General features: G+C 39.9%; 33 protein-coding genes and 1 long non-coding RNA gene across 65 annotated transcripts; 16 read left to right on the forward strand and 18 right to left on the reverse strand.

Moving 5' to 3' along the window:
- The first annotated feature begins 1,372 nt into the window (after positions 1-1,372).
- On the forward strand, positions 1,373-52,655 carry LOC6586587. 7 transcript variants are annotated; one of them, XM_015160425.3, is made up of 20 exons: positions 1,373-1,471; positions 5,490-5,633; positions 34,369-34,986; positions 37,432-37,568; positions 38,259-38,446; positions 38,522-38,625; positions 38,716-38,949; positions 39,011-39,141; positions 40,987-41,172; positions 42,670-42,699; positions 46,709-46,900; positions 46,966-47,375; positions 47,820-48,038; positions 48,122-48,455; positions 48,518-48,784; positions 48,848-49,031; positions 49,086-49,292; positions 49,362-49,563; positions 50,217-50,310; positions 52,429-52,655. In XM_015160425.3, exons 2-20 carry the CDS (start codon positions 5,630-5,632, stop codon positions 52,471-52,473), a joined length of 3,786 nt encoding a protein of 1,261 aa, XP_015015911.2. In that variant the 5' UTR covers positions 1,373-1,471; positions 5,490-5,629; the 3' UTR covers positions 52,474-52,655. The 7 variants fall into 7 exon arrangements, with proteins under 7 accessions (XP_015015911.2, XP_015015912.2, XP_015015910.2 ...); XM_015160426.3 differs by having other exon boundaries at positions 1,378-1,580; XM_015160424.3 differs by having other exon boundaries at positions 1,378-1,569.
- A 673-nt stretch (positions 52,656-53,328) lies between these two features.
- LOC6586588 (zinc finger protein 845) lies at positions 53,329-54,588 on the reverse strand. Its single transcript, XM_002012163.4, has 3 exons — positions 54,278-54,588; positions 53,652-54,225; positions 53,329-53,566 (listed from the first exon to the last, which is right to left on the reverse strand). The coding sequence occupies exons 1-3, from the start codon at positions 54,517-54,519 to the stop codon at positions 53,435-53,437; spliced, it is 948 nt and encodes a 315-aa protein (XP_002012199.3). The 5' UTR covers positions 54,520-54,588; the 3' UTR covers positions 53,329-53,434.
- Positions 54,589-55,005: 417 nt separating this feature from the next.
- On the forward strand, positions 55,006-57,179 carry LOC6586589 (COP9 signalosome complex subunit 3). Its single transcript, XM_002012164.4, has 8 exons — positions 55,006-55,229; positions 55,339-55,587; positions 55,643-55,908; positions 55,972-56,166; positions 56,225-56,533; positions 56,598-56,780; positions 56,850-56,917; positions 56,986-57,179. The coding sequence occupies exons 1-8, from the start codon at positions 55,175-55,177 to the stop codon at positions 56,999-57,001; spliced, it is 1,341 nt and encodes a 446-aa protein (XP_002012200.1). The 5' UTR covers positions 55,006-55,174; the 3' UTR covers positions 57,002-57,179.
- Positions 57,180-57,321: 142 nt separating this feature from the next.
- LOC6586590 lies at positions 57,322-58,176 on the reverse strand. Its single transcript, XM_002012165.4, has one exon. It carries the CDS (start codon positions 57,809-57,811, stop codon positions 57,614-57,616), a length of 198 nt encoding a protein of 65 aa, XP_002012201.1. The 5' UTR covers positions 57,812-58,176; the 3' UTR covers positions 57,322-57,613.
- Positions 58,177-60,658: 2,482 nt separating this feature from the next.
- Positions 60,659-61,730, reverse strand: LOC6586591. The gene is made up of 2 exons (XM_002012166.4): positions 61,382-61,730; positions 60,659-61,315 (listed from the first exon to the last, which is right to left on the reverse strand). Exons 1-2 carry the CDS (start codon positions 61,728-61,730, stop codon positions 60,954-60,956), a joined length of 711 nt encoding a protein of 236 aa, XP_002012202.2. The 3' UTR covers positions 60,659-60,953.
- Positions 61,731-63,550: 1,820 nt separating this feature from the next.
- LOC6586592 (cAMP-dependent protein kinase type I regulatory subunit) lies at positions 63,551-81,402 on the reverse strand. Of its 7 annotated transcripts, XM_044009476.1 has the most exons (6): positions 71,271-71,364; positions 69,906-70,048; positions 64,854-65,213; positions 64,413-64,787; positions 64,205-64,344; positions 63,551-63,713 (listed from the first exon to the last, which is right to left on the reverse strand). In XM_044009476.1, the coding sequence occupies exons 2-6, from the start codon at positions 69,912-69,914 to the stop codon at positions 63,629-63,631; spliced, it is 969 nt and encodes a 322-aa protein (XP_043865411.1). In that variant the 5' UTR covers positions 69,915-70,048; positions 71,271-71,364; the 3' UTR covers positions 63,551-63,628. The 7 variants fall into 7 exon arrangements, with proteins under 7 accessions (XP_043865411.1, XP_043865410.1, XP_043865409.1 ...); XM_044009475.1 differs by lacking the exons at positions 69,906-70,048; positions 71,271-71,364 and adding an exon at positions 80,607-81,402 and having other exon boundaries at positions 64,205-64,341; XM_044009474.1 differs by lacking the exons at positions 69,906-70,048; positions 71,271-71,364 and adding an exon at positions 80,607-81,402.
- Positions 79,375-80,084, reverse strand: LOC26528214. Its single transcript, XM_015160430.3, has 2 exons — positions 79,784-80,084; positions 79,375-79,704 (listed from the first exon to the last, which is right to left on the reverse strand). Exons 1-2 carry the CDS (start codon positions 79,946-79,948, stop codon positions 79,498-79,500), a joined length of 372 nt encoding a protein of 123 aa, XP_015015916.2. The 5' UTR covers positions 79,949-80,084; the 3' UTR covers positions 79,375-79,497.
- A 322-nt stretch (positions 81,403-81,724) lies between the features above and the next one.
- Positions 81,725-84,532, forward strand: LOC6586594. Its single transcript, XM_032733254.2, has 2 exons — positions 81,725-81,877; positions 81,968-84,532. Exon 2 carries the CDS (start codon positions 81,973-81,975, stop codon positions 84,295-84,297), a length of 2,325 nt encoding a protein of 774 aa, XP_032589145.2. The 5' UTR covers positions 81,725-81,877; positions 81,968-81,972; the 3' UTR covers positions 84,298-84,532.
- LOC6586595 lies at positions 84,401-88,390 on the reverse strand. The gene is made up of 6 exons (XM_002012170.4): positions 87,186-88,390; positions 86,621-87,132; positions 85,829-86,565; positions 85,547-85,757; positions 85,329-85,478; positions 84,401-85,265 (listed from the first exon to the last, which is right to left on the reverse strand). Exons 1-6 carry the CDS (start codon positions 88,249-88,251, stop codon positions 85,116-85,118), a joined length of 2,826 nt encoding a protein of 941 aa, XP_002012206.1. The 5' UTR covers positions 88,252-88,390; the 3' UTR covers positions 84,401-85,115.
- A 99-nt stretch (positions 88,391-88,489) lies between these two features.
- LOC6586596 (protein ST7 homolog) lies at positions 88,490-90,664 on the forward strand. 3 transcript variants are annotated; one of them, XM_015160431.3, is made up of 3 exons: positions 88,490-88,590; positions 88,658-88,942; positions 89,019-90,664. In XM_015160431.3, the coding sequence occupies exons 2-3, from the start codon at positions 88,804-88,806 to the stop codon at positions 90,470-90,472; spliced, it is 1,593 nt and encodes a 530-aa protein (XP_015015917.1). In that variant the 5' UTR covers positions 88,490-88,590; positions 88,658-88,803; the 3' UTR covers positions 90,473-90,664. The 3 variants fall into 3 exon arrangements, with proteins under 3 accessions (XP_015015917.1, XP_002012207.1, XP_043865408.1); XM_002012171.4 differs by having other exon boundaries at positions 88,506-88,590; positions 88,670-88,942; XM_044009473.1 differs by having other exon boundaries at positions 88,506-88,942.
- A 363-nt stretch (positions 90,665-91,027) lies between these two features.
- Positions 91,028-94,029, reverse strand: LOC6586597. Its single transcript, XM_002012172.4, has 7 exons — positions 93,697-94,029; positions 93,435-93,613; positions 93,232-93,366; positions 92,544-93,079; positions 92,400-92,489; positions 92,167-92,336; positions 91,028-91,982 (listed from the first exon to the last, which is right to left on the reverse strand). Exons 1-7 carry the CDS (start codon positions 93,792-93,794, stop codon positions 91,130-91,132), a joined length of 2,061 nt encoding a protein of 686 aa, XP_002012208.2. The 5' UTR covers positions 93,795-94,029; the 3' UTR covers positions 91,028-91,129.
- Positions 94,030-94,603: 574 nt separating this feature from the next.
- Positions 94,604-96,740, forward strand: LOC6586598 (ninjurin-A). Of its 2 annotated transcripts, none has more exons than XM_015160432.3 (4): positions 94,604-95,127; positions 95,708-95,768; positions 96,055-96,347; positions 96,421-96,740. In XM_015160432.3, the coding sequence occupies exons 1-4, from the start codon at positions 95,056-95,058 to the stop codon at positions 96,598-96,600; spliced, it is 606 nt and encodes a 201-aa protein (XP_015015918.1). In that variant the 5' UTR covers positions 94,604-95,055; the 3' UTR covers positions 96,601-96,740. The 2 variants fall into 2 exon arrangements, with proteins under 2 accessions (XP_015015918.1, XP_002012209.1); XM_002012173.4 differs by having other exon boundaries at positions 94,610-95,127; positions 95,974-96,347.
- Positions 96,741-97,070: 330 nt separating this feature from the next.
- On the forward strand, positions 97,071-97,825 carry LOC6586599 (NADH dehydrogenase [ubiquinone] 1 alpha subcomplex subunit 5). The gene is made up of 3 exons (XM_002012174.4): positions 97,071-97,199; positions 97,356-97,517; positions 97,580-97,825. The coding sequence occupies exons 1-3, from the start codon at positions 97,179-97,181 to the stop codon at positions 97,769-97,771; spliced, it is 375 nt and encodes a 124-aa protein (XP_002012210.1). The 5' UTR covers positions 97,071-97,178; the 3' UTR covers positions 97,772-97,825.
- A 263-nt stretch (positions 97,826-98,088) lies between these two features.
- LOC6586600 lies at positions 98,089-98,805 on the forward strand. The gene is made up of 2 exons (XM_002012175.4): positions 98,089-98,367; positions 98,453-98,805. The coding sequence occupies exons 1-2, from the start codon at positions 98,118-98,120 to the stop codon at positions 98,497-98,499; spliced, it is 297 nt and encodes a 98-aa protein (XP_002012211.2). The 5' UTR covers positions 98,089-98,117; the 3' UTR covers positions 98,500-98,805.
- LOC6586601 (guanylate kinase) lies at positions 98,647-99,617 on the reverse strand. Its single transcript, XM_002012176.4, has one exon. It carries the CDS (start codon positions 99,510-99,512, stop codon positions 98,841-98,843), a length of 672 nt encoding a protein of 223 aa, XP_002012212.1. The 5' UTR covers positions 99,513-99,617; the 3' UTR covers positions 98,647-98,840.
- Positions 99,618-99,735: 118 nt separating this feature from the next.
- On the reverse strand, positions 99,736-123,716 carry LOC6586602 (alpha-protein kinase 1). Of its 2 annotated transcripts, none has more exons than XM_015160434.3 (9): positions 123,181-123,716; positions 106,322-107,186; positions 105,433-105,766; positions 104,588-104,674; positions 104,419-104,520; positions 103,004-103,202; positions 101,926-102,942; positions 101,758-101,859; positions 99,736-101,467 (listed from the first exon to the last, which is right to left on the reverse strand). In XM_015160434.3, exons 2-9 carry the CDS (start codon positions 107,143-107,145, stop codon positions 101,283-101,285), a joined length of 2,850 nt encoding a protein of 949 aa, XP_015015920.1. In that variant the 5' UTR covers positions 107,146-107,186; positions 123,181-123,716; the 3' UTR covers positions 99,736-101,282. The 2 variants fall into 2 exon arrangements, with proteins under 2 accessions (XP_015015920.1, XP_002012213.1); XM_002012177.4 differs by having other exon boundaries at positions 104,588-104,698.
- Positions 123,717-124,481: 765 nt separating this feature from the next.
- Positions 124,482-125,428, reverse strand: LOC6586603 (1,2-dihydroxy-3-keto-5-methylthiopentene dioxygenase). The gene is made up of 5 exons (XM_002012178.4): positions 125,227-125,428; positions 125,073-125,150; positions 124,877-125,004; positions 124,712-124,805; positions 124,482-124,654 (listed from the first exon to the last, which is right to left on the reverse strand). Exons 1-5 carry the CDS (start codon positions 125,347-125,349, stop codon positions 124,529-124,531), a joined length of 549 nt encoding a protein of 182 aa, XP_002012214.2. The 5' UTR covers positions 125,350-125,428; the 3' UTR covers positions 124,482-124,528.
- A 317-nt stretch (positions 125,429-125,745) lies between these two features.
- On the forward strand, positions 125,746-127,215 carry LOC6586604 (arginine kinase). Its single transcript, XM_002012179.4, has one exon. It carries the CDS (start codon positions 125,875-125,877, stop codon positions 127,015-127,017), a length of 1,143 nt encoding a protein of 380 aa, XP_002012215.2. The 5' UTR covers positions 125,746-125,874; the 3' UTR covers positions 127,018-127,215.
- A 605-nt stretch (positions 127,216-127,820) lies between these two features.
- Positions 127,821-149,352, reverse strand: LOC6586605 (arginine kinase). 3 transcript variants are annotated; one of them, XM_002012180.4, is made up of 3 exons: positions 149,294-149,352; positions 146,172-146,804; positions 127,821-129,280 (listed from the first exon to the last, which is right to left on the reverse strand). In XM_002012180.4, the coding sequence occupies exons 1-3, from the start codon at positions 149,335-149,337 to the stop codon at positions 128,197-128,199; spliced, it is 1,761 nt and encodes a 586-aa protein (XP_002012216.2). In that variant the 5' UTR covers positions 149,338-149,352; the 3' UTR covers positions 127,821-128,196. The 3 variants fall into 3 exon arrangements, with proteins under 3 accessions (XP_002012216.2, XP_015015923.1, XP_015015922.1); XM_015160437.3 differs by lacking the exon at positions 146,172-146,804; XM_015160436.3 differs by lacking the exons at positions 146,172-146,804; positions 149,294-149,352 and adding an exon at positions 130,955-131,669.
- LOC122757446 lies at positions 133,832-135,575 on the reverse strand. The gene is made up of 2 exons (XR_006357480.1): positions 135,200-135,575; positions 133,832-135,165 (listed from the first exon to the last, which is right to left on the reverse strand). It is a non-coding gene; the product is annotated as an uncharacterized LOC122757446 (long non-coding RNA).
- Positions 149,353-152,993: 3,641 nt separating the features above from the next.
- On the reverse strand, positions 152,994-158,187 carry LOC6586606 (F-box only protein 33). 2 transcript variants are annotated; one of them, XM_002012181.4, is made up of 5 exons: positions 157,938-158,187; positions 157,012-157,167; positions 156,844-156,948; positions 155,982-156,786; positions 152,994-155,922 (listed from the first exon to the last, which is right to left on the reverse strand). In XM_002012181.4, the coding sequence occupies exons 1-5, from the start codon at positions 158,066-158,068 to the stop codon at positions 155,785-155,787; spliced, it is 1,335 nt and encodes a 444-aa protein (XP_002012217.1). In that variant the 5' UTR covers positions 158,069-158,187; the 3' UTR covers positions 152,994-155,784. The 2 variants fall into 2 exon arrangements, with proteins under 2 accessions (XP_002012217.1, XP_015015924.2); XM_015160438.3 differs by lacking the exon at positions 157,938-158,187 and adding an exon at positions 157,480-157,562.
- Positions 158,188-158,283: 96 nt separating this feature from the next.
- LOC6586607 (cytochrome c oxidase assembly protein COX18, mitochondrial) lies at positions 158,284-159,515 on the forward strand. The gene is made up of 2 exons (XM_002012182.4): positions 158,284-158,766; positions 158,819-159,515. Exons 1-2 carry the CDS (start codon positions 158,344-158,346, stop codon positions 159,407-159,409), a joined length of 1,014 nt encoding a protein of 337 aa, XP_002012218.2. The 5' UTR covers positions 158,284-158,343; the 3' UTR covers positions 159,410-159,515.
- Positions 159,516-160,074: 559 nt separating this feature from the next.
- Positions 160,075-170,188, forward strand: LOC6586608. Of its 6 annotated transcripts, none has more exons than XM_015160440.3 (18): positions 160,075-160,256; positions 160,402-160,864; positions 160,918-161,124; positions 161,277-161,504; positions 161,561-162,025; positions 162,085-162,864; positions 163,011-163,238; positions 163,294-163,761; positions 163,823-164,581; positions 164,642-165,115; positions 165,183-165,431; positions 165,501-167,534; positions 167,928-168,319; positions 168,377-168,532; positions 168,620-169,403; positions 169,469-169,561; positions 169,697-169,780; positions 169,840-170,188. In XM_015160440.3, exons 1-18 carry the CDS (start codon positions 160,209-160,211, stop codon positions 169,977-169,979), a joined length of 8,052 nt encoding a protein of 2,683 aa, XP_015015926.2. In that variant the 5' UTR covers positions 160,075-160,208; the 3' UTR covers positions 169,980-170,188. The 6 variants fall into 6 exon arrangements, with proteins under 6 accessions (XP_015015926.2, XP_043866150.1, XP_002012219.3 ...); XM_044010215.1 differs by having other exon boundaries at positions 166,866-167,534; XM_002012183.4 differs by having other exon boundaries at positions 165,183-167,534.
- Positions 170,189-170,670: 482 nt separating this feature from the next.
- LOC6586609 lies at positions 170,671-173,742 on the forward strand. Its single transcript, XM_002012184.4, has 4 exons — positions 170,671-170,966; positions 172,206-172,316; positions 172,371-172,787; positions 173,018-173,742. The coding sequence occupies exons 1-4, from the start codon at positions 170,790-170,792 to the stop codon at positions 173,174-173,176; spliced, it is 864 nt and encodes a 287-aa protein (XP_002012220.2). The 5' UTR covers positions 170,671-170,789; the 3' UTR covers positions 173,177-173,742.
- Positions 173,743-176,558: 2,816 nt separating this feature from the next.
- Positions 176,559-185,882, forward strand: LOC6586610. 2 transcript variants are annotated; one of them, XM_002012185.4, is made up of 3 exons: positions 176,559-177,278; positions 177,419-177,455; positions 185,750-185,882. In XM_002012185.4, the coding sequence occupies exon 1, from the start codon at positions 176,658-176,660 to the stop codon at positions 176,871-176,873; it is 216 nt and encodes a 71-aa protein (XP_002012221.1). In that variant the 5' UTR covers positions 176,559-176,657; the 3' UTR covers positions 176,874-177,278; positions 177,419-177,455; positions 185,750-185,882. The 2 variants fall into 2 exon arrangements, with proteins under 2 accessions (XP_002012221.1, XP_043865881.1); XM_044009946.1 differs by having other exon boundaries at positions 176,559-177,455.
- On the reverse strand, positions 182,016-218,717 carry LOC6586611 (protein boule). Of its 7 annotated transcripts, XM_044009944.1 has the most exons (9): positions 214,518-214,722; positions 212,487-212,685; positions 196,779-197,343; positions 196,273-196,426; positions 190,213-190,272; positions 189,883-190,000; positions 189,556-189,647; positions 189,150-189,183; positions 182,016-184,775 (listed from the first exon to the last, which is right to left on the reverse strand). In XM_044009944.1, exons 3-9 carry the CDS (start codon positions 196,898-196,900, stop codon positions 184,645-184,647), a joined length of 711 nt encoding a protein of 236 aa, XP_043865879.1. In that variant the 5' UTR covers positions 196,901-197,343; positions 212,487-212,685; positions 214,518-214,722; the 3' UTR covers positions 182,016-184,644. The 7 variants fall into 7 exon arrangements, with proteins under 7 accessions (XP_043865879.1, XP_015015931.1, XP_002012222.1 ...); XM_015160445.3 differs by lacking the exons at positions 212,487-212,685; positions 214,518-214,722 and adding an exon at positions 217,834-218,709; XM_002012186.4 differs by lacking the exons at positions 212,487-212,685; positions 214,518-214,722 and adding an exon at positions 217,834-218,705 and having other exon boundaries at positions 189,556-189,632.
- A 634-nt stretch (positions 218,718-219,351) lies between these two features.
- LOC6586613 (syntaxin-8) lies at positions 219,352-221,078 on the forward strand. The gene is made up of 2 exons (XM_002012188.4): positions 219,352-219,640; positions 219,698-221,078. The coding sequence occupies exons 1-2, from the start codon at positions 219,615-219,617 to the stop codon at positions 220,353-220,355; spliced, it is 684 nt and encodes a 227-aa protein (XP_002012224.1). The 5' UTR covers positions 219,352-219,614; the 3' UTR covers positions 220,356-221,078.
- A 387-nt stretch (positions 221,079-221,465) lies between these two features.
- LOC6586614 (cytochrome b-c1 complex subunit 2, mitochondrial) lies at positions 221,466-223,265 on the reverse strand. Its single transcript, XM_002012189.4, has 4 exons — positions 223,104-223,265; positions 222,847-222,980; positions 222,482-222,785; positions 221,466-222,415 (listed from the first exon to the last, which is right to left on the reverse strand). The coding sequence occupies exons 1-4, from the start codon at positions 223,146-223,148 to the stop codon at positions 221,573-221,575; spliced, it is 1,326 nt and encodes a 441-aa protein (XP_002012225.1). The 5' UTR covers positions 223,149-223,265; the 3' UTR covers positions 221,466-221,572.
- A 95-nt stretch (positions 223,266-223,360) lies between these two features.
- On the reverse strand, positions 223,361-224,326 carry LOC6586615 (26S proteasome non-ATPase regulatory subunit 8). The gene has a single exon (XM_002012190.4). The coding sequence runs from the start codon at positions 224,231-224,233 to the stop codon at positions 223,439-223,441; it is 795 nt and encodes a 264-aa protein (XP_002012226.1). The 5' UTR covers positions 224,234-224,326; the 3' UTR covers positions 223,361-223,438.
- Positions 224,327-224,391: 65 nt separating this feature from the next.
- LOC6586616 (survival motor neuron protein) lies at positions 224,392-225,236 on the forward strand. Its single transcript, XM_002012191.4, has one exon. The coding sequence runs from the start codon at positions 224,471-224,473 to the stop codon at positions 225,158-225,160; it is 690 nt and encodes a 229-aa protein (XP_002012227.1). The 5' UTR covers positions 224,392-224,470; the 3' UTR covers positions 225,161-225,236.
- A 294-nt stretch (positions 225,237-225,530) lies between these two features.
- On the forward strand, positions 225,531-228,943 carry LOC6586617 (nuclear RNA export factor 2). The gene is made up of 9 exons (XM_002012192.4): positions 225,531-225,640; positions 225,711-225,946; positions 226,003-226,179; positions 226,235-226,513; positions 226,583-226,720; positions 226,785-226,931; positions 226,992-227,093; positions 227,190-228,308; positions 228,363-228,943. The coding sequence occupies exons 1-9, from the start codon at positions 225,619-225,621 to the stop codon at positions 228,669-228,671; spliced, it is 2,529 nt and encodes an 842-aa protein (XP_002012228.1). The 5' UTR covers positions 225,531-225,618; the 3' UTR covers positions 228,672-228,943.
- Positions 228,944-229,276: 333 nt separating this feature from the next.
- On the forward strand, positions 229,277-241,289 carry LOC6586619 (multiple inositol polyphosphate phosphatase 1). The gene is made up of 5 exons (XM_002012194.4): positions 229,277-229,426; positions 239,204-239,466; positions 239,528-239,764; positions 239,935-240,176; positions 240,247-241,289. The coding sequence occupies exons 2-5, from the start codon at positions 239,206-239,208 to the stop codon at positions 240,899-240,901; spliced, it is 1,395 nt and encodes a 464-aa protein (XP_002012230.2). The 5' UTR covers positions 229,277-229,426; positions 239,204-239,205; the 3' UTR covers positions 240,902-241,289.
- On the reverse strand, positions 237,195-237,715 carry LOC6586618. The gene is made up of 2 exons (XM_002012193.4): positions 237,562-237,715; positions 237,195-237,493 (listed from the first exon to the last, which is right to left on the reverse strand). Exons 1-2 carry the CDS (start codon positions 237,627-237,629, stop codon positions 237,367-237,369), a joined length of 195 nt encoding a protein of 64 aa, XP_002012229.1. The 5' UTR covers positions 237,630-237,715; the 3' UTR covers positions 237,195-237,366.
- An 8,220-nt stretch (positions 241,290-249,509) lies between the features above and the next one.
- LOC6586620 (fibrous sheath CABYR-binding protein) lies at positions 249,510-250,442 on the reverse strand. Its single transcript, XM_002012195.4, has 2 exons — positions 250,383-250,442; positions 249,510-250,300 (listed from the first exon to the last, which is right to left on the reverse strand). Exons 1-2 carry the CDS (start codon positions 250,383-250,385, stop codon positions 249,593-249,595), a joined length of 711 nt encoding a protein of 236 aa, XP_002012231.1. The 5' UTR covers positions 250,386-250,442; the 3' UTR covers positions 249,510-249,592.
- Between the last annotated feature and the right edge of the window lie 16,575 nt (positions 250,443-267,017).

Here is a 267,017-nt window from a genome sequence, read left to right on the forward strand (position 1 = left end):
CGGGGTAAGCTGACATTTGGCTTTGGCTCGTTGACTTTTTCGTCAAAAGCTGAAAATCAACTACAAGAGAACTTTTAGGGAATGAACAACTAACAGATACGCCGCAAATTGCAGTGTTTATACATGTGTGAAGATAAAGATGTTAGAGTAGTCGAAGATGTACAATAGATTGTAGATGTGAGTCGATATTTTGATTATATTACTTCAGTTCTTAAACATTATTAACTCTGGAGCTCTAAAACTCTCTCTGAAGCTCTTTGAGTCAAGTCTAGAGTTTTATAAGTCGTCAGCATGATTTTCAACTAATTCTATAGGTCTCTTCAGCTCTCGAAGCATTTCGTTAGTTCTTGATGTTCGTAGTTCTGGATAGCTATTTTAAGTTTCCTATCTATGTATCATATATCTAAGAGTTAACAATTGTTGACGCCTTCAGCTCGCTCATCATCATCAATCTAGCCTATCTACTACGCTATATCATTCTAACTTTCATATTACTATAGATCTCATTTCATCACAGCCGAAGTCTACATTCCATACTCTACTTTTTCTAACTTTCATAAACTCTTCTCACATTCCCATATACCCCATTTCGAAAATGTTTGCCAGCAAGAGTACAAGAAAAATAAAAACACTGTGAAAAAGTGAGTTGAAACCAATCAGCGTAAAAATTGTTGTCGACCCACACAACAGCAGCAAAAGGACACACGCAGCTCACACGTGTGACTCCCACTCTCTGTGTATGTGTGTGTGTGTGTGTGTGTGTGTGGGAGCGAGTGCCATGGTCTGCTTTGTTCAATTTCTGTAAATTGAGTCGTAATTCTGTGCAGTGTCTTGGCTCACGCTTCAGGCTTTTCAATGGGCGTCAAGTGCATTGAGGCGGATTTGAAATAAAAATGGAATTGCCAAAGATATAAATAAAAATATAAAAATATATTACAAGATTCGTATATCCCTTATATATTATAGGAGAGCAGCAAAAGTGCATTAATTTTAATGCAGAGCTTGTCTAAGTTGTAGCTGGGCTAACAACTTGTCGCAGCACGTGGCGTATGCGTAATTTTATTTACACTGCCTAGCATACTCGAGGGCGGCACCAAAACAATGTAAACAACAAAGATGTGTGCGAGAGGCCGAGGAGCAGGCAGCAACAGTGTGACGTGAACTGTGACAGTGGAGCACAAGTGTCGAGGCAAGGCACAAATCTTCTATGGAAAATTGCGCCTGCGCCGCTGTGGAAAACTGTTACCAGTATTTTCGCTGCTGCTACGAGTGCTGGCGCTGCCGCTGCTTTTGCTGCTGCTGCTGCTGCTGACGCTGCTGTTGCCACAAGCAGCACGCTGGTCACATGCGATGTGGCAGCGTGGCACGAGTTCAGTTTAGTTTTGGCAGCGAACGCTGTGCGACGTTAGCGGCCAATCTCAAAAGACGACGCAGCGCGCGTGTGTGTGTGTGTGTGAGAGAGTGCGTACACGTATGTATGTGTGTGTAGGCGTGTTGTGCTTAGATGAAAGTGAAACAAGTTAACAGTGGAAGCTGTTTAAAGGCAACCAAAAAAGCTCCAACAAAATAGTAACATAAATGTGCGTGTGTATGTGTGTGTGTGTGGCATGCCACACAATGCGCGCTTAAAAAAAATCAATGAAAAAGCGAAAGTGAAAACACGCACACACACTGAGAGACGCACACATAAATACATATTTATAAATACATACACAAATACAGATACAGATACAGCGCACAGCTGCTCTAATACGCACGCACAAGGAGCAAACGAGAGCGGGAGCTGAAGCGAGGGAGAGAGAGATAGAGAGCGTGCAATTCTGCCAACATTTTTGACGTCACGAAATGCTGCGTGTGTGTGTGTGTGCGCGTCTCTAGCTCGCCTATTCATAAAATTAGCTAAACAAATTAACAGCAGCAACAACACCAACAACAACAACAACGTGCAGAAGATGATGAATAATAAAATGTGGCAACAAAAAGGTGTTGCATAACCTGCAGGCGCCGTAAACTAAAAAAAAAAAGAAAAAAGAAAACATTCAGAAAACCTCGTGACTTACATATACAAATGCAGGCAGCTCTCGCTGCATGTCCTTGAACGTTGTGCATCCCATGTGACTGTGTATGTGTGTTCGACTGCGTATGTGTGTGTGTGTTTTAGTGTTACAGTTAACCCTAGCTAACCGTACTGTGCCTTGCCCCCTTTCGACAATTGGCATTGGCACATTTTGTGGCGTGTTTATCTTTTTGCTTTGGCTTGTGGCATCAACAAGGAATTCCACGGCACGCCACAACTTTGACTACAGCTCAGCAGCGCCAGCATGTGGAAGGCAGCTGCCTCCAACTTGTCTAGCTCGCTAGAGCGTAGACCGTAGAGCTCAAGCTGTTTCATACTTTTATGCATGTTGCACACACATTTCAAAGAGGGCTACAAAGGGTTATGAAAAAGGCAGATTTGGTTCGGGGTGAGGTCTGTTCTAAGAGTCTCGTAAATGTTGTGCTGAATATCTGCATATATTGTGATAATTATCAGATTTAAGCTCATCAAAGCAAATCCCATTAGGCTATTAAGCCCTACGGTTAAAATCTACGGTTATCCCATCCTTGAACTTTGAACTTTTTTTTATTCAATACAATCGTAGTTTCGTTCTGTTAGGACCATGTTCAATTTTGTGTACAAAAAAGAATTAAATGTTTTGCTTTTGTTAAATTTTTGTTAATTGTTATTGTTAATGGCTAAGCATTCGAATTCCGCGAATTTGGGGGCTTAAATAATATAGAAAAGTTCTAACTGACAAAAAAATTAAACCTAACAATTCTATATACGTTAATCGGGCAAATTAAAGTTTAAAATAATTTATAAATATATTTGAAATAATATCAATATTATAATTTCATTCTTGAAATTGGCATTTAAGCAACTAAAGTAATACAAATTCTAATTTTTTTTTAAATTAAACACACAAATCAAATCACCGTCAAAATTGGTCAACTATGAATTTAATTTAAGTCTTAACTTTTATTCAGAGTAATAAAACTTTCCAAAAGAAACCGTATCTTACTTTCTTTATACACACTGAATAAATTTCGCTTGCATCTCTAATTTCATTTAGCATTGAAAGCTTGAGTTTTAAATTTGAAACTAAAATTCAAATGAGACGACTTTAAAACTCATCTCCTTGTGTCTGTCTGTACAAAAAACATTGGCATTCAAAAAAAAAAAAAAAAAAATATCTCCCGTCAAACTTTGAACTACTTTAAGTCAGATGAGAGAAACTTAAAGCTTACAATACAGAATTTAAGTTTTTACATAATGTATTACTTTTTGGCAGACTTATATCTTATTATGTATGCATACAATATATAAATATATACCCTTATATCCACACCAATTACACTTTTTGAGCTCGCTTAGCTTGCACAACGCTCTATCGATTGGGTTTTGAGGCACGCTCGTTTCGAAAGGTTCAAAGGTTGCAGCTGCGTGCGTTTTCAGCTACGCTTTTTTTTTTTTTGCGTAATTGGGTTGCAACTTGCAACGGCCTTGAACTGTTGTGCAACGAACACGCTGACGCACACACACACACACACACACACATCAACAGCAGCTGCTACACATGTTCTGGCCAGCAGCTTCTTGCCACTGTAGTTAGCTCTCTATTCTTTTGGGGCAAAAACATCTTAAAGCTTTCTGCCTTGGACACTTGGCTTATTTATGAGCTTTTGCGCCCGACAAACCCTTTGGGGAGGGTGCACGGTTTGCGGCGGGCATTGGGCTGGTGGGTCGGTTGGACGGCGGAGAGAGGCGTGGCACAGGACCATTAAGCAAATTGCCTCGAAATGCTCAAATACTTTAAATTATTGAAATGTGTAGCCGCAGACTTTGCAGCAAAGCGCACAGTTAAAACAAATAATGGCCCTTCAGCGAGAGCAATGCCAATGCCAATGCCACACCCCCACTCCCCCACTGCCCCACTGGTTCGCTGCCTTGGCCCTGAGGGCCTCATAAATCTTGCTTAGCGCCTACAATTTTTGCTAGCTGCCCTTTTTATGGTCGCCCTCTTCTAGTTGTTGTGTCTTTCTAATATTTGCGGCGGGTCAGAGCCAAAAGCTGACTGTGTTAAAGCCCCCACACCCAAGCTCTCGGCACTCTTCCTTCACAACTCTTCCACAAAGAGCCCAAAAGGTTGCTGTGTTCAGAGCAACATTTCTTATGTGGCATTTTAATTATTTTAAATGTTGCAAATAGAAACTCGGCAAAACAAGAATTCATTTTTTTCTTTCTTGCTATCTAATTTACTTTGCTCGTTAGACCCGAACAAAAAGGTTCCGAAAGCAATCAAAATTGTTTACTCAAACGTGGCCCAGTTTTTGTCTATTTTTACTATGCATATATTTATAATAATAAATTGGCCAAAAGATAATTTATGCTTGCATAAATATATATTCATTATTAATCACTTTGAATGCAGGCTCAACGCAGTTTTTGGTCTTTTCACATTGTTATAAAAAATAATTAATGAGTTCATAAAAGTTTAATCAAGCCTAAAGAAAATAATTAAAAGTCACAAAAAAAGCTGGGCAGATAAAATTGCTCATTTAAATTATTTGCGGTGCGAGAACAAGAATAAAATTAATTATCAAACAAACATTTTTTAATACAGATTAATTGAATGTTAAATAATAATGAAAAATTAAATTCAATACAAAACGATCGGACATAAAAGAAGTAATTATACCACATAGAAAATGAAATAAGATATAAATAAAAATATTTTTAATTTTAAGTTCATTTCAAATTCAATAAGGAATTTAATTAATTCAGACTTTAGTTTAACTCAATGATAATTTATTAGTTTGGTACTTAATATTTATATATTTTCATTTTCACTTCACTAGCTGCTTCGTATTATATTTGTCAGCAACAACTTCTAATATATTCAAATGCTTTGCCTAAATCATTGAGGGATGATCATTCTCACAGCCAATCAAGCACAAATGTGTTGCTTAAGCAAGATTATGCCAAAGCAGCTGCCACTTTATTGCCTGCCCTGTCCTGCCCTGCCCTGCTCCACTCTCTCTCTTTCCATCTTTCGTTGCCCTTATCTCTCGACGACAAACATAAATAATTTACATAACACCAACAACGATGCCAAAAATAACCGAAAAATGTTTGCACAATATGCATAAATACATTAAAATTGTAAATAAATGAACAAAATTAAATTTGCGGGTGTTTGTTGGCATTTTTTTGGTGTAGGCCAGAAAGTATAATCAAATATGCATATGAATGGTAAATCTTTGGCCAGCAATGAAATGTGCAAAGGCTAAATAAATAACGAGTGCAATTACAATAAATATAGCTACTACACAAATAGCTGTATCAATAACTATATATGTATCTGTATCTGTGTCTGTATTTGTATCTGCATTTGCATCTGCATTTGCATCTGCTTCTGTATTAATAACAAGTTTATCAACTATTGCAGTGAGAATACAATAAGTGAAGTTATCGATATACATAAAAGCAGTGATAAACAACAACAATAAACAACAAATTTCGGTGGCCGGCTTAACCATGCGCCACTAGGCGTATACGTAATTATTGTTAAGTGCTTCGCATGGCAAAATGAGTAAGTAAATTGTGCAGTAATCTCAAATTATATATTGCAGCTTTAGGTAGCTCAATAGCTGAGCCGTAGCACTCCTCAAGTGCCTAATTGGAATTGGCTGCTGCTCAATTAATACCTAATTCGATTAAGATTATAAATCAATATTGCGTATACGCAATCCTATGCAAAATTGGCATTAGAACATAGCCAGGCCCAATTGCTCGAGAACAGTTTTTGTCTAAAGTTTACCACAAATATCATTGCAAATCAATTTACTTAAATGCCTTTGAGTGAGATTTAAGACTACTCAACTAGTAGTTACCCTGTAGTCAAGCTCATTTTATAGAATTGCAAGCATCTGTTATTTATATGAGGCATTGTTGATACAGGGTATTACATTTATTTCATCTGTTTGAATTTTTCAGCATATCTTGTCTTATAAATAAACTTTTTATACTCGACAAGTAAAACATTTTATTGACTAACCTCTTCTTCCAGAACTTTGATATATCGCATTTCAAAAGTTTAGCTGAAAATCGATATAAATCGAAACATTTTCTATTAGTATAGTTAGAGATCATTTTTCAGCTAATGAAATATACAAGAAGTCATTGATTGCCTCTAAAATATCAGTTAAGACCTAATATCCTTTCAAAAAACTGTCTGCTAGATCGAAGCTTGATTAATTAATCAGCATTTATCGATCAATAATACTCAAACTATATTTATCTTTACATTAGATTACATCTTAGATCATTATAATCATAAATATTTGTGTCCTTTGAACTCGCTGACTCCTGCATGACTCCAACTCGGCTATTATTAATCTATTAATACAGGGAATCACATGGAGCTACAACTAAGCGCATTAGACTTAAATACTTGACAGGCAACAAGGAACCAGAGCTGGAGCAGCAACAGCATCAACATGAGCAGCAGGAGCAGCAGCAGCAGCAGAACCTGAAGTAGCAGCAACAACTCAAGCAAAACAAAAGTTGAAATGCTGCTTCAAAATGTTGCAAGTAGCAGATAGATATAGAGCAAGATAGCTATAGAGAGAGAGAGAGAGAGGGAGAGAGAGAGAGAGACATTGTAGAGTTGCTGTGGGGGTTGGCAAATAAATGCCTGCTGGCAGAGCTTTTGCCTGTCATGGCTGTCAGTTGGGCAATATGCAGGGCTTTTCATTGATACGCCTGTCTGGCGCTCAATGTTTATTGCATATCAATTAGACAGAAGGCCCTGAGCATCCAACAGCTTCAAATGGCCCCAATTTGTGGCAGCTGCAGGCATTCCAGCTGCCGAGTAGTGGGAGGGTCAGGGATCGAAAAACGAGCACAAAACATGCCAAAGGATTCAAGGATGTGTGCGAGTGCTACTACGACGCTCGCTCTCTCTCTCTCTCTCTCTCTCGGCGACTCGCGCCCTATGTGTTGTATGTGACCTGTCAAAATCCACTTGAGCGCAACATAATTTCCACGCTAAATGAGTTCAAGCAGCAGCCGCCTCTGGCCAAACACTGGCACACCACGCCCACTGACAGATGCCCTTTTACTAACACTTCTACTTCATGTTCTTTTTATACCCTGAACCCATTGAAAATGGGAAATCAGGGTATAATGGTTTTGTGAAAAAGTATGTAACGGGCAGAAGGAGGCGTGGCAGACCCCACAAAGTATATATATTCTTGATCAGCGTGACGAGCTGAGTCGATATAGCCCTGTCCGTCTGTCCGTCCGTCCGTCCGTCCGTCCGTCCGTCCGTCCGTCCGTCCGTCCGTCCGTCCGTATGAGTGCGTCGATCTCAGAAGTTATAAGAGCTAGAGAGCTGAAATTTGGCATGCATACTCGTGAGTACCATACGCAGTACGAGTTTGCTTTATTTTTTCGATAAATCGTCCGATAACTTTTTTATCGAGAATAATCGAAAAATTGATTTTGTTTTTTCAGCCTAATTTGAACATTTTTAGACCTGGAGTCTTCAAATTTGAGTTGTATATAAAGTTAATGGATATAAAGATTTTGTAATTTACAGATTTTGGATACCACGCCCCCTTCGCCCCCAATTTGTAAAAAACGCATTTCAAGTACTAGAGACTTGTGCTTTGGAATGTACACACGTATTCACCATATAATTACGCTCTGAAAGTTTTATTAAGATCGTATGTCTACAAAAGAAATTATTCAACAAAAAAATTCTCATAATATTGCCCACACTGCAGCGCAGCCCAAGCGCAGTCGCTGCTTACTGCGCAGTTAGCAGAGCGCAGGCTTATGCGTGCGTGTGGATGCATGTGTATGTGTGTGTGCATAAAAGTGCAGAATGATTAGAATATCAGCTTAGAGGGTTCAGGGTATCTCCTAGTCGAGCAGTCTCGACTAGAGCCTTCTTACTTGTTCTTTTTCTTCTTCTTCTTCTTCTTCGACTACTACTTCTACTTCTTAGTGTTCAGCTCGCACGTGTGCGCAATTAAAAATGCAGCTTGTGGTTGTCGGCCAAAGTTGCCTTTCACACTTCCACACAAAACGACTTGGCTGTGTCTCTGCTCCAGTGACACAAAAAGCCAGCAGGCTGCAGCTCTCGCTGCAGACGGACGGGGCATGTGGCATGCCGCACACACACACACACACAGCTGTTTTAGCTGCGAACTCTGCAAAAGCATTCATTTGGAGCACAAATTTTGCTGTTTTCGTAATTAAATTAATGCCCGGTCTGGCAAATTGCATTGCATTCGGCATCACGCGGCGTATACGCAATTTGTGTTCTCTTCTCTTCTTTTGAAAAGTGTAAAAGACAGAAATCAACGACAATGTGCCACAACAAATGGCACAAAGTAATAGCAGCAGCAACAGCAAAAACAACAGCAAAGACAAGATGATTAAGAACAGTGTATGATATACTACAAGATACCCTGTAGATTATTAGATACTTTTCGATTTCTTCTTTGTTAATTACAAGGCAACATTTTTTTTAACTTGAAATAAATAACAGTTATCATATCACATGCCTACTGTATGCCCTTGCATAATAAGTACAGGGTATTTTTGCATATAAATATATATCTATCTATATATAGAACTCGACGCAAGAGCGGCATCCAAATCCCTGACCTGATTTAGCAGCTTCTTCAGCTGGCAGCTGCTCCGCTTTTCTTTTATTTTTTTTTTTCATTTTACTTCAGCCGCTGTCCCTCTTTTGCTGCTGATGCTGCCGCTGCTACTGCATTGGCTTTTGCTTTCGTTTCCGTTTTTAGTTACCTTCCTGCTGTTTTTCTTCCTGTGCGCCATTTACTTTTTTCCCTCAGTTTTGTATGCAAACTTTCCATTTTTATTTATATTTCGCCAAAAATGTCGCCTGCCTGTCTGGCTAGCTAGAAAAGCATGTGGCTTGCAGCTGCCTCGTTTTCCACTGCTCTTCGCTCTCTGCATCTCTTCACTTTCTCTGTGTCAGTGTCTCTCTCTCTCTCTCCCTCTAGCTTACAAATAGTATTAGGACGTGCCCAAGTAACTGGCCGTGTCCTAAAATGCCAGCCTCAAATCTATTTTTAAGAATTTGCAGAATTCGCTGTGAAAGTCAAAGTGCTTAGGATTAGCTAGACTATGATATACCCTAACTATTATATTTTATTATAGCACGTTACATCTGCTCATCAAACTTAAGTTCGTAGGCAGAAATATGACTCAAATTGTGCTCCGAAATTAATTTTACAACTTTTTTCAATTCATTATCCCATTAGCATTCCAAACCAAAGAAACTAAAGAAACTATAGCAAATTTGATTACCATACTTTTATAGGATATTTATAGCAACAGCACATCGCATAGCTCTTTAAATATTATTCATGTTTTTATTTTGGTTATTTTCTGCTTCGCCGAGTGCAAGATCAGCCCAGTTTCAGGGACTGCACCATAAACATAAACTCGCATTATGCTCGACCAAATAAAACAGCAGCCAAATGACACGTACAACTGTTGGCAGTATATAGCAAGGGTGTGTGTGTGTGTGTGTGAGTAATGGAGAGAGAAGAAGATAGATAGAGGGGGCCACTACAGAGCGTACTTGTGCACATTTTGTGCAATTTACTGCGACTTTTGCTTTTGGCTGTTTTGTTTTATTTCGTTGCCTTTTCAGGGCATCGATTTTGTCGCTGACAATTTCTTTTTTTTTTTTTTTGCTTTGTTTTATTTGTTTGCCTCTCTGCATAAAAGGGAATTGTGTCAATGAAATTGTTGCCAACAGTTTTCTCATTCGCAATTTTTTGTTGCTTTTGTTGTTGTTGTTATCTTCCAGTTAAAGCCGGCAAATTACTCGAACAATGCAGCATTGCAAGTGCAGCACTTTAAAGCCATCAAGTTGGCAAATTAAAAAGTTAATGAGTCGTTGTTTTAATTAAAAACAAAGACAAGAGAAAACTTAATTATGGAAGAACGTAATGAAATACCCTAACTATGTATTCGAAGAAAGGCAATAGAGAAAAAAAATGTTAATAATTATAGAGAATGCTAAAAATTTGACTTAAGATTCTTTGAGATTATTGTTTACTATTTTAGATACTCATTGAATATTTAATAATATAAATGTAAAATAGCCAACACCAATAAATCGTCTATTTTAAAACGCTTTCCAACACTTTTCAGAAATTAAAGCACTTTTTTAAAACACTTTCCAATAATGTTTAGCATTATAGTAAGACAAATTTGATTATATATTTGTGTAATATCCAACATACCAACAACTAGCAAAAGCGTAGCTGAAAGTCGTTTCGTTGCTCATGCTCGTTGGCCCACACGTCGTATGAGTAATAACATGTCAGGCTGTCTGTCTGTGCGTCTGTCCGCTGTCTGTCTGTCTGTTTATTTGTCTCTCCAATTGTTTACTTACCACACAGAGTGGGTCACAACTGTTTATGTAAATTTTATGCGTTCGCCGTTGCTCAATAAAATGCAATTGCAAATTTATACAAATATCGTGAAATTATTATTGTGCTTAAATCAACGAGTCCTGCGCTATGCTGTCAGCCACGTTCCCCATTTAATTGTTATGTTGTGTATGAAATATGACAAGCGTAGGCAAATAACAACCAACTTCAATTCTCCTCTACAGTCTCTCTCTCTCTCGCTCTTTCTCTCTCTTTATCTCTCTCTCGCTCTCTCCTGTCCTCACTGTATGTCCTTTCTGGCATTATGTGCTCATTTTGCTTGTACCTCGGCGTACGTGAGGATTTCATTTCGATTGTGTGCTTGCAACAATGGGACGAACTTAATGGGCAACAATTCTTTGGTATTCTTATTCTTATACGCATATCCTATTATCCTGCCACACACATACATATATGTATATACATATCCTGTAGTTGGCATTCCTTTACTTGGCACGTTTGTAATAAGTTTGTAATAATCAGGCCTGGTTGCCTGGCTGCCTTTGCTGGCACACAGCTGCCTTTTGTCTCTCAGCCGCCAGCTACAGCTCCAACTCCAGCTCCAGCTATAGCCTTATCCTTGTAGAGTCCTTCCTTTGGCGCAGTTGTGCAGCAAATAAACAAGTTTTGCGCTCGCTCTTTCTCTCTGCGCTCTTTGGAGTCTCATTGGATTTTATAGCCAAACGCAATTTACTTTTATTTATGGTTACATTCACTTTAACAACAACAACAACAACAACACCAACATGAAAATGCATTTTCTCTCGACTTACAACTCTATTTATTCGCCTTTCAAAAAATAAACTGCTCTGTGAGTTAAAATCGAAATTGCGCAAATTCCATAAATTAAATGCAAAACAAAAATAAATAAATAAAATAAGAAAAAAGAAATACGCAAATACGTATCTTGAAAAATTGCATTTAAATTGTAGAAAAATGCAAACGCTGCAGCTATTGAGCTGTTAAGAGAGAGAGAGAGAGAGCGGTCGGACGCAAAGTGCACAGTGCGAGAGCAACAGTCGCTTGTTGAACTCATTTCGAAGTCATAAACTTGGTCACATTCAAATTAAAATTCAACTTTTGCACACGCCTCGAGTGGCAACAGATGCCGCCGGGAGTACTTGCTGCTTCACTACTACCAGCAGCTCCTGTTCCTGGGCAGGAAGCAGCGCCTGACAAGGCTCGAACTGTTTTTAATGAGCTGCTCGAATAGAGTTGAGCGCGTGACACGACTTCTGGTTGCCATAAAACAATTGCTACGAATATATCTTGAATGTATATGAGAAGAGAGTCGAGTCTCTTATATACCATATCTCACTTAGATCATCAATTTCTTGAATTTTAAAGTCATACAGCCATACTTGTACAGATAATTTATCATAAAGTTGGAAACTGTTTACTCACTTTAAAAGTTCTTCTGCCTGTTCAAAAACCTGAATATGGATTATCACATACTAAGCCCGAGTAAAGCACGCACTTATCTCTAAGCAGAGTCCAAGAGCAGACACCAGCACATACATTCGCACTCACCCACCTACACACCTTCTTTAGCCCATACAATTTATGACTTGCCAAAAATATTTTTGACATATCGCGAAAAAAAACAAACGAAATGCAACACCTTCAGCTTTTGCTTCCGCTTCAACCCTACCTCCAGCAGCTGCAACTCTGCAGTTCCGCTCAAGAGCTCAGCTGCTTAACAGCTTCTTGCTGTGACTGCTGTTTAGAGAATACTCCTAGGGGTTAGTCAACCCACTCGAAAGCAAGAAGAGCCACCGCAGCCGCCTCGATTTGGGTCAGCTGCTAGCAAAATGAGCTGGCCTCTCGATACCGATAATGGCCAATCCAAAATCGATTCAGGCCAAATCGCTTGCACTTTTCCACACACACACACACACTAACATTCATCTAAGCAGCCTCTGCCTACTTTTAATGCAGGCTCGAAAAAACGTATGCAAATGCTTATTTTATGGCCACAATTTTTGCGTGTGTTGCAGCATGTTATGTGTTGTTCTCTCTCTCTATGTGTGTGTGTGTGTGCTGAATCTGTGTCAACTGCCACGCCTCGGCTCCCAACCCCTGGCCATCTACCAGTTGCATGTTGTTGCGGTGCCTGTTGTTGCATGTTGCGTTGACATTTCTAGTATTTTTTTGCTTTTTTGCCTAGCTGACATTTTATATATTACAGTAATTCCTCTATTGTGCACCTGTCCCCTCCCAGCCTTTTTAAGCCTCTTTAAAGTCTGTGCCCTGATTTAATAGTCCAGCATTTTGTTTTGGCCTGCAATATTCTGCATAGTTAGTTCCCTAACAGAGCAGATCAGATCGCTTAATGACTGACCATTTTATGGTTCATTATGCACGAGTATAGACTGTACTGTATGGCTGGCACGTGAACAACACTTTTTGTGTGCCGCTGTAATGAATTCTTGGAATTCAAATTTGTTTTGCTTGCTCGCAAATTCCTCGTTGTATATTATATCTAGTGCATTTCCATGTAAAATGTAAGTTTAATTTTGGTAGGAGATAATCTTAGGAATTTAAATTCCAAGCAGCCTAAGCAACATCGACGATGAACAGGAATTCTTTAAGTAGAAGGCGTTTGAAATGCTTAAAGAACTTTGATTATTTTTAAAAACTTTCGAATAATAAGTAAAAGTATTCTAGCTGGAAGTGCCCGACTAAGAGATACCCTTGCGCAAGATATATTAGGATATATACAGTCATTGCATTACTATACTTGCCTAAAGACTTAAAACTGATCTAAGTCTCTTCTGACAGATTCTCTTGCTCGGCTTAAAAATCTTTTAACCTATGAATTTATATTGCATACACAACTTAAAGCTTAAATAAAATCTTAGCTTAAATTACGTTCGTTATTTTCACTCAGACATAGTCACACTCTCCCCCCATCCTTCATTAATTATAATTACTATTAAAATTATTTTCCAAATATTTCTCAAATATTTCTCCCTGCTGCTCCCACCTGCCCCACCTGTACTACAATGATTTCCAACCACATGCTTAGCACTCATTATCATCGCTGAGCAGCTCCTATGAATGGCTTTGAACCGCGCTGAAATAGTTGTTAAAAAACATGACGCATGTTAAGTGCGCGAACAAAGCGCACCAAAGCAGCTGCAACAAAAGGAAAGCTAAAAGGGAAAATATGGAAAATAGAAAATGTAAAACCGCAATCAACATATGCGAACTCTAAAGTGGAGCAAACCGAGGCGCCAAGCGTCAGCTTTGCCAGCTTTGCCAGCTTTACCAGCTTTAAGGCTCGCCTCAGCGCCTCAAAGGTAGAAAATGCCACTTGAGCTCGCGGCATTTTGCTGAAACAAAGGCAGAAAGAGAAAAAATTGCATTCAAACGATCTAAAAAGGAAAAGTAAGTGTGTTATGCTGTATATTGGCAGACTAGAAGATACCCTGTGTAATGGGAAGAGAGACAGATTTTTGTGGAATTTTAGTATACATCTTTATCTTATCCAGTTTTATAAAGTCTTGAAGACTTGCATATAGAATTTGATTTTATTAGTAGTATATCTTGTAATAAGAGTGATATGGAGTATCTAATTATGGAGGGTCTATACAATTACATAAATATCGAATTTGGCCAAACTAGACTATATTTAATCAAAACTAGCAATCAAAATTTATAAATTTTTTTGTTAATCGAGGAAAGTCTTGCTCTTTTCTAACACTAAAGCCTAGCGGGCTTCCTTCGAAGGTGCTACTACATAAATATTGATACACAACAATCGATAGGCAGGCAGCAGTTCCTGCCCAACTCTTTTTTTATATATCTCCACACTTATACGTTCTCAAGGGGTACACAAAAAAGGCAACAAACAGGCGTGGCAAAAGAGCTGCAACACTTGAAGCCCAACGCATTCGATTGCATTGCAGTGCAGCGTGTGTGCGTATGCAGACAGAAAAAGGATGCCAAAGTGTGCTAAAGGATGCGAGTTGCAAGTCGTAGCCGCCTGGCTCGATGATTGACTTTCATTTGAAGCGCTGGGCAAAAACTCATTAGAGACGCTGCGTAAATAGCTGCCAGCCAAACTCAAGCATCAGGGATACCAAATTGCAAATTTATTAAATGCGTTCAGAGCGAGAGAGAGACAAAGAGAGAGAGAGAGAAGAGTATTTAAGAGAGAGTAGTAGTCGAACGACAAGTGTGCACTTAGCACTTGAATTCAATTGCTTGTTGATATTTTAGCAAAAGTTATCAACGCATATTCCAGCTGAACAGTCAGCCCACTTGCAGGACATTTAAAGCTGGGCTAACATTTTCATTCTATTAAAAAGTTGCCAAGTGGCTGCAAAAGTGCAATGCCAAGCCCATTAGCTGTGCTATCTAGATGTGGGGTGTACGAGTCTGCGAACGTACGTATGTGTGTGTGTATCTGTGCGTGTGTATGTGTTCGTTCATGTCTCGTAAGCAACTTCCTGTGCAGCAGCATTAGCAACACTTAAGGACACTTTTGCCGGCTACTGGAAACAGGAAGCACAGAGCAAGCAAAACTCATGCCAGCAGCCCGCACAAACTAAAGATCCTCCTCTCTCTCTCTCTTCATCTCAGCCCGCCCCTAGCTAGAATTCTACATTAAGTTAATTTGCAACGTGCACAGCAAGCAAAAACTAAGTAGCAGCTGTAGGGGCAGGCAGAGGCAGAGCCAGGGGAGGAGGTGGCAGCTCCCAGTGCAGCAGCGGGTAGGTGGCTGGGTAGCTGGGTGTCTGGCTTGTGTCATCGATGAGCTAATTTAACGCTGATTTACGATGATTGGCAGTGCAGTCACGGAAGGATAGCCAAAGGATAGACAACACAGGATACGCCCACTGATTGAGCCATCCACAATGCGAGTTTCTGTGCAGCGCACGCGATGACCTTAAAAGTCACTGCAATTCAATTGACACTTTCCTCACTAACCAACCAAGGAGATGTCCTTTGTACGTCCTATACGGCCATAAAAGGCTTCGTTCATTAGTCCAAAGGCAAGGGTTTCACATTACACGAGCCTCTACTTAAGCTGGGTATCTAATTTATCTGTGTGTCTGTGTGTGTGCGGTTGAGTACAGCAAACCACAAAAGCAGAACAGTTGGAGAGAGTGAGCGAGGTGGAATGGGAGAGAATGGCAGAGGCCTGGACTGTACCAAATTACAATTTAATGACAAATGATTCACAATGTTGCTCAACTCCCAGCATTGTAAATAAGTCCCAGTTTGCGGCTCTACGGCTCTTTAATGGATCATTTTTGGTTTAATTAATAGTAAAATAACTTTGTACATGCTGCGCTTTACAACTCCATCCGTAGCTGACTTATGAGTAAAGATGATAAATGAAGACTTATAGTCTTAATAAAAAGTTAATGCTCAGATCTTTCCTTAGTCATTGATAACTTTATTTAATATATATCTTTACTAAATCTCTATCGCAATTTTATACGAAATTTCACATTTATATTTATATAAATATTTCATTTCATCACCATCATTTAATCTGAACCATGCAACAGCTTTCATTCTCTCCCCTCTCTTAGCTGCATTAATTTTTGTTTTATTTGTGGTTCACTCAACCAATTGACCTGGCTTTCAAAATAAACACAATTGTTGTCTTCAACATCCGTAATGACCGCAATCACTTTTTATTATGCGCCACGCCTCCATTCCCAAACACGCCCCGGTCCGCTGAGCTATTTGTTGGTTTGTTTGTTTAGCTGTGCTGTGGCCATTGGGTACGAAACGTGTTCAAATTAGGACACGACAGTGGACAAATGCAGCTGGCGACAGTCACGCAGCTGGAGCAGGTCCTTCGTGATGCGGAAGTGGCAAAGGCAACAGCAACATCAGCAGCAACTGCAGCAGCAGCAGCAGCAGCAGAAACAACAACAACGAGCTAACCAAGAGCCACTTACTTACATTCATAAGCCACAGCCAACCAGTTGGGAATCCCGCACAAAATCCTCGACACGCGCCTTTTGCTATTTACTCAGCGGGCAAAAAGGAGCCACAGGAGCGGTTGAAAGGCGGCAGAGAGCGGGAACAGCAGCAGCAGTAGCAGTTGGGCGCTGCCTGCATTGGGTAGACAAATGGCAGCCCGCGGGGCAAAACAGCTTCCACTCATCAGCACTGTTGTTTAGCCAGCTCCTGCTCCTGCTCCTGCTCCTGCTCCAGCTGCTGCTGCTGCTTCACACTTCCTGCTTGACAGGCTGACTCCAACAGCTAACCAGGCAAAGTCCTTTGCCCGTATCCCCGCTGCCACACTTCGTCCTTATCAAGTGCCATTTTTCATGCAACGACACACCACAAAGTTATACCCGGCAGCTGCACAGCTGCGCTTGCATTGTCTTCATCCTCTGGGCGTCGCCTTTCACACATGCTGAAGATGCCAAAGCAGACAAAAGGCAACGTCTACCCTATGCCATCCTCGCGCCTCTATATCTTTTATTATACAGCATGCGAGTGTGTGTGTGTGGGTGTGTTGGTAGCCACGCCCCCACCTGTCAATTACAACTGGCTGCACTGCAGCTGATTCGATTTGCCTAATCCGTGCGTTTAATTGGCAAAGCTTTGCGCCAGCTACATATATCAATACCCCCTTCCTCCTCCTTCATACTGTTCTTCTGAAGCAGCAGCAGCAGCATCAGTTTATCTACGCGTCCGTTTAAGCTGGCTTTTTAACCATTGTTACCCAGCCACAAGCTGACCTCTTTTGACTCTTCTTCTTTTTGTACAAAAAAAAAAAAAAAAGAGTTACCATTCAGCTGCACCAGCCACCAGGCAACCCACTCGGATGTGCTTCACATGCTCCAATTGCTGCTCCGACTGCTCCTATAGCTACACTCAGCGAAAAGCTAATGGAGTTGCACTTAAATTAATTGAATTTCACCTTAATTTGTTCCTTGATTGTGTTTTGAATTTCTAATTAGACTAAACGTTTCAATTGGTAATTTATTTTAAAAGAATTTAGTTCTATTCAATAAATTATTTAAACTTCAGTCTGAAATCCTCTCAATTATTCTCAATTTCTCTGTCTCTGAAGTACTTCGCATTTTCCCTCAGTGCATGGCCGCGTCTCCTGCCTGCGCCTTTTGCCACTTCAACAACTTTTAGCATTAAATATGTGGCCAGCACTGTGCCCCCTTTTGGCCTGCGCGCGTCGAGTTTATGAAAAATATTACATAGAGATTAAAGTTTTTGAGCTGAGTTTTACCTGGCTGCTTGCCCACACAATGTGAACGGGGGCAAGGGGCGTGGCCCATTGTTGTTGTGGTTACGGTGGTTGCTCTTGTTGTTGCTGTTGTTGTTGGCAGCTCTGACATAGATATTATTGTCTTGGCTCTGCTCCCTGAATCGTGGCGCTTCTTGCTGGACCTCTGGCCTGAAATTTATTATTATTCCGCCATTTTTTTATTGTTGTTGTTTTTACTTCTAATTTAAGTGCAATGTGTGGGTATCTCTCTCTCTGTGTGTGTATGTGTAATTTTCATATTTACATATTTTCCATATTGTGGTGTGCTACTTGTTTTTCTGTTTTCAGTCGTTTTTGTTTTTTGTTTTTTTTTTTTTTCATATCTTCTTGCTGTATTTGTGCATTGTAATTATTTAAAGTGGTTTTTGTTGCACACCATCAACTCCCACCGCTGTGCAACAGTGTTGAAAAACGCTGAAAGGTATTAAAGTTAAGCCAATCCCTAGGCGAATCGCCACAGTTGCAGTTCAAGCTGCTCTCTGCTGAGCCAGAAACTCTGAATGCAAAAGTTCAAAAGGGATTATTACAGTTCCACAGCGAAGTTGATGAATGGGTAGAAAAAAAGCGGGAGAGAGAGGGGGATGGCGTGCAAGAGAGAGAGAGGGATGTATTACAACTTATCGTTTATTAAATACGCTTGGCATTTACAAGAGTTGTGAAACTGTTCTTAGATCATTATCACATACAATTTTTTTTAATTTTTATACATTTTTTTGTTAGTAACTTTTTATACTCGAAATCTGTGTATTTATAGCTGCAAAACATTTTCAAACTAAGTTTAAACACTGCATTTAAACTTTTCGTATCTAAGTTGTTTGCATTTGCTTCGCAACTGTGAAAAGAAATCAGAGAACTAAGCAAAGTTACATGATATTCTTTCTTTTTGGCGTAAACAAGAAAATTGTTTGTGTTTCTGTTAGACAACAGTTAGACAACATTACGATGCGAAATCTGTACATACATATATCCATCTGTATACACATTTAAAATGCATGCACGAAAAAGGGTCAAAATGCTGCATTTAAGCTTTTCGCATATGAAATGCTTGCGTGCGGTGACTTTTTGCTGACCGCAAGGATTCAGGCAACAGCTAGGGTTGACAAAATGGCTGAGCCAAGGAGAGTACGATTGGGGCACCGTTAGTAATGCCCGCTATATGGCAGCTGCCAGTTGGTTGCCATAATTCAAGCCACAAAACTGCAGTTGGCTGCAGCGACCGCAGGCGGCAAGCTGAGCCATAGCTGAGCTAAACCGAGCTAAGGGCTGGGGGCGTGGCAGATAGTTTTTGGCAGGAAAGGACAGCATGCGTGCGTGCGTGCGTGCATCCATAAACTGAGGCAACTCTTGCTCTCTGTAGATTCATTTCCTCTGTCAGTTGCGGCTGCTGCTGCTGCTGCTGCTGCTGCTGCTGATTGATGGCTCCACTTGGGCTAACTAAACGGATTCGCATTTGGCTTCACACTCCCACACACACACATTTGCAGTTTGGGCAACTTCTTTAGCGTTTTGCTGTTGAAATTTAATTTCCCCAAGCGAAGCTGAGATGTACATGCGGCGCACGCCTAATGAGCTGAGTGAGTACTTACACAAAATTAAGTGTTGTCCTACTTCAGGATGGGGGCGGCGCGCTCTACAGCTGACTTGGCAAACATGTCTCAAAGTAGCAGTCAGAGATAAAGCAAGACAGCGAGACGGTCGGAGCGAGAGGGAGAGAGACTGAGGGGCGAGGTAGGAAAAGGAAAAGCGTAGAGCGACACAAAGGAAATGAAAAAGTAGCGCGCACACAACAACAACAACAACAACAACAGCAACAGCAAAAAACACAAATAGGAGTCAAGTAAGAAAAAGAAAAATATAAGAACGAAAAAAAAGCTGAGAAATATGTACGACAAGTGAAGTGGGAAAAACATTCTCATGTTCATTCTCTCATTCCTTCGCGTTCTCTGTCTCTCGTTCTCTCTGTCTCACACTCTCTCCTTTCTAGTTCTGTGTGACAAGTTGTTGTTGCTTTCAAATCATCATAAAGTTGAAGATAAGTTTTCTTTTCATTAAAAAATGAAAGAAAAGCAAAGCAAGACAAATAAGTATGCAACTGGCATTTATACGCCGACTGAGCGATACTCTACAAAGCTAAGGTTCAATGTGGCGTTAATATTCCATTCAAATTCTTGAACTCTCAACACCTATAGAAAACAGTGCCTCAAAAATGATTTAGTCAGAAATTGACTCATTTTTTCATTATTAATTATCATTTTTCAAAGCTCATCCAAAGGCAGACACTCTACCAATATACCCCATTTCATATGCTGAGCGGCGCATTTAAAGAAAGCACAAAAATGGGCAATGCCCAGGCGGGCAAGCAAACAGACCGACAGACGGCCGTACGGTTAGGGGCCGGACGTAATGCTTGGTCCCCAGAGTCGTTACAGCGTTACGATGTAGGTTCAGACGCGACAGGAAACAGGCTCAAACGACAGCTGAGGACAGGCAAATGCTTGCTTTAGTGTTTCCTCCCCCCAGCTGCGTGCTGTGAGCTGTGAGCTGTGAGTAGGGCAAAACAAGTTGTTTTGTTGTCTTGTTTGGCCGTGTGTTGCGCTGTCAACACGCAACACTGATGCCGAAAATTTAACAACATTTTACAACACACTTTTCAGCACTGCCTCACACTAATTCAATGAGTGCACGTGGTAACTGCTGCTTGCCTGGCTTGGCTGACTGCGTTGGCGGCTGTCCAAAAGAACCTGCAGCAGCAGCACAACCAGCACAACCAGCAGCAACTGCAGCAACAGCAGCAGGAGCAGCACACGTAGCGAGAAAAGTTGACATAAATCTGCATAAAATATTCGCATATGCAAAACCATAAAAATAAAACGGAAAAAATAGAGAGAGAGGAAAATGAAAAAATGAAACTGAGGCAAAAGTGTCGACGCTTAACTGGCATGTTCGCCAACACATGTGCCAGGTGAAATAGAGGTGAGAGCGAGAGCAAAAGCGGCAAATAGACAAAGTGAGACAGAGAGGATAGGAATAACTCAACTGCTTGACTGGAGCAGCATCACCATCACCATCACCATCAAGCAGTAGATGCAGCATCAGCTCAGACAAGCATTGAAAAATCTGTAGAAATTATGCAAATACATTTCAGCAATCACTTAACTGTGGATACCACCAATGGAATGCCGAAGACATTGAGGGTATATATAGATATATGTGCACATACACATATATAGCAGATACGTTGAGCTTACGTTACGTTCAGCTTAAGCCATGCGAGCCGCATTTGTAGCAAGGGCAACGACATGCAGGCCAGCTTAAGCGAGTCAACAAGATGACTTGAAACTTGAAGCAATTTTCGACTTAAAGTAAGAGCTAGGAAAGAGTAGTTGAGACTGGTATGCGAGACTTTTAAAATTATCCAGACTCTAGCTGGCTAGCTTTATAAAGCTCCTAAATAAATGATTTTTAAAGATAAAAAAAATAAATATTTCTAATATCTTTAATATCTGGCCATAACAAAACTAGTAAAGCTGTTATATTAAACAATTATTTGCACTTGACTTTCAAAGTTTCTGTTCATCATCAACTGCCTACAGTCATAGCCTTCCCATAAAAATGAAGAATTAAAAAAAAAAAAAAAAAAAATTATTAATGATTCCAAGCAAAATATTTTGTTTAATTTTGATTGTATTTATTAAATACCTAAATATCTATCAGCTGCATTTAGCGATGCTCCACTGTATCACTATGCTACCCGCATATAATTTGAAATCGCGATACCCATCTTCGCAGCATCTCAAGGTAACATACTTTGCATTTTATCGGAAACTCCCCAACGTTCAATTAGGCCCCAGCAAATATTTTGCAAAACTCTTCTTCGTCTTCTCCTTTTGACTGGCGTAATTCAACCACGCCCCTTAATTAAGCGTAGATAAACAGCAGCTTGATGCATTGTTATGTCATGCCGCACGCATGTGCCACAAATTGTTCACTGTACATTAAACAACAACAAAGGCGGGCAAAAAGGGTTTGGCGACCCAGCCAAGTTAACATCTTCTTCTTCTTCTTGCGCCTCCCACACACACGCACACTCACACACACACACACTTAGCTATAAAGTCAAAGTCGACGCATATGACAGAAAGCCTTGCGCTGAAAGGGTAAACAAATTCAAGGCAAAATTGATGACAGGGCACACATATTACACACACACACATACACATGCACACACATCACACACACATACACACTCGTCAGCAGTTGTGACATTGCTGTCATCTTCGTCAACTTTGCCAAAGGTTGAACTAACATTGAAGCAACTGCCAACCACAGCACCACCCGCAGCAGCTCCTAACCCACTTCACAATTTTTTTACTGAATTTGGATTAAGTGGACTTTGCTGTTGACGCAGTTGTCTGGGCCGAGCAGCCAGGAATAGAGAGAGACAGAGAGGGAGAGAGATAATATTTGTAGGGGTCGCAGCTCTAGAAAAAAAAATTTCTTAAGAGTTTTGAGCGCTGCTTTGCATGCCTCACGTGTGTGGGCGCAAAGGTGGGTGAAGAGATTGGAGCTGGTTGCAAGCTGACACTAGTCGCCACCAGCCACACTCACTACTTCGCCTTCGCCTTGGCTGTCTGTGTGCGCAAATATTTGCCAACGTGTCAATAACCCGCCCAGTGATTTATTTCATATTTGGTCTGGCTTATGAGTTTGTCTTGCCACCCACCTCGGCTCGAGTTGGCACACGGCTTGCAGCGTTACGCAGCTTGGAAATAGTTTTACGTTTAAATGTGAATGGGCCATGGGCCATGGGCCGCCTGTCAATGACATTTGATATTCAAATGGGAGTGAGAGAAAAGACCAGCAGCAGGATAAGGGCTGAGGAACAGATTTCATAGCATACTTATGCGGGCAGCGACTGATGACATTTGTGCCCCGCGTTGCAACACTGCGCCGCAGCAGTGTGGCAACTGCCACAGACGTCACTATTGCCGTCGCAGACAGCGCCTTAAAGCCACATAAATTGTGCTCTGCCGAAGATGAAGTATGACATATTTTCAGTAATCCAAATCACAAACTCTGAATGGCAAAAGGTTGTATTGCAATGGGGCAGATATTGGTGACAGAAAGAGAGGGACAGAGAGAGAGAGAGAGAGAGAGAGAGAGAGAGGGAGAAGTGAAATCTGAATATTTGTATAAACTTCATTCTGAATCTATATCATGCATTCAATAAAGGCTGGGAAAGAGAGAAAGAACCAGAAAGAAATGAGAAAAGAAGAGAGAACGACATAGCAGGAGAAAAGCAGAGAAAGATTAAGACCTAGAATAAGAAAGGCAGAGAAAAAATAAGACGAATAAGCGATAGACAGGCAAAACGAGATAGGAATAAAAGAAAGAAAGAGAGACACAAGACGACAGTAAGAAGAGAAACAAAGAAAGAGATAAACAAATTGTCTTCTTTTGATTATGTTTTCTTTATCAATATGGATTAAGGCTACACCTCTTGCCATTCGACATAACTTTTCAGGGTATTTACTATTCGTCTAGCAGTCAAAGCATCCTTTTTCTTTGGCTGCTCAATGAAGCGTGGACGATGCTTTATCGCCGCCAAATCCACTTGCTGCCTAGTCATAACCTGCGCTGTCTGATGCCTATATAAAGCAGTGACTCCAACAATTCCCTAGCCTTCAATGCGCCCTCTCTCTCTCTCTCTCTCTCAACTCCTCTCTCTGTCACTCTCTCTTTCTCTCTTTCCAGCAATTGCTGCGCCTACACTTGATTTGATTTAAACGTTTTGCCAGGACTGAGGCCGAGAGGTGGCATTGAGACATGGTTTATTCATGCAGCAGCCGCATTATGCAAATAGCTCTTGAGCTGCTTCTGCTCCTGCGGCCGCCGCCTCTGTTACCACGCCTCTTTGCAGCGCCACTTGAAATTTGATTTTATTCACTGTGTTTTCATCTCCTCGTATTTTTTTTTTTTTTTTCGATTTCTATTTCGATTTGTTGCAACATTTCAAGGCGGGGGCCACTTCTCGCCGCTTCGCTTGTCGAGTCGGAGTGGAGTACAAGTTGAGTGCCACTTTAGAGCCAGCAGCCAGAGAACGGGGCACGGGGCAATGGCTGCGGCACTGCCTCAGCAAATCAGTAGCAGCAACAAAGAAAAAAGACTAACGTTCTCCCCCTTTTATTTTTTTGTATTTTTGTAAATTTTATTTCTTACTTTTTTTATGGGGCAATCGAACGAGCAATTCGTCTCAGTTTCTTTGTAATTGCATTATTCAGCGCACAACTTTTTTACTTTGCTGCGATTTAACTGCTACAAATAAACAGAAACAACAACAGCAACAACAAAGCCAAACAATTTCTTAAGAAATTTGCTTCAATTTTTTAAGACTCTTTGCCTAGGGTATTTAAATATTTGTATTAGATAGATATTAAGCATTGAAGGATATACAAAATTATACCCTTATGCATAGATAGAATTGTTTATATATGTATATGTGTATGATTAGCATATGATAAGCTGATAAGCATACTGTTTTCTTATACTCGTTCACGAATTACAAAGAGTATATTCGTTTTAACTAATCTCCATCTTACTGTCTGTCTATATGTCCTAATCTAGATTGTTGCTTAGCACTATAATATAGAAAATAAATATGCCATCTCTTATACGTTTTCTTATACACATATCTCTCTTAAGTGTCACATATCACCTAGGGTATTAGGATTTCCACACTTTTCTTTTCACGCAACATTTATTTCTTGTTGTATTCTCTGGCTTGCTTAGAATTTTCGTTCAAAAAATTTGCATAGGAAACAAATTACTGAGGCAAAAGCAATTTTAGATTTAAATAAAATGAAGCAAAGCAATTCAAAGGTCTATCTCTTTCCTAAGCTCTTGCTTCCACTGAATCTCATTCGCTCTCTCTCTCTTTCTTTCACGCTTTCCGTGAGGAAAATCATTTCCTTGGCATTTTCTTAGCTTAGGCAAATGCAGGATGTGACAAATGTTTTGCAAATATGTCGCGTGTTCCTTGAGCCTGTCAGCTTGACTTGTCCTCGGCTCATTTGAGAGTTTGTATTTCACACAGGCAGAGACACGCACACACGCACGCACACACACGCACCCATGCTTGAACATTGTTTGGGCCATGTGTTTACTTTCATCTGAAGGCAAAAATAATTCAACCCAAACATTTCTTCAAAATTTCCTGATATTTCTTGATGTATTTTGCAAAAGCAAACCCTGCTTATAAGTCGAAGCTACTTCCACATTCTAAATGGCAGCGACGGAATGAGAGGAATGACGAGCGCACACAACGTTGACAGCAACATTTTTCTTTTGATGGCATTTATGTACGCTTTGCCATGGGGTACTTCAACTATGTCAAGAAATATGTAACAATCACTGTTCAGAACTAGTAGAACTATTCCTAAATATATAAATTTTAAATTTGCCAACTCTATTTGAACCCAATTAAATGATTATATTTCTATTTGGGAACATGTTCTATTTTCAATTAATCTTAATCTAAGCAACTAGCAAATTAACTAATAACTATTCATTAAATGGATGGTCTGCAGCACCAGTGAACGCAATCTATTATATGAATACCTATAATATATTTGTTCTTTGGATGAAATTTAAGGATACTTAATATTTCACATCGTTAAATTATAAAATTCAACTTAGTTTTTTACACATTAAAATTAATGATTTCCGTAATTTTCAAGAACGACAACTGATCTATTTCTGCTTACATCTTTACTGACTGCCCATCACTCTCACTTCCCCTCTCGCTTTTTGATTTCAATATGAATGTTGATTTTGCTCTTAATTTGTGTTCAGTGACCAAGTGAAACGATTTAATAACGCATCAATCAAAATTTGAAATACGTAAATTCTCTGCCGTCAAATTTGGCAATTTAACTATGCACAATTTCAATATTTGCTCGAGCTGAATGCACTTCGCAATAAATAACTCAAAATCAAGCTCTAGCTGCGACAAACGTTGCGTATACGCAATATTTGTTCTATGTGAATTGCACTCAAAGCGAACGAGAAACTGAAAGAGAGCGGGCGAGTGGGTAAATGCAATGGAGTAAAGCCAACATTTTTTTGGTTGTTATTAAAAATAAATTTTTAATTAAAATGGTTGCAGCTAAAATTTGCTATAGCGTTGAATCTGCTGCAATAGAAGTGGTGCAGTAATTGGTATTTAAATGGGGAAACAGCAAAAATTGCCTTAAATTTAATTTATATGCTATTTCCTTATGTTTCAGTGACATGACTTCTACGTTACTCATTAAGATCTTATATTTTATAGGAAATTATCAATTTAGAGTAGAATTAAATGAAGTTAAATTAGGTAATTTCCTATATATGTTAGTCTAAGGCAATGTAAGTGAAAATTTATATTAATTTAAGAGTGCAGAAGATAAGCTTTTAATATTGCATGCCAACTTGGCAATAAAAAATACCCTAAATAATTAAATTATTTACAAATTTAAATCTTCTCTCTTCGGGAGTGCCCTACAGAAATATTTATTCTATTCATAGAGAGAGGCAGACATTATGTTAATTAAACCAGCTCGCCATTATGATCATAGACATAGATTTATGCAATTTATATTTCAGATATTTGTCTATGATACATATTCTCATTTTTTTTTGTTAATAATAATTCAAAAGATAATTAAATTCTTTTCGCAATCTAGGTCATGTTATCATGAACGTTATGAAATAGTAATTACATTAAAGCTAGATTAAAATAATATAAATGTTTTTAGCTAAGCCCATTGGGTCATTTCATGAATTTAGCTATTTAAAGCTGTCACATAAATTTTACTTTAATGTTCACTAATTTAAATTTGACTGCATTAGCTTGTTAGTTATATTATTTTCCCAATAGAAACTAATAAATTCATAGCCATAACCACGAATGAAATTCAAAGCCCGAAACCTCATTGGTTCAGTTGAGCGTATGAACTCTATTGACTGGAAATTGAACTCTTGTCTCTTTGAATGATATTTGTTCTAGCTGAAAACTTGCTTGTTTATTTAACATGTGTGTGTTCCAATACTGAGCCAAAGGCAATTGCTATATTGATTGAATTCACCTCTAAAATGCAATCACATTTCAAATGAGTGTTTTTACCTTTTTGCCGCACACATATCGTGAATATACTGAATTCGAATTTCCATTTTCAATAGGCTATCACTAAAATAACAACATTTTCTTTATATATATATTCAGTTATTTATATATTGATTTTCATATAACATTTGGTGTTTTCTTTTCTTTTCGGGAAGACATCAGACAAGGGCCATTAGCATTATTTACCAATCAGAATTCAATCAATCGTATAAATTGTGATTTTACCTCGAACCTTTTGCATTTTACGTTTTACATTGCAAATGAAAATGAATTCAAATTCAAATTCGAATTGCCAAATTCGCTGCCTGCGTCTGTCATATTAATTAGCCAGTTTCTAACTCTCTCTTACCTCTCTCTCTCTCTCTCTCTCTCTCTCTCTTCGTCTCTGTCCTTTGCTGAAAACTAATTAAAATGCCATGTCATCGGACAGGCCGTCACATAATGACATCGGCCCCATCCAAAGTCCCCCAAAAGAACGTACTACCTAATCGAATAAATGTCATGAATGAACGCGCTACCCTATCTGACGAAAGAAAAAACAACAACGACTCAACCCACAGCAGCAGGAATCAGCGCCGCGAGCTGAGCGGGCGAAATTGAATTCATATTCATTTGGGCGCCCGTTCGAGTGCCAATTCGTAATGGCGCCCAATGACAGCGAACAATGAAATCAAATTAAAATACACTTTAGAATCGCGAGTGGATTGAATGAATGAGTCAATGAATCAACGACTAAACAATGCAATGCCAGCTCGTCGGACAACCAAATACACAAAGAGAGTCACATTGCAAAGAGAGAGCAAAAGAGTGTGAGAGAGAGAGAGGGAGAAATGACAAGTTGTTGCTGTAGTTGTCACTGACAGTTGCGCGTTTCAAAAAATGCTATAAATTTAAGTAAAATCAAATTAAGTCTCAAGTGTTTTGCTGTACTTTAATTATGGTGTCGGCGCTGGCATTTATAATGCCCATTAAATTAACTTCATTTACGAGGTACAGCAGCATAATGCGTACCTGGGGACTGACGCCAGGCAACATATTAGGTGTAAATTAAAAACGAAAATACCGCAGGGAATTTTAATGTCTTGAAAATGTGAAGCACGCGGAAATACTCTGATTATGAGAGGGAAATAAATTGAAGCATATGTGTACATGAAATATGTGTTGGGAGTAAAGAAAACGTTAAAAGCTTAACGATAGATGCAACTAAATAAAATGGTACAGAGTGCAGAACATTTCTGAAAACCAATACACTCTATTAGCTTCATGAACGATCATAAACACTTTACACAAATACAACCACAAAGTACTTTTTTTTTAAGTATCAATCCGTGGCAAGAGAAGCATAATAAAGTAGTCTTAGTACTGTGTGTGAAAGCCAAAGTGAGTAACCGAAATATGTTTAAAATGCGGACAACGCTCAAAATTCATTAGCTGCATAAAACACGCACACACACTCGCTCACATATGTACATGCAAGCACACACACGCATACATAAACAATTTCAAGTTGCTGCTGCTGCTGCTGGCACGCACTTTAAGTCCGCTTTAAGCGGCTTAACTCAAGCATTTGCCAAATGTGCAAAAGTGCGAATAAAAAAGCCAGGCAAAATAGCTTGATCAGATGCTAGTGTGGACTAACACATACCCTGTTTTTCATAAATGGCTGAGATAGTTCTTATAAGATCTGCTCCAGTTAATAAAAGTTACTATATATCTCTAGCTATATGAGACTTCCAACTATAGATACCCTGTAACTGTAAACTTTATTGAAGATAATATATTGTGGGAGTATGTAGCTTAAACTAGCTCACTTTGGTCTTGCTAGTTATTGAATATACCCTTTGCAACACTTGTTTACGGTTAGGGTCTACTTTGTTGTTAAGAAACTAATATAGTTCCTATAACACAAGCTCAAATTATATTTGTGTTCGACTAGAAGGTACCCTTTAAACATAAATCACTAGACATTCGGCTATTCTTTAACCCATAAGAGTATAGACGCTAGAGAATCTGATAGACCAGCTTCTGTCGTATAGACCCTATTGTATGTTATGGGCCCTATAGCATCTTATAAACCCTGTACTTGTTTCTCCGCTGCAACATACACACATCATCATCATGCCCTACTTAGCCCATTCTCCAGAGGTATAACGCAAGCAAAATAAATCCAAAAATAAGTCTCAAAACTGAAAGATCTCTCTGCATGAACTGTTTCGGTAGCAAACTAGCTAGCTGCTAGCTGGATTCTTTGTCAATGTGGCCAAGTCTAGGCGTTTAAATAACTTTGACGCCCTTTCTGCATGAGAAGACACACACTCGAACACAGAGGAGTGTACTTCGCATGTGTGTGTACGTACGTGTGTGTGTGTGTTCTTGAGTGTGTGGCATTTCCGCTTCTAATGCCATTCACAGCGCACGCTAAAATTGAAGCAAAAGAAAAACTTTTTTGACGACGTACGTTGACAGGGCCAAGGGAAATTTGCCTTCATTTGCCAGCTAGGGAATAACTACACACTCACACACGCACATCAAACACAAACGACAAGCTTTTGTATGTGTTTAAGCGACTTACAATTTCGCCTCATTGCCAAATCTAACAAAATTGCGACTTTGTTGCTTCTGCAATTCGCGTTTGGCTGTGCAGAAGTCACACCCACACCCACAACCAAGCCCCTTCTCTTCCTGTTTTCCCTCGATTTTTCTCGTCTATGTCGACAAACATATATAGCGCCAGCAATTTGGCTTGACAACTTTTCGTACCGTAGCGATACAAGCAATTTGTCTCGGGTTAAATTTGCCAAATTGTCGCAATTATCATTTTGCCTTTTGTGCGCATCTTTCTTTTGGCCTTATTCACTTCTTCTGCTCGCGTACTTCTTCGCATTCGGGCCAACATGCTTTAGCAGTTAGCTAATGAGCCACGATTCGTGTGTCCTGCACTAATGCTCATTCGCCTTCAAAAGTATGCAACGAAATTTTTCACAAATTTAAAGTCAATGCATGAGTAGAGTTACGCTTTAAGCAGCCCCCTCCCCAGGGGAGATGGGTGCCTCTTGGGGTATGGACGACGTGGTTTATATAGACGCTGCTGCACTTCCCTTTCCGCTGCGGCGCCTGAGCAAAGTTTGTTAGCTAGGAAATGGCAAAGGGGCGTGGGCTGTATGTAGTCTGCTTTATGCTATAAGTCAAGTTCTCTTCCGGCCTGGCAGTTGCTCTCGATGACGATGACGACGATGATGATGATGATGATGCTGCAGTTGCTGGCGCTGACAATGAAGATGACGAACTAAAGACAACATGTCGCAAGATTGCAATAGAATGCTAAACAGAGCGAGATACTCTGTTTAAAGAGGGAAGAGTCGATAAGTTATATGCTAAGGCTATATGTAACTGTGAATGTCGACTGAAGCTGACCTCTCTACCTCTAAGTCCAGTTCTAGCTCTCGCTCGAACTTCTAGCTCTAGATCTTCACATCTAACTTTTGCTCTCTAACATTAACTCTATAGTTCTAGCCGTCAAGCATTAATTTATAGCTCAAGCCCTAAAGCTCTAACTTTATAGATCAGAGCTAGAGAGCTGGATCAGCTCTTTAGCTGTCTAGCTGTCTACCTCTCTAGAATTAGCTCTCTATCTGTAGCTTTCAGCTGTACCATTAAGATCCAGCTCTCTAGCTCTCTAACTCTCTGCCTCTAGCTCTAGTTGCCTACCTCTCCAACTCTATCTGCTTGCTCAATCTCTAGCTATAACATAGACTCTTCAGGTAGCCACAGCTGAACTTGCTCACCTATACACCCTTTTTCTTGCACTCCATAAACAGAGTATGATGAAAAAAAAACTGGCAATGCCGCTAGCTAAAAACGAGACGACGTGCACAACATCTTTCAACACTTTTTATATGCAACTATTTTGCATATGCCAAACACGCACACACATACGCACGAAGACACACACTCACAGTAAGGCGCTTTTCCTGCGGTTTTAATGTCTGTGTCTGTGTGTGTGTGTGTGTGGTTGAGGTGGTTGGTATATTGATGTTTGCTGCGCTGACTTAAGCATTGGCGCTCGCACATTTCAACGCTTCGTCGTAACTGATATCGCATGTACATATATCTTCAATACATGTATATATATGTGCATGTATGTGTGTATATACATATATCTTACACATATCTTTAGCCACACGTTGGGCCGCCATTAAGGTCGTCCATTTCAGTGGGAAAGCTTTGCTTGCTTACGGCTTACTGCTTCTTCTTCTTCGGCTGCTGCTGCTGCGGCTACCATTTAACCATCATCATCGTCATTTCTCAACCTCCAACTACATTGTCGTCTGCCATGATATGAGGGCTATCTAAATGTGTGCGTGCGTGTGTATGTGTGCGTGTGTTTTAGTGTTGATAAGAAAGCAAACGCTATGATAAACAAGTTGCTGCTGTTTTTTATACCCCGTAGCCATTGAAAACGCTTAAGAAATGGCATATTGATGCTGAGACTTAATATGTGATAGGTGAAGAGAAAGTATATGACGCACAGATCTTTGCTGTTTCAGCTATGTGGAAATCTTTGAAGGAATTATCTCTTGCATCTTATAATTTACATCTTTCATTTCAGAACTTTATATAACTTTATTCTAGTCGCGCATATCCTTCACTAGACCTTGGCTATTCTTAGCTCCTGTTAGTGTTGTGTTATTGAAACTACCGCAATAGACGAGTATCAAGCTGTAGTCGAAGAAGAAGCAACACAAGTGCAAATTTGAAAGGTTTTTGACATTGCCGCAACGCAATACCCCTCTCTACAGCCCATCCTACTTACTTCTCGCTCGCCCTCTCCAGCCCAGCCATTATCTGTTACAGCTTATGCTTTTGTTTTTGAAGTTTACTTTGCTGTTTACTTTGCTGCTCTTAGTTTATGTGAAGCACGTCTGGGCAAGTCTTTAAGCCATTTCACAGTGGACCATAACGAAAATGCACTTTACACAGATTTTATAAGGCGGAAAGGAAGAAGGAGGTGTGGCGCAGCAAAAATGACGTTTCATGGCACGAAAACAAGTGAAAGAAAAAAAAAAGTTTGGCATATCAAAAATTATTAGCAATTTAATGCACGACTAGTCAAGGAGCCACAGGACACAGCAGTCAAGCAGCAGCCAAACAGCAGCAGCAGCAACTCTAGCAGCAGGAGTAGCAGCTCAGCTGAAAATGTCCTGTCCAAGCATTACACTTCGTTCACTTTACTTCACATTTGCTCGTCTCACAGGAGGCAGCTTGCCGCGCGGCAAGCTCTCGATTTTGTGGCAAGTTTCACTGACGCCAGACGCAATAACAGTTGCCCAGCTACATAGCTTGACTAGGTGAAGCAAAGGCAAACAAAGGGTGGGTATGGCAGATGGTAATGGAAGCCAGACCTTCCACACTTGCATGGATATGTTAAAAACAACATGTTTTCCACTTCCACTTCATACCCTTTTGTCCACTTGGGGTAGCTCTGCGAAGCAATACACGCAGGAACTATAAAAACTATTAATTAAAGTATGCATATGTAAAGTAGAGTCCTTTTGCAAAGAACTTCCGTTAATTAAACAGAATTAACATACAAAAATGTTTTATGATGTGTTAATAGCTCAACTTTGAGGTTTCAAACCCATAAAACTACAACTTTATGATGCCCTACTGAAATTAAAACATGTAAGCCGTCGGCTGCTGCAATATAGAGACTTTGTCGTATTACAAATTATATTCCCTGAATTACCATGCTCCTAGTGGGCGTTTCATAGTCACTCTTGATTTATTTGTTGTTCAATTGAATATACTAAGTTGTCAACTAAATATGCTCTTCTTTTTGGTTTTCTTTAGTATTTTCTTCTACCTTTCCTCTTCTACTCTTAATTTTCGTATACTTGATTCCTTAGATTATGCTCTGCCATTGAAATTGCATCACATTTGCGGTTTAGTTAGGGTATCTCTGGATGCACTTTGTGGCATTCTAGTTGGAATCAGCTATTTTCGTGTTGTTTTGTGCAGCAGCAGCAATTTTGTGTGAGTGTGTGTGTCTTTTTTTTTTTTTGCTTTTTCAGTAGTTGTTGTTGTACGTTTGTTATTGTTGTTGCTTGTTGTCGACGTCATCTGCTGCTGCTGCTGTCTGCCACCAAAGTCGTCGCCGTCGCCGTTTTTGTCGTTGTCGTTCTCGTTGTTGTCTGTCCCACATTTGGTTTCATCCGTCGAGGCATCCACGTCTGTTCCATGTCTGTGCATCTAATTTAAAATTATGCAACGAATTTTTTTGCTATTTTTATTTTGTTACTGCTGTTGCTGCTACTGTGCAAGGCTGGTTTTTTCGCTCAGTTCACTCATTGACTCTCGAGTTGTTGTTTTAGTTGTTGCTGCTGCTGTTTTGGGGTCACGCGTTGCAAGCCCCAAACAACGGTAATAAATCATCAGCAGCCCGCGAGGCAGCCAATAGAACAGCGCTTTCCACTCTCTATCTCTCCCTCTCTCTTTGTCGCCCGCTCTCTACCTCTCGCTCTCTCCCGTCTCTGATTTTTGCGGCTGTTGTTTTTCATTCGCATCGTTATCACTGACTGCTGCAATCGACAGCAGCAATCCCTCTCTCTCTCTCTCTCTTTCTCCCTCTCCCACCTCCCTCTCTCTTCTCTCTTGCATCGCGCACACAAAAAAAGACATTAATCAATTCTCGCATAGAACGTCTGTTCTATGCTAGTCGCCGGTCTTTCAGCCAGGCCTCGCATATATTTATCCATTGTGCGCAAAAAAGCACCGTTACACGCTTGGCAGCTTTTATTTTTTTTCGCTGGCTGGGAATTCCCCCTTTTACACATTTTTGCACACATTTTGTGCAACGCGCGTGAAAATTCGTCCTTAGCAAAGCAAGAAAAATAAAAAGACAAAATAAAAACAAAAATAAAAACTGTTTATGCTGCAAATATTTATGAGCCAACCGCTGTCGCTGCGAGCGTCGACTGCGACCGCGACGCTGGCCGGGCACATTTATTTCCATTTATTTACCGTGCGATAAATATTTGGCCATAAATTTTGGGACATAAATCGCAAAACGCAAATCCTTTATACTTTTTATATTCGCTTAATTTTTGAAAAACGAAAAATTAATTCGTGCATTTTCAATGAAAGTCCAGACGAAATGGATTGCAAAATAATGCATAATAAGCATTGAGCTTAAAGTGAAATAAAAATTGAATTATTTTAAATTGGAAAAAATAAATTGCGTACAAGCACTTTGACGACTAGCAGATACCCTCTGCGCACTGGGCATAGTTAAATTTGTATATAAAATATCTGATAAATTCAATTGTAAATATAGCAGTATTTTACAGTAACAAAAACAATTATAAAATAAATTACAATTATAATAATAGTTATTAAACTCATTAATACAAATTTTTCCTTGCAGATACAACAAACACGAAAATGACATTAAAATGGCGTCAAAAATACAAAAGCAGAAAAAGGCCAAAGAAACTGAAACAACGAACCACAACAACAAACACAAATATTGCAACAAACACTGCCGCAACTGCAAAACACTTCAGACTGAGCGTGGATGGGGTTAAAGGGCAGTTAAATGAGCGCCACATAACTGTCACACAAATGTTTCAAATGCCAGCAACAACAATTGCAACACAATGTCATGCAATTAAGGCTTCCAGTCAAAGTCAACGTCAACCTAAACATCAACGTCAACGCCGCAGTCAGCGACACGTAAATGCAACGTCAACGTCGACGCTGACGCTGCTGCTGGCACTGGCAGCAGTTGCCACAACAACAGCAGCAGCAGCTGCGGCCGCAACAGCAGCAGCCGTTGCAGTTGCCGCCGCATCCACATCAAACGCTGCCAAACCTGCCAATTTGTCTGGCTATGGTTCCAGCTCCGGTTCCGGTTCCAGTTCCGGAACGGGCTGTTCACTCGCCGAGTTTAGCTGCTCGAATGGACGTTGCGTTCCGCTCAGCAAATTCTGCAACAACAACAACGATTGCGGCGATGGCAGCGATGAGCCGCGCTTCTGCACACGTAAGTTCTACGCCAAACGAGGGGCGAGCATGGGGCATGGGGGTGTGGTAACTGGTGTTGCCAGCAATTATGCAAAGCTGTCATAAGAGATTAGCCGTGCAGGCAACAGGAAACTCTGCGCTGCGCTGCTGTTTGCTTAATTTACAGGGCACACAGGTGCAAAAAGGTGGGCAGCAAAAACGAAATTAAACCGAACGAATGGAGCAGGCAATCAACCTTTTTTATACTCTTTCATGCCGCGAAATTAAATCGCAGCTACATTGAGAGAAAATCCCATTAAAAAGCAGGCTTTTAAAAAAAAGACACTAAACGAAAAAATTAAAAGTGAGTGAAATCAAAGAGATTGACTCAGAGCTAATTCAATCTAGTTTCTTTATATTTTTATTTGTATACAATACACAAATTTAAGTTAAATTTAATACGCTTTAAAATTTTAATTTGATTCGACTGCATTTTACGCACAAGCAAATAAAACGTTGCTATCTCGCTCACTCATGTTCGCCCCCTACATCAATCCATACATTCCAGCCTGTCAGCCCGCACAATTTCTTAGTCTCCTGCACTTCCATTCTTTGCCTCTCTCCTCGCTCAAGCTGTCAAATTTATAATTCGATACTTCCATCCTGCTCGATCTTCTTTAGCTTCACACGCTTTCCAATCGACAAGATTTGTCATGCACACACTTCCATAATGCTTCGCCGCAGTGTAGCGAGCAGCCATTATTCTCTCACTCTCTTAACGTTCGTCTGCCATGCAACCCAGCTAGCATGTGTAAATGTAATTAAGCACTCGCACACATACACACACTCACAGCCACACACTCTCTCCCATTCACATTCACACTCGAACAGAAAGGCCCTCATAATGGCGGCAAAGTGAACTTCTCACTTTACCAATTGGCTGCCCATTGGAGCCGTGTGCCCAGTCATGAAGGGATCAGGAGCAGGAGGCATGTCATGTCAAGCGTTGATGAATTTAATTAAGTATTTTCAATGACGTTCAATGCGCGAGAGGATCAGAGCAGAGTAAATGCAAAACGTAATAACAAAAAATAACGGCATTTAATTGAAAAATGAACACCCATTGATGGATAAGTGCGCAGTCAAGCCATCAATATATAGGTTGAAAGCAAAATGCTAAATCGAAATAACTGTTGTTACTGGAAAGCAATTGCTTTATGGCCGCATGTGCTGCTGCAAATGTACACACACATATGTATATACATATATGTATGTATGTGTGTGTGTGTGGGTATGCTCATACTCTATGGGCATTCGCATTAGAAGCATAATTATCTAATTGTGTATTGATAACCACTCGACTGCCTGTCGAATTTGATTGAATGCAGCAGCCACAACAACAGCAATGACAGCAACAACAACAACGACAGGTGCACAGGTGCCACAGCCAAATTGAATAGAAATCCGTTTTACTCAATTGTCTACACCAGCCCCATAAATTTCTAATAATACTAATTGAAAAGTCTACAATATGCTGTGACAATTGCCATAACAAATTGAAATTCAAATTCAAATTGCTTTTAGGCTTTTTCCACATCAAATGAAATCTCATGAGATTTGCATTCCAATTGAATGGCCAAACGGTAAATGCATTGGAAGGAAGATGGTGTAAATGAAAAAATGGCAAACATTTTGTTCTTGCACTCACCTCATACATATTTTACACTTGATGGCTGCTGACAATAGATAAAACACTCACAAACACTGCACTGATGAAAAACACTTAAAAAAAAAAAGGAAATACACACTAAAGAAAAACTGGTTAGAAATTCACATTTTAAAGCAGCGCGAACGACCGATAAGCAACAGATTGCGGATATTTCTGCGATAGGAGTTGCCAGATTGTTGAACTATTTACTAATGCGATTAATTGGTATTTAATACAAATAGTATATGTATATACGATGTGTAAATGATATCGATAGCAGCAGTAATTAGTAATGAAGTCTTTAAATAGTAAATTAAGCTATTAAATGAAAGTTCATTAATTAGCAATTATTAATGAACTAATTATAACAAAAATAATAAAAATCTAGATAATTGATGTGATATGCCTAATTACCTGTTTATAGCGTGCTGCTTGACATGTAATGCTCTGCAGTTAATTTGCCCTCAAGTCGCAGTTGAGCTACTGTTAACTTAACAGACAATTAACACTTTGCCTTTAGTAACGGCACCTAATTTGAAGAGGCGCTTCATAAACGTCGCTATTGCCAATTAAAGGTGTCTAGGCTAAGGGTACTGGGTACATTACGCTCAGGGGTTGTTTTGACAGCAAATAAACAATGAACAGCAAACAACAACAGCAACATACATAATTGCTCGTCTAAAGCTAATTACCCTTAACATCGTTTTTGATGAGCTGCTAACAATTATGATTTCCTCTTTCTACTCTTTCTTCTTCTTCTTCTTCTTCGTCTTTCAGGTTGTAATCGCACCTACTATGGAGACATTGGACAGACTTACTCCTTGGAGCTGCATCGGCCCAAACAGGATCGTGTGCCCTTTGTCTGTGTGCTTACGTTCACGGCAGCGGGCGGACAGCACGGCGATGTAGTACAGGTGAGCTGGCATCTACCTACGTACCCACCCGGCCTTTCACAATTCATTTGCCAACTGGGATAAACTAAGCCATTAAAAAGATAAGCCAAGGCAACAACACCCCTTGATATTGATTTCAAAGCCCAGCAAATCCCAATCCCAAAAGGCGTGCAGCAAACGAAGCGTAACTCCAACTGACAGCGTAGTCGTATATACCCATCTCCTGTCCCCCTCCTGCACCTACTCCACCTGTACCTGCTTCACGTGCTGCATGCGCTACTTCGCGTAGGGACTGCTCTTCACAGAGGAAACTCACCCAGTTAGTTATTACGCCACTTCACACCTTTGCTTGTGGGCGGCTGAGGGCGATGGGGGCGTGCTGAGGTACTTGGCCAACGGCTTTGGCACGCTCGAATGCCTTCTGAGAGCATCCTGAAAGTCAGCTAGCCAGGGCAACCAACCAGCCAACCAGTTCACTGATGTACGAAGCTGGCCAAAACTTTATTAGGGCAGACAGCTCTCTCTCTCTCTCTCTCTCTTTCTTCAGATGCCCTAGAGTGGCAATGTATACTACTAAGGGGTATGCTGCAGTTGAGATCTGTACAATTGAATATTTTTGAGTACAGCAGAGTAGTCGAATCGTCGTATTAGAAGTTGGTTTTAATTAATTTCCCTGCATTTCCCACCTTTCCTTCTGTTGCTCGACTTTAGGTTACCCTGGACAGCTTTACGATTGGCCGCTTCACCAGCTACGTGCACGAGGGCTGCCCCGACGGCTATATGCAGATAGCAGAGTCCGCGCGGACCCCAATCGGTGGCATGTGGTGCGGCAGTTCGTGGGGACCAGTTTTATTCTACAGCGAAACGCGCTCGCTAATATTCACCATCAAGCTAAACAGGTGAGTTAATCTAACCCATCTTCCCTTGAGGAGTATTAATGAGTATTTGTTGTCTGTCTTGACTGCCCCCTTAAGGTTGGCTCGGGATCAAAGCGGATACAACTTCGATTTTCGTATTAGGTACAAGGTGCTCTCAAAGGATAGCTCGGTGACGCGCTACGGCGGCATTAAGCTGGCAGGTAAGTCCTTGTAAGAAAAGAGGGTATTTCCATAAACCAAACTCATTCTTCTTCTTCTACTCTTTCTCTCTCTTTCTGTCTCTCTTTCAGAGCTCAGCCAGTGGCACAATCGCAGCAGCTTTCTCAATCCCCAACAGCAACAGGCTCAAGCCTCCGGCTCAGTCTTGGAGGACTTTACAAATTCCAGCGGCGCTCGCTCTGATCGCTATGGCCAGGACTTTAGTCTGTTTAGCGCCTACGCGAATAACAAGACATTCATGGACTCTCTGGAGAAGCCGCTGCCCAAGGACGAGCACAACTACACAGAACCCAAATATTATCTGGGTAAGCGGATTTTGAATCACATCTCTCAAGTCTCCTCGCTTATATCGAAATCTTCTTTCAGGTGATCTTATACCAGGCACCTACTGCTCGCGCATCTTCAGCGACTGCGACAAGAAGCCCTGCCGCCTGCAGTCACCCAACTATCCGGGCATCTATCCGCGCAATCTCACCTGCTATTATGCAGTGCGACAGGTAGGTCAAACAGAGGCATACTCTTGAGTTTGTTAAGGTTAAGCTATTGGTGTGCTTGACATTTCTTTTATCTACTGCAGATCTTCTGTAAATTTCCCTTAGCAAAAACCTTAACATTTCCTATTCAACCCTTGAATTTTTCCTCATTCCTCTTCCCTCTTGTCTTTCTACCCACGAACTTCAGCCAAGTTATCTTAGTCTTCCCAACAACGAGTAATTTTATCCTCTACGTTTCTTTACCCTCTCTATTCAACGTTCTCTTAACATTAGCAATTTTTGCAACCTCTTTTCCTTTCTTCGTACAGATGTTTCTTTTCCCCAAGTTTTCTTGTAAGAACCTTGAGCCCCTTCGCTTTAACAAGCAATCTTATATTGTAGCTTACACCTCTAACTCCCATTAAGGGCTTTCCCCTCTCTCTTTGCTCTGCTGACCTACCTCAGCAGCTTGAAATGAAGCTTACGTTTCTTCTTCACTAATCCAGCAAATTTTCATCTCTACATGTCTAACTGTATCCCTTACTAAGCATTATCCAAAATGCCCATTCCCAAGCCCCTACGCTCTACCTTTAACTTAACCAAACACCTCCCCGAAGAGCTCCAGCCCATCGTTAAGCGCATTAGCACAACACCACCCAAAACGTACTGCCGCTGTATCCCAGTTTCGTTTAGATCATAAAAATGCCAGACTAAACAGAGGAAAAAGAATAAAGAGCAAAGCAAATGTGCCGCTAAATTTCTTGGGAATTGAGAAAGTTGAAAAGTCAGCGAACGAGGACGAAAGTCGATTTAAAAGCAATTTACATGCCCAAATAGAATACGTTCTTTGATTATAATTAACTGGGCGTATGCCAAAATTATGTCGCCACGAGACATTACGACTATTTTGAGTTATGGAAAAAGTCTATTGTCCGTGATGTGTGTGTGGGACATTACGGAGGAGGGGGGCTATTTAAATATTTATGTGCGCGAATTGTGTCGAGATAAAGACTTAAATTGCATTCGCAGGAGCTATGAAGATGATTGCAAAGGCAGGTGAATGATGAGAGGGGGAAGCTATGAGAGTAAGGAATAACTGGGTGAGATGAGATTAGTATATGTTTCTTATTTAAAGTAGGAGTTATATGGGACACACTTAGAGGGTCTACAGATAGATGATATGTAGAAGAAAATTGTGGAAGAAGTTACGAAAAGTATTGGGATATAGAGCAACTGTGAATTTAATATCTTTTAGAACTTTGATAGCTTGGCCCTTTGGGAGCCTTATATAGCAGCTAAATTGCTGGGAATTCCCTCTTAAGTCTGATCAAAAATGTTTTTACTACGCTTACCTAGAGCTGTGCTGGGAAGAGTTATACAGATTATCTTTCTCATTTTCAGAACCAAGTACAATCCCCAAATCTTGCAACTACAACATATTCACCACAGATAGACGCCCATTGAGGCGTGTCGAAATTCTGTTTGTTCAATAGACCTATCTATCTTTAAACCTTGAATGCTTAAACCTTTAATGCTCCACGAGCTTGAAATCATCTAAATCTAAGACCTGTACAACAGTTCAAAATTTATCTACCTTTACCTCACTCCACATACAAAGGGTGTTAACCCAGATGATAACCATCTCTCCCTTACCATCTCTCCCTTACCATCTCTCCTTTACCATCTCTCCTTTACCATCAGTCCCTTACCATCTCTCTCTCCCTTACCATCTCTCTCTCTCTCTCTTACCATCTACTTTACCATCTATTTTACCCGGCACTTTGTGCCGCAATTGAATTTATTGTAAATGCAGTTCATTAATTTGCATTTAATTGTTATTTGAAAACACACACACACATACACACACAGCACGACGTGCCCCATGGCAAACATGCGCTGATTCTAGTTAAACAGCCCAAGGGGAATCTCGTTTGGATCTCCACGCAGGAGACATCGGCCACAAACAAAATGGCGCCGCCGCCGCCAAGTGCCAGCGACAAGGACAAGAAACTGGAGCCGAGGCTGAAAACATGGAATGACTGCGATTACATTCAGGTAATTAAAATGAATGCACCACCCCGCCCTGCCCCGCCCCCTAGCCAACCACTTTCAGTGCACTCCATATTGTCCTTTACACTGCAACAATCCCCCCCCCGCCACCCACCCCTACTCTGAGCATCTGCGCCAACAATTTTAACAAGCGGCCAATGGCCGAGGCAAACAGAACATGAAAAGACTTCAGCTGAACGACAAAAATTGAAAATGAACAAGGAAAATGAGCAAAGGAAAGAAAAGTCCGGGTGAAAAACTCTGTTGTTTGCCTCAACTCCAGAGCTGAACAACGGGCATATCCCTTCCCTAGCACTGTTTGACTCTGGCCCACATAACAGCACGACAGCGCTGTCCGTCCGTCTCTCCGTCCGTCTGCACAAACCGGACATCGCCTGCGAGCGGCGCTTCGATATGCTCTCAGTGTGGGAAGTGTTAATTTCGTAGCCTCTTTGTTTGTCAATGCGATAAGAGTGGAAACCTTCACTACATCTCGCTCCCTCTCTCTCTCTCTCGCTCGCTCGCCTTTCATCCCTCTCTCAATATATAGAAACACACGTATATATATAGCGAGTGAGAAAGCCTCGTTAGGCTTTAAAAATTGCCCGGCCTAACTTTTGACTCGGCTCTTAACGAGCTCACAAGCAAACAAAGCGCCAAGAAATGAGAGAAAACGGCAAACTGCAAAATCTAATGGGAATTTGATTAGTACGAAATTCCTGAGCCAAGGCTGGCTTTGCCGGCTCTACGCTGTCCAACAAGGCCGAACGAAAGCTTAAATCTTGAAGCTATTTTCATGGCAAGTGTAGAGAAGTGCCTCAATCCAAGACAGACTTTAATGGTTAGAGACTAAGGGGAGAAGTTGGTATAGAAGTTGAAATTGGAGATAGGAAGTCTAGAATATTGACTCTAACTATAAGAAAATTTGTTAATATGATACTAAATTATTTAAATTACTTACAAATTTAATGAAAAACTCCTAGTGTGTTCCATATGGGCTTTGGTTAGTCTAGAGATCTCTTGATGTACCCAAGGAACTGCTCGAGCTTCATGAATTTCTTTGCTTAAATGTAGTAGCTTAGCATAGCAGATCGTACATAATGCGAATACGAACTATGCTACAGTTGGTATAGATAGTATTGTCTCCAATTGGAGTTCCATAGGTCCAGGTCTACCATAGTTTGTCGCTGGATAGATCATCTTCTAATAACCTAGAGATCTTAGCGCATCCCTAGCGTTGAGTCTCTATCTGTCTCTCTCTGTAAGCATTCAGTAAGCATTGATAGATTCTCTAATAAGAACATCCAATAAGAACATCGCCTCATTTCTAGTAAACACGCTCGCGTTCTATTCCTCTCACTCGCTATCTCTCTCTCTCTCTCTCTCTCTAACAACACTTCATTTCGGGTCTAGAATGCACCAAATCTTCTCTGCTACATATATGTATTATATATGTGTAATATATGTCTGTATATGTATATATGTATATTTTCTCGTACCTAGGAAAATGTGAAAACCAAGTGGAAATCGACGGTAAACGCAAAGAAATACAAAAAAAAAAAAATTATTGCTCTATATATACATACATATCAACTGTTTTGTCACACAAAGCGCCTCAAGCAAGCAAAAATTTAGTTCTCGTAGATCGCGCACTCCCACACACCCACCAAGCCACCCACCACCCACCATCCCCGTAACGTCCATCTATATATATAAAATATCTATTATCTGTTATCTTTAGCAACAATTGTTTGTCAGGGCGCACAATTAATCACTAAAGGACATTCATTGAGTAGATAATATATTCATTAAGGGGCACACGACGAGCTGTAGCAGGGGGCGTGGCTGGCAGCCAGGCTGCGCAGGAATTCGTCATTTTGGATTTATATAAATGAACACTCGACACGCACATCATAAATCGCAACAACAAAGCAGACCGTTGGCTGGAGCGCGGCAGGGGGGCAGGGGGGCGGGGTAGCTGCTGTCGTGGCCAAGAATGTCTCGGTCTAGGCTAACTACAAAAGTGCTCGAACGTGCCTCGGCTTATGTAAATTGTGTGTGAATTATAGCCGCAGGATATTCATCTAATGCACGTCGAGCATTAGCTCCACACTCCCTCCCCCTTCCCCCTCTTGAGCTCTTGAGAGCATCTATAGCTGCGTTTGTCCACTTCGGATGGATTTCCGTGCAGCTTAAGGCTTAAGTGAAGCACCAGCATTCTGGCATATCCGGGCATATCCTGCCAGCTTTCTCTCTCTCTCTCTCTCTCTCTCTCTCTCTCTCACTCTCTTGTGCTATTTGCCTTCAAATTAGCACTGCAAATGCTTTGACGAGCCAACGCGAATCACTGCATTTTGTCCAAATTCCTTTATTTTCTTTGCTTTACTACGCTCCCTCTTTTTTTTTTTTTTTTTTTGTATTCAATTTTGTTATCCTTGCTCGTGACCGTCCGACTAATTCGTGGCCGTTAAATTCTCGCTGCTTTTTTTTTTTGGCTAAATGGCCTGCAGCAGGCACTCGCCTGACTTCGTGTCGCCTACAAATTGTCCTTTTCATTTGCTTCTATATTTTCTGTTTTATTTCTGTTTTCTTCTTTTTTGTCTTTGTTGTCCTTTTTGTCGCGCCGCTAAGCCGGCCAGCGGCCAGCCAAAGTGTTGGCCATTTTTGGTGCGGCATGTGTGCATAATCGCCGGAAAAGCGATCTAAAGCCCCAGCACGAAACGCCCATCAAACACACATGCATACACTGAGCGAAAAAAAAGTGTAACTCACACATGTCCAAGGGTTAGACGAGTTTTAAATTTGTTGACAATTCGTTAGCTTGGGCATCTAAAATGGAGAATTTGTCCAGTTGGGAATTTTGAAAGCATTGCTGTTCTTATTGGACGCCAGCGAATATCTACATTACACTTGGAGAAAAGTTGACTAAAAGTTGAAATTGATTTTAGCTTAGCGTTGAACTGGGTTTGAAGTACAGTAGAATCCGGTTCTGACGACTCCGTTTATAGCGTCTGTACGCTTATAGCGACCAAAATTCTGTTCCCCAGACAAACTTTTATGAGCAAACTTGTACGGTTATAGATTCTACTGTATACTAGGATTCCTCTGTATACATAACTCTGATTAGAGATTACACTGTCAGAACAAACTGAAGCTCATATATGAGATCAGCTTAGACTTAAATGAACTCATAGTAGGCAACAGTGGGCTATACATTTTTAAACATATATTTTCGCTGTAGAATACAAGACTTTGATCTAGTATAGTAATTCTTATTGGACTCTACATACGCAGAAAATGCATTCGAGCTTAGCTTTAGTTTGGATGATTAGGAAGTTAGGAAGTCATTGGGCATATTTTGATTTAACTTCTATCTCTAGCAACTATATCCCATATTCTAGCAATAAGCAACCCATATCCAATTATAATCCTATTGGAATCTTAATTATAATCTTATTGGCGTGCATATACTGGACTATCTTTAGACTTGCAAACTTTACCTAGAGTTCAGTATATGTGCACTTCAATTATTTTAATCATTTCACTTTTTAACTACCTTAAGTTAAGTTAAGTTTAAGTTAGTTGATTTATTACTTTAACCTTTCTGTTCAGTTACAACTTGGAGCTTACCTCGACACCAAGATTGATTAGTACCCAAGTTACAAGCACTTACCACCCCTTGCCAACCCATTCCCAATAGACTTTTGACTAGCTCTCTTCTCTCAGTGTATTGCACATTTGACTACACATGTTTGCACATTCCGCTGCTGTTCCAGTCATTACGCTCTCAATAGCTGCAAGTGCCCCGCCTCACTGCTTGATAATTTATATAAATGCCACGCTTTCAATAAATTTGCGGTTCTCTATTACCTGATCCAGTTTGTGGTCGCTCTGTCTCGCTCGCTCTGCCCCTGCCTCTCGCTCTCTCTGTGATGCTGCTGCTGTTGCTGCTGCTGTTGCATGGTAACCTCACTTAAATTAATGCAAAAGTCGCCAGCCACAAAACTAATTTGTCATGCGTGGCCAAAATGGTTGGCAAATGCAATCCAGACCCACAGGCTAAATTGCCCACCTGGCGGACAGCTGCTGCCGCTGCCGCAGCTGCTGCTCCTCCTCCTCACCTTGCCTCTGCTCAACCAGCTGACTGGTTCGAGGCATTTGCTGAGGGCCAACTCAATTAAAATGCATGAAATTATGCAAAAATGCTGTAAACACAAATGCAAATACACACACACACACACACATGGCACACACAATTGAGCGCGCCATTCGTTTATGCGCTGCATAAATTCATGAATTCCAACCGAAGGCAAAACTTTCGGTCCTCTAAAGAGCCACACTCTGTCATTCCTAATAAATTCCAGTAAACTAAAGTTGCTCAGTGTTCAATGAATGATACGAATTCGCTGCAAACTACTTTATGTAGTTTGCTTTATATGTAGTTATCAATTGTTTATTGAGTATATCATGACTAATATGCATTTGAGTGACATGAAATACAGTAAAATTCCCTTCATTTATTAAGTGTTTCATGAATATTGAAACATAGCGGTATATAGTCCTTTAAACTATAACAATATTGAATGAAAAGAAAGAAAGAAATTTATTTTATTTAGAAGACCTTAAAACAGTCAACTAACAACTTATAGCAAAAGAGTCTCTTAAAGACTCAAGATATCCCAAAGAATTGCAATAGAAAATACAGTAGAAACCGATTGTACAGACACTCAAGGGACCGTCGATATACCCGGAAGTCGCTATAACCGTATAAGATTGCTCATAAAAATTTGTCTGGGGACCAGAATTTTCGTGACTATAACCATACAGAAGGTATAAGCGGAGTCGCTATAGCCGGATTCTACTGTATAATTTAAATAATATACCTCAATATTCACACAAATCTTTACACTACCTATCAATAATTTATCCCTCAATATCCATAAGTAAAGCCCTCTTCAAATTAATCTTCATACAAGCTGCTCAACTTTCAAGAATACGAAGAATTTTTAGTTGAAAACTTTTTGTCATTTTGAGCTATTTAAAAGCTATAAAATGCAAATTCGCTAAAAAGCTAACTAACGCCGGCACACGCACACACACACACACACACGCACACTTACGCATAGTAAATGACATGATGGCCAAATCAAATTATGGCTAAAAAATTTCCGTTTTTTTACGAGCTGACAAAAATATCACGTATACGCCTAATGGCCTTGAAGTATGCGTAATAAATATGAACGCTAAAGCCGGGCGGGTAGCAATTGTACAAGTTTAGTTAGCACACACACAGCCACGCCCCCACGCAGCGCCCCTCTTTTATATATATAGCAATATGTAGTTAAGGCACATGGAACAACATTTCCATTTCACATTTGTCGTTCGCAATTTTTGTTTTTCTTCTCACTCATTTCGTGCGCTCCTCACACATTCTCGCTCTCTCTCTCTCTCTCTCTCTCTCTCTCTTTCTCTTTCTCTTTCTTTCTCTCTCGCTCTGTCTCGCTTTTCTCGCTCTGTCTGCTGTTTCTCTTTGGCACCGCAGGACTACGTGACCGTATACGATGGCTATACCACGCGTGACCCCATCATTTTGAAATTTTGCGGCGGCGGTCAGGCGGTGCCCGCGGCCGTATCTAGTGGGCCGGAGCTGCTGGTGGAGTTTAGCACATCGCCATTTGGCACCTTCACGGGCACCTCGTCGCAGCTGCTGCCGCTCTATGGCTTTCAATTGGAGGTGAGTAATCAGCCGAGCCAAGCCCCACGGCAATTCGCATTTCGCAAATCTCTGCCGCTTTGCAGGTTGAGGTTCAATTCGTGGACATACAGAGCCCCACGTACTCGAAGAACAAAAAACCCTGCGAGTTCTGGATACGCGGCACCGGCCGTGGCATTCTCGAGAATCCCAAGCACTCCCTGGCTCCCAATTCGACGTGCCTCTACCATCTGCAAGGCATGGGCGTCTTCAAGACCTTCGACCACCTCAGTCTGTCGCGTCGCACGAGCAGCCAGTCGGGCATGCATCAGCCGCTCTCACGCTTCAAGGTCTGGATCTCTGTGCTCAAGTTCAATCTGGATCCGGAATTCGGGCAAATGGACGAGACGTCTGTGGGTGCAATTGGCGTGCTGCAAACACAGGAAGACTGCAGCGGCATGCTGCGCATCTGGGATGGCACTCTGAGGGATGTTCCGGTCTGCAAGGATCTCAACTGGTAAGTGATCGACCGATCTCTATGTTACCCTGGTAAGCTCCCATCTCACTAGGTGAGACCAGCTTATCTATTCTTGACATATACCAATGTGTTCTACCTTCTCTTCCCCTTCCTCTTCTCTTGTAGACAAACTGAACTATCCCTGATCTATACCAAATTTATGATTCCCTTCTCTTTTTGAGCTATCCCTAATCTTTAGCATATTTATGATTCCATTCTCTCGTTTTCCCCCTGCTCGATTCCAGATCTTCCCTTTCCAAGATCTTTGATCCTTCCTGTCCTCTATCTCTCACCTCACAGCTAGCTCTACCTTGATATTTCTGAAGCTTTTCTGATCTCCCAGCGTATACTTTTCTCTGCATTTCTTCCGATTCAGTGATCTACACCCACAGATGTATGCCTCTACTAACCTTTTCTTCTCTTCTCTTCCTCCACTCCATCCAGCGCCAATGAGCCAAGCCAGGGCTACAGCTCGCTTGGACACTATGCACACAACTCGACCAATGTGATAGCGCGCTTCTGTCGCGGCACCATTCCGCGCACCTGCGATCGCTCCAACATTAACGAGACCTTCGCACGGCCCTGCACCATCTCCGAGAGCTATGTGTCCAGTAGCGATTCCATCACGCTGGAGCTGCGCAACACAGAGTCCACAGTGCTCAGGTGAGCTGCATTACTAAATCTTTACAAGTGCTCTCTCACTCTCCCTCCCTCTCTCTCGCTCTATCTCTCTCTCTGTCTGGCAGGCCCCTCGACTTTAAGCTGAAATACGAGTTCATCGATCTGCATCAGGATGGTCTACCCCAAGGTGGCGGTGAGCTGGACTGCAATCGCAAGTTCGTCAGCAGCCTGATGGATCGCAAGGATCCGGCAATCTTTCGCAGCGTGCGCAACATTTTCCTCTTCGGGCGCGGCGGCACGCGGCATCTGAAGTGCGTCTACCGCTTCGAGGCGCTGCGTGGGGAACGAGTACGCATCAAGCTGCGCAAGGTGACGACCTCGAATCGAGATTGCTACTCACGTCTGGATGAGGACATCAATCGATCCTTCTGCTATGGCGATACGAATGTGCGCGTCGAGGTTTGTTTGCTGACTGCGGCCTCAATCGGGATCCTCTCTCAGTATTTTTATTTCCCTCATAGATCTTTGAGCGTCCCTATTCGGACTCCATTCTGCTGCATCGCGGCTGCGTCTGCAACTCCTCCAATCAGTCCCACCTGCCGGTCGAGTACACCTCGACGGGCCGCGATGTGGAGGTCCACTTCACAGCCCACAATATGACCACACTGGACGATCCGGACACGGCGAACTTCGAGGGCATGTTCGAGTTTGTAAAGGCGCCCACCAGCTGCAAGGATGGCCGACGCAAGTTCGGACCCAGCGGCACCATCGACATGACCTTTGGTGATGTAAGTGTGGAGACGAGAAGCGAGGAGCATCGTTACTACTATATGCACTCCTTGCTCTTTCAGATCGAATGCCGCTCGAGACCCTGGCTCATCGAGCCCTCCAACGGCAACAAGTTTCTCTATGTACGCCTCAAGGCCATCTTCCTGAGCAAACACAATCCGAAGAAGACCTTGAACGCCACCCACTTGGAGACGAACAGCTGGCGCTGCGAGACCAAATCCCGAGCAGTGCTCACCACCTCGGAGGGTAAGCAGAGCTCCATTTAATGAAGCAGAGGAATTCAATTCTCTGTCCATTCAGGTCTCACCATTGTGGCCTGTCCGCTGAGTCCCGACTCGAATGCCTATGAATTCGTGGAGATCTTCAGCTCCGGCTGGAATGAGCGACCCAATTTCGCGCTGATGAATCGCTCGCGCGCCATCAGCGTGGAGTTCCTGCGCCCCAGCAATGGGGAATACAGCTTCAATTGGATGGAACTGGTGCCCAGGCCCACGCTCAGCATAGCCGGTGAGTCGAAGAATCTGGAGAAGTAGTTTTTGCTTGAGTGATTTTTAACATTTGGTATCCCATCCGCAGAGGATTGCCAGTTCAAGTGCGCCGAGCTGGGCGCCTGTGTGAATGCGAGCGTCTGGTGCGACGGCATCGTGCACTGCCCCTCGGGCGACGACGAGGCCTTCCTCCAATGCTCCGCTCTGATGAAACTGCCCGCCGAAATTCTAGCCACGCTCTGCCTGATCTTTGTGCTCTCGTGTTGTGCTTTCGCTGCCTTTGCCTACAAGTGAGTGGACGAAGACTGACTGCGCTCATAGTAGTAGTAGTGCGACTAGAATGTTGCCTCACTACTATTTTTATGGAACGTAGTGACACTACCACGGCTGTTCATGAATATAGTAGTGTCACTATATTGCTCAAAAAAATAGTAGTATATAATAATACTACTATTTTTGTGGGCACATCTGTCATCAAAAAAATAGTAGTAAATAATACTACTACTATTTTGGTGACCACAACTGTGCATAAAAATAGTAGTAAAACAATTTTACTACTAATTTTGTGAACACAGCTATTCATTAAAATAGTAGTAAATAATACTACTACTTTTTTGTGAACTCAACTGTTGTTAAAAATAGTAGTAAAGTAATACTACTATTATCTGTGTGAACAAAGTTATTCATTAAAATAGTAGTAAATAATACTACTACTTTTTTGTGAACTCAACTGTTCATACAAATAGTAGTAAATTATTACTATTACTATTTTTGTGAGCTCAGCCGTTCATAAAATAGTAGTAAAATTATACTACTACTATTTTGCGAACACAACTGCTCATTAATATAGAAGTGCAGCTGACATTTGAAATTTTGTTCTTCATCAACATCTAGTCTTCTTTTACTCTCAAGCCTAATACTTTTCCCATTTCTCATTTCACAGAAAAATCAAACGGAAATTGCGCGGCTCCTCGGTGCTGCAGACGCGGCTCAAGTCGCTCAGCTCGATGGATACGGCTGTGCTGGATGAAAAGGAGGTGATTTGCTGACAAAGCGACAATTCTGTGCGTTACGTGGAGATCGATCGTGTGACCACGGTCTGATCGAACACGACTCAAATAACGTGCAGAATTGTGCCCCGGAACTGAAAAAAAATTTAAAAACAAAAAAAAACTCAAAATATTACTGCAAAAAAATCAAACTAAAATGCGATACGAAACGCGATCAAAAGGCAATATAAAAATAATTTTAAAAAAAAAACAAAAACAAAATAAGGAAATCAAAAAAGATACCGTAATCAAAGTCAAAGTCGTTCACCTGTTTTTAAAATGCATTTAAATCAAAAACAAAGGGAAGAAGCAGTAGAAGAAGCAGAGAAAAAAAAACATAAATATGAGACAAATTTTTATTTCGTATTTAAAACTCGGTTTTATATACATATATATTAAATATATATATATAGCATGTGCATAAGACTCGAACGCGAACTCGTTTTATAAGCAATTTTCTAGGCCTGAGTTTGTCGGAATACATTTTCCACCCACTGTACATAAAGCGAACGTCACTTTAGACTTTTAGTTCAAGGAGTGAAAAGTTTTATACTTCCACTAGGTTTTTTTTATATATACAAAATATATATAAAAAGAAATGCTCATAGACCTATGTAGATACAACTGTTTCCTAATAGATTCTAAGCAAAACCAAAAGAAAACACTAGCCAAACGAAACTACAGAGAATTCTGTCTCAGCTAGGGACAAGCTGGGCTATTCGCCCTATATCTAGATGGTAAAACGTAGTATTTTGTTCTTCTGGTCAGTCCGTAATGGGACGGACCACAGCATTTATTATGCGACGCACAAGTAAAGAGAAAATTAAGAAAAACAAAAACCAAAAGAGAAAGTCAAAGTGAAAGTGAAAGTGAACTATCCAATAAATAAGAAATCAAGTCGAAATATAGTCGAAAATTAATCCAAGTAGAAAGTAAGTGAAAATGTTTTACATTCTAAGATCTGCGTAAATTTTCCAATAAAGTGAAAGAATTATAGTCGAAAGATCGTTTTGGATCAACGGAACGTAGAGTCAAACGATAATATATGTCAATATCTAATAGAGCTGCAAACCCAAACAACATTTCCTGATACTAGCTGAAGGTTCATCGCTTGAGGATGGCATTCTGAAATCTGGTCTTATGGCATTTAATGAACCCTTTATATAATATAGATTTGCAGATTCGAAATTATTCAAATCTTGTCTCAAATCAACAAAAGCTATGAAATGTATACCAAAAGTGCTTCACGATCCACTCAAGTAGCTCAAATACTGCCTTGGTTTCAAGTTCTAAGTTCATGAATATGCTTAATAAATAGATTCATTCATTAGGCTTAGAGCTAAAACCAAAAATTCATTTCATGCTTGACTAAATTCAATTTAAATTCCTGATACAAATTCCACTTAGAATCCTGGTCTGAAACAGCAATGATCCATATATATAATATATGCATCGACTATGCATAAGCTGACAGACTAATGCTTAAACTTAAGCACAGCTGCCCATCTTAGTCGAAGATCATGATCTACTACTTCATGATCTACTAAAGGAAACTCCGATACCAGATTGATGCCCCTCAAGGGCATGCCATGCTACAACCTCGTTTCATACCAGTTTGCTCAATCCTATTGCTGGCAGAAGAACTTTATCGATTCACGTTTGCAGCTTAGATCAAATATATTTATATAGAACTAGAAGAGCTAGAGTAAATTCGTTAGTTGTTTCATAGACGTAGCCCAATCAACCATTTTATAGCATAATAAGTAAATATCTACAGATATAAATATATAGACATATATAGATATACTGAGATCATACAGTTAGGATCGTGTCACGCTCATTGTTGAACTCGTTGTTGTTGTTTCGTCTCCCTAATAAAAATCAAATCTCTGTGCACAACTTCGCGCTCATAGCTCACCAAATCACAATTAGAGACTGCCTGAATGCCGCCCCATTCACACACACACACACACACACACACACGATACCCTTTTCCATGCATGGTAATTTTGTTGGCTCTGGGCTCTTGTGGCAGCTAATTAAATGTAAATTCCACAATTCTCTATTTTATATACTTTTTACTGCTGAATTTATTCGTTTTGCAAGATGAGAACGAGCAAAGTGGTCGTCGTCGCTGAGACCAAGGCCTAGAAAATAATATTGGGCAGCAACAACAACAACAACAACAACAGAGAGAGGGTGAGAGAGAGAGAGAGGGAGAGTGGGAGATCAGTGAGAATACGATCTTAAATCCAATATTTCCAAACAACTCTAAGTATTGTAAATAAGCAAAATAGAAAGCAAATAGATACTATATATATATAACAATTTTACACTGCGCTGTTTTATTTATCATTGAAAACATTTACTACATTTAACTATTAAATTAGAAGATGAAGAAAACAAGATCCCAAAATGAAAAAGTTTTGATGTTCAAATCAAATCGCAGACAATAAAATTACTAAAGAAAACGCGAACAAAATTTTCATTTCCAACAACTAAAGAAACATTAAAGTAATACACAGACACACACACATACATATATATACTATATATACACATGATACTCAAAGATCGGTAAACTGAAATTCAATTAAATTAAACAAATTACATTAAATGCAATCAAATTTATAAAAATTGATTTAGACAACAACAACAAAATCAGTTATATACTCAATTAGGCATATATATGTATGTACTATGTGCGCCGATCTCATTAAAATGGACTGAGGCAAAGATATATAGATATATACTGGATACATTAGCCAGGAAACCCAAATGAGCGTCGCTAATTGCAAAGACCACATAAGGTTAGATTTTTAATCTCAACAAATAGTTTAAATATATAAAATAAAAACTTAAAAACAAAAGCAAAACTAAAAGTAAATTTTTTAAAAATTCAATAAAAACGTAAAAACATAACTAAATAACAAATAAAAACATAAACCCAAACAGCTAAACAAATTTCAAATGTTGTAAAGAAAAAAAAACAAAAACAAAATCATATCAGATTCTAAAATGATATTAACATTAAATGGAAAACGTAAACTCAATAAATGAACATTTAAATTCGATTCATCAAACTTTTACTTAAATATAGTAGTTTTAGATATCAGACATCGCCTCTGCTTTTCTCCAGGCTGTGTCGCTGTCGATGCTTGTAGAGCGAACTGGGATCGCGAGTGGAGAATTTGCAGCTCTCGCACTTCAATGGCTTCTCTCCGGTATGCTGGCGCATGTGTATCTGAAAAGGATGAGATGATACTTGTAGAAGTTATACATCCCATATCCTATCGTATGTGTCTATCCTAGATATATGTATATATTACAATTAGGCTCGCCTTCCGCGCAGTCTTCTTGCCGCAGACGTTGCAGATGAAGGGTTTGATCTTGTTGTGCACGGTCTTCACGTGCTTGGACAGTGTTTTGCCATTCACAAATTTGCGTTGACAAATGTCGCAGGTTTTTTCCGCATAGTATTTGGTTTTCTTGGCCGTGGCAATGGCTGGCATCGATTGCTGTGTATCGGTAGCTTCGATCTGCTGCTGCTGCTGAAGTTGCGCCTCCTGTTGCTGTAGTTGCGCCTCCTGCTGCTGCTGCTGCTGCTTTTGTGCACGTCGACGCAGCAGCTCACGCCGCATGACTCGGCTTCGCCAGTTTTTGTGGACGCGCATGTGTCGCCAGACGAGCGCCGCAATGGGAGATTTATAATCGCAGCCGAGAACGGGGCATTCCAATAGATCCACATCCAGGTGATGCATGCGCCACAAATGCAGCGAACAGCGTCGCCAATTGGGCATATCCTCGCCGCACTCACTGCAACTGAAGCCCGAGTCCTTGTGGCATTTGGCGTGCAGCGACAACTTGTGATGGCTCTCAAATTTATAGATGCAACAGGTACAACTGCAACAAGTGCATTAAATATGGATATATTCATATAATGCTAGCTACATACTTCACTTGTTGCTTGGCACGCAGCACAATGCGAAAGTCCTTGAAGGGCAGCGGCTGCAGTTCTGCAGGAGGAGGCGGCGTCAAGGACTCTCGACTTGCATCCATATACTGTGTTTTCTTGTTCGCCGATTTGATGGGCTGACAGTCGTGATATAACATCATGTGGCCACGCAGATCTTCCAGTAAATCATATTGCCGCAAACATAAACTGCAAACATAAACAATGCGTGCAGGCAACTCCATTTCAAGCAAAACACTTCTTAAAACCACAATTTCATCTTAGCACTCAACTATCAGCTGTTTTCATAACGGCGCTGCCAGTTAACAGTTTGCTGATATGTTTTTAACATTTGTATAGTGCTACAATTTGAATTTAACAGCTTCTCAGTTTAAAGGCTTGATAAGCAAAGGAGCGAGAGCTGTTCTGTTGACAGAGCTGTTAAGAGTCAACGGCTAGCTGTTCGAAAACAGCATTTAACTAGTTGCTTAACTATTATTAACAGCTTTAAAACGAAAAAATACGCGCTAAAAAAGTTAAAACATAAATAATAGCAATACTTAAAAAAAAATATTAACAAAAATCTTGTGGCTTTCACCCAATAAAAACATTTAAGTAAAAGCTCATATCTCTCTTTGTAAGCTATCGTAGATCTTCGAAAAGAACTTCAGTGCTGTTAATAAAAATAACGTTGCCACCTTTCAGAATAGTACCTACAGCGAGTCAGTGTTTTCGGCGTGTGAACTCTTGCAGTTTACGGTCACACTGTTAACAAGAAAAACGCGAACGCGTATAAAATATTTTATTTTATTTAATTTATTAGTTCTTAGTGATACAAAATAACTGTAGTAAAGCCATAGTCTCGGACTACATACACAGTTGCAAGAACAAAAAGCAAAAATGGGGAGTGCGCTGGAAAACTACGTGAATCAGGTGCGCACGCTAAGCGCAGCGGGTAAGTGCCGGCAGAGAAAGAAATTTCGCACACCAGAAAAAATGATAATTATATGCATATATATATATATATATATATTTATATTTGTATATACATATCTTATATGCAGGCAGTTATCGTGAGCTGGCGGATGAGTTGCCCGAATCGCTGTCACTGCTGGTGCGCAACTGGAGCATATTGGACAATGTGCTCGAGACACTGGACATGCAACAGCATACGCTGGGCGTCCTCTATGTGCTGCTCGGCAAACTGCACAGCGCGGCGACTGCCAATCCAGAACCAATGCAAATTATTGAATTGATGCGTGAATTTGTGCAGCGCAGCAATTTGGACCAACTGCGCTATGCCGTGTGCCCATGTAAGTATACTCTGCGTCTCACCTCTATAAATTTGTAATCTAATCTGCTTTCTAGTCTATGAGACTTGCCATTTGTTTACGGACTTCTTGGTGCAGCACAACTTAAGCATTTTGGGCATTAAAGTGCTCTCGCTGGCCATTGACCAAATACGACAAATGGAGACACAGCTAACGCCCATACACGCCGATCTCTGCCAGCTGAGCCTGAAGGCGAAAAACTTTAATCTAATACTGCCTTATTTGGATACGGATATAACAGATATTTCCACCGTAGCAGCCGAGTGCAAAAATCAACAGCAACAACAGCCGCAGCATACGCTCGTATGTCTCCTGCTCGATTTTATATGAGAAATAATTCTAACTTCTGTCTCTGCTCTCCTCTAGGATGCCAACAACGATGCGAAGTACTTTTTGCTCTACTATTATTATGGCGGCATGATCTATACGGCCATTAAGAACTATGAGCGTGCTCTCTACTTCTTTGAGGTCTGCATCACGACGCCAGCGATGGCCATGTCGCACATTATGCTGGAGGCATACAAAAAGTTTCTAATGGTTTCATTGATTGTGGAGGGCAAGGTGAGGCAATCAATTACGCTTTCAGCTATGCTCGAATAATGAGAATTGCATTTTGCAGATAGCGTATATACCAAAGAACACACAGGTCATAGGACGTTTTATGAAGCCGCTGGCAAGTCACTATCATGATCTGGTCAATGTGTATGGCAATTCGTCGAGCGAAGAGCTGCGCATTATAATACTCAAATACAGTGAAGCATTTACGCGTGATAATAATATGGGCCTAGCCAAACAGGTGGCGACGTCTCTCTATAAGCGAAATATACAACGTTTGACAAAAACATTTCTCACGCTGTCGCTGAGCGACGTGGCCAGCCGTGTCCAATTGCCAAGTGCGGCGGAAGCTGAGCGCTATATCTTAAATATGGTTTGTTTTATAATGTATAGAATATGCCACGTGTACTTCATACCTCTATCTTGTGCTCTGCCAGATAAAATCGGGCGAAATCTTTGCCAGCATTAATCAAAAGGATGGCATGGTGCTCTTCAAGGATGATCCAGAGCAGTATAATCTGCCCGACATGTTTCTCAATGTGCAAACGAATATAACGCAGGTGCTCGATTTGGTTAAACAAATCAATAAAATGGAGGAGGAGATTATACTGAATCCCATGGTAAAAGCTGAACAACATTTCATTCAAATATATTATTTACCAAAATTGAAAATCGTAAAATCTTTGCAGTATGTGAAAAAATCGCTGGGCAGCCAGGACGACGACTTGGCGTCGCAGCACCCCAAAACCTACTCGGGGTAAGCAAGACAAGAAATCAAGACAATCAAGAAAACATCAACAATCAAAATTCAAATTCCATTGACAGCGATCCCACGGATTGAGCAAAGGAGGAAACAAGCAGTAGAAGTAGCAGCAGCTGGAGCAGCAGCAGCAGCAGTATGAGCAGGAGCCGTAGCAGTAGCAGCAGCAGCAGCCACTAAAGCAGAGAAACTGCTAAAATATAGATGGAAACATGCTATTTTAAATTAAATAAAAAAAGAACACTAATGTATAAATCAATGACTAATGCGCATTCCAATCAAAGTCACAGTCAAAACAATGCTAAAGTAATTATTGATTGCATAGTCAGATAACAAGTTTGATGATAAGGTACGATCAGGCCACACAACACGAATTGCTTTGCACTTGGCCAACACAATGCTTTATATTTGTAGATGTTTGTAGTTTATTTACAATATCAACGTCGAGGCGTTTAATTATTATTTTAAGCTATGGCTAATTAACTGACTAGACAGATCCGCGTCGTCTCCACTGGAATATGTATGTGTATGCATATAGGTACTACGTTTACAGCTAGACTAAATAATTATCTTTTATGTACAGTATGTTTGCAGCTAATCTGATCCACAAGCGAGATTCCCGTTTAGCAGCGTTCATCGTGATGGTTGTTGTTCTCGTTGATGTTCTTGTTGTTGTTTGTGATTGTGATTGTGTTAACCGGTTTTCATGACATCCACCTCCAACATAGTTGTCTTCAGCGAGCTGCTCGACACGCCCCCATCGTCAACGACGCCCATGCTGCGATAGAGCTTGTGCACCACATTGAATATGATGAAGCTAACGATCAGCACCAGCAGCGACATGAACGCGTAGGCCAGCACCAGCGGCGTGTCCGATATGGGATCCAGCATTATGTCGAAATAGTTTCCAAAACAAGAAATAACTTTTGAGTTCTATGTTTGTTTTGCTTTTGCTTTTGCTTTGCTTTTGCTTTTTTCTCTCTGTCTGACAAGCTAAGCAAAGACCCGAGATACACAGAGAGAGTGAGAGTGTGAGAGAGCGGCGGAGAGAGGGAGCGAACTGAAGTGAAACGCGTATGCTAATTAAATGTCGCGCACACGTCTATATATACATATATACGTCCATTTACACAGACACACACATATACATATATGCATGTATTCTTCTATATATTTCCGTTTGATTCAGCTGTTTGTCGCTGCTGCCGACTCGCTGTACTGTATGCATTGACACCTGCGCCTCAACTGGCCCGCGCGTGTGTCGAACTTCGTATAGAACTTTGTCGTTACGTATACGACGCGTAGAACGTGGCTTCGCTCTCTCTGTATTTGCCGCTCTCTCTCTCTCTCTCTCGCTCTTATTCTCTGTTTTGTATGATAGATCTAAACTTGTTTATGGATCGCTCTGGGGCAGGGGCAGAGTTCGGGGCAGCGCGCTTCTTACATTAACCAGGGTCAGTTTGAAGTGTTTCGCATTCAATCACCCGGTTTATATATACATATATAAATATTTGTATAGTTCTTATTTCAGCTACAAAACTAGTTGGAATTGGTTCTAGGCCGAGAGAGTCGCTTGACATTTGGATACTCTGTACGGGTACTCTATACGGGTACAAAGTGCGCCCGATTCCATTGTTTTAGATATCATTATCATAAGAGTATAATTATAATGGATACTGCACTCGGTACTTTACATGTATGTATGTATAACTGTGTCCATCTATATACATATATACTGAATGGAGACGCGTGAGCTATATATAGAACAGATATATGTATCTGGAAATGCGTTGCATCTAGAGCTTTCATAGAATTCTGCTGCATTCAATGATCTATATATAAATATTTAATATATATATTTAATAATTTTGATCTCTGATCTTAGTTTTTCTATAAATACCGAAGTTGATCTCTGATCTGAAGTCGTTAGTCTGAGAGTATATATCAAAGTCTGCCGTTAACTCATTGCAATTATTTTGGATTCATTAAGATCTTTACGGATATCTATATCTGTATGAATTTTGGATAGAGCTATTAAAATTTGGGGACATACTTGTATGTACATATTTGTATATATATAAAGCTGAGAAGCCGAAATAAATGTGCTTGTCATTCCATAATTAAAAGTCTTTTGACTTGGACTTCCGATCGACGTTTAAATACCCTTGAGCTCGAATCAAATCTGCTATGGAAATGGTTTTAATATAAAGACTAAAGACTCAAGTAGTGCTGCTTTTCGATGTTGTAATATGTATTATGCCTCGACTATCTACAGTGCGTATCGATATAGGCCATAGGTATACATATATACATACATACATCGTATATGTATAATACGATATATACAATGCATATGTTGTCGTATATGAAAGCAAGGCATAAGAAACTATGTCAGACCACCTAAACATGTGAGATATACACGAATGTAGCTGTATATGTATAAACATACACATAGGCATGCTTAATAAATTTCTTAGATATACCAACGACCTTTATCGGTGAAGTGAAATGAAGTGATAAGATTTTTCTTATCGTTTAAAAAATTTAAGTATGATGAGTGGGTAATGCCCGCACTTAAGGTCGTAAGATTTATAGACAAGTGCAGAACAAATTGGGAAACTAACTAATTCTAATATGTAGAGCTATGAATGTTTACAAAGGCTTGAGAAATATTAAGAGATAACATACATAGATAAATATATTATCGATGACTTTATTATGTAATGGTTTCTATACTTTCGGTTAGATAGAAACGTTGCTTCAAGAGTTCAGTATAGTATACCTCTTCCAGCTAGTTTTCCAGCAACAGGGTATACTTATATATACATTTATTTTATATATCAAGCAATTCATTGAATGCCAAAACAAATTCATAGATTCAGCCAATCAAGTAATAAAATCTACAACTTGTATGAATATATATATTTATGTGCATACATACGTATATACCTATATATGTATATATATATATATTCTTCTGCTTCATCACATGAATCAAACGAGAGAGAGAGCGAGCGAATTTAATAACTGGCAATTAAAATTGGAAGCAATTTGCGTAGCCGATTCGAGGGGGGGAATAGACAAATTTATTTGACCAGACTTACCTGATAAAAACGTTTATAGACAGCAAATGAGATAAGATATCACTAATTTTGGTTTGTTAAATCCAAAAACAAAGCATACAGCCAACATACGATTGTCGGGCGGCATTTCGTTCAGACAGAGAACTGTCTGAGCACGTTTGCCACTCGAGAAAGAAGCTAAGAGAATTTTGATTTAATATCTGAGATATAAAGTAAATTTATTTTATAGCTATAGATAAATGAATTGAAGGAATATTTATTACTTTCCATTTCTTAAAGTTGCAGAAAATTGTTTAAAAATGTATGAATACTTTTAGATATAGCTCAATAACTCAAGATACCTAATATAATGAGATATGTACTAAGAGGGCAGGGCGATTGGTAAAGATCTCTCCTAAAGCTAGAACTTAAGAAGTTTTATAGTGCAGACTCTCTCTTGAGACTTACCAAAAGTTACCTCTACGGGTTTTGTAGCGTGTACATTAATAATGCAATCCCTGGAATCCAACATAAACTCTTTTCAACATAGAAACACTTTCACTTCAAATAATCTTCAATCAAATATAAAAATTAAAGTCGACTGAAAAAAAAAAAACAAAGTTTATCATAAATTAAGGCAGCAGCTAAAACCTGTTTGCAATCAAATATAAAAACATCCATATATACATATATATTTTATACATCTCTTGATTTCCGTTAAACTGTAGGCATGGCCACACTGCCACGCCCACCATGCATGAGATACAATACAAAATAATAAAGACCAAAACAAGTTCTATCAAAAAAATATTAAAATATAAAGCGCTAATTTAAAATCCAAGCGAGCCCATTGTGCCCAGTGTCTCCCGTCACGCACGCACACACCCACACACGCACACACACATAGAGAGAGCTCCGGCCCGAGCTTTACAGTACCTCTCTCGCTCGCACACATAGTTGGCATTGCTTGTTCAGTTACTTGTGTCGTCGCCTCGCCTCTGCCTGCTGGACCCTGTGCAGGGCGCCGGGCAGGCCGCAGCTTGATCCGTGGAATTCGTCTCCATCACATCCTTGATGACGTCGTCGAGCACCAGGCGCATATTCTTGCGCTCATTGCAGCGCAACAGAAGCTTGAGGCGTGGCACCCGGGACAGGTGATCGTAGTACTTGAGCACGCGCACACTGTCCGCCGCTCTGGGAGCGACTGCGGCACACTTGTTGACGTTCGCCTTGCAGTTGCACATGAAGCTAATGGCACGCTGGGCGGGATTCTTATAGATGTCCAGCTCGACGCTGACCAGGTAGCAGGCCTCCAACGTGAGTGTAATGCGAACTGCAGGCAGACCACCTCACCCACTCTATATATATATGCATATATTTGTATATATTCCCAACTTACCCACTGACGATTCGTAGATCTGTGAGCGATTCTGTATCCAAATGGAGCGTGCGCTCAACGGCTCGGAGCGTGTCGATTGCACACGATGCGGCGATATGGAGAGGGAGTAGCGCGACCCGGGCGCCGCTGGCAGTGGCAGATTATCATAGATGGATATGTAGATCTTATGGCTGACATAGGCGACAATGAAGAACAGTATGATCAGTATGAGCAGGAACAATATGTAGGTGAATAGGGTGGGTAACCAAATGATGGCGTCCAGCAACATTAGAGCAGTGGGCTGCTTGGATTCCGCCTCTCTCTCTCTCGCACTCTGTCCCTCTATCCCCAAATATAAATATTTTTTCATATAAAATTATTGGGTGAGAATTTTGTGTAGGCATTTCCGAAAATATAAACTAAATAATATCTAATGGATACAATTTGTTGTTTCTTTTTACTTTTCATTTTTGTTTTTGCAACATCTATGTAAATGTATTTATTACGTTTCTTTTTTTTTTTTTTTTTTTTTTGTCTGTTTGTTTTTGTTAGTTTTTTACTCTTTATATAGTACATACGATTTTACATTGATAATAATTTTTTAGTTTTAGTTAGTTTAAATTATATGCGCTGTCTCGCTCGCACTCGCAGTGGCTCTGCTCGCATTATCTGCCATCAGCGTTTTCATAGCATTTAGCTTTTTGTTTTGCTCACATGCGCTCAGTGCTTACGCACTTCTGTCGCTCTCTCGCTCTCGCTCTCGCTCTCTCTAGTCTAACCCGCCGGCGGGTTTACTCGCTCTCGCACGCGCTCTGCGGCGCGGGGGCGTGGCTTGCCTCTCTCTATCTCTCTCTCTCTCTCTCTCTCAAAACAAACAAATTCCTGCTGCGCCTGCGTGCATATGTGTGTGTGTGGCAGACGCACAAGAACACACACACACGCAAGCGCTGTAAGCTTTAAAATTTTTGATTCTTTCATACTTTTTTTTTTAATTTACATTTTCTTGTGTTTTCATTGAGTTTTTGTTATTATTACTTTTTTTGTTGGTGGCAGTTGTTAGAAAAAATGCCATTTGGTAATGCGGCGCATTTATAACAGAGTATAACAGTTTGAAATGAATGTATATATGTGTGTGTGTATAACATAGTTCACATAAGCTAAACAAAACACGAAATTTCAATTTAATGAATTAAAAAATTTGTGATTATTTTAAATTGTTTTTTTTTTTTCTTTTTTTTAGACTTCATTAATTTTTTCAATATTAAAACAATAATTTACTAATATTATGAACAATTCGCCTTTTGTGCAACAAATCAAAATAAATTATATAGAATAATATTTGAGTTTAAACTATAATTTTTGTATAGATTTTACTCAGAATGCGGATGTGTGTGTGTGTGTGTATGTGTGGTAGAGCTTATTTTGTATATAATAAGTTTTTCTTTTATTTTTTGTTATAAATTTGTAATTGTATTTTTTTTTTTTTTACTGTAAAAAACATTCAGATCTCCAATGATTATTTTTAATGAGATTGTTTTTTTTTCTGGCAGCATGTTCCGCTATAAAGAAATATATATATATATATATATATATATATATATATATATTCTGTTATACATATATGTATGTCAACCAGTACTCGTAGAAAAAGTGTTATATGAAATGCATTTCTATATATTTGTTGTTTGTTTTTTTTTCCCTTTATGGTTTATCAGATTTTTAAAGTTTTGAACAGCTCAGTGCGACGAGTTGTGGAAGGTTTTACTTTGTTTAGGTTTGTTGTTGTTGTAGTTGTTGTTGCTGGGGAACATGCCGCAACTTGTGTACACCAAAAAATTAACACACACATTACACAAATACATATGTAACTGTTCATTGCACAACATACAGAATTCATATACGTAATTTAACATATTTGTAGCCCCAACCCCCACCCCCCAGATTACTCCCCCTGCAACCACTACGCCGCTCTCTCTCTCTCTCCTTCTCTTCCTCTCTACACAGCTGAGCTCAACTCAATCTGCATTTCTTCTCTCTTGGTTTTCTTTGTTTTTGTTTTTTTTTTTAGTATAGGGCTTTACATGGGTATTTCTTTTAAACATTTTCAGTTTGGTTTTTGTTTTTTTTTTTTTTTTTTTTTTTTAATTTAAAAAAATATTTTTTTTTTTTTTTTTTATGCTGAGCGATTTGTTTGTTGTTGTTGGCATGCGAGCTGCGTTGTTGTTGTTGTTGATGTAGTATGCTTGTTGTTGTTGATGCTGGACCGGCTTAGACGGACAGTGAAACGAAACTGTTATACTGCGTTATGTTGCGCTTCAGAATATCCGCACAGGGTCCCAAAACGCGTTCAAATCTGTAAAGAAGAAAAGTGAAAGTGTTTAGATTATATTAGATAGGTTGCTTATATATGTATGTATAAACATGGCTCTTCACATAACCAACTTAAAGTTCTTCGTATCTATTTTTCTACTACCGACCACATCAAATACTTCTCATACACCACAGAGTTACTTCATATTAATATGCATATTAAATCAAAATCTTCATTGGAGGGCAATAATACTACACTGTATATAATTATAATTCTGACTGAGTACAGAAATTTAAGCAATGAATGTGCATCAATCATTAGTCAGTCAATCAGTCACTGCAAATAATTATAACAGTTTAGTCTCCTAGCTTTGATAGCCTTCGGGCAGTCATCAATCATCAATCATGACAGACTAGACTACAAATATTTATAATTTAAAATGAAGCACCTAAACTACATGACGTCTAATAGCAATTTTACATTTTGGACTCTACATTAATCAATTATCTAGCAATCAATCAACCACTGTTTACCTCGCTCTGTCCAGCTTGACACATTTGAGCGGGCCGCGAGCGACAACAGTTGCTGCGCGTGGCCGGTCCAGGAGCAGGGCAATCTCGCCAAAGTAATCGCTGGAGCCCAGGCGACCCACCTCGGCGGGCTCCTCGCCCTGCTAGAATGAAACAATGGATTATAGTATGTCATCAATTTGTGTCTGGGCTATGCCCGCAGGACACTCACCTCGGAGCGCTGCTGCAGGACAACGGCACAGCCCTCGAGTATGATGTAGAAGTCGTCGCCGGCCGCGCCCTGTTTGACAATCGTTTCGCCGTCCTCAAAGGAGCACGTCTCCAGGGAATCGGCAACGGTGAGCCGCTCCCACTTGTCCAGGCTCTCCAGTATGGAGACACGCGACAGGAACTCCTCGTACATCTTACGCTTGCGTATGGTTGAGCCCATCAGGATGCGTCTGTAGCTGTCGCGATCGATGCCCCACAGCTTGACATCGGTCTTGGCGCGCACCGTGGCGGCGCGTGGTGTGCCATAGATGAGAGCCAGCTCACCGAAGCTGCCGCCCTCGCTGATGGTGGTCACCAGTTCAGAGTTCACAAAGACCTGAAAATACATGTATAACAGTTAATACTCGCTCTCTCCCCCTCTCGCATTGTCATGGCTACTCACCTCCACCTCGCCCACATCGATGACATAGAAATTGTCGCCCTCATCGCCCTGCTGTATGATATTCTCGCCAGCCGTATGGTTCACCGGGAACATGGCATCGAATATGTCGGAGCGTTCGCTCTCATCCAAATGGGCGAAGAGCACATTTTTGGCTATGGCCTTGGACAGGGCATTCATTGTCTTGTAATCCTTGGGTACGACTTTTTTAACATAGTTGGTGGCGTCCTCTTCGGTCACCGGCTCGGCGGAGATGCCGCCGCGCCGGCGAACGGGCGGTGCAGCTGTTTGTGGCATTGGACTGAGATCCTCACAATCGTCTGGGCTGATCACCTGTTTGCTGGCATCCAGTTTGACTTGTTCCTGCAACAAATTGAATGAAATTGCATTATTATAACAGTTTGACAGTATAACAGCTTTGGTGAGGCAGTGTTCTATTCATATGGACAACTTTTTAGCTTTGGCAGCAGTTTGTAAACAGTATAACAATGTATACCACATCAGGTAAGATTGTACTAAAGTGTATAACAGTTTATGCAAGAGAATGTAGTATAATTGGATAATTTATCAAATAGCACTATCGTTTCGCTGTATACAAAAGACAGTAAGATTTCGTATAACAGTATAACAGTTCAACTACAACGACCTTAAGCAATAAATGACATTGAAACTAGGTAAATTCAGCCATTTTACACTTCATGCCGCCCACAGGAATCGTATTACAGCAGCTGCTTCAACTCCAGCTATTTGCGTCACTTGGTGGGCGGGGGGTAGGGGGGCGGTGTGTTTGCCGACTTTTGCTGCTATATGTCAAAAGTCAGTTTGATGTGGGCGAGCAGCAAAGCTTCAACAGCGTCGCCCCAGTCCCGATTCCAGCTGCTCGTTTATCTATTTTTGGTAGCTCAAAGTTCGCTTGCGACAAATGGAACAAATCACGCAGCAGCACGCTCAACGCCTCTACCACCCCGCACGGCTGCAGCTGCTGCAGTGGCTGCTGCTGCTGCTGCTGATGCAGCTAGCAAATTGCATTCGTAAATTGCATTCGGGATAAAAGCAAAAACAACTGATGTTCATCTCGGCAGCTTTTAATAACTGCTGGCAGCGGCTGACGTCAACCGAATGCACAGCGCGCAGATTAAGTTGCATTTAAGTGCCGCGAGAGCGAGAGAGAGAGCAATAGTTGCTCTACTTTGTGTCAAAGGGCGAATGACTGTTAATTGACTGTGTATAACATAAATTGCCATATTGCAGTTTGTGCCGCTAAGTAATTGCATATTCTGTATAACAGTTGAGTTCATTTTTGTCATACGGATGATAACATAAGTTTAGGTTAGGTAGACTCGTAGACTTCACATGTATTACTAGCTTATTTGTTAGCACTTAAACATGTGTCTACTTTCAATTAAGCCTAGATTAGTCATGTATAACAGCTTTTTACTTGAAGGTGACATTTTAACAGACTCGTAAAAGGTATTTAAGACAGCATAACAGACAAATGAATAAGTGGCAAATGACATATTAGCTATATTATGACTGTATAACAGTATACAATTTAAACATTCTCTTAAAAGCCCAGTATTAATGAGTTACAAAATAAGTCTAACAGTTGAAACACAAGTGTATAACAGATATATAACAGTTATGGGCAAAATACAAGCGATATAACACTTGTATAACAGCATAATTTATAGTAATTAACTATAAATTAGCTATAATAGAGTGATTATCACTAAGTAGTATAGCGGCGCCTTGCAGCTAGATAAGACATTCAGCGTCTATTCAGTCTCATTACAAATTGCTTATAACAGTTTATGGTATTCTACATAACATCCTATCCCAAGCAATCTACTGCAAATAAACAACTCGAGATACGCTGTCAATAAACAACCGGCACAGCAAATACGAAATGGACGGAATCCATAAACTTTTAATTATCTAAACAAAGGCGTTTGAAGAATCACGTTAAAATGAAAAAACCAAAAAAAAACAAGTAAGAAGACTCTAGTCGAGACTGGTCGACTAGGAGATACCCTGAACCCTCTAATCTGATATTCTTATCAGTCTGCACTTCTTTTCGACACACATACATACACACACACGTATTAGAATGCGCTCTGCTAACTGCGCTTGGGCAGCGCTGTAGTGTAGGTAACATTATAAGAATTTATTTGTTGAATAATTTAATTTCTATACGTACAATCTTAATGAAAGTTTTAGGGCGTAATTATATGGTGAAAATGTATGTACATTCCAAAGCACATGTCTCTAGTACTTGAAATACGCCTTTTACAAAGGTGAGAGTGAGGGGGTGGATATAGGGGTGGGGGGTAAATTACAACAAAAATCGAAATTATATAAAATACATATAAGTCTACATTTAAAATTTGCAAGCTCTAGCTCTAAAGGTGTAAGAGATATAATTAAATAACTTGCTTTCGATAAGGTTTTTGATCGATAATAAAATATCGGGAGTAGTTATCGATATAAAAAGAAAAACTTGATATGCGCGTGATATACACGGACCTAGGAAAAAAAAATTCAAGTCTCTAGCTCTTATATCTTCTGAAATCGACGCGTTCATACATACGGACGGACGGACAGACAGACGGACAGGGCCAAATCGACTTAGCTCGTCGCCTTGATCAAGAATATATATACTTTGTGGGGTCTGCCACGCCTCCTTCTGCCTGTTACATACTTTTAACAAAACCATTATACCCTGATTTCCCATTTTCAATGGGTTCAGGGTATAAAAAAAAAAACCAAATCGAATTGATTTGCGGGGTAAACAGAAAATGCGACTGAGCAGCAACTCGCAGCAATTTGTTAGATGATCATGGAATGCCGCTGATAAGGATGTTATTCTAGGCCAATAGTAAAAGCGATTGTAAATGTGCTCAACGGGTATGCTCGACGGCACAATACTGTGGCTGCCTTTACAGTTAAGTGGAGTTCAGGCAATGAAAGTCTTACGCGACTTTAGCCTAGTTACCAAAATGTAACAGATATGGCATTAATTGTAAGTCACAAGCAGTGCTTGTCAAACTGCAAGAAAGTTTGCAAAGCAGCCTCTCAAGTTTCTAGAGATGTGACACAAGTATGTATGCATGTGTGTGTAACAAAGGTCGAGTTGTCAGACAAGTTGCTAATAGACTATAATTGCAAGGCACTTAGCTAACCTCTAACCTAACATCTTTAGCAGTCGATACTCACACCTGAATGTATGTGTATATGTAAATGCCAAGTGCCAGGTATATGATTAAATGAATGAATATACCCCTTTGAGGTATTGTACATGTGATTATGTGTGTGTGTGTGTGTGTGTGTCGAGTGTGCGTATAAGCGAAGCTCTTGGGAAGCTTGCCAGTTGATATGCGATGTCACAACGCAGCAGGCGAATAAATCAATCAACGCAAATGCCGCGCATACAAATGCCACAAAATGAGGCAACATTAACAGCAGCAGCCGTAAAAGGCGGCGCCCCGGCCGCAAAGCTGACAAGTCAAAGTCGCCTGTTGACATGAGCTTCCCACACGCTCACTCTCTCGTTATCTCTCTCTCTCTCTCTCTCTCTCCCTCTGTCGGTGTTGGCCTCTCTCTCTCTCTCTCTGGCAAAGTGCAACTTTGTTGATGGCACATTTGACCCTGACCTTTTGTGCAGCAGCGGAGTCGGCGCCCAGCCAACTAGCCCTGGCACTGGCACTGGCACTGGCCCTGTCCCTGGACCTGGCCTTGGCGCTAGACCCTGGCCGCGAAGCTTTACTGCCCAACCACTTTAACTCTCTCACTCACTTACTCTCTCTCTCTCTCTCTCTCTCTGTCCCTCGTCTACCCCTTCCACTTTACAACTATCGTCATTTTCTGCATTTTCCATTTGCGCTGTGTCAGCTTTTGGCGACAATTTAAGCGGAAATCGATTTCGCATTGCAAATTGAGTTACTGACGCAAAACTAAGTTACAATCGTATATGTGTGTGTATGTGTGTGGGTGTGTGTGTTTGCGTTTCATAGAGTGGGCGTAATCTTGACAAACGTCTCCAACACCAAAAACAAATAAAACTACAAACATCTTATCAATACGTCGTTTTGTCATCATGAAAACAAACTCAAACCCACGGCAACATTTGTCCAGCTGATTAAAAGCTGATTGTAAACTTGCCAGCCAGATTGAGAACTGAAACTCGTTCGGCAAGCTGCAATTGCAGCAGCCCTAACATCAGATTGACAAGAGGTAAAATGCAATGAAGAAGACCAAAAATAAAAATTGGATTGGAAAAAATCTTGGCAAAGGCCTAAAATATCTCGATGGAAAATTACCTTGAAGAACCGCAAAATATAAAATTGTGAATCAAGAAAAACGTATTCGAGAATCAAAACGGAAATTACGCATGAAATTCCTATGAAACCTATATATTATATATATATATATGTAAGTGACCAAATTGTCATTTGGTTTATCGTAAAGAGTAAAACCTAATGAGCTTTCGATCTGCGCATTTCAACAAAAAATATCGTAAAATGTCAAAATCCTATAAACACAGAAATTTCTATAAAATCCATAAAAATCTGCTATTTCATAAAAAGTATCGATGCATATATATTTTTATAGCCAAGCATAAATATAAATCCAAATTGGCTCAAAGTCTTTAGATAAACTCAATTAGATAATTGCCAAATCAAATGAACTTCTCTAAATAATTTTGGATGCTAGATTAAATTGATTTTTGTGCGCATGTTAGCACGTTTTTTCTTGCCGTGTATTATATGAATCAGTGCCAATGTGCCAAAAGAGTTACATTTCAACGAGGCGATAATTACAACAACAGCAACAACAAGCAAAATTCGTGACTATTTCGCTTTACAGAATTCAGAATTTATTGGATAAATGCGAGGAGCAAAAGGCAAGCCAAATGCACTAAAATTCATATATATATATATGTGTGTATGTATGTGTGTGTGTGTGTGTGTGCAACTGTTATGAATGCTTATTCAATAAAAGCATTGCAAGCAGCTGAGCGGGCTTATGGTAAAAAACAGCGAGAGGCAGATTGCAAACCTTTGACATAATTTTAGCCGCTATAGAATTCTCTGTCTCTCTCTCTCCCTCCCTCTCTCGCGCTGTGTGCAGTGTGTGCGTGTGTGCGTGTGTGTGTGTAATTGCAACAAAGACTGTATATGGACACAGAGTACAACAATCAACTGCAGACAAAATAAAAAACAAACAAAACAGTTGAAAACGCGACGCGACAAACAAACAACAAAAATTCCACTTTAGACTTCAATTCTTTGTAGGTTTTCTCATTCTTATGTTATATAGATATGTATATTATATATAGACATATATCTATATATTTCGTGAGATTTTCTCGTTGAGCACAATTTTCCTTTTATGCATGTATGTGTGCGTGCAATTTTCACGAGCTTTACTTATTTAAACATGGCACAACATAGCGAGAGTAAAACAAAAATATGAGTACAATATTACGTATACGTAACGTATGACAAAAACAAATGCTACAACAACAAATGCAAAAACAACAACAACAACAACTAAACAGCAATGACAAATCCAATGTCAAAGTTTTATAAAAATAAATATACAACAAAACCAAAAAGAAAAAAAAATTATTTATTTGCTCAGGCGAATATCTCAAAATATATGACAAAATTATGGAGCAAAAATATCATATAAAAATATTTTATAGAGAAAAGCTTTTTTTTTTTTTGTTATATGTAAATATTGGAAATAATAAAATTAATGGCATAGAAAATTAAAAAACTAATATAAATAGACTATAAAAATGTTTAAAACTTTTTCTGTTTTTGAAATCATTTCATGTTAAAATAAAAGACAAAGTAAGTTTTAATATATATATGCGACTACTCAGGATGTATATACGTGCATATAGTTATATACACATATATGAATGAATATAATATGCTCTGGTTATTAAAAGAATTTCCTTTAGCATATACTCAAAAACAAATTATTGCGAATTCTATAAAAAATATAGCTAAAAATACATATTTAACCATAAATATATATAAATATATAATATACATTTTATAGCATATATAAATATATACATATGTACATGTACCCCTATATATACCCCTATATAGTGTGCAGATTTTCTATATTTTCTATATTTATTTGAGGATGCGTCACGCTTTTAACAGCTCAGTAAATTTTTAATTATAATTCTTATTTAATTTTAGCCTTTCATAATTCTATCTACAGCTTTAATATATTTCAATTTATATCCACGTTTTTTATTTAATAATATATTTTTGTGATTTCGCTTGTTGTGCCATTTATAATTGTTTAATTAATCCAATTGCAGAGGCACAAACACTATCACGGGTCGAAACTGTGTAGGTCTACGTATGTGAGTGTGTGTGTGTGTGTGCGTGTATATACCCGCTTTTCTTTCCGTAGAAAACTTTGTCGTCTTTTTCTTTTCGCGTTATTTACAAAACGGAGGCGCGACACAAACTGAAAACTAAAAACTAAAAACTGAATTCGAATTCGCTTTCAGCGCAGTTGATGCCGACGTCGACGACGACGACGACGTTGCGACGTTGCGACGTCAGCAGCAAACGCCAACATCAGGCTTCGGCCGCAAAGCTCTTGTGTATGTTGATTACCGTTAAGTACAGTGGGCAAACGAAAGAAAACCGAAACGAACGAACGAAATGTTTGTGGTCTGAGATATCCGAGAGACAACACAAAAGAAAGTGAAAGCAAACTGAACGACTGTGAGATACTCTGTACGGTGTGTGAAGTACTTCACAGTGGCTGTCAAACTTGCGTGATTACAAGTTGCACTGCAACTGTTATATCAATAGCTTAAGACAGTTATTTAGGACTATCAATCGCAACTGAACTTAGGTCTGAATTTCATTTGAATAAAGGGAAGATCTACGGTTTTAGTATACCTGCTTGCAATGCCTTATGATAAAATTTAATTGGAATAGTAACTTGAGCTCATTCACATACTTCTACCGCATAAATAGTACACTATAGAGTTAAACTAATTGCTTTCCGGATCTAAGACTATAACCATGACATCTCAAAAATCCTTAACATGCATATAGTCTATATAAATTATTTACAAATGTAAATAAAAATTCTATTTGGAAATTAGCAGTCAAACTAATATCCCCTCTCTTAACTCTACAAAAGAGCGTGCAATAAAAGATTAGTTGGTTCGTGTGCGAGCGCCCATATACACTGCTCAAAACAAGCAGAACGAAAGCTAAATAGAAAAAAAAAACAATCCAATGTCAACTTTTTAGCCTACAACGAACAACAATTTGAGAGCAGCAATTCAAGGCAATTAAAAATCGCCGATCAATGAATTCAATCAATGAATTTCGTGCAGTGTAGCGGCAACGTCAACAACAACAAACGAATTTTCTGTTTCGCCCCGCAAAAATCTAAAAACGAAAATAACACATGCTCAACAACTAAAAATGAGCGAAGCATTAATAAACCAACCGCAGCAGCAACAACAACAACAACAAATGATGGCCACCAAGTGTAGCCAAGAAATTGTTTGTTGAGGAGCTTCATATGAGAGAGCGACAGATGACCGGAGCGGGGCGGGGCAGCGTGCGGCGTCCACTGGGGTCTTGCGGCTTTGGCCACTTGTCAGTTGTTTTAACACCCTGTATGCCTGGAGAGAAGTACACAAAATGGGTATACTACGCCGACAGACAGCAGAAGATAATGCATACTCTAGTTCGTAGTAAATAATTAATTTCTAATAAAATATAAACACAAATAAATAAATAATAAATAATTCCATAATCTATTAGACTCAGCACGATCTACAAGGTATCTAGTAGTCAGTCAAGTTCAATACACAGCCATACTCTTGCCGCAAGTGTATATGGAAAAAGGTAACACAAATCAATTAGAGATAGAGCAAAGGAGAGAGGGAGAAAGAGAGAGAGAGAGAGCAACATCGGGGCAGAAAAAGACAAGGCCTAAGCGATTGAGAATCGTGGGCGATTTACGAGTATTTGCCTAAGCTAAGCCCACATTAAAAATAAATGAAGGAAATAAGACGGACAACAACAACAACTACAACAAAACAAAATAACAATACAATAATAATAATTACAAACTCAAATCCAAACTCGAACCACAATCAAAATATTGGGCCTGTGCGGAATTTATAATTTCGCATGGCCATAAAAATTTGTTTGCCCAACATGTGAATATGAAAACATAATATAGAATATATATGTACATATATATGTACAGGTGTGTATACACATGTGTACATTATATAATTATGATTTATGATAATTGCGCTTTTTTTTTTTTTGACTTTATGATTTGTTCGTGCACCACGTGACGTATGAGCAATGTAAAATAAATATTTCTCGAGCTCGAATGCGAACGAAACAGAACGAGAGAAAAAGTGCCACAAACATGCGAAGCAAAACAGTTGGCAAGCCACCAGCACCAGCAGTTCCAGATGGGCCAGGCAGTTGTGGGCGTGGCAGATAAGAATAAAAGTGGAAAACGAATGTGTGCTTAAGTATTCTCATTCTCCGGTTGCCCAGTTATAGTCCGTCGCCATCTAAGACAGAGAGACCTTGCCGTAGGCCGAACGTCAGGTGATAGGCTCAGGTATGGGACAGGTCATGTCCAAGTGCGTCATTTGACAAACCAAGAGCAGAAGAGAGACAGAGGGAGAGAGGGAAAGAGGGATTGAGAGCTTAATAGAGGGATTGAGAGAGGGGAAATATGTCACAGAATGCAAAAGTTGAGCAAAGGGCAAAACATAATTAATATCGAGATATGGAATAGATAGTTCTAATTAAGGAGAAGGGACTTAGAGATAGGCAAGTGGGAGAAAAGGAGGAAGACAAGGTTAATAGAAGACTAAGAAAGAGACAGCGATATATATTATATATATATACAGGTGAGAGAAGGATAGATAGATGGAGAGAAAGATAGACGAAGAGAAAGAATAGAAGAATAAGAGAGAAAGATAATATGAGTTAAAGAACAAGACGAGAGAGAGAGAGATAGTGACAGAAAGAGAGAGAGAGATAGTGACATAAATAGAGAGAGCGAGAGAGAACGGTAACAGATACCAGCATCAGAAAAGAGCAAAGAGATTTTGACAAATAAAGTTAGGAAGAGAGAGATAGGGAGGCAACAAGACATGATTTAGCTACTTCATAAATAAAAGTAAACCAAGAAATATATATGTATGTGTATATAAACGAGTCACACTCGCCCTCACTATACAACTCTCGGATTTACTTTGGCTGCTCTGTAAGTCAAAGCCTAAGCACCTTGAAGTAGGATCTGTTTTCTTTTCAAAGAAAATTGTACTTCTTTAATTAGCAAAAGCAAAAGTAATTTGCTGTAATTAATTACAAATCAAAGATCAAGTTGTGTTTGGTCTTGGGTAAATGGGCATCTCTGCGCGCCTCTTGCCAGCCGCCGCTTTTTTTCACTCAACTAAAACTTTTTAAAGCCAAAATTAAATAATAATCGCCTGGCCCCACCAGATTGGGCTTAATGTGGGTCACAAAACCACGAAGCAAAAAAACTTTTGCCAGCTACCTTCCTTTTCAGTGCTGTGTGAAGGCTGGGGCACTCAGAATTGGCCCAGAAGAACGGAAAAGCTTTTTGTCTGCCTGTATCCTGTGTGAGACAGAGTCTGTCTGTGTGTGTGTGTGTGTGTGTGTCGGCATGCGTGTGTATGTGAATGCGTTTTATAATCGAATTAATTAAAATTTTGCACACTGCCTGCCTCTGCCTGTGCCTCTGCCTCTGCGCTGTAGTGAGCTCTTTAACGTTGTGCGGGTACACTGAAAACAAAACTTTTTCTACTTCTAAATAGCTTCTCAAATTGCAAGTAATTTAAGTTCATATACTATTAATTAATAATGATCAAATTTCCCACTAATATTAATTAAACTTCAGTTTTATTAAATTTTCTTTGGTTTCTCTCAGTGTATACAAATTTAAGCAAATTATTTTTATTGATTTATTAGAATTTTAGCTTTCTTTCTCTCTGTCCTTTCAACTTGTTAATTAAATTCAGCTCTCTGATTTTTCTCAGTGTATAAATTTAGTAAGCTGCCCGCATGCTGCAGTTGCTGCTGTGCCTCGTTTACCGAACAGCTCCTGCTTTGTTAAGCGAAATTTCCAATTCAGTGAACTTTTTGTTGCCAGCTGCCTGACACCTCCGCCTCCTTCTAGTTCTCTTCCTCCTCTTTTCATTTGAACTGTCCCCCCTCTCGCCACCTGCCTGGCTCCTTTTTACGCCTGCTAAACAAAAGCTTTTGTTGTAGCCACAAATTTGGGCCACAGCAGAGAAAGACAGACAGACAGACAGACGTATCCATATCAATGCTGGCTGCTTGCCTGCCGCCTGATAACTGTTCGGTCAGTCAATGTCCTGCGTAATCGTCACAGTTGTCTGCAGCAGAAGCAGCAGCAGCTCAACTGACGTCACCAATATACCTACTTTATATTATAGTATCGAATTCGAGTTAAACTTTTTTAATTAGACAATAAGAGTAGTTAGTTCACTTGGTTAAATAAGTTTAATTGTTCAGTTTGGAGCTAGCTCCAGACTAGTTTATTGTGTCTGCTGGCGCGTACTCTCAATGGTTTCCACGAGCTTAATAATAGTTCATAAAAAAAGCGTACCATAAACTCTAATGTATACTATATACAGGATATTTGTACGATAAGTTATTCAAGCCCGTATAACAAGGTAAGAAAAATTCTTCGTAAATGACTGTATCGCTCGCTAATCCCTTAATAAGGTATGGTGTTTTAAATGAGCCGTTCTATCGAACTAGTTCCGATTCTTTTTTTAAAAAAGTTTTACCTATCTGGCTTTCCCTAGAGTCGAATTAGCATGCTAGATTAGTTATGCTGTGAGCCGACAGCACTTTAGGGAGCGCACAGTAGGCATACGCTACATTACGTATACGCCGTATAATACCGCCAAGCAAACTTTGCCTTTCATGCCATCTCAACGGTGCTTCTCTTTTTTTTAGTATCCTCTGCCTGTCTCTCAGCTGTTGCTTCGCATGGACTACAACGCGTGCTGCTTAATGTTATTGCCTAAATAATTCATGAATTTCCGTCCATTTGGGTGCTTTGGTTTTGGTTGTTAACGGCGCTTATAAGCCGCTTAATGGATGGCCAAATAAAAGGTCGTCACATCCGCTGCTTACACGCTTACAGTGATACTTATTCAGATTGCACCATAACCTTTAGTCCTTCTCCTTACATATATCCACTATTTACATAAAACTTTTTCAACAATCTTAATCCACGCTAAATCGGAACTCACAGGGTAAGCAATATTTAAGAAAAAACATTTTGTTATGCATGGAAAGCAGCCAAGGAAAAACAAATAGAGAGAAAGGAGGAGAGAGGATGAAAGGAGGAGGATGATAGAGAGCAATTCGCATAAAATTAACACATTTTAGCAAGACAATCGAAAGAACGAAGAAAATCTCCAAGGAAACCAAAATAAAGCTCGCTCAAAATAGAAGTACAAAATAAATTCAATTTCTACCGTAAGGATACCACATTTAAAATCGCATTAACGGTAAATAATTTTATAAAATTTACCGTTTTGCCACACAACACTTAGTACGTTAACTGTACCCACCATTTTGTGAGGTTTAGGGGTTGAGCTTCTTCTTGCTGTTGCCTTTTCTCTCCTCCCTCTCACTCTCTGTCGCCGTCTCTTTCTTTTATTTTGTGTCAATATAACGGTCAACAACAACCAAATTCAGAGAGTTGTCCTTAACTGTTTATTGGCCGCACTAATCACGAACCGGCGAATATAAACAAGACGATGACAGCTGTCGGCTAAGTTGTTCTAGTTCTAGTTGTTGTTGTTGTTAGCTGTAACTGAAACTGTAACTGGTACTGTTGCGGTCGTTGGTTTAGTGCCATTCACTGTTCAATTTGATGTGTTGGAATCGTTGACAATTGTGTGAGGCGTGTCATAAACAACAATCAATCAACGGTACACGCAACGCGACTGTAGCGAACGGCAGCAGCACAAGCAATGAGCGAACAATATGCGAAGTCTAACTGTAGCAACAGCACAGAAGATGGCGGCAGATGGCGTTTGGCTAAGACAACGCACGCACTAAGCACTCAGCACGCAGCACAGTTAACAGTTAACAGCAGCGACAGCCACGACGATTGCAAACTGACTAACAGTAAACAGCACCGACGACGACATGATGACCTTCACCAACACGCACAGCCCAAGGAAAGTGGCCAAAAAAAAAATAAAACGAAAACTTTTCGCACACAGAGACACGAACACAACAACAAACCTGTGACGCAGCTGCGGCGCCGACAGAAGCAGCAGTAGCAGCAGCATCAGCCTGAACAACAACAAGCAGCAGCAACAGCGAGCAAAAAGGGCGCCTGGCAAAAGCTTCGGCAGCGGCTTCGCATTTTGATTCCGTTTTGTGCTGCGTGCCGAGAGTTGCTTTTTTTTTCTCAAATGCAAAATTGCCATAAACTTGCAAAAAGCTGTTGTCTCGAATGTGTGTGGGTGAGTGAGAGCTAATGTTCGTATCCGTATGTGTGTGCGAGTGTTTGTGTAAGGCTTAGTCGCTCTCACAGCGCTTGAAGAGTGAGAGTGAGTGAGAACGCAATGTAAACATAGGAGACCGTAGCTGCCAGTTGAGCTACTTGAATATATTATGATATGTGTGCATGCAAGTGTTAGTGCGTGTATTTTATATTCCTGGTAGACAAAAGAGCACATTTAGCGCTTTGTATGTGTGAACGTTGGCGCATACATAAAAATGTTAGCAAATCGGAAACATACTTAAATGTGTACTCCAGTATTTTTAAGCCGTACTAATATCGAGTGACTACTTACTATTATAAATTATTTAAATCTCCAATTAGATTTAATTTAATTTAAACTGTTTAGTTTTAAGATGGTATTAAAATAGCACTTAATTATATTTTCTATAGCTGCAAGGGTATTTCAACTTCGACATTTGACTCTACTGTTGGTCATTACGTTTATTATTTCCCGCCTGCGTCGCCCATACACAGCACCAGCAAACAAATCAAAGCTTTTGCTCAACAATCTAGAGAGAGAGAGAGAGAGAGAGAGGAATACAGCGAGCAAGCAGCTCGCTATGCTTAAAAGCTTTTCAACCATATGAAATAACAACAACAATAAACTGCACCAAGTGCAGTGCGTGGGTAGTTAAAAGGTGTGGGTAGAGCTGTTATAAGATAGCTCGCAATTACGATCGTATGTATAAGCAAGACTCACAATGTCCTCCTCTGGTATGGTGGTGCAGGAGGTGCGTACATGTCGCACACGATGCATTGCATCCAGACTCAAGCGATGCTCATGGTCATCGCGTAGCATGACATCGAAGACAGCAACGCCTCCATCAATGCTGCTTTCCCGCAAAATGCGACCGCCGCGCCCACTAAAGCTCCCACTGCCATGCTGCTGGGCAGCAGCATATCTGACGCCCACCTCCGAGAAGGAACGAATGCGCATTGTGCCATTCTCGTCTGTGGTGAGGGCCACTGATTTGAAGCGATCAATAACCGCATCCTGAAATCCGTTTACGCTCAGCTGATTGCCCATGGCGGGCGATACGACGCAACAGACTCAAATTCACAAAGTAACGGTATACCGTTATAGACAATAGCCGAGGTTGGTTGAAATCGCACACACAACGGGCGCTTCTGCACGGCGCCAAGTTGTTTATCAAACTGAAGTCCGACGCGGGCATTCAACAGGCAACAAGCAAGCAGCAGGCAGGCTGGAAAGCAGGCAGGTAGGTAGACAGGCTGGCTGGCATTCGTAGAGAGCGAAACGGGTGGGTGTAGCAGCAAGCAAAGTGAAAAAGAGAGAGGGAGAGCGCGTAGGCCACAGGTGCCGCTATCGCTGCATTGTGACAGTACGAACAAAAACTGCACTCGCGTCAGAACTTTTCTGCCAGGCAGCCATTTTCAGGAACCATTTGGAAGCTTTTAAGCTTCTTCAACACCCAATGCAATAATGCAAGCCGCAACCTACGCACACACACATGCAGCCACAGTGAGTGTTTATTTATGTATTGAAGCGAAAGCGAGAGCGAAGAGGAGAGCGAAGGCGGGAGCTATGATTAACCATTGAAGCATCTCATATGCTACTCCCGTTATTTATTTATTTTTTTCTAAATTAGTCCATGTTGTGGTCACTGCTGACCCCAAAATAGACCAATAAGCGATTTATTGATTAACAATGGCGAATTTCAGGGATGAACAATGGCAGCCAAAAGTTACGATACAATAATTATTGATATGTAGATAAGAGGCAGAAGTAGCCCAGTTATCGTTAATGCAGGGATAGCATAAAAACTAACATGTTACACTCATGCGTTTTCGACTGCATAATATTGCCTAAGACAAAAAAATTACATCTATTAAATCTATTTAATCTATTTTTATATATGCTAACGCTATTCCGTATAAATTTACCGATGAGTTTTACGTTAAAAAGGGATAAATTTTATTGTGTGGTGGTAAATGAATAAAATATCTATAAAGCAATGAGAGTTGAGTAAGAGGCAGTAAAATGACAATTGGTTTAGCTAAGTCTACCCATTGACTAAGTAGAACGGCATTTGTTTTGTTTTGATTTCTTCGATTGGACACTTTGCCGCTTTGATGGATGCGTCGACTTGAATTTTCTGACGGTACTTGGCTGAGGCTTTGTTGCCTTCAATTTAGACTTTGCTTGCTTGCTAGTCTTTTTATATTTGGTAGTCACAGGCAATAAGAGATCAACGGCTAGACGTGCGCCTATATAATTAGACTTTGAAACGGAATAAAGAGTGATTTTTCATTATTTATGTGAAGGATTGATCAATGCTGCTCGCTCGTTCGCTCCTCACCTCTTCGAACATTAACCGCTCGATTGGATGTAGATTTCTCCAAGTGGCAGCTGCATCGCAGATCATTTTCTGTGGTGAAATGCTTCGATCATCACAGCCCAGCCAATATTCTCGCAAGAAATTGTAATAGGGGCTAGATGTCAGCAATACGGGTACATCATCCATTGTAAATCGAAAAACGTAATCAAACCAATTATTAATTTCCAACACCCGAAACTCAAAAATGGACGTTAAATTTTTAGAAATATTTCTCTACGTTGTTTACTGTATAATAGCTGTAGTTTAACTGGCTTCAATTTGTATTAGATATAGCTTGAGGAATTTTTGCCTTTTCAAAGCCTACTCTTCTATTGGAAAACTAGTTAACTGTTCATGATAGTCGAGTCCTTGACACATGGTAGTGAGGTAAGCAGAAACAGAGAGAGGGTTGAAAGGGCGTGACTCGAGTTGTCATAAGTCAAGAGACCACAAATTAAAATTTTGATCTCTTTCGATTTATAACCTTTGGTCTTTATGAAATACTTTCTCATAGATAGACTTGAAGGGATTGAGAGAGACTAGAGATTAAACTTTTAAAAAATATTAGAATCAAGACTGTCGTAATAAAACAGCAAATAGAATAAAGGACATTGAGCGCTGGGACTCCATTCTACATCCAACTAACAGTTTCCAATAAGATGAAAGCAACATAAAATACAGCGCCAATGAATCCTAACAAAGGGACATCTGAGTATAGTACAACCAAGGAAAGCTCGATGCAGTTGTAAGAAATTAGAATAACAAATTAATAAATTATATTTTGTAATATATTGGGAAATCTTACCCGTTCCAGTTTTTGAAAATAGCTACGCAGGAATTGGACAGGATTGTCCGGTCGGCAGACGCAGAGCTGGACGATGCAGTCTTTGAGGACGCGCTGAATGCCATGCGATTGTATATAATGTTCGCATTCGCGCAGGCTTTGCTCCTCCAGAGTTTTGGCCATCATGTAAGACATGTGTTGACTGTGTGTGCGTGTGCTTGTGTGTGTGAGCTGAAGGTAAAACGTTGAAGCTGAATCGTTGTTGTGGTTTATCTTCTCTCACTCTGCAATACGCAATATGCACAGAGCTATATCTGCCTGCGTCGAATGTATGTGTGAATGGAAGGGTGTGTGCGACTGTGTGTAGGTGTATGTTTGGCTGTGGTTTCTAGCTGCTGTTGCCGCAGCTGTTGAAATTGCAACACACTACAACAAAAATATCAAGTAAATAACTTATTGAACAGGGGCATCGAGTGCAACGCGAGCACCACTTGAGTATATGTACATATGCATATATGTTTATGTACGTATGTGTGAATGTGTAGCCTTTTCTTTTTTGCTTTTGCCTTTTGCTTTTACGTTTTGCTTTTGGCACTGTTTTCACTTTTGCAATTCACGTTGTTTAACAGCGCTGCGTTTCGTTGCTGCCGTTTGGGGTTTGCCTGGCCGTTTGTTGCACCATTTATAACAATATCTGTGCGTTTTCGTGTGAGTAAAATACTGTTTTTCCGTCTCGTCTTAAAAACTTAACTAATTTTCACGCACGTAAACCACTGCAGTTGTTGTTGTTGATTTTTTTGTGATATAGTGATGGGCGGCAAGTGTGAACAGATGATTAAACAAAAATACCGAAACACTTACACTTATGTCAGGCAGTGCTATCGATAACACAGAAACAGCTTAAACTTACAGACACTCTTAAACAAAACTTCCAACGGATATGTATTATAATATTGCACTTAAGTAAATAAATCGACTTAAATAAATATAAATGAATTATAAAATATCACTTTGAGTAATATTATGATTAAAAGCCAAAATAATTAATATTCACATTTGCTTGGCAGACTTAAGCTATAGAAGTTCAAGCTTAAAAAATACTAAAACTTTATATCGTTTGTACCAATCGATAACAGCTGCAAATTAAAAGCTTACAACACTCTTATTTGATTGTCAACGAAACGCGCTAACTTCAACGTTCTTATTCCTTTTAAAAATATTTATACAAGCTAAAAACATTAGCTATGTGGATGATGCAAGTGAACAGCAATTGCTTGTGCCGTCAAACTAAGGTTAGTTGCTGTAGATGTCAAACAGTCGGAGCATATTTCGAATGCGCCGTTTAACTCGTATATTGGTTTATTGATTTTTCTCGCATTTAGCTAAAATGCTGCACACGGATTCACTGCCCAATCATCAAGGTATCTACACGCCGCTAAGTCAGGCAATGACCGATTCTGAATCCGATGAAGAAATTGAAATACATAACGCTAATAAGCATCGACTCCAGCATCAGCTACACCAGCAACAATTGCAACTGCAACAGCAACAATCGCAACTGCAACAACAACGCAATCGAATTCGAATACCACCTAATACATTAGCTTTAAAGACGTCACATACACAATCGAAGCAACAGCAGCAGCAGCATCAACAAAGACAGCAGCAACAACAACAATTTAACAACACCAACTGCAGCAGCTACACCACCAATATGCAAAACACATTTCGCTCAGTTATGCTCAGTGATTTGGGTAGCAATGCCGGCAGCAATGTGGGCGTTGAGTTCTCCAATTTTGGTGCCGAATACGAAACGAATGCGGATAATGTCGCCATATTGGGTCATCAATCGGATCAATCAGAATTGAAGCGGTCGCCCATGTCCACGAAGAGACGTTGCTGCTTTATAGCCTCGCTGCTGCTCTGCCTGTTCGCTGTGGTTGGCTTCGTTTGGATCGTTCCCTGTGGCCCAGCAGATGGCACTGGAGCTTGTCCAGCGCCCGTGGATCGTCAAAAGACCCGCAATTGGTTTAAGAACTATACCAAGATCGAGCTGAGAGGAGGAGTAAATGTCGTCGCTGGTTTACGTGCTTGGGAGAACAATTTGATATTTCTATATCGTGGCGATGTCTTCTTTCCGGATTCTCGTCCCAACAATCATAAACGCAATGGCATAATCTCACTGATTGGCAGCTCCGGCGCTGTAGCATGGTACGATGAGACAGTAGATGAGCCCGTGGCCATTGACTGCACCTTACTCGACGTGGACCTCAATGGTAAGCCGGATTGCTTGGTCATCGAAGAGTACGGCGAAGTGGGTGTTATTAATTCGGGAAGCGGCGAATGGCACTGGCGCTTCAAGGATCATGCTGCACAGAAGCTAAATGCATACGACTTTCCACTCATACTGCCCGATATTGATGGCGATGGCGTGTTGGATATATTGCTGATATCCAGTCTCTCGCTAGAGCAGCGCACCAAGACGCTTATCCAGCAGCAACAGCCAAAGCAAACGCAACAACAACTCGAGGCACGCAACGTGCTGCGCCTGCTGTCAGGTCGTCGAGGTCGACCCATCGGCGAGGGCTTTCGCATACACGACTGCCAGAAGCTCAGCCGTCTGCAGCTGAACGTCAACAACAACATCAGCTACAGCTGCACCTCCAGCACAGATCAGCAGCCTCAGCAGCGCTTCAAGAGCCTCGCCGAGCTCTATGCGCTCATCACTAACAAATCGCTGATGGGTCGACGTCTGACGCCCGCCTCCAAGATTGCTCAGCATCGCAAGCAAATGGATACACAGCGCAATGTTTATCTGCTCAGTGGCAGGGAGCTGATCCTCGAGAATCGTGGCAAATGCCCCGACTGCAATGTCACATTGCAGCTGAGCGAAATGCGCGATGGTCGTCGGCATATGCTGTACAATCAAACGGAGAACGCAATGTACGGCATGGCGCCAGCTCAGTGGCACTTCAAGAACAGCAAGTCAAAGATGTCTGGCTTTGTCATCAAGTTCTGGAAGTGGATCAGCGTAGTCAAGGCAAAACCACCGCCGGCGAGCAACAGCAACAGCAACAGCGTGGACAAGATGAACAACTACACCAACAGCAGCAGTAGCAGTAGCTCCAAAAATTTGAACAGCATAAAGGAAAAGGAGAAGAACAAGGATAAGATATACTCGAAGACCCAACAGCAACAACAACAACAGCAGCAGCAGCAGCAAAAGAAGCAGCAACAGCAGCAGCAACAACGGCTTAAAAGGGATTCACTCACTCATCAATTTCCCGCCGAGCATGAGGAATTCGATCTGTTCCATCCGATTCAAAAACGTGAAACGTTTCGAAATCAGAGCAAACCCGTTGCCGGCCTGATGAAGAACTATAAAATGCAGATGATAACGGAAACAGTTATATTGGTATTATTCATTGGCGCCGATACGCGCATCGAGAACACCTCACAGAGCAACATCATCCAGTTCTGTCGCAGCGATCGCAACGAAATGATCTGTCAACCCGACTTGCTCAATCAAGAGAACTCCATGTTGATCGCAGATCTCGATACGGATGGCTCGCAGGAATTGGTCTCCTACATGTCCACGTTTGTGAAGCCCAGCGAATATCCGTACACTGACTATAAACTGATCAGCTATGTGCGATTGCTACGCATCCAGTCCGAGCTGCCTGCCTATTACGAGCAGGATAAACTGAACTAGGTGGAGGTCGAACGGAAGGAGGAGCAGCAGCAGCAGCAGCTGGAGGAGATGTGCATTTAAAATTCACTACATTAGCCACAAGAGATTCAGTACTTCTTAGTAGTTAAATTGCTAGTTGCATTGACAACATAACGTTTATAATTAACAATTAATAATTGTACTATACTATAATAATAATTATATAAAATAGTCAAACTTTTCTAGTCTCAAATAAAGCACTCGATGGCAATAGCAATTTTTAAATTGGTATAAATGAAAATATTATGCAGGCAATAAGAAAGATACTCAGAATTATTAAAAAATATGGAATAGAAGTGGATCGATGATGATAAAGTTCTATAACTATCGGAGTGTTTATGAGACTGTATAGATGGGAAACAAAATACACGATATCTTAAAAATAAAATATGTACATGAAGATCCTACATATAATAAAATCAAAATATATTAGAAAAAATATTCACTATTGATTCGAATATCAAAATAAATTGAAAAATTTACTTAATAATCAAAGAAAATTACATGTCAAAAGACTAAAAAGTAATAATATAAAATTTCTTATGAGTCAAATGAGGCCCCAAATCGATAATAGTCGATTTGAGCTCAAGACAATTATTAATTCATTTACAATTACGATGCAGTTTACATATTTCGTAACCTAATCAGAATAGAGAGTTATGTTGGATCTAAATTTAACTAGTTACGAAATTTCGCAGGTTTTATTTACTGTTCATTTTTGTGTTTTTTTTTTTCTGTATTTTTTCTAAAAGAACATACTACCCTTTGATAGGTAGCCTGAGGGGAGCTTAACAACAATCTTAGAATTCCACATCATTAACATAACGTTTGTAGTTGGCCTGAAAATTGGCCGATAACCATTGCTCAGTTATGATCTTAAACTCAGCTTCGAGCCGTTGCAGAGACGCCGTATTAGCCGTTTGGTTTAGCTTCTTGAGTGAGCGATAGTGCTGTAAGAGTAGATGAAAATTATTCAAATATGTATTCATAATGATTCAGGTGCCTTCACCCACCTCTGCTGTGGTGTTGGAAATGAGTTTAGCCACTGCCAGAGCCTCTTCGTTTACGCTTCGCGATTTGCAGGTTTTATCAATAAAACTGCTCGGTGAATCAATCACGTCCGACATGTGCAAACGCTCGCCCAGCAAAAACAAACGCGTTTGCTGGAAATACAAATAGAAAAATACAATTAACAAAGAAAATTAAATAACAATTATATATTAAGACCTACAACTTGTGTGGCGATCTTTTGGTGTTTGTGCCAGAAGGCATAGCCCTCCGGCAGCTGTCCTAGCTTTGCGTAGTTCGTCTCAAAGCAACAATCGTCGGCTGCCAAAACATAGTCGAACAATGGCAATTGCATGACGCCCAAATTCTTCAGGTTGCCGACAATGCCAGCGATCAAAGGCTTAGGGAATGTAGCCAAAGTGCGGAGATATGTTCTATTGGAAGATAAATTAGATATTACAATATGTGTAGGTAGAATATATAGTTCGAATAATCTGCAACTCACTTTAAAACCAATGCCAATTGTGTGGCATTATTTTTACGCTTCTCAAGCGTGGCAGCCAGCAGCTCCTGGCAATCGATTCCCTGACAGAATTGCTGACCCTGCACACTGAGCAGCACTGTATTGCAATCGTTGCTTTTGGCCAATTTGTTTAGTATTTCGTTGAGCTTTTGCAACAATTGCACTTTGTATGTGAAGCCCGATTTGCTCATCTGCGTATTGATCACCAGTTGAGTAACCTTCTCCAGCTTGTGCAACGTCACCAGCTCCACTTTGGCCGTCTTCAGCTCCTTCGCCTGCAATGTTCCCTTTTTAAGATCATTAGCCAGCGTTTGGGGTGCGGCTGCGCCATCGCTTCTTTGGTTCGCTTTATTCTCTGGCTTCAGGAATATAAACGACGGATCCACTGTTGCTGCATCGGACGCATCGTCTGATAAATTAGCCACTGTGGCGGGCTTATTATCCAATGATGAGCGATTTGCAGAGGCATTGCTGGAGTACGAGCTATTAGAGCGTCGGCGCATTATCATGGATTCCTCGCTGGCACGTTGCTTGTACACATAATCCCAGGAGTCGGATGGACGTGGCTTTGCTGCCTTTGTGAAGACGGCTTCAACGGCAGCTGAGTTATTGCCCGTCTCTTTTCGCTTTCCGGCTTTAGGTGGGGTTTCCTTTTTAGTGGGCGTGGGCGTGCTCGTAGGCTCAACTGCAGTTGCAGTTGCATTTGCTGCTTTTTGTAGCTGCAAAGGAATGTTTTAAAATACTGAATAAACTTATGCAATTTCTACAACTTACTCTGCCAGTTAGTGTCAGCGATCGCTTGCGCATCAGCGGTTTGTTGGCTGACTCGCCGCCGCTTAGCTCTCGCTGCTCACGCTCTACAGCTTGCATCATATTGGCGGCGCCCTCATCGCCCATCAGTCGATCAATTTCGCTTACTTTCTTCTTCTTGGCCTGGCTGCCTGCCCCATTGGGCACATTCGGTGTTTGTGAGCGACGTTTGGGTGGCGAAACGACATTCGATTCGGCCAATTTGGCGGGTGTAACGGAACGCTTAGCAGACACCTTCGGCGGCTCTTTCGGTGTTGAAGGTCGTGCCTTTTTTGACACGACTTCCATATTGCTTGCTTTCGCAATTGCTGCTGTTGTTGTACTTGTAGTTGTTACGGTTGATATAGTTGTTTGTACATTTGCTGTTGCATTCTGATTGGGCTTTGGACTTGCATACTGCGCAAAGGACTTTTGCGTTTCAGGCACATCTGGATCCCATATAATTTTACGTTTTATAATACGCGTTCGTTTGAAACCTAAAAACATATTCGATTAATTGCCATAACCTTTTTATATAGAAAAGTCTTACCTGTGGGTTCTGCATTGATGATGGGCTGCTCTGCAGGTGGTTTTGGCTTTTCCAGGCTTCTTGGCTGAACGGATTTCAGCATTACCTTTACACTGCCCAGCATATGAGGCACCTCTATTGTTGATTTGGCCTTCTTGACGAGCGGCTTCTTTGAGGCAGGCATTTCGTTGGTAACTGCATTGGAGTTGGACGCTGTTTCGCTGCTACTATCATACTCGTTCCAATCATCATTCAGCGAACTGATTATATCTTGGGGCTTTTGCTGCTGTTGCTCTTTTTGCTTGTTGTTTGTCAACTCTTTGCGACGCATTTTATTAGCCTTCAGATCGGCCATTTGCTCCAGTGCCACAGCTCTGGCTTGCTCCGGAGACAGTTTAGTCTTACCCACAGCAAATTTTGAGTTGGATTTCAAGGCACTTGCACTGCTTTTTGCAGTTGACAATAACTCAGGACTGGGCCCACTAACATTGTCTCCATCATCGATTTCCATGATCTCATATTGCCCCTCACCCTCGATCGTAACACCGACATTATCCAGTTCAGCTAACGCCAGCTCAATGCTGGCCTTTTGTGGCTCATCTGTTTGCTCTTGCTCCTGCTCCTGATCGGTGCCCTTTAGCAAAGCAATCAGATCAACTTCCTCCAATGTCGTTGCTGGCTCTGACTCCTCGTTGGCATGCGCTTTGATAACAGGAGTGCAACGTTTAGCCTTTCCTAGATCATCTTTAAGTTGTCCGTCTTGGCTGCTTCCGGTGATATTTTCTGATTTGCTGCCCGCTTCAGCGTTCCCTTCTGTCTTCTTCTCTTCATCTTGGCCTGATTCTGTGCAATGTTGTATGTTGTGCATTTTCGCTATTTCCTGCTCCAATGAGTTCAACTCATCAAGCTTATCGGCTTTTGTCCCACCATCGTCACTCAAAATTTTCTTTTCTTCATGTTTGGATTCTGATGCGACCGCTTTTTCTGCTTCTGCTTCTTCTTCCTTTACTATGCTGTTTGTTTCTGATGCTGTTGCCACATTTTGCTTTTGCTGGACATCTAAATCTGTGTCATTAACTTCGGCCATATCCCAAGTGCTGTTATTTATCTGTTAATGTAGTTACGTTTTTAAATTCCTATGCACTTGAGCAAGTTTTTATTATTCGCAGTTTTTCATGCACTTGCTGCAACAGCGGCCATTTTATAGTGATGAATTTACCATTAACAAATATATGCGATATACAGGAAATGTATCGAAAAATTTGGTCACTCTTTTAAAGAAAATACTAGCAGTGAAATATCCATATCGATAGTTGACAACGATGATTTTGACAGCTCTAGTCGCTACCCCCCACACCACTCCGATGAATACTTTATAGAAAAAAATCTCATCTGCAGCCAGGATAAACGCTGATTGATAAGAGGGGTAAATTTGTTTATTTTCACGCGCTGTTTAAATAAGAAAAGAAACATAGACAACATCAACTGAGTAGAAATTCTTTAAGCATTAGCGACAAACACTGCAAACCGCTCGATCGTGGCGGCGACAATAGCAACAACAACAACAACAGCCAAAAGCTAAACGGCAAAATATACAAAAATTGTGTCCCAAATTTTTGCTGGCAAGACGGACGAAAGGATGTGGGACTCCTCAATGTTCTTGAGCACATTGACGCCAAAGTTTTATGTGGCACTAACTGGCACTTCTAGCCTTATATCAGGCCTAATACTTATTTTCGAATGGTGGTATTTTCGCAAATACGGCACCTCGTTCATAGGTAAGTTTTTCTTGTTTTTTCTTCTTCTTTAAATTGTAGAATTTTTGAAAAAATTGGAAAATTTTTTATTTTTTAGAGCAAGTATCGATCAATCACATCAGCCCCTGGATTAATGGCAATGATGCGCAATCGGATAATGGCAGCAGCAGCAGCAGTGGTTCCAGCAGCAGCAGCAATGGTGGTTGTGGCTCAAATGGTGGGGCAGGTGGTTCTGGAGCCAATTCCAATTCGGGCAACAGCTCGGGCACACCTGAGTGCAAAGTGTGGCGCAATCCATTGAATCTCTTCCGTGGCGCTGAGTACCAACGCTTCTTTTGGGCCACCAGCAAGGAGCCATTGACATACTATGACATGAATCTGAGTGCCCAGGATCATCAGACGTTCTTCACTTGCGAGGGCGATGCTGGCAAAGAGGAGTATGAAATAATGCAGACGGCGTGGCGTGAACGCAATCCCATGCAGCGCATCAAGTCGGCACATAATGCGCTTGAAATAAACGCGGAATGTGCACCGGCCTACATACTCCTAGCCGAGGAGGAGGCTATGACCATATTGGAGGCGGAGAAGATACTCAAGACAGCACTCAAAGTAGCCGAAATTAATTATAGGAAGTCGCAGGCGACACAGCACCAGGGCTCCATAGCGGATGGTATGCATCGCAGGGATACGAATGTGTTGATCTATATCAAGCGTCGCCTGGCCATGTGCGCCCGAAAGCTGGGAAAACTGAAGGAGGCGGCCAAAATGTTTCGCGATCTAACAAAGGAGATACCCTCGATCATGAGTGTGCTGAACATACATGAGAACTTGATTGAGACACTGCTCGAGATGCAGGCATACGCCGATTGCCAAACGATCCTTGCCAAGTACGATGATATTTCGCTGCCCAAATCAGCGACAATTTGTTATACAGCCGCATTGCTTAAGGCGCGCGCCGTTGCTGATAAATTCTCACCCGATATTGCATCGAAGCGTGGCCTGAGTCCGGCTGAGATGAGCGCCGTCGAAGCCATACATCGTGCGGTTGAATTCAATCCGCATGTGCCCAAATATTTGCTGGAGACAAAGCCATTGATACTGCCGCCGGAGCATATATTGAAGCGTGGCGACTCGGAGGCCTTGGCGTATGCGTTCTTCCATTTGAAGCACTGGAAACAGGTGGAGGGGGCATTGAATCTGTTGCATTGCACCTGGGAGGGCACATTCCGTATGCTGCCGCATCCATTGGAGCGCGGACATCTTTTCTATCCATATCCGACGTGCACCGAGTGCGCCGATCGTGAGCTGCTGCCGGCCTTCCATGAGGTCTCCGTCTACCCGAAAAAGGAATTACCCTTCTTCATCCTGTTCACGGCTGGTCTCTGCTCATTCACGGCTCTATTAGCCCTGCTCACGCACCAGTACCCGGAGCCAATGGGGCTGCTGGCACAGACCGTACTTACCTGGATATTGTATCCGATACAGTTGCTCAAGGAGCGCATCGAGGCATTCTGGCCGTGCAACTTGCTCCAGCAATTGTCGCGTGTTTAATTTAGCTAAAACGAAAGCCACAACGCACACACACACACACACCCGCTCTCTCGACATTTACACACAGACACACTTACACATATACTTACACCGACCACACACACTTCCCACTCAAAATAAAATAGGGCATTACAAGGATTAGGCATCCAAAGTTTTGCCCCAAAACAAATTAACTCAACTACAAAAACAAAAACATGCATATACATACTTATAAACATATATATATATATACCTATATATATATATATATACATATATATTTTGGATCTTTGTCTGTGTTTCGTGCAAAATAATAAAACAAATATGAATGAATGCTCAGCTCTTTCATGAAAACTCGTTCCTATAGCTATACAAGGTATACATACAGATATATATATATATATCTGTTAGTTCAGAGATCGTATCAACATTTTCGACAGCAATCCATCCAGTAGAGCATGTACATAGCATGCACCTCATTATTAGCTGATGTACTGTGTGTGCTTTGTATTTTCCTCTTCTTAAGTTTTTATTTTATACCATTAGTTTTACATTTAACAAGATAACAAAAGCAAATACAAAATTGAATATTTGAATATTTATTTACAAATTTAATTTGTGTTACTTTAATTTGTGTTAAGCTCTTTGTGCCTTGGTTTCTTTCGCTTTGTGCCCAGTTTATAGATCGCATATGCTATAGTAGCCCGGGCAGACATCACACTTCTGGCGCGATTCATTACTATTCGGATTTAGTGACAAAAAGTATTTGCGAACACCGGCCAATATATCGGAAACTTTGTCATGCAGCTGCGTAATCGTATACCCGCTGTAATTGTCCAAAACTCTTTTACCAATGTGATAGAGCACCGTTTCGCTGGGCAGATAGAAATGCAGTACATTATATAGATCTTGCCACATATCTTGCATGAATATTTCTGTCATATTCAGTACGAATTTCATTACATCCTCTGGCAGAACGTCCGCCAAGGAGAGCAGAGCAGTTTCGAAGCTCTCCGCATTCACAATATGTTCGAATATCGAGGATCCATAGCTGGAAAGGGCTATCATGACGCCATTGCACACCAGACTGCTGAGTCTCAATATATCAATGCCTTCGCCATAATTGCTGTGGGTTCGGTCCAATTGATTGGCGAGCGTTGGATTTGTTGGTGCGCTTAGCCAGGCATCACTTCTAAAAGCTGCGGCCGGCGTAGATCGCACTCCATTCACTTTGTGACTCTCTGGAATTGGCTGACTCACCTTGCCAAGCACATCGGGTCCCTTATTGTGCTGCAAGTTCGCTCGCAGTTCGGCTCCACTGGTTTTCACCTCGTTGTTCAATATCAATCCCGGGCCATCTGCAGCGAAGGTGGGTCGAATGCCTTTCTGGTTCAACTGCTTATTGATCTTGTAGAGATCATTGAACTCCTTGCGTGAGGGCATCTCGTTCACATTGCGAATGATGTCCAGCTTGCCCGTTGAAGCGCCGCGCGTGCGAATCGTCTCCTTCGACAATTTGTCAAACATACGCCTGCAATGGAGAGATTTGATACAATTTCAAATTTTTTAAATAAAGGGGAATTCCCTTTTCACATTGTAAATCGTATATCATATTAGATTATACATTAGATTAGATTAGATTGCCTATTAGGTAATTGCTTTAAATGCGATAGAAAGATTAGAAGTTAGAATATCAGTTAAGATAATATATGTACCTCTGTCGATTGCTCAGCGTCTCGCGATAAGTGGCAATTCTATTATTGGTCGTCTCATTGATTATGGTCGACGCGAGCTTGAAGTTGTAGACACTATGTGTGAACAGTACCAGCGAGGCAGACAGCTGCAGAGCGTCCATGGCAGAGATATCGTCGCCATCCATATATTTCTGCGGGAATTTGTAAAGACATTATATAAAACAAGTATGAGCGAAATCAATTGAATGTCTAACCAAGACTAGATCGACTATGCCGTTGGCCAAGCCCGTGCCTGATATCATAATGCTGGAGATGTTCATGCCGTTGACCGTCAGCTGGGTGATCTGTGAAGCAAGGCAATTACCCAGCTGTTTAGGTATGCTATTTGAAATACTTACGGCTCCCACTTCCCTGCCCGCATTAGTTGCAGCAGTCAGCAAGGTTGTCGCGCCTGCTGCACCCAAGGCCACAGTGCCACCTCCTACGCCCAGCCAGTGATTGCGGGCCGTACGATCGGTTATGCTGATCGATTGTTCGTGGGTGCCGCGATCAACCAGCTGGGAGGCTGACCGACCCAGCCCATAGCCGCCACAGGCTAGAGCCGCGAACCCGGCGGCGGCCATAACTGGGCCAGCGATAGGCACAGCCAGTAAGCCCAACAATGGCACACTAGCTGCTGCCAAGCCAGTGACAGCCGTCGTCGTATCCATGGCATTGAGCACCTTTCTCTTGGTAGTTGCGACGGGCGTTAGCCATGTCTCCAACTGAACCACATTATTGATCAGATTGTAGACACCTCGTCGTGGCGCAACCATGATACCCTTGGGCAACTCATTACTCTCCACATAGGCCATCCAGTTCTGATACACCCGACCCAGATCATCCACAAAGACCATGCAGCAATCGGAGCTATTTGTGCTATCTTCGCTGATTGCTGCAATCATAAGATTATAAATTAGGCCGGAAATCGAACAAGTACATTTGTATGAGCTGAATCAAATTGCCATTCAGTTAGGTCACACAACGTGGATGTTGAGTCATCGATCAAGCGTGCGTCTCAGAGACTCCTCATTTTTTTCAACTTACAAATGCAACGTCGTACACGAACAACGGGATGACAGGACCATTCTGTAGCACTTGCTGCTTTCGTGTGGTCCGTTTCATCGGTGGCAACCATGACATAGAAGATGGACGTGAGCGACTGCCGATTGCTGTATTTACCTGCAATGACAAACAGACATATCAAGGATGCACTCTATCCCTATCCCTATCGAGAGGCGAACACTTACGCTGCGACCAAATGGCATTGAAAAAAGTCTCGCGCATATCTTTATTGGCAGCTTTTTGTTTTTCTATCTTAGCTTTCGCTTTTTCTCTCTCCCCTGCATTCAGTCCGGCCGGCACAACGGGATCCTGTATTAAATTCTCGATTTTGACCTTCAAAATATGTGCCTGGTTGGCGGATAAGCTTTGAAAATTGCAAACGGCATATTAGCGATAAGCGTATTGCGTTTCCACACACAATTAGAAACCTAATTGCGCACTACTTACAGGTCCCAAATAATTTCATTGGCATATCCTAGGGATTCGGCAAAGGTTTGCTGCACCTCACGTATGGTGCGCTTATTATTTGAAGCTTGTCCTGCCATTATTGCGTCTACCACAACTGCTACTTGCGAAGATTTAACCGGGAATGAGGTGTTTCTCTGGGAAGCACCTGCTTATATTTCGGCGATCACGTCATTTTTCATGTGAATGAATTGTTAGCGATGGCATTCGAACCGAAAATATGATCAATACGCAGTGTTGTGATTAGTTTGTAATCGATGTTTGCATAGAACAGCTTAGACTCATGGCACTTATCGAATAAGTTGAATTGAAACATCCGTTAAAGCTGCATGTTTATCTATATATGTAAATAAAATTAAACAGGAAATAAAGTAAACTGTTTTTGGCATTTATATACATACACATCTCGGCACTCTATAGACGCACTTTCTGCATGCAAATATAAGTACAAAAATGCACACAAGATACATTAATAACATATAGATAAATATACACGTATGTATGTATGTACAATCATAACATTTCCAGACCGGTTTTTGACGTAGCCAAAAATACCACAAATCATGTTTATATTTTGGACGGTCTTTCTTTGATTCTGTGACGTTGAACTTGGCATTAATTTCTTTTGGCAACGACTCTGACGCTCGGTCGCCCCCATGAATGACTAAGTTCATATTCATTTTAGCCCAGACATTTCCCCAAATTTCTATTATTTCCCTGAATTATCTATATCTTACTAAAATCTATAACTGCACGCAAATAACTTGCATTAATGCACTTATGTACATACATTTTTTGGTTCTCAGAAATCGTTCATATACTATAGATTGCCATTATAAAAGTAGAATTTCCCCTGGTGTGGCGTGCGTCGGCATGCCTTTAGCATGTTCGGCGGCGAGAGAGCTTTTTCCCGCAATCAAGTACCATTCAAGAATCGGGAGAGAATTACAGTTTTTAAAAATCCAATATATGAAGTGAGAAATAGAGTGAGAGGGAGGGAGCGAGCAAATTAATCACAACTGGACATTAAACAGGTACCGCTTCAAGAGAGTGTGAGAGAGAGATTGGAGCGAGTGAATAATCGTGTAATGCAGCGAATTCGCCTTGCTTTGAGATGGGGCTATGTACCGAAAGTCTATCTCTCTGTCCGAACAGTTGTTTAGCCAATAGCATACGAGGCGGTTGTAAAGCGCTCGCGAATTTTCGCTCGAAGCGATTTGTATCATTTGTATTCGCGCAGAAACACGCAGAAGCAGCATAAACGGATAAAACAAACAAAGAAAAACGTTCATCGTTAAAATTCTTGCCGATCTCAATTGAAGACGCTCATCAATTGTAAAAATGAGCAATCTACAGCAGATAACGCTTGAGATGGACTCAGTAGCCAATCCGAAAACACCAGCTAAAAATCAAGTAAGTTTTTATCCGGCTTTTATATTTGCATACCAATAGCAAAAATTGGTATTAACACTAACAAAGCGCGGGAAAGCAGCGTATAAATTGTTTACATTATTTTTTGACTTGGCAACTGAAACATCAATCAAATATACATATGTATGTATATTAGAATAACAAGTAGGAACTATATGCATATAGATGTATATATGTATGTATATAAAGCCTAGCGAGGGTTAGCTGATAATTAAAGTGCACACATTGTTTGGGGAAATATATTGGCTTAGAGAGAAGTGGAGGAAAAAAACCCTGATTAGTCACTCTCTGGACCAAATTATGAATCGCTGAGATTTAAATGGGAAATACATAAGCATATATGGTGCATACAGAAATGAATTTATCAGCATTTATGACGGAAGCTTTGGTAAATAATATAAAATTATTTGCATTTGATTAGCTTTGTAAACAAAGCGTAAAAATCGCGGTCACATTTATTGCACATAGCCATAAAATAATAATAAGTTTTATATACATTAAATATTAAGTATGAGATTTAATTAAGATTATTTGTACTATTTGTATGTATTTTTATTTAAAGGTTAATCACAATGAGGGCTTGGACGATATAGATGGACGTAAAGGGCGCATACCCCGAGCAGGTTTGTAGTTTACATCATTTATTAAGACCTAAAGCTAACTGAAGTATAACTTAATCATTCATTATTTCAATGCTCTCTCACCAATCTGTGCTTTAAAATAAACATTTTCAACTTTGCGCCCGTAACAAATAATTGTGTAAGATGCTTCTATATATCTATCAGCCCATAACTTCGTAATACTGAATGCCAAATCTGTTCAATACAGTTCCTGAAATCGATGATGATGATGATGATGAACGTCCTTCTGCGAATGGCTTTAATTCGGGCGTGGATGATGGCCTGCTAGGTAATGGAGGCGAGAATTTCCGCCCCAATTTACCCCAACCGAATGGAGGCCGCCGTCCTAGCTTTACATTTCCAGGCTATGATGGTCCCGGCTTTGTGACCATCAATGGTGTGGACACACCCATACCGGATGTGAATGCCTATCAGCATAAGAAGACGCTCGCTCAGGGTATGATGGATCTGGCGCTGCTCTCAGCCAATGCGAATCAGCTGCGTTATGTTCTGGAAACGAATCGACAGCATCCGTACTTTTATCCCAGCTTAATTTTTATATCATTAAGCATTATATTTCAGGTATCTACATACATATATGCATATTGCCAAATTTGTATTTCGGTTATTTATTGACGCTTTGTGTTCGTTTCAGATTGCAGTCGGCGTTGGCCTTATATGGAATGGCAGATACAATATTAAGGATGAACGCGAAATATGTCGTGCGAACAAAATTAATAATTATACAGTCATCGGCATATTTATTGTGACCGTTATCAACGTTTTAATATCTGCTTTTGCTGTGGCCGAAGCTACGCCGCCAACTACAACGTAGCCTTATAGTATAGAATTAATTTTGTCCTCTATAAATTGTATGTTTAGACCAATACTCGCAACATTTTCAAAATTCATATTTCTCACTTGTATATATTAGTGCTATTGTGATAATAAAACAAAATGAATCTGAAACGTTAAGTTGCTCTTAAATACTTTGATTCAGCGCCATAGTTATCGAGCTTTCAATCGATACTTTGGTTAAACAAGTGAGGGATCGCAACAAAACCAATTTATTCAGTAAGTTTATGCAATTATTTCTTTTGGTATAACATGATTCGCTGAAAAATACATATTGATTTTCGTCATTTCGTTGTATGATGCTTTAATATAAAAAAAAGAAAGTAAACGCAAGTCAACAAGTCGGTTTGTTTTTGAATACTTTAAGTTACGCGCCAAACAATCGAGCACTCAATCGATAACTGGTTTGAACAATAATGAGATCTCAACTGCAAACAGCCCTGCTTGTTATAGTAAATATTTTTCGTAGCAGCCCTGGCTGTTGACTTTTTGTCAAAATATTTTGTCATTGGTTTTAGCTGAATTTTGAGAAATTACAGCTTAGTTTGAGTAAATAACATGGCGAAAGTATTAAAAGCGGTAAATATTTAATTAGTTCAAGCTGTTGTCATACTTATGGCAACTGTGTTAAATGCCAGTGGTGCACTTGTTATGGTTATGTCATCGATTGCCTGCGCTTATTGTACAATATAAGACTATTGAATATTATAATAATTGAATCCTTGTTTACTACAGTCCACTGGATTAACCGGTTTGGCCGTGGCCACCAACCCGCACCACACACTGTCCGCTCTGTACGGCAAGATTCTGCGTGCTGTGTCCAAAATGCCACAGGATGCTGCCTACCGCAAATACACTGAGCAGATAGTCAAGCAGCGCGCGGATGCTGTGGCAAAGGTGAGCTCAGTTAGTTGACAACTTGATAATGATTATTGTATTCCATTTGGTTTACTGTATAGAACAAGGATATTAGCGCACTGGAGAAGTCTGTGGGCTGCGGCCAGGTGGAGGAGCTGATCGTCCAGGCCGAGAACGAATTGATTCTCGCACGCAAAATGCTCGGCTGGAAGCCGTGGGAGAAACTGGTGCAGACAGCGCCACCCAAGCAATGGGACTGGCCCCCAGCACAAATCCTTGAACCCAAAGTCTAGTGAATTAACACATTTATTTGAATTGTATGCAATAAAAGCTAAGGTCGAAATCTAGCTTCAGATTGCTTTGTATACCCTGTAAAATGCACATGCTCAGAATGGGTAAAGAGGTTCAGGGTATACTACCAGAAGAAGGAGGTTTAATAATTTCCAGAAAGCATAAGTATTATCGTAGCGAATGATGAACTGAATCGATCTAGCCATGCTCGACCCTTGCTCTCCTTAGAGTTCAACTTAGGGCAATTGCTAGTCGAGCCACTACCAATCTCGCCTCTCTTTGAGATAAGCTAATCGATTTGCATGAATCGATCAGACAGCCAGCCAGCATAGTCAGTATATTCCCAACATGCGAGCTCTTCACATCTGTTTGCTGTTGTTACTAATCTTGGGCATTGGATTGGCGGCTGGGGCTCCATCGATTGGCTTTCGTCAGCGCCGTCAAATCGATTTAACGCTATCCGCAGAGCACGACGACAAGGAGGATGAAACGGAGCTGGCACTGGAGGCGATAGCCGGCCTGTGGAGCAGTGCGGACAGCCGCACCAAGATCGAAGGCTCCGCTCGAGTGGTGCATCGCGTCAATAGCCTGCAAACGGGTAACACGAGCTATCAAGCACGCCTCCATCTACATCACGATTATAAAAACAATCCGTATCAAAATTAAACCATAAAACACTAAAGGTTCCGAGCAGGATTGGCGTCTTGGAGTGCGTGTTGTGTTCAGCTGATGGAGGAAGGAGGAAGGATGACAAATGTGCAAAGGCTTTGCTACCAAATGACTAATGGCTAATGGATGATTCCCAATGGCATATCTACAGATTGCGTGCTGGCTCTACACATTTTTCATTCTTGCTTTAATTGATAACACTTTGACCTTTTGCTACGATTGCGTTTGTATTCGAGTTCGTCAACTAAATTGTAATTGCAAAAAGCCTCTTGGGCTTGTTTGCTTTATTGTTTACAAATTTTCTGCTTAAGATTAACAACAACAACAATTGCACACAATAAATACGGATTAATTGAGTAAGTTTAAATGCCTGTAGTGAAGATATTATATTAGGAGCTGAGACTAATTGAAGCGCACGCCCATCGCCTCCTGCTTCTTCAGCTCTTCGACGACAAAGTTGCGGAACTCCTCGTAGGCAACATCGATATCCACATTGTGTATGATCTTGTGGAAATTTCCTGGTGTCAGACCGTATTCAATTTCCACCTGCGCCGCATTGAGCCGCTTGGCCAGCGTCTCCTCCGTTTCGGTGTTGCGTTTACGCAAACGTCGCTCAAGCTCGTCGATAGTCGGTGGATTGTTGAAGATCAAGATGGGATTGAGATCGGTTTTCTTGATCTGTTCCACGCCCTTCTGTTCGATGTCCAATATGCAGACGCGGCCCTGGTTCTGGATCTCACGGACGGCCTCCTTGCTTGTGCCATACATGTTGCCAGTGAATTCTGCCGTTTCGATGAACTCATCATTGGCGATGGCCTGCTCCATAACGTCCCGGTCCACGAAATAGTAGTGGATGCCATGCTCCTCGCCTTCGCGCGGCCGGCGTGTGGTGTGCGACACACTGAAGCCAAACGTATCCGGAAATTCGGCAAATAAACGTTTCAGCAATGTGCTTTTGCCCGAGCCCGAAGGACCGCACAACACGAGCGGACGTGGCCCAGTAGCTGCTTGTGCCATCACTGTGCTGCTGGCACTGCTGAACGCACGATTAACAATGAACAGAAAGCTTATCATAATTGCGGCCGAAAGCTAACTAGTTTGGCTAAATTAACCCGTCGATGGGCAACGTTGCTAAGCGACTTTGTTGGGCTCTCAATTAGTGATGGACGCGTGTGCAAGCATGGCATGGAATGTATGCATTACATTGTGGCGACGTGCGATTGCTGTTTGCGATGAGTATGATTATGACTATCGCAAAGTTTATGTTATCGAGCGCGAAATGAAATACAAGTTTAGCTTGGTTTAAAAACTGTTTATATGCATATCTTATATTTTTTATAGTTAGCATAGAATTTCAAACACATACACATTGAAACTAACGCTGTTACTGTTGCGGTTGTTTTTTGTTTGTTTTTTTTTTCTTTTTCTTTTCGTGTTTTTGCTTATCGTTATCGGCTGTTATTAATTTGAATTCGAATTACAATGCATGTTTTAAACTTAGTTAGCTAAAAATAATTATGGATTTTTTCACTTTTCTTGTTTACGTTTTATAATTTGATCACAATTTGATTTCGCATGTCCAAAAATGAATTTTGGTTTGTGTGTTCCGAATGATTCGCCTAAATGTAACCTTCATCCTGCTTCTGTTTCTATTCCTGTTCCCATTTCCATCCGCTTCGGGTTCCGTTTCCGTTCTCATTCCATATATATATAAAGCCTATTTTGCCGAAAATGTGCCTAATTTCGTTCTTAATGTATGCAAGCTGATGCATGTCCATTGAGATACTACAAAATATGCTAAATTTCAGTCAATATTACGTGCTTTCAATTTTTCCCTTTTTGTTTTTCATTTCTTTTTAGTTGTTCGAAAGGCATATCCATGAAAATGGTTGAAAACTTTGGATAACCTGTATTCTTGGTATGTTAGGTTTTGTATAGTATATATATGTGTGTATATATATATATTTGGATATTTTATGTACAATATTGTATTAACGGCATTTGATGTTTTCGATGCATATGTGAATCGGGGTTTGTAACGAGTTAAGATCAACTAAATAACAGTACTATCGTCTTTGAAGTGGGATCATATAAATTGAGTCTAGTAAATTATTAAATTGTATCATAATGTATGTATATGTATGCATGTATGTATATTTTTATGAAATAGTTTATGTACTGGCAAAAACTAAAATTATTGTGCAATTTATTAGAGCCCTAAAAATTTGTTTACAACTAAAATCTAAAATGCGTATATTAAAAATTTATTACAAAATATTTGCATATACATAAGAATATATACATATAATTATATATATATATATAGAAAACTAAACTTGTACAGCCCCAAAGAACTGAGTTTCAGGGGTGTGGATTGGGCGAGGGGGCATTAGGCCCCTTCAAAAATGGGGCTATCTGCTTATAGACTATCAATCAATGAATTATTCATATGTTATGTATAAATCCAATTACTATAAGAGCTTAAAAGTGTTCATTCATTACTGTGATTTTTTTTAATTATTATTTTTTTCTTTTTGCGATTTCTATTGCTAGTTGTAATTGTAGTCGTAATTGTTGTATGGAAAATGAGAGCGAAACACGACATGTATTAACAAAAAAAGGAAACTACGAACAATTACGTTGAAGATGTGTTTTTTTTTTTTCTTTTCGTATGTATAATTATGTATAATTAATTATGTTATAATTATAGTAGTATAATCATTGTATTTACGTGTACATTATGCTTGCTTGCGTAAATTATAAAATTACCTAATCAAGAAAAATTATAAAGTTAGTTAGTTGTTGTTGCTGCTGCTACTGTTCATATTAAGCCTCGTTCTCTGTTTAGGCCTTCCAATTGTTCTGGCGACTGCCGCTGGGTCCACTCGGCTGCTGTGGCGGTATCATCTCCAGCAGATACTGACGCTGTAGCTCCGCCGCCCGCTGTATGTCAGCCAAGCTGGTTGCATTGTTCGAGTTCTTCGATGAACTGGAAGCGGAGCTGCTCTTCTTGTTATTGTTGTTGAAAGCTATATGTGGGGAAATAGAAAGAAAACCAAATTAGAAACAATCCTGTTATCTACAATTTTAATGCTGTTTACAGTTAACTCTACAATGCTAGTTGACATTTTGCTGTAAGTCAAATAAGCTCTGACTGCTAGCTTAACAGAATGTAACAGAATAGAATATTCTTATACATTTTGCTGTTAAATAGCTTGGGGCTGTTAGGTTAACTGCAAATGTCACTGTATATGCACTTTTGCTAACATTATCCTGTTAGCTTAACATTATTTCTACAGTTCGCTCACTGCTAACTCACCTGCCACTTGTGCCGCTTGCGCCATGGCCATTTGGTAGGTGTATAGAAGTGGCGCAAATTGCATCATATGCTGCGGATTGCCGCCCAAGCCCTGACCAAGTGCTGTAAGAAAAAATAAATCATATTAATAACATATCAATATACAGTAAACTCTGTCGCTAGACGCACCTCTAAATAGCTGCTGCTGAAAGGCTTGCATGGCCGCTGCTGGCGATGCATTTCCTAGAGCTGCAGCTGGGTTGTTGGCTGCCGTCGAGGCGTTGCCAAAGTTGCCTAAGCCGCCAAGTGCTGCCAGATTGCCCAACTGATTGAGATTACCCAAACTTGCCAGATTGTTGATATTCAGACCGCCCATGCCGCCCAGAGCGCTGAGATGCGCCGCTGCCGCCAGCGTGGCAGCTGAATATTTATCATAGTTCTGCGCCTGTTGCTGCTGCTCGCGTTGTTGTTGCTGCTGCTGCTGTTGCTGCTGCTGCTGTTGTTGTTGCTGTTGCTGCTGATGATGGTGCTGGTGATGTTCGCGTTCGGTACGCGCCGAGGAGCGACCTGTTGAAGATGACGACGCCTCGTGATGATGCGCCGCTGCAGCTGCCGCTGGCCCGGGACTCAGTATGCCCGCCTGCTGGGCTGCAATGGCTGCCGCTGCTGCTGTGGCTGCAGCACGCGAGGAGCGTTGAGTACTTCCCGACTGATTCAGTGGCGGTGGCGGCGTAGGCTGACTTTGTACGCTTGGCGGCGGCGGTGTGGGCCGCGGTGCTGGCGTAGGTGTCTGGCATTTAGTAGGTATAACGGTAACCGAAGGTGGCAAATTTACTAAAGCAGCTGCTGCAGATGCATGCGATGCTTGCAGCTGTTCGCGTTGTTCCCTCAGCGCCTGCTGATGGAGCTGCTGCTGATGCTGCTGCTGTTGCTGCTGCTGCTGCTGCTGTTGTTGTTGCTGCTGATGCTGCTGCTGCTGTTGCTGCTGATGGGCGGAGGCGACGCTGTTGGCATTGTTGCTGGAGGCATGCGCTTCAACGGGCGATGGGCTGCTCTGGCTGCTGGCCAAGCGCTGCTCGATCTCCTGCTCCTGCTGCAGCGCCTTCACAAACGCCTGCTTCAGTCGATTCGTGTGCTCCGCCTTCAGTGCCTTCTTCACATTCGATGTCACGCACTGCTCACAGATGACCTTTGCCTCCTTGTTGGCTGTGGAGCAAAATAAAACAGTTAATCATAATTAGCGTTTTAAAGAATTCGATTCGCTTACTCTGTTTCTCCCATTTCCAAACGGGCGTAAAGTCTATTTTGCATTGGGCGCATCGGAAGGGCGCCGCCACAGCGTTCGCCTTCTTGTTCACGGTCAAATAATCCACAACTGTCTCTAGTCCAAGCAGATAAACAAAGTCCGTATTGCTTGGATTGGGAATGAAGTGCATCTCTGGCGGTGGGGGCTTTGGTGGCGGTATCTAGACAAGGCATATATTATATATGAATTACTGTTGAATACAAATGCTTTTGAAAGCAAGTTCAAGGATATCTTCTATAAATTTTATATTTCTCAATAATAAAGAACTGACATTCAAATAGACTCATATCTCTAACAAGACTGCTACTGACTGAGACAGTTCCTGAAAATACGTATTATATGTATTAGCTGGCCCGGCAAACGTTGTTTTGCCATATTCATTATTTCTAGGGAATATTGTGTACTTAAATACAAATTAGCTAATTTACTATAAGTGTGGGGGGAGGGGCTGCAGTTATAATGTTCGCTTGGCATTGGTAGCAGTGAGCTGACTTTGTGGCTCATACTGAAATGCTAGGCGAAGAGATGAATGTGCTCGCAGTACTTGTTGAGGTTGTCGGTCCTCTACGGTTCCTCTACTTCTGTTGACTACGAATCTGCGCGCTACTCTTCGTTCTAATCGTCTTTGCTGGTTTCGCTCTTCTCGTGCCTCTTGCGATTGGGATGCACGTAACTGCGCCATTCTCACACGGACATCTGCATTGATTTGTTGCCTTTCTTCATCTGATCTTTGAGCTCTGATATCTTGCATGCCTCTAGCTTTGACTGTTCGACGACTCAAATTAGCCCCCTTGCGTTTTCGTGGCATTATATTTTATATTTATATTGAATAATTATTTAACATGAGAGCATGACCGAAAACTGTCACTGTTATCAAGCCTACTGGGAAAATTCTCAATGTCACTGCAAAGATCTTCAGTAGAAATCAAAAATTTATATGTATAAAGATACTCTATAAGGTATTTCAATCCTCCTTCGCAAAATTAATCGATATATATCGACTTGGGCTGAATTTCGCTATACAAATTCGATCTCAAGCCGTAGCTTAATAACATATCTATGTGATCTATATCCAGAAATAATGCCAACCTATCAGTTTCGGTTTAGCATACCAAGTCTAGCTTATTTGCGCAATACTTGAGCCATTTCTCTTATCAAATCAATATTTCAAATTAGTTTCCATCTAGCTTAAGTCAGCACCTTCTATTTCTGACCCAAAATAGTGGTAAGAACTTTATATCTATGGAGTTATCAACAATGAAACTGCTCGAAACTGCTAGCTCTATCCTAGTGAGTTTCGAACCGACAGCTTAGCTAGCTCTACTACTCGTCCTGGTTCCCGTTCTGCTCTATCTGCATTAGGCCACACAGCTCACCTGTAGCAAAGTCTTTTCGAGCTGTTTGCGCAGCGCCATCTTAGCAGCTGCCTGACGCTGAGCCGGTGTCTGAGCTTCCTCGCGCTGTGCATTGCGATCATTCTAAAGAAAACAAGATGATATTAGATAAGTATATTTATATTGGAGTAAATCAATTTCCACGGCTCACCTTCAAATCGTTTAGCTGATTCTGATGCTGCGATTGTAGTGGGGGCGCCGGCGTTATAGATACGGAATTGCTAATGGTCCCAGGTACCTTCGAATTATCCGAAATATTAGGCTGCATGTTTTGGCAATTTTTTTTTTATTTATATAATTTTTTTTTTTATTTTTTAGTAGTAGAAATATAGAACGAAAATTAGACAATTGATGTTGGGCTGATGGCGAAAATGGTTTTACTCTATATATTTGCTCTTTCTTTCTTTCTTTCTGTCTCTTTCTTTGCACTTAAGGAATATAAAAGCTTTCGTTTGAAATAAATTTGGTTTATGCAAAATGGTTAAGAAAAGAAAAGTTAGCTGCCAATGGGCCCATACGGCGCAGCCTACTCGGAATTGTTTTTTATGATTATGATAATGAGCAAATCTTCGTTAAAAGATTTTCTTCCTTCTCTCTTTGAAAGTAAAAGCGAGCAGGCTACGCAACACGTTCCAAGGCAGCTCAAGATGACAGTTAAAGTGTTTTCTCTAGTGTTGCAAGACGAATTATAGAAACAGAGTGAAGGGAGTTAAGTCGATAGATAGTTAGCTTCATCGATTTGGTTCGATAATTCGTATGCTTAGGTGTCTAGTGTTGGTAAGCGTGAGTTTTGTGCAGCAATTTTGACAAGTGTTGTTGTCAACATTCTAAAATACTCCAATCAAAAAGTGTATTTTGTTCTTGTGTGTTTGGTGCATATGGAATACATGTTGATATATATGTATGTATGTATATATATATATTTGATAAATCAGATTTAAAGTTAGGGTGGAAAAACTCGGCGCTTACGGCAACGATGACATTACAATAACTCACATTGCGTGCTTTCAGGCTGGATGGCGGCGCCGACGTTGGCGTTATGGTCACCGACGGCGTAATCGTGAGATTCGGCAGATTTGTGCGCGGCGGCAAGACGTTCGATCGATGCGAACTATTTGTGGCTGGCGTTATGGTTGTGCCCGCTGCCAGTGTCGCTCCGGCTGCTGCTGCCAGCGAGGATCTAGGTGGCGGGAGTATCGAGTGGTTGTTGCCGCTGCCAATCAGGTTGCTGCTGCCGCCGCGCTGCGAGCCGGATGACAGAGCTGCTGCGGCTGCGGCCACCGCAGCGGCCGTCGCTGCTGAGGAGCTTATGTTGCGGCTGTTGCTGGCGCTGTGGAAATGGCAAGCACAAAAAATAGATCAGATAAGTATATTGCTCTATATAATGTAAGTTGTAATCCATAGATTATTCGCAAAAGGAAAAGATTTCTATCTTATCCGATTCTACAATATATTTGACAACCGATAGCTATCGATAACGCAATCAAACATATATTATCGATATTACATGAATATTATTACTGATATCCGTTTAATCCCTTTATATTTAAGGCCCTCGCTAGTTCCATATTTATATATAGGACAATCGATATCTATCCAATCGATATCTATCAACTATATACTATCGATATTACATCAATATTATCACTGATTTCCGTTTAATCCCTAAATACTTAAGGCCCTCGCTAGTTCCATATTTATATATAAGACAATCGATATCTATCGATACCGTTATGAAACATATAATATCGATATTACATCAATGTTGTTACTAATTTCCGTGTAATCCTTATTTACTTAGGGCCCTCGCTAGTTCCATATTTGAATTCACACGCCATCGATATTTATCGATAATTTATTAAATAGTCCAACTACACTAACTCACCTTATGCTAACAGCGGCTGCTCCACCGCCCAAGCTACTCCGCCCCTTGCTGTGGGCCGGCATCGGCAACGCGGACGTGGGCGTCACACTGAGCGACCCCTTCGCTGTCAGGGCACTGGGTATCGCAGCCAGTGGATTGTTGGGCGACACACTGGTGGGCGTCACCACCAGATTCTCCTTCATGACCTGCTGCGACTGCTTCAGCTTCTTTAACAGCATCAGCTTGGTCTCCTCATTGCGCAGATCCTGCCTCAGTTTACGCAAACTTTTCTCCCGCTCCTTCAGCTCTGCATGCGTCAGCTCCTTGATGGGCACATACGGCGGCATCTCCTCATCGTCCGTCTCCGAATCAATGTTGCCATTCTGCTGCCGGCCATTCGTGCGCGCTGGCAGCAGCACAATGTCTGGTGCCTCGGCATATGATTTGGGTTCGGTGCGTGGCCGCAGGACGCGGCGTTGAACTTTATTTTCATCCTGGGCGGCGCTGCTGCTGCTCCCACTGCCCGCTGTGGCGACGTCGCTGCTGCTGTTGTTGTTGTTGCTGCTGCTGTTGTTGCTACTGTTGTTGTTGCTATTATTGTTGTTGCTGCTGCTGCTGCTGCTGTAGTTGGTATCGTTGCCATTGCCTGTGGCAGCTGTTGCTGTGGGTCCCGGAGCTGGCGTTATGGTTAATCCGGTATTATTCGCCGTCAACGCTCGCAGGTCTCGATTGCTGATCGTTGTCGGCGTCGACGTTGGCGTCGTGGCCGGCGTTATTGTCAGCGCCGGATCACGGCCAGAACTCAGGCTCAAGTCGACGACATCGTCGACCTCCATTTTGGCCATTTTCGCGCGTCGCGTCGTCGTGATGACTTATCTTGACCTAACTGTAAAGATAAGAGATAAAAGATTTAAATTTTGATTTTTAATAAATTTGTTTATTTTTGTTTCTCTAGCTTATATCATATGTTCTGTTCTCTTTAGGGAGTCTCTACTGCACTTTAGCCCGCCCATTGCTAAGGGTTGATATCCACCTTTATTTTATATATGTATGTATTGCTCCTTTTTTTTTCTTTTTGTCACTTTACAAGCGGAAATCAGAAAAAGAAGAATTTAACCCCTAACTGTTTTTTTGCTGTATCTCCGCTCGAGATTTTCTTCTTCATTTTTAACGTAAGGAAATAATAAAGATATCCTGATTTTATATCATTTTGGCGACGACCTTGTTAAATCAAGTTAGTGTCTTGAGTCTCGAATGTTTTTTTGGCTTGTGGCAAAACAAATGGAAAGCTACACTAAATCACAGGCCAGTCAGATTTGAACGAAGATACGCAAACACACACACACACACGCACACACCTACATCTATCTCATCTAAATGTGTTTTTACAGCATTCGGTTCGATTTGGGACTGGCGTTTGCTTCTAAAAGCAAGTCACGTTTTTCGTTTTACCAAATTTTCGCATACAAAGCGCAGCGAAAATTTACATGATAACAAAAGAGGTGGAGAGGCAGGGGAGAGAGTAAGTTGGGCTTACAAGTAAAGTGAAAGAGCGAGAGGGCACATGCAAATTGCTAAATGTTTAGTGGCAACGCTGTAGAACTAGCGAACCCACACACACACACACACCAATGCACATACATACATACATATGTATATACATGCACAAGCCAAAGACACGTGAGAGCGTGAGGTGAATAAACTTTACCACAACAATTGCACCTGCCCCCTGTCAAAGCCAATAAACAGCAAATGCATACAAGCAAAAACGATACAAACAATAAACAGTCCAATTAAAATGGAATAAATGCAGCACACACACACACAAATACACATAACAACAATGAAGACAGTGCTTCGCATCGGGTGGCAACGCTTGTTGAGCTGAGCTTAGAGACGACCTCAACAGAATGTGGCGCAAGAAAGAAAAGCGAATCAAACATAATATAATAAACATGATGAGAATGCGAGCAATACAGTACAAGTGTGTATGAATATGTGTGTGTGCGTGCGTGCACGTGTGTGTGTCTGTTTTTGTTTGACCAACAATGTCCCCAACGTGCTATAAATTAACTCGCTTTGAAAGTTAGCAGCCGCACAGCAATACAGACATATACATATACACACACATATACATATATAACACACACACACATCTAAATAGCGCATGCATGTGTAGAGCTTGCTCGCTCACTCGTTCGTTGGTTTCCCCCCGCTTAAGCAGCTGTCGGCTATGTCTCGTTACTTTCCACACTTGTGTCGTCATCAGATTGCCGTTTGAGAGCGAACAGCCGCGACGGCACAGTGGAACAATGTTGTGCGGTCAGTGCGCCAAACATGCAACAGGCATTTTGACACAATTTAATTGTCTTTAATTATATAATAATAATATATGATTCTTTAATACATTCTATAAATTACATATTTTAAATTTATTGAGCAGCCCACACTCTCAACATTTATATAAATTAACATTTAACTACCACTTTGTGAAGAGCTTTATTACACTGTGGCGTGGCTGGTGAGCGTGAGAATAACAGCATTTACATATACATGTATACATGTATACACGTATACTTATATATACAAGTTTGTGCATTTGTGTTCCATGATTGTTCGCATTTTTTGTCATGTTCAAAGAGAAAAAAAAAATTCAAACATTTTAATTATTTGTATATATGTACATACTTTAATATTGTGTGTATTAATATGATACCGGCACTTTTTATATGGCTGACATTGAATGCATAGAAAACGTCGTATATCGATTTGTTGGCTTTGGCTTTTGTTGGCATTCAGTGTTTATAATTGTGTTTAATAGCGCGCTAAATGTGTTTCAATTAGCGCTTAAAGTTAAGCTCTGTGCGTCTGTGTGTATGAGTGTATATGTGTCAATAGGGTACATACATATGTATGTATGGGAGCGTGTGCATTAAAAGTTTTGCTAACTCTTTTTGCAGATGATATATTTATTGCAGTTTATAAATGTTTATTTAACCTTTTAAACTGTTTAATGGTGATTCAATTACCGTTTTTTACTGTTGGTGCTATTAATGTTGCTGTCGCTATGAACGTGCAGCGAACGTGCTTGCTCAACTGAGCTTTCACTGTACATCGCAGACAAGTTCAAGTTTAAATCTAACGGTCGTTGGCACCTGCCCAACGCAAGCGGCTATTAGAAGAAGCAGCGTAGATAACTGACCGCCGATAAGCGCCAGCATTCCAGAGGAACAGCAGAACAGCCTTGACTTCCAGTCGTGGGAAGTCGACTGGAGTGGCGTAGAGTGGGGCGCGTCAAGTACTGTAAGAGTCATCTCTTACGATAACAACAACAGCTAGGCCACAACTAACGAGCAATAACAACAGCGACACACACACACACAAAGCAAAAAAAAAAAAAGCAAAGAAATAAGGTTAAATCAAAAGTACAGTTGTGTACATAGCGCAGCGAGCAGCAACAGCAGCAGCACCAACAACAACACAAACAAAAGCGAAGAGCAACCAACAAGCAAAATGTGTTTGAGTGCGGCTGCGGTGAGCAGCAGCAGCAGCACCAGCAGCAGCCGACGTAGAGAGAGAGCAAGACAGAAGAGAGAGCGCGTCGCACACACACGCGAACCCAAAGCCAAAGCCAAACAGCAAAATGAGAGTGGCGGGCAGACGGCGGCAGTTGGCGACCGAATTGGGAGTAGAGTCGAGTACTGGGGGCAGAGGCCCTGAGGGGGTGGGGTGCACTGAAAACTGTCTGGCCACCCCATGCACACCACTCACTCACACACACACATATATCTATATATATACACCCACGGTACACCTTAACTACGCCCAGACCTATCGATTTGCATACAAGTCAAGTTACCCCTTCCCTTCGCTTCCCTACCAATCCATGGTTAGCTAATCCACCAAAGGCCCTTCGAAAACATACTCAATACCAAATATACTCCAATTGCAATCGCTTTTATTTTTGCGATATGCGCAAAATAATTCAATTCATTTCAATAAAAGGAATTAAATAAAAAATTATCAAAACAAGTCGCAGCAGCTTTGCACACAAACGGACGAATAAATAAACAAATATACATAAGTAGGTACTGCATACATACAAATATCTATAAACATACATATATACAAGTAAATACATACGTACATAGTCGTATAAGAAATGCGCATATCTTATGGCCTGCCATTGTATATACATATATACATAAGCAACGGCTAACGGAAGAGGGAGAGAGAGGAGCAAAGCGGTGGGCTGCTGTTGCCGTTGCCGTTGCTGTCGCGATGAGAGCGCGTGCGAGCGAGCGAGAGCGGCCGACTTGTTGTACATGGCACTGTACATATGTATTAACTCACCATCATCGTCCCCATGGTGGGACTGTGTGTTAGTGGTGCTGGTGGGGTGGGACGGGGTGCAAGCAGGCAGGCAGCCTGCAAAATGCACTGGCGCATAAATCTAAGCTGCGCCTTGTGAAATGCTCAAATTTATTAGTGACGTCAAGTCAACGCTCTCGACTATTAACAGCTGCTTAACAGCACACATTTCAACGCAGTGGCAACTCCACTCGACTAATTTACAATCAAGAATTAAGAGTCATAATTAACAAAGAGATCTACCTGAGCTCATTTACATATGTACACACACTTGTATTTGTATATTAATTCTAAGATACGACATCAAAGTGTTAAGTCATTCTAATCTATTAATACAGTCAATTTTACATGCTTCTATATACATACATACATATGTACATGCATAAATATGTATTACAATATGAGCTAATGTAAATCTCACTACATTCATAATTTTGTACATACACACATACATACATATGTACAACTACGAATAAATATATAATTATGTCTCTCTTGTTTATTTATAGCGCCGATAAGGATAAGCTTCGGGAAATTGCAACACAAAATATAATAATATTTCTATGTGCATGATTGTAAGTAGTATATAAATAAATTTCTAGAAAATGGGTTACGTACGACAACAACAACAAAAACTTAACACAAATTAATTGCGCGCACTACAAACGAAAAATCGTCGCAGCGACGGCGACGGCGGCAGCACTGCCTCTCTGTCTCTGCCGCTGCCGCTGCCGGTAGTCGTTGGCCTCTGTCGGCGTCGCGTCGACTGCGCTGCGATAAATGTGTGTATGTGCGTATATATAAAATACTGATGTGTTGATGTTGCTGTTGTCGTTGTTGTAGTGTGCGGATTTGCTGCTTATCGCTGGACACACATATTTGCACTGTCTTTTATGGCAGCGTTGAGTAATTGGCAAGTGACAAGCGGGGCAAGCAGAGGGAAGGGGCCGGAATGGAATCGGAATTGGGTCTGGGCCTAGCAATTTTACAGCTGTTTTGGTAGATGGTTCTGTTAAGTCTGACCAACTAAATAAATGCATATAGATATACATACATATATTACCTATGCACACACATACATACATATGTGTACATGCATAGGCATAGGCAACAACAAAGCGTAATAGCTTTCAAACTGGTTTTAATTGCTGTGTTTGTTGTTGTTGTTGTTGTTGCTATTTTTATTTTTAATTCGTTTCATGCAGAAAGACGCCGACTGGAATAAAGGCGATGCTCTGCTGATAAAACCGTTTTATGCACAAGCCGCAAAAATTAGCAACAAACAGTTATGCTTGAAGTTGCCAGACTGTTTGCACATTTACATATACATAAGCACACATACATAGATACATTAGTATAATTAGTATTATGCAAAAAATACGCCTTAGATCAGTTGCTTTATTTTTATGATGGCCAAATTTCACAATTTTGCAATAACAATTTGCATATTTGTTTGATATATATATATATACACACACACATGCATACATGCATAGCAAAATCGCAGCTCAGCTGCTTGTAAAGCTCTTCTCATAGTCTTTGTCTTGTTGTTGTTATTATTACTGTTGTATATAAACCACTGGCGTATGGTTATGCATGTGTATGTACATATATCGCGCTGCTCTCACTCACACACACATACACTCACTCACTCACAGACACATTGGCTCGACTTTAGTACATAAGCAGACTGCGCGCTGCGCTCGTCTCGTTGCTTTTGTCTATCCAACCGTGCTTCTTTGCGGGTATGTGCGTGTGTCTGTCTGTATGTATTGCTGACTGCCTGGCCTGGCCTGGGCCGCCTCTCCTCACTCTCTCTGCCGGTCACTCACTCTCTCTCTCTCTCGCTCTCTATCTCTCTTTGTCTCTCCCACAACACTAGCAACAACAAGATTCAGCGAAAAAGTAAAAACACATAAAAAGGCAATAGCAAACATAAAATCGACAAGGCAACAATCTATCTATACATACATATGTACAAATGCACATGCACATGCACATAGGTATGCGTGCATTTGTGTGTGTGTGTGTGCTTGCTACTGATTTAGTTTTCTTTTATAATTTAGGCTCACTTTTGTTAACGGTTTTTCAATGACTGCATTTCAATACAATTTGGTGTGTATGTATGTATGGAAAAATTCCACTTAATCAAGCAAATTACCAACGCGTCTCAGTCGACGTCAACGCCATTGCTATGCTTCGGCTATTTTTAGGCTTTGCGCTTTACCTTTCGTTTTTCTTTGCTTTTTTCTCTCTGTTGGCAAAACATCAAAAAACAACAACAAAAAATTAAATAAGAATGAAACAAAAAAAAACAAATTGAATGCTACATGAAAATGAGACGATCTGCTCCTCGCTTGCGCTGCCGACGTTGCTGCCGCAGCGATGTCCACTGCTTGTTAAGAATAACCCCAAAAAGTAACACGTAAAAGGTAAGCAGCGCAGTCGGCGTCGCTTGCCCTGACACAGCGCAGCAGCAGCAGAGGCGGCGGCGGCCCAACAAAAAAGCAAAGGAATAACAAAACCAGTTAGCCGATACACACACACGCGCACACCATACATACAAACAGATTATATTCTTATACTATGTTTATATACAAACACACACATTTGACATTTTTTTCAATGCGACACGATAAGTGCCAAAAAGGTAAGAAAATAGAGAAAACTGAAATTCATTCAATTCTCAATGTAAGATTTCATTTCAATTTCATTTGCAATTAAAGTGGCCTTCAGTGCCCGTTAAACTATATGAGTACTTGTACAATTTGTATACAAACATATAAATACACACACATATATATATTTATTTATATACATATGTACATATATGCATTAGGCACTATACAAACGGTTGGGCACAGTTTTGGAGGTACTGCCATAAATTCTGTCATTTTTAGCCTTGAACTAAAGAAACCCAACGAAACACATACACACACACATACATATGTAAGTTTATGTGTACACCTGTAATAATAGCTTGCACGCGTTTTTCATAGTTAACTTGATGTTAAACGTTAGCACATTCACACACACACACTGATACATGCTTATATACTACGTATGTACATACATATGTATATGTTAGTATGTATACGCACAGCATATAAAAAAATATGACAACGAAAAGAGAAAAAATTTTTCTAGCGCTTTTGCTGATAAGCGAATTCTATTTACAAACACTTATGTATATGTTTGTGTGTACCTATAATTGAAAATACATACATTATCATATACAAATATATGTATGTATGTATGTATGTATATATGTGTACATGTACATTTTTATATGCAATTGTTCACACAGCTGCTTTAAAGAGACATTGTTGGTGGTGATGAAGCTGCTGGTACGGCCGCATCTTCCCCAAATGAATCACTAAAGATTTATGACTGTTTATTAGTTCACTTTAATATACATACATACATGCATACATCCTATGCATTTACATATTTACGTATGTTTGCATTTTAATATTCAGTGCTGAGCAACGGCAAACAAGCAATTTTAATAGCTAACGGTAACTACAGCATACACATATAAATTGGCAGTCTACTGCAGCAACGCTTTCTACTACTGAACGAAAGAAAAGAAGAAAAAACTACTACATACTACTTTTTTATGCGCTGTTCTTATTTTGCACTTAATGACGTGTAACCAGCGCGCGCGTGTTTACATTTGTGTGCGTTTCTATGCAAGTGTGTGTGTGTGTGCGTGTGTGTGAGCATATGCGCGTATATGTATATAATGGACAGTGCTGTGTGCTCGAGCGAGATGCAAGAGTAAACAGGTAAAAAAATGGTAAGCCGAAAAAAGAAAACAACAACCAAAAGCAGCTTTGCCACTTTTTTTTGTGTTTCTGTTGCTGATGCCTTTGTTTTTGCATGAAATTGGCAGAAGAAGAAGATCGAGTATTGAGTAAATTGACATTGTTGTTGTGATAATCATAATTAGCCAACGTCAGCAGCGCAGCGACCATGAAAACTTAACGAAAAAAAGAAGGAAAAGATCAATGCAAAAGTATGTAAAGCGCTGAATTTGCTTGATTTTCAGTTTTTGCTTATACACACACATACGTACATACCATATGTGTGTGCGAGAGTTTGTTTAAAAAAGGCCACACACATGCACAATCAAAATCGTGCGCATATTTATACATGCATATATATGTATGTGTGTGTGTGTGTGTGTGTGTGTGTGATGGGTCTCTGTCTGTCTTCTTGCGCATTCTTGCCTGGCGAACGAACCGCGACGCAGTTACATAAGCACACATACAAAGCTACATACACGTATACATACATACATGCATGCATTCATACATAAGTATATATATATACATATATCTATATACAAAGTTGAGAATGACAGAAACAAGGAAGTAACAAGAACAACAACAACAACAACAACAACAACTGCATGGCGATTCCACTTGAAACTTGTCTACGCTGAAAATAAAGTGGCAACACTATCTCTCCGCACCGTGTGGCTACCCGCACAAAGGTAAAGGGTTTCGTTTAGCTTTTCAGTGAGATGAACGGTGTATATCAAAAAATAAAAATAAAAGTAAACCCAAATAAGAAAATATCTCAACGTGCCAACAACAGCATCTAAAACAGCAACAACAACAGCGGCGACTCATTTAAACGGTCAATTGCCTCAAGCAAAAAAGGCAAACGTACGAATAGAAGAGACAGAGCGAGAAAGAGAGAACGCCAGCGACCGTGAGAGCGAGAGTAAAATGAGAGAATTTAAAAAATAAACTACATGAAAAATCGAGATATGAGACTGTCTTCTACATTGACTTTGACTACTACTAGGCGGTTGCAGCAGTAGCAACAGCACAAACGCCAAAAAAATGCTGTAAAATGAGAGCAACACACGCATAAACACAAACACACACACACACACACATTCAAACATGTAAAATACAATAATATTGAATTGAGTATAAAATGGGCAATCAAAAAACTTTTGCACAGACACCAAAAACCGAACAACGTGCATAAATTAGCAGACACAGTGAAGCGGTAGGAGGGAGTGAGAAAGAGAGAGGGAGAGAGAGAGCTCGCGGGAGAGCGACAAAAGAATAAGTGCCAAGTGAGAGTGTGAGTAGTAAAGGCATATGAGTTTTTGTGCGTGCGTGTGTTCATTTGTTCGCGTATGTATGTATGCATGTGTGTGTGTGTGTGTGGCAATTAAAGCAACTCAAAATATAACTACATAAACAATAATAAAATAACATAAGCAAAATGCAGTTCGAGTGGAAATATTGAAAATGAGCAGCCAAAGTGGCAACGCTGTGTGCTGCTGCCTCTAGTTGTTGTTTTTCTTAGTTTATTTGTTTTTTCATTTTTTTCGTTTTGCTGTTGTACTTTTCGACAGCTGTAGGTGTGTGTGTGTGATGATTTTGCGCCTCCACCTTCGCCTCCTTCGCGCAACCAGAAATCGTCAACCACCGAACGAAAGCTTCGACAAGTTTACTTCAAAGTAAAGGCAGCCCAAAACTTTTGTTATAAGTAGATACATAATCAGTGTATATACATATACATTTATTTATATGTATTGTATATACATATTTATATGTAATACATAAGTATATATATGGTTGTGCTTCTTGTCGAAGAGGCACAGCGAAAACTTTAAAGTCGCCTCTTAAAGCTAACGGTGTTTGCTTGCCTTTTTGTCTGGCGGCCACCCAACTCAAAGCCACCCATTCGCCAGCTCAACACACACAGGCGTATGCACGTACATACAGAAACGTTTGCAGTTGGTCGTTGTCGGTTAACGGTTTTTGCTGTTCTTTTTCATGCCCTGCACTCCTTGATATTTTTATTAGAAATGGGGTATACCGAATGTTGTGCGGACGTTTGTTACAGTTGGACAAATTTGGCATGTTTATATAGGTATATATCAAATATTTGCTATTAATATGAATCGAATAGATGTAAATATATTCAATGTATGTACATATTCCATAAACTTACAAGAATAGAAAGAACATTTCTTATCTGCTTATCTGCTCACAGGTAATCTGCCAGTCGAGAATATCTCGTCTATTTTTTTTAATGCCCTAACAAAAATGTGTATCTAGAAATACGTAATGCAGCAGGGGCAAGGAAGGAGCAGTCATGTCAATAGCAGGGGTCGCCTCTCTGCTTCAAGTGGGCGTGTGTGTGTGAGGGGGCGCTACCTGCATGCGAGTGTGTGAGTGGTTGTCTGTGTGTATATAAATGTATACAAATACATGCACATACATATACATATATATAATAGGCGGTGTCAAGACACATGTCCACATAATTGCCAAACGCGCAAAATCGAAGCCAAGTCCCAAACACACACATGCACATAGATATACTCGCCTACACACACACACACGCACGCAGTCATGCAAAACCATCAGCGCTCTCGTCGCCTAGTCACTGCTCACAGCTAACCCCTACAACGCCCGACAGCCACCCACTGCCCTGCCCAGCCCTGCCGCACCTACCACCGCCCACCCCCACCCCTTTCGCACAGGCCAAAACACACAGCTGCAGGTACAGTTGCGTTTGCAATTCATAGTCGCAGGAGTAGTTTAGTAGACGCAGCTACAAATACACACAAATATACATATGTATATGTGTATATATCCATATATATATATATATATATATCATAATTAATCTGTCGAATATATTTGAGTGCCACGCCCACATGCAGCCGCCGCCCAGTGCAGTGTAAAGCAGCGCTAATTGTTCTGGTGTGGCATTTGCATTACCATTAAAATTTGGTAATATTAATGGCCAACTAGGCGCCGGAAATGTGGCTAAAACTAATTTCCTGCAAACAGCTAGATGGGGAATAGGCATTATAGAAGAGGATTAACTCATGTAGAGGTGATGGCAAAAGCAGGTGTTAAACATATATTGATAATATACATACATATGTATATATGTATGTTGGTGTGAGTTATGTTCTCTTGGGATATACCCAAAACATAATTTGACAGTGTTCTAATGCATACATACATACATACACACATTCTATACAGAATTTATAGATATATAAACGAATATACTTGGCATATTAAAGACAGGCTAAGACTAAAATCACTTTTACATACATATATCCATATGTACTAAATATACATGGAAATTTCGTATATCACATGTATGAGAAATCTTGCATTTTAGGATAGTTAACCAAGGAACAATTGCAGATTTTAAAACATAAATGTTTAATGCTTATGTATTGTTGTATATATTGTACATAAATACATTTGTATGAGCTTAAAATATAAGTGTTTATATATAGAAACTTAAAGATTCTTTAAGTTCTATTATATTAAAAATATCCCATCGCACATGAGTATATAAAATGCATTTCCTTTACATAGATTAAAGAAGCCTTAACAATAAAGTAATGCAATTTATGTATGTATATTCATATTTCACTCAAAGTGAAATGTTTTCTAAGTTGAAAGTTTATTATTTTCAGTATAGCTACAGCTTGGAAATGTGAAGGCACTATAAATGGATCTATAACAATATCAAATCTACATCTATATATATATATATATTTTATAGGCTTTAAGCAAAGACAACCAGTTCCGAAAGTTAAAGTTAACTAGTTAATTCGATATATAATATATTCATATATACATGAGTATATGTATATATTTTAAATAGAATCATTTATATAGATATTCTTACATATGTATATGTTGATATATAGATACATTTACATGTATCTATGACTACATACATATGTTTCGGCTATTGCAAAAACTGCAGCTATTTCAGATTTCTGTGCATTACAATTCCAAATTTGCATTTGCTGTGTGGATTTTGTTGTTGCAGCTGCAGTTGTTGCTGTTGTTGTTGTTGTTGTTGTCAGTTGTCAGTTGTTGTTGCAGCTGTTTCTAAGCCAACCATAGGGCCAGGCACTGCCCCCTACTATGCAAACAAACAGACTACCGCTACGCCAGTTCCCCTTCCTTTTCAGCCCTCTTCTCGTGCTGCCCCTTAGAGCTGCTCTATGGATTCGATCCATGGCCCTGATCTGTGCTTTATGCAATCGCCAGCGGGTCGTAGTTCGAGCACACACACAAAACTACAATGGGGCCGAAATGCGAGCAGTGGCATATCATCGCATAGATTACGCAACTATGGCATACAACAACAACAGCCACCCGAACCACCCACACTGTGTGGCCTGTGACCGCACCACCCGCGCCACCCTTGACCCTAGCCTCTTCACTCACTCGCGACACATTTGAACTACTCCAAAAAAGCAAAAAGGGACAACGACCAGCGCCACGCAACCAGCCAACATTCCACACTCTACACGCGCAGCACCACCACCCACCAAAACCCACTCAAGCAGAGCCGAATAAACCACCTACCAACCGAACACCCACACACCCATCTCAAACAGCTGCAATGCTGTTCGCGTCGCAATTGCCGTAGGCCTTTGTCGGATGCTGTTCAACCAAACCACCCAACCACCCACCCATCCAACTCCAGCCACAGCAGCAGCAGCCTCCCAAATCCCGTTGGTATTGCAAGCTGCTTCGTTTTCGGCACCGACCGAAGTCCCGAGTCCCGGATATTATATGCATACTTGAACTATGCGAGGAAGGAAGCGAGTCAGATGCCACCCAACTACTGCCACGCCCCCGACGCCACCAACGCCCACCCATCCACCCATCCACCCACATAGCTTGTTTTGTATATGTATCTGTATCTGTGTCTCTCCAGCTGTATCCGTTTTTGCATGCGACTGTAGCTGTATACATTTATATATATACGTATATCTATATATATTTGTGTGTGTGTGTGTGTGTGTGTGTGGGTGAGTGCTTTATGTACACATGTACACAGCTGTACCCGGCCATAGTATAACAGTATGTGTGTGTGTGTGCGTGTGTTGTCCGTGTTTTGGGCCACTTTACAGCCACAGAGCCACCCACTAAACAACAATGCAAAAACGTCTGCATTTCAACTAACACACAAACAACAACAATAACAACAACAACAACGACGACAACCCTTAGGGCGCAGCCACCCCCAACCGCTGGGCATAGTTTGCTGCCGAAAAATGTTGATACATAAGCATTCACTGCTGCTGCTGCTGCTGCTGCTGCTGCACCCCAAGCCTTAGCTTAGAAAAATCAATACAACATTTTACAACACTTTTCTTTTATATAAACCAACAAATTAAAGTAAATTTATGTATGTACACATATATATACATATATACATATTTGTATGCGTATAATATGAATTCTATTCATGTCTTTTAATCGATTTTTTTCCACCAACACGCGACAGCAGCCAAAAGTAAAGGTCCCCAACACCCCCAAGCCATAAGCCCCAAGCCCATTCCCATTCCCATTCCGAGCTCCAACTCAGCCACAGCCAAGTCGCATGCTGACTCGCTCGCACACACACACAAACAGCAGCAGCAGCAGTCGCAGCCACAGCCACAGCAGCGCCCGCTCTTTCTCTCTTTCGTTCTGCGCCTTGCCAGAGTTAAGCGAAGCGACAAAAAAAAAAGCCATAAAAAACACAACGCAGCAAGAAAAAACAAAAAAGAGTCAACAATATATTCAGCCTTTGGCAGCACTGTGTATGACCATACACTGACCCTTTGCCGCTGCACTGCTGCAATGCTGCAGCAACTTTGCCCTTTGCTCTGGCCCGATCGTGACTGAGCGATGTTGACACTTGTTATCGATAAACAAAAAAATACAAAAACAACAAAAATGTCTGAACGAAACACAAACGATTGGCGTGCAATTAAGTTCAAGTTGGCACCAAACGTGAGGAACTCTTAGTAATCACACACACACACACACACATAGCAAGAGGTAGCGAGAGCGACAGAACGAGAGCGCGAAGAGAGAGTGACCACTAAATCTCTGTTGCTGCCCGGGGGCTATCTGTTATAAAGGCGCGCTCTCTCTCTCTCTCTCTCTCTCTTGCTCTCGCTCTCACTCTAACGCTTGCGAACGTAATCACTAAATGGGATCGCAATGATTTTGTGTTGCTGTTTCTCCCGTTTGTGCTTTTGTTTTAGTTGTCAACAATGTTTGGCGCTTAGGCTTAGCCGCATACAAGTACATGCAATATACATACATATATAAATATATACGTATATTTGTATGGGTGGTTGTGTTTGTAACTCAACGAAGCATCGTTGCATGCAACTATTGAAGCATGAGCATGCAATTTATGTACTCACACACACATACACACATATATATAAAACTATGAAATACAACATCACTGAGCGACTGTACTTTTGATATAAAATCCACTCAACTCACATAGAAATGCAAACATACATAGGCATACACACACACATACACACATAGATATATGTATGTATGGCATATGCACTAAAATACCATTTCTACCCCAACCACCGACACCCCCACTCGACGCCCACAGGCACTACTACTCTGTGTTTAGTTTTAGTTGCGCTTTAAACTACATTTGGTTCTTCTGCTTCTTCTTTTGGGTTTTGTTATTGCTGTAAGCCTCTGCATATAGAGAGCTTAGGTATGTACGTTTGTGTATGCCTATGTGATTTATCGTATGTTCGTATGTGTGTGTCTGATATTTCAACAATTCGTTTGCATTTGCAGCTAAAGAAATAAAAAAATAAGTAAAACAGGTGCAGGCGACTGTTCAATGCTCTATGAAAAAATAATTAAGGAAAAAAGAAGCGCTAACAATTTAAACTGTATTACATTTCTTTCTTATCTATAAACATTTCTGAGATAGTAGTTAAACTTTATGAGAAATGTATACCAAGATATATCTACATCTGCTCCATCCAATAAGCGGAGCTGTAATGCAAATTTTGAATAGTTGGGTCACAGGAAAAGAAAATCCATCATAACCCAAATAGGAAAATCATTGCATTAAGTCTGCCTTCTGTCATGTGTGAGTGTATGTAGAGGAGGGTGGGCAAACAGGTGCCGTTTCACTTGCACACACAAACTGAACGATGAAAATTTCGACTGCCAGCCCCGTTCCAAATATTCAATACTAACTCTCACACATACAGGCATACACGGATACAACGCACGATACTGATACCAATACACACTGGCACACACACACACAGCTCAACGCAGCGACTAGAAAATGCGGGTCTGGGTCGTCATCGAGACGAGACGGCGAGAATGCAAGCACATAAAGAACGCCAAAAATAAGTTTAAAACTAACGACAGTCTGGTGCGTGTGTGAGCAGCCAGCATAGCCCAACAGCCAAGTGTGAGTGAGCGAGCAAGTAGAATTCGCTTGTATGCGTGTGTGTGTGTATGTGTGTGCGTATTTTGGAGCATGCAACTTTTCGTGCTATTGCCAAATGCGTTCGTTGGCTCAAGAGGGAAAGAGATATAGTGAAGTGAGAGAGAGAGAGCAAACGAGCGAACGAGAGTGAGCATGCGAGTGGAAGGGGCCAAGGTAGTTGTAGAGTAGTGCGAGAGAGTGAGTGAGGCTGGACGAACAAGTGCATGCGTGCGTATTTAAATGTGTGCGCCGCTACTGTGTATATGTGAGAAGGGTCACTTAACGAAACTTGCTAGTGTACGAAACCAATGCAATCAACTGATTAACGGTGTTTCTCTTGTAGTGTTTGTTGTTTGCAAATGAATGTTCATTAACACAATACTCAAAGCAACACAGCGAATGCTCATTCATAATGACAGCAATACACGCCACTAAAATATCCTAAAAAGAACCAACCCAGCACATAAACAAGCGAAGTGAAACAGACACACATACACCCACATTAGCCTGAGGTATGGCAACCGCAAATGTGTATATAGATAACGGCGCAACCCCGTTGCCTAAACATAAAAACGTAGCCAAACGACAAACTGAAAATATAAGAAACAAAAAAAAAAAAAAAAAAAATAGCAGCAGCAGATAATAAAAGCAAGCGCCTAAGCATGGCGTCACTGAGCCGGCCACACGCCTAACAACAACAACGCCTACCCTACCGGAAAAAAAACACGGTAAAAGCTGTAAAAATTGTCAATATAGAAAAAAAGAGACGAAAAAAGTCAACGCTAACAACAGCTTGCAAAATAATGTGCGCGAGTGTCGAAGAAGCCGCTGACATCGCGTTAGCGTCAACGTCAACGACGACGACGACGTCAGCAGCAGCAAAGCAGAGGTAGCGACGTAGAGTTTTTTTTAACGAGCGTATTGACAAGCGCACACTAGTACGAAAACTCAACACACACACTCGCACACATACATAAATACATATAACGACATGCACACGCGACGCAGACGCCGGCCGCAGCCGTGGCAGCAGCAGCAGACCAGACCGGTTGAGGTTAAATTGGATAGGGGAAGCAGATGCGATGGATAAGATGTAGGGCGGGGAGAACTGGCTGGCAAGGCATACATATTGAATTTTTCTTCGACGTAATGAAAATTTTTAGCGTGTTCTTGGGATGATTATGCTGTGGTGCTTTGTTTTTTTTTTTTTTTTTTTTTTAACTTACCGCGGAAAGAGCAAAAATGAGTAGAAAATCCGTTAAGCTGCTGCTTATTGTTGTTGTTGTTGTTGTGGGCGCTGCTTCGGAGACGCTGGCGTCCAGCCTCTTGGAATTTATAATAATTTTCCAAACTCTCACGCACACACACACAACTCACACTCACACACTTAACCACACACACCGATAAAGTGCACGATAAATTTCATTAATTTTTCTGCCTTGAGAAATTTCACTTTTTTCTTGTGGTTGCGTTTGGTAATTTGCTTATTTACTTGTGTACATATATATGTATCTAGATATATATATATATTATATTCGCTTGCTTATTTACACATACATATGCTTGTACATATATATTTACGCGTGTAGACTGTGCGCCTTTAACACTAATACACTTGCAGAACGCGCTGATACTGCTGCGTCGTCGCTGGTCGTTCTGCTTCTTGGCTGCCTTCTACGGCTTTCCAAAAATTTACTTTTTTCTTCAAATTATTACACGCACACAAATGGTGCTAATAAATTTTATGTTAAATATTGCACTTTTGTTTATTTGCTTATTGAATTTAATTACTATTTGATTTGTTTACTACAGCTCTCTCTCACTCACTAAATAAACATGCATATTTAATTATATACATACAAACACGAAGCAGAGGAGGGGAAGCGAAACCGTTGCAATAATAATTACACCTGTAACACAATCGCGAGTAGCACAATTTTTTTTTATCAGCTTTGTTTGTAAACAAATAACAAAGTCGTAATTGTAAAATAATTAAACGGTGCTTTTATCCGCTAACGTTTCAGCGCGTCCTACCCGCTCGATGTTGTTTTTGTAAATGTTGCTTATACATTTAAAATAAACGCAATAGTGTGACCGTTAACGTGTAAAACAAAAAATACCAAACGTTCGGCAAAAGCGGAGGCGGACGCGTTTTCAGTACATCGCAATAGTATCGATACTTAATTTGACCATACTTTCAACATGCATGTTAAGCGTGGAGTAACAAGCGCTGTAAAATGTAAATATGCTAATAACTGATTGATTTATTTAATTTAAACTCCGTTATGAAAAATATAATTATGAAAATATTGCTTATTTTGATTATGTATAATATTAATATGTTAATATCAAATGAGTGTTAAACTTGGCTATGCAATATTAACAGCTCAACAACTTATTAACTTACATTATGCTAAATCATATGTTCTCAACCAGCGAGTAGATCATTCGTTCAGTTTTGCCGAACTGGAACTGGTTTACTTTATCGATATCGACATGGCTATTCAACAAATATAAACGTTAATGCTTGTCAAGCTATAAAAAAGATCTTTATATATATATATATGGTAAATATTAAGCTTTGCTCAATTGTGCCAAATGCTCTAAATATGCTTTACGGCTATCCATATTATCGGCGGGCCGATTGTGTGGAGCCCAAACTGGCTCGCCAACAAAGTATCTTTGCGCTTTTATATAGTTCTGTGGATAAGCAATGGTGAGAGATTGTCTTGATAGATTTATATGAACTATGTGTACCTTGCTGTCCAGTGTAAAACGGTGATAAATGCCAGCAGGTATTATAATCAAATCGCCCTTGATTACCTCTATGCGCAACCAGTTGTCTTCGCCACTGAAAATTAAAGTAAATTAGCTTCTTTCTAAATGGCTTATAGTGGCAACACTGTGTGTTTGTTTACTTACTCGCGCACATCAAAGTAGCCGGAACCATCAATAACCAATCGAATCTCCTCATCCGTGTGCAAGTGTTCCGTGTAGAAAGCCTTTAGCTTGTTTAGGTAATCAGGCAGGCATTGTTCGGAACAAGTGATCTGCAGTAATCAAAATGCCATGAGAACTGTAGTGTGAGAAATTTCATCGCACTTTTGCTAATGTATACCTGATCCTCGTAAGTATAGTCGCGCTTCCTGCGCAGCTCTTTTAGCACTTCGTCGTTCTCATAGTCGTCCGCATTGATCTACAAGTGAACTCGGAAATAAGAGATAAGCGCGACTTTTTCAAGGTCATTGCTGGGCTTTATTGATTGAGTCTACCTTAAAGTACTCCACGCCTGTTTTCTTGTAGAGTGTCTCCAAATCTACATAGGTGACTGGCTCGCGCTTGTGCTCTAGTCGCTGATCGCTATCATCACTGTCCATATACCACACCTGCACCATTATAATTAAAAAGATTTCTCGGAGCTTCAACGCCTTAGCTGAAAGTTCGTTCAAGCGATTTAAGGGAACTAAATGAATGAGCTGACTCGCACTGAACTCGATGAATATAAAAAATTATTCTTTTCGCTCGATAGATTATTGCAGCTTCGCTCGCAAAAGAACTACTCAACGTCAAGACTATCGTTCATTGATATTTAAATTGGAATGAAATTCGAATTATTGACACTTAATTCTAAGTACATTACTTTAATTTTTACTTAAATCAATTACAGGTTTCTATTTTTAATAATTAAAAAAAAAAAAGCAAAAATAAAATAGATGGGAATCTAACCAATTTTTCTGTAATCGAATGCGATTTAAATTGAATCTAGTCTCCTTAACTGTCAAACTGAATCTCGACGGCGTTGCCATATTTGTCGAAAAACAATATGTTTATTTTTTTGGGTAGATTCTAACAAAATTAATAATAACTAAATTTTTGGATTTTTTTCTTGGAAATTTACCGTGTTTCGCCCGCTCTTAAAGATGAATTCAATTCGCTTGGTTCGCACTCTTACAAAATGTATGTCAGTGCGCCCGTACAGCATGGCTCCGTGCGAGATCTTGGAGCTGCTTGAGGCGGGCTATCAGAAGTTGGCTGATTCCGACTCCAAATCCCTGTTGAAGAAGCATTTGACCAAGCCAATATTTGACAAGCTGAAGACTAAGGTGACGCCCTCGTACTGCTCGACACTCTTGGATTGCATACAGTCCGGCTTGTGTAATCTCGATTCCAATGTGGGCATCTATGCGCCCGATCCGGAGGCCTATCAAACGTTTGCTGAAATCTTCGATCCGATCATCAACGACTATCACAAAGGATTCGGCAAGGGCGCCAAGCATCCAGCTTCCTGTTTTGGATATGGTGCGGACTTCCCCGATCTCGATCCGGAGCAAAAGTTCATTTTGTCCACACGTGTGCGCTGCGGACGCTCCATACAAGATTTCCCGTTCAATCCGTGCTTGAGCGAGGACGACTACCGCAAGCTGGAGTGCATGATTACGAAGGTATTGAGTACTCTGTGCAATGAGCACGCCGGGAAGTATTATCCGTTAGCCGGCATGGAGAAGGATGTCCAGCAGAAACTGATCGATAAACACTATCTGTTCAAAGAGGGCGATCGATTCCTACAGGCAGCAAATGCCTCGCGGTTCTGGCCGACGGGGCGTGGCATCTTCATCAATCGGGCCCGAACGTTTTTGGTGTGGGTCAACGAGGAGGATCACATAAGGATTATCTCAATGGAGAGAGGCGGCGATCTGGGTCGCGTCTACGAGAGGATGATCATCGGCCTCGAGTCTCTGGCTTATTCACTCAAGTTCAGCAGCGACAGTCGTCTGGGTAACCTGACCTTCTGTCCTACCAATCTGGGCACCACGATTCGCGCGTCGGTGCACATAAAGCTGCCACATCTGGGCAAGGACAGGGCCAAGCTGGAGGAAATGGCCAAGAAGCATAATCTACAGGTGCGTGGCACCTCCGGCGAGCACACGGAGGCCAAGGATGGCGTCTACGACATCTCCAACACTCGGCGCATGGGACTTACCGAATACCAAGCTGTCGGAGAAATGCATAAGGGCATCTCCGCCCTGATCGAAGCCGAGTGCCAGGAGTGCTGTAAGAAATAGGAATTCTAAAATGCATACTGTTTCATTTGGTTCCCATTCTCATTCATTTATCTCTGCCTGTCGATCGAGCGATCAATCAGTTAATCGATCGATAAATGTATTCAGCTGGATCAGTTTACAGGACGTTAAATATGTTCGATCTAAGCGTACATTTCAAAGGTAAACAGATTAGAATAAAACATAATTTATTTAAGTTTACATATTTAGATAGTAGATCTAATGGTTTTTCTGCCCTCAAATACAGCTATATTTACTGAAGTTATATATGTATGTGTATATGTCTGTTGCGCCTTCTCTTTTCCTCTTCCAGCCGGGCGGCGTTTTGGGGGCTCTGTAGGCAGTTTTCTCCTTATAGACGGGGTGGGCAACCAGCTTATTGGACTCCCTCCTTCTACTTTTTCCCTCTTATTTTGGGCTGTCTACTCTTCTAGTTTTTTCTACTAAAGCACACAAATTTTCATCAAGAGTTAATATGAGGGATTATTATAATCTCGCATATTAAATCTAGATCTAGATCGGGTCTAGACAATCCACAAATATTTATGTATAATATGTATTGTCTATATTCCAATGCCTTTCTTTCCCTTCCATTCAAAACAAATTCTTTTTTTTTTTGTGTTTTTTTTTATTATTTGTTTTTTATAATTTTAATTCTTTTATAAACTTAAGACTTAAAATAAAAGTATTTAAAGTTTTTATGTTGTTGTTTTTTTTTTGCTTGACACAAATGCCAAAATGTTTTACATTCATTTTTCATTAGATTTCTCTTTAAGCAAATATTTTTGTTGTTAATTAGTTGTCCATTGTTGTTGTTGTTGTTGTCTGTGGGGTTTTGGTGTTGTTGTTGTTGATTGTGGTTGGTGGTTGGGCGGGCATGCCACGGCCGTTTATGACCGCGACGCTCAAAGTAGACGAATGAAATGCCGAGTGCCGCAGGCAACCGAACGATCGGGCATACCCGTTACACAAATACCCTACGCAAATTCTACGACAAAACTAAAGCAAACGCAGCAGCTGGCAATGAGTCTTTCCAATAATGGAAATCACACTCCAGGCGGCAGATAAACAACAAATGAACTCCATTCAGATGTTAAAGCGGGGAAAGTTTGACCCTTCCCCAAATGGAGTTCAATTGGTTTTTGTTTTGTTTATTTTTTAAGGGATTAGAGAGTTAGCTGCTTACAAGCTCTTCTCGAGCTTGATCAACTCGGTGATGCCATCGTACATCTCCTTGACGGCCTGGTATTCGGTGAGACCCATGCGACGCTTGTTGGAGATGTCATAGACACCGCCCTCGGCTTCGGTGTGCTCACCGCGAGTGCCGCGCACCTGGAGATTGTATTTGGCAGCGACTTCCTCGAGCTTGGCCTTGTTGGAGGCCAGCTTGGGCACCTTGATGTGCACGGAGGCACGGATGGTGGTGCCCAAGTTGGTGGGGCAGAAGGTCAAGAAGCCAAGACGGTCATCGTGACTGAATGGGATGCGCTTCTCGATCTCATTGACGGCGGTCACCAGGCGACGGTAGATCTCGCCCAGATCGCCACCCTGCTGCATGGAGATGATGCGCAAATGATCCTCCTCATTGCACCAGACCAGGAATCGCTTGTTGTCGTTGTGGTAGATGCCACGACCCGTGGGCCAGAAGCGGCAGGCATTGGCAGCCTGGAGGAAGCGATCGCCCTCCTTGAACAGGAAGTGATCGTCGATCAGCTGCTGCTGGACGGCCTTCTCCATGCCAGTCAATGGATAGAACTTGCCCTTTAGCTCACCCTCCAAGCTGGACAGAGTGCTGCTGACCTTCTCTTCCATCTCCTTGTACTGGGCCTCGGTCAAGCAAGGGTTGAAGGGATAGCCCTGCATCGAGCGACCGCAACGGACACGAGTCGAGATCACATACTCGTTGGTGGGATCGACATTGCCGAAGCTGTTCACATCACCGAAGTCCGATGCGGGATGCTTATCGGTCTTCTTGAAGCCACCATGGTAGTCCTCAATGATGGGATCGAACAGATCGGCGAACACTGTGTAGGCCTCAGCATCGGGGGCATAGATGCCAACGCCAGAGTCGTGGTTCTCCAAACCGGACTGGATCACATCCAGAAGAGTCGACTTGAAGGTCGGTGTCACCTTGTTCTTCAGGTTGTCGAAGACCTCCTTGGTCAGGTATTTCTTCAACAGCGACTTCGAGTCAGAGGCAGCCAACTTGGCATAACCCTCCTCCAGTTTAGCGAGAACAGCAGCGTCAACCATGGTGTCTTGTTTGCTACAAGAATGAGAAGAGTTAAAGGAAAATAGAGTTAGTTAAGAGTTACTTCTGGGAATCAGCAATCACTTTAAAATTAAACTTAACTTTACTTTATCCTCTAGATCTTAGCCATATTTAGATTTTCTTGGTCTCAATACACTTAAAGTACCATCAGGATCAGACTTTAATATCATATAGGATATTAATATATTATATATATTGGTCTGAAAAGATCCTATTGATCGTGGTCTATGATCGATGGATATATCAACGATAATCCATATGTAATTTTCGCATATTAAAGTCAGATATTTTAAGATATTTTCTTTATCAGTTTAGTAGTAAAACTTATTTGTAAATAAATAAGGCATATAGAAAAATATATAATATATATAAACATATTGTTTATGACTAAATTTAAGTGTTCAGCTCCTTCTACCTCTAGGACATATTTCCTATTTCCCCCATCTATCTATCTAGATCTACATATCAATCAATCAAACTAATTGCTCAATATTTCCAACGATTTGGAAAACATTTATTTGCTCAGCTCATTTCGTTTGCTTTTGGTTTTGAGGCTCTGTCAATTCTGGCGCCCAAAAGTCGGCAATGTTTTCGCCCATGTTTTTTCATCCATTTAGTTGGGAATCTCTAGAGACACGCGACAGCGCAATTTCAAATAGAGCCCATTAAAAAAAAAAATAAGAAGCGAGCTGCCTCAAATATTTCGGGGTTGCTACGCCAAATCGTGGCTGAGTGAGGGCTGTTGTTGCTGTTGCTGTTTCTGCTGCTGCTTCAGTTAACTGAATGACTGAAATGTTTTTGCCGGCTGTCGCTGAATACGCATACCGAGTGTAGATAGGACAGGAGAGAGAGAGCGAGAGAGAGCGCGTGAGAGTACATAGCATGCAGCCTTTATATATAGCGTATGCTGCCCCGCCCTGCCCCCGTTTCGTGCGGCACATGCGCGCCTCTTGTCTGCCCGGTCCCGGATTTCGTGGCCTGGGCCCCGGTCAAAAACAAAAAAAAAAAAAAAAAGGACCAGGGCAATAATATTTTTATGCCCACTTTAGTATTCTTTCTATTTTTCTACTTTTGTTCTCTTCTCTTTTTTGGACACCCTGACGTCAGCGCCAGCAGCAGCAGCAGCAGTGCCAAGCACACGCACTTAGAGGACCTATGACAAGCCCCAAAAAGCGGCGTACAAACTATTGTCTATGCTATGTACATATTATCTATATATATAGAAGAGGTGGGACTAAATAATTGGTGACTTGGCAAAACAAAAAAAGAATTTTAGCTTATTATAAAATCAGTATTTTTATACTCTATAAATTTGTCTATTTTAAGTTTTTACTTTTATACTTTTCAAACTACCCTCGTATAATATACATATTCCTCATTTAAGTTTAATATATAAACAAAATATATTTCAGCAATTTATATAAACTATTTTTCTCCCATTTTTCCAGCTTCACTTTGATTTCTTTCCCAAACTCTATTTCGACATTCTTGAAACCACCCTCGTATATCACATATGTCTGCTGCATCTGCAAACATCAACTGGCATATGCCTAAATTATATTATCCATATTTATTAAGGTTTAATTTTTCCATTTATCTTGCGGCTTCTTCAGCATTCTTCAGCTTGCCAACTCTTGTTGCCACCCTCGCATATATAAATATACACACCCATCTTGGCCAGCGGCTGGCGTTGTGGCCGTGCCGTTGGGCTCGCCTCCGTTGGCTGTGGCGCCGGCATCGCCTTCGATCACCTTTTCCTTTTTATCCTTTGAAGCGCACAAACCCATTTTTTTTTTTAGTTTTTAGTTTTTAGTTTTAAGATTTAAGTTGTAAGTTTTAGTAAAAGTTCTCTTAAGATTTTCGTTGATTTGTTGTTTTTGTAAAGATTGGTTTTTGTAGTAAAAATTTGGCCTTGGTCAAAAAGTTTATCTTTTTTTATGTTGGTGTGTGTAAAAAGTTGTTGTCTTTGATTTTGTTTTTGTGGGACTCTTTGCAGGTAAAATGAAATCACAATGCAGCTGCTTCAATTACTTTACACACATTTAAAGACATACATATATGTATATATAAATCAGACACGCACACACACACACAAACAAGTACACACACGCACACACTCGCTTAATTCGTATTGCTTTTTGATTGATTAGAAATATTTTTGGTGGTTCGCTCGTCTTAGAGATGCTCTGAAAAGTTGTCAAAAAGTTGTCTTCTTGGGGTCTATCCTCTGGTCTGGTTTTCGTTTCGTTTTTGTTGTCGGTTGTTGTTGTTGGTTGCCGCGCCCAAAGGTATACTACAAAAAGGCTACTACACAAGAGTCTAGGCTACACACTAGGGAGCAAAAAAGGACGCGCGCGCGTGTGCTACACAAAGGTGCTAAGGAGCAAACTGCCAGCTGCTGACTAAAGGACGCGCCGCACAGCGAGCCACCAAAATCGCGTTCGATGATGCGGGCTTCGGCTTCGGCTGCGGCTTCAGCTTCAGCGTCGGCTTTAGCTTCGCTTAGACTCGTTCGCTAGCTCTCTCTCTTTCTCTCTCTCGCTCTGCCGTAGCTTGGCAATTCGCAACTAGCTAAAGGACGCGCCCACCCGGGACCAACTCGCAATTCAGCACGAGAGTCAGACAGCAAGAGCGAGAGCACGACAGGGAGAGAGAGAGAAGCGCGCGCGAGGGTTGCCCGGCGAGGGTTGAAAAAGTCTGCAGAAAGCATTGCCTAGCCGCAGGCGCCGGCGGCATGCAAATATACATGTGTATATGTAAAAGTGCGCAGCAGTATTTGACTAGCAAATACCCTCCCTAACCACTATGCAAGTAGTGTAATAGTAGTACAGTAGTACAAGTCAGTTAGTATAGTATAATAGTAGTACAGTAGTACAAGTCAGTTAGTATAGTATAGCAGTAGTACAAGTCAGTTAGTATAGTATAATAGTAGTACAGTAGTACAGCAGTAGTACAAGTCAGTTAGTATAGTATAATAGTAGTACAGTAGTACAGCAGTAGTACAAGTCAGTTAGCATAGTATAATAGTAGCTAGTATAGTATAACAGTACTAATCAGGTAGTATACAGTAGTACAAGTCAGTTAGTATAGTATAATAGTAGACAGTAGTACAGTTAATAATAGTTAACATAGTATAATAGTAATATAGTTAATATAGTATAATAGTAGTACAGTAGTACAGCAGTAGTACAAGTCAGTTAGTATAGTATAATAGTAGACAGTAGTACAGTTAATAATAGTTAACATAGTATAATAGTAATATAGTTAATATAGTATAATAGTAGTACAGTAGTACAGCAGTAGTATAAGTCAGTTAGTATAGTATAATACCAGTACAGTAGTTTAGCAGTAGTATAGTATAATAGTGGCACAGCACAGCATAGTATAACTGTATAGATTGGTAGTGCAGGTTACTATATTTACAAGTAATATTGCAGTGTAAGTGGTTTACAATAGAGTAGTTGACAATATTACGATATAGTCTACCGGTATAATACTGTTCTCCTGTTTAGTAGTTTAAAAAAAAAAAAAAATAAAAAAATAATATAAAATATGCAAACTAAAATAGTAGTAGAAATAGTAGTAGTAGTATTAAAATTAGAATAGGAGTAGTAGTAGGAGTAGGAGAAGTAGTAGTAATACAGTAATTTGAGAACACAGTAATTGTAGAGCAGTAGCAACGTAATAGAAGTAGAAGTAGTATACTAGTAGAAGATTACTCGAAAAAGTAGTAGAAATAGTAGTACTAGTTACTACTACTAGGACAATTATTAGTAGCACAGTTGTAGAAGTCGTCGCAGTACATCAGTAGTATGGTACGTAGTACAGTTGGTAGTAGTCCAGTTAAGCAGCAGTAACAGCTCATATAACAGTTCACATAGATAGATTCAGTTAAGCATCCCAAATTAGTATTTAGAGATATACCCTATAATCTCTGCCCACCCAGCATACCCTTTATCGGATATATTTGCAGCAATGGGGGTATCAAAACTGTTGCCGGATGAGAGCGCAACATAATGCGGAAGGATATATTTATTTGATGCAGCAACCACCACCAGCTGCAGCACCAACAACAGCAGCGGCAGCGTGTGGCAAGCAGGGCGCAAATCGATAAAATTTGTGACACGCGGCAGCTGAAAATTGTTGCGCCTAAAAGGCACAAAGGGGGAGGCAGGGAGAGAGAGAGAGTGAGAGAGAGACAAAGAGTGGGGGCGAGTGGCGGTCAAGTCAAGTTGAAGTGACGGTTCGAGTGTGAAATGAGGGCTGCTAATGGCAGCATGCGGCATGTGGCATGTGGCATAGAAATCACGGCCAACAAGCGAAGTAGAAGAAGAAGAAGAAGAGGCAGCGCATAAACTCGTCGAGTGCACGTGCATTCGGCTCTAGCTGAAGGAGTTGCAAGCTTTTTGAGTTACTTTTCACGCCTGTGCAGTGGCGTGTAAAGAGAGGGGGGCGTGGCAGAGGCATGTTGCATGCTGCTGCATGTCTGGTACCATATTATTTGATTTCGTTTTCTATTTATTTATTTTTTCGCTAAACATGAAGTTTGTTTTGCTCATTCGCCTCGAATTTTATTAGTCAGCACTGCATTGATTCTCCCTCTCTCTCTGGCTCTAGTGACTAATTGCATTTCCCACTCTCTCTCTCTCTCACACTCTGACTTCAATGACTAATTCGCAAAGCTGCACACCTAATGATGGTAAATTGAAAACAATTTATGTTACATTCATTCACACAAATATGACTAAGATCTCATATATTATAGAGCTGCTCGATTAGCTAGAGTATCTGGATGCTTATAAATATTTTACATAAGACTTGAGCTAGTTCATATACAGCTTATCTCGAAGTGAACAGAAACTTTCGGCACTTCATATAACAGACGTTATCTGTCGAGTTCTAGCTATTAGCTAGAATAAAAAACTTGCTAAAAGGTAGATTATCTTGCGAACTATACGTATACAGTGCATACTCGCTAAGTGAAATTGCAAATAGATAGTCTAGCAGGCTTTAGTTACGCTCTACTGTAAGCATTATACTGTTGATAGTATCTAAGATCTTAAAAAATTGATTAACTTTAGATATTCTGGGTATATAAATATAAATATATATTTATATTTTCTTATGTATATATAAATCTATATATGATATTGCTAGTCAAAGTCTGCTCCAAACGTTTATTCCAGTGGTTTCTATTCATCTCATTTGTTTTGCATTTTCTTATAATTTGTTATGAAAGTTTGTTCAGAAAGGCTTTTTCTTTTACATATACATATAAGATGTATCTATATCTTTCTGTAGAATTGTCTCTCATTTTCTTATCAACTTTCCTTTTATACTTTCTTATAGGGATAGCTAACATCGCTTTTATCAAAACTCTAGCAAACTGATCTCTCTATGATATAGATAAAACTTATCTATATAAGATACATATATCTATTGTTTTATTGCATATCTATCATTTCATAAGCAAACCAAGTCTACGTTTCTTTCACTCTTTCTTCATTCAAAGTCATTTCTAGTTCAATTGCTTAGTTTGTCACACTAATTGGGAATTTTTCTTAGCTCTGGCTATCTTTGAGAAGTTATATGATGAGAGAGGTGTTCCATGTTAATAGTGCCCCATAAAGATAAGCTGATTTATTTAACTTTTATATTTTGCACTAGTTTCGAGATTGTGGGCGTTTCAAAGTGCTTGGCGAGTGCAATTGCTGTAGATAGAGCTGATATAATAGCTCCGAAAGGCGAACCCCGCCTTCCTCTCAGGCTGCTGACGACAGACCAACTAATCAATTAACTCGAGTGTGTACCAAATTTATGTCACACACACACACACACACTCACTATACATACAGTCATACACTCATACAGTGAAGAGCCTAGTCCAAGTCCTCGCCTTCTCTTGGCCGTGACAACAAAATGCGGCACTTAAAAGCAACGGCAAATCGAATTAAGCCCCAACAATTGAAAACTGATTTCATTAGCCGCCATTCTGCCCCACCCCATCCCATCCCCCACTCTGCTATATAGACAAGCCACAGCCCCGGGAGCGCGCAACGTGACAACCCTGACAACGGCAACAAAAGGAACGCAAACAGGATGCAGCTTTAAATTCAATTTTTTAAGCACAGCTAAGCAAATTGTTGACGGTTTTTTATACACTTTTATATACAGTGAGCACCCGCTTGAGCGTATTGAGTTTCAAGAATTATTATAGAATTTTTGCCTTAAGCATTTGTGGAATTTCTAAATAATATTTTTTAATTAAATTTATTATTTTTTCAAATTTGTAGCTTTTTTAAGTTCATATGAATTTTATTTTTATACAAAATTATTTTTTTTTTTAAAGTCATTTATTATTATTAGGTAATTTTTATTATTAAATTTTCTTCCTTTTTTATTTTATTAATTTTTTTTTTTTAATTTTAAATATAATTTTTTTTTTAAGACTCAATTTAATTTAATTTGAAATTATTTTTTCTATTATTTATTTAAGCAATCTAGAATAAAGATTTTGTCTATGTCAAGCGAGTTTTCACTACAAATATTATATATCATCTATTTAATTTATGGCTCAGGCTCTACTTTATAACCCGTTATTACGAATGACGCGAACGAGAGCGCGTTAAATAAACGCGAATTGAAATTGGCAACTGTTAACGGTTAACTGTGATACGCGAATGTTGAATGAAGTTAACAAATGCCTCACAGCAAACGCAGGCAGAGAAATAGCGAGAGAAAGACAGCCAAGAGAGAAGGACAGAGAAAGAGAGAGGGACAGAGAAAGAGAGAGGGAGCGACAGAGAGAGAGAGAGAGAGAGCCAGAGAATGTGTGCAAGGGAGAGTTGGCCAAGTCAGCTGATAAGCTAACAGAGATTGCCGACTGCAGTTGCCGGCGTCGAAGCTCGAAAGCGAAACGTAGCGAAAAGTTGATCTCGCAGCAAACAGCTGACGAGGCGGATAAGATAGTCCACTTTGGGCCAACTCAGCTCTATTGGCTAAAGGCTAGACAGACAGCCTAGACGGGCGGCAAGCAAGGGAGTGAGAGTGATCGACTAGCAGATACCCTGTAGACAGCCATCGTTGCAGATGACAGATTCAAAATAACTTTCTACTGTTATCTAGCAAAAATGCGGAATTTCTTACGGGGAAATTCATAAGGGGAATAAAGTGTGTGTGGGAGAAAAATGGGAAAGCGAGATTTATTATAGAGCATAAATAATTGTTGATTTTTTGGGGCTGATTTTGTGGAATATATATTCTTTTATGATAAGGAAAATATAGCAACTATAAAAAAAAGGAAATATCTTTTAAAATGAAGTTACCCCTTGAGCCACTTCCAAGAAATACAGGGTATAACGAAAGCGAAAGCCTGGCCAAGAATCGCATTTGACTGGCAGCCAAAATGCAATGACTTACTGCAATTTCCCAGTTTATGGCCAAATCGCATGGGTTATTGAACCAAAGACTCGAAACTCGACGGGGGTATTTGCCTGTCATCCGTCACCCCCTCCCTGTCCCTCTCTAAAAGTCCATGTGTGTGTGACTTAATTGCAAAACGGGGAACCATGCTGCGCTTAACGCGATTGCACAAAGAAATTGGCAGGCGATGCAGACAAGTGCGCCAAGTGTATTTGGCCAACGACATTGACGTGGCCCAAAACAAAACGTGCGCGAATGTAACGGGAAATTGCTATTGCTATTGCAATTGCCATTGGAAAACAAGTCGCAAATCGAAACAGTTTAATGACAAGCGGCAGACATAGAGCTATGGCTTAATACGATTGGGAAATGTTGCAAATGTTGCGTTATTTTATTCATGGAGAAATTAATGTTAATAAATAATGGGAAAAGCTTAATATAGTTTATCCAATGGTATATCTATAGATATATATAGTTGGGAATCATGCCAAATGTTGAGGTATTTTCTTTAGTTTTTAAATAAATAATGGGAAATTATACGAGTAACTGGGAAATAGGACAAATGCTGCTACTTTATATATAGAAAGCTTTTTAAAAATACAAATATATATATATATATATATTTTTTTTTTAGAATTTCTTAATAAATACAGAAAATTATAGGATTTTTTACGTATTTATTATCATTTAAATCGTATTGGAAATTGTTCATTCAAAAAAGGATACTTTGCAAGCAGTTTTCCATAGCTATGCGAAAATATCCATTGAAAATTCACTTAGCGTCAAGAATTTTGCCACTTAATTAGCTCTGAAAATGTTAACTGATCGCCCTCATGCCTCATCAAACACTTAAGTCTACCCTCTATCAAGTATTTAGTAACCACCCTAAAATATTAAGGCTCAGCCAGCAACAAGCAATAAATACCCTATACTTGTAAGGGGGAGCAGTAAGAGGGCTGCAGCATACCCGCATTATTCAAGAGTTGAAAGAATAAATTAATATATATTTGATGAATTTTGTTGCTAATTTAATTAAAATTCTTTTGGCAAAGGCTCAATAAGGCAGAGCGAAAGAGCGGGTTATATACTATATATGCTTATGTTTCATTTTGTGTCATAAATTTCGCAAGAATTTTTGCGCTTATTGCCCGGATGTCGTTGATTTATAAAATGTCTGCGAAGACAATCAGCGTACAAATGGGACAGACGCGACAGTCATTTAGCTGCAGCAGCAGCAGCAACAGCAACAGTATACTGTATCATTTTATGTTATATAACTGCAACAGTGGGCTCTAACTTTACAGTAACTGTTAAGAACAACTGCAGTCGCGAGGCAGGCACACTTTTTCAGCTGCTACTGTAACTGTTGAACGTAACTGCAAACGTTGATGTTATTTAACAGCCCTGTTAAAAGCCCGTTACAGCTTTGATAAGACTGAAAGCTACAAGAAAGTCCTGTGCGCGCGCGATAAAAGCTTGCACCGCAGCTTTGCTGCTACAGTAGCAGGCCAATATATTGTGCTAGCTGCTCGTGATTTGTTTACACATTGTGACTGAAATTACAAAAGTTTGTTTATTTGTTTTGAGGTTCGCTGCCAAAGCAACACAGACAGAAACACACACCCGCACATTCATATATGTGGATTCGTCTAGCTGGCAGTTTTTTTTGTTGCTGTGCCTGTGTTGGTGGGAATGAGAGGCAACTAGTCGTGCAATTTAATTTCCTGTCTAGCCGAAGCTCCAAACCCAACCCCTATATTTTTTTTGGGATTATGCAACTCTTGACAGTTAGTTAGCAACTGGAGCGCGCTTTTGTTTACTCTTTAATACAGAAAAGCGTGAAAATTGCCGTCAGAGGTTTTCCAATGCAAACGTTGTTTAAGCTATTGCTTCTCTATCACTCCCTCTCTCTCTTTTTCTCTCGACCGCTTTAATAGATTTCAATTGAATAATTAACGGTTGGCTCAGCAATTTGTATAACAAATTTGCGCGATTCGCTGTTAGGGAAAAAATAAACTATATATAAAAATAAAATAAACAATAAAATCAAATAAACAACTCAGCTTTTTCCCTAAACAATTTCGATTCTATTTTTTGTAGCTCTCAACTGGATAATATATCGCGGCTATAAATATATGCGCAGGTATTGATTCATATATACCGCATGTATACATATATAATACTTATGTATGTATATATATGCTTTGATTATGTTTATTTGCTTTGGTCCCGTATTTTTAGCCGCAACTCGACTTTTAGCTGCTTACTAAATTTAGCCAGGGGCTGGGGTGCAAGTAATTTACGCTGCCTGTCAAACTGTAGAGCTTATATAACGCAAAGCTGGATGCTAGCTAATGTTCAGCTGATACAATATCTTTGGCCATTACTGTAGGTGTGGGTGTCGATGGCTATCTGTGTGAGTGTGTGTGTGTGTGTCTGCCTATGCGATAAGTGATTATGCAATGCGCTTTGGCAATGACCGCGAAATACCTATATATCTTTGTTGTTTCGTAGTAGCAAGTTCAAGGCTTATTTGTAATACAGTTTGCCAGCTAAGGGCGGTGGGCGTGGCGGGCGGCGAAGACTGCCAAGTGTCGCTAATGCTGATTGCACACATTTTTAACTTTTTTTCTATTTTTTTTTGGTAATAACTATTGCTAAAGCTCTTATCTTTTGGCACCAGTCGTAATTAGTGTTTTTTTTTCTTGTTATCGTTGATAGATAGTGGTATATTTTTTGTATTGTTTGTATATTGTGTTCAGCAACGAAATTGCAAGCGCGCTCAACAGTTGCACAGCAGCTGCCTAAAGGCTGGCCACAAAGCCCTGCTAGCTCTGCCCTTAGGGCAAAAACCAGTTTTATTTTTTTCCCATTTCGCAACTGCAAAAGCGGCTGGAAGACAGAGCCGAGAATAAAAATATGGATACACCGCCATAAAACGTTGCATCTATATTGAGAAATAATTTTTGTTTGTATTTTTTAATTTTTATGCCGGTAACCGGTTTCGTTGCGCTTTTGGCACATGCAAAATATAATAAAAGCTGGCAAACTGCACTTTCGACTGACCGCAAAAGTAATTAAGAGTTGGGTGACACATCCTATTGCATAAACGTTCAGATCTCACAACACTTAAAATAATTTTATTTTATTTTATGATTATTATATATTAACTATGTATATCTATAATAATTTTATATCACTTGATTGTCTTTATGGTATTAGATTATTCTTTTTTTCTTTGGAGAACGGCTCACCTTTGCAACCGTAGAATTCAACGTCCAACGTTACAATGATCAGAAAATTTTGTTCTTTAGCTCAGCTGCAGTCGACTGTCAGTATGACCGCGACGCCGGCAGCAGCAGCGCTAGCAGAGGCAGCAACGACAGCGGCACCCTTCTTCTTTCTTTCACTTTCAAACTATTCAACTCACACACACAGTCAGATGTGAGCGCAGGCAGCGAGAAAGAGAGACGAGCAAAAAAGCTTTGCTTTGGCATTTCAACTGTGCTCATGTGTATGCGTGTGTGCGTGAGGCCTGCCTCCTGTTACGTTGTCTGAATGCTGTTGCCTGCTGTTGCTGCCACTGTGCGCCTGTATTAGTGGCCTAGCAATTGACGTAGGACGTGACGTATGACAAAATGAAAAAACAAAATAAAGCTTTGCGTTTTATTCATAAAATGCGAGCGAGAAAGAGAAGTGATATGGCTAGAAAGCTTTAGCCGGCAGCAAGTGTAAGCAGTACGGCCAATCGCTTTACCTTGTTGTGCAGTGTAAGTGTATGCGAAAAAGGAAAGTGTTTGCAACAATGCAACTGTGTACGAGTGGGTGCGGATATGTGGCGAAGGCAGCAGAGACCGAACGAGAGAGAGAAAGAAAGAGAGAGAGAGACAAATGTGTCGCCTTGCAACTAAATGCACACACGCATACCAAGAGAACATTATGTACAGTTAGCGGCGCGACTGCAGCGCCGGATTATATGGCCAGCCTATATGGGGGCGTGCTGCTGGCGCTGCTTGTGCTGACTGAGCAGAGTTAACGATGCCTGCCTCACATGACACACACACACAGACACACACCCATTCATTGCTTAATTATTGAGGAACACTAATACACATGCAACAGTGTATTTAATTTATAACGACACTCAAGTAGTAGTTATAACGGCGGGCTGGGCCCGTGACGAGCCTGACGAAAGTAATCAAAGTTAATCGAAATTTATTGTTCCCAGGGCGTAACTAAAGCCCATACGAGTACATTTATTTATATTTGCGTTGCTCTTTTTTCTTATTTTTTTTAGCTTAGTGTCAGTATTTGCACTACTCAAAAAACAGCTGAGCTGCGACCGAAAAGAAAAAAGTTGGCAAATACACATATACATCTACACATACGAATGTGTGCGAGTGAGAACGGCATGCGGGAGTAGGGGGAACAGTTTCAAGAACTGTGAACAGTTCGTACTGTGTGCAGAGGCAGACGTGCCAGCTAACCCGCATTCTACATTTATAATAGAACTATGAACATATCAAAAGAGATTTTTGGCACTATCATAGAGAAAATATTTAATGAATTATATATAATATAAAATGTATAATATAAAAGACAACAGGAAACCAGTCAGCTGAAAACTATTATATATTAATATATATATAAAGATTATTCGAAATGTAAGGGCTAGAAAAGATATATGTATATGTATATATTCTGTATAGCATCAGTAAGGTGGGCAGCATGTAACACATGTTTTTCACTTAGTTTATATACCAACTATAAGCAAACTAACATAAATCATATGTATATCTATATATCTATGCATATGACTATGCTTTGGTTTCTGAAATTCTTGAACTTGATTTTGAAATGCTCATAAAAATTTGTCTTTGGGTATATATTCATGTATATAGATACATATGCTTTATCTATATGCGTATACAAGGTAAAAGCAACCTGCTTGATCGTAAACATCGAAACAGACACTTCTAAATACTGTATCGAACATAGATACATATATATAAAAAAAGATATACACACATACATATTTGAACAGATGCCAAATGAATTTTATGCAACAAAAAACACCCATCTAAACATATATCTATCTTTATTTCAAAATTAAATTAAATTCTATAAAATTCCGACAGATTGAAATATTAGATATCTTTCGCTGACATTTACCATACAATACAATGTCAACTGGCAGCAGGAGCAGGATGCTGCCTGCTTGCTTGCTGCTGCTTACATAACCTCAAAATTTAAACGCCTCTCTTTGGCCTTCTCAACTTTTTTCTTTATATTTGTTTTGCTTTCGTTTTCAATTGCTGCTCCCAAGTGGCGCTGAGATTACGTAAATCCCAGCAGCTTTCAACGACAATAGATATTATACAAAACAAATACATATATATACATATATAAGAGACTTTATATATATATGTATATATAGTACTTTCGCAGGGGGCTGGCAGCAACCTTGAAAATGCTGACAAACAATGTTTTCGATAGCTTTAGCCGGCAGTCAGGCAGTCAGGGAGGCAGCAGCCAGCTTTCACATATAGTTAAGAAAGCATTTAGCATACTAAAGAAAACTTAGAGCAAATAGTAATTATACGAATGTACAAAAAATACATTCATTAAACTTGCTGAAATTTAAATCACGATTTGATATTTCTTACAGAGTTGCTTCTATTTTATGACCAAGTATAATGGCTTATAAAAGGGCAGCTATAAAGTTGTAAAACAGCAGCAATAAACTCGTAGGACCTATGAGGCGTATGTGTGCTATGCAACTGAGTGCCATAAAGTTCTAGCGCCTATAAGGCATAGGTAAATAGTTAAAGCTCTTAGAGCTTAGTTTCTGCAACTTGTTAATAGAGTAAATTTTTGGTACACAAACTAAAGCAGTTGAAAGTTGGTAGAAATGTATATAATACTATTATCACTATAATACATTATTATTATTATAAGAATGTTTAGCAATATATAAAAAGCTTCAACTGTAATCTTATGATTACAGTTAGCAACTTACTCAACAGAGTTTATAAGGTATCTATAGCATTGTTATGCAAGCTCGATCATATCTCTAGTCATATTTCAGTGCCTAGTCAGTGCATTTGGCATGTGCACGAGTACAGCTGGGGTGGCGTGTGTGTGTGTTGGCTGCTGGCGGGCTGGGCGTGCCATGAACTTGAAATATGAATTGCATAAGAATCGGCATTTGTTTGCACAATTGAATCATAGAGTGAGAGGAAAATACAACAGACAAGGCAATTGGGAAGTGAATATCGTAAAAATCATATATATACACATACATATATGTATTTTCAACAAATTAAATGAAAATTTAGTAAATCATTTGTGGCAATGTGTTATTAATTAGTTCAATTTGTGTGCAGCCAGGCACGAGTTCAATTAATGTGCTCGCTATCCGGACAATTAGCCGAAACAAAAAATTCGATTCCATGCAACAGATATGATACATATACAGGCAAAGATATATATATGTATAATAGTTTTTTTTTTTTTGTCAGCTATACAATCTGCTAAAAGCTCTGTCATACGATTTTTACTTTTGCCTTTTGTTTGTTTGCTAAACAATATTTTGGCAGCACTTCAAAAGCGACGCTTGCCAAAATCAATTTGCAAACGCGTGTGCCAAAAAGATGAAAAAAGAAGAGCAAGATTTAACGCACACATATATAATAAATGTATATAACTATATCTAATTATATAGACACATATATAGTTGTCTTGTATATATATACATATATGTATTGTCCAACACAGATTTGAGCAGTCCAAATGACGAACGCTGTCCATCATTTGAGCTCGAGCAATTGGACATGAGACGCAACGCCAAATGCACTAAAGCTATATAGTCTTCATATACTACAGATATTATATATATTATATACATTAGTCTAAATTTAAGTTGGTGTCGCTGCAGCAGGCAACGGCTGCAACGTTGCACAGCCAATTTGCCGCACACAAGCCGAAAGACAAAAATTTTCAAATACACAAAGAAATCAAAATGATCAAAAAATTAAATAAAATGAAAACTACAAAAATTATAAAACCCCAAAATTGTAAAACCTTTTAAAAACAACGAATTTCAAATACCCTAGTCGGCGAACAAAATACGCATTTTGTAATTTTTATAGCACCCAAAGGAAAGGATCATAAATTTTCAGAAACTCTGTCTCTCTAGGCCCCCTCATCCTGTAATCCTGGAAGGCTTGGTCTTCGCAGCGTTCAAGGTATTTCCTAGTCGAGCACTCCTGAATAGAGCACTAATTTTAGTGTATTAGATTAAAATTATAGCAAATTTTGTCAAAAAGCTCTTAACATACTTTTTTTCTGTTGTGACATACTTATATTATATGGTAAATATATTATTATATCATTATATGATTAAATCATAACAGTGAGATTTAGAGGCAAAGATTTTTAAATTAGCTAAATTATATTTGAAATTTCGGGTCTTTCAGTAGAACACCACATGGGCTGATCAGCAATGATGCAAAACGGAATTCAGAGTTCTGAAACCTTAGATAATATACTTTCATATTCTAGCTATCCTGAATACACTTAAAGATCCATCATTAATACACTCTTTTAACTAAACAAACAAAAGAATTTCTCTAGCATTTCTCTGATTTTCCAATAAAATGGATATTAATAAATATCTATTCCTATAAAAAGAACCTTGTTTGCACTGATCAAGTAGATATATTTATGGAGCGTACATTTCCATACACTTCAATAACTCTCCACTAATACGTTCCGCATTTAACAACAATTTGTTACAATATCCCCCCAGCTAGGGTATACGTCCATATATATCATAAATCTTCAAGTAAATCTTTTGCCCGGCGACAAACGCTGCGTTTCCAAAAGATGCCACGTTTAAATATAAACTTGGCATGGGGCAGATCATGTGACCCGGACGCACAGACGGACGGAAGGCGGGCGACAAAAACTGCCGTCGCACCGCTGCACCACTCGAGTTGTATTTGCATAGGTTTTCTTTTTAGTTTCGCTCAATTTTCATTTTCGTTTTGAAAATTTGATTATTTTTGGCGCATTGCCCAAAGGTATGTGGACTCTCTGCTGCTTTGGGTCACATCCTTGAGCCAGGTGGCTGAAGTGCAAGGCTCGCGTGCAAGGTTTACACCATTAATATTAATGGGAAATCAATTCGGCATTTTGTGGGTCTGTAGCCAGCTGTGAGCTCTTATTAATTGAGTATTTAGTGTTAACTAGTCGGCTCTTTTTTTATGCAGACCCTACAATAATAAATTAAATCAATAAATTGTGAAGTTGGAAAACAAAAATGAAATATTTATATGGTTAGTATTTATGCTTGTATTAGTAATCGAAGACTTCGTGAGCATCGGAGATGATATTCTATTTTCAACGAGAGAACCTTTAATGTAAAAGTATGTCAGCTCGTAAAAGTTGCTAATCGATTTTTATTGATTTTATGATAGATAAGTTTAGTTATCAATAAAAACGTTTTGAGCTCTAATATCGGAGAGCGAGACTGATAGAGGGAGAGCGAGAGCGCCGGACTGACAAAAAATGAAAATGAGAGAGATATATTGTAAGATGATTCAGAAGCGACTAAACTATTCATTTTGCTATCGCTATAAATCTGTTAGTTATCGATTTTTACTAATTTACTATCTAGTTTAATAGCAATAGATAATGTTAATTGAACATATTATCGATTACAATAACTAACTAAAAGAAAAGAAGAATTTCATTCATCGATTTTTTTCTGTTGATATCGTTTTAAATTATGATAAGAATAAAGATTATATAAGTTCAAGCTAACAGAAGCTACTAAACAGCTTTGTAATCGATAACAATGTGGTACTTAACTTCTAAAGAGTTTGATTAGAATTTTAAAGCCTGTGCAAACATTATGAAATCGAAAGTATTCTGCTGGCAAGTGCATACACAACTATACTAACATTATGTACAGGGTATATAAATAACCAAGAATAAAGTGCAAGCCACAGCGCCGGCAGGCAGTCAGGCAGTTGATGCCAGTTGCCAAGAGCTGTCCGCCCAAGCACAGAACATGAAACTAAAATAAACAACGTCATCGTCACCAACAACAGCAATAGCAGCAAACTCATCATCATTATGTCATTCATGATGATGACGATGATGATGAAGCATGGTGCATTATTACAGTCGTATATTTGTTGTTGCTGGTGATGGTGCAGCGCTGTCCGCCCGTCGGCTGCTGCCACATGGCAACTATTTTAGCGACAAGAAGTCAGGAGAGTTCGTTGAACTCATCGCACGTTCGCTCGCTGGCTGCGGCTGCGGCTGCCATGCGGAAGTTTTTTGTCAGCGCGCGAAAACTAATTAAAAAAGAACAACTTAAAATAAGCCACTAAAAATTGAAAATGTACAAAATGTTGCGTGGGTGTTTCGCGGTTGGTGTTTTTTTTTTGCTTACCGATAACCCGCTTGCTGTGCCTCCTTGATGGACTGCACAAAGGCGTTCGCCTCGCCATGAATGAAATCCTTGCTGGCATCCTTAAGCTGTTCTTGGTCCACTTTCGGAACTTTGCTGGCCGGCAGCTTTGCATCGAAGAGCTTCTTGTCCAGACTGACATCATTTAGGGCGGCATTGCCATTCGTCGAGTTGTCATTGCCATTGGTATTGGCCTCGGTCAAGGATTTCGGCAAGGGAATCGGCATCTTGGCAGAATCTGCGGCCTTAGGTGGAGTGCTGGGTGCAGTAGGTGTGCTTGGAGCGGCAGGTGAACTGGGCGCTGCAGGTGTTGGTTTAGGTACAACTGTAGGAGCTACAACAGGGGCTGGAGCTGGAGCTGGTGTAGGCGCTGGCTGGACAACTGCTGGTTTCGGAGGAGTAACTGGCTTTGGTGGTTCCGCAACAGTCGCTGCTACTGGTTTAGGTGATGGCGCAGGTGAACTGGGTTTTGCAGGAGCTGCAGCTGGACTAGGCTTAACAGTCGGTGCTGGAGCGGGTGCTGGTGCTGCTGCAGGTGCAGGTGTTGCAGGCTTATTGTCTAACGCTTTCTGGGCGGCTGGCTTATTGGAACTAAAAAGCCAGGCCAAACGTTTGCTACAAACAAAATAAAAATGTAAAAACAAAAGTAAATTAAAACACAATAAAATAAAAATTACAAACTAATCAAAAGAAATAATTAAAGAATTTATATAAAACAGAAAATAGCCGAAAAATGCGCCGTTGATACGTCTTCTTCTTCCGAAACTTCCAGAAATTTCTGCTGTTTGCTTACGAGGAAATATACGAATTTCTTCGATTTTCCATATAATTCAACTCACCCTCAATTAATTTAAACAGTTTAACACTATAAACAAATTGCAATAGTTTAAATTGGATAATTTATGTATGATGCTGAAATAAATTTGCGAGTTGAATTCCACAAGGAACAAGCGCGAAAAGAAGGAAGAAATGAAAGAGTGTGACCCTATAAAAATCGGGGAAAATAGCAAAATGGCAACGCTCTGCAACAGGGTGATCTTGAACATATGTAGTTGAAGCAATAATAAATAAAATATGCAAAGGGTATTTAATGTATTGATTTGTATAATCGTTTATTTCCATAAAATTAATTGTTTATTCCAGTTTGAATTTAATTAAATCAGTCCAAACATAACTTGCTATAAAAAGGGAGCTGCCAGAGCTTATGTGGCAAAGAAGAAGGAGCAAGAAGAAATGAGAAAAGAGTTGAGCAAAAACCGAGATGGCAACGCTATCCTACAAAGCGGGAAGACAATATGTAAAGTTTATAAATAAAGTACATATGTAAATTATAAGTTCAGCTGTAGAAATAATTATTGAATAAAAATCCGACTGTAGCAACAGCAAAGGCATTGCCAGCATTAATAAAAGCTATGCAACTGCTGCCAGCAGAGACAAATGTGCCCAAAAGCCCAGTATTTTGTTTATTGCAAGCAATAAAAAAATCAGATAATAATTCAAAATGTTTCTGCGTCAGCAGCATTCGCAATAAAGTTAACAAAACAACATTATTGCCAAACTAAACAAATCTAATGCAAACTAGAACTGTGCAATAGCAAATCGAGTCTAAACAACATAGAGCTCAGCCGCTGCACCAGACAAAAAGTGCATTCACAGGAAATGGCTTAACGCTTGGCTGGGCAAATGCTTGGGAAATTTTACAGATCTCAAAACATTTGCTATAATAAAAATGAGTCTAGAAGCGTCATTTTGATTTGGTCAAAAAACTCTCTCAAAACTTTCCCATTGTCACGTACGCCAAAAAGAAAAAATACAAAATAGAAAAATTTAGCTATATACATAAACTCGTGTACGGCAAATAGATAAGCAAACAAATACAGGCGCTAAGTACCTGAGCGATATTACGTATACGCCCTCGAGCTTGGACTGGATACTGAAATGCTGCCAAACTTCAATTATCACATTATTATTTTTTGCTAATTAAACAATGGCACAGAGCTCAGATAACAACAAGAGAAGAAGCTATCAAAAACAAATTTTTTTATTTTGGCAAATTTGCTAATTTCACTGAGTTTGAGTTCGAGTTCCAGTGTGTCAGTGTATATGTGTATGTGTGTGTGTGCACGTTCTTGTGTGTGTTTCCGTTGCTAATTGCAGTTATCATTATGAGCGCTATAACCGGCAAGCGAAAGCCAAAAGCCGGTTGATTGAGAGTGTGTGTAGATTGTCGTTTATTAATATCTTTTTGTTGCTGTTTTATAGGAACTACAAATCGGGTAATATTATCATGTGACAGTAACAAATGCACTATGTTACTGCCATGTGTATATTTAGCACATCTTCGGCACAAATCCGAAAAGCCACAAAGTAGTGTGATTGCTTAGATTACAAATCGTGAGTGTACCCATATTGACCCATTACTGTTAAGCAGGGAAGATTATAGTTTACAGTTAGCAGTAAAATTTAACACTTTTATCGATTGACAAATAAAATAAAAGCAAAGGTAGGATAATATTAGATTTTTTATGTAATACAGGGGCTTCTAATCTACAAATATATGTATGATAAATACAAAAGGCACAATTTTCTCTTGTTCTGCTTTTGCTTTACTAAATATGGTTGCTTAGCTTTGAAATGTGATGTGCTTAAATGTGATTATGTTACAGAGAATTTAAATACTGGGATATTACGTTATCATATATTAAGCACGAAACCCATAAATCAGTTGACGTATTGAAAGAATATTAAGTTTTTACAACTTTTGTTGCTAAGCTTTGAAATTAGCATATTAATTAGAGTAATTAGATCTATAGATTTATTAGATCTATTAGATTTTTAAATACCTGCATATATAGCTTAACTTAAATTCAATATTTCATTATTACTATAAGAAGTGAAAAGTCTGACCATATATTTGTTTCGCTGATTACGTTGGCTATATAGAATTTGAGCCGATAAGTCTCTACCGTGTCTAACGTTAAGTAAACATAGACCACTCAACAGTTATCTCATTTAAAATTAATATTTTTCTTTGCGCCAAAAAATATGCAACACAAAGTGTCCCACTATTTCCAGCAATGACTCTCAAACTGTTTAGAACTTACCGTATTTCGTCAACGGCGAACGTCAGATACCACAATGCAAACATCGTTTATTATTGTTGTTTTCTGTAAATAAATGGAATAAAATGAAACAGGTTAATTATAGCACTTATGACTATGACTAAAGCAACAGAAGTCTAGTCTATAGCCCATTTCAGTAAAATATTTCAATGCTAGAAGCAAAATTGAGTGCACGAATAAATACAATCAATAAACCGTTTAGAATCGCAATTAAAATCGAGTCAAAACATTTGCCGGCATAAATTTTGCTTTGATTGTTGTGCACAGTTTATTTATAAACAACTGATTGCCAAGCGCATGCATGTGTGTGTGTGTCTGTGTGTGAGTGAGTAACTCGCTTGCCAATTAAAACGACAAAACTGCATGCATACACAGATGTACACACACACACACACACATACACGTGAGTGTCGCGCCGCATCTTTTGGGCAATTGGCTGCCGATTGATTTTGCATAAATGGGGCAACACTGGCAGGCGCCAAGGAAAGAAGAATGAGGAATGATAGTGGGAGAGGGAGAGTAGGCGGAGGGCAGAGCTGGCAATTCACATGGCTTGCTTTATTATTATTTAAGCGCCTTAGAAGTGAGCGAGTGCAAATAAGAGAAGGGGGAGGGGAACGGGATAGCGAATGAGTATAGGAAAGGGAAGAGAATCTGCTTTAGTTTATTATTGAAATGTGTGCCAAGAGAGTTGGACTTCTGTGTGACTTGAGCTATGGCTACTGTTTGTTGTTGTTGTTAATGCTTAGCGTAGCGGCGTATGAGCAATATTTGAGATATTTTTACACATGCACACACACACGCACAAAAATCGTTACGTCACAACAAGCGTTATCCAGAGCGAGAGAGGGAGAGAGCGCGTAAATTTGAATTAGTCATAAATATGTATGACACAGACAACGCGTTGCATGCAACACACTGCTTGCACTCACCTTTAGTAGCAAGTTAAGAATGCAGCTAGTCTAAAGTTTTAGTTCACGTTGGGTTGGTTAATTAATTCGTTTAGAGCTTTTCGTGTCGTTTCGTTTATTGTTTGGGAGTAAAATGTTTCAAAAATTTATTTTTTAAATGCGATTTATGTTGTATTAGTTTACGAAAAAGGTTGTACAAAAAACACACACGTCTTAAATTTTGTTTTTAAAAATTTTCATGTAATGTTTGTTGATTTTTTCTCTGCTTTTTTTTTTCTTTCACTTCACTTGCTGCGCTTCTTTCGTGCTGCTAACAAATTTTCGACTGTGCGAAAATCAACGGGCAACTGCGGCCATACGGCCAGAGCGAGAGAGAGAGAGCGAGAGCGCAAGCGATTGAGAGAGCGTGCGCCGATGCCGCAGCTGTCATCCCTCTCGTTCTCACTCGCTCTCTCTCCCTCTCTCTTTTCACGTAGCGGCTGCTGCAACTATGAAGCTTTCCTTCAGCAACCTATATAAGTGTGTGTGTGAGTGTGTGCATGTATATACTCTGTATGAATTATACTCTTTGCTTAGATACCGGGCGTTTGTTACTCATACAACGCCATTACGCTATGTCTCAAATATTCGACGTATCAATCATGCCTAGAGCGTTAAATGCAGCCAAAAGGCGAACGAAGGCTGTGCGAATCAATATAAATAAATTAACTTGCAATTAGTTTATGAAAGGGTGACTATCTAGATACCCTGTACCAAAATGTGTGTATACTCTACAGACTCTGTCAATAGAAGAGTCGGAGATTTCTCTACCCTCTAAACTATATGTTTTAGTTAACTTTTCCTTTCAAATAATAGTGAAATATTCTTAAGTATATATATAGATATATACAATTACTTTAGTCATACATTCAATATACCCCCCTTTGGCCAATCAATTTTCACTGGGTATCCACAACATTGTGCTCAAGAGCTTTGCGCTAGAAGTTTGAGCAGCACTGCTCGCTATTAGTGCCTCACAAACTGTGTGCGCTGTTTGCACGTACCCAAAATCGTATGGGAAACTATATTGAACTAAAAGTAGCACCTGGGAATCACATGTACATATATCATATTTCTATTACGTGAATTGCTGTCGACTTTCTATTCTAACATCCGCTCGTTCGCTCGCTCGCTTGTCCGCTTGGCCAACAGGTAGATAAGTCTTTCAGCGCAGTCACTCAGCCAACAAACGTTATCTGCACATAAGGCTGCTTTTTTTCTTATCAGAGGCGTTTACAGTTCAACAAGCACTGCGGCCGAGTTGCATAATGCAGCTGTCGCTTATATAACAACCGTTACTCTGCAAAACAAGGTCAAAAGTTCAAGGACTTTTGCTTGCATAGTGGAAAAGCTCAAGCGCTGCCTCGCTTTTTAGCTCTCTCTCTCTCTCTGTCCCTCTCTCTGTCGCTCTCGTAAGTTGGGTGTACATGTATGTGGGTGTGTGTGTGCCTTTATGGACTTCCGTATGTATGTATGTATGTGAGCGACTCTGTGACTGTGTGCGTCTGACTTTTGTTGATGTTTTGATTGTGTAACAGCTGCTGCGAGCGCCCTGAAGTAGGCAACAATATAGAAGAATGCATTGAAAATTGCTTGCGAAGTGAGAGAGATGGGGCGAGGGTGGGAGGGTGTGGGTCGGTGGGCGTGTCATATTTATTATCTTAACCATGCGATAATATTTGCAGCCACAAAGTCGCCCATAGGGGCATATTAAGGCTATTATCCAGTTTTGTTTATTGTTTTTAATACTTTTGTATTGCTGCGAGTGTGCGTGTGTGTGTGTGCATGTGTCAGTATTTCTACAGGGTGTTTATCTCTTTATTATATATTTATTGCGGTATGAAAGCGTTACCTTAGGGCTTACTTACCGTAATCAAATGTAGTTAAGGAAGTTTGGGTAAATATACACAGGTAGGTAAAAATAGATAGAAAATGGGTTTGCTCTGCACATTAGTAATATACAAATGTATATAGAGCGGCTCCAAGATTGACATTCCTTAGAGATTTGCTGTATAGTGAAAGAATAATAGCTATATACTATATAAATTGTCATTAAAAAATATAAAACATTTAAAAAAGTTTTTTTGTGTAATATTTTTTAACTGAACTGTCTCCCTCCCTAACTATAAAGTTCTTTGGCTTCCTTTTAAATGCCCAAACCTTTTTGTGTTAAATTTTGAAACGCGGTTTATTGAATTTTATTTAGAATTTTCTTTGATACATTTTCAATGCTACTGTCAAGTATTCGTTTTTTTTTTTTGCTTTTTTTATTGCATTTTATTTTTATAAATTTTTTAATTGTGGTGTATATATATAGTTTTTGTTTTTGCTGCTGTAACTTTGCTTAAATTTATGATATTGCATATGCCACAAAAATTGCTGTTGTTTTTGTTGCTTTCTCTAAATATTTTATTTAATTGGCTTTTCATAGAAGCTTATAAATGTTTTTTTTTTCGTTTAAGTTTTTTTTAACTTTTACAACTTAAAAAGCTTGCAAATAAAAGTATACATTTTAAAATAAGTTTTCTTTTTCGTTTAGTTTTTGACATAAAATTAAGCATAGATAATTTGTTTTCTCTTTTTCATTATGTGCACATTTTTCTCACTTGTTGTTGTTGCTTAAACACTTCATTATCTGTTCTTACTGCTCTTCTTGCTATTTATTTTCTGTTTTTACTTTCGCTAGGCTAACATATTTTGCATATTTTCAATATAAACTCCAAACGAGCAACTGTTTTAACCATTTGTCTCCCCTTTCTACTTGTGTTCTTAAACATTTCTTTGTTGTTTGTTTATTTTGTTGTTAACCTTTGGTTGGTCGCATATGTTTCGCATTGGCTTTTGTGTACTCTATAAACTCTCTTCTTCTTCTGGTTCATACTTTTCTCCTTACTCTGTTGTTGTTTGTGTGTTTTGTGTTGTTGGATTTGTTTTTTTTTTTTTTTTTTTTTTTTTATCACAGCTTTCTTCTATACACTTTTTTGCGCTTATGTTATTTGTTATTTATCTCTTATTTAAGCATAACTTGCATATATATAAATTTGTTGTTGTTCTTAATGCACTGGCTGTTGCTTGTTGTTGTTGTTGTTTGTCTTAGTGCTCCCTTTACATTTGCTCTAATACATACGTTAGCTTAGTGTTGTGTGTATGTGTGTGTGTGTGCGTGTGAGTGGAATGATTTACAAAAAGTTGTTGCTTTAAATACAATAAATGGCATATAAAATATATATATACTTATTTTGTTTTTTCTCTTCATTTCGAGTGTTCGTTTTTTGTATAGAAAAAGAAACATTACTCATACGCAGCGTTTTTGGAAGTGTTTTTGCTTTTTGAATGAATTGTAATACTTTTGCATTGGATTGTTAAAACAATAAGGTCGGAGCTACAATTATTCACTTTTGTTAAAGATCATACATAGGTAGATATATAGATATATATATAGAGTTATATATGTGTATATATATTCATGTGTTTCATCTTTGGTGCACTTCTGGCTGTTGTTTGTTGTTCTTGTTGTTGGAAGCAGCATGACACGTTTATCACATTTAGTTGTTGTTGTTTGTTGTTGGTATGTACTAGGCTAAACTAAATTACATTGTGTTGTACATACACAAATACATATACATATACATACACATACACACACACACACACATATAGACGATTGCTTAATTTTCTGTTCACTTTACAAATTAATATTCGCTATTGATAACAAAAATACATGCATAGTTCTTTTTAGCTTTAGTTATATATACACCTGGTTGGATAGTGTAAAAGTGTGTTTGTTTTTTTTTTTTTTTTTTTTCATTCTTTGAGATCGCATTTTGTTGTTGCTGCTGCTGCTGCTGCATGTTTGCCAGTTGATCAAATTGATAGTTCATTGATCAAACAATTGCCACAGAGCCAAGTCAAGTCGAGCTGAGCCTTTGTTCAGTCTTTCGTTTATTTACTTTTTTGTTTTTGTTTTGTTTTATATTAAATTTGAGCAAAGTTCTTTGTGAGTTGTTCGCTTAAATGCTCAAGTGATCTTCAGGTACCATTTACACATATATATATACATTTACATATAAATATATACATGATTTGCCTAGCTGCTCAGCTGCTGTGCACCTGTTGGACAATTGTCTTGGCAAACATTTCAGCTAACATTTCTTTTTGTTGTTGTTTTTTTCTTTTTGTTTTGTTTTGTGCAAACATAAGTAAACTATATATAGTAGTTGTTATTGTATAAATGAATGCCTGTTGCTACGAAAATACAAAATACTCAAGTGTTGCGATTGATTGCATTTTGGGTTTTACACGATTTCAATTCAATTCTGGCTAACGCATGTCTCTCGTTTAACAAGTTTTCTTTACAACAGCACACGCCACACCAACTGGACTTTAGCTATACAGATATATATTTATATATATATATATATATGTTGCAGGCGTGCGCTGTTTACAATATGCTTTACATAAGCTGCTAATATCACTTTTTGATAACTACACAAATGGCTCATCTTCTTGTTGATGTTACAATTGTTGTTGCTGTTGTTGTTGTTGTCTTATCACAATGGAGCGCCAAACTTTTTACATTTGATATTCTTTTCATACATTACAAAAGTTAACAATTTTTGTTGTTTTGCCAAGTGATTGAGCTAACAATTTGACATTGGTCAGTTATTTTTCTTTTCATTTTTGGTTTACAAACATTTTCAACACGATTTTTTGTTTTTTAAATCTTTTTTTTTTATATATATATTTTACTTAGCTAACTAGACAATTTGCTTAACAATTGGTTGTTGTTGCGGCTGTTTGCTGTAACTGGCTTCACTTTTGCTTGCTTGCTTGCATTTTGTTTTTATATTTTGTTGTTTAAATCACAGTTGTTGTTGCTTATAAAATGATGTTCTCTACATATCATCCATTCATTCCCTCACATTTTGTCGTCTGTCCTAACTATCTTACTTGTGTCGCTGTTTGTTGCTCTTCTAACTTTCTAGTATTATTATGTTAACAACAAACTGCCCGTTAGTATGTGTGTTTACAATTCGTTTTACATTTTGCATTTTTGAAGTGCTCAAGTCTTTTATATGCCCGTTAACATATTCTTTCATATTTGTTTCTTTTTTTTTTTGTGTTGGCCGAACAAAATAATTTGAAATTTTAAAAATTTACTTAGTTTAGCATACGAAAGACAAAAGTTAAAATCAAATTTGTTAGTTGTACAAAGGCTTGCCAATTATTAAAGTGTTTACGTTATACATATCAAAAATCGTTTGCTTTTTACTTTTTCTTTTTTTTTACCTTAACAGAAAAGCCAAGAGCTTTTCCCTGTTTTAAAGTTTTTTTTTTTTTGATTTTCTTTTTTTTTTTTAGTTGCCTACGTAAAAGTTTTTCTAAACGCTACAAATTTCTATGCGCTCGATTTGATCACGTGTCATGTTGTTCTGCTTTTTGATGTTGTTGGTGCTGATGCTTTTGCTGTTGCATGACGTTGCTTTATTCGATTTTTGGTTGCATTTGATTTTATGTTGTGCTTCAACGGCTCAGATCCTGACGCATCAATTCATAAACATATTTATCCCTTATATCGTAGTCCACTGGTCCGAATGCCTCGCTAGGCAGTTGCTCGGGCTCGACACGCGTCCATTGTTGACCCAACAACGTGCACATTTCCTGCAAAAGAATTCTTAAATGAACTCTGAAAACTTAATCAACTATAGCCAGCTACTCACCTCGTTGAAAAGAGGTTGAGCCGCGCTGTTGGATTGCCAATCGATTTGTGATACTTCGAGACGTCGCAACTGTCGACCGCGCAATCGTGCGATGCCCAGCAAATTGTGCGGATCCATGGTGTAACCGTGGACGACGATCTCCTCGAGCTGTTTGCAGCGCCAGGATAACATGACAAAGGGATCCTGACGTCTGGTGTGACGCATATTGGAATGCTTGCTCAACGAATCAATGTAGTAGATGCTGCGCAAAGTATCGCTATTGTGCACCGACATCCAATCGAGTGCCTCATGATTCATAAACTCACAGAAGAGCATGCGAATGTGAGTGACGGGCATGTGTCGGCGCAGAATGCGCATTTGCAGCTGCTCCACGGCCTCATAGGCATAGACAAGCGTCAGCACCAGCTCAATGTTCGTAAAATGTGTTGAGAAATTTGACCAAGCTGCCTCTGAGACATCGCCATGCTCCTCCTGATCGAGCCCATGCACAACAATGAGTAGCTTACGCAACGGCAAAACCTGTATGGTATGCAAGAGCTCATCGTTGAGCGTATCATAGTCCAGGGAGAGCACCTGCAAGGCGGCACATTTTTGAAGCAATGTGGCATCCAGCCCGAGTATGGGATAGTGACTAGGATCATATTTGATGCTGGCCAGCGTTAGCTGCAGTAACTCCTGCGGCTTGCCCATGGTCTTTAGAAAGTCCTGGCCATAATAGGTAAGCGCTTCGATGGCACCCAGATCCAAGATCTGACACGCTTGATTTTTGCGGCTCAAAATCAACTTTAAGGGCTCCACGAAGCATCTGAAAGGGTGGAAGATAATGAATGGGCTAGAGCTGATGATCGATGAGATTTCTTACTGTTCGATGGCAACCAGATGTTCACTATGCATGTTGCCAGCAGCAACGAGGCCCACATTATTTGTTTGGAAACGTATCGCTCGAATGTTATCACAGCGCGCTGCCCTATAACCAAGTGAAAGAGAATATTAGAGAGATATTTGAGATAGAGTTAAGTTGGTCACTTACTTGTAGAGCAGCCGACGCATTTTCTGTATGTGAAAGGCATTGTGGAAATCGAAGACAATGACCAGCTCCTTGGCCAGATTGGCCATGCTGCGATGGAAGAACGCCAATTGCTCATCCTTAGCCACGTCAATGTGAAAGCGAAAGTTTCTAAAGTACCTGCAGACGTGGCGAAAGTTCAAAATAAATTAAATTTCGGCTATACAGTGGGTAAGAAAATGTATGCGCACAGTTGAAATTATTGTAAATCTTGTCATTGAATAATCAAAATATTAATTTATTGTTAATTTAATAAACTCTTCAAAATTTTAATCACAATTTTATTGTTTCAAATATATCAAATTATGTAAAATAATTTTAAATAAATTTGTAAGCATTTTATACCATAACTTTTCGTACTAGCTTTGTATAATCTGCCTTTGACATTGAAATAGTTTTTGAATTATATATGTATTGTAATTTTGCATTTACTTAACACGCTGTACGATAACTTTTGTCGCTCGCTTTGACGGAAACATCAGCTGTGTGTTTGGGTCCATATGTACTATATGCTTGTGTATGTATGTTTGCATTGGTATAGCAACATTTTCATTGTGCAGCTGTGTGCGTGTGAGTGGGGCAGCGCTTTGTTTTGTTATTACACGTATTAATAAATGCTTTGTTGTCTTTCAAGGCTTGCCAGAAGCAAGAAAAAACAAAATAGAAAAACTCACAGCGCCCCGCCCACTCGCCCCTTGTTTGGCATCTGGGCAAAACAGCTGTGCGTCACCTAGCGAAGCACCAATTTGTTTGTTTGAGACGCAAAAGCGAAAATGCCCACAAACACAGAGCCACTCTCACACACATGCATACCTTTATGCTTATATGCATATGCGTATAAGTAAATACACATATATATATAGGTATATATGAATACTGTTAGGACTTACCGTCTTTGAAAAAAATGTTGCCTCCATGCCCAACAACAATTGGCCGCAGATATGCGGTCTCGAGTATCGAGATAGTCGAATATTTGATTTAGTGCCACCGCCGGTATTGTATGCCATTGGGGTATATTCATAACTATAACTATATAAGTCCAAATAAATCCGTTTTCTTTACTATTGAATGAAACTTGTTAATTTTACTTTTTTGTGCGACCGAACAGTGCGACGCAACATCGACCAATTAAGATACAGAGTTCTGTTAATTATCTCTACACATAACAGGGCGCATTCACTGTTGACTAACATATTTTTAGTATTTTTCCGTTTGTTCATGAGGTATTTTCAACTCTATTAGCGTACGGTCACATTGTACGGAATGTGATAATAAGTTGATATTTTGTTTTGAATAATGTCATTACTGTTGGGCGCCTGCCGGCGATTTAAATATGGGTACATGCACACGAGATATGCCTCCACAGAAGTGGCAGCAGCAGCTACAGCTGCCGCACAGCTCTCCAATGCCAGCGGCATGGTCGGCTTCTGGCAAACACTATCGAACAGCACGCCGGTGGCCTATATACAAGATGCATTGATCCAAATACACGATTATAGTGGCTTACCCTGGTGGTCCGCTATAGTGTTGTCCACATTTCTGTTTCGCAGCGTTGTGACGTTGCCTTTGACCATTTATCAGCATAGGATCACAGCACGCATAGAAGGCATTGCCCTGGAAATGCCAGCAATAGTGGAAGAGCTCAAAAGAGAGGCGGCGATGGCCAAACAGAAATTCAAATGGAGCGACAAGCAAACGGCAGTTGTTTACAGGAGATCGGTTTGTAGCTGAATGAGGTGTCGAGGCTTATTGTAACCACAATTACTTGCAGATCAAGAAACAATGGCAGAAACTCATTATACGAGATAATTGCCATCCCATGAAGACAATCATTGTGTTGTGGGGACAAATACCTTTGTGGATTTGCCAATCGGTTGCCTTGCGGAATTTGGTTTATATGCTGCCCGATCCTACATCGTTGAAGGCCCAAATCGCGGCAACAGAGCTAACCATTGGGGGCTTTGGTTGGATTCCCAATCTGACAGTTGTAGATGGATCTTATATACTGCCTGTTGCACTTGGCCTCATCAATTTGGCCATCATAGAGGTGCAGACAATGACGCGTACGCGTCCTCAAACACGTCTGCAGAACATAGCTAATAATGTCTTTAGAGGATTGAGTGTACTAATGGTGCCTATTGCTTGTACTGTGCCCTCAGCCCTTTGCGTCTATTGGGTGGCTTCCAGTTCCTTCGGCTTGGCCCAAAATCTGCTGTTGCTCTCGCCGGAAGTGAGGCGAGCTGTGGGAATTCCCAAGACGCAAACGGAGCTCGAGCAGCCGTACGATCAGCTCTGGCTGAAGATACAAAAACGGGCAAGAATATTAGAAGAGATGTCTGCTGACAAGTCGACCAACAAGTGAGCGCCATGAGTCTTATATATAGTATATTGTAAATATATATATTCATTCTGTTAAGTTTGCCTAGTTCGTTTATTTGTCATGTAAATATAAAGAGTTTGTAAACAAAGCCACGCGACTGCATCATTGTAAATCATTGGATCATCCGTGCAGACTCATCCTGTTCTCTAGAAATAAACTGTGTGAAATTCCCCATAAAAAAAATAAAAAAAATAGAATAATGTCAACAGTTAAGAATGATCTAGTTAAGCAGGCATGACTAATAGCTACCCTGTAAACAATTGAAAATGTTATAGTTAAGAGAGCATGAGTTGGAGCTACCTTGTGATAAATTTATTTCGAGATGTTAAAGCAATTAAGCTTCTGTAGTCTCAATCAGACAGTTTAATTGCTTTAAGAAATGCAGTTTAAGAAGAGAGTATATTTTTAAGTATACCTACTCATAAGAAAAGCAGCTGTGCCCAGTTACTTTCTGTACACTTCCGACCATTTGTCATCTGTTTACAGGGTAGCAGAAGTGACAGCACAACAAATGATAAGCGCCTATCAAAAGGTCTAGATGATTGCCACCAGAGATAAGACGGCATTCAATTGGATGCAGCACCAGGCAGCATCCCAATTGAAAGATTGCCTGTGCCTCAGTCGAGCTTCGAAGCTCAGCGAAAGAGCAGCTAAAATATAAATATTCGTATATTCGTATCACTTTTCGGGCGAAGCGCTATCAGTGGAGAAAAAAAAAACATATTTAAAATATATATTATATACATATATATAAACTATATATAGGAAATAAATTGAAGAAATGATTGGGAGAGCTTGGAGCCTGGCTCTGTCGCTTCTCGTCTTGAACGTAAGCAAATACATATATATGCATATATTTACTAATTGATATGAATTAGTTTGGCCTATTGAATCGGAAGTCTGCTCCACTGATCTATAGTATCTATTGTTTCTAAAATTCCCCCCAATAAAATTTGCTTATTGCGTCTTTCTAGCTAGCTGAATCGATCGCTTATCATCAGCCTGGGCAGTCCGGGTTATCAGCAACGACTCAAGCTCAAGAACAGGTGGCATGTCCGTCTCATTTTCGAGGATTGAAACCGTATGAGCACGATTGTCATCGGTTCATCAACTGTGCTGAGGGTCGTCCTGTTATACAAACCTGCGGACCGGGTACGGCCTTTAATGCCGTCATACAAACATGTGATCACCAGAGTCAAGTGTCCTGCGAGGGTCAGCCTGGTCGCTCGGCGCGACTGCTGGAGCGTCCTTTAGAGCCGCGATGTGAACCTGGCTTCAGTGGGCTACAGCCACACCCCAGCGATTGCACGAAGTTTCTCAACTGCGCCAACGGACAGACTTTTATTCAGAGCTGTGGGCCTGGCACGGCATTCAGTCCAACTCAGCTGGTCTGCGACTACAAGCACAAAGTGAATTGTGGAGCAGCGTCAGGTCAAGGTGAGTTCGAGTCTTGTTTTCTAACGAGCGTTCCCCAACTAACACAAGCCCAGGTGAAGTGAAAGGTACCTCGGTTAGCCTTGAATGTCCAGCGGGTGCTCGCGGTCCAGTTCCCTATCCCAACGACCAATCGAAGTACATCATATGTGAAACAGGCGTGCATCCAAGATTGGAGCAATGCCTGCCAGGTTGGGTATTCAATACTCATAGCTTGACCTGTTCTGTGAGTGGGGCTTCCTCTGCCTCAGCCGATTATTCTTGTAAGTTGAAGTCCACGTATATTATATGTTTTGTGCCCTGCTTTGCTTAGTCCATACGCTTCTCATTTGGGGATCCGTTCATCTTTTGCTCTTCATACGCTTCCAGTAGCTTGTTTGCTTGTCTTGCCTATAATCCTAATGAATCCTCTCAGCTGCCGCTCGGTTCAGTGGGCTACTTTGTCCGGGAGGCGTCGACGGCCTGTTTGTTCATCCGTTTGATCAAACCAAGTTCCTTAACTGCAAGGCGGGAAAGATTGCTGTCCAGAGTTGCTCTCCTGGTCAGGTCTTTAGCATATCGAAGGGATACTGCCAACCCAAGACGCAGCTGCTATACACAGATTATGTAGCTTACTTTGTCTCTCAGATAAGCATCGAATATTGTAAGTTTTCTCTCTTCATAAGCTTTTCATAGCTTCAGAGTCTTGTGTTTCCCCAGCTCTGATGCTCACTAGCTGTCCGGCGGGAACGGATGGTGTTCATCTCTATCCCTACGATGCGGGCAAATATATTCGCTGTACAGCAGGAGAGCTTTCAATCATAAGTTGTGGAGAAGACCTAGCTTACAGCTTCATTAAGAGTGCTTGTCGTCCAAGTCGACAAGTGACTCGAAGCGAAAGAGTCAAGTTCTTTTCAGAGCTCAGTTTTCAGGGAGGCAGCTATAGCTATACAGATAGCCAGGCATTTCAATCTGCATTGAAATCGTGTCCAGCTGACCTTCGTGGCAACTACGCCTATCCCTTCCATGCAGGCCATTACGTGCTTTGCCAGAATGGTCTACTGCAGGTCGTGTCCTGTCCAGCGGGTTCTGTTTATAGTCTATCTACAAAGAGATGTTCGGCTCGCCAGCAGCTCTCCCCCCACGATTTTCTGGATTATGCTTACATAAACGTTCAACTCTCTAGTAAGATCTAGATCACGTGTGCTCTTGTTTCCGTGATTATTATTACTTTTTCTCCTTAGCCAACTTTATGCAAGACCTCACAACTGTTACCTGCCCTGCAAATGCTCAGGGTTACTATCTTCATCCTTTTGACTGTACCAAATACATAAGTTGCCGAGATCAACAGACCTCGATTGAGAGCTGTAAAAGGGGCGAGGTCTTCAGTATCTCTCGTAGACTTTGTGTGGCCAGAGATCAATTAGTAGCTCCCTATGATCGAGTAGAGTATCTAACGGACACGCAACACGAGTTCAACCAGGAAAATCTGGCTCATCAGGGTCGCGAGCTCCAGACCAATGCACAGCCTACCAATGATAATGAAGAAGTGGTCTGTCCCGCTGGAGCTAGTGGAGTTCAACCCCATCCATACGACTGTACCAAATTTCTGAATTGCGGCAATGGGCAGACTTTTATTCAGGACTGTGGACCTGGAACAGCCTTCAGTCCATCTCTATTAGTCTGTGACTTCAAAGATAAGGTGGACTGCGGACAAGGTTACTTGTATACCGGTCAAAGCAGGAAGAACTACGGTGGTGGTGTGACCGGCGCATTTGAGGGACATCAAGGTGGGTCATCAACCGGAGTATCAAGTGAATCCACAAGTAGGTCATCAACCGGACTAAGTTGCCCAGTCGGAGCACGGGGTAACGTGTTCTATCCTCACGATCCCTCAAAGTATATTTTATGTGGAATTGGCGTGGAACCACGTTTGGAGCAATGTCCACATGGCGAGATATTTGATAGGCACAGTTTGATCTGCACTCCCACTGGAAGCTCTTCTGCTCACACAGATTTCACTTGTAAGTTATACTCTATTCCATATACGACTCGCTTTGCTTAGTTCATACGCTTCTCATTTTTGGGTTTCGGTCTCATCTTTTGCTCTTCATGCGCTTGCAGTTGTTAGATCCCTTAATTGTCTTGTAATCGTAATGAATCGTCTTAGCTGCTGCCCGACTCAGAGATCTACTCTGTCCAGGAGGTGTCGAGGGGCTGTTTGCTCATCCGTTCGATCAAACCAAGTTCCTCAACTGCAAGGCGGGAAAGATCGCTGTCCAGAGTTGTATTCTTAGCAATGTCTTTAGTATATCAAAGGGATATTGCCAACCCAAGACGCAGCTGGTATATACAGATTATGTGGCCTACATTGTCTCTCAGATAAGCAACGAATATTGTAAGTGTCATACCATTCTTAGCGCCTCATATATTCAGAGTATTACTTCCCTCAGCTCTGATGCTTACCCGTTGTCCGGAGGGCACGGATGGTCTTCATCTCTATCCGTACGATGCGGGCAAATATGTTCGCTGTGCTGCAGGGGGAGAGCTCTCTATCCTGAATTGTGGAGAGAGCATGGCTTATAGCTTTGTTCAACGAGCTTGTCGTCCAAAGGGTCAAGTGACACTAGCCGAAAGGGTAAAGTTCTTTTCAGAACAAAGTTTACAGGAGGGAAGTTATAGCTACACCGATAGTCAGGCATTCCAATCTGCATTGAAATCTTGTCCAGTAAACCTTCGCGGTAACTACGCCTATCCCTTCCATGCGGGTCATTACGTGCTTTGCCAGAATGGTCTACTGCAAGTGGAGTCCTGTCCAGCGGGTTCTGTTTATAGTCTATCTACAAGGAGATGTTCTGCTCGCCAGCAGCTCTCTTCCTATGACTTCCTGGACTATGCTTACATAAGTGGTCAGCTTTCTAGTAAGATCTCTAAGATTATTTTTCCTCTTCCGTGCAATCCTTATTGGTTTTCCCTTCTCAGCTAACTTTATGCAAGACCTCACAACTGTTACGTGTCCCGCAAATGCTCAGGGTTACTATCTTCATCCGTTTGACTGCACCAAGTATTTGAACTGTCGCGATCAACAGACTTCCATTGAGAGCTGTGAACGGGGAGAGGTCTTCAGTATTTCTCGAAGACTTTGTGTGGCCAGGGATCAATTGGTGGCTCCTTACGATCGAGTGGACTATCTGACAGAGACGCAGCATGAGTTTTACCAAGGCAATCAAATAAATCACGAGGGTCGTGAATTGCAAACTAATGAGCAGACCGGCTATGCTAATGGATATATAAACTGTCCACCTGGAGCTAGTGGACTCCGGGCGCATCCGTATGACTGCATTAAATTCCTAAACTGCGCTAATGGACAGACATTTATTCAGAGCTGTGAACCTGGAAAAGCGTTCAATGCAGCAAATGGAGTTTGTGATTTCATTGAGCAAGTGGATTGCTCGGGCAGGACTAAGGAAACACTGCCTCCATCTAACCTCCTTTACAATCCAAATGCTATTTCTGCCACTGCGGGTTCGTATCGTTTGGTTTGTCCCGATCAGGTCTATGGCCTTTTTGCACATCCCTTTGATGCTCGGAGCTATATATACTGCTCGGAAGGACACACAACCATCAGGCAGTGTCCGGGCAGTGAGATGTTTAGTCTCTCGCGTAGCTATTGCCTGCAAGGAGAGCTTGTGCCCGTTACGGATCGTGTGGCCTTTAACTATGCAGTGGAACATTTGGAATGTGAGTTTGGTGATTTGGAAATAACTTAAAGAAGACTGCTGACTGCTCTTCTTCCCCTAGCAGTCGTTAGCTGTCCGCGTGGTGCTGTGGGCAATTACGCTTATCCCTTCGATTGCACTCAATACTTGAGCTGTGGAGAGGGCTTGACGCGTTTGCAGAGCTGTCCCAATGGTCTACATTTCAGCCTATCCCTTCGTCGCTGCCAGCCTGTGGAGCAAGTGCAGCGCTCTGACCGCGTTTACTTGCTGAGTGAGCTGCGTATATTCTACGAATGGTGGCAGCAGATGCATCGTCTAGGCAAAAGTTCTACGATAATCTGTCCCTATGGTTTGATCGGCAACTTTCAGCATCCAACGCAGCCAACCAAATATATCAACTGCGCAGCTCAAAATGCGCAGGCGTTCATTTATAGTTGCCCTGTGGGTCAGGTATTCAGTGTGTCACACCGTCTGTGTGTGCCAGACAGTGAGGTGCCCGAGTACGATCGCTGTAGCTACCATCAGGACTCCTCCAGTTGGATAGATCTGCGCTATGGTTACTAACAATCAGTTCCTTCAAATCTATTTTACAAAATTTTAATTTTAAATCTTAACTCTTACAGACAATCGTGAGTCCAAGGCCTATGTGCAGCCCAGTCACGGACCTGTTGATCAATTTGCCAGTGGATCGGGCGTTAAGACAACTGTTACGGCCAGTGGCAATCGCTGGAGTAATATGAACATGGATCGCCCAGCAGGCATAGGCTTTGGCCAGCCCCAGGCTAATGGCTGGTCGGGCCATGGCAGCTTCTATCAGCAACAGGCGCCCGCACAGAGCGTGCTCTATGTGGAGGGTTCATTGCTGCCCAATCGTAATTATCCACCAACTACTCCAAATGCTATCTATAAAGCAGCACTTGCGCCCATGTCGCCCAACACAGGCAACGTGGAGGCAGTTGCTCCATCGCCACGACAGAATTTTAGTCGCTCGCAAAGGCCACATAGACCCTACAGTCCTACTCTACCTGGACAGCGACCTCTAGATCTAGATGACTATCAACCGGGGCCATATGGTGAAAGGCCTGAGGATCAGCTGCCTAGTGAAACGCATCGCGATCAGTTCCATCGACCTCAACCCACTCTACCCTCCAATCACAAACCCACTCCTCACATACAACCCAATCCAATACCGGGTCAGCGACCCTTAGACCTTGAGTACGAGCCCGATGAACAGGATAGAGCGTCTGCTAATCCGTCCCTCCCTTCAAATCATAGTCCTTCTTCTCATGGCACGCCCCATCCGGTGGCCGATGAATCAAATTTATTTGGTGGTTTGCAACCGCCTACTCCTCCACCTCGAACCCCTGGCTTTAAGCCAATTTATTCACGGCCAAACAGCTCACCAGGCCAACGACCCTTAGACCTTGATTATAATCCAACTCCAAGACAGCCTTCCACTGGCTTTAATCCAAGTCACCTACATCCGATCTCGCATGCTCCGGCCTTACCAGGACAGCGACCAATAGATCTAGACCATATACCCGATTCGGATTCGGATTCGGAAACAACTGTTGATCAACCGTATCCTACTTATCACGAAGCTTCCGCTCGCGTCCCTACTGTGCCTGCCAACCACAGTCCCACTTATCGTGGCCAGCCCCAGCCTGTGGATGATGAATCGAATCTCTATGGTGGCTTACAGCCACCCACACGATCTAACTTACCAGAGTCCACAACGATTCCAACCACTAGCACGACTCGTTCGAATTTGCGCACGTTCCCTATTTACCCACCTGTGTTCAATGCCACACCTGCCCTTCGTCCACACTATAGTCCATCCTACGCAGGTGTTGCGCACTCACACAATACCTCCTGGCAGAAGGTGCCACCGCGTAACCAAGTGCCCGATCTCTTCAATGATCAGGATGAGTATGACGAGGCAGATTTTGGTGATGAGACAACTAGCACCACTGAGAGGAGTGCTTTAAAGCCACCTCCGTTTAGCCACAATTTTTACAATCCAACACAAAGTGCTGCGGTCTCCCCACCATCCAGGGATGCTCTTAACGAAGCGTTGCGTCTGATGTTACGTCCCTATTTCAACCATAGTGGGAATGTTAAAGCAGATTCAGTCCATCTCGCTGAATCGGCCATCGCTTCAGCTATAATCAAACCACCGATTAGCACCACGACCCAAAGAACTACCCTTGGGGTTAGACATACGCCCGACGATGACGTTGAAATGATTGTGGCTGGCGAGCAGGCGAGCCTGGACATTGACTCTGACGATCCCTCTGTTGTTCCAGATGCTGGTGAAACGGCGCGTACTGAACAGACCCTAAATCCCACTACTTACGCTTCCCGATATGACACCACTGACTTTCAACGTGGCACGCGACGAGTGGACATCATCGACAGCAGTACAAATGCAAATCTAAATCCAAATCCTCAATCAAATACGAACAATTGGCACAGTCGTGAATTCCATAGACGTCATCCTAATATGCCAGATCCTTTCGAGAAACCGCAACACCATTATCACCACCCACACCACCAGCATCACGGTCCTCATCACCACCAGCACAGCCCCTCCTACCATGCTAGACATCCCAATCTACCCAATCCTTTCAATCCCACCAACGAGGAACCTCAGCCTACGCCCAGAACAAAGTTTGAGTCTGAGCCAAATCAGGACACAGACCCTGACACGGAGTTTGAAGAAGGCGACTTTCTGCCTAATCCAAATGCAGAAGTCACCACACCGCCAACATCTCAAATTCATCTGCGTAGCGGATTTCTTGATGAGCCCTGCGAGTTTGACTGCGGTGGGGGCAAGTGTGTAAAGCAATCGCAGGTCTGCGACGGAGTCAATAACTGTGGCAATCGAAGGGATGAGAGCCAGTGCGAACATCTAGGGTACCAGGTGCGATTGACAGGTGGTGAAAGTCCACATATGGGACGCATTGAAGTCAAAGGTGAGTAGGATTGAAACTTAGCTTAGAAACAAGACTTATCCATAGGGCATTTTCCCATATCTAAGTATTCAACCATAGGGTATTTTTCTAAATGTTTACAAATATACAATCACAAAAGATGTCTCTGAATTTAGCCAAGAATCCAACCACAAGGGAAATTAAAGCTAGACAAGTATTTAACCCTAATTTAATTCTATGAATTTAGCGAAGAATCCAACCGAAAGGGATATCCTTAAAGCAAAATTTTAAATAAGCCAAGTATTCAACCACAGGGCTATCCTAAACTGTGGTCAATTATTTAACCACGAGGTTTATCCATAACTCTAGCCAAGTATTGCACCATTTGAATTATCCCCAAGCCATGCCAAGTATTCAATCACTTTTGTTTTACAGTAAATGGTCAATGGGGCTACGTTTGCGATGATAAATTTGGTCTACCCGATGCTGATGTCGTTTGCCGTGAGCTGGGTTACAAGATGGGCGCTTCGGAAGTGCGTGGCAATTCGTATTACGAGCCCACCGAGCGCAACTTCAACTATGTGATGGATAAGCTCGAATGTCGGGGCAATGAGACGAAATTGAAGGATTGCGATTTTATGGGCTGGGGCGTGCACAACTGTGCCGTTGACGAGGTGGTGGGCGTGGTCTGTAAAGTGCCAGTGCTAAAGTGTCCCAATAATTCGTGGCTCTGCCAGGCCTCCAAGGAGTGCATACCACCTGCCTTTGTCTGCGACAATACGGTGGACTGTGCGGACAAGTCGGATGAGAGCGATGCTGTTTGTAAGGTAAACAGAGCTCATCTAAGACTGATAGTTCGGGTATAAATCATTGGCTTTTTACAGGCACCCATTGAGTACCGTCTGGAGGGTGGACGCAGCTCGCTTGAAGGTCGCTTGGAGGTGAAGTACCACGGCGTCTGGGGCAGCGTTTGCGATGATGATTTCAATGTGCGGGCAGCGCAGGTGGCTTGCAATAGCCTCGGCTACTATGGAGAAGCAGTAAGTGGGAAGCAACCCTACTAGAGTTACCTTAAGTCAATCCCTGAACTCACTCTCTTTCTCATTTTCTCTCTCTCTCTCTCCTAGAAAATCGAGAAGAACATATTCGGCCCAGGCAGCGGACCCATCTGGCTCGACCAAGTCATGTGCCAGGGCAATGAGACGAGCATCGACCTGTGTCGCCACTGGAACTGGGGTGAACACAACTGCAATCATACGGAGGATGTGAGTCTGCGCTGCACTGCGGGCCCGCCGCCGAGACAGGCACGTCAACGTATTCGGCTGCAAGCCTTAAGTAAGGATAAGTCCGCCGGTCAGGCCAGCAATATTAGCCTGTCCGATATCGGCCTCTGGGAGAGATCGAGCAAGGCGCTGCGCACACCAAGACGTTGCGGCATCTTCAAGGACGATCTGTTCGATGAGTTCCTGCATCCCGAGCAGCGTGTGGTGCAGGGCAATGTGGCACGTCGCGGCCGTCATCCGTGGCAGGCGACGATAAGGACACGTGGGCGTGGTGGCATCTCCAGCCACTGGTGTGGTGCCGTGGTCATCTCCAAGAGGCACCTGCTAACAGCCGCCCATTGCGTCTACGGACATCCGAAGGGCGCGTACTTTGTGCGCGTGGGCGATCACTACGCCAACATAGCGGAGCACTCGGAGGTGGACTCGTTCATCGAGACTTGGTATACACACGAGCAGTTCCGCCAGCCCACCCACATGAACAACGACATTGCTCTGGTGGTTCTCAAGACACCATTGAAATTTAATGATTACGTGCAGCCCATCTGCCTGCCAGAGCCTGGTGCTCCCTTGCTCGAGAATCGCACCTGCACTATCTCCGGCTGGGGCTCCATTAAATCGGGCGTGTCCAGTGAGTAACTCGCTCTATCTGTTTCCCTCTTCGTTAGGGTATTCATCGGGCATATTCTCTTGCAGCTCCTTCTCAAGAACTGAGAGCTGCGCAGTTGCCCATTTTAGCGGATACGACGTGCAAGCAAATGAATGTCTATGGCGATGCTATGACTGAGGGTAAGTGATTGAGTGGTTGAGCGAGTTATGGAGTGAGGGATGGAATTAATGACTTGTTGTTGGTTGAAATTGTGGATAGTTTTACTAGTGACAAATTTGTTTACTGATTGATAACCGACATTTTAATCTATTTAGGCATGTTCTGCGCCGGCTCCATGGACGCAAGTGTCGACGCCTGCGAGGGTGACTCTGGCGGTCCACTTGTCTGCTCTGATGAGGGTAAATCCATAGTGAGCTTAGATCAGTATAGTTCTTTAGGAATCCAATTTTCTTTCTAGATGGCGAAACTCTGTATGGCATCATATCATGGGGTCAGCACTGCGGCTATCAGAATCGTCCCGGTGTCTATGTGCGCGTCTGTCACTATGTCGATTGGATCTACGAGAAGATCAACCAAAGCTTGCGGCGCTTGAAATAGTACGCAGACTTCTTCAACTCAAGCGCCACATCCAATTTCGAAAGTTAAGCTAATTATTTTTATGGCAACACCTAAAAATAGGCAATGGAATTGTCTTGTAAAGGGGTCGACAAGGGCACGCACGTAGGCTAAGCACACAGAATCAATGCTAATAAAACGCACAACAACAACAAGACAACAACAACAATAAAGATGCTCAGCAAATTTAATTCACATGTCGGCTCATTCCACACACTTTTCAGCTCCCTTCCACTCTATGCTCGGCATTCATTGCCAGCCTTAAGCTGCTCTTTCTATATATTTACTCGGTTTTGTGGCTCAGCCAATTGAACGATCACACACATACTCTCACACGAACACATATAAACGCACTCTCAATTGTCGAAAGCTGTCGTTTACAAAAGGGGTTCCAGGGGCTTGGCACGTTCGTATTGTGCGGGTGCGAGTGATGCGCATTAAAAGCTCGACAATTAACTTAATTAACTAATGATCAACGCGAGCTACGCAACGTACTGAACGAAAGAGTGCAATTGCTCTAATATGTGCATCTCACTCATACTCTTGCCTCGCCATTTCTCGCCACTCGCCTTGCAATTGCTTTACTCTTTCGCTCACACTCTCACTCTCTTCTGCTTGGAATGGACGAAATTCCAGGCAGCCTCTCTTTGCTATTGGCGGCTAAACCGCTGAGCTTTTCAGGGCAGTTGTGAGTGGCATTTCATAAAGCGCAGTCGTCGTTTGTTCTTTCTCTCCTTTCGCGGCTCAGCCTTACGCTTATTACACACACACGCATACACAGTGATAATAGCAATGTTATTGAAATCTGGCTTCTTTGTGATATTTGGCGTTTGTTGGTCGCATGCTCTTGCAAACAATTTGGATCACTATGTTTATGGATCAATGGACGGCACCACAAGCACAGAACGCATCAATGCGGCTGTGCGTTGCATTAATGTTAAGCCCCAAAGCTCAGTGGATCTGCAGCAGGTAAGCGCAAAGTAGAGCAGGAGAGAGTGAGTGAGATGAGAGATGTGAAATTCAAGATTTGCACTCATTACATTCTGCAAAATGGGCGTTGGTTCCGTTCAGGGCTGGAAACAAACAAAGTGAACCTGAATCCGTTTCCTATTTATTCAACTAAGTTTATATTATTGAAATATGCAAATAGTTAATCTGTTGAGTTTGAAGTGCAGATAATTAAATAATATTTAAATATAAGTAAAACAAATTAGTATTTATTTATATAAAATAACAAACAGATCAAGGTATATATTCTAACATAATATTTACTCCACTATATAAAAGGCAAAAGAAAAATTTCATAATGAATCTAATTAGATTATAATTTCTTGAAATTCTTTCATAATTATTGACTTGATGTTTATTCAAAATAACAAATTGTATTGAATAACTCGTTGGAAGTCTTTTGGTTGTTTTAGTAATCCAATTAGGGCTGATTTATGCTAATTAACCCTTTTGACTATATAGGGCATAAGTCAACGTTGTTTGCTGAGTGCTGTCCAGACGGTTCGTCTGTCTGGCAGTGGGTGACTCGCTTAGTCAGCGTTTCGTTCCCACTGTTCCACTGTCCTCATGCGGGCTGCTAATTGACAAGATTCACATGCAAAACGACATGCTCTATCGTATGTACATGTATTTACATGGGTATATATGTATGTGTGCATGTGTGACATAGTTTATTGATTAAAATTAAATTATTGTAAATTTTGTTGACACACACAAATTAAAATGTCAACAGCTAATATGAAAGAGTCGCAAATGATTCGAAAAAAAAGTAAGAAAGCTCTAGTCGAGATTGCTCGACTACGAGATCCCCTGAACCCTTCGGGCATCTGATATTCCATTAATTATTACAAATACACAAACGCACTCGCACACACAGGCATACGCTCGCACGCATAGTAATTTAATAACTTTTTTATGGAAGGACTATCTTCATGAATCTTAGGGATTATGAGGGTGAGGGGGTGGACGTAATGGTGGGGGTAAATTTTAACAAAAACCGAAATGTTATAAAATTCATCTTAATATATTATTAAAGTTTCGAGATTCGAGCTCTAAATATGTTGGTGATATAATATAAAACCTAATTTTCGATAAGGTTTTTTATCGATAAAACATTAAAGGGATGAGTTAGAGAATTTAAGCCTATATGGAAAACATGCATATAAGTACACTTTATATATACTTTTGATTCCATTGCAGATAATGGGTCTCTGGTACGGCAGCGAAATCATAATGCACAGTCAAGATTTTCCGGGCGTGTACGAGTATGATTCGTGCGTCATCATACATCTGACCGATGTTACTGATCAGGTGAGTTCAAATATTTTGTTTATGTTTCGCATATTTATTTACCTTTTCTTACAGGTGCAAGCCAGCTACAACAACAATTATGGCTACAATGGCTACTACAACAATCGTCAACAAAATCAGAATAATTATCGCACCCTAACTAGCACGCCCACATACCAGGAGCACGACAACGAATATAACCGTCGGGCGCAGCAGCAGAACATGAGGTATCTGCGTCTCGTGTGGAGCGAGCGAGACAACAATCTGGAGTACACATTCAACTACACGGCAAATGCACCGAATGTCTGGTCGAATGTTGGCGATCAGCGCGGCAGTCTGGCTACCCTGAACTCCTACACACAGTTCACAGGCACCGTGCAGGTGGGCAAGGCGGTCAACGATCACCTGGTGTTGACCTTCTGCGGCAACGACGTGAAGAGCTCCATATACACCGTGGTGCTCACACGCAATCGTTTGGGCCTCAGCAATGAGGTGAGTCATAGTCTTAAGCATGGATAGTTAAGTTTAGTTAGCTGGCATAGCAATTGCTTTCATATTGGGCCTAATATACCAGGCTCTATGCTTTTTATATTAACTGAAAAAGGTTATACTCTATGAATAGAGTATTTTACAGTTAAATTTGCTTACTTCTAGCTATAAATTACATCCATATTTCTCTCTACCCTTCGCTCTGTCTCTCTTTTCTTTCTCTCTCTCTCTAGGAGCTGCGCAGCGTCCACAACATGCTCTCCCGCCGTGGCCTCAGCACGGAGACCATTCGCAAGGTCTGCAGTGGCTCGGCTCGCCTGATCGTTGGTCTGCCGGCGCTCTTGCTGCTGCTGCTGTTGCCGCTGCTGGCCGGCAGAGGGCGTTGCCATTGAGTGGGGCCGTCTGGTGCACAGGAACTGCATTCCAGCCATACTCTATGTTAATTTATGCCTAATCGACTTACTTAAGCCACATGGAATACAGTCCCAGCTCGATTAACCAATTCTCTCTAGTTTCGATGCCTTAATTGCTCTTGTCTTCTTCCAATTAAACTCAATTAGTTAGCTAACTAACCGCTGCCCTCTGCTCTTCTCTGCTCTCTGGACGTCGCGACGCCTAACTGTGTGTGGGCGTTAAGTGTGCTCTTAATTCAATCATCAAATCGTTACAAACATCGTTTTCTTCTAATTTTTGATTCCCACGTTACGGCCGCAAAGTAGGCAAGGAAAATGTCAAGAAAACAAACTGTTCTCGCTTTGTAGATAGGAATTTACTGCTTGCGAGGGTAGTGCGAAAAGTTTAGCATACACGAGGGTAGTCTCAAACATTTACCATATAACAAAAAGTATATCTATATACGAGGGTAGTCTCAAACATTTACCATATAACAAAAAGTAGATCTATATATATATATGTATTTTATATAATGAATTAAAAACATTAATTTCTTTTAACTATTTTTCTTTTCTGTTTTTTTTTTTTTCTTTTTAATATATAAAATCATTTTTGTTTCTCTTTTATTTTTGTATTTCCTTTTTAGCGTTTACAATTTTCAAGAGTAACCTCGTACATATAATGAGGACGGATCTTAAATAGATAAAAATGTCTTAAGAGTTTATGATATCATATATCAATATCATCTAGCTGATTTCCATTGCCAAGTCCATTAAATGCCTAAAGAAAGGAATTAAGGTAAGTACAGAGTATCACGTAGTCTAGCAATTGTCTAGATCTTAAGATATGTATTGGTTTTTACTGGTTTTCAAGATTAAACTTATCAAAATAACCGAAAACCATGCCCTAGTAACAAGCTTTCGCCGTCAAATCTAATCAGAGATGGAAACAATTTTCCGCTTAGATAGACATCTTGCGAGGTATATGATACATACACATATATATTTATATGTATGTACCCAATATCTTATCGTTAGGCACACGCGTTTTAAGGCTATAGTCTGGCGAGTTTTATACTTGTTTTCGTTTGCTTTCTATTTATAATATTATTTTCCTTCTTTCGTTTTTTGGGGACTGTTCCGATTCGCTTATCACTTATCGCTCGATTATTGGGAGGTTCATTTTCGGCCAAAGATTCGTAAACAAGCGGCTACCTTCCATGTGGAAAGTTTTGGTTGAATTGATAGGCCCTTGCAGCACCAGGAGACAACGTGTCGACTCTTATCGGCCCAGAGGGCCGCCTACTACAAATCGAATGCGAACCCCCAGCACTCAATGGGGTTCCACCCTTGAACTTCAAATGTTTTGCTGTTGTTATTGTTGCTCACTATTTATTATTTAATTCTTTATTATTATTATTATTATTATTGTTGGCATTAAGCGCACGCTCTTTCTAGTTTTTTATGATTGCTTTTTTATTATTTACTTTTTTTTTTCACAAATTGACTAAGCAGTTCACTTGAGCCCGCGACGCTCTGACTGCATTGATAAGGTAAATAAACAAAAACAAAGGCAACGTCACACGTAGACGGCTCATGAACAATAATTATACATGATGTCAACATAGATATACCTAAGGCCTGAACACGCTCTGAACAGCTGCTCAAAATCGAGGGGGATATGAAGGAAGGCGGGAATGGAATGGAATATCTGCAAATGTCTTTGCTTAGTGGGCTAAAACTTTCCTACAATTTCTTGGTTGTTTATAGAAAGTATGAGGCCCTCTTGTAGCCAAAGTCTATAAGTCTAATTGATTAAGATCTACAGAGTGTAGAGCTAGGAACTTCTGTTGTAAATTGATCTTGCAAAAGAAGACAAGAAGCACCTAACACAGAGCTCTTAGCACAAATAGCTGGAGACAATGAACCTATGATATAACTCTTAAGGCATAGCTCTTCGGCCAAAGGTACTCAGATAACGGCATTTAAAGAAAAATCGTGGGATAAGGATAGTTAATTAAAGATTCATAGATAAAGATCTTGAGTAAACGACCTGAAAGAAAAGTTTATGATTAGATAGCTCAGGAGTGACATCTAGTCTGCTAAATATTTAAGAGTTGGAGGTATCCGAATAAGAAAATCAGTAGACTAAATCAATGAGAGAACTTTAGTGGACCATAACTGAAGGCCTTGCTAAATAGACAGTGAGACAAGAGTTGACAGGCTATGAAGGTATACGCTGAACTGCTATTAGATTATTCTTACATAGATCAAGTATGCATATTATTTAATATATACTTCATATAATATACATCTGACAGATCAGTTTCGCATTTTAATTGAAACGTCAGAATGTAGATCGAACTCACGATCAGTTGGCATGTTCAAGTAATCAGAAATTAGGTCAAAATAATCCTCTGATTAAAATCTGAAACGTAGGCGTATCCGTTGATAGCCAGCTCAACCTGAAGCTGAACTGAAATGTTATTCAATAGACTTGTACACTTTAAGAGCAGGTCTCTGGATTCAATTGAAAATCTGATTAACACCTGGTGACACCTGCTACATCTATGGCAATATATGTATAGATCCTACGTTACATGTTGATCAATTACTATAGATTGAATGATTACGATTTGAGTAGGTCTATCGGTCTATAGGGATAGGAAAGAAGACAAGCTAATGAGATGAAGGATAAACTAATATATGGAAAATGTCAAAGATATTGAATTATTTCAATAAGTAAAGTTCTTGGTATTGATTGATCAGTAGCTTAACAGTTCACTTAGCCTTAGTCCGTTATATAGAATCAATAGAGTGTGAATGCAAGCGATAGCATATGTGTCAAGGATAGATGCATATCTGGCAGTGCATTTCATATAGAGCAGCTAAATGCTTAGACGATCATTGACAGACGAGCTGCATCAGCTCTCGAGAATTCACATGTCATTCACATCTCCGGGATCTTCGAGTCAGCCTTTGGCAATCGCGTGAATTGTCGCTTGGCGTAAATTATGTCAATTATGCGAGCTTTGCGTCAGTTGTAGCACAGATCTATATATATAGTATTTAGTCGATGACGACTTTGCACTTTGAGCTGCGCACATGGAAGTCAGACCCAGAGCCAGAGCCAGATTCTCGGTCACCTGTGCATTGAGCTAAGCAGAATGTAAACAAAACTGTGTCGCAGTTGCAGCGCTCCACTATTCATACGCATCATAAACTAATCAATTAATAAAGCCAACTTCAAAGAAAAGGAAAACACAATAAATGAATGTAAAAGCAAGCGATAAGCGAGAACTAGACAAAACCACACAAAACACAAAGCCCAACAAAAAAATGTTGATAAGCCGTTGAGCTATAAAAGCAGCGGCGGTTGCTACACAGCTAAACAGAAGCGTTTCGCTAGTCGAACGATCTGAACGAAAAATACCAAATATATACGAAAAAGGAACTATATACCAACACAAACATACCAAAAATGTCTGCTGCAAATAAAGTGAATTACTTGGTCGGCGCTACGTCGCGTTACATTGCCGGACGCCACGCCGTGCAGACGGTCTACTGGCGCACCTCCTCCGGACCCGATTCCCGCATGCTGAAGACGAAGAAGACCTGCGAGTTCGATCGCAGCTCCAAGGCGCCGCAAAGCGTGCGAATGCAGCGATACAATCGCAGCTTCATCAACAAGGAATAGCAAAACCCGCCACGAACAAAACTTATATAGTTCCTACATTGTATATATATTTCGATTAAGGTATATTTATTCAACAACAAAAAAGAAAAGAAAAAAAAAGCAAGAACACAAATGAAATAAACTTAGAATTAAGCTGAAAAACTAAATAGTCATTCGCTTACGTTATTTGAGAACTGCTGATAGGATTGCTTATATGCGTCATCGAGGCGAGACTTTGAGCATGGGTTCAAAGCATGTCGAGCGAATGGCATGATTGGAGGAGCTGTGTCAACGCCTCTGGCACAGTTAGATAGCGTGTGAGTGGGCCAGAGTGTAGAGCGCAACTGTACTTTTTTTTTTAGAGTACCGAGAAATTGCCTTTGTAGTACCTGAACTGCTTATATGGAGCTGTTGTTGAAGATTGAGGTGAGTGCTATTCAGCTTTGACAATATATTACTGAGTCTATCGTAGTACTCTATGTAGTCTATATATTATATCAGGAATATATGTGCTATATACTGACTTGAAGTATCTGATATATTCTCGTTGAACTCTATCTACACAGCTATAACGAAGCTCTACTCGTTCCGGATAAGTACACAGTAAGCACATTATCTCCGAATTTCAAGTTCATGCAGTCATCATATCACAAAATCAATACCGAGTCTATATAAATATTTAATTTGATTTATTTATTAGAGGCTCGAGCTAATATAAAATTAAAATTGACAAAGTTAGCCACTCGCACTTTTCTGAGTTTCCCATATACTCAAAACACATTTTCCATTTTCTCTTTAATTTATGTATTTTTATTTAGTTTTTATATTTATTACATACATTGAGTTCTCATTTATTTATGTTTGATGTCGTATGTATATGTGTATATATATACATACATACATATGCATATGTATATGTATATATATATATATATGTTTGTATTTTGTATTTTCTGTATATATATTTTTTTTTGTTTTTTTTTTTTTATTTTTATTTTTTTATGTTTGTGTTTATTTCATATTAAGTTTTATAATTTCGTTTTAGATATCGATCGTACTTAATTTGTATAGTATATTTAGCATTTAGTTAATATAATTCTGCCTCTCCTTCATTCTCTTTTGTCGTGGGTGAAATGTTTTTTTTCTTTGTTTGTTTTTTTTTTTGATTTAATTTTTTTTCTTGTTTATTTTTGCTTTTCTTCTTCTGCTTCGTTTGAAGTACTTTTTAAATTTAATTGTTTACTTAAAATTACAGCCTTTATAAATAATTATTTTTTCATGCCTTGCCAGAGGCTAATCTCTGCATTTGCACTGCTTCTTCTTCTCCACCTACTTCTTCATTTCTATTTTTTTTAAATATGCATTTGCTTTATACTTCATATTTCGCTTGACATTGTACTACGTATCCACTTTTCTTTTATATTTCTTTTACTTTGTAATTTTTCTATATATATAGAATTTTTTTGTTTGGATTTTTGAATAATTTGCACACATGTATACATATTTATATATACATATATAATAGTTATCTAAATATATATTCATATAGATTTCTTCGACAATTTCAGTTGGGCTGTTTTTTTTTATTCATTTTTTATTTATTTTTTGTTGTTGTGTTGTGTAGTGTAGTTGCTTAAATACCCGCTCACAAAGTGAATATGGCGTATATTGGTTTAATATATTTTTTTTTGCACACGGAAGTTTTTGTAGTTGTACACATTAAAACCCACGAAAAAGTGTTTGTTTTTATTTTTTTCTTCTTTGGTTTCTGATGCTTGGAATATGTTTTTATTTTTATTTTTAAATATTTTTATTAATTTTTATTTTTTACCTAACTCAATTCACACATTGAAAACAGTTTTATCGTTTATCTCAAAAGAGAAAAATATATATTAATTATTATCTTTAATATTTCTTTTTGTTTTTTTTTTTTTTGTTTTTGTTTTTGTTTTTGATTAAAAAATATTGCAGCTCCAAATTGTAATACTTCGTTTATCATAATTGTTATTATGAATATTTATTTTAATATTTTGTATATTCTTTTAGACAGCTGTACTTGAAGCTAGCATAGAATAGAGTAGATCTCGATCTATATGCCTCTCCAGAAACTGCTTTCATTATACCCCCAATGCAAGCTAAACCAATTCCATTCTATGCCAGTTGATTAAGATATACATATATATCTATGTATATCCAGATATATTCAGTTTGTTAAAACATGAATCTTGATCTGTGTTTTATTTTGTTATTGTATTTTGTAAGTGTGTCTTGGGTTTCTTGTATTTCTCATATGTATTACGTATTGGATGTATTTGTATACATATATGTATGTTTATTCATATATATATATATATATATATATATATATATTATGTAGTTTGTAGTTGTATCTCTTGTATATATAGACTCTTATCGTGTGGTAAATTTTTAGCTAGCGCTTGTTTTTGTCATACGGAAGAATTTGGATACATTTCAATATCTATTTTCTTATTATTTTTCTTTTTTATTTTTCTTTTTTTTTTTAATTTTTTTAAATATTTTGGTTTTTGACTGTGTTTGTAGCTAAAAGTTATAATTTGTCTAGAAGTTTTTGCTTACAGTTTTGTTTTTGCTAATCTTTGATATTATTTTTTGTATGCATAGTTGTAACTGGGCATATGTGTCTGTGTGTGTGTGTGTGTATCTTCTGCTAATTATCTAATTTTGTTTAATATTGTTTTCATTACGCAAATTTGCTTCAGCATTTGTCTAAGTTTTGTAACAACAAAAATATTCGCTTTGATATTTATGAAAATTATTATTTTGTTGATCATATTAATTTATAATTCGTCAGCAGAAGGCTAAATCCCAATAAACTTTAAATATTAACTCAATGATAATTAAGTCTTCACCTTTTATTTTATTTAAAATGAATTTTTCTTTAACTTTTCAGCCGTAAGGAATTAACATTTTGTTTTGAATAAATTAATCCATTAAATATATATATTTTTTAAATTTTATTTGTCAGCAGAAGGCAAAAACTAATTAGCAGAATTGCTTGGGAAGTTCGAAAAATTAAATTATGATTCATTAGAAATTATATTAATTTGTAAGTTAAATACATTAAATTCTTTGATTTTCTTTTATTTTTTTTGTATATTCGACTAAAAATACTCAACAATTTTTTTTCGTTTACTTGAAACCATTTTAGCTACAATTTATATATACATATATATATATGTATATATATATATACATATACTTATACAACACTCAAATTTTCCAGTTGTTTTTCACCATTTGCCATATAATATATGTTTGTTGTAGTTGTTGTTTCTGTGTTGCCTCAAAACTTTGCTACGATATTCTCGAAATTCTCTGGTATATATATGTATATATATATATATATATAAATATATATATATGTACATATGTATGTATGCATTTGTATGTATGTGTATATGAGAAGCAAACTGTCAAAAAATTCGTTTTGCTGACAATAATGATCCAAAAAAGATTTCTTTGTATACCACAAAAAATGAAACATTCTGGGGTTTATTTAAATAGATCCTCTTTCGTTCTCCATCTATTGCTTTCGCTTCCCATTCTCATTAATCTTATCTCTCTTTTATCTATATCTTGCCTTAATGTTCTGGGTTTCTTTTTAATTTCCTTTCTAATTCTTTTTGACCTTTGAGATGTTTGTATGACAACCTATCGGATCTCTTATTTGTTCATTTATCTGTCGGGACATGTGTCTATTATAAGAGGAATATCTTGTCTTTTCTCTTACATATTTTTTCTATTGTCCTCTCAGACAAGTCAATTTCTTCTTTATTTCCTCTATATTTGACTATTTCCTTTTCCCCTAGCTCATTCTCCAGCTCTCTCTATCTCCCTGCTGATATCTATTTTATTTTTATAAAAACTGGAGCCTCTGCTGCTGTAATATTTCAACTAAAAACTAAACATTTAATGCGAATATCGAAGCATTTGCTATCTCTCTCTAACCGCTTACGTAATGCACCTGTGTGTGGTTTATTTATTTATTTTTTTTTAACTACTCTTTGATCTATACTCAAAACTATTTCTTGTAGAGTTCGTTGCACGTTTATTGTAATTTTTCGTGGGGGAAGCTACGTCAGACTCTATAGAATCGCTGCTTTGCCCTAACCTCAATTTTGGGTATGTGTGTGTGTGAGTGTAATTTAATCACATTTTCCTCTGCGTATGCGTGTTTTTTACTACCATATAATATTGCTCTATAAATTATTATTTATTATATTCGATATTTTTTCTTTTTCTTTTTGTATTTTTATGCTGCCCAGTTTGTTTTTTATAATTATATATTTTTTTTTTAAATAATTTTTTATTTGCTGACTAATAAGTACAATATCATAAAAATAACACTGTATATTTTTTCTTGTAAATATAAATATATAATATAATTATATATGTATATATATGCATATGCATATATATATATCAGGTTTTCCGTTAATTAATTACAAATATAATATATATTAATATATATATGTATATATAACCATATATAAAACACGCACAAAAAACTGAATTGCAAAATGAAGATTTACTCAATTCTCGTACCAGAAACCCAATCGCACCTATTCAGCTGCCCAGTGGTGTCACATTTGGTTTGCCAGTGTGCGTGCGGCGTTTGGGGAAAATTCGTAAAACACCTTTTTGGGTTGTTTGTTGTTAAATTTCGTTTTGTTTTTAGTTAAATTTTTTTGTTTAGCGTCAGTCTTGTGTAAATTAAATTTTACTTCAAAAACGTTTTAATGCACACACACGCACGCACGCACACACATAGGCATAGGCAAAGCAATGGGGCGAGTCTATTCAGGGGTTTCTTTTAGCTAGCCACAGTTTTGCGATCGTATAAAAAATGCTGCTTCTCAACATATATATGCATATACATATACATATATATATACCTATATATTTTATAAAATGTATATACATATACATAATATAAGGTTTATATTCAATTCACACGTAGATGTTTTTCTTTAAAAATGCATTTTCTTATGTCAAAAAACGATTTTTCGAATTACTTTTAATATAAATATTTGTTGTTTAGACGCCATCGAGATATTGTTCTTGTACATTCATATATATATGTATATATATTTATCTAAATATATGTGTATGTGTATTTTAAGTACTTATTTAGTTTTAGAGATATCTGTATTTATTTGTTGGCCCGTAGGCCGCACGGGAAGAGTTTTTCTAGAGACAAAAGTGTTTAGAGGCAAATCAAATTTAATTGAGCTACATTTAGATTATATAGAGGCTGATTTTCATATATAAATATATGTATATGTATATATACTAAAGGCGTCCGACTGCATTGATATACCCTTGAAGAGAGAGTGTCTAGAAATTGATATGATAACTCATACAAGTTGTTCATATAACTATATATGTTCTATGCAAACCCAGATCGAATTAATGTGGTCACTGTTAGTGTGAGGAAGGAGAGATTATCATATATGTACTATTTGAACTCAGCTCTGGCTTATGTTTTTTAGCTGAAGATTGGCCTAGGATTAGTTGATAAATATAGCTGCCACATATATTAATATCATCCACATCAACAGTTATATATGTGTGTTCTATGCGATCTAGTTGAAAGGTGATATCGAATGACTTCTTATATGAAGATGTAATATATTATGTGTTTTCTATGAATTTTCCATATGAACTCAGCTATGGATCATCCAGATCTAGCTGATAGTTTCTATAGAGTCGGCTAATATATAGAGCACTAAAATATTTCAATATCAGCTCAGCTCAAAGCTCTATGAATTTTTACATCTTCATTTTGTACATAATCTCTCAGCTATTAATTCGATTCCCCTAACAGTGAATCAGTATATATGTATATGTATATATAGCTATATAAACTATCTAAATAGTATTGTAACTAATTTTACTATAACATGGAGCTCTTCCAGGGTATTCAAGCTTCGGCAGCCCGAAGTTTAATCATATTTTAGAGCTAATTTGACACAACCGTTTATATAATTCAACTATTCGTATATGATTCATTCGAATCCATATAGTTTTGCCCACTCTCAAATCAAAAATCGAAAAAGATTCGTTGCACGTATTTATATTTTTGCTTTTGCGTTTGTAGAATTTCACATCGCCGCAACCCGAAAGTATGCTATGAAAAATTTACTTGCTATGAAATGCGTATACGCCGTGTTGTTCATGTGTGTGTAGAAATCATATGGAATATGAAACATAAAAACCAAAAGAGAATATAACACAGATATAATTTTTTTTTTGTTTCGGGCTCTCATTTATTTGTTTTGACAATTGTTAATTGTGGGTTAACTTTCAAAATTTAGAAAAAACTTCTATACAATATATACATACACGGAAATGGCAACGAATTTAGTACATAATCTAAGCCAAAACAATTGGAATGATAAAAATAGGCTTGTCAATATTATAGACAGAGTGAAATACATGTAGAAGAAACGTATAAAATTTTGCAAACTGCTTGAGTGGTGGCCAAATTTTTAAAAGGCAATTAATGTGATCGACTTTCATTTAGAATCTTTCATTATTTATAGAAGAACTACGAAATCGGAACGCCAAATTATTGAACCCGAAACCAATTAGATTCGATATTTATACTTCTCTCTGATTCTATACACGAACTAACTCGATATAGATTCGATTCGCCTGGGTTTGGGCTACAGTTGAAGCAAAAAGAAGGAGCACATAAGCTATATAGCACGACCTGAGAAGAGAGTCGAGGTTATGGATTATTGCTATTTTTTTTTTAACGGGGTGTCTTCTTGTGTTACATATATATAGATTTATATATATGCATCGTGAAAATCGTGTTTTCTTGAAGAATTCCTGAAGAAGTTTGGATATGCTTTTATCTCTCTTATCTCTCGTTATTTCCCTCATTCTCCTGCCTGTCGATTTAACTGAGGCTTAACATTTCCTATTCTCGTTCTCTCTATGCGACAATGCGGGAAACGAAGTAGCGACCTGCTGCTACTCTGCCTATTAAGGGTCCTAATGGTCCTAGTGCTCAATTCAACGACTGCTGTTAGTCTCTGGTTGTTCTTGTGGTTGTGCTTGTTGTTTTTAGATGTTGCTGTTGCAACGTATCTGCAGCCCATTGGAAACACTGGATTGGCAACGAAATGAACAGAACAATAGTAACGAAAATAAAGGGAAACAATTAAACAATTTGAACTCGGAAACAAAATAAACGAAAAAATTATGAAACTAATTTGCAAGTGTGTGTGGATGAGCTGTGTCGTGTTGTGACTGTGTGTTGTGTATGTGAGAGAGAGTGAGCACCAACAATGCTGCATAAATGATTCTCTTTTCTTATTGGTTGCCGCTGCCTTTGCTGCTGTAGTTGTTGCTGTTCCTCTCATCTTCGTTTGATACACTCATTCTTAGCTATTCCAGCCGTAGCACTGCATCCATCTCGCTTGCTCGCATGCGCATCGGTGTTCTTTTCTTGACTTGATCTTTTACAGCTACTTCTCAACTACAGCGTGTGCTTTTGTTCTTGCATTCACTTTCGTATTTACTTTCGCATTCGCTTTTGCTTCTGCCTTCACGTTCGGTTATAGCACATTGCATTTGCACTTCATTTCTTCCATTTGTCTTCTTCATTTCTCCAGTTGCAGCGCTGCTGGTGCTTCTGCTGCTGCTGTGTCTGTGTGTGGATGTGGGTGTGTGTATTCAGTATGGCTGTGTGTATTGATTTGCTTTGGTTAGACTAGAGGGAGACCCGCATTGAGTTCGACTACATGGACATGCGCCAATTCGTCACAGAGATGTTGTTTTTGCTGTTGTTGCGGTTGTTGTTGTTGGTGCCATCGTCAAACTCCCAAGCGCCGTGTGGCGGCGCATGATGCGGCATCGGTGGCTGAGTTTCTAACGGAAAATTAAAATGGATCTTTGGAATCGGGAATGAATCAGATTTATGCGGGCAAACGCAATATGCAAAAGCAAATAGCAAGAAACGATCAAATTTTACAACTAAAAAGCAAATAAGAAAAAACTAAATAATAAATAAATAAAAAGAATTTGTTCTAGTGTTTTTTATGCATCTTTTTTTTTGCTAAAATTATTTAAGTAGCTGTTGCTTTATTGTTTTCATTTTGCCTTTTTTTTACGTACGATACCCTGAACTTATTATGGAAGATCCCTTGCAAAGGATATTTTTTCCTTATATGGTATAATAATCGGATCAATTTGGTATATACGCCGCTACCATATAATTTCGAATATTACTAAACCTGAAGGCATTTCCACAATTTCAGGGTATCTGCTAGTCGGGCATTGCCGATTAGAGCATTCTTAGTTCTCTTTTTAGTTTTATTTGCTGTATTTCTGTGTGTGTTTGTCTTATACATGTTTAATAATTGTGATGATCATATATATATTATATATATTTATATATAATTATTACAGTTTTTCCATTTAATTGCTGTACTTTTATTTAGGTAGGTTGTTACTTACGATACTAAAAAAACGTTGCTCCTAACTTGAGCCGCACTTTAATCAGTTGATTTTTGCTTTAAAATATATGTATATATAATATTTGTTTTAGTATTTTTCTTGTTTTTACCTAATTGTACAGTTTATGCCTTTTGCTATGATATATATGTATATATACTTTTTCAGTTTTGACTAATTTCTTTTTTTTTTAAGTTTTTTTTTTTTATGGTACATATATATACATATATATATGTATATATATATTTAATATGCTTTGTATGTACGTTATAAATATTCACATATATATATATGCATATATAAACTTAATAATTTTTTCTTTTTGTTTTTTATTTTTATTTTTTTGACGATGGGACACAATCTGCTTTACTGCTCTTCGAAAACTTAAGAACCTCTCCGATCTCCGAACCCACAATCGAGCGAGAGTCAGACAATAAAAATTGAGTTACAAACTTTTTTTGTTTTTGTTTTGTATGTCAGCAAAAATGTTCAAATATATATAATTGTATATATATATGTATATATATTTCTTCTTTTTGTTTTTTAAACCTAAACAATTTATTTATGAATTTTTTTTGTTTGTTTTCTTTTTTTCAAAATATCACGTATATATCTTAAGTTATGCCTTGGATTTATTAGTTGCTGTGTGGGTGTGTGTGTGTGTGTGTATGTATGTATATGTTATGTTAGGCATTTTTCAGGCCATGTAGACTGTACCTCAATTTCATAACTAAAGAGAAACGAAACGTTTGACTTGGGCTTAAGTAAGTATGCCTTATGTGTATATGTATGTGTGTATGTGTGTGTGTATGGGGCTTATATATTGGTGGTTGTAGTTTTCAACTAGAGCATATCAATTATTGCTTTTATTTTCGTATGTTTTTGTGTTTCTTTTTTTCTTTTCTAATTATTGTTACGATTCGATTTTAAAAAATTTGTCAATAAGTTTTTATTTTTATTAACTATGCAACAATTGAGTTTTTTAAATAGCTTTTTTAAACGTTACAAATTTGTCAACAAGTGAAGTGTAAGGCGCAGCGGCGTAGGCGGCAGAAAAAATATAAGGGGCGTGGCTAACTGCTTGCATATGCAGGTCATTTTTGTGAAACCATTTGGTTCGATCTTTAAATTTGATACATATAAAATATATATATATATATATGTACATATATATAGTACTTGTATAGTGGGCAAATAATTTAATAATAATTAAATATTTTCTGGTATTTTTTTCAGCTTAATTTTGCACCAATTGTTGAATTCTTTTTTGATCGCCGCCTTTGCCTTTTGCTCTTTGCCTTTTTAAGTATTTTTTTAAACTTAGGTTTTTAGGCCAAGTTCTAACAATAAGAGTTACGTGTAACAAAAAATGGTTTTCGCGTCATACAAATGATAAACAAAGGCGAATGATGGAGAGAGTTTACTCCTTTTCATTCACATTTTCACGCTTAGGTAATTATTCAGTATTTTTGCTTATTTTTTTATTATGCATGGTATTTTAGCACACACTTATTGAGTGTCTATGTATTGCTTTAGTTTATATATATGTATATATTTTTTTATTATTATTATTATTTTTTTTTTTTTGAATAGTCTCGCTATGTACTAGGCATTATATATATATATGTATATGGTATATTTTGTATATACTTTTTTGTTTATAGCTTTTTTGAATATCTTTATTGTATAGGTTTATTTTTCATTTACTTAAGTTCTAGTATTTTTTGCCATCTTTTTTTTTTATAGTATTTTTAATTCGTTTTAACTTCAGTTTTGTGTTTAGCTTTCGTTAAGACTACAATTTCGTTCAGTTTACCGTACTTTTTGCTTGGCTTACAAATATACTATTTAACTTAGGCTTTGTATGTGTATGTATATGTTTCATATATATAGATATATATGTATATTAGTATGGGTGTATGTGTGTGTGTGTGTTAGCTTGCGCGCATGCTTTGTGCGGCAGTTTTTTTTTTGTTTTTTGCTTAGTTTTTCTGCATATAACAGTTACATTTATGCGTTCATATATATATATACGTATGTGTGTGTGTGCGTGTGTATTTTATATAAATTAATATTTATGCATAATTTATGTCTTTAACTTTCGTTTCACTGCTGCTGCTGCTCGCCGCTCCACTGCTATTCGCTTTCTCACTCTAACATGTATTGCCTTGCTTCAAATAAATAATATACTAGCTGACTTAACTTGCTACTCTCTTATATGTGAGCCAAACTGTGTCTGTGTGTGTGTGTATTATTTCTGCTAAATAAGCCAAAAATTATATTTCTACATATATCAAAATTATTACATCGGTACATTTCTGTCTTTCATTTGCCAGCTGCAGCAGCCTTGCATTTCCCCTCAAAAAACTAACCATACCCCCCTCCTGTCATCTCTTTCCCACCTCCGCTAATTGCACAAATGTTTGCCGACTGCAATACAGTCGAAGCTTCTCGCTCTTCCCGTCCTGCTCAAACGCCATGCCACTGCGTGCGCCCTCTGTTGCCTGTTTCTACAACTGAAAACGTAAGCTGCTTATGTTACAGCACTGAGAGTTTGTATTTGCGTGTGCGTGTGTGTGTGTGTGTGATTTCCAACTATGCGTATGTATTCGTATTTATGTAGGTATACATATGTATTTGTATTTATGTATCTATAGAAAATGTTGCTACAAATTGATTAATATTATTTTTAAGCAGCTGCTGCAGCTTATATAAATTCTATTAATGCTTTGTTGTTGTTGCTATTGTTGTTGTAGTAAGTAGCTTCAGTAATTTATTGTTGTTGTGGTTGTTGTAGTTGGTTGTTGTTGCTGTTGTAGTTATTGCTGCATCCTCAAAAGTTAACATGGATAAATGCCTACAAGAAAACAGTCGAAGAAACATTTGTTTGTTTGCATACAATTCCAAACACAATACAACTACAGAGGCTGAGTATGTACGTGTGCGTATGTGTGTGCGCTCTCACTACTACATGTATACATTAGTTATTTAGCTACGCATATGCACAGGCAATAAAATAAAATTGAAATTAAAAAAAAAAAGAAAAGAAAATGGCGTTTAAAATAATTCTTCTAGATATTTTGTTGTTTGCACCAGCTGTGGGTGGGCGTGGCATTTAACTAATAATTTACGCCTAGAGCGTATGTGTGTATGTGTGTTAAATTATAATTATATAAACTAAATTCATTTAGCAATTAAAATTAAACTAATTTTTGTTTTTTTTTTTGTTGTGCGGCTGCGGTGGGGGTGGTTGGGGAGAGTAGCTGCTGTGGATGTTGTTGTTGTTCTTGTAGCTGTAGTTGATGCATCTGCTGTTGCTGTTTGTTGTTGTTGTTGTTGTAGTAGTAGTTGTTGTTGCACGGGCAGCGATTACGAAAATTTGTTGTTGTTGTTGTTGTTGTTGTAGTTGTTCTAGCTGTTGTTCTGGTTGTTGTTCTAGTTGTTCTTGTTGTTGTTGTATGATTTAACCTTTTAACGTTCGTTGAGTGGTTGTGCAGCAAGAACCGAAAGCAAGAAAGAAAGAAAGAACAAAAATAAAGCGTATAAAAAGAGAAATAGAGAGAGAGAGAATATGTGTTGTGTGGTATTAAAAAAAACTACAGCAAATATACGATATATTTATATATACAGATATATATTTATGCGAAATATAGTTATATGAGAGAGCAAGCAGATTATGGTGGGAGAGAGAAGGATATAGTGTGTCAGATAGAAGACAAAGAGGCGACTAAACGAAAGCACGCTAGGTAGCCAGAGATAGATAGAGATAGAGAGAGGGATGATATTTACCTTGATAATTCTGAGGCCAAATGGTGGGTACATTCTGTAAAGAAGAGAGAGAGATATATATACATTAGTTTATGCAAATGAAGTAAATGCATAACTGAGGGTAAGGATGACTAGATCATAACTCATCTGGAGTGCTAACTCTTGGTATAAGGTACTGACAGGATATCACTAATTTCTTTCTGTCTGTGTAAAATATAATTTTTAGAGATAGACATATTACATATATCCATATTTAATAATATATTCCTATTCAATTTCGAATGTCTACTATGCTTTTTATTATACTAGATTCAACTTTATGTAATATACATATGAATTAATTTATCATACCTGGAATAAATCATATATTTACTACTACTAAAGTCACCCCAATAGATGTTAGAATTTTTATTATTGATTTACTTACCATTGGCACGCTGTAGTACTGATAGAATGGCTGATATTGCATGGCTGAAGGTGGGTAGATGGCTGGCACTCCAGCGGCTGTAAAGTCAGTAACTAGTTTTGGTTAATTTGTCCAGCGTTACATAGATTGTTGTGTGTTGTTGTTGTTGTTGATTGGTTGTTGTTGGTTGTTGTAGAGAAGAGAAGAGTATAAATGGAATACAAAAAAAAAAAAAAAAAAAAAAAATCAAAGAAAATATTTCAACCCAAAGTACATGGAATATTCAACAAAAGCCACACAATGCTTTGATTTTGGATTTAGAGCTTGCAATTGATTTTTGAAACTCACCTGGCGGATAGACGGCAGCTGCAAACTGATCCATGGGTATATTGCTAATCGGTGCCGGCGGCGTGGTGGTATAGTAAACGGCTCCATTGGTGGCCACAATTGACTGCAGCGGGTTCGGCTAGATGGAATTTCAATTCAATTATTATGCAAACTTTTGGGGGATATATGCATACAGTGGTGGCCAAAATAAAAGGCTATGACAGTCGTGTACTTTCACTCACTATTATCATACATTAATAGAATGTATAGCCGTTGCTATAAGGCAATGTCTGGCACTGGCACTGTTATTTTGACCACCACTGTATGATTGTTGTTAGCTTAGAGACTCACCTGCTTCTTGATGGCCGGCGCGATGTTCAGCTTGCGATCGCGCAGCACCACACACTCGCCCTGATTGGACAGAGAGAGACAGAGCGCGCGTGTGTGTGCCGGAGAGTGTGTGTGTGAGAGAGAGAAAGAAAGCCAGCGAATGGAAGAGAGACAAAGAGACAAAAAGCAAATGTAATAAAATGCATTAGAAAATATTTTACTAAAAATTCTTTAGATTGTGGCAAGAACTTGTTGTGTGTGTGTGTGTGTGTATGTCTGTGTGTGTACTATGTGTTTGTGTCTCTCTGTGTGTGTGTGTGTGTGTGGGGGCATCGTCAACAGACAAGCCAGAACGAAATTCAAATTTCAAAATCAAATTCAAATCGAACGCAGCAGCAGCAGCACGAAAAATGTAGAGAAAATTTAAGAATTTTTCTTTTTTTTTTTTTTTTGTTTTGTTTTTTCTTTTGGCAGTGGCAGAGAGCCCAAAAAATGTGGCCACAAGATTTGCAGAAAAACACGTGCCAAGCCGCAAAACGAAAAGAATGGATTATCAAAATATTATTTAAATAATATATATATATATATATATATATATATATATATATATATATATATATATATATATATATATATATATATATATATATATATATATATATTGTATATATATATATATGTATGTATACATATCAACTTCAGATAGTATATAGAGTGTGTGTATAGTATTATTACAAAATGTCATGTACTGCAATTCGTATTGGAATTTGCTTGAAATGAAAGATGTTTCTTTGTTCTTAAAACACAACGTAAAAAACAAACTAAAGGTACATATATAAATATATCAAATATATTCATATACATGTATGTGTGTGTATATATAAAGCGTTTCGATTCAAGCTTTCAGTTTTTGGTTTCTTTTCAATCAAAGTATTTATATGCCAATTGGCAGCACCCGCAATATTCAATTCAATTCAAATTAACAGCTATTATCATAAATGTTTAAAATGTACGAACGCCAACACCAAACTTAAAGGTCCAACAAATGTACAGTTAGAACACAAGTTACTTCCAAATAAACTAACCTCAAAATATGACAAATGATTGCGTTTTGTGAGTTAGTTAAAGAGATCTCGGTTTTTACACACCAAAAATGGAACCAAGCTTAGAGTTGCACCTGATTTTGCTAAATTGGCCACAGAAATCCGTATGAATATGAATGAAGTCTATAAAAACCACATACATTTCACGATAGGGTTGCCACCCCAATTGTAAGACGCGTCTTTTGGACTGACTAGTTGGAATTACTAATTAAAAACAGAGTATTGTTTTGAAAAGTAATTTATTTGCCATTTGTGCGTTGCCACCTAGTTCATTATCAGAGTTGCCAATCAGCATATGCAACTAATAGTGTTGCCAGGGTAGTAAATAATTATTTTTATGCTCTTTACGGAGTTGATACCTGACTATAAGAAGGATGGGTAGGTAGGTATAAGGATATGCTTCTTCTCGTTTCACAATTACTTAGTATAATACAAGGCTAGTTAAAGTAATTTAATATCATAGATAGGGTTCAAAAGGTTTTCGCACTGAAGAGGCGGAGAAATACTATTCTTTTACTTTCCTACAAAGAAACAGGCTCTTTTGTTGTATTAGTTGAACGAAAGAAAAGACTAATCTAAAGTCTCTTTCATCTGCCATTATAGTCACCCTCCACTGTAGATGTCGCTTTCATATGCCATTAAATTTCATTCTTTAGCTATTGATAAGCCCGTCTGGCCATTGTAATGGGCCTCCACTGTACCTGTCTGTTGCCGGCTGTCAGTTGCGGTTGGTTACATGGGTCAGGTTTATCTTTAATTGCCAATTAGGCGCTGATAGCCGCAGCAATTTGCACTTGAAATGCATGAAAGGCCATCATAATGGGCGCACCACGCACTTCAAGCGCCGCCCGCGCACCAGCGAGCGGCTGGCTCGACCACATTCGCTTGGCGGGTGGGTGGGCGGTTGGGCCGAGCAGATCCTAAGCAAATGTTTGCTCTCTTCTTAAAGTTCTTGCAGCGACGGACTTGTGCCGCCTCAAATTTTTTATTCATTTGTGCGTTTCGAGTCTCGAGACTCGAGTCTGCTGTATCCTTCTTTGACCGCCGCTGGGCAAACACACAGAGAGAAATAGAGGGAGAGAGTGAGAGAGAGAGTGGGAGTGGGGGAGAGGGGGAGAGGCTGGGGCGGAGAGAGCAGCGACGTCTTTTCATTTGAGCACCATCATAAAGGACGTCAGCAAGGATAAGCGCTGCGCAACACAAAAGGCCGACCCACACACACACACACACACACATACACACCGTTGAATAATAAAAATGAGAAAAGGCTAAGGCAAAGGCAAAAGAGTTGGCCGCAGCAGCAGCAGCAGGACGACCCACTTTTGTCTTGGACGAATTTAATTAAGAACCCTCAAAACGAGCCTCAAATGCGGGGGGGCGGCTGCTCCTTTGTTGCCAACACACACACACACACACGCCCATACAAAAAGGACAACAGCAGACGTTTTACTGGTCCATTTATAAAGTGTGGCAAACAGCAAATTGAAGCCCCCACTACTACCTCTCTATGATGATCGGTCATATATATTTTATATATATATGTAGTATATATATATATATTAATATAATCCTATTTACATTTAAAAAAAAAAAAACGCTTTCCATCAAAAAGTTACAATTCAATTTTTTCATTTGCCTCTTGAAGTGGGAAAAGGTCGTTGAAAAGGTCCAAGTGTGTGTACTTAAGTGTGTGTTTGACGTTATGGGTGCGTGTGTATGTGTATTGGGTATATGCGTATGTGCATGTGTGTGTATGTACGTCAAGTTTGTTTATTGATGCGTGTAGTTCTTATTTAATCTTTCAATTATTGCTTCCTTCCATTTCATATGCTTTCAACGTGTGCTGAATTCGCATCTGAAACTAAACTCGAATGATCTATTGGGATTACTAATTAGCTGCTCAGCATCCTGCCTAAATCTCGTCAAATCTTTTTTAATTTCTGAATCAAGTGAAGATTGAATCTTAGCTCAAATTTAATGTAGTTTCTGCTTTGAATTCATATTCATGGCTTCAATTCGTTATGTTCTGATTGAAAGATAGAATAGACTAGACCTCCAGTATATAACTCACATAGATGTATAGCTTTTTTAATTTCTTAAGTTCCTCTTCTATTTTCCGATTTCAATTGAGATCGATTATTCCTGCTTTCTAGACTAAATTTAGGTTACGTTTTTAACAGCTTATAGTAGAGTTTTCAATATATTATTTTTGTTTAACATATGCTATATCGATATCGAATGCCAGCCTGTGTTATTACGATTCAATTCCCAAGAATTTCGTGTGTTTATTACACCTTTGTTATAGTTTCTCTACAAATTGATGTATTTAATGGGCTATCCAAAACATTTAGCAAATGTCAAGGGAACAATGAGGCGTGTGTATGTGTGTGTGTGTGTGTGTGTGATGAGAGTGTGAAAGAGTATATTTGTAATGTTAGCTGTTGGGTATATATGTCAGGAGACCAGGGTAAACTCTATTTGGGGGAACTGCTATAGGCTAGACTTGAACAGAAAATTTTGGTTAAACAAAATTTAATTAGTGCAAAATGTAAGCATGTGTGGGTGCATGTATATATAGATGCATGTGTGTGTGTGTGTGAGTCTGAGTGGTTTGCTAGGTTGGTTTGGCTGGTTGGTGTTGTTTCGCATTAAAACCTCGTTAAACGTTGCCACGGCTGGCTGGTTGGCTGGTTGGCAGGGCTCCATTGTTATTTAGCCTAAGGAGATGGGCGTTTAGTGAGTGTGGGCATGGCATCCATATAAGTAGACAAGGACAAGCGCACACATATTCAGAGAGCTGTGTGTGTGTAAGTGTGTTTGTGTTACACTGAAAATGTGCAAAGCGCCAGCAGCGCAATAACAATGCACATTTAATGACAAGTGGAAAACTTTTTCACTTAATGTATGCCACACACACACATACACACACACATACAGAGTGGAAACACAAAAGAAGATATAAAAGGGATGCACAAAGGGGCAGAGGGAGAGGAGCCGAGAGCAGGCGTTGGGGCAGAAATTTAGCTGCTGGCAGCTGCTGCTGAGGTTGTTATGCAACACGCTCTAATCAAAATGCAATACGATTTCTAATAAGGCTTTCGCGCTATGACAGCGAGAAAAGAAGCTTAACTTTATTTAGGAACTAGACCTGGGGAAGCCAGAGGGAGAGGGAAGAGTAAGAGTATAGCAAGGGAAGAGGTAGGAAAGAACAAGGTAAAAGTGCCTCTCTCTCTCTCTCTTTATGCAACTGCGAGAATCAGACAATAGCTTGGCTATATTTAGGAACTAGCCTTGGAAGAGGGAGAGACGAGCGGAGGTAAGAGGAATGGTAGAGAGGAAAAAAGTAAAAGGAGGCTAACAAAGGTATTTCTCGTGGGTTTATTGGAAAATTTGTTGGTCGATTAGTTTCCTTCTGGGACAATAGCTTGAACTAGACTTAGTAAAGATGGAGCAAGAGCAAGGGTCGGACTGGGAGGTGAGATGGCTGACAGAGGGTGTTACCTACTACTCGGTTGGTTCTCTTTCTGTCTATAAATATATTTATGAAGCAGATCAAAGCGCACATAAGCTTGACTATATAAAGAAACTCGACTTGAAGATGAAGAGGCTACATGAAAGTGAAAGTGGGAAATATTATAGGGGGCAAGAGGTTTTTAAATAGGGGCAAAGGTAAGTGTAGGAAGAAGTGTCGCGACTTAATAAGGCGCGCTCTGAAACCGACAAGGTATATATAAGGAGAACTGGGGGATGAGTAATACCAGGTAAATGAAGAGCGCACAGACTGTGTGGGTTTTATTAGAGGGTTCAATCTATTCTCAATAAAGCTGAGAGAATATTTGACTATATTGGGGAGCCTGGAAAGCGATGAGGGTGTTGGAGAAGGGCATTATCACCCTCTCGCTCTCTCTCTTTCTCTGTGAATAGGGTTATGCAGCAGGTAATCCAGCTATAGATATTCGCCACACGTGTAGCGGCTAACGCTAATGATGACAAGCTGCCACGCCCCTGCCCACAGTCCACACAATGATAATTAGTATACAAAATATCGCAAAATAAAAATGATTCAAGTTTCGTATCAAATTGTACAGCAGAATGAAATAAATAATGCACTAGGGTCTAGAGCTTCATATACAATGTATATACATATATATAGAAAAAGATCTAGATATATATGAGGTCTACGCTATATACGCATTTACACTATATAAACAAGACCGAGGCGTGGGCAATTAGCTAATTTGATTAATTTGCGCATAGTAAAAGTTAACAGAGAGAATACAATTAAATGATAAAAGAAAAAGAAATTAGAACAGGTGCACAACGCAACGCCAAACGCAACTTGATTGTTATCGATAGCACAGGTATCGATAGCAAATAAATATCAACGGGACAGCCGTCGAGCTAACGAGCCAACAAATGCAATTCGATTCACTAAAACTATGTTAAGTGTACAGGTGTGTGTGTATTTGGTTGTGTGTGTGTGTGTTTGTGATGAATTTGTAATATAATGTAATGTAACGTAACGTAACGTAACGCAACGGAAACGTAACTCGTAAACGTAACTCAACAAAAACGCAATTAGAAGAAAAATACAAGTAAAATACATAAGAGAATTACAAGTGCCGTTACTCGTACCGTCGATCGATACACACAATCGATATATCGAATAAACGATAAATATTCGTTCACACGCTGGTTGCGACGTCGCTGTCTGTGGGTCAGCTAATGCCCTAAAAGATTCGGAGGCACATTATAACTTTTTTTTGTAGTTTGGTTTGATTTATTTATTTTTTTTTTTTGCAGCTGTTCGAGTGAGAGCGAGTTTAAAATATATATGTGTTTGAGTGTGTATGTAGGTATGTGTGTGTGTGTGTGGTGGGTGTGAATATTTCTCGATAAATCATAAATCGATAAACACAAGCGACATTAGCAAAAGTGCATAGAAGAGTGCAGTAGTTAATGTTCATTTTCGACTTACGTCCGCTTGCAGTCTTTGCGCCTCCTGCTCCGTCTCGAATGTGACGAATCCATAGCCTTTACTGACGCCGGCACGATCCACGATGATCTTTGTGCTCTTTACGGTGCCGTAGGCGCTAAAGACGCGCGTCAGATCCGCCTCGGTGGTGTCCCCACTGTAATGGGGAAAAATAATTGATTAGAGTTCCAATCATGCATATGGTATGTTGTTGTTGTTGGTATTTTTAAAGCATTTTTATATTTATGGTATTTTTAGTATTTTGTCGACATTTTTACTATCGTGGTATATTTGTAGTATTTTATTGGTATTTTTAGCATTTATCGGCATCTTTTTGGTATTTTATTGGTATTTTTAGCATATATCGGCATCTTTTTGGTATTTTATTGGTATTCTTAGTATTTTGTCGGTATTCCATTGCCTACCTTATCGGTATCTTTGGGTATTTGTTTGTATTTTGTCGTTATTTTTTGGTATTTTTAGTATTTTATCGGTATTCCATTGCTTACCTTATGCCGCCCACAAATATGCGATTGGGTATGAGTGTGCCATATTTGGGCGCTGCCAGCGGTGCCTCCAATGCTCCAGCCGGCGCTGTAGCCGCTGTTGGCGCGGCTGCTATTTTGTGCATCTCGGCTGGTGTCGTCTCCAGACGAAAATTGGCACCGAAGGGCAGAATCTTGAAGCTGTTATCGATTAACTCCGGGGGGCAAAATTGTTCCTAATATCTAATATATATATAAATATATATATATATATATATATATATATATAATTATATATATATATATATATATATTTTATATGTAGAGAGAGCAAATAGTTGCTTTCTGTTTCTGCTATTTCCTTATTGCAGAGTTCAGGCTCTACTTGTGCGCCGTCTGCTGCTGCTGCTGCTTCGCTTTTCTAGTCTAACACGCATTAATGTATCGATATATGTATATTATATGTATATATTTGTATATATATTTATCGACCGTGTCACGTCACATCCAATTCACGCTGCCTTCCAGTTTCCTTTTCTTTTTGCTTTGGCCTTTCCGTATGTGTGCGTTGTTTTTTGAAATGCTAGTTCTATAAGAGAGAAAGAGAGTGGGAGAGAGAGAGAGAGAGAGTTAGTTTTGCTTGTGTGAAAGAGCGCGCTGCTAGAAGCAGACCTAGAGACAGCCTCTTAGCTGCCACTGCCGCTGCTGCTGCTGCTGCTGCTGCTGCTGCTGCCGTTGATCTTCGTCGTCGTCTGTAAAGCAGAACAAAAAAAAATATTGCCCCCTACATTTCGAAATGCATCTATTTTTGGCACACAGCGACGACATATGTCACAAGTGAGACCGAGAGAGAGAGAGAGAGAGAGAGGTGAGACAGAGAGAGAGGTGAGCTAGAGCGAGAGACGCAGACACTCTGCTGAGGTAGCTCGGAGACAATCGAGCGACACATGTGTGCGCCATAAATTCACCTTCAGCAGCAAGCAAATAGCGCAGAGAGTTTAAATTTAACAACAGCAGCAGCAGCAGCAGCAGCAGCAGACGATGAACACAAAGTTGACAACAACAACAACAACAACAACAACAACAACAATTACAACAGCAACAACGAAATGACCAAAATAATGTATTTAGCAATTGCACGGCTACAGTTTACTACTAATACAAATGCAATTTTTCTAGCTGGTTGGTTAATTTGTTGTAGAACTAACTAAATGCAGAGTATTGAAAGCATGTATTGAACGAGGTGTGTTCAAAAATTATCATTGTACAATATTCGCCAACTCTTTAGCCTGCCCTCGCATCAATTGTACTCACTAAAATCACTACCAGCACCAATTATTTTGGCATAAAGATAAGAATATAGACAGCTTTGATTACTCGCGCATCTGACGTGGTTTGTGGCATATATAGATTAGGCTTATGGGCAAGGCTTACGGTTTTACTATTACTCTCAAATGACAAGAAGCGACAGCAGATAATTAGATATGCAGCAAGATTTTATGTAACATAATAATAATCTAATATACGGTTCTCTAGTTCACTTCCTTAAAGCTGAGACTTAGGATCATATTCGTTTCACACATTTCTGAGTTTGTAGTGTATACTTGGTGTTGCTTAAAACCTTATTTAAAATTCCATGAACAAGTCTCATTAAAATATTCCATATTCAAACTTTTATACGTTTTCTGTTGCCAAAATTTTATGTTGCTTTTTTTATGGGTCTATTTCAGATGTGACAAATTGCTTTTCATTTGCCAAGTTCATTGTGCACTTTGCAGTTGTTAATATGAGCTTCTCGATAATTCTTGAATGTACGAAGACTTTGGAATACAGAACAGAGTATATAAAGAACAAAGCATATATCAAATAGATCCTAGCATATATACGGCATAGAACATACAGTTAATGGACTGCAGGGTATAGCCGAGAGGGAAACTATATGAATTTTATATTATATTTGATATTTGATATTTGAAATTTGACTAATCCATATACATATCCATATCCATAATATACATATTGACAGATTAGTAGAGTAGATGATCCCTAGTTTCTATACAATTTATTGAAGACTGAATCGACTTATATACATATACCATAGAATTTTTGATATATTATAAGCACTCCATATATTATTTACACACATTCCATACTTAAACTGATTTCTATGTATTGCTATATATTACAGAGCTTAAGTATTTCCAAATATATGTTATTTTAGACCCCAATCAGGCTTCACATCTAATGCTATATCTGATAAGGAGCTCTGCCCTTTTCGTGTCGTGTTTTCTCACCAATTGCCTCTGTTATTTTTAGCTTGTTTCCCACTTGTTACCCATTCCCCTTGGTAAATAGCTAATTAGAGCCCGCCTTTAATATGTTTGCCTAATGCGACAATTTTGTCTAAGCACTGCTTAAAACAAACTGCAACACTTTGGTTTCAGCTGCGCTGCCACGCCCCCTAATAAAACTGGCCCCAAATGCATGAGTACGGTGCTTATCGCCCACAGCAACTACAGTAAACAATCGAAATATATACAAATAATTACAATTTCATTAACAATCAATAAGTATAAATCGATGGCGCTTCGGCGATAAAGGTGTGTGTGTGTGTATGAGTGGATGTCATAGCAGTCTGTGTGTGTGTATCTACACGTGATTATTGCTCACTTATGTGTTTGGTTTCAACTCTCTATAGGCTATAAATCACAGGCAATAAATAACCATAGCATAGATATATAAATACAAGAAAAACTAATTATAAAGATGAGCATAAAGATAGATATATATATTCATATATACTCTATATACATTTATATATACATATATATTTGCTCTCATTAAATCGCGTCACATTTCCAAAGAAAAACAAAAATGAATTTTTCAACTCAAAATTTATTTTTAAACAAAATTAAAAAACAAAATTTGGAAAAGCAAAAGTATATAAAACGAGGGTGGTTCGAAGAAGTAGCCAAACAAATAGAAGAGCGGATTTTTATGGAAATCTATAATATGTAGACTAGAGAACATGAAAAGAAGAGGGAAATGGAATGAGAGAAGTATATAATTTAAAGAATTATTTTATTTAAAAAATATATTAAGTATTTTTGAAACAATTTTTTGAAGTCACCCTCGTTTATATACAATGTATATGTATACCTGTATATTATACATATAATCCCAGATAAGTAATTTCCGCTATAATTTTGTTTCTCTCATAAAAAAAAAACTAGGAAAACTGAAAAGCTTTTCCACTAAGTGCCTGTCCCTCAGACGAGCCGAATTTTTCAACAGCTTAATTTATTTACATTATGAAATGTATGGGCGCTGACGCTGGGCGTGGCAGCAGCAGCAGCGGCAGCGACAGCAGCGAGTCGTTAAATTGTGAGAGCAATTGCATTATTAAAATGCCCATCAAAAATGATGGGCCCTGAAAATTGGCAAAGTCAGCGAAGCGCCGTCGGAGCCGTCGGAGCAGTCGGAGCAGTCAGTCGAGCAGCTTCGAAGCATTCGAAGTTGTAGAGGTCAACCGGAAAAATCACGGGCCAAAACAACATGACAACATGGAACGCCAATCAGCGGAATTTAATCAACAGCAGCCACGACGTCGCCCCCGCCCCTGCCCACGCTCGCTCGCCCACCGACCGCAGCTCACCTGCTGGTCGACATTATATTGCGAAATTCCACGTGCGAAAATTGCACGCGTAATGCCAATGAAAACGAACCACCAAAGAATTTAATAATAAAACACAAAATTACACACAGAGCGGCGAATGCAGCAGCAGCCGTAGCAGCCGCAGCTGGGGAAATTCAGTTAATGGTCAGTTGGGAAAATGCTCTATTAAAGCTATTGATAGCACTATTTAAGTGATTTATCGATAATTTGTATGCTTAAATTCAAAGTGCTTGGATATCGTGGCAATATGATTTGTGAATTGATTTAGCGAAATGTTACTAGGTGTGCTCATTCTATTTACATAAGCTATCGATAACTGGTATCAGAACAATATACTTTTTTTTTTATAGAATTGTACATATATATTTTAATTTATCGATTTCATCTATTGATCCATTATAAATTCATACTACACTATGGTCAGTTGGGAAAATGATCTATTAAAGGTATTGATAGTACTATTTAATTCGATTATCGATAAATAGTATGCTTAAATTCGAAGTGAGCGATATGAATTGATTTAGCGAAATGTTACTAGGTGTGCTCATTCTATTTACATAAGCTATCGATAACTGGTATCAGAACTGTGCGCTCTTCTATAGAATAGCATGCATATATATTGATTTATCGATTCCATCCATAGATGCATTATCATCGATGCAATAAAGGCTATCTACTACACTATGGAAAGTTGAAAAGCTATTAATATTTAAATGATTTATCGATAACTAGTTTCTTTATATTCAAAGTGCTTGAATATTGCTGCGATATGATTTGTTATTTAGCGAACTGTTACTAGATGTGCTCATTCTATTTACATAAGCTATCGATAACTTATACGATATCAATAACAAATTTATATTATTTATCTATAGAACAGCATCCACATCCATATCGATCTGCAACACTTGTCCGATTATTTATTTTCACAGAAATCGATAATTGTATAGCTCGTTTAGAGTAACATTTGCATGGCCAACATTTTTGCAAATGCAATTTGGGTTATTCTGCATTTTGGCCAAGAGCTAATCCTAAAATCCTGTTCTGTTGATGTGCGCTCATTAAAAATGTATTTCACAAAACTGCAAATGGACTTCAGTTAGCACACGCACACACACACACACACACACACACATACACATACATGTATGCAGCACTCATAGTTGTATGCACACCCACAGATACACAAACACAGAGAGCATATTCATGTTGTTAGCCTTCATGCAAGGCATTTTGATTGGCTGCAGGGCAAAAGCAACTGAAACAGAAATCAGATTCAGCCATGCAACAATTCAACAATTCCGGAGAGTTTTTGCTGTTGCCCTCCCAAAAAAAAAAAATGGAAGAGAATGGAACATTCAGGCATTCCGTTTAACGTTTAACTGAAGCGCCAACATGGTATACCCTGTAAATGAGCACATAGTGAAGGAGGTTTGATTGAGGGAAGAATAGGATAATTATAGCGGAAATATTATTTATTGGAATATATTAAATGGTATACAAAGGAGTTTTCTACATTTTTATCGATATATCGATATTTTTATTCTTGCAATAGCCATTTTTTCGATATCGATTAAAATCAATATAATATAGTAATTTGAGCTTTAAAGTGCAGTAACTTAAAACTAAAAGAGAAGATCTGCAGCATAGTAAAGGTACATACTAGTCGAGTGGTTTCTGGGACCTTCTTAGCTTTTTTTTAGCATTCCCTTACTTTAATATGGCTTTTTTTTGGCACAATTCAAGCGCAACTTGGGCAATTAGGGCAATGCAATTAGTAAGTGCCAAACTATTGAAAAACCAGACGGGAGTAAAAAGCAAAAAAAGAGCGAGGAATAAAACAGAGGAAAGGAGGAAAAGAGTAAAAGGCAAGTTTGTAGGGTAGAAAAGCTGGCAGGAGCCGCGCGCAACGTTTGACCTATAAAAATGGGGCAAAATTGTGTGGCGCTTGAGTTAACATAGATAGCAAAAGTTAAGGCAACAACGAGCCCCAGTGAATGCAGCTAACCTCCAAGGCAAATGCAAGAGCAGAGGGCGGACCATGGGGCTGAGCATGGGGCAGTCGAGGGCCTCGGCTAAGCGTAACTGCCCACATGAGACGCAAATTGTTGATAAAAATAGTGCAGAAGCGCACCTGAGCGCCGACGGCGACGTCCTTGCCAAAATAAAAGACAACAATGAGGGGAGAGAAAAAATAGGTGTGTGTGTGTGAGAGAGAGAGAGAGAGAGAGAGGGAGCAAAAGGGGCGGGCTGCAAACAAAGCACAAGATAGTCAAAGGCTGATAAAAGCGGAAGGGAAGAGGAAAAACAGCAACGCCTCAGCTAACACAACAGGAAGGCAATGGCAAAAGGTGGCAGCAGCCAACAGGAAGCAGGGGCGTGGCATTTAGCAGCGGCTGTCGGTGCAGGAGACTAGAAATTTGTCTGATAAGCGTATGTAAGTCACATAAGGACAATTAGCCAAAAGCTCAAGAGGCTTTAAGCCTTTGCTAAGGCTATTTTCATCTTCATTTATACTGATTTTTGTTTTTTCTGCTTTTTTTCTGTTGCTCGAGTCGAGCAAACAAAAGTAAAGGCAAAAGGCTGAGCTGCCAATTCGCAGCAGGGCGCGTGCTGCCGCATAAGTTGGCCAAAATGCTTATAAGCCAGGCCAAGCAGGAGTGGGCGGCGAGGCAGGGCGACCTGCACTCAGTCAAAGGTCAATTGAAGTTGCGGCCAAGCAGACAGCCAGCGACAGCAGCCAAGTCAAGTGTAATGCGAGAAAGCGCAAAAATGGCACACCAATACACACACACACACACACCAACACACACATAAAGCACATTGCTGCTGACTGACAGGCTTGGCGGAAGTGGCTGCCATTTCAGCTCACACCAAAAAAAAGAGGCAAAAGGCGGACCAGAAACATGTTACACAATCCTTGTGTGTGTGTGCGTGTGTGTGTGTGTCTGTGTGTGTGTCTGTGTGTGTGTAGGTGGCGGGTGCGCGGGTGTAGGCATTGCCGAGGACATTGCTGCTTGCTTTGGGTGTCAGTCAAGTGAAAGGAAATTGTAGCTAACACACACACAGAATAGAAGAGAAAGAGACAGAGAGAAGAGAGAGAGAGAGAGAGAGAGGAGTGTGTGAAGATAGGCAAGCAGACATACCAACAGACAAACATCATCATGATGCGGCTTGATGAGTGGAAGGGAGCAGAGGCAGAGGCGCAGAGACGTGCCGGGAAATTGATGGCCTGCCAGGCTGCCAAACCTCTGCGAATGCCAGTGGGTGAGTCTGTGAGTCTGTGAGCATGTGTGTGTGTGTGACTCTGTGTCACACACAAAAATCCATAATCCTCGAAGCGCCAGCGACCAGCGACAGCAAAAGGGAAACGACAAACTACAAAGCGCGAGTCAGAACGAGCTGAACGAACATATATGAAAAGGCGATGGGGTATGCACGACTAGCAGATAAGCTGTAAGCTGCTTGAAATGACAGAGTACGAGCTGCATATGCCTGAAAGTATCACTAGATTTCGATCTGTTAAGCAGAGACTGGGCAAGAGAAGCACGAAGAGGAGCGATGCGATATAAGAGTTACGAGCGTCTTTTATTATACAAAATACTGTGAGAAAGTCGATAAGCTGAAAGCAAGAATAGTATATGTATACTCTAGATTACGAATGTCAAGTCTATATATGCTTCAAGAACACTCTTTCAGAATCATTAAGGCAAAATTAGAATGGTATATTATTGGAAGGAAATATGGGATCAAGATCAAGGATCAAGGTCTAGGCTGCTATAGTTAGCCCTCAGCTGGTCAAAATATATTAGAAGCTGCGCACACTCTTCGTTAAGCCCTTATATATGCGAAATGTACAGGGTATTCAAAGATCTCTATGTGTGTGTGTGTGTGTGTGTGTGTGTGTGTGAAAAGCCAAGGCAAACTTTTTGTGAAACAATGAAACTTTGGCAGCAGCAGCGTTAAATTGTTTGATGTGTGTGTGACCCACACTCACTCACTCCCACACCCGCACCCACACACACACACACACACACACTAGCACACACACGCTCAGAGTGACAGAAGCACATACAGAAAAACGTGTGTCCAACTGTTTCATATTTGTATTTGGTTTTCCTCGTCGTTTGGCTTTCAATATTTGCGCAGCATCGCAACTTTAAGCAAGACGGCCAAAAACTTGCGTCTGAATCAATTTTAACCCCCTCTCGGCCCAGCCCCATCCAGCCTCTTCCCCCGCTCGGCCAGAATAAATATGTACACAAAACTGTCAACCAAGCACGCCCACCGCCGCCCCCCGCTTTGCGGTTGGGCGAAAGTTTGCCAAGCATTTTGCAAATGATTTATTGCCACATCAGAGACAATGCGGCGTATGAGCGATGGCTGTGTAGCTAGGGAGGCTTAGCCACACCCACCACGTCACGCCACGCCACGCCACAACCAACAGCTTTAAAGCGACATTTGATATACCCAGGGACTTTTAGGATAAAGTATCTATTAAATGTGCAGCCAAATTAAGTCATTAAAAATCAATTTTAATTTCCAAAGCCGCAGAACTTATAAGTTGATATCTATTATGTATATGCTAGCATATGTGGTGTATGCGTAATGTGCAAATTTATATGCAAAAGAACGGTTCAGAAAAAAGAAAGAAAACCCAAATGCAATCATGAAAAAAACCAACGTAAAAGGCAACAAGGCGAATGTAAAGTGCAAAGAAATGGCCTAAAAGTGAGACTTGGCGACGGAGGAGCCGATAGAGGGCGCACGCGTGTCGCATGCGTGTCGCAGCTGTGTGTGTGGCTGCCAACTATTTTTGTAGACGACGCAGCTGCCTTTCATTCCTTTAGCCAAGGCATAAAATTAAAATGCAAAAAAAAAGCAGAAAAAACACAGAAAAAATTGAAAAAATTATTCAGACAATGCGGCGAGAGCGAACGAGATAGATAGCTGCGACTGTGTATGTGGGTGTACCGGGCGTGTATGCGTGTGCGTGTGTGTGTGTAAAAGTGAAAAAAGCGCAGCTGAGCACGTCATCAAAAGCGTCTCTAGATGCTGCTGCTGCTTCTTCTTCTGCCTGTTTTAGTTGTTGCTGCTGCTGCTGCTGCTGCTGCTGCTCTTCTCTATTTGCATCTGCCTCTATCTCTGCTGCTACCAGGCCGCCTCTTTCATCCTCTCTCTGCTCTGCTTTTGTCGCTGCTGCGGCTGCTGCTGCTGCTGCTAGTTCTGCTGCCTCTGCTTTGTCGCTTTTCCGACTGCACTGCGCCGCCTTCTAACTGCATCTGTGCGACTGCATTTGCATTTCGTTGGCAAACGCGTTGATATATAGACACGTCTATGGCATAGCGAGACTACACTTGCAGAAAAAGTGTAGCTACTTAGTTCAAGTATGTCACATGATGATGCTGGCTCGATTGAGCAGGTATTTTGCATATTTGATTGATGTGAGATATGTTTCATTCAATGGAATATTTTAGATATTCGTTTGTTTAACACTTAGAAATTTCAGTGTAACAAATGTATTTAAATGAAATTATAATTTATATATGAAATTTTCGTCTTAGCTTAAGCTTTGTGCACAGAAATTTATGTTGAAATGAATTGTATTAGTTAAGTATGTCAAGCATATATTTTGTATATAAATTTCAAAATATTCTGAATTTGAGTATTCACTATAAAAGACCGCATAGTAGGTCAATCGATTGGGAACCGAAAATTATGAATACTCTAAGTACTAGATATTAATATACCAATACACTTGCATCTATATATATAATTCGATTTGCTGTTTCTCAAGTAGATATATAATAGAGTTTGGCCGAATTCATTTGCCAGGCGAAAAGTTTCGATCAAGAAATTACAAGTTTACCTTCGAGTATTTAGTATTAAGAACATTGTGAACTTTCTGCGCCCTGCACATTGCTGAGATTTCAATCTATTTTGCATTCAAGTAGCTGCTCGGCGTACTTGATATTCAGCTCTCAAAATGCAAAACTTTGCGCTCACTTTTGTTTTCTTTGAGTGCAGATAGGCAGGTGCCTGCATCAGCATACCCAGCCTCCTCCTCCTCCTCGCCTCCTCCTCCTGCTCCTGCTCTTTTCCTTCCTCTCGCTTAGCTACTAGAAAATTCACCTGCAGAGCGTCATTTAGAAACAAACGCGCAGCAAGCGAAATTTCGCTTTTGTTTCAGCTACAACAAAAAGCAGACGACGACGAAGAAGAGGAAGAAGAAGAAAATGGAATATGGCAACGTTTTTTGGCTCGTTACAAATTTGCGCCTCAACTATTTAGCAAAGTTATTTGTCTGCTCGTCATGGTGAGTGCGGCCTGTGGTACAACAACAACAACAACAACAACACTCACAATTTCTCACACTCGGCCAAAAAATCAAATTACAAAAGGGTGACAAGAAAATCGCTTTAATTTCTAGTTATAAAATAAAGTTATGCAAATTAGCTGCGGGTCACTAAATGCAGCTTAAGATACTTTGTAAGCCACACACAAACGAGCACACACACACACACACTCATATAGTAGTGTGTGGCGCACTGGGGACCCACACAAAACTTTACAATCAGCCAATGCAAAAAGTTAGACAAAAGTTTAGCCATCAAAGTGACATAAAATAAAGAGAATTATTTATGTGCATACGTTATATAACATATATTAGTTATATATATATATAATGCACACATTGAAATAGCTGGAGTGGGTGCTATTAAAATATTAAATGAATTTTGAATGAAGCCTGCGCTTAAATAGGTCAAGTGTGTCTACATGAGACTTAAGTCAAGGACAGCAGTTGAGGAATAGGAAAATTCAGTTGCCGAACCAAAACTTTTCCATTTTAGAAAGAAATTGGATGAACATTTTCTATATATGTAGGTCAATATAGATGGAACACTAGATTTCGAAATTGTGGAGCAGTTATTAAAAGAACCTTAAACTTGTTTTAGAAACAGGTATTTATATGACATATCTTCCATAGAAACTATGAGATAGATGATATATCATAAAAACGGTTCTGTCATGCACCGAATTTTAAACCAAGCTGAAGTTCAAAAGGCATAATGGAACTAGTTCTTAAGAGCTAATATAATCCAATACTCGATTTAGAATTCCAAAAACCAAGGCAGAAATTGGCTTAGATTAGAAAAAAGTAGAGCCTGATTAAAGAACTAACATTTCTAAGACTAGATCAAGTTTAGTGCTAGAATTCAAATAAAGATGGCTTTGTTTGCCCCAAGTGTATATATATTATATATGCCTATATATATATATATATATATATATATATATATATATATACTATATCTGTAATCTTGATCAAGGTGACAAGTTAACAGACATAAAATACAAACTCAAATAAGCAACATTGTTGTAGGGAAAAATATTGAAATTGAGTCAATTATACGCGCAATTTTCAATGGATTTCATAATGGATCGCATTGGGAAGATCAATGGATAGCATTAGCACAGCTGTTTAATATCGGGTCAAAAAAATGTGAAAAATAAGGCCAGCAAATAGAGGCAACTGAATTAAGTCAATTATAATGAATCAACTAACCGGAAATACAGAGTGAGAAAGGCGGCAAATAGCGAGAGAATATCCATACAAATTATAATTTATATAGATGTATCATATATACATATCTATATTGATATATATGTACATACATGTCGAAAATGCGCTGCGTTTTCTAATAATCAGATCAGAAAACAATTTTCGTATTATATGCAAATGAGCGAGTGGCGCGGAAATGGGCATTTGACTCGATGTTTGTCGATGTTTGGGTGTTGAAAATCTGAATTGAGTATCAAGATGTTTTCTCATATAAATGTATATGTACATATATATTTATTTATAATTCTGAAAGCAAACATTTTTGGATATTCATTGCCATGTTGCTGTTTCTGTATAAGGCAGAGGGCTTCTGTTACTTTCATAGGTCGGACTAGATTATAGAGTGTTAAGATAGAAAGAGAGAGAGAGAGAGAGAGAGAGAGAGAGAGAGAGAGAGAGAGAGAGAGAGAGAGAGAGAGAGAGAGAGAGAGAGAGAGAGAGAGAGAGGAGAGAGAGAGAGAGAGAGAGAGTGAGAGAGAGTGAGAGAGAGAGAGAGAGAGAGAGAGAAAGGGAAACCAATATAAGGATAGAAAGACATCATTATCAATATAACTCAATGGTCCCCTTCTCTCTCCCACTCTCTCTCTCTCTCTCTTTACACACTCTCTCTCTCTCTCTCTCTTATTCATTATATACATACTCGCTCAATCTATTACTGTGCCTCCCCTTGAACTAAGTTCTTACTCCTATCTACTATCTCCTTTTTTCTCTATAACAGTTTTCTATATGAAAATTCGCTCATTATATAACGTTGATTTTCTGTTACTAAAATAGAATTGACATATATCAAGTAATTGGATTAGTAGTAATAGGGCTCTTCCCCAGATGTGTTACCTAAATACAATTAATAGCTATTAAATAAATTTCTAGCTAGAGAATCGTAATACTTTCCCAGGAAATCAGTTCAGTTATTTCGCTTTTGCATATTCAAGAAACCAGTTTATAAACACACTGCTGGAAAATGTTGAGCTATATATAAAAATATAATACGGATGATGCAGCATATAAAGGTTTTCACTATCTACAACGTTTGTCTATATAATTATTAGTGTATATATGTATATAGAATGAAATATGTGTGTGTATGTGTGCGTTCTCTCCAAACTAATCTGATAATCGCATTCATATAGAGCCATACGTTGTGCTAATCCCATTGAATATGGCTTTGAAGTATTGTTGAATATTTTCGTCAGGTGGCACTTGCCACAGTTCTCAAACATAGATAGAAAAAAAAAATAAACACATTTACAACTAGATAACTGTGCATATGTGTGTGTGAGTGTGTGTGTGCATATCCGCCAGTGGGCAGCGCGATTCGAAACCGTGAAAATATGCAGATAACTAATATTAACTTTTTGTTTGAATGCATGAATGAAGCGTGGCTCCATGTGTGTGTGTGTGTAAGTGTGCGCGTGTGTGTGTGTGTGTAAAAGTTGAGCTTCGTTAAATGAATGAATTGAATGGAAAATTCAATATATGTCTGTGTGTGCGGTGTGTGTCTGTGTTAGCCAGAGCAATAATTGAGTCTACGGCTATGCATCTGGCCATAATAAAAGGCCCGCTTTTGGCAGCGGGGGCCAAAGCTAAAAAGTGGCATGAAAAACTTCCACTGCTCATGGTCAAAATGCGATCCATAAAAGCCGCACGCATAGTCCCCCGGCTAGAAACATGCTACTCTATATATATACATATATCTATAAAATTTATATATATATATATATATATTGGCAGTCTAAGCCAGGTAGGCGGGCCACGGTCGAGTGGAAATGTGGGGAAAATGGCTGAAAATTGAAGTCGGGTCAGTTGGCCGAATCTCTTGGCCAACTTTGCATATGTGGGCAGCTGAACGATTGAAGTTCATATATATATATATATATATATATATTTTTTTTTTTTAACTTTTTTTTTGGGCAGCGACGACGACTGGGCCAATCCGATTGGAACAGGGCCAACGGCAAGCAGCTGAAAGTCAAAGTTGTGCGAGATTATAGTTTTAAGATACCCTGGAGGTCCATAGGCATGCATGAAAGGGGGGAATAGTTATTGAGATAAGGCAGGATGGGGATACATATGTACTCTACATATATATAAAGTAAGCTGTTAGGGAGTGAGAATATATATATATCAGCAACTTAATCAACTCATGGAGTACAGCTCTTTTTTGTATGTTTCTAAGAAACTTAGCCCTTAAGAAATCGACCTATCGATAATTATCGATTTAAACTTGTATATGAATATATATCTAGTAAACTAGTTAGACTTTGAGTTATACACATACGTGCTTATAGAAATATATATAATATCGATAAGTCGATAGACATATTTCGAGCAGTATTCGACACATCAAAGACGGATCAACTCTATACAGATCCCTTTTATATGTCATATCCTATATAATATATCCCACTCTCCATTTTTTCCCATTGCTCTACTGAGTATCTGCTGGCCGTGCAAACTCAGCACTGGAGGGGCTCTTGCTTGTTTATTATGCTTTTCTTTTCTGCTGTGTTTTTCGTTTGCTGTTCTTTCATTTCGGCATTTGCTTTTGCTTTTCGCTTTTGCCTCGGGCTCCACAGATTTTCTTTATATGCCATGCATAAGTTTTATGCCATTTTGCGTAGCAGCAGTGCACGACTAACCGAAAACTGTTTCGATAACAGCTCGAAGGCATTTTATTTTATGGCCAACAGCCGGAGGGGCAGTAGCCAACCCCCTCCAACTCCCGGCCCCTCCACCTTCGCCTCCAACACCCCCTCCCTCAAGCGCCTCGAGCAGCGCGGAACAGCTGGCGACAAAAACTTCTGCGCGTCTAACGACAAACGACTTATTTTTTGGCACGAAGCGCAAAGAAAACAAAAAAATGTATCTTTTTGGCTCAAAATTAAATGAAAACATATATGCTAAACACACACACAGACACACACACATAGCTAAACCACTTGGTGTTTGTCTTCTAAGAGAAAATCTCCTAAAGTAACATAGATTTTCGCGACCAAGATGCAAAATTCCGCGAGCAGCGGGGCCGAGCGGAACGGAACGGACCGAAACGGCATGGGATTGGTATGAAACGCGTCGAGCAAATGAAAAATGCCGAAGACAACCGCAAAGCGAAGCGCATTTAATTTTAGATTTATAATGTACAGGGTGTCGACGCGTCGACGGCAGGTGGCAATGCCAAACACAAGATGGAAGATGATTTAAATAAACGTAAGCCTAGTCAAGGCGAACCCTCCCTAAAGGCGCTCCTCACGCTGCTCAAGGGATTTTGATAGCCCTGAGTGTTACACTTGAGAGAAAACTAGGTAAACATTTTGTGAAAGCGAAAAGGATTTTAGAGATTTCCATTGCATATATTCTATATTCTGGATTGCGCAGGTATTACGAGTTATCCCTTTTATTGAGCTGCTAACTCAAAACTAGGCTGAAAGGCTAAGTTCTTTAGCCTAAAGTCTAAATTGTGTATATAGTGTGGTAAATGTGGAACAGGATTTGTTTTAGGATTAAGGTATTTTGAGTTATGTAAAAAGCTTAGGATATTACGTTCCTAGGTTCGCAATTAAAACTGAAAAAATGTATCGTTATGTGCGATATCAATTTTAAATTCAGATTTTTATAAAATCTTAAAATGTAACTATATCTATATAATATAAAAATATTCTATAAAATAGAATAATATTTTGTCAAAAATTATTATATATATATATATTGGTTCTATGTAGTTGACCCAATTTGAGTTATGGCGAGACCCAAATAACGATAGCGCCCTACTATCTTACATACATAACTTTATCGAAGCTACATAACTGTCAAAATTAAATTCCTTTTGATTGATTTTGCATATAAAATGAGAAATTTTTGATTTGAGCAATTCTGTATGTAGTAAAACGAAACAAAGCCTTTCAATGTATGAAGTATTAGGTAACCATATAAAAATGGAATATATCAAATATATTATAAAAGTATATTCCAATTTTAAATTGTTAAATTTAATAAATCCTACATCAAATTTGGGAAATATATAAGAACAAATTCAAACAATAAAACCCAATTTGAATTGTCTTATATATGACGTCTGCTGTCTATCTTGATTATGGAATGATTTAGTAGCTAACTTTCTTCGCTTCCATATGGCCACCCTGTAATTTGTGTAGAGCTGAGACAGAGGGAACACCCCTTAATGCGAGACATCAGCGCCTCCGCAATAGCTCTGTCTCTGGCGACATGTTTCCTAGTCAACAACATTTTCGAATGTCTTAATGTGTGTGTATGTATGTGTGAGTGTCTTCTTCTTCTTATACTTTCTTTGTCTCTAGGCAATTCTTAATGATGCGCTCTCTCGACGCTCTCGGCCATCGCGTGGGTTATTTCACACTTTATGCGACATTTTTGAAATGCAACTAAAAATAAATATATTTTTAGAGCGCATTTTTACCTCAATTTTCCTCTGCTGTTGTTTTCCTTGATGAAAATGTTCCTCAATTGCGTTTACTTTTCCAATTTCAATTTTGATAGAAGCCACAAAATACTTCGATATATATGAGCACCTTTTATTTTTAAATTAATTATTTTTATTTTTGTTTTTCTTTTCTTTTGTTTTTTGTTGTACCGTAACGCGTGCGCTTTGAATATTACTTTTGAAATGAAATAGAAAATTTGCTTTAGTTTTGTTTTAGTTTTTAACACAATTTTAACGAAAACTTTTAGCTAGTTGTTCGCGCGTGTGTGTGTGTGTGTGTGCGTTTGAGGGAGCTTTGCAGAGGTGAGGTCGTGTCTTCTAATCTCGCTCGTTTATCAACTCATCAAAGGGCAGTCAAAATGCCAACATGAAAATAAACTCAATTTCTATGCGCGCTGCATGCGAGCTGTCGCCATATAAAGAGAGTGAGTGAGCGAGTGAGAGAGTGCGAGAGAGAGAGAGAGAGAGAGGGTCAGAGACTGTGTGAAGAGGGGCACAGCTGCAAGAGGCAAAGGTAGAGTCGAGCGTAAAGGACGCTGCTCTTCAAGCGTAAGGGCTCTAATGTATACCAGGTTGTGTGTGTGTGTGTGTGTGTGTGTGTCTAGCGCACAGTAAAGTCGCTTTCAAGCAAATGCCGATGAGAGATTAAAGATTACAGATTTGTCACGAGCAATGACAGAAGCAGTGATAAATTCACAAAGGAAAGTTCAAAGCTAAGGAAATGTTATCCATTAAAATGGCACAACTTTTTTTTTCATTAAACTGACAAAAAACAGTGGGAAATTTATGTGGAAATCAAAAACGTTATCAAACCAAATTTGTTATTCAGTGCGCAAGCAATGCGCGACCTTGAATAGATTTTAAATTCCAGCAAATAATAAATGGTCCCGAAGGATGCGAGAGCCCTAATCGTCGAGCCTGCACTGTAACTGTGTTTATGTGTGTTTACGGGCTACAACTACGTTACGTATACGCAACGTGTGCAAATGGCATACACAAGGGACAAGGCAGCCCGTACGTGATGAGAGGGCAGAGAGAGAGAGGAGGATAACATAGAGTGGGGGACAGAGCGAGAGCGAGGGAGAGAGAGAGAGGGAGTAAGCAGAGAAGAGAGTAAGAAGAGAGCGAACCGTCGATGACTATTTGCAGTGTCCAAAGCAGGGTGCGGGAGCAGGCGGGAAGTGGGGGGTGGGGGTGGCCCTTAGGAGAAGAGCTCCTGCTCGCTGGGTATACACAAAAATTGTTTCAATTCTGTGCGACAACAACAGCAAATTGAAAACAAAAACAACAACAACAACAACGAGAACAGCGACACGGAATTTTGTGTGTCACGCATTAAAATTCGCTCCTGTTGGCCACGCCACTGGCCACCGCTAGCTACTACTACTGCCAGTTATTGTTGTTGTTGTTTGTGTAGTGCCGTAATTTTATTTTATTCTGCTGAAAAATCGCTAACAGCCGCAACTGCCACAACAACAGCAACAGAAACAACAGCAGCAGCAACAACAACAACAACAGCAGCAGCAGCTAGAGAACCAAAATCAAGTAGGTTCACACACTAGTTTCTAGCTGTGTGTGTGTGTGTGTATGTGTGTATTATGTACATATGTATGTTTTAGATCTGGCCGCTGATTTCTGTTTTTGTCGCTCGCCTGGGCCGAAATAGTAATTTTTTTATTTTTATTTAGTACGCTTGTTCTTATTGCTGCTATTGTTGTTGTTGCTGCTGTCGTTGACTTTTCGTCTGGCCTGTGCCTGGGGTCTGTGGCTAATGCTTTAAAAAAAAATTATTTTTTATGGCTTTTTTGGCGAAAAAACGCAGTTTATATTTTTAAACACGACGCTTGTGTGGTAACTGTTGTTGTTGTTATTTTTGTTGCTGTTGTTGCAGCACAGAACGCACGAAAACTGGCACAAACACACACACACATTCACATTCACACACATTCACATTCACACACACACACGCACACAGAAGCATGCACGCTAAAATGTCGTCTAACATACGAGCTGCTACTGCTGCTGGCGGCTGCGACTGACGCGGCGACTGCGACTGCGACGTTGACGTACGCGTAGTAGTAGTTGATTTTGTAGTTGGAAATCAAAAGAACGTGAAAAACGTTGCGACTGCGAGACTTGGCGACGGCTAAATGACGACGGCGATAGTGTGTGTGGCAGAAGCAGAAGTGTTGCAATCACGACGGTAGAACAACGACTCAGCCAACACACGAGCGCAGCAAAGCAATCGACCAACTGGGCCCCCACAAAGCAGCGGCAGCGCCAGCAGCGACAGTGACTGCGACGCCAGCAGCGTTGTTCGTTTTACGTTCGGCTGGCATTCGGCTGGATTGGCTGTTATGTTCGTTGCTGTTCGTTTTTGTGCTCTTGCGCTCCCTTTCCTTTTGGCGCTCTTTTCTTCTTATTTTATTTTATTCTTTTAACTTAACGTAACGAGGGATGCAATGCACGTGCGAGAGCATGCATGTGCGTGTTAGTGTGACTGTGCTTGTGTGTGAAAAAGATTACAATAAACACATTTTAGCGATATTACATATTTGGCCTATTTATTAAGCAGCAGCAGCAACAACAAACGTTCTCTAGTCGCTTCCACTCGCGCCCACACTCTTTCGCTCACTCTCTCTTTAGTCTCATACGATTAGAGTTGTTGTTGACGCTGGCTGCGACGTTGACGTACGTGCGCGCTATGGCTGGCCAAGCAAACAGTTATGTTTGACGGTGCTGCTGCTGCGTGCGTTCGCTTTTTTATTATTTAGTTGGTTTTTTTTTGTTTTTCTTTTTTGTATTTTTGATTCTTTGCTTATTGTGCAATGAGCCATGGCGACTTAATTGCTTTTCGTTTGGGCTTTTGGCTTCTACAATAACAACAACAAATGCCAGTTTTATTTTCTCTTTGCGCTACGCTGCACTTCAAATGCTTATTGTTGCTGCTGTTGCTGCTGCTGCTGCTGTCGTTCTATCTGTCATGGCGGAGGCGCATAAATAACGGCGCTGATAAAAACTGGGCGAAGGGCGTGCTCACACAAACGTATGCACGTAATTATGGCCAGCGCTTTTATCAACTTTACGTAGTTTATATTTTGTTTTACTTTTTTTTCTGTAAAGCTGCCGATTACATAAGCGCTGAAAATCTGCTTGGGAACGGCAGCTAACTGAATGGAGGTATGGACGTATGGGGGTATGTGTGTGTGAGCGTGTGTGTGAAGTTGGAAAATTTGAATGTTTCAGCATATACACAGCGAGAAAAACAATCATGATAATTAAATTGAGTTCACTGATGCGTATACTTAACATTAAATTCAAAAGCAGCGTCAACAGCAGCAGCAGCAGAAGCAGCAACGACAGCGCGCGCAACAAAAGCTTCCTGCTGCTGCTGCTGTTCGTCGCCGTCGTCGTCGTCGTCGTAGCCTTAAAAAAACAGTTTTTAAATTATAAAAAGAACCTTCAACTGACAGAGCGTAGACATCGCTGTTTGCGTGGGGGTGGGTGGACTGGGGCGCTCTTTCATTGGCAACAACAAAAATTATATAGGTTAACATTTTGCTTGTATCCCACATGCTTTCTTGCAAGAGCAGGAGAGCAACATGCAAATATGTTGGCCGCACATATCCCGCTCTCACTCCCAACATTTGTAATCACAAAAAAATCAAAGCCACTTTTCGCTCTTAAGTGCAAAAATCAGCCAACCCCAAAGTGGCAGCACCGACGCTCTCTTTTGCTCTCTTCGCACAGCCCGACTGACTCCGAAGAGTATTCGAGAGAGCGAGCTTTGCCATGTGCGTGGGCGAAACACACACAGGAAACAGTTCCTAGTTGAACTAGTAAACCAGCAACCTTAAATAGAGCAAACGTTGTCCTGCGTGCGTGTGTGTGTGTATGTTGTTATATGCCTCTCTCCCTTGCTCTAGCTCCCTTTTCTGTCAGCCTGTCTTCGGGCACTAGCCTGTTCACTCTTCCTGGCTGTTTATTATTGGGTAAGAAGGGTATCGTGTATATATGCACAAGTGAGTGTGCGTGTGTATGTGTAACAGTGGGAATAAGTGAAATGTGTTTAATTAAGATAATTAATAAAATGGAAGCAAATAAAAAACCATTAAAGGTAAATTAAAAATAAATATATGTGTATTTATGCATATAGTTAATTACTTAAACTGCATTGAATTACAAGAAAATATTTTACTGTATAGAGCATATCATAGTCGACTAGTCTTTAATTTGTAAATTTGCTTAGTCGACAAGTAAATGTAAAAAAAACAGCTCGAAAGAATAAATCACAAATCAGCGACGAGCCTAACCTAGACGAAATCCCAACCGGGCCACGCCTCGCGTTCCCTCGCCCCTCTTTGTCGTTCACTATCCCTCTCTAGCGACGAGCACTGTTAAATGGACCGCGAAATGTAAGCGGCGCGTATCATGTGAAAGACGTTTTAATGGGTCAGCAGCCAAACAGCAGCAGAGTCTAGGCAGTGCCGACCTTAAAACGCATTAGCAACAGTCGGATAAATTGTAATAATTTTATTAGCAAACATGAAAAGCGGACTCCGGGCGCCTAACTGGCCAGTTAAGTGTTTCGAAAGGTGCTGCCACCAGTTTAGAAGTTCACGAAATCCAATAAGAAAACGTAGCGCACAGAGCGACCAAGCAAGCAAGCGAGCGAGAGTGACTGAGTGAGTGAGTGAGAGCGAGAGAGACGTGACAAGTGCAGGCGCGCTCAAGGTAAATGAGTCGCAGCTTCAGTCGACGTCGACGCGCCGCAGCAATGCAAGATCAACTGAGCCGACTGGCCGAAAAAACGAGCGAGTTAACGAAAGAGAAGAGAGCAAAGCAGAGCGAGCGCGAGTGAGCGCAACCAAATGTCAAGCATAAGAAAAACCACGCGCGAATGACAATCAGACAGCAACACACAGACACACACGCACACACAGATGCAGAGTCGGATACTGTTGGATGGTATAACGCCAAGTGTTGACTAATACCCGTTTTAGCCAGCAGAGTTTTAGAGCCAAGGCAAAGAACCTTTCCCACTCTCCCTCTCTCCCCTTTCTCGCGTTTGACATACTGACCCAATTCCCGGTTTCGATTTTCTGGTTTTTCATACAAATACACGTTTTCCGCTGTATGCACACACACACATACATACGCTGAAGCAGACATACGAGGTGCGTGCTGGAAAAACGAGTTGCATGCATAGAATTTTCGCTAAACAACCAATTGCATTTATTCCCAAAAAAAAAAAAAAAAAAAAAATAGAATAATAAAAAAGCAAAATGAATGTAGCTTTTCCCCTCGCTTAACCCACACTTACCGTTATACGCAGCTCTACGTTACGTCTTGTTGCTTGAAGAGAGATTCTTGTTGTCGTTGCATTCGCACGCACACAAACACAATGCCAGAAGGAGGACGCGTTTTAGATACGTTAGCTAGGTACGTAGTTCTTCCTTTTCTTTTGGGTTTTTACTTCTTTTATTACACAATGCGTAAGAAGAAAACAATTTTGAAGGTTGACGGATCCGCGACGGTTAACGGTTAACTTTTGTAGTTGTTTTTGTAATAGTAGTAGTATTAGTAGTTGTTGCTGCTGCTGTTAATGACGATGTTAATTGGTGGTTTTCGAGTATGTTGTTGTTGTTGTTTTGTCTTATGTTGCGTTCCGATTTGAAGTTGAAATTACACTATTTTATTTTTATTTTTATACTACTAGAGATCTTACTTCCTACGAATCACAATTACAAGTGAATATGAGACTTCCTTAAAAATAACAAAAGTATCCCACACCCAAATGAAATTCTAAGCACCGACTACTGTATGTCCTCCAACAACAACAATAATAACAAAGCACCTAACACTATCCTGAATGTGCTTCAACATTCATATTTCATATACCATACACACAGGCAATGCACCAGTATCTGTGTGTGTATGTCTTTTAGTTGCAGCTCGTGCACCGCGCGTCGCCTACAGAAAAGTTACAGTTATCAACGCACACAGGCAAATACTTTTCTACACCGAAATTTTCATGTGACGTAACAAATTATTTGGTTGATTTTAATTGATCTGAATTTTACCAATTACTTTAACTGGCCAACGGGTTTATTTCAATTGAGTGTAACGGTGATTTTCAATTCAAAATTGTGGCAAGGAATCGAATACGCAGCCACACACACGACACGGCACAGCACGGAATTATTTTTAACGTAAATAATGATTTGGTTGCTAGTGTTGGGTTGTACAGCAGTGTGCGTGAGTGTTGGAAATTGTGGTCAACAGTAACAGATGGTGGTGTTTGCTGTTAGAGAGATTAGCAGACGATATGCTGTTTACAGTATGTGCAATAATATTTAGAGAAAAATAGTGTAAATCTTGTATATATATTACAAGTTATTTAAATATATTTAAATTGTACTTTTACACGTTTTTCTGTAGTGGGTACCATACATAATTGCATCAAAATCCCGCCTGCATAATTATTCTGTTAAATAAAAGCGGGTAAACAGCTGACAGCTGTTGCTTGCAAATTCTGTTGTGTTCTCTGTTAGCATGCTCTTTTGTGTTGCTACTCTTTTGGTACCTCGCTCTGGCAGAGAGTTAGCTTCATATAACTAATTTGTATATTTATTAAATTGCACAAAAAAAATCTTAACTCAATAGTTATAGGTTTAAAGCCATCAAGGACATTTTTAACCAAAAAAAAAATACATAAATATTTCGCAATACAACTGGCCATTTAGTTAGCGGGAATCTAGCCAAACTGCCATCGCTGTTGCATTGAGAGCAGTTATGCAACTGTTAAATGCTTTGATTGTTTTATTTAAAATTCTTGAGTTGTATGAATAAATTTTATGTAAAAAAAAATAATTTATTTTGTCATAAAATGCGTTTTTTACATATTTTGAAATATATGTTATAAAACTGTGTAAAAATACGGAACGTTAAAGAACAGCAGCGCTGTTAACCAAACAGCTGATTGCGAGCCACTGCAATACCAGACGAAGAAATAGAAGAAGAAAGAAAACAACGCAATTGGCGAAAATTGAAGAGAACGCTTACAAATGCTTGAACTGGCTGCGATAAAGATTTGAAACAAATATGTCGCTTGTAGATCATGACTCATGGTATGTGTGAGAAGTACTTTATTTATATACATATATGTTTATCGCTAACGTTTGCAGGGACATCGAGTTTGAAGGGTGCGAACGTCTGCGACATCAGCTGCTTGGTCTGCTGCACAAGCGCAGGCAGCTGGGCGGCGCCATCGCCTCTCCGGAATATGCAAAGCTAACGAACAGCATTGATGTGAGCCGTGAGCAGCTGGTCAAGGATGTAAAACATCTCAAGGTCATTCTGGATAATGCCATAACCTGGGAGTCCTGTTCAGAGCATGAGTTGCAGCAGCGTCGCATAAACTTCGACAAGCTCAACTCAGACTTACGTAGCATAGATGCCACGATCAACAGCGCACACCCCTCATCAAGCTCCACCTCAGTCTGGCAGCAAATGGGCACAACAGCCGCTGCTGCTGCTCCGCCCTCAGATATTGTCAGCTTAAAATTAACCCAGGCCACGATACTCGAGGAACAGGATCGGGGACTGGAGGCGCTGTCGGCGACCCTTTCGCGACAGCGCCAGCTGGCCACCCAGGTCTACGAAGAGGTGGACGATCAGCATAATATACTTGACAATCTGGCCAACACAATGGATCGCGTGGAAGCGGGCGTGCAGCGTGAAACGCGCACCATTGGCCAGGTGACCAGAAAGGATAGCACCTGGGGCTATTGGCTGGTCATAGTACTGCTCTTTGTGGCCATTCTTATTGTGGTGCTTGTCTAAGCGACAGGTTACAACTATGTTGCGAATAGGAGCTAGATATATCTGTATATATGCACATATATATATATGTGTTTATATTTGTATATATGCAAGATATATCTATAACCCATTGTGTATGCCTGTAAAGCATTTGCTAAGATGTTTGTTGAATGTATGCATATGTGTATACTTTATATATATATTTTAAATAATGTTAAAATGCCCATGCAGCATTCATTATATATATATTATTCCTATGTATATGTATATATATTTATAAATTTATACATTTATGTCAATTTGGTTTAGCTTTAACTCTTATTGAATCTATCAAGTATATACTGATATGTATATATTTATCTATATGGCTGATCTGTAACAACATTCAAGTATATATAGTCTTCGTCTGTCTGTTATTTAGAGTCGCAATGTAATTTTCACCAGTCAGTCAAGTTCTAAAACGATAATCTAAATCGATCTCTATCGACATCATATTTAAATCTATAGAATGATTTTATTTTCTTTATACATATTTTTTAACTTGAACATTTTACTTAATCTCTCACCAAAAAGTTACATCAAGTGCCTAAAATACATTAAATAAAATATATATTAATATTATATATGCTGTATATAGAAACCATCAGTTGAAAATAGCATTTTCCCGATTTTCGAAAATATTTCGTAATAAACTTTTACTACAATGTATTGAAATATATATAATAAATTAAAATATGTATAATATTTGTATTCAATATATATCTTTCCAAATATATATCAGCTAATTCATACTTGATCTATCAGATATATCATTATGTATATATCAAGTATCTATCATATATACAAAACATATATCTGATATCTATCAAATATCTGAATCTTAACTGCAACCCCTATATCATAAATTTCTATAGCTGCCGCAAGGGCATTTTCGAATTCGGCAAATGTCGAGTTTCAGTTTTAAACCCTTGTTTATAAATAAAAAACTTTGTTTTATGAAGAATTGTTTAATAAATAGATAAAAAAAAGAAAGAACGAAATAATCCAAATAGCAGTCCAATATCTGGTCTAGCTAGGCTAGCTGATATGGGACATATATATATTATATACCACACATAAAACATTCTATAATTTCGATATCGTGAATGACAACAGTTTTATTTCGTTATATCTCCAGGCAGGGTATTTAAATTACATTTGTTTTTATTTTTTTGTTTTTTGTTTACAAGATTAACTACTTAAGCCAAGTCGGAAGCGTAGGGCACATTGGCTAGATTGCCGATGGCACCGACCGAGAGCTTGGAGCCCGCAACCTTCTTGGCCGCCGCCTGCACCTGTTGCACTGAGACGGCATCGATGGCAGCCACCAAAGCATCGGCTTCCAGCACAGTTCGGGTGATGGCTGCCTGGCGAGCGATTTGCTTGCTCAATTCACCGTCGGACGAGTAGTTGGACAGGGCACGTGCCTTCAGCACTGCCTTGCCACGAGCCACATCCTTATCGGACACAGAGCCAGATTTCAGGGCGCGCACCAGGAAATCAACTGCCTTGCCAATATCTTTGCTGCCGGCGGAAGCGACAAAGCCAAAGACTCCGGCATCTGTATAGGATTTGTTGATGGCTTGGTATGACACGGGTGCATCACCTGCGCAGCTGACGGCCTCGCCGAAGGCGCCGGCGGACTTGCCACGCTTGGTGGCAGCACCGCCGCCAACAGCCTGCCTCAAAATGGCGAATGCCAAAGCCTCGTTCTGGTTGCTAGCAACGCCACCTTCGCCAACAACGGCGACCACAGCGCGATCTCCGGCTGTGTCTTTGCGTGCATCTCCACCGTAGTAGCTATTGTTGCTCTTGACGGAGCCGCCGCCGCTGGGGAAAATCAGATTCTGGGCAAAGCCAGAGAGCAGATTGTTGTCCACACCGACGCCCACGACGGCAGCAGTGCTGGGATTGAAGGTGCTGCCAACGAAGTGGAGCAAGCTCTCGCTTGAGATATTGCCCAGCTGGAAACGTGGGATGTAAATGGAGTTGCCCAGACCGGTGCGGAAGGCGGCCTTGTGTGCCAGCTCAATGGCGCGCTCCTACAAGTGAAGAGTTATTGAAGAATACTATAGAATCCCATGTACAAGATGTATTTATATAAATACCTCTTTGGACACCGAATCCAACTGATTGTACAAGGTCTTGGCGTTATCCTTAAGTTCCCAGGGCTTGAAAGCAGGCTGCAGGAGATCCTGCAGATAACGCAGACCGGTCTCCACATTATCTGCGGTCGTCTCAACGGTGTAGCCAACGAATTCGCGATCGCCCCAAGCGGTCAGGCTGCCGCCGACCTGTTGGATGTTTCGTGCAATGGCAAAGGCCGTCGATCTCTCGGTGCTCAAGGTGCCAGCCAGACGGAGCAAATGCGAAGCGCCCTGTGTGTCGTACGCTTCATAACGTGAGCCGGCACTGCGAATTACATTATCAATCATAACAACGGCAGCCTCTTTTTGGTAGGCGTGGCACTCACCGCAGCACGATGGAGACACGAGAAACGGGCACCGAGGCATCAGCTGTGGCCACCACCAGCTTGTTATCCAGCACGTTGACGGCGATGGGCGAGGTGTCGCCGACGAGGCGTGGGCAGGTCGCATAACCGCGTTTCTAACATAAACAACCAAAAATTACAAACTTTTCGTTTTACGTAACACGGAACGCAAAAATTTTTTTGCATCAATCGAGATTTGTTGGTTAAGTGCAACAGCTCACATAATGCATATAACTTACGGCAATTGAGCGCAACAGATGCGTCTTGCTAGCGTTGCAGGCCATTGATTTTGTTTTCTTTTTGACTTATTTAACAAATTTTAATAACAATAAATCGCAGCGAGCGAGCGACTATTTTTTTCCACCCGTTCGTTCCCACAAGTTAGTGATGTGCGGCAGCAATGAGCTATCGATTTTTCAATTTATATATTCTAGCGATGATTTTTCTAGAAATCATCGATTTGTTTATGGGCAAATATTGTTATATATGGTCATACTTTTGTGTCAAATAAACATATTTTTTATTAAACGTATTATTTAGGGTTTTTATTTTTATTACAAAATTTGCTGGTAGCTTAAACTATCATTTCCAAGTCGCGGGCATAGCTAAGCACCTGCTCGGCCAGCTCCACCGAGGGCAGCAGCTCCTTGGGCTTAATGCTGCGATCGGTAAAACTGTAATTTCCATTGCTTTCCAGTTTCCATTGACGTTTCTCGCCGAACGCTTTGATTTCATCCGGCACACGCAGATTGAGTCGTTTTGCAGCATCTTTAGCCGAAATCTTCTCGTAGGACATCTCAATGCAGGCGCCGATTTCATCCCGCACCGTCTCGACCAATAAATCCATGAAATAATTGTAGATCTCGGCAGGCATTGAGGATTTCGCCTGGAAGATCTTGTTGTAGCGTCCTTCCATAATATATTGTTCCAGTGCCAGAATAGGACGAATGTACTGATTGTGCTGTATTATGTCAACCGACAGGAGCTCCAGTTCGGTATGGAAGTCGGAAACACGATTGCCGGACAACAGATAGAGAAGATTGAGACCCAACAATTTGTATTTGCTGTCTGATTCGCCAATTATCTTGGCATAGTCGTAATAGTAGCATTTCAACTGTGACATGTACCGTTCGAAGGCGAGTAGATCCTTGGTCAGTACACTATGCTCCACAGCGATTTCCAACACGGCGCGTGCCAACAAAAGTTGCTTCTTCGAGTTCTGTGCATCTTTGCCGTCTGTGGGCAGAAATTGCATTTTGACCAACGCCACTTTGAGCTGATCCAGCAGCTGTCCGCATCGCTGTGTATTTGGTGGTCGCTTGGACCATTCAGCACAGAGTTCTTTGTACAACGTTTCCACTGCAGCCATTATTCTTTATTATTTGGAATTAATATTCGAAACAAAACACAGAACTGTGAGCTGAGAATGATTTTCGCTTTTGCTCTGCCTCTTTCTCTGTTGCTATTCACAGAGAGAACAATGTTAATGCTATGGCAACTCTGTTATCATCGATATGTACCACGATATATCGATTAGGTTAATGTCATTTCGCGTTTCGAATTGTCACATATTCAATTGAATCTCCGCACAAAAATTGAATTGCAAATGTCTGACGAACAACTTATTTGGGAGGATAGCCTATTAATAAAGGCCTACGATGACTCCATAAATTTGGCACGTGAAACGCTCGCTCGTCGCATTGCCGACTCAACCAACACGCGTGAGGAAAATAGACCCGAAAAAAAAGAAGCAGCTTCAACTTCAGATGTCGATTTGGAACCGCAGGAAGAGGCCGAAGAGCAGGAGCTAGTTTTCAAAGTTGGTGATTTTGCACGTGCCACATATACCGATGGACTGGACTACGAGGGCACCGTGATATCCATCAATGAGATTGCGGGCACCTGCGTGCTACGCTATGTTGGCTATGAAAACGAACAGGAGGTGCTCCTGGCTGATCTATTGCCCAGTTGGGGCAACAAGGCGCGTCGCGAACAAATACTCTATTCTAAACGCGCTGAGACCGAGGAAGCGCATCCAGAGCAGCGTGCCAAGGCTTCCAAGAAGTCAAGCTCGAAAAGCAAGGGCTCATCGAGTGGACGAATGGGTGGACCTGGGTTGGTGATGCCACCAATGCCACTTGTTCCGCCCATGTTCTCGCCCACTGGCGGCATGGATAGTGAGCCGGAACAGGACTTTGTCGCTATGTTGACGGCTTGGTACATGTCTGGCTACTATACAGGCCTCTATCAGGGCAGAAAGGAGAGCAAGGCGAAGAAGAAGTCGCCCAAGAAGTAATTTCATATGTAATCTGAAAGACTCTGTTGTAGGCAATAAGATTTAAATAATAACAATACAATAAGTATTAATTAAATCATAGTTTTTTATTTTCAAGCTGAACAGCAGCTTAGATTTATCGATCCTACATCGCGCTTGATTTCAGCAGTGATTTCAGCTAGCACGCGATTGTGGTTGCCACCTTACAAAATTATCTTGTACCATGGAAGTGTACCAAATGCATAAAATTAGAGAAAATATTCTATATATAAGCGTAAAAATGACCAAAATGTGTATTTTTCTATATGAATGTTGGATATTGTTGATAGAACCAAAAATATCAACGTAACATTGGTACAAATATCAGCGATTATTTCACATTTGTACCACGTGCAGGCAAGAATTTACAGCTTGATTGATTTGTCGATTACTTAGGACACCCGATATTTTAAGCTATCGTTGGCTGTCAATCAACCAAAATGGACGAAAGTCAATGGAAGCGTAAGAATTATAAATTATAAATATGTTTTTTAATTAACATAGTAAATATAAAATCAATGGATCCTTTCAGCACGCGATCGTCTGATAAACTGTGGCCTCGAGTACCAGCCCATTGCGGTGCAGTACAGAGATGCGCGCAGGTTTTACAAGACCCGGCACTACGACAGTGGCCCCGGCTTGAACTGGGTCGAAATTTGCGTCCATCACGAGGGGATACTCAATTTTACAACTAATCCCAAGGAGCTGATATTGAATGCTATTTACGAGACGGTGGAGAATGAACCGTTCTATCCTGTTAACTATAAAGTATGTTGGATCTCTATTATTTTGATGAGTTTCTAATTTCCTTTCGCTAACTGCAGACTGGCCAATTGGTGGACTCCTTTTTTGTACGCGCCTGTAAGCCGGCATTGGATCTGTTATTCAAGCGCAGCTTAACCCTTCGCCTCATTTCCGGTGCCTCTATCCCCATGGCCGCGTGGTTCAATGTGGCGGAGCATCAGAGGAGTCACATTTCACCTACACTAATCATATCCCAGGTAAAGTATATGTATAGTAGATCACAATTGCATGATACATTCTCTATTTCTGCAGGTAACCGATCGTCTCTTAAATCGTCTGGAGAGCCATCGTGGCGTGGAGAACGTTGTGAACCTCAGCAAGTTTAACAATCATCCAGCGTTCAAATATTTTGAGGTCAGATTGAAGAATTCATTCACCTTTCATCTGGTCTGCTCGACCATACACAACAACGACGATCGTCGTCGTGCCATAAAGGGATTCAATTTATCCCAAAATGATCTCACCGATATTTCACCCATGCGAATCTTTGGCGATTTTGACTATGAATTATTGGATATAACGGGAAATTCGGTGGGTAGTTAGATAAACATAGATATATGAATATATAAACTGACTTGAACTAATGTTTCTCAATTGCAGATCCAATCCTCTAAGCGCCTCTGCAGCGATCTAGAGCGTGTGAGAGCAAAACATCTCTATTTGGCAAACAATCCTTTAACAAAGGCCAATAAGTTTCCCGATTGTTTAAGCCCTTTGATTAACAATTTTCAATTTGTGGTAAGACGAAACCAATAGATCATCATCGAGTATTATAAAATATTCTATTACTCTATACTTTTAGGATGGCGTACCTTTTGATAAGCTCCACAAGCTATACACGCCGCTCAACTATGAGATTGACATGGAGTGCGACGGAGTGCGCATCGATTGGACCAACAAGTCAATGCTATCAAAGTTCAAGGATAGCAAGCATTGGCATGCCTTTCTGGTAGAATATATATATGAGGAATGCCAGAGAACACAATTATAATAAACCCTATTATTATAGATTCCCGATGCGGATCATAAGTTCAACAAGGAGGACCTATTTAACTTTTTCTTTGTAATGGTTTCGCCTGAATTGAGTGAATTTTATCCATGTTACTACAAGGTGAGCTAAAGGAGCTGTCAAGGATGTTTCAGGATGCGAAATATAACCCAACTGTTTTTGATTATCTTTACTTATGTTACTTTCCATTTTTTTCAGTTTGAATCTGCCCAGCATCGATTTCTGGTGCGTGAGTGCTTCGATCAAATTGAGCACTTGGTCAACAATTGCAATCTTCAAATAAAGATTCCTCAAATCACGCCAGATGAGCAGGAGCTCACTTATCGGAACTCCATACCCTATTTTCTGCGCATGAATGTGACCGCCATGAAGCAAGGACATTTGCAGCCGAAGAAATGCATTGAGCAGGCTTTGCAGCACCGCTTCAATGCCACCAATCGTGTCCTGAATCTGGAGGACTTTCAAAGCTCAGAACAATTGGAGAATGTCATCGTTAGCTTAAGCTCGCCGCGCATCCTTAGCAGCGTCCTGCGGATGGCATCGCGCAAATTCCTAGGCAACTGCATTGAATTGCGTTTGGGCGACAATAAGATTTTGGGCCTCAATTTGCGCACATTATCGTTGCTGAATGGCCTGCTGGCTTTGGATCTTGGTAAGAATTGGATCTATGATCTGTCGATGCTAACTGCGCTGAACGAGATCCCATTGAGGTCCTTGCGATTGCACGGCAATCCTTTGTGCCAAAAATACGTCTTGCCCAGTGAGTATATTCGGGATGTGAAGAAGGTATGTCCTGGTCTCTTGCGACTGGACGATGTGGACTTGAGCACAAAGCCGGGCTTGGCACCCCAGAAGGATTTCCTCTGCGACACGAGTGGCTATGAGTTAGCGGGCGAACTGTTCTTATATCCCTACCTGCAGGATTTTGAGCAAACGGATACGCGCCTTACTCTAAACCGCTTCTACACGGATGAGTCCATTTTCACGCTGACCTGCAGCTTTGACATCCGCCGTGCCCATCCCACCAAGCCGACGAATGAGCTGTGCAAGCGCATCAACAAATACAATTACTTCAGCAGGAATCTGCTCAAGAATTCGATGGACACGTGTCGCGTGCATGTGGGCGAACATGATGTAATGCAGGCCCTGATGCAGCTGCCAGAGGTGACGCATGACTACATCTCGCTGCAAACGGATGTGATGCACCACGATGAACAAGGCGCCATGATCTATGTGACTGGCGTGCTGCGCGATGAGCCGGACTTGTTGCTCGCCTTTAGCAGGCAGTTTGTGCTCCGAGTGCGGGACACTGGGCGGGTAAGTGATTGGAATAGCTACTCCAAGCGTTTCTCAACTTATCCTCCTTGACAGGGCGTTGGCGAAGGAGCTCAGCGCATGATTATTGCCAACGAACGTTTCAACATTATGAATCCGTCGCCAAAGCAGCTGCGAGATGCCTTTAAAGTTGTCAAGCCGCCGGAGCTGGAGCCGCCAGAGCCTGATGACTCTCTGGATGTTAAGGAGCATAAGCTGCACATTTTTCAGGAAATAACCGGACTGCGCCCCAAGTGGTGCACCCGTATCCTGCAAGAAGAGGCCAATTGGAGCATTCGATCGGCACTTCATCAGTTCCTTCAATTAGACGAGAAAAATGAGTTACCAGACGAAGCATTTATCTAAGGAATAGCGGATTTCTTATCTGCATTTACATGTGACGCAGGCGCACCTCAAGTGCCTCGATTAAGTCAAATTATAGAGAAATTTGACGATATCAGCAACTGCGACAGCAATAACACTCAACACACCTTTACACTCAAGAGCCAACAAATCAAATAACTGTTACCAAAAATAATCTCTGTGATTAGCAGAAATACCAAAAAGCACTACAAATACCTCTGCGTACTGATCAACTATAAAAAATACACGATTTTTGCATATTTTGCTATTCTAAATGTTATGATTTTGCTGAGCAAGGATTACCTGCAAATGCTCGCTTTCTGCATGCGTTCTCTTTGCTGCCTATTTTACTATGCTACTATTCTGCCCTGCGTCGCTGCCCACTCTCGGCTGCTGCTGCTGCGCTCGTTGATGCTTGATGTGCATTGCTGCTCCTGCCTTTGCAGCTTTCGTGGCTGTTCTCATAATGATATTCGTGTTTTGCTCTGCCCAGTGTCGCTGCTTGCTCTGCTCTTGCCATTCAACTGTTCTGCTACGAGCTCTGCTGCTAGCAGAGTTGCGCTCTCACGCGTCGTTTTGCTATAAACGCTCGTGCTTTACGCTCTTTCGTTTCAGTTTCATTTGAGACGCGTTCGTGTGCGGTTGAGTTGCGTTACGTTACGCTGCCCGTTTGGCTGTTTACCCGCTTTGTGTGAAACGGTTGAGAAATTAATTACGCGCTGCCTCCGAGTGCATTTCAAATATTTACGTATATATAGGTCTGTTTTTAACGTTGCATTTTAAAAATTTATTCATTAATAAAACCAAATATAAATAGCAAGTGCACAAGTGCCTAACTGATTATTAAACACAACAAATACAGAGAACAAGAATTCAAATACCATTTGTTTATGTGCGAGAAAACCTGTTTGTCGTCCAATATTAATAATCGTCTAATATTAGTTATATAAATGACTCGATACGCCTTAGACTCTCGCATCGACACGACATTTGATTTGACTAACAACAACAACAACAACTACAACAATGAAAACAACATTGTAATTTTTGTCTCGACTTTTTGATGAGCTCAACAAAATGCTCAACCGAATTCCCGGCTAATTTTCTTGTGAGCCACCTTTTTGCATATGAATGAAAAATCGCTGAAATTTGATTTAGAAGGCGGGGCGGGGGGATGACATAAATCAAGTCTTTGGTAACATTTTGTTTTGGTTTTTTGTGCTTTTCTTCTGCTGCTTCTTCAGCTTGGGTTTCATCGGCTTCTTCAGCCACGCAGCGTGTGATTTTTTACCCTAGTCGAAGGTATTTTAACTAAGTCGTAAAATATGTGAAATATTTGGTACTTTTCAGAGTTTGTTGTAATTATATATGTAAGAGAGCTAGAGTTGTTGCTGCCATGTCTAACTGTTTGTTAGCTTATGATTTTCTGTCTCCAAGCTTAATAGCCACAATTATATTTCATGTTAAGTTTTGGAAAGTTGTCCCAGTTCTTATTATTTATTCAAGTGTAATGTGACAATTTAGCAAATGTGGCAAATTTAATTGTTGTACCAAGAAAACTTTCCTTATTTCAAATAATTTAAAGACTCAAGACTTTACTAAGTAATTGACAGTGATATAAATCTTGATTATAATATTGAATTTTAGTTTCTGTAGTTTCGTTAATATGATTACAATTGACCTTATTTTTCCATATATATAGAACTTACTTAAGCCTTTGCTCTAGACTGATTCGCAAATATAATTACATACAATATTCCTATTTTATCTCTATCCAGTGTATGGCATCTTCGTCTTATTCTTGTAGATCTCTAAGCTCTTTTGTCTCAGACGATTTCCGCTGGAAAGTTTTGTCTTTCGGCTGTTAACCTAGGTTTACTGAACTCTCCTCTAGGCAGTTGGCTGCTGTCAGTGGTAATACCCAGCCCCTGTCTCTGTCCCCCTTCCAGGCCTCAAACCCCTCGCTGACTCAGTTTGCTCTCTCTCTTTCTCCCTCTTTAATCGCATGCAAATCGCACGCGTTTTTGTTTTTTGCACGCGTTCTAAAACGCGCGAAATCAAAATAATTAACTGGCACTCAAATGAATTAACAAATTCCCCAAAAAAAGAGAGAATGAAATGACATAGAATAGCGAAACGAATACAATGCTTGTGCATGATATAATGTGGAACAATTAAAAAGTTTTTGTCGTTCTCGTTGTCGCGTTGTACACGGCCTGAGATAAGCTAAACAAATCGCTCGGGCCTAGGATAAACAGTGGTCATGCCACGCCCACATGCCCACATGCCCACACGACATGCCCACGCCAGGTATACAGATTTATGACTTGCCCCGAGGCAGTGCAGCACGCGACTTCCCACAGCCCCAAAAATGAAAATAAGATCCAGATATTATAATAGCCCGCTTGGAGCTAATTAAACACGCTCGTCTCCCACTTGCTCTCCCTCTTCTTCTTCTTCTTCTTCTGCTTTTTTGTGGCTCATTAAACCTTGGACAAACTGGTAAAAGCCAAAGATAAATAGATGACAAGCGAGCCATGTTGTCGTAGGGCTTAAGCAAGGAGACGATGTGCTGTACATCGTCGAAGGCGAGTCTTCAATTGGATCTGAAAGAGTCTTGATGAAGGCAGAAGAAGAAAAACGAAAAGGGCATTGACAAGTTCAGCAAAGGAAGTATGAAGAGCTGTAGAATACAATATGTATGTAAAATAAAATAGAGTAAGCTGAGCCTGAAACTTGAGTGAAGTCAAGTTCTTATATAGAGTTAATCCAGCTAGAGTAAATAGAGGAACTTACATAGAAGACACTGAGAAAGGCCCAGCTTGCTTCAGTTGTTGTCAAGTAATTTTGATCTTTATCAAACACAAATAATATAAGCCAGATGCACTCATCTATAGGCTAATCCCAGAGCCTTACGTAAACACTTAGGAAACTGGCATGCCCTGCTGGAAGGCATTTACATAGGGTATCAAAACAAACTGTACGCAAGAATGTCGCACAGCACATTTGCTTGCTTTGATAGTGTGTGTGAAGGTGTATGGCAATAGATGGGTGTATGTATGTATGTGTGTGTGTGTGTTTGTGTGTATGCCTTAGCTATTTGTTTTGTGTTTTGTTGTTTGCTGTTGACGCTTCAAGTGTTTGGCTACCTGATCGCAGCTCGACTTTTAGGCCAACATGAAAATTGGTTTTCGAAAACGACTTGGGAAAACCGGTTTTCCCTTATTTCCTTTACTGCACTTCATTTCACACCCTCACATAAGCTGTGAACAGTTTCCATAGTTTTCACATTTGTCAGTTTTCATTTTTCATTTGAACTAAAATAAAATTGAATAAATTTTGCAAAATTTGTCAAGAAAAAAAATCTAAAAAAAAAATGCTTTGCTTTTGGACTCTTAGAGTCTAGATATAATTATTTTTGGCCCCGTTGCCAAATAGATTTTTGGCATTAGACGTTTAGTGGCAGTATCTGCACTTAACCTTAACCAACAGATAGAGAACGAGATAGAGAAATGGAATAGAAAAACAAACAGTTTTCCCGCTTTTCCTGCTTTTGTGCTCTGAAAATAGCGTTTGATGTCAAATTTAGCTCTGCTTTCGAGTCGTTTTATTTTAATGGGTATTACTTAATATGTATTTGATTTGAAAATGTTTTCAATTTCAATTTGCTACATAAAACACAAACATTCGCTTTCTGCTAAGTATTTTTATTTATTTTTAAGTTTTTACGACACGCTCGTCTTTTGTTTTTTGCCAAATAGTTTTTTTTTTTTTGTTCGGGTTGGTTCATTACGGAATTCAGAAAAATACACGAAAACTCTTACAAAATTCCAATAGTCAAAATAAAATTTGTGTGTGGAAATTTTTGTTTGTGACCCTGCCCACAACCTCAGCGCTTCCCCTGCCCACATCCACATATCAATGGCTAACTATACCCTTAAGGTCAGCACTTTAAATAAAGAACGAGCGCGTGAGAGAGAGAGCGAGAGACAGACAGTGAGACGATCAATATGTCTATAGGGGGAGAAGTGATAAATTAAAATGTCTTCTTGCCCACAGAGCGAAGATCAAGCGCCTCATTGGGGAATCGTCTGACATTTATGCTCACAGCTCTCTGTCTAATTTCAAATGCGGCACAGACATGTCTCCCAAACTTGATTACAATTGGATGTGTATATATATATGTACATGTGTGTGCGTATATATATAGTTTATATGTATCCTAAAGGGTTCGCCCATGCCTCTTGCATACTAACTAGATGCAGATCAATGAAATCTCAATTCCCAAGTCTAGACATATTTTATTTTATTTAATTTAATTTTATTATTATATAAATTTCCTTGATTTCATTCCGGCTGTAGAGCTGTTGTGCGGCATATTTAATTATATAATTCCGGTATATATATATAAATTCCTATCAAGTGCTTACATTCGATTTTCATCTTATGCTAATTGACCGCTTTAAAATCTCTGTTGATACACACAACAGTTTGCATATTTTCGCTAATTAGTACACTGAGAGAAAAGCTCACTGGGAAACTCAAATGCAAAATCAATATATCTATAAACATGGCTTTTTATATATCATTAATTAATTAATTAATTTTGTTGATCAAATTATATACAAAACAATTTTTCATTTATTTCTTAAATTTAGTTCAAAAATATTGTTTACATATCTTTACAAATATTTTAAAAAAATTATATTATATCTTGAAACAAGCTTTAAATGTGCTAAGTAAATAATTTTTTCACTCACTTATTATTATGATTTTTTTTTATCCAAATTTTATCTACTATTCTAGCTATTTTTCTAAGATTTTTTATTGTATTTATATGAGGCACTATTTTTTTTTTTCTAAGATGTATCCAATTTTTATATGAGTTTTCTCTTACTCACTCAAATCTTGCATTGCTATTAGTTTCACATAGTAGCTTATTTTTGTGCCAACAACAAATTTTGTTAACCAACTGTCAGATTTGACAGACACTTGCAAATTAAGCAGCGATTATTTAGCGCTGGGCGTTTAAAAACGCGTCAGAAACGCTAAGAAAACGCTTGGCACTTGCGTGTTTATCAATCAACTAGAAATGCTCGAAGCTCATATCTAATAATGTTGCGTAATCTCTAAAAAATTGCAGAGCTGAGTTCAATGATCGAAAGAGCGAGAGAGAGAGAGAGAGAGAGAGAGAGAGAGAGAGAGAGAAGGAGAGAGAGTCAGATCTCTCTTTGTTTTTGGAGCTGTGGCAATCTGCGTGCCTCTATAACAAATCAATTAAATTATGATTGGAGCTCTTTTGTATTGGGTTTTTTTTTTTTTGGTCAGTTCTGTTTAGTACTATATGAAATCTGTGGCAGCTGGCAGCATAAATATTAGATCTATACTAAAGTACATATACATATATGTATATTTCGGCACGGGGAACAAATTTTTCGCATGCGAAATTTTCTGCGTAAAATTAAGCAAAAATTAGTAAATGTCACGTACGTCGAATGAAAACATAAATAAATTAATAAATCAACTAAGGCATAGTAAAAACAAATGGGAAATAGCACGAATTAAATTGTATTTATAACGATGAAATATGAGCAAGTGTATAAATATGTATATATGTGTATATAGATATTTATAACTGTATCAATATATACTCTTTCACATAGAGCAGGATTTTATTTTAAAATGATTTTGGAATATAAACATAAATTTAGAGCTTAAGTTTTGGCAGAGTTTAATAGTCTTACTCATATATTATAAATCATATATATTTTGTTAAAACAAAATAGGTTTCTTCAAAAATTTCCTAACATTTATTTAACATGAATTTTATAGATTTGATAATGGCATTTTCATTGTAGATTAGGCAGTTATACATATAATATTTATACATATATATTTATACAGCTGTGATAGTTATTTCTTTACCACCTTACCATTTAAATACCACTAAATATCAAAGCGAATATGGATTTATATCTGCTTTAAAACTAGCAAATAATGGAGCTATTTACATAACTGTTTAATACTTTGTTAATACGATCGGAATTTTCATAAAAACTATTTATACTCATTCGCGAAAGTGAAATGAGTATATTGGTGCACTACTATTGAAGACAAATTTGGACCCTATAAATATTATCGATCGAATATATATCCTTACTATATACATATATAGTTATTTCAAAAATTTCTTAGATATCTTGAGCACTATTGATGATAATGATTAGGGACTTGGAATTTATACAGTTCAAATTGAATGAGATATGATGTATGGGGGGCGTGGCAAATCGGAAAAAGCAGTCAGCAAAGTTCTTAGTTATTTCTAATCATAAATAAAAATAATCGTCAACAAATAATAAAATTCTGATTTGAAATTGATTTCATTTAATTTTTATTACTACATAAACTTTATATAATCTCTTTAAACGATTCAACTGTCTTTTTTTATATTTTTAATCCATGGCAAGTGTCAATAAGAAACGCTGAAGCACTGTCTCGTTGCGATAGAACGAACACACTCGCGTCTTATCAGGCATATACATATATGTACATATGTATGTGCGTGTATATGTCCACTTTTCGATTTCAAAGTTGTCTGTCGCAATGCCTTATACATATCATAATACCCACAAGGCAAGGGTATATATAAGGAGTATAATAACGCGATTTCAATGGCTATTTTAAAACACATAAACGCGATTTGTAGTTGCGTTGTGGGCGGGGGCTGGGATGGGCTCGCGGGGGCAGTTTAGATTGTTAACTGTAGCTGTACAGATATAGGCAGAATAATATACATGTATATATATATATTTATGTGTATATACGTGCCTATATGTGTACCGTATAGATAGTGCTCTCGCAGTGATCTAAGCAGATGCGCGCCGTTCAAATTGGAATTTTAATTTCGCATTGAGAAAACAAAGGCGACGCATTCAATTGCACGAATCAAACGGGCCTCGAGAGGCGGCACACTTGGGAGTGGGTGGGAATATTACATTGGCAATTAGAGGGTAGCCGCAGCTATGCCCACCCTCAACCCCCTCCAGCACCATTCAATGTGCAATTAATCGCTAAGACGGTCTTGAAATATAAAAAAGTCGAGTAAGCCTGTGGCTGTCGGGCCTGATTGACTGCAGAATACCCATTATAGAGTGGAATGATATTATATAAATCGATTAGCTGTGCTCCTAGATATAGATATATCTATATATATTCATATTCTTGGATACTCAGTAATAAGCTATAAACCTATATACCAGCTAAACTATATCCGTTTTGGCCACACCCTTAAAGGGTGTATCTCAAAAATCTTAGAACTTTATAAGATGAGAGTATAAGATCCAAATATAAAGTCTCAAATATAATGTCTCTAATGTGTGTCTTGACATTACACCCAACCAATATACCCGCATCACATTCTGAACGAGTATCAAATGCTGTTTTGCTTTGCATCTCAGTTTCCATACGAAGGCGATTCGATCTTCTCGATTTTCTATCTGCACAGCTGGCCTTCGGAAATAGTTTTTGGTTTTGGCCTCGCGTTGTTCGTCTAATTGAAATTGGAAAATTGCGACTGACAGCACTTAGTTCGACTTTACTTGTGCCCTACCTCCCATCGGCCAGCTCCCAGCTCCATTTCGTGTGCCCCACTCGCGCCTCCTGCTCCATTTGCTGTCTGACGTCACGAACGTGACGCGAGATGTTGCACAATTGCATTAGGGCAGCGCCTGCCGAAGATGTTGTTGTAAACAATGAGCACAGATGTGCGCTCATCTCCATATATACCCTGTAATTGGAGGTGAGCATGGGATAGCTTAGAATGGACTTGCGGTATGTCACATATAGAAGTAGACCTTAGTACAAATCACGTAGGGAAAAGATGAAAATGATTATTATAAAGAGAAGAAGACAACCCTGTAGTTCGAGTAGTCCTTGAGGTCATTTAACCTAAATAAACTATCGACCAATCTTCACTCTGTTATTACTCCATCTCTTCTATGTTCACAATTTTTCCCTGATGTTTCACCTCTTACTGGCTGAAGGAGGCGTGACAGACCCCATATAGTACATATATTTTTTTAGCTGCCTTGGGAATTAAGTTATGTGAGTGCTACAGCTCTCTTGTGATAAAGATCTCTTGGGAATTTGAAAGGCTATCGCTTAGAACGCAAAACCCAAAGTTCAGCTTCAAAAAAAATAAATTAAAATACATTAAAATAAAATTAAATATTTAATCAACAAATGAATTTTGTAGAATTTCAAAGTATAATTCAAATTATTATAACGAGGGTATCACATGATTTATAATCCACTTTCTGACGCTTCTCATCGATCTATTTTTGGTTTCTAAAACTAAAAACTAAAAAGATGTTGTTGTTTTTCTCGATTTAATAGTTTTTGTTTCATAGTTTTGATTTTATGTGTGTTTATTTTGATTGGCAGCAATTTATTTACTTTTGCATTGTGGCAACACGCATACGAAATGCATATACCCCACAGTCCCACAAAGATACACAAATATTGGTATAGATGTACATACATATATAATTTTCGAGCTCAACTGTTTATTGAACTATGCGAAAGACCTTCAATCGGCAGTCAGAATACATTGAGGTTTTATAATAAGCAGTCACAAGAAATAAATTGTTGAGAGGCCGACCTTAAATGCAATTTCATTTACAGGGTATTTACTGGGTATTTATTTAGCTGGCTCCTTGGGATATTTGGTATTGTAGAGTGGTATATAGTTGGTTATGAGACGCCAGTCGGTAAAATAGATGATGGCCAATCCAGCAGCCATGCCAAAGGTGGCTGCAGATGGTATGCTGTGGGCGTGGCAAGTAGATAGAGCTATATTGAATAGATATAGAGCGAGATAGCTATAGCTACTTACAAGACTGCGACCATTGTCTTTTGAGCCTTGGTGGGCTTGAGCTTAGCTAACAATTGCTTGATAGACATTTTTGAGACTTTTTGGAGCGAATAGAAAGTGCGTAAAACAAATTTGAATGAGTTCTTTAGAGCTGTCAGTTAGCTAGGGAGCAAAGCCTACTGCAGTTGAATGGGGCTAGATAGATGTTTAGAGAAGTGTATGGAGAAGGGTTAGCTGGAAGTATATAGAAATGTCTAGAGGTACATGGAAGGGGGAAGCACAGAATATAGAGTGAAATCCAGGAATTCATGTAGGATCTGGGGAGGATATTTGTCAAGGGGTTTATAGAGAAGTATAGTAGTTTGTGTTGAAAGGGTCGAAGTCTGATGAGAATTAGAAAGGAGTCTTGAGTGGAATAGTAGTGTAGGTCTAGAGGAAAGAATATAGGAAATGGTCTTGTAAATGGTATAGGAAGTGACACAGAAAAATGTTGAAAAAGAAGAAATAATGGAATGAATCTTATCTGAGATAAGTCTAGGAAGTAGGTTAGGAATTAGTCTACAAGTGGATTTTGGCGCAGATGAAGAAAGAAGACTAAGAATGGATAGTGAAAGAGGTATGGGGAACTAAAAAGTTCGTAGAGGTCAGGGAAAAAAACTATAGAGTACTCTAATATCTAGGTTGAACAGTTAAAAAAATTATTTACAATTTATTTGTAAAGAGCGTCTGCAATTAATTAAAATAGTAAATAAAAATTGTATTAATTATGCGTATATTGTGTCATCATTAAGAGAGCGGATTTTAGAGGGTGTTAGAGTGACAAGCGTAGGGAGGGGGTAAGGTCTTTGGAGCGCATTAGCAAAGATTTAATGGAGGTGTCCAGAAAAGGGTCCATAGAGGGATACTATGCTGTGCAGAGCCTATGCAATTGAATAACAAATATCGTATACAAATTGGTTTAATCAAGTTTATATTGTCAATTCATTAAGGACAGACTCGAGGAAGGCGACCATCCAGGCGCCGGTCGAGCGTATCGCTTGGGGTGCTGCGTTATTCACATCGATTGTAAATCAATTTGGATGCGGGTAACGCTCTATGTAAACATATTGTGCTACAAATTGAAACATTACATGAACTTATTTTAATGGCACAAACAACTCGCATGGCGGGAGGAATCGGAGCAATCAATGGGGAGGCGTTAGTGGGATTTTATGATGACTAAGGTTAGCTGAAGCCGAGCAAAACTGCAGCAATTTGTCAGTCGCAAAATCATTAGCCTAATTTCCAGGTGTATGTGTGTCAGTATGTGTGTGTGTGTGTGTGTATGCGTGTGTGCTAGCATTTTCTTATGGGTAGAAAGCAAAAAAATTCGTATTGGGGCCCTGCCCTTTATTGTCTTGACTCAACTCAACTCCTTGGCAGACGCGCAGAGTAAAGCAATTTAAATGCCACACCTAGTGACCGCCTTCCACCTCTACACACACACAGACACAGACACAGAGACACATACACACACCTGTTCAGTTGTTCAGCTGTCGCTGTCCACACATATGACATCTGGGCGACAGTTCAAGGATATTCGACAAAATCCTGGGCTGGGCCCACTTAAATTTCATTTAAATTTTTACACCAACGATTGCCACACTTTCCACTCTCATTGCAGTCATGCGTCTGCTATTGCTCCTGATGATGGCCTGCCTGGCCTATGCCCAGCAGCAGCAGGACTATTGCTTTGGCAAGGATACGGAGCGGCCACAGACCCGCCAGTTCAGCTCGAAGACGGCCTACCAGATCGTCAAGGGCACCAACATGGATAAGCAGTACCAGGTGCCCGGCTGTGAGCCGAAGAAGATGTGGATCTACCACAGACATGGCACACGTCTGCCCACACCAGGCACCATCCGGGAGGCGCCTAGACTAGAGGAGGTAGGTGCCCAGTCCTAGTCCCAACTGAGTCCATCTCTTACGATGTTTGTCTTCCCTTCAGCTACGCGATGCCATTATCAAAAACTATCGCGTGCTCCGCACCAAGCCCGATGAGAATGCTCTCTGCCTCATCGATCTCACTGCCATCCAGATGTGGAAATGGAATGCGAGCATTACGGTTGACATTGAGGAGCATTTGACCAGCCAGGGCTACGAGGACATGCGCGGCACAGCCAAGCTCTACCAGCGCTACTATCCCACAGTGCTGCCCAGCAAATACAATGATAGCTACTATTTGGTAAGAATTAAGAATAAATTCGAATATATGGTATGGTCTATAAGAAATAGAGACCAAGAATTATCCCTGGGATGCTCCCGATGAACTAGTTTTCTAAGTCTCATTAAAAACTATTTTAGACCCTAAAGAAATACGATTTGTAACCCCTTTCTCTTCGTCCCCCTCCCCAGTTCCGTCACACGGACACTCAGCGCACCACGGAGAGCTTCAAGGGCTTTGCCGAGGGTCTCTTCGGAGATGCGAGTGTGGCCACCGCTGCGGATATACCGGAAAAGGATTTGCTGCTGCGTCCCTATGACTACTGCTCGGACTTCAAGGACAAGAACTACAAGGGCGAGGGCTCCGAGTATCAGAAATTTCGTACCAGCGCCATCTGGAATCGCACCATGGCTGATATTACGAAACGACTTGGGTGAGTGAAGAGTGAGCTGAGTCAAATCCCAATGCATTGCTAACCCTCTGACCCTCCTTAACGCGCACAGCTTCACATTCCTGGCCGAGGATGACATCAAATTGATGTTCGATATCTGCCGCTATGAGCAGGCCTGGCGGGTGGATCGCACGAGCGTCTGGTGCGGCGTCTTCCTACCGGAGCAGGTGACCGTGCTGGAATATGCCGAGGACCTGAAGTACTACTATGGCTCGGGCTACGGCTTCGAGGAGAACACCCGCTTCAATTGCCGTGCCGTCCAGGACATGGTCGCTCGTCTAAGCAGTCCCGTTTCGCCACATGTTGTGGCCTACTTCGCGCACTCGTCGGGCCTGCAGACGTTGCTCACGGCGCTGGGCATCAACAGGGATGACATCAAGCTGCGAGCGGATAACTTCGATTCCATGGGCAGTCGCCGCTGGAAGACCAGCCAGCTGGGTCCCTTTGCCGCCAACTTTGTGGGCGTCAAATACCATTGCCCCGCCTCGCTGGAGAAGGAGAAGGTTGTCTTCTTCCTCAATCAGAATGCCGTTCAGCTGGACTGGTGCAATGTGGGCCTGTGCAACTGGTCGGACGTACTCGCCCAGTACAAGACCATTTTGGAGGCCGACTGTGATGAGTATTACTGTCGATCGGCTGCATCGGTGGGACGTGCCTCGATGCTAGTCACCGGGCTAATCGCTGCCATTGTCTACTTAATGCATTAGAAACTGGCAAGGATCGTGAGTGGATCTGTCAAGGCTTCCATACATATGGCAAGTCTTTACAATAGCTCCAACACAGGACCGTCACCGATCTAACTTAGTTTAGTCTCTAATATGTAATGTACAAAATTCGTACCAAAATACCAAAATCAAAAGGCACAAACAAAAGAGCGAAGAAAAAACATCGCATGGTGCGTTGGAGGCATTAAAAGTATTTTTCAATCTATGTAAATTTTCTACTTTTAACGAACACTTCTTACACAGCAATTAGACAAGAAACAGAAACACACACACACACACATACAAACACACAAATAGCTTTTTTAAATTAATTATTAAACTCTGCTTGTGACAACTAAATACAAATGTTAACAATTAAATAGCTTTATAATAATAAAATATATAATAAAACGATTTTAAGAGAACGTTGGGGATGTTGAGGATATTGTGGATTCTGTGGATGTTGAGAGCATAGACTATAAATGCTGCCTTCACTGTTGACTCTGCTATTGCAGTACAAAGCAATTCCAATGGCCGCTCTCTTTATTTGGATTGGTTGCATGCTTTTATTACCGTTGCTTAGAAAAAATCATTGAAAATAATGTGAGAGCGCTTTCTCTCTTTGATGTCAGTGCTCGTGAAGGCTGAGCCTGAGCTTCGTTCTAAGGGAGCCATTCAGTATGTGTGCGTTGCTGCTATTGATCGGTTTAGTTATTGTCTTTCCTGTGAACAGAAATTATATTTTTCTTGATTTTATTTTGCTTGTTCTTCTCACGAAATAGACAAGACGCAAATCGAAATGCACTTCACAGCTAGTGTTGTGTGAGTGCTAAAAGCGCGAGGGAGAGACAAATTCAGTGCGGAAGTTAAAGTGAGAGATCGCCAGAAGAAGAGAGCATTATAGATTTGTAAACTATAAGCTGGTAAGTGAGCTTTTGACATTCACGATTATTTATTCATTCAAATTCAATGATCTAAATATATGAGAGTACAATTTTTAGCACGCATTTTTAGTGCATAACGGAGTAAAAGAAAATTGTATAACATGTATAATTATATGCTTTTTTAGAAATTAATTGTTTTTATTTACTTTAAAATTTTTGAATTCTGCCGCTTAGCTATCGATAGCTAGCTATCGCATGTTAAAGCTTGTTGTGAATGGCAAATAATACAGCATAAAGTGTGGCAGCACGGCTGGTGTTAGTGGCAGCGCTATATAATGTTTGGCGCGCGCATTTAAAATTAAAGCAATGCGAATAAAAAACTTGATTTTAATTTAATTATTTATTTGATATAATTGAAGATATAGAATGTTTTTACATTTCTTACTGATAATTGATTTCTAATAAAAAGGATTTCTTTTTTATTATTTCCATTATATACATTATATAATTATTATTTATTTATATAACGAATTCTTTATCAATGCTCTGTTTACCTTTCTGCACGCTTAAAGCCAACACTTTCGAGCACTTTTTCAGTGCCTTAAAATTACATCAACGTACAGAAAAATCACAACTTAAAAGCTCACCTGAGGAATCCTTTTTTTTTTTTTTTTTTTCGTTGGGAAGACACGAAAACTGTGCCGCCTACATTTTGAGCCGTCACGTGCTTCCTGTTAAATGTTCTAATGATGCGTATTAGACCAGACTAAAAGCCACTCATAAGTGGGAGCACACGCACCTGACTACCTGCCAGTTTGCCTTTGACATTGGATTTTCGACGTCGGACAGCGGACAGCGGACAGCGGACGACGGGCGAAGGGCGATGGCAACGACAGCGAATTTTTAGCAATATGTGTTTTTTATTTCCCATCTTAGTTGACTAGTGTTGCCGTAGCTGTACGGCACACGCCGTTGTCCGGGGCAACACACAGTCCATAGTCGTCCACTGTCCACCCATCGTCCGCCCACTGGGATTCTTTAACAAAGGTTCACATGCCCTAAGCTCAGCTCCACGTGAGGCATTCTAACGGCCCCAACGAATTCTGTTTTGGCTCTGTATGCGTGTGTGTGTGTGTGTGTTGGGGCAATCCAAAGTGCTTTATAGTTACTTAGACATGATGTAGAGTGTATGAGGGACGTTGTCTGTGTGTGTGTGGGTTAGTGGGTGTCGAGGGGCGTGGCTGGGCCTGTTTATATGGCCAAAAAACAAGGCAAGTTTATCTTTGGTCCCATTTTTCGGGGCATTTTGGCACAGTTTTCATTAGGCTAAAACAAGCGAGCAAGAGTTAAAGCAACTGTATATAAATCAGCTGTGTTTTGATATGGGCGTGGCAAAGCAGTAGGAGGGGCAGCAGGCGACGGGGCATGCCGCGCAATATTTTGTAAACTTTACAATGCCCAAGTGTATGAACTGTTGAAATGGGCAAATAGGGAAAGTCTGCTGCAGACTTCAGGGATATAGATAAATAGATAAATGTATATACATATATGTATATAATTTCAGATATATATATAAGCTTGTCTATCCATAATTTTATTGTGTTAATTGCCAGCTCATTTGGGCCAGCATTAGTCAAATACTTTAGCCCGGCTGCAAATGAAGCTGCATAGCTCCGGGCTAAAACCCTTAGCCAGGCTACGATTTACGCCACTAAAGGTAGACCCAAAAAGGTAGTTCAGGTAAGCTGAGCCGTTTTTACGGGTCCCAATAGCACGCTTTGACGATGCCCGACTCAGTTTCCATTGCTGGCATTTCTCTCCTGGTAATTGGTTAATTATTGGCCTGCCAACGTTGGCCAAGTCAATGGCTGTCCATTGTTATGAATTTGATGAGTTTGGCAAATGTGAATTTCAGTCTGCGGCTGCAGAAAGCTGTCGATAACTAACTAAAATTGAGGTAAATTTTTTGATTTTTACCTCTGCGCTGAAGATTTTTCATGGAAATTTGTGCTGGCTTTTCATTTGCTGGCTCAGCTATTGAGCTTTGCATTTCATTTTCCATTTTTTTTTTTTTCACAGCAAATTTTCATTATGTGGCCACAGCAGAAATAATATTTTTCATTCTCACACACACACACACACAGCTAAAACCATTTATCATTTGAACGCAGTTTTAGGTAAAGTTGTTCTGGGTGTGAGAGAGAAGGACTTTGGAGATTTTTAGGGACTGGCCACAAAATTGTGTAATTCAAGTTGGATTTAGGCTATGTACTTGTACAACAACAACAACAACAACATGTACAGTAAACACACACCAAACATGGCCTGGCTTGTTCTAGTTGGCCAATTTGTAAGTCAGTTAAGGCAAAAAAGGAAGTTTACTTTTTAATTTTTTTTTTTTTTTTTTTTTTTTTTTTTTTTTTTTTTATTTGACTTTTGTTTCTCATTTTAATTAAGTTAACATTTTTTGTTGACATTCAGCAGCTAACAATAACATATTTGTCATATAATAGTTGGCCTTGCTGAGCCTAAGTTTACCTACACTTTAAACTGGAAATTTTTCTTGTTGTTGCCTTGCGGGCAGTGGGAAATTCTATAGCAAACTTTAATTGAAAATGGAATATTTTTGTGCGAGAAATGTGTGCTTCGATGAAATATGCTGGCTGCTGAGCTGAGTTGTTTGACGTCAGCATTTCGACATGTTGCATGAATCTACTACACTAGTGCTTGTGGGGATTCGGTTTAGAATTCGATTTCCTTAGTAGAATTCAAGCAGTAGAAGAGATACAAAATATTCTTATAGTATTCATACATATATGGGAGGGTAAGAGGCGGGAGTGACTGACTAGGAGATACCCTGAAACTTTCGTAGAACTTGTCGAATGAGACTATGCTTCATCTATATGGGGCTTTACTATGAGACAACAAATGTTCCCATTTTCAATGGATATAGTTAAGGTTTTTTTTGTAGCAATACCTTCTATTATTCTACTATCGACTATTCTATATTTGAGCTTGAGCTCTGTGAATGGGTTTTACTATAGGAAAATAAAATTCCCATTTCAAAGGATTTCTTTGTAGCAATATCTTCTACAAATATGAAATATATGATAGAGAATACATTTTTACTGAAAATAAATTAAGAGATTTGCTTAGTTGAGCATAAGTCGAGAGCTTGAAGGCTGACATCATAGAAATTTAGTATTTAGGCTCTTATCAGGTATCACATAGGCAATAAATGTTTTGAATTATATAAACCAATTCCATTTAAGTCGAAAATGAAAAGAAATTCATATCTTTCTTTTCCTTAATTAATTCCCTTTAAGTCAAAATTAAAACGACATTCAGCTCTCTCTCTCTCTCTCTCTCTCTCTCTCTCTCTCTCTCTCTCTGTCTCTCTCTCTCTCTCTCTCTCTCTCTCTCTCTCTCTCTCTCCGAATATAATTTGCTGGAATTGTAGCTTGTTTTGTTTCAGTTATCGGTGTTTCTAGTGTTCCAGTTCTATTGAAAAAACATTTATTTATTTGTCTTATTTACAGTTATTATGGCCTTGTTTTCCTAGAAATTGTGCGAGTTTATTTTTAAGCAAATTTCTTTAATTCAAATTCAAAAGCAATTTGCAGTTATTTCTCTTTCAATGCCCACTTAATCCATGCCATTTGCAGAGTTTATTGCTAGCTTTAAAAGCAACTGATCTTTGCACTCAGTGGGGCACATTTTAAGCAGCTTAATGTTGACATTTCATGCAACCAAATGAAAAGCAAACAAAGATGTTCTCCAAAAACCACAAAAATAAACCGAAATACAGACGTTTATGGGCGTGGATATGGGCCAGGTTTTGCTGCTATTTTTAGCGCTCAATTAGCAGGTCGTCATCGAAGGGAGGAGGAGTGAGAGCAGGAGTGGCAGCAGTTCCTGTTATAGCATGTTTGGGCATGGCAAAGGACTCGCTTGCATTCCCACTGATTAAAGGAGAAGCCATCAAGAGGCGACGCTCAAGTGTCTCTCGTAAACGCATTTTAAAGCACAAACCTTGTTCTATATGGCTTATAGAGCTCTAAAGCGGCCCCATATGCCAGCACATAAACTGAAGCAGGCAAAAAAACCCATCAAGTAGTAGTCGAAGATGTGTTGAATGAAAATTGATATACACTTTGCAATGAATACTAAAATATAAGTTTTACAAGTTGCTATGAATATTTATATAACATTTAGGATCGATGCGATAGGACACTACTCAACTTGGTAGGGAATGTTTGGGCTCGAACTTTGTTCACACACACTAGAATAAATAAAGTTAAGAGATTATTAAATTGAGTTTGGATTATTATGTTTATGTGGATTTTTAAATTTATACGATGATAAATATAAAGGGACGTAACTTAAGAAAATCTAAGTCATATTTCTTAATAACTTTTAGATATGCCATTTATATGTTAGATCTCTAACTTCAAGACCCAAATGATTTACCTGAAGGCATATAGAATCCACAATGGAGATGATCATTGCAAAAGCCAAAATACATACTTCCATCACTTAAAGATAATAATAATATGATATTTCTCTGACTTATATGGAAAATGCTAGTCCAATCGAACTTATATCTATACTATATCATCTATATTGTATATAAAATTCTCGTGCCACGGTGTTTGTTGCCAAACTCCTCCGAAACGGATCTACCGATACTTACGAAATGTTGTGTGCAGGTCTGTGCAAGTTTGTGAATCGGCCAATATCTGTTTTTCATTGCCCTAAGTTTCAAGAGCGGGTCACTAATAATTTTTTTTTTATTTATTTATTTTTTTTTTATTTATTTATTTTTTTTTGACGCAACGAATTTACGATATTATTCATAAACCATCTAACGAATTGTCTGTGCTCCATGTTAGGGTATACAAATATGAATTGAAGCATGTGGGGAATAACGAGCAGTTGCATATACACACACACTCACACATACACAGACACCCACATTCACACATATATACACTGAGATACACGCATACATACACATCCACAACGCCTGCAGTAATTTTTGCTCATTTCAAAGGCTGCATAAGCATCTCTCTCTCTCTGTTGGTGTGTGGGAGTGCGTGTGCGTGTGTCTGTGAATATATGTGTGCTGCTCGTATGTGTGACATGCGGTGGCTGTAATGCAGAGATTAAATTCATAAATATGCACAAGTTTAATAACATTTCGGATGGAAGCTGTCAAAGACAAAGACAAAACGCTTTGACGTTCCACAAAACGGCTTTACACGAATCCACAATGGACTCGATTGCGAGTTTAATGAGATGAAGCTCGAGCTGAAGATGGGATTAGAGTGCGCTTAGCTCTGCTTGCAATTTGCAGTCAAAATTGGGTAATCGAAATTCATTTGTGGAACGCATGAAAAGTGCCTTTTGCTGACATTTTGTCGAGTCAAATATTTTGTTAAATTTTATTTTATTTATTTTTTTTTTTATATATATGTCAGGCACTTAAAATAATACATTCCACACACACACACACACGCATACACATGTGTGGGTATATGTATAAAAACAGGCTGTTGTCCCTTCGCCCAGTATCCTTCCGGCTAGTTGTTGCTTTGATTTCAGCCGTTGTCTGACATTGTGCGTTACACGCAATTTAATATGCAATAAGCGGGCTGTCAGAGACACTCTTTCGACCACATTCCATCTTGTTTGCTTCCACTCCATACATATCTCTATCTCTGTCACTCTCTCTATACCTCGGTATCTCTTTACATTTGCTACCAATGCCATCATCGACTTGTTTGCTATTGTTCGGCACAAGCTTGATTTAATGCGTCATATCGAAATGAACCAGTGTATTTATACATTGATTCAAATGAACTGAACGATGTAGTTCGTAAATAATAATTCTGTTTGTTTAGTTATTCAATTGCCCCAGAAAAGATGTTTCAATTGTGATTCAATAGGATGTTCAATTAAAGGAGGGAACTTAATTTGAGTTAAGCTGACGATTTTTAAATTAACTAACTATTTGATCTTATTAATTCATGAAATGACATTAGTATATCGAGTTGTGGTTCACTGGAATCAACCCTGACTTTATTACTATTTTCTATAATTATTCATCTTTCTATCCCATGCTTCAATACTGAATTAACTGAACTGAGAGCTTAAGAAGCTTCTATCTATCGTTCTTAAAGTACTGAAATGCTGAACTGTACATTTAATAACTTATTTAAAGTTGCTGAATTCAATATGAGTTGTTAAACGTATTCATAAAATTGAGCCAATAGTAGTACGAATTGTAGTTCAATGGAAACACTTGTGACAGCCCTCGCGCGTATTCATATGACTTTTTTCTCACTTATCCATATTTCATTCATCGAATTCCCTTTTGCCTTAACACTTTTTGCCCAGCAGAATTCAACTATAATTTGTTTGCCCTAATTGAGTTCGCTTTGATATGATTCAATTTGAATTTAATTTGCATTCAATTGAGCTCATAATTACAGAAAAGAATGAAGTGGGCGTGGCAGTAAAGTGTGCGAAAATCAATGGGAGAAATGTTAAGCCAGCCATTAGCTGCAATTGCCTTGCGATTTTATTGCAGCCAAAGAGGAAGAGCAATAGGAAGAGGAGTGGAGGAGGAGGAGAAGGAGGAGGAGGAAGTAGCTACAACAGGAGCGGAGGGAGCGGAGGGAGTAGGAATATGCAAGAGCAGCAACAGCATTGGCAACAAGCTAAGATAATTTATCTTGAGTGCGCACTTAATGTTTCATGTTCTTGTTGTTGTTGTTGTTGTTGTTGTTGTTGTCAGATTAACGCCCAAGTGCATTAATTAAACCTTAAAGGATGCTAAGGCAACGCATGTTTATATTTAGATATATAAATGCTACATGTATACCCCTACATATATACCCCTAAATAATCCTTATCATGATTTTCATATCGAATTTCCCGGGAGGGGGACTCTCCGCTCCTTCCCCATTTATTTATGCCTTACATAACTTTGCGCTAATTGGTGCTCCAATAAAGAGCCTTTTTATCGACACTAATTTCAGCGGCCATAACTGGTTAACCGCAGCTAAACTAACCAACAAGTGGGCGTTAACTAAGGTCAGAGCATATACTAGGAAAATATTGCGTATACGCAGCGTAAAAGGGTAAAGATAAAAGCGCAGAGCACGCTTTGTACGCCGTGTGAATCGTTAATGGAGAAAGGAAATGTAATGAAATTTGCTTTGGCTAGAAATTGCAAAGAGCCGCTGATGGACGAGAGAGAGGGAGACATAGAGAAAGGGAAAGAGAGAGAGTTTGATAGGTATTGTGGCAAAGATAGGCAAATTAAAGCAGTTGAACAAAGTCTGAAAAGTTGAAGTGGAAATCATCCTTAGACTCTTGCCTTGGCTCACATAACTGGGCCAGAACTTAAACGATTTTCTTCACGTTTTCTACTTTAGTTTGACTTTTTTTGTAGCCAAAACTTTGCTGCAAGCATTAATCAATTTCTTAAATCTTCAGCAAAGTTTTTAGATAAACTCTATAAAAAGTGCATTAAAATTGTAGTCATTGAAAATGGGAAATGAAAGAAGGAGGCAGAAGAAGGCGTGGCTGGCCATGCCCGCCTGTCTGCAATAAAAGAGCTTGCTATGATTGGATTAGCAGGTCTGTGTGGGGTTCCTCTACTCCTCTATTTAAGTGTAAAAACATTTTTAATGCAATCAAAGATTTACTTTATTCAAAAGAAAAAAACATAAACAAAAACTCCAAAAACAAAGTTGAAAGTAAAATTCAAAAAGAGAAATGCGAAATTGCGGACGAGGTGAAATTAAAATCTGTAACGGCGAATGGCGCGATATTGATAGCCATCCTTGGTCAGGACCGAGCTCTCGCCATCGGCTGGGCCCTCGACCACAACGCCGTCGTCGAGAGGCGGCAAGTACTCCTTGGCGGCCTCCTTCAGCTCGGCGGGCATCTCCTCGGGCTGCTTGTAGTGATAGCCATCGTCACGTAGCTCGGCCGTGGGCACATCCACGACGATTTGGTCCTCGACCAAGGGCTGGGCCTCGGCAGCCGGCGCTTCGGTTTCCGCCGGGGGCGCCTCAGTGCTGGCTGGCTGCTCCTCTGCGGCTGGCGGCAGATATTCGTTGGCCACCTTGGGCTGCGCAGCGGACACAACCTCCTCGGTGTCATCGACTGCCGCAGGAGCCGGTGCAGCTGCAGGTGGCAGATACCTGTTGCTGGGCGGCGGCAAGTACTGCTGGCCAGGCAAATGCGAAACGTCGCGCCGGTTGCGATGGCGCAGCTTGAGGCGACGCACCGTGCGATACTCGTAGCCCTCATCGCCCCGCACAGCGCTCGGCTGCTCGGTGGCATCGGCGGGCAGATACTCCGTTGCCGGCGGCACGTACTCCATGGCGGCGGCATCCGCCAGCTCGGAGACGTCGCGGCGCAGGCGAGCAGCGCCCTGCGGTGCAGCCAAGGCGGCGCTGGCCACGGCGGAGAGGGTGAGCACAGATCCAAGCGAGAAGATTTTCTGCAACAGCAAAAGGCAAAGCTTTAACTTATCCTTACATACACATATGTATGTGTATATGTATACTGTATCCTGTTTTTACCATTTTCTTGTTGTTTACGCTTTTTGTTCGGGCTAACGGCGTCTGGCAATTAAAAGTTGCTTGGGCTGTTTGATGGCTTGACTCTAGTCGACCGTCGCATTTATAGCAAAAAACTTTTGAGGCAATTCAGCCTTAGCCTTCGCCTTGGTCTCGGCCTCAGCTCCAGTTCCAGTTGGAGTTCCAGTTCCAGCCTCCAGCTCCAGTTGAACTCGGTTCGCTTCGCTTCAAGTTAATTAAAAATCTTCAAAAATTCGTTTTCTCTCTCTCTCTCTCTATTTTTCGCTGTGTTTGTTTTTGTTGCCTCTGGCTTCAAGTGCACCACTTGAAACTCTCTTCAGTTTCAGTTTCAGCTTCAGCTCCGACATCATCTCGGGTCTTTAAGATGGTCTCTGCGCTTCAGTCTCTGCCATTTGTGTACGGCCTTTGCCTTGCTTTACTTTATTTTGTGTCTACTATTTTTCTGTTGCCTGCAATGTCAAGTGGTGGACGTGTGCTTGACCTTTCTAGATGGCTATACGCTGCTAGTTATAGGTGTTATATAGGGTATATTTGACTATACTTTGTGTACATTTGTAGGCTGTTTTATATCGGGTATATAAGGCAGATTGTGAGGATATTAAACGATGATACGATAGTGCAGGGTATCGCACTGTCGTTCATTGAAGAATTTTCGTACTGAACTTCTTTATCTGTATCTTTTATATTTAGGTTTTATATTTAGGTGTTATATAGGGTATATTTGACTATGTAATGTATACATTTGTTGGGTATATAAGGCGGCTATAGATTGTTTTGAAACTATACGATGATACGATAATGCAGGGTATGGCATAGTCATTATATGTTGAATATTCACACTGAACTTCTATATTTGCATCTTCTGTATCTTCTGGGTGTTATATAGGGTATATTTGACTATGTAATATATACATTTGTAGGGTATATAAGGCGGCTATAGATTGTGTTGAAACTATACGATGATACGATAATGCAGGATATTGCACAGTCGTTATATGTAGATTTATCACACTGAATTTCTATGTTTGTATCTTCGGTATTTTCTATAGTTGTCTTTGAGTGTGTTTTATATATATATTATATATGTAAATAAGTAGAGTATCTCTAAGTCATGCCAAGTTCTAGTAAAATATTCTTAGTCTTTCTTCTTCAAAACAGAGTAACTTTTAGTTTATCAAATATCTCGAATTTTTTAGCTTTTTTCAAGCTACGCTTAAGTAGTTCAACTGTTTTTTTTCCTGAGGTGTTAATTTGCTGGTCGCTCAAGCACTGCGGAAGTACTCCGTTTATTTATAGGCCTCGCAGCTGGGAGCGACTGAAGAGCCCCACAAAAAGCAGTTGAAGTGGGCGCTTGGCTGGGCCTCAACTCCGCTAGCTGTGTGTGTGTGTGTGTGTGTGTGTCGCTGTCAGCAGCTGTCTCATTTGTAAATTGAAATAAATTAAAAACAGAATACATAATTTAATATGCATTGATAAAGCGTTGCCTGTCGAGTCCTGCCCATCAAAATGCAATCAGAGATTGTTGCGGAAATTATTTATTGATTAAAATTGATTGTGAGGCTCTCGGCCTGGCCCGCAACAAAAAAGTCATTTGCTGGCTGTGGCTGCTGTCCAAAATCTGAATATAAATGCCGTATAAGACTCATTAAATAATCATAAGCATAATTAAAAAATAACAACAAACACACGCACACATGCACACATGCATACATGTCATTTTACAAATTATTAATTGAACTGGAAACGTTTGTAAAATTAAATCGAACTATGTAAATTTTTTCTCTCTGCTGCTATTATCGCATTGTTAATGAACTGTTATTGTACATGCATGTATGGCATGTCGCATGTGGCATGTGGCATGTGGGCGTGGGGTGTGGCCAGCTGGCATGTGTCATTAACATTTATAGCTCTCACGCATGCAAATGAGCTGAGCGTCAGATGGAGAGAGGGATATAGAGCGAGATAGACACTACATAATACGCTTGCAAATCCAGCTAGAACAAATTCAGAGATCTATAAGCGCCTTACCTTCTCGTGTTTTCCCCCAGCCTAGATAAGCCCTGGAATCTGCTCAGCCGGCAAGTAAATCATTTCCGCGGCTGTTTGTCTGCCTAAAAGGCGGCAACAACTTTTCATTCGATACGCGCAGTTGCGCCTCAAAATCGGCTATTGGGAATAGATGGGTGGGATTAGCCCCCGACTTGTTGCCCATTTGATTTGCTTCTCTTTGGCTAAAAGCCAGTCATGTGCAATATTTTATGTGTCTAGGCGTGGCAAGTAGCTGCGCGGGTGTATGCGGGTGTATGTGTCTTGGTTGTCTATTTGGAGCATAATTTATAGCACTAGTTAGGCAAAAACAAGCTGAGTTCTTTGAAGTGTGAGTGACCGGCTGGGAAATACTCTGTAAATTAGACTACTTCTACTTCTACTTCTACTTCTACTTCTACTTCTACTTCTACTTCTACTTCTACTTCTACTCACTCTCTACTTCTACTTCACTTCACTCACTCCCCACTCACTCACTCCCCACTCACTCACTTCCCTCACTCTCACCTCCACTCTACCTCCCTCCCCCCACTCACCTCCACCCACTCCACTCACTCCACTCACCCCCCACTCACCTCCCACCTCCACTCCACCCCCACTCCCCACCCCACCCCCACTCACTCTCACTTCACTCACTTCACTCCACCACCCCCACTCCACTCCACCTCCACCTCACTCCACCCCACTCACCCACTCCCACCCCCACTCCACTCCCCCCCACTCACCCCCCCACCCCACTCTACTCACCTCCACTCTACCCCCCACTCCACCCCACCTCCACCCCCACTCCACTCACCTCCACCCACCTCCCACTCACCTCCACCCCACTTCACCCCCACTCCCACTCCCACCTCCCACTCCACCTCACCCCACCTCCACCCCACCCACTCACTCACCCCCACTCCACTCACCTCACCCCCACTCCCACCCACCTCACTCACCTCCCACTCCCACTCCCACTCCACTCTCACTCCCACCCCACTCCACCCCACCTCCACTCACCTCACTCCCACTCTCACTCTCACTCTACCCCACTCACCTTCACTCCACTCACTCACTTCACTCCCACCCCCACTCTACCTCCCCCACTCACTTCCACTCCCCACTCACTCCCACCCCCACTCTACCCACCACCCACCCCCACCTCCACCTCCACTCACCACCCCCACTTCACTCCCACTCCACTCCACTCACCTCCACCCACCCCACTCCACTCCACTTCCACTCACTCACTCCACTCACCCCCACTCACCCCCACTCACCCCCACCCACTCACTCCACTCCCCACTCACCTCCCCCACCTCACTCCTCACCCCCACTCACCCCCACCCACTCCACCTCCACCTACCCACCCACTTCCTCCCACCCACTTCCACTCCACCCACTCACCCACTCCACCCCACCCCCACTTCCACTCTCACTTCCCCACTTCTACTTCTACTTCACTTCTACTGCTTCTACTTCTACTTCTACTTCTACTTCTACTTCTACTTCTACTTCTACTTCTACTTATTTATAGGGTATTGGGTATAGGGTATTGGGTATAGGGTATTATTTATAGGGTGTTAAGGCAGCAAGAACAAGAGGCGAACATGTTTTGCTATAAATTGTGTGAGCCTCATTGATTTTTTTGTGCTGCTCTTGACTTGTGATTTTATTTAAAATACGATTTTTATGTCTATTTTTCTTTTTTTTTTCTCAACGTGTGCTTGCATTTGTGTGTGTGTGTGTGTGTGTTGAGGTTCAATTTACATGTGCCGCAGTTTGTGGCATACAACTGGCTGCCTTTGTTTAGCTGGCGTTGCTGTTGTTGCTGTAGCGATAAAAGGCAACAGCTTAAAGGAGCTCCCAGCGGCTCATCGACCATTAGCCGGCTGTAAAGTTAACCTGAGCTGCTCCGGCTGCTACTGCTCCTGGCGAACTCTTTAACAAACTCGAGCTGAAGCTGTAGCTAGAGCCTGGCCGCGGGCGGATAATGTTGGAAAAGGGCAGCTTTGCCAAACAAGGCAAACAAAAATCCGGGGCCAAGGCATGGTTTATGCAAATGTCGATGCTTCCGTGTATCTGTGTGTGTGTGTGTGTGTGTGTGTGTGTGTGTGTATTTGTGTGTGCTTCTGTTTGTGTGTATCTTCAGCACTTGTCCAACTTGTAGATAGCGACCGCAGGCGCCAGTCGAGTTGATGCCGCATTTATTAACTTAAAATATTTATATATTTTAAATAGGCAAACGAGAAACGAGAAAAAAAGGAGCAGCAGCAGGCCGCAAAAAGGGTCCTTCGGCGTATCGATTTGGCAAATCTATTTACGAAATTTAAATTGCTTCTTTACAGCTGCTGGTAGGACATGAGAATCCTTTTTTCGGGGTTTAACAAATTGCTGCGACAAGGACACGAATTTGCCATCAATCAATTTATAGCGACTACGCAGCGTAGCCCGCGCCCCCACGACGCCCCACACACGATTAATTGGACTATAAATTTGGGACTTGACAGTCAGATCTAAATGCGCTGATCCAAGCTTGAAATCAGATAGGTATGAACTCCATGTAGCTTCTAATTAAGCCATGGCCTGTTAACACGGCCCCTTCAAGCAGACGACAGCTGACGTAAGGAGCACTCACTTAAGCCTGACAGAGCTATTGAAAATTTGATGAGCTCCCGGTATGAGCAATGATAATGTGGATTGACATCATAACACATAAATTCCTCAACATTTGAACAGTCGCCCGGAGTGGCTGTCAGTGAAGATATATGTGAACGAAATGTGATTGGGAAAGTAAAAATGTCATTGAACCGAAAACGTTTCCGGCTGTCTCTCCCTCGCTCTCTCTCTCTCTCTCTCTCTCTCTCTCTGTTTTCTTTTGTGTTTGAAGCATTTGCTGCAGAGATTTATGTAAATTGTCATAGCTTCTGATTTCTATCTGTTACAATAACTTGCAATCAGTTCAGTGTTTGGCTTTGTTGAAGGTTTCGCAATTGTGTTAAAAATAGAGATACATATTGTCGAGCTGCTGAAGCAGTTTAGCATTGTTATTTTATTTAGTTGATTCAGTCTTTAATCTATTTTTGCATTCAAATTCATATTCCCATGCATTCATTTACATATTTTCAATCACAACATGAGTCCCTACAAAAAGGCAGAACTGAACAGACACAGCTAAAAATTCAATTAGTTGAGAAGAAAATTCATTTATAATGAGGTCTAAGTCTTTTATAATAATGCTGCATATCTCATTAATTTTACTTAGAGAGAAAGGCTTTGAGAGAGAGAAAGAGAGAGAGAGAGAGAAAAAGAGAGAGAGAGCTATAAGAGACAGTTATAAAAGAAGAGAGAAATATAAATATATATTAAGATGTAAAAACAAGGCGAGAGAGACACAGACAGAAAGAGAGCTAATTAAGAATAGATAAAGAAGGACAGACAAGGCAAGAGAGAGAGAGAGAGCGTCTCGGAGGAGTATACAAAGAGCATTAGACTTTGAGAGATTTGAACTCTAAAGGTTCAACCTTTACCCATTTAAATTGGGTAACTAGACACGACTACAAACTAGAGACTTGAGATGAAATCATGCACTCCCAGCTAGCGCGCTCTAACTAGTTTTCTTTGTCTCGTATTTTCACCTCAATTTATTTGGGTAACGTTTTTACTATCTCTCGCTCGTCCTAACCTAATTTACTCTTCTGCCACCCTGAGTTGCTCTGTATACATTTTTCCTCTTCTACCATTCATGTATATTCATCATCCGTTTCTCTGATAAATGGCCCTGTGATACGTGTGAATTTCAACTTGGCTAACGTAAACTTTTGCTTTAAATTTGGTTGAGCTGAACTTTTGGGGAACCTTAAGTTACGTGCATATTTTACCAATCCAAATCGTCATTTATAACATTTTCAGGTCAACTGCAACATTTATAATGCAGTTACATTCCGCTCTCGCTGAATTGCCTCTCCTCTGCCTCACTCGCCTCTCACCTGTCTACTCCAAATAAAGCTCTGTTCGAACCGAAAAAGCGAACTGCCAAAAATATGACCATAAATATTTATAAAGAACTTTAAAGAGCCTCAACGAGCCGGAGAGCCATAAAAAAATCGATGCCACTGCTTAGGTGGCATTTGTGTGTTGGTGGGCGCTGCCACGCCCACCTTCAAAAACACCTGCTAGGCCTCAGCGCTACCTGTCGCCCGAGTGTGGCGAACTGTGTTCTATGCATATTTAAAATTCAATTTAAATGCACGCAGCCGGAAAATGCGTGTTAAATAAACAACAACAAAAATATAAGGCAATGAGGAGAATGGAAAACGGATACGAAAGAAATATCGAATGGTAGCAATAATAATGGCCAGAGGACACGCAGGAATTAAAATAGCCTGTCCCATAATTAACTGTAATCTTTCACATTATCTTCGACTTGTATAGACATTCATCTATTTATAGAGAGTTCTTGGGAAAATGGTTAGAGAGTAAAAATCACAAAGGATTTCGTTGCTGGCGTCTACGGCTGGAGGTTAGATCCCTTTTACCTTTTGAGCATTAGTCCAATTAGCTGCGCACTCGGCTGTAATAATTAACTCCAATGTCTGGCTTCAAGCTGTTCAACGTGGCGTATGCGCAATATTCGTATTGCGGCTGACTTTGATGGGCAGCCGCGGCTGAAACAAAGTCATATTTCATTAAAAATCAACAAGTATGCAGGATGTAAAGGATGAAGAGAGGGGAGAGCAGGGAGCAGAGAGGCGACTCGGGTCTCACCTCACCTGAGGCTCACTTAATTTCCCCAGACACCTTGCACTGCGCTGCTTTATCGTTAAGGCTGCAACTTTCTTGGCAAGCGAAAACGCAAACGAAAACGAAAATGAAAATAAATAAATTTATAAAAACCCGAACGGCCATCAAAGCTGGTCACAGGCCAACGAAGGTCAACAGCAAGGAGCAGCAACAATAACAATTTGATTTCTGTTTGCTTGGCCGTTTGTTGTTTGCTCGTCTGTTTATTTGTTTGTTTATTTGTTCAGTGTGTCCCGTATCCTGGTTGCTCCTGGCACGCGTGTATACTCTGCTGTGGCTATTTAATTTACATTCAATTTTCCATTGCTCCAGCTGCAAGTGCAGCAAAAAGTTGGATTTGCTTCGTTTCTGTTTCTTATTTTTCTTGTTGGGGGTTCATTGAACAGGCGACAGACAGGATAATGACTCCATTTTCAATTAGAGCAACGGCTGAGCTGCTAAACCAGCAGCTGCACGTCTCGCTGAGCCAGCTGAACTGAGGCGATTCGCTTTGGGGAATTCGTACGATTTATGCTTTTTAATTAGGTCTCATTTCGTGAAATCGGCGTCGAATTCATCTCGACTTTCAGTTTTATTTCATCTTCAATTACTTTTAATTATTCGCCATTTGTTTTCATTTTGATGCCCTGTGTCCATAAAGCGTTTAATGGGTATGCTTGGGGCGGTGGTAAAAGTGAAGTGGAGCGTACCGAAAGGGATATTTATTTGTCGGATTAGGAGAAATGGAAATGATTTTGGTATGTTGCGATTATAACGTCTATTTGATCTATCTATCTCTCAAAAATCGATATATATGAAATGCATGCCTTTAACGTGTCTTATTAACATTATATATTATATTTAAACTTGTTCACAGTCACTTGCTAATGTTTACAGCTAATCTATCTACTAAGCTCTTTATAAAAGTCCACTTTATCATAGTTACGAAAATCGATAAATATCGATTATTGAAAATTTACATCAACAGCTTCTATCATAATCCAAAATCTATGAAAAAACTTTTATAATTTGTTTGGCAAGCATAGTTCTCAGACCTGTATATGTTGAATAAGTCGATAAATCATATCGATAATCAACAAAATGCTGCATATCGTCATAAACATATTTTAAATGAAGGAAAGTAAAAGTGAATCGAATATATTTATTTTTAGGCATAATAATTGCAGATGCTTGTCAACTCAAATGTTGCACTATTTGCAGGGTATTGGGTGGCTCATCATCTCCACCTTAAGCACGTATTTCGTGGCTGCCGTGTGGCAACTTTTTAATGCATAATTTGAAATAATTGTTCCACTACAGCGGCAACAACAATTGCCGTGTCGCTTAAGTGAGTTTCGTGCGGTGTTGACTCGAATTCAATTTGGGTGCTCAGCCGACAGAGGAACAGCGACGACACTTACGCACACTGACAGGCACACGCACACATCGACAGAGATAGAGGCGGACATTTGCTGAGTGCTCTAGAGAGAATCGAAGGAGCGCGACTCTGTTTATTTGTTTGTCTGTCTCTTGTTGTTGTCTTGTTGTTGTCATGTTGTCGTTGTTGCTGTAGTTGTTAGATGCCAAATGGCTTTCAATTAAAATTGTATCCTAGCAGCAGTTGTCGATTTAATTAGTTTGCAAACTGACGTATGCTTATAAATGGCTGCCCACAGGGCGTGTATGCCTTGGGACAGGGTCCGTTTCAGTTTGAGCTGGACAAAAATTGCGACAATTCGCTTGGAATTGATTTTAAATTGATGACTTAAAGTGCGCCGTCGGTTGTGGACAATGCGCAGACACAGGGTGTAGTAGAGCAGGTAGGCACAGGGTGGCTCAACTATGGACAGACTTGATACTTTTTTAAGAGAAGATCTACCGACTGTGCGTAGGTAGAATAATGTAATTAATGTGCTAGAGCTTATTCCCTATACGTAAACCCACTACAGGGTGGCACAGGGCGATCCTGTACAACTCTTTATGGGACTCATTGAAACTCTTTCTTAGTAAATCTCAATTATATACCGTAACAGAGCGACGCAATGCATTTAATATTTTAAAGCTTATCCTTTATATGTTGCCCACTACAGGGTGACCCACGGTGATTCTGTGCAACTCTTTCTTGGTAAATCTCAATTATAAACCGTAAAAATGCATTTAATACTTTGTCAATTGCAGTTTATAAAGCCCTCAACGAAGATCATGTGTCACAGGGTGAATCACTTCATCGAAATCAGTTTATATTTCATTGTGTATAGCCAAAAACAACAATATCATTAGCATTTTAATGGGGGTGTATCTTGTGAGTGGGCACACGGTGCTTTAACTTAACATTGACACCGCCCAGCTGCTCGCCTCTTAGGCTTCCAGCTAGAGTTGCCTTCTATTTCGGGCAGTGTAATTAACTTTTACGGCTCACCAACAGAGAGAGAGAGAGAGAGAGGGGGCAGAGTGAAAACAATATAATAAATACTTATATAGTATAGATAAATGACATTGGCAATGGAAATGGCAATTGCTTCTTGTTGTTGTGCTTCTGTGCTATGTCCTGTTTTCTCTGTTCTAGTCTGCCCCTCCCCCTCCCTTCGTCTCACCCTGCCAGAGATCAGAGTGTGTGTCCAGTTTCCAGTTGCCGTTCATTGTGCTTACATTTGCTCGCCTTGCTGGGCATTAAATTGAGCTTAATTGGAAATTACAATCCAAGTGCCATTCTTGTTATTATGTTGTAACATTACACACACACATACACGCGCATAGCCACACCCTTACATGCACAGGTAGCCCACACACGGTGAGCGCACTTACATATGCATTACGTAAACTGATTCGGTTGAGCTGGCATTGCCTCTCAAGTTAATATAATTAGTTTCGGTGTAAAATTATAAACGTCAACCGCTGGCATTAACAGAGACACACACACTCGAACACACACACACACTCGCACACACACTACATCTGACCCTGGCCGTAGCTTTAGCAGCTTAAAGGCGCAAAATGAGCAAATTCTGTGGCCAACACACACACGCACTTTACATACACTTCACATACACTTCAGCCACAGCACACACACACACATACGCACACACATGCATATTCCTCACCCACCACACATCAATCTCCCTTGAGCGACATTAAAGTTTTAGCCTATGCTGTCGCATCAGAGCACGCGGTTTTCGGTCACGATCCACCGCTTCAACCCGCGCTCACCCTCTCTCTCTCTCCTCTCTCTCTCTCTCTTTATCTCTCTCTCTCTCTCTCTCTCGGCCCTGCCCAGTTTGAGCCCGCCAAATCGGGTATTCAACGCCGCAGGCAATATCCGTTTAATATTTGTACAATTTCCTCTATTTGCACATCAAAATATGTTGTTGACTGACCAGGTATTTCTACCTCCCTCCCTCTTCACTCTTCCCTGCGTCCCCTACTCTTCGCTTTGCTGCATCGCTGCTAAAATTTACATGCGCTGCTCAATTTTCGGGGTTCAGAGCGCAATTTTCTACTTTTATTTTTAATTTTTTTTTTTTCTGATTATCTAGCGTTTGAAAATTATGCGCAAATAAGTGTAAAATTATCAAAATGACAGGGTGTAGAGTACGGGTAAATGTTTGCGTGTGTTGCTTTTTAATTATTTTGCAAATTACGTATACGTCACATGACACAGCAGCCGAATTTGAGGAGTTTGCAACACATACGTTACCCTGTGCACAGGGTGTCTCATAACTGTTTACCACCTTAACTTTACTATCAATACAATTAATGCATTTAAGCTCTTCCCACTTAATATTAGAAACAACTGGGAATGCATTTAGTAAATACTGCCCACCCTGTGCACAGGGCGTCACATATCTGTTTAGCATCTAATGCACTAAAGCCATTTAAACGTAGCTCTCGAGTCAACTGAGCTTATATTTCATTGGGATCTCCACCCTGTGCACAGGGCGTTACGGTAGTTAATCCCATCAAATGAATTTAGCTGTTGTTTTGACAGACTTGCCACCCTGTGCCACGGGCTGTCTCAGTAGCTAATGCTATAAATTCATAAGACTCTATTCATGTCTCATCATCAACGGGTCTCCATTGTGTGCGACGCCACCCTGTGCCCACCCACCTCCACCAGCTTCGCGTAACACCTGCGCAATTTCACGCCAAACATTTCTCAGCAGTCGGGGGGACAGCACAAAAAGTGCATTCAACTGTGCGTGAAAATGTGCTCTGTGGCAAAAACAAAGCATGAGCTTGAGATGTGGGAGAGCGAGAGGAAGGGGGAGTGGTAGAGGGCATGGGAGAAGGGGTGGAACGCGCGCAACAATAGCTGCGCCCCAAAGAGTTGCGGCAAACTTTTGAAGTTGCCACAAAATTGCGTTAACTTTTTAGTAAGTCACTTGATTATTAAGTCGCAAAAAGCGGTTGCTGCCCGGAATGCCACAATGGAGACAATGAAGGCGACGGGAGAGACCCGGGCACAGACCCAACCCTAGGACAAAATCCACATCCAGTCTGGTCGCAGTTCCATTTGTCTTCCCCTTGACCTTGGCTTGATTTGGGTTACGTGGGCTCTGGCCGGGTTCACGGCTCGGAGTTGTCGACAGCGTTTAGCGCTTAATTGAGACAATTAAATTGACTTTGACAATGGACGAAGGCTTCCAAAAAGCAAAAACGCAGCAAATCAGCAGCAACTGAAATATAATAAATAATCCGAGCTGCGAGTCCCTTTTTAGTCATGCACTGTTGGCGGCGAGAAGACGGCCATATTGGATTGCATGCTTAAGAGATTTAAGAGAAATTACTACGGCTTATGCTGGAATGATATGATAGACACATTTATATGTTTAAGTATATAGTATATGGCATGCAAATGAATATTGATTGAAAGAATGATTGATGAATATTGATTACTATGTTTATCTTCTACAATAAGAGTTGCTGCTCGGATTATGAGTTCGACTTGAGGTTGGATCCTAGGTAGGAATCATTAGCTTAGTTTTTATATAAGAATGTCGAATGTGGCTTTCAGTATGTAATCTGGTATATATATAAATCTTCTTAAGTCAATTTTCGTGAATGAATAATAGGGATTACATAGGCATATATATATTGTATTATTATATTATATGGATTTTTATTAAAAATGAAAAGTTTTTGCTTCAACTTTAAGTTTGGGTTTAGCTTAAACTTAAGGCTTGGCTATAAGCTTAAATATGTAACTGCATAGTTTTAGCAGAGAAAAAAAATGGGATTGATTGTATATATATTTTATATTTATTATCATTTATTGGTTGGACATATCTAGTATATCTGCTTTGAGTAACTGCTAAAAATATAAATTGATAAATTGTGTGTGAAATCAGATCTAATCTAACATTTATAATTAGCTTTAAAGTAAGCAAAATTATCGAAAAAAAAAAAAACAAATGCGATGGGCAAAATAAGCTCTGATAAATAGATAGATAGTTTCTGATTTAATTAAAATAAAAATTTGCTACTACATTATAGTAAAGCAAGATGACATCTGCTAGGTAGAGTATTTCCACAGTCGGCTACACCCCACTGTACAGCGCTTTGTTCATATTTAGGGAATTTGGAAAGCCTTCAAGTTGTAATTAAATTTCGTAGCGCGCTTTGACTTTGACTTTTTGTCGTTGCAAGCAAATTGCTTTGCCTAAGTTCAACACACACACACACACACACAGCCACTCACATACGAGTGTGTATGCACAGCAGCTGCTGGCGCATGTTGCAAGTTGCCTGTTGCATAAGTGAGCACAAGTGCTTGTCGCTGTTTAGTATGCATTGCATTTGCAATTGCTTTGTGGCAGCTTAAGGCGGAGCCAGGCGACAAGCTGCGACTGATTTTATTATGCAGAAAGCAAAACCCACACACACACAACACAGCACACAAACACACACGTGGCACGCCTATAGCAAACCTGCCTGGACCCGCCCAGCTTGCCACGCGCGTAATTGGAGCGTAATGTGTTAAAGTTAGAGTCACGTGAGCTGCGTCTAATTTGCTGCCTGTTTGTTTGCTGCCCCATGTTTGTGCCCCACAACTGTTGCATATTTTATGAAGTGATTACATTTCTCGCACTCACTCACTCACTCTCTCTCTCTCTCTCTCTCTCTCTCTCTCTCTCTCGGTGCACACATACTACCTTATGTTATCTGTGCTCTGTGCCACACGCAGCTGCCGCACAAGCCATGCCACGCATGCAAATCAAGCGACAACTCTTTCGAGTATTTGATTTGTTGACAGTGCCATTTAAAATGCGTACGTAAATTGTGCCCAAAATGCTCGAATCAAATATTGAAGCTCTTATGATGCTCTTCAAAAATATAAAAGAATATTTTTGAAATGAAATTTTAGTGTAAATGGAAAGCAAAAATTCTGGTGTCTAGACAAGCGACAAATTTTATTTTATTTGAATGAAATATTTTCCTAGAAAAATGCTAGAAAATATGTCATCAATTGAATCGTATTGAGAATATAGCTTTCTACAATTTAGTATGTGTATAAAAAAAATTTTATTTTGTATTATCGATAATACTATACGACCGATACTATAAAATATGTAATTTTCTATATATAGAAATCTTTATAACATTAGGTCATGTATAGCATGATAATAGATTACCAATGTTTAGATTTTTAGCTGGAAATCGTAAGCGGAAACATGGATATCTATTATACCATTAGAATTTGTCCTAGCAAAATTATAGAAAATATGCCAAAAATTGAATTGTGTTGCGAAAATGTTTTTCTACAATTAATTGTAGTATGTGTAGAAAAATATATAAATTATAGTATCGATAATATTGTGCAAGCGATACAATCGATACTAAAAAATATATAATTCTGCATAAAGAAATCTCTATGTCATTATCTGATAAGAGCTTAAGATTGTTTAGATTTTAAACTAGATCTAGATAATTCTAGAATATATGTATTCAATACATATTTCCATCCCTATGTCTGGTATAATAGTAATAGTAGTAATAAAGAACTGTGCTAATCCATCAAACATAAGAATTTGTACTTGGCTTGTGTACAGAAAGAGGTCTAAAAATCCATAAAGTTACGAACATTAGTTAAAACCGAGTTGATCTAACCATCCACACAGTCTGTCTGCTAGCTGTGAAATTAATTTAATAGATGGTCCTCCTTGCTGTAGTGATTTACCATACTAAGATAGAGCAACTTCATATATAACATAAGCAATTGGCCAAAAATAAACTCTTGTATGAGCTAATAAAGATATCTGAGCTAAACTTTTCCCATACAAGTTGTGTGCAGCTTTTTGTGTTTTGAATGAAACCTAACAGCAGTCATTGGTTCTCCCCACCCCCCACAAGTTGTCTAAGTGGTTTTCGCTCGAGTTCCAGGCCAAGTTATGAATATTTCGTTGGCGTAGCTAAAAGGACTCAACTGTGAGTGCTATTCGAAATATAATATGTTCACAGTTTGCAATGACATTGAATTCAGCAAGAATAATAATAATAAAATAATAAATTGAGGGTAAAATACGATGACTGCAGCTTATATTACATATATATATTATGAACCAAAAAAATATAATATTTATTCAAAAGTGTCTCTGTATTTAAATGCTATAACTTGATTGGCTTATCACAACAAATCTGATTTATTTTATGTTAACAAAAATCTGTTTATATTCTTTACTAGTCTCAAATTGTAACTGTTTCAGCTATTAAATATTTCCACCTACAACTCGTTTCAGTTTACCTTTTAAAATCGAAAACAAAAGGCTGCATAAATTGAAGAGGCTTATGGGTAAACTCTTTGATACCTCGATTGGCTTACAGCTTGTTTCTCTTTATGGCAAAGCACTCTTGTCTATATGCAACTAGTGCATAGCCAAGCGATACCAAGTCTACCTATATATATATGTATATACATATATATTAAATTTTTTGCTTGCCTAGTGATTCGCATTTTTGTCCTTTGTAGTGCCATAGCCATGCATGCGTTTTACATGTCAACGTTGGCAGCCTTTCAATCTCTCGCGCTGACGATATATATATACATGAATCAGAAATATATATATATGTTATATATATATGTTTTTTTATTTATCTTTGCTGCTGTTCGCGTGGTCACAGATTCAATTGAGCACACAGTTTTTGCTTCCGATTTTTTGCGTGGAATTTATTTTCGATTTGGCATCGAAAATTTTCAGTGACGAATCAGACTCTGCCACAGGAGCAGTCGGCAGGTAGGCAGGTAGGCAGATAGGCATGCTGTTACCAGTTATTGAGTTTAAATATTTTAACTAAATATTTTCGGATTTTTTATATATATGTATATGCATATATACCGTTTCTATTAAGCACAAGCACTCTCGTCCGTTTTTTTGAGAAGGTGGCACGAATCGTCGTTGGCAGCGTTTTCAATTTCTACTAATCCTGCAACAACAGGAACAACTCGCGCACACAAACACACACACACACACACTCACAAAATGGTAGAAAAAAGGAAAGAAATTACATTGAATTTGAGTACGCGTTGAGCTGGGGCAGCACACTGAAAAAAAAAATGGTATATGCTCTCATGTTTGGGCTATATATTTTTTTTTTTGTAACTTTTTCTTGATTTATTTTGCTCGCTCGCTCGCTCTTTCGCTTTATTTGTCTGCCACGCGCTGAAAATTGCGGAAATCGGACAAAGATGAAGGCGTTTTATAGATATATATATGTGTGTGTGTGTGTATGCATGCATGAGTGTGTGCTTAGTTTATATAGAAATAATATTTTTTGATGGATTTTGTGACAGCTTGGCTTGGTTTAATGCATTTGATTGAAATTGTGTACATTGTCTGCGCTTCGGCTGCGTGCCCCAAGCCACCTACCCCCCAAGCCCCCTCTCCCCCTCGCCTAGCATTTTCTTATACTGTGATTTTTAGCTTTTTTACGTGTCTGTAAGCCGCTTATAGCCAGACGTCAACGTGCCGCATAAGTGTGATAAGTTTCTTAATTGCCACGTCATGATGCAACTGATGTAGCAGAAGATCGTGACAGTTCTCTGACCCACAGAGCCACGGCACAAAATGCCGCATCATCTTGAACTTGTAATTAGAGGGCCTCCAAAAAGTCAATAAAAGGTACAAAACTTACATTTGACATTGAATTCGTTTTGTTTGCGGGACATTGAAATTATTTATTATAAGCATTTCAGTTTCGGTTTCAGTTTCGTTTTCGTTTTCGGTTTCGGTTTCGGTTACGCTCATCAAATCCGATATTTGTAGAATGTGGCCAAAGGTAACAAAACAATTGAAAAATATTGACAGATTTTTAAATTGAGTGCGAAATATTCTTCGGCAAACAAACGCAGCTCAAGTCAAATAGATAAACAGTTGTTGGCAACACTTAAGAAGCGCTCGCTGGTTCAAAAAACTAATGCCAATGACCATGCCATCGATGACCATGTCATGACGAGCATCCAACAAAGAGATCGGCTCGATCGAACACAGGTGCAACACGTTTGAAGCTGGCGCCTAGACCACAGAGGAACGGTGTTGGCAGCAGAGGTAGAAGCAGCGAGAGATTGAGAGCATGAAATGGCTGAATTGAAATGCTATTTATAATAAGGCTAAATAATACTGAGTATTGGCTAGAAATGTGGTTACTATATAGCTATATCGTTATACCATATATGAATTAAAATCATAGCTTATTATTAGTTTCTTAAAAGAACTTAAAATAATTTGCACAAACAAAATATTTAAAGTTAATGTTGGAACAGATTGAAATGGTCAAGCAATCAAAAAGGTCGGCTTAAAAAATAGCTCAAAATAT

Source organism: Drosophila mojavensis, unplaced genomic scaffold, assembly GCF_018153725.1.
Source record: "Drosophila mojavensis isolate 15081-1352.22 unplaced genomic scaffold, ASM1815372v1 contig_74, whole genome shotgun sequence".
Lineage (NCBI taxonomy): Eukaryota > Metazoa > Arthropoda > Insecta > Diptera > Drosophilidae > Drosophila > Drosophila mojavensis.

Bases quoted from the DNA above. Each gene is read 5' to 3' on its own strand.
- LOC6586613 (XM_002012188.4), top strand. From the start codon at position 219,615: ATGTCGCTTGTAGATCATGACTCATG. The intron at 219,641-219,697 runs GTATGTGTGAGA...TAACGTTTGCAG, and splicing joins CTTGTAGATCATGACTCATG to GGACATCGAGTTTGAAGGGT.
- LOC6586590 (XM_002012165.4), bottom strand. From the start codon at position 57,811: ATGCTGGATCCCATATCGGACACGCCGCTGGTGCTGGCCTACGCGTTC.
- LOC6586608 (XM_002012183.4), top strand. From the start codon at position 160,209: ATGATTGGGAGAGCTTGGAGCCTGGCTCTGTCGCTTCTCGTCTTGAAC. The intron at 167,535-167,927 runs GTGAGTAGGATT...TTTGTTTTACAG, and splicing joins GGGACGCATTGAAGTCAAAG to TAAATGGTCAATGGGGCTAC. The intron at 168,320-168,376 runs GTAAACAGAGCT...GGCTTTTTACAG, and splicing joins AGAGCGATGCTGTTTGTAAG to GCACCCATTGAGTACCGTCT.
- LOC6586611 (XM_015160445.3), bottom strand. From the start codon at position 196,900: ATGCACAAAATAGCAGCCGCGCCAACAGCGGCTACAGCGCCGGCTGGA. The intron at 196,427-196,778 runs GTAAGCAATGGA...TCCCCATTACAG, and splicing joins ATATTTGTGGGCGGCATAAG to TGGGGACACCACCGAGGCGG. The intron at 184,776-189,149 runs GTAAATATCATC...ATTTTCCGTTAG, and splicing joins TTGGCCTCAGAATTATCAAG to AAACTCAGCCACCGATGCCG.
- LOC6586617 (XM_002012192.4), top strand. From the start codon at position 225,619: ATGGACGAAAGTCAATGGAAGC. The intron at 226,180-226,234 runs GTAAAGTATATG...CTATTTCTGCAG, and splicing joins CTACACTAATCATATCCCAG to GTAACCGATCGTCTCTTAAA. The intron at 226,514-226,582 runs GTGGGTAGTTAG...TCTCAATTGCAG, and splicing joins TGGATATAACGGGAAATTCG to ATCCAATCCTCTAAGCGCCT.
- LOC6586600 (XM_002012175.4), top strand. From the start codon at position 98,118: ATGCGAGCTCTTCACATCTGTTTGCTGTTGTTACTAATCTTGGGCATT. The intron at 98,368-98,452 runs GTAACACGAGCT...AAAACACTAAAG, and splicing joins CGTCAATAGCCTGCAAACGG to GTTCCGAGCAGGATTGGCGT.
- LOC6586606 (XM_002012181.4), bottom strand. From the start codon at position 158,068: ATGAATATACCCCAATGGCATACAATACCGGCGGTGGCACTAAATCAA. The intron at 156,949-157,011 runs GTAAGTGACCAA...ACTTGGTTATAG, and splicing joins ATGCGTCGGCTGCTCTACAA to GGCAGCGCGCTGTGATAACA. The intron at 155,923-155,981 runs GTGAGTAGCTGG...ATTCTTTTGCAG, and splicing joins CTCAACCTCTTTTCAACGAG to GAAATGTGCACGTTGTTGGG.
- LOC6586598 (XM_002012173.4), top strand. From the start codon at position 95,056: ATGAGCAATCTACAGCAGATAACGCTTGAGATGGACTCAGTAGCCAAT. The intron at 95,769-95,973 runs GTTTGTAGTTTA...TGTTCAATACAG, and splicing joins AGGGCGCATACCCCGAGCAG to TTCCTGAAATCGATGATGAT. The intron at 96,348-96,420 runs GTATCTACATAC...TGTTCGTTTCAG, and splicing joins CATTAAGCATTATATTTCAG to ATTGCAGTCGGCGTTGGCCT.
- LOC26528214 (XM_015160430.3), bottom strand. From the start codon at position 79,948: ATGGATGATGTACCCGTATTGCTGACATCTAGCCCCTATTACAATTTC. The intron at 79,705-79,783 runs GTGAGGAGCGAA...TCCGTTTCAAAG, and splicing joins AGCGGTTAATGTTCGAAGAG to TCTAATTATATAGGCGCACG.
- LOC6586591 (XM_002012166.4), bottom strand. From the start codon at position 61,730: ATGAAAAAATATTTATATTTGGGGATAGAGGGACAGAGTGCGAGAGAG. The intron at 61,316-61,381 runs GTAAGTTGGGAA...GTCTGCCTGCAG, and splicing joins GATCTACGAATCGTCAGTGG to TTCGCATTACACTCACGTTG.
- LOC6586614 (XM_002012189.4), bottom strand. From the start codon at position 223,148: ATGGCCTGCAACGCTAGCAAGACGCATCTGTTGCGCTCAATTGCC. The intron at 222,981-223,103 runs GTAAGTTATATG...TGTTTATGTTAG, and splicing joins ATCTGTTGCGCTCAATTGCC to AAACGCGGTTATGCGACCTG. The intron at 222,786-222,846 runs GTGAGTGCCACG...TGTAATTCGCAG, and splicing joins CGTGTCTCCATCGTGCTGCG to TGCCGGCTCACGTTATGAAG.
- LOC6586594 (XM_032733254.2), top strand. From the start codon at position 81,973: ATGCTGCACACGGATTCACTGCCCAATCATCAAGGTATCTACACGCCG.
- LOC6586597 (XM_002012172.4), bottom strand. From the start codon at position 93,794: ATGGCAGGACAAGCTTCAAATAATAAGCGCACCATACGTGAGGTGCAG. The intron at 93,080-93,231 runs GTAAGTTGAAAA...TTATGATTGCAG, and splicing joins TCGTGTACGACGTTGCATTT to CAATCAGCGAAGATAGCACA. The intron at 91,983-92,166 runs GTACATATATTA...TCTCCATTGCAG, and splicing joins ACGCTGAGCAATCGACAGAG to GCGTATGTTTGACAAATTGT.
- LOC6586588 (XM_002012163.4), bottom strand. From the start codon at position 54,519: ATGGAGTTGCCTGCACGCATTGTTTATGTTTGCAGTTTATGTTTGCGG. The intron at 54,226-54,277 runs GTATGTAGCTAG...CACTTGTTGCAG, and splicing joins CGTGCCAAGCAACAAGTGAA to TTGTACCTGTTGCATCTATA. The intron at 53,567-53,651 runs GTAATATATACA...CATCCTTTTCAG, and splicing joins CGCGGAAGGCGAGCCTAATT to ATACACATGCGCCAGCATAC.
- LOC6586596 (XM_015160431.3), top strand. From the start codon at position 88,804: ATGTGGGACTCCTCAATGTTCTTGAGCACATTGACGCCAAAGTTTTAT. The intron at 88,943-89,018 runs GTAAGTTTTTCT...TTTATTTTTTAG, and splicing joins ATACGGCACCTCGTTCATAG to AGCAAGTATCGATCAATCAC.
- LOC6586602 (XM_002012177.4), bottom strand. From the start codon at position 107,145: ATGGCCAAAATGGAGGTCGACGATGTCGTCGACTTGAGCCTGAGTTCT. The intron at 104,699-105,432 runs GTGAGTTATTGT...CAAAACATGCAG, and splicing joins CCAGCCTGAAAGCACGCAAT to CCTAATATTTCGGATAATTC. The intron at 102,943-103,003 runs GTAAGCGAATCG...TTTGCTCCACAG, and splicing joins TTGGAAATGGGAGAAACAGA to CCAACAAGGAGGCAAAGGTC.
- LOC6586592 (XM_044009478.1), bottom strand. From the start codon at position 78,489: ATGGGCAATCAGCTGAGCGTAAACGGATTTCAGGATGCGGTTATTGAT. The intron at 64,345-64,412 runs GTGAGTGTCCTG...GTTTCATTCTAG, and splicing joins TCCTGCAGCAGCGCTCCGAG to CAGGGCGAGGAGCCCGCCGA. The intron at 63,714-64,204 runs GTAAACAGTGGT...TCTTCTTTACAG, and splicing joins GTCAAGCTGGACAGAGCGAG to ATTTGAACGCGTTTTGGGAC.
- LOC6586589 (XM_002012164.4), top strand. From the start codon at position 55,175: ATGGGGAGTGCGCTGGAAAACTACGTGAATCAGGTGCGCACGCTAAGC. The intron at 56,167-56,224 runs GTGAGGCAATCA...TGCATTTTGCAG, and splicing joins CATTGATTGTGGAGGGCAAG to ATAGCGTATATACCAAAGAA. The intron at 56,781-56,849 runs GTAAAAGCTGAA...AAATCTTTGCAG, and splicing joins AGATTATACTGAATCCCATG to TATGTGAAAAAATCGCTGGG.
- LOC6586599 (XM_002012174.4), top strand. From the start codon at position 97,179: ATGGCGAAAGTATTAAAAGCG. The intron at 97,200-97,355 runs GTAAATATTTAA...TGTTTACTACAG, and splicing joins TGGCGAAAGTATTAAAAGCG to TCCACTGGATTAACCGGTTT. The intron at 97,518-97,579 runs GTGAGCTCAGTT...TTTACTGTATAG, and splicing joins GCGCGGATGCTGTGGCAAAG to AACAAGGATATTAGCGCACT.
- LOC6586616 (XM_002012191.4), top strand. From the start codon at position 224,471: ATGTCTGACGAACAACTTATTTGGGAGGATAGCCTATTAATAAAGGCC.
- LOC6586610 (XM_044009946.1), top strand. From the start codon at position 176,658: ATGTCTGCTGCAAATAAAGTGAATTACTTGGTCGGCGCTACGTCGCGT.
- LOC6586601 (XM_002012176.4), bottom strand. From the start codon at position 99,512: ATGATAAGCTTTCTGTTCATTGTTAATCGTGCGTTCAGCAGTGCCAGC.
- LOC6586615 (XM_002012190.4), bottom strand. From the start codon at position 224,233: ATGGCTGCAGTGGAAACGTTGTACAAAGAACTCTGTGCTGAATGGTCC.
- LOC6586609 (XM_002012184.4), top strand. From the start codon at position 170,790: ATGTTATTGAAATCTGGCTTCTTTGTGATATTTGGCGTTTGTTGGTCG. The intron at 170,967-172,205 runs GTAAGCGCAAAG...ATTCCATTGCAG, and splicing joins GCTCAGTGGATCTGCAGCAG to ATAATGGGTCTCTGGTACGG. The intron at 172,317-172,370 runs GTGAGTTCAAAT...CTTTTCTTACAG, and splicing joins TGACCGATGTTACTGATCAG to GTGCAAGCCAGCTACAACAA.
- LOC6586605 (XM_002012180.4), bottom strand. From the start codon at position 149,337: ATGTTTGCATTGTGGTATCTGACGTTCGCCGTTGACGAAATACG. The intron at 146,805-149,293 runs GTAAGTTCTAAA...TTTTGTTTGTAG, and splicing joins TTCGCCGTTGACGAAATACG to CAAACGTTTGGCCTGGCTTT. The intron at 129,281-146,171 runs GTAAGCAAAAAA...TCATTCTTGTAG, and splicing joins GCACAGCAAGCGGGTTATCG to CAAACAAGACACCATGGTTG.
- LOC6586618 (XM_002012193.4), bottom strand. From the start codon at position 237,629: ATGTCTATCAAGCAATTGTTAGCTAAGCTCAAGCCCACCAAGGCTCAA. The intron at 237,494-237,561 runs GTAAGTAGCTAT...CCACGCCCACAG, and splicing joins AAGACAATGGTCGCAGTCTT to CATACCATCTGCAGCCACCT.
- LOC6586595 (XM_002012170.4), bottom strand. From the start codon at position 88,251: ATGGCCGAAGTTAATGACACAGATTTAGATGTCCAGCAAAAGCAAAAT. The intron at 86,566-86,620 runs GTAAGTTGTAGA...ATTCCTTTGCAG, and splicing joins CGCTGACACTAACTGGCAGA to CTACAAAAAGCAGCAAATGC. The intron at 85,479-85,546 runs GTAGGTCTTAAT...TTGTATTTCCAG, and splicing joins AAAAGATCGCCACACAAGTT to CAAACGCGTTTGTTTTTGCT.
- LOC6586587 (XM_015160425.3), top strand. The intron at 42,700-46,708 runs GTAAACGCAAAG...TTGGCACCGCAG, and splicing joins AAACCAAGTGGAAATCGACG to GACTACGTGACCGTATACGA. The intron at 48,456-48,517 runs GTTTGTTTGCTG...TTTCCCTCATAG, and splicing joins ATACGAATGTGCGCGTCGAG to ATCTTTGAGCGTCCCTATTC.
- LOC6586603 (XM_002012178.4), bottom strand. From the start codon at position 125,349: ATGGTGCAGGTGTGGTATATGGACAGTGATGATAGCGATCAGCGACTA. The intron at 125,151-125,226 runs GTAGACTCAATC...GTTCACTTGTAG, and splicing joins CAGGCGTGGAGTACTTTAAG to ATCAATGCGGACGACTATGA. The intron at 124,806-124,876 runs GTAAGTAAACAA...TTTAATTTTCAG, and splicing joins GGCTACTTTGATGTGCGCGA to TGGCGAAGACAACTGGTTGC.
- LOC6586619 (XM_002012194.4), top strand. From the start codon at position 239,206: ATGCGTCTGCTATTGCTCCTGATGATGGCCTGCCTGGCCTATGCCCAG. The intron at 239,467-239,527 runs GTAGGTGCCCAG...TCTTCCCTTCAG, and splicing joins AGGCGCCTAGACTAGAGGAG to CTACGCGATGCCATTATCAA. The intron at 239,765-239,934 runs GTAAGAATTAAG...CCCCCTCCCCAG, and splicing joins ACAATGATAGCTACTATTTG to TTCCGTCACACGGACACTCA.
- LOC6586604 (XM_002012179.4), top strand. From the start codon at position 125,875: ATGAATTCAATTCGCTTGGTTCGCACTCTTACAAAATGTATGTCAGTG.
- LOC6586607 (XM_002012182.4), top strand. From the start codon at position 158,344: ATGTCATTACTGTTGGGCGCCTGCCGGCGATTTAAATATGGGTACATG. The intron at 158,767-158,818 runs GTTTGTAGCTGA...AATTACTTGCAG, and splicing joins CAGTTGTTTACAGGAGATCG to ATCAAGAAACAATGGCAGAA.